The 288358-nt window shown below is 41.2% G+C and overlaps 1 protein-coding gene across 2 annotated transcripts; it reads left to right on the top strand.

The window, feature by feature from the left end:
* The first annotated feature begins 118340 nt into the window (after nt 1–118340).
* On the top strand, nt 118341–280113 carry LOC126267436 (uncharacterized). 2 transcript variants are annotated; one of them, XM_049972695.1, is made up of 9 exons: nt 118341–118608; nt 186015–186104; nt 187201–187403; nt 202447–202816; nt 229254–229369; nt 233134–233302; nt 247341–247423; nt 275007–275169; nt 279689–280113. In XM_049972695.1, exons 2-8 carry the CDS (start codon nt 186029–186031, stop codon nt 275154–275156), a joined length of 1167 nt encoding a protein of 388 aa, XP_049828652.1. In that variant the 5' UTR covers nt 118341–118608; nt 186015–186028; the 3' UTR covers nt 275157–275169; nt 279689–280113. The 2 variants fall into 2 exon arrangements, with proteins under 2 accessions (XP_049828652.1, XP_049828651.1); XM_049972694.1 differs by lacking the exon at nt 279689–280113 and having other exon boundaries at nt 118354–118608; nt 275007–275321.
* The last annotated feature ends 8245 nt before the right edge of the window (nt 280114–288358 follow it).

The following is a 288358-nucleotide window of genomic DNA, read 5'->3' as shown; positions in this document are numbered from 1 at the left end:
CTCGGCGCAGCCGGCAGCTGTCTCGCAGATCAGCGCAGCTCCGCGATGACGCACCGTCTTCCTTTAGTCTCAGCGCCGTCGGCAGCCGCGATCCAGCATCGTCGCCTTCCTCACCATCGTCACTAACCAACGTACAGCGGTAGACACTTATTGTTTATACACTACACCCGCCTTTACTGGTAACACTGTTCCCACACTAGTTCAATTCAGTGTCCTGTTATTGCCTACCGAGTTCGTTAATTTATACCAATCGCTTTCACACATCGAGCACTTTTATTTGCTTTTAATTCAGTTTTCCCGGCCGATAAGCACCATGTGTGGGGCGGCGAAGAAGTTGTCGAATGAGTTGTTTGAATGTTCATTTCACGTAACAGACTATTGCCGATGCAACATATGTGGGACGGCGAAGAAGTCGTTGTTTAATGTTGAATGAAAGTTGAACATTGCCACCTTAAATCACGCGAGCCTGGCAACTAATTTGGTGGCCAGTCAGAAAGCGAAGGGAAACTTACTGACCTTAGTTCCCAGTCTGCACGGCCACATTCCTGTACAGCCCAGCTAAACGAAAAATATCCATAGTTCTTCACGGGATTAGGGCTGCTTCAATAAAATTTAAAGTTCCAAACAAGATTTTATTATCTTAAAGACTCACACGAATTACTCGAAACTTCTGAAAATGCTAAAGACATTAAATATTTGTTAATTCAGCCAATCGTTTAATAGTTCAGAGGCGACTTCTACAGTAAGTTCCTCCCGAATAGTTCATTACTCTAACTAACGGTGCTCTATTAATAGTTCGCAATAATGTTAAAAAAAAAGATTAATGCTCGCCTTAAAAGTGGAGTTAGTCACCACTTGCCACGCGGAATTATACTTCACACGGACGGCACAATAACAGTTTGTTACCGAAGTCTAAACGATCCAGGACGGTGTACAGTCCTCGCGATTTTCAATGTCCGTTTACATTGCTAAGTACGCGCATGTCACAGCCCGCTATGACGTCACCCGAGGCGAGGCGCGATCGGACGTTAAGCTCGCGTGGACTAGGCGTTGGTCTAATGCGGAGTGAGCTTACTACTGCCTCTGCCGCTCTTTTTATATAGCTCCGGCGCGTACCGCCAAGAGAGCATCTGTTCTTTCCGTTCCTATGCAGATGCCTGCAGCCTCCAAATGATCGCTATCTCAGGCACATAATCTTAAATATCACATTTAATAATAGCTTTACAAACTTCTCAATTTTTGTATACATACATCTGAGCAGTACAGAAGCACGTAGAAAATCTCAGCCCGCTAAAATTAAAACTTTACTCTCTAGAATTTTTACAATGGAACTAACGGTAGATTGTTACCTCTGAACCATAGCTTTATCAAGACTTGTATCAGCTGTTAATTATGCTACAAGACTAAAACTTGGTGTAGCTTTGTTAATTGTCCTATCTGATCATTGGTCTTAAAGAATTTGTTTTATCATTAAAATTTAAAGTACTTAATCTATAATGCTTATGTACATTTTACTCACAAAAGTAGTTTTTACTAAATTACTAAAAAACTAGAAGAGGTAACTGATTGTGGTATTTCCATTATTATTATTAGGGTGAACTGAAGCATCCTACCAATTTTCAATATTGTAGCTCTATTATTTCGCGCCTCCGATTTTTCCGAAAAACGCGGATTCTGGAGTCAATTTTAGTTTTATGGTTTTGGAAACCAGCACCACTCATTAATGACTTCTTACTGCACCTTCTCACCAAATTTTGGCTTCCTAGCGTCATTATTTAGCGCCTCCTATTTTTCTTTCAAAACGTGAATTTTACGTAAACTACTAATTTTATAACATTAAGATTTGTTACCTGAAACATTATTACATAGAACTATACTTTAACAAAGTTTTACACACAAATCTTAATTTTTACTTTTATGTTAAATGTGGTGCAATACTATATGCAGGCGCGTTACGATGACGTGACGCTACTAGCAGTGAACTAGGGTAAGTCCCGTGCACTCGCTCGCCTCTGTATCTTATACATGATACAGCGCTTGCTTTGCTTCATCACCCCCTTTTTAATTTTCGTGAAAATCTATTTTTGAACAAAATTAAATTTCTAAAAGAACAAACAAGCGATGGATTACTTTAGTATACCTCTTTCAACTTAAGTTGCTTCTTCTTAGGAAATTCCTTATTACTACATACACAAAATAACCATACTCATATACACATAGAAAACCTAGTACAGAAGACATTCACAAATTATTTACATACATTTACATGGAAATATAAATTTTTCAATGGTTACAAAATAGTTATTTTTTTTTTCTTTAAAATCAGTCTCTTCCTGAAAAAGAAAATACACACGACTTTTATCACTGCAACGCACTCACATTTTTCTTTTACTATAATACTCGGCACTGTGGTGGGTGTCCTATTGTAACACTCATTTAATTTCACTGATTGACAAAATTGTGGGAGGAAATTGTATTCACTGTGGTTTGCGTCTCTACTTCCAATCTCCCTACCGCTTGTTGTCAGTCATTCATGCAGCCTGCATGTCCCTGAGAAACAGACAATACAGTCTAAGTTTCTGTTTTCAACTTATATCTAAGGTAGGACAAAGTACATTTTATAGTTTATATTCTGCCACTATTTTACTAATTGTGAAGTTGTCAGAAAGACATTTAGCACTAAGTCGTATCTGATACAATAGCTCCTACTTTCTTCTTTCATAAATAATCTTTTAGGTTCCTAAATAGTGAAAATTCTTTTAGCAAATTAATATATTAAGATCTTGCTTCAACTTAGAAAATTGAGTAACCTTTTAGTTTTAATGTACTCTGGCTTAATTATCGTATGGATTAGTTCATCAAAGAAGTCATTTGCTGACCAGCACTTTGCTTTATTGTATGAATTACTAAAGAAATTAGTTATTTTCAGTATACCGATTCCAAATTTCTGCATTTTCCAATATTTGTGTGTTTATGTTGTCTGTTTAACTATTTATTTGCCTCAAGCAAGATTTAGCGTTTTTCACCATTTCACGAGACGTGAGGGAATTATTCTTTAATCCTACATCATTTACTTCAATTTACTTACTTCACTTCTTCACCTTATTCATTTTCTCCCTTTTCTTCCAGATTCAAAATACTTCATTTCTCCACTTCTTTCTCCCTTTTCCTTTTGTCAGCCTATTGACGTCCTGTTTCTATATATTTGGTGCGATCCTCACACCACTTCCACACATCTCCATTTATTTAATTCTAAAACGCCATCGCTTGCCTCTATGAGCATTACCTTCTTACGCTGTTTTCCTTCAGACAACCTTATTTCTAGCAACATACTACCTTCTGCATAATCTCATGGATTATTCATATTCATACCGTACTTCGTATACTGCAAAGTGTCTCTCTTAGTTGTAGTTTCTAACCCTTTACAATTACATGAAATATTTTAATTTATTTATTTTAGCCATGTTTGCCTCTTATTGGTACTCAGACTTTTGTTTTGCCATTCACTAGGTAGATCCTTACTAAGAATACTTAAAACCTAATAGCATATATACAACATGAAGACATATGTGATTCTTACCTGTTATGATAGACCAGAAGAAGGGAATGAAACTTGAAAAGGAAATAAAGTTTCACCCAGCTGGGACTGCACGGTACGCCAAACCGTGTATCCGCCAAAGAGTGGCAGACTCCCTACAGTAATTAATTACTGTTAATTTTAAATTCCTTTAGATCCACAATATTTCTTAGACCTAGTTCTCTCTTACTCTTTGGATATTCCAAACGATAGGCATTTGCATGAGGTTTACTTACTATTCTAAATGGTCCATGATATACATGCATAAACTTTTTAGTTTCTGCAGAAATTTTCTTTGATTTTTCTTTTGTTTTGACCAGCACTAGCTCACCAATTTTAAAACTAGTGGGGGAAGCCCTTGCAACATGTATTGGATAAGGCTTCTTAAAAAATACCTTCCCAGGCTTGATATTCAAATGGCATTCATAACCTTTAACTTCACCAGGTGCGTTTGAGAATACATTACTATGCTTAGTTAACACACTCTTTAACTCTGATCTTTGTTCGTCAGCAATTTGCTTTGTTGATTGTACCTTTTCCTCTATTTCCTTTAGGATGTGTCTCTCTTCAACCTTAGCACTTTCCTCATTCTCACTGAAAACCAAATTTTCCTGCAAGTATCCTTTATTCTTTATTACTCTAATAGGCAGTTCCCAAGTTTCATTACTACCGCCTATATGACTTCCTATAAAAGACTCTCTTATCACTTTAGAGTCAGGTAAAGTTAAAATTAAGTTGTTCTGATCAAAATTGATCTTTCCCTGGTACTTTGATAAGAAATCAGTACCAATCAACATATCAACACTTAAGCCTAGCACAATCAAACAAGGATGATCTATTACTACGTCATTTATACCAATGGGTATCAAAGCTTCGTGTTGAACTGGTCTAGAGACTTTTCCAGTAGCACCTATAATCTTTAAGCCACTTACTTTCATAACTGTTAACTTCTCTTTATTGGGTATGGTGTCAAAAAATGTTTGTGATAAAGCACTTGCTTCACTGCCACTGTCAAGCAGACAACGCACAGTGACTCCTGATATGTTTACTTTGATAACAGGGTGAGTTATTTTACATTGAACAGGTTGCTCACACACCTCGTCTAATAAATCTCGTTCTATGTTCTTCCAGCTAAAGTAATTCTGATCAGTTGCAATTACATTTACATTTACATCCTGGGGCTCATCATGCTCTATAATCTTAGCTGCTTTCTCTAATCTGTCCACTAACTTTAAATCGAAGCATCTGACGACTTTTTCTACTTTTGTTTGCTGCACATCAGCCAAACTACCCTCTACCTCTGAGCAACTGCGTCCCTGCGCAATATTGCTGTTCATAAGAATGTCGTCACCTTCAACCATTTGTGGCACGTTTACACAGCTACTAGATTCTTTCACCTCGTTACTATTTCTACCCCCTTCATTCATCATTTCCTCCTCTCTAAAGTTTTGCAGTACTGATTCTACTTCTGCTACTTCTACTTCAGCTTTTAGATTGCCATTTTCATCGAAGATGTAAGCTTTTACTTCATCATTATTCCCATCAGACTCAAACCCATTATCTATTTCTTCCCCATTATCTACCTTGAGTTCCTGTTCTTCCTTGACCCATTTTTCTAGTGTATCCAAAATACTATCCACTATTTTGTGAGAGTGGCTTAACACATCACTGGTATTATCTGTATTTATTTCGTCATCCATGTTGTCTGTCTGTGTATGTTGGCTGATTGTCTGTGTTTCCGTTACTGGCTGTGTTACTGTTACCGCCTGGTGAGCGCCAGTTTCCTCATAGACGGGATTTAGTTTCCCACACGCGGCCTGTTGTGTTCATCTGTGACACCACTAGATATAGTAGCATCATGACTCCCTTCTTGTCTTAATGGCATAGTATTTACTTCTCCACTTTCGTCATAGTAGTTGTTACGAAAGCGTGGTGAGTATCTACCCCCTCTTCCTCTGCCACGGCTTTGGTTTCGATAGTTTGTTTTGGTGTGCCTAACTTCCATATTTCTAACGTTCACGTTTCCATTATTTTGTACGTGATTGTTAGAAGATTTGTTATTCTGCTGCACCTGCTCCTCAGCAGCAGCTACTCTTTCCACTCTTTCCAGATATTCAATAAATTTGTCTATATTATCTCTAGGGGCGGAAATGATCCTCTTCTGCCAGTACCACGGCAGCTTACCTTCTAAACCCATAATGATCATATCTGGCTTCATCTTTTCTGTCAAATGTGACAGTCTTGAAACCCACTTCCTAGCGAAATCCTTTACTGATTCACGCCCTGGGAAAAACTTCTTACCACTCCAGAATTCCCTTAACACATCATTTTGTTTGTTATGTGACCAGTATTCGTTGAGAAATGCAGACTTAAATTCAGATAAAGTTTTACATTTGATCATTACATCCGCTGACCATCGCAAAGCATCACCTGACAAATGACTTCTTATAAATGAAATTTTTTCTCTTTCTGACCAAGTGTTGGGGAGAACATCCTCAAAGTCATTCCAAAATTCAAGAGGGTGAATGTACTTATCAGGATCAAAGCGCAAAAACTGTCGACACCCTATAAAAGCGGCGTCAACTGAAGTCACATGCTGTACAGTAGAATGACTAGAATTAACAGAGGTTACTCTATTTTCTAGGTTAGCAATGTTAGTATTTAATTCCTCTACTTGTGACTCTACTGCTTCTATCCTGGCAGAACATCTTTGTTCCACTGCACCACGAATTTCGGTACAGGTTTCTTTTACTTTCTCAATGTTTTTCTGACAAGTATCTACTTTAATTTGTACCTCTTTAACTTTGTCAGAGCAAAGTTTGGACTCGTTGCTCAATCTTTCGGACAACCTCACCTCCAAAAGTTCATCTGCCTCTTGATAATTTTTTTGAATTTGATCTATTTCACATTTGAAAGTACTATGCATTTTAGTTAACTGTTGCCCTACTTTTACTTGAATGTCATGATGAATAGCATCTATCTTATAATTCAAACTATTCCATTTTGATTGCAGTTCTTCTTTTAGTTCTTTATTACTATTTTCAATTTTAGCCTCAATTTTATTTTGGTTTGATTCGAGTTTGGCAAACAGTATTTGCATCCAATCCGGAGCTTCTACCTTGATACTTTGTATCTCTTGACTTGACTGAGCTGGAGATATATTGAGCTCAGTTTCACTACCTGACAAAGTTAGCAACTCTACTGGCTCCCTTTTGACTTCTATTTCACTTATTGATTGCATCCCTGCACTCTCATTTAAATTAAAGTCATAATTTACTGGTGACAAATTACGTTCTAGTTCAATATTTGAGGGATTAATGGAACCATCCTCATTAAACTCAATTCCTGATCCTGAGGATTCTTGGTCAGAGACCGGTTCCCTTCTGAAATGTACACTACTTTCCATATCTTTTAGTTTGTTAGCAGCAGTTAATAAATATTTTAAAAGTCTTTGACTTAACTTAAATGCTTGATTTCGACGAATGTTGTCGTCGCGGTGTACCAGCAATCGTGATGCGACGCGTCGCGACGTATTGAAGGCAGCAGCAGCAGCTGTAGCGTCGAGTACCGCCACAGGAATCGCCTACTGCAATAGCTCCAGGGGGGGGCAGCAAGGCACCGTTGACCGCTCGGCGCAGCCGGCAGCTGTCTCGCAGATCAGCGCAGCTCCGCGATGACGCACCGTCTTCCTTTAGTCTCAGCGCCGTCGGCAGCCGCGATCCAGCATCGTCGCCTTCCTCACCATCGTCACTAACCAACGTACAGCGGTAGACACTTATTGTTTATACACTACACCCGCCTTTACTGGTAACACTGTTCCCACACTAGTTCAATTCAGTGTCCTGTTATTGCCTACCGAGTTCGTTAATTTATACCAATCGCTTTCACACATCGAGCACTTTTATTTGCTTTTAATTCAGTTTTCCCGGCCGATAAGCACCATGTGTGGGGCGGCGAAGAAGTTGTCGAATGAGTTGTTTGAATGTTCATTTCACGTAACAGACTATTGCCGATGCAACATATGTGGGACGGCGAAGAAGTCGTTGTTTAATGTTGAATGAAAGTTGAACATTGCCACCTTAAATCACGCGAGCCTGGCAACTAATTTGGTGGCCAGTCAGAAAGCGAAGGGAAACTTACTGACCTTAGTTCCCAGTCTGCACGGCCACATTCCTGTACAGCCCAGCTAAACGAAAAATATCCATAGTTCTTCACGGGATTAGGGCTGCTTCAATAAAATTTAAAGTTCCAAACAAGATTTTATTATCTTAAAGACTCACACGAATTACTCGAAACTTCTGAAAATGCTAAAGACATTAAATATTTGTTAATTCAGCCAATCGTTTAATAGTTCAGAGGCGACTTCTACAGTAAGTTCCTCCCGAATAGTTCATTACTCTAACTAACGGTGCTCTATTAATAGTTCGCAATAATGTTAAAAAAAAAGATTAATGCTCACCTTAAAAGTGGAGTTAGTCACCACTTGCCACGCGGAATTATACTTCACACGGACGGCACAATAACAGTTTGTTACCGAAGTCTAAACGATCCAGGACGGTGTACAGTCCTCGCGATTTTCAATGTCCGTTTACATTGCTAAGTACGCGCATGTCACAGCCCGCTATGACGTCACCCGAGGCGAGGCGCGATCGGACGTTAAGCTCGCGTGGACTAGGCGTTGGTCTAATGCGGAGTGAGCTTACTACTGCCTCTGCCGCTCTTTTTATATAGCTCCGGCGCGTACCGCCAAGAGAGCATCTGTTCTTTCCGTTCCTATGCAGATGCCTGCAGCCTCCAAATGATCGCTATCTCAGGCACATAATCTTAAATATCACATTTAATAATAGCTTTACAAACTTCTCAATTTTTGTATACATACATCTGAGCAGTACAGAAGCACGTAGAAAATCTCAGCCCGCTAAAATTAAAACTTTACTCTCTAGAATTTTTACAATGGAACTAACGGTAGATTGTTACCTCTGAACCATAGCTTTATCAAGACTTGTATCAGCTGTTAATTATGCTACAAGACTAAAACTTGGTGTAGCTTTGTTAATTGTCCTATCTGATCATTGGTCTTAAAGAATTTGTTTTATCATTAAAATTTAAAGTACTTAATCTATAATGCTTATGTACATTTTACTCACAAAAGTAGTTTTTACTAAATTACTAAAAAACTAGAAGAGGTAACTGATTGTGGTATTTCCATTATTATTATTAGGGTGAACTGAAGCATCCTACCAATTTTCAATATTGTAGCTCTATTATTTCGCGCCTCCGATTTTTCCGAAAAACGCGGATTCTGGAGTCAATTTTAGTTTTATGGTTTTGGAAACCAGCACCACTCATTAATGACTTCTTACTGCACCTTCTCACCAAATTTTGGCTTCCTAGCGTCATTATTTAGCGCCTCCTATTTTTCTTTCAAAACGTGAATTTTACGTAAACTACTAATTTTATAACATTAAGATTTGTTACCTGAAACATTATTACATAGAACTATACTTTAACAAAGTTTTACACACAAATCTTAATTTTTACTTTTATGTTAAATGTGGTGCAATACTATATGCAGGCGCGTTACGATGACGTGACGCTACTAGCAGTGAACTAGGGTAAGTCCCATGCACTCGCTCGCCTCTGTATCTTATACATGATACAGCGCTTGCTTTGCTTCATCACCCCCTTTTTAATTTTCGTGAAAATCTATTTTTGAACAAAATTAAATTTCTAAAAGAACAAACAAGCGATGGATTACTTTAGTATACCTCTTTCAACTTAAGTTGCTTCTTCTTAGGAAATTCCTTATTACTACATACACAAAATAACCATACTCATATACACATAGAAAACCTAGTACAGAAGACATTCACAAATTATTTACATACATTTACATGGAAATATAAATTTTTCAATGGTTACAAAATAGTTATTTTTTTTTTCTTTAAAATCAGTCTCTTCCTGAAAAAGAAAATACACACGACTTTTATCACTGCAACGCACTCACATTTTTCTTTTACTATAATACTCGGCACTGTGGTGGGTGTCCTATTGTAACACTCATTTAATTTCACTGATTGACAAAATTGTGGGAGGAAATTGTATTCACTGTGGTTTGCGTCTCTACTTCCAATCTCCCTACCGCTTGTTGTCAGTCATTCATGCAGCCTGCATGTCCCTGAGAAACAGACAATACAGTCTAAGTTTCTGTTTTCAACTTATATCTAAGGTAGGACAAAGTACATTTTATAGTTTATATTCTGCCACTATTTTACTAATTGTGAAGTTGTCAGAAAGACATTTAGCACTAAGTCGTATCTGATACAATAGCTCCTACTTTCTTCTTTCATAAATAATCTTTTAGGTTCCTAAATAGTGAAAATTCTTTTAGCAAATTAATATATTAAGATCTTGCTTCAACTTAGAAAATTGAGTAACCTTTTAGTTTTAATGTACTCTGGCTTAATTATCGTATGGATTAGTTCATCAAAGAAGTCATTTGCTGACCAGCACTTTGCTTTATTGTATGAATTACTAAAGAAATTAGTTATTTTCAGTATACCGATTCCAAATTTCTGCATTTTCCAATATTTGTGTGTTTATGTTGTCTGTTTAACTATTTATTTGCCTCAAGCAAGATTTAGCGTTTTTCACCATTTCACGAGACGTGAGGGAATTATTCTTTAATCCTACATCATTTACTTCAATTTACTTACTTCACTTCTTCACCTTATTCGTTTTCTCCCTTTTCTTCCAGATTCAAAATACTTCATTTCTCCACTTCTTTCTCCCTTTTCCTTTTGTCAGCCTATTGACGTCCTGTTTCTATATATTTGGTGCGATCCTCACACCACTTCCACACATCTCCATTTATTTAATTCTAAAACGCCATCGCTTGCCTCTATGAGCATTACCTTCTTACGCTGTTTTCCTTCAGACAACCTTATTTCTAGCAACATACTACCTTCTGCATAATCTCATGGATTATTCATATTCATACCGTACTTCGTATACTGCAAAGTGTCTCTCTTAGTTGTAGTTTCTAACCCTTTACAATTACATGAAATATTTTAATTTATTTATTTTAGCCATGTTTGCCTCTTATTGGTACTCAGACTTTTGTTTTGCCATTCACTAGGTAGATCCTTACTAAGAATACTTAAAACCTAATAGCATATATACAACATGAAGACATATGTGATTCTTACCTGTTATGATAGACCAGAAGAAGGGAATGAAACTTGAAAAGGAAATAAAGTTTCACCCAGCTGGGACTGCACGGTACGCCAAACCGTGTATCCGCCAAAGAGTGGCAGACTCCCTACAGTAATTAATTACTGTTAATTTTAAATTCCTTTAGATCCACAATATTTCTTAGACCTAGTTCTCTCTTACTCTTTGGATATTCCAAACGATAGGCATTTGCATGAGGTTTACTTACTATTCTAAATGGTCCATGATATACATGCATAAACTTTTTAGTTTCTGCAGAAATTTTCTTTGATTTTTCTTTTGTTTTGACCAGCACTAGCTCACCAATTTTAAAACTAGTGGGGGAAGCCCTTGCAACATGTATTGGATAAGGCTTCTTAAAAAATACCTTCCCAGGCTTGATATTCAAATGGCATTCATAACCTTTAACTTCACCAGGTGCGTTTGAGAATACATTACTATGCTTAGTTAACACACTCTTTAACTCTGATCTTTGTTCGTCAGCAATTTGCTTTGTTGATTGTACCTTTTCCTCTATTTCCTTTAGGATGTGTCTCTCTTCAACCTTAGCACTTTCCTCATTCTCACTGAAAACCAAATTTTCCTGCAAGTATCCTTTATTCTTTATTACTCTAATAGGCAGTTCCCAAGTTTCATTACTACCGCCTATATGACTTCCTATAAAAGACTCTCTTATCACTTTAGAGTCAGGTAAAGTTAAAATTAAGTTGTTCTGATCAAAATTGATCTTTCCCTGGTACTTTGATAAGAAATCAGTACCAATCAACATATCAACACTTAAGCCTAGCACAATCAAACAAGGATGATCTATTACTACGTCATTTATACCAATGGGTATCAAAGCTTCGTGTTGAACTGGTCTAGAGACTTTTCCAGTAGCACCTATAATCTTTAAGCCACTTACTTTCATAACTGTTAACTTCTCTTTATTGGGTATGGTGTCAAAAAATGTTTGTGATAAAGCACTTGCTTCACTGCCACTGTCAAGCAGACAACGCACAGTGACTCCTGATATGTTTACTTTGATAACAGGGTGAGTTATTTTACATTGAACAGGTTGCTCACACACCTCGTCTAATAGATCTCGTTCTATGTTCTTCCAGCTAAAGTAATTCTGATCAGTTGCAATTACATTTACATTTACATCCTGGGGCTCATCATGCTCTATAATCTTAGCTGCTTTCTCTAATCTGTCCACTAACTTTAAATCGAAGCATCTGACGACTTTTTCTACTTTTGTTTGCTGCACATCAGCCAAACTATCCTCTACCTCTGAGCAACTGCGTCCCTGCGCAATATTGCTGTTCATAAGAATGTCGTCACCTTCAACCATTTGTGGCACGTTTACACAGCTACTAGATTCTTTCACCTCGTTACTATTTCTACCCCCTTCATTCATCATTTCCTCCTCTCTAAAGTTTTGCAGTACTGATTCTACTTCTGCTACTTCTACTTCAGCTTTTAGGTTGCCATTTTCATCGAAGATGTAAGCTTTTACTTCATCATTATTCCCATCAGACTCAAACCCATTATCTATTTCTTCCCCATTATCTACCTTGAGTTCCTGTTCTTCCTTGACCCATTTTTCTAGTGTATCCAAAATACTATCCACTATTTTGTGAGAGTGGCTTAACACATCACTGGTATTATCTGTATTTATTTCGTCATCCATGTTGTCTGTCTGTGTATGTTGGCTGATTGTCTGTGTTTCCGTTACTGGCTGTGTTACTGTTACCGCCTGGTGAGCGCCAGTTTCCTCATAGACGGGATTTAGTTTCCCACACGCGGCCTGTTGTGTTCATCTGTGACACCACTAGATATAGTAGCATCATGACTCCCTTCTTGTCTTAATGGCATAGTATTTACTTCTCCACTTTCGTCATAGTAGTTGTTACGAAAGCGTGGTGAGTATCTACCCCCTCTTCCTCTGCCACGGCTTTGGTTTCGATAGTTTGTTTTGGTGTGCCTAACTTCCATATTTCTAACGTTCACGTTTCCATTATTTTGTACGTGATTGTTAGAAGATTTGTTATTCTGCTGCACCTGCTCCTCAGCAGCAGCTACTCTTTCCACTCTTTCCAGATATTCAATAAATTTGTCTATATTATCTCTAGGGGCGGAAATGATCCTCTTCTGCCAGTACCACGGCAGCTTACCTTCTAAACCCATAATGATCATATCTGGCTTCATCTTTTCTGTCAAATGTGACAGTCTTGAAACCCACTTCCTAGCGAAATCCTTTACTGATTCACGCCCTGGGAAAAACTTCTTACCACTCCAGAATTCCCTTAACACATCATTTTGTTTGTTATGTGACCAGTATTCGTTGAGAAATGCAGACTTAAATTCAGATAAAGTTTTACATTTGATCATTACATCCGCTGACCATCGCAAAGCATCACCTGACAAATGACTTCTTATAAATGAAATTTTTTCTCTTTCTGACCAAGTGTTGGGGAGAACATCCTCAAAGTCATTCCAAAATTCAAGAGGGTGAATGTACTTATCAGGATCAAAGCGCAAAAACTGTCGACACCCTATAAAAGCGGCGTCAACTGAAGTCACATGCTGTACAGTAGAATGACTAGAATTAACAGAGGTTACTCTATTTTCTAGGTTAGCAATGTTAGTATTTAATTCCTCTACTTGTGACTCTACTGCTTCTATCCTGGCAGAACATCTTTGTTCCACTGCACCACGAATTTCGGTACAGGTTTCTTTTACTTTCTCAATGTTTTTCTGACAAGTATCTACTTTAATTTGTACCTCTTTAACTTTGTCAGAGCAAAGTTTGGACTCGTTGCTCAATCTTTCGGACAACCTCACTTCCAAAAGTTCATCTGCCTCTTGATAATTTTTTTGAATTTGATCTATTTCACATTTGAAAGTACTATGCATTTTAGTTAACTGTTGCCCTACTTTTACTTGAATGTCATGATGAATAGCATCTATCTTATAATTCAAACTATTCCATTTTGATTGCAGTTCTTCTTTTAGTTCTTTATTACTATTTTCAATTTTAGCCTCAATTTTATTTTGGTTTGATTCGAGTTTGGCAAACAGTATTTGCATCCAATCCGGAGCTTCTACCTTGATACTTTGTATCTCTTGACTTGACTGAGCTGGAGATATATTGAGCTCAGTTTCACTACCTGACAAAGTTAGCAACTCTACTGGCTCCCTTTTGACTTCTATTTCACTTATTGATTGCATCCCTGCACTCTCATTTAAATTAAAGTCATAATTTACTGGTGACAAATTACGTTCTAGTTCAATATTTGAGGGATTAATGGAACCATCCTCATTAAACTCAATTCCTGATCCTGAGGATTCTTGGTCAGAGACCGGTTCCCTTCTGAAATGTACACTACTTTCCATATCTTTTAGTTTGTTAGCAGCAGTTAATAAATATTTTAAAAGTCTTTGACTTAACTTAAATGCTTGATTTCGACGAATGTTGTCGTCGCGGTGTACCAGCAATCGTGATGCGACGCGTCGCGACGTATTGAAGGCAGCAGCAGCAGCTGTAGCGTCGAGTACCGCCACAGGAATCGCCTACTGCAATAGCTCCAGGGGGGGGCAGCAAGGCACCGTTGACCGCTCGGCGCAGCCGGCAGCTGTCTCGCAGATCAGCGCAGCTCCGCGATGACGCACCGTCTTCCTTTAGTCTCAGCGCCGTCGGCAGCCGCGATCCAGCATCGTCGCCTTCCTCACCATCGTCACTAACCAACGTACAGCGGTAGACACTTATTGTTTATACACTACACCCGCCTTTACTGGTAACACTGTTCCCACACTAGTTCAATTCAGTGTCCTGTTATTGCCTACCGAGTTCGTTAATTTATACCAATCGCTTTCACACATCGAGCACTTTTATTTGCTTTTAATTCAGTTTTCCCGGCCGATAAGCACCATGTGTGGGGCGGCGAAGAAGTTGTCGAATGAGTTGTTTGAATGTTCATTTCACGTAACAGACTATTGCCGATGCAACATATGTGGGACGGCGAAGAAGTCGTTGTTTAATGTTGAATGAAAGTTGAACATTGCCACCTTAAATCACGCGAGCCTGGCAACTAATTTGGTGGCCAGTCAGAAAGCGAAGGGAAACTTACTGACCTTAGTTCCCAGTCTGCACGGCCACATTCCTGTACAGCCCAGCTAAACGAAAAATATCCATAGTTCTTCACGGGATTAGGGCTGCTTCAATAAAATTTAAAGTTCCAAACAAGATTTTATTATCTTAAAGACTCACACGAATTACTCGAAACTTCTGAAAATGCTAAAGACATTAAATATTTGTTAATTCAGCCAATCGTTTAATAGTTCAGAGGCGACTTCTACAGTAAGTTCCTCCCGAATAGTTCATTACTCTAACTAACGGTGCTCTATTAATAGTTCGCAATAATGTTAAAAAAAAAGATTAATGCTCGCCTTAAAAGTGGAGTTAGTCACCACTTGCCACGCGGAATTATACTTCACACGGACGGCACAATAACAGTTTGTTACCGAAGTCTAAACGATCCAGGACGGTGTACAGTCCTCGCGATTTTCAATGTCCGTTTACATTGCTAAGTACGCGCATGTCACAGCCCGCTATGACGTCACCCGAGGCGAGGCGCGATCGGACGTTAAGCTCGCGTGGACTAGGCGTTGGTCTAATGCGGAGTGAGCTTACTACTGCCTCTGCCGCTCTTTTTATATAGCTCCGGCGCGTACCGCCAAGAGAGCATCTGTTCTTTCCGTTCCTATGCAGATGCCTGCAGCCTCCAAATGATCGCTATCTCAGGCACATAATCTTAAATATCACATTTAATAATAGCTTTACAAACTTCTCAATTTTTGTATACATACATCTGAGCAGTACAGAAGCACGTAGAAAATCTCAGCCCGCTAAAATTAAAACTTTACTCTCTAGAATTTTTACAATGGAACTAACGGTAGATTGTTACCTCTGAACCATAGCTTTATCAAGACTTGTATCAGCTGTTAATTATGCTACAAGACTAAAACTTGGTGTAGCTTTGTTAATTGTCCTATCTGATCATTGGTCTTAAAGAATTTGTTTTATCATTAAAATTTAAAGTACTTAATCTATAATGCTTATGTACATTTTACTCACAAAAGTAGTTTTTACTAAATTACTAAAAAACTAGAAGAGGTAACTGATTGTGGTATTTCCATTATTATTATTAGGGTGAACTGAAGCATCCTACCAATTTTCAATATTGTAGCTCTATTATTTCGCGCCTCCGATTTTTCCGAAAAACGCGGATTCTGGAGTCAATTTTAGTTTTATGGTTTTGGAAACCAGCACCACTCATTAATGACTTCTTACTGCACCTTCTCACCAAATTTTGGCTTCCTAGCGTCATTATTTAGCGCCTCCTATTTTTCTTTCAAAACGTGAATTTTACGTAAACTACTAATTTTATAACATTAAGATTTGTTACCTGAAACATTATTACATAGAACTATACTTTAACAAAGTTTTACACACAAATCTTAATTTTTACTTTTATGTTAAATGTGGTGCAATACTATATGCAGGCGCGTTACGATGACGTGACGCTACTAGCAGTGAACTAGGGTAAGTCCCGTGCACTCGCTCGCCTCTGTATCTTATACATGATACAGCGCTTGCTTTGCTTCAATCTGTCACACTACTACACTTTAAAGCACAGTTTATATCTAATTCATATATGTAATTCATGTCACACAGTCTCATACGGAACCTACATCCGCTTTCTTTTATGTACTGTATATGATAAGATACTGTCATCCCCCTTCCCTTCTGTGTGAGAGGATGAATGAGCAAATGTATTTCTAGTTGTATGCTTGAGGGTAGCAGACAAGTCTGTCTGCTAGAGAACAGTAGGACCAACGTCGGAACAGGTAGCTATGCTTTCTAAAAGCAAAGATGTTTCTATCCTTAGTATGGTTCTGTCCGTCGCTTGTCATGTTGGTACAGGAAGCTGCCCCTCTGGTCACTTCCGTTTTGTATCGGGAAGCACGCTCGGTAGGAGCGCAGGTCAGTCTGTCCGCGGCGAGCGTCTGAAGTGGTACGATCTCCGGCTAAGCGCGTGTCTGCTAAGTCCGCAGGACAATGGATTTCTTAAGTTCAGCCTAACTGAAAATTTAATCAACTTTATTTCAGGTTTTAGCTCTAAAATATCTAATGTTATCTTAAATTGCAACGCAGTGTATTTCGAGTGACAACTTCAGAATATCTTCCAGTAGTTGCTTTGTCACTACTTTGTGAGTAAAGTGAAACCACGTGTTGATCAGTAACTGTAACTAAGATCATCAATCTTAATTGCGAATGTTCGTGAGATTATAACGTCTCGTCTTGACAATATTTTTCAATATAGCAACTTTTCTTTATGTTCAACCCACGTGGGGTGTACTTTGTGAGACCAGTACCACGTGCTTATACAGTTGTTTGACCCCTCAGGTTAATAGTAAGACGATGGTAACCAGTTCCCGGTTTTTCTATTGTAAATTGCTTTTCGATCTAATTCATTTTAATTATCAAAATTATTGTGGAGTTACACTCTTTGTGTAAACCAAGTTAACCACGTGAAGCATGTGGTGTAATCATCGAAGTAGCTCTCAGCTATTCTGTTCGGGAAGATTTCTCAGAGAGTTAGTATGAATTTAGTATACCAGTGTTTGGTAATTATATGACAGGCAGGATTGCGCTACAAACGTAACTTCTTTGGGTGAAAATTGAATCGGTTGGTCGTGGTTAATTCGCTCTTACATATGTTTCAATGTTCTTCGTGTGTTATTTTATGAATGTAGTGTTGTATGCAGTCTCCCAATCTTGGCTCCCTATTTGATGTGTTCCGTAAGATTAAAAACTCACATTTTCACAATCCAAAATAAGGCACCAGCTTAGTTATGACTCAAGTTTAATATGCTGAAATTTCAATGATCAATGTTAAAATAAATTTCCAAATATAAACTGATTGATTTATTTTTATTTAAATTCTCTTTTTTATATATGTATCACCGGTTTTCGTATGACTATTAAAAGATTATAATTAATGTTAGTCTGGTTGGAAATTTGGTAAGCTAGATTGGATACCTGGTGAAACAGTTGCTCAGTAATGCAACGTTAACTTCCTCAGATAGCTCACAGCTTTTAACCCTCTTTTATTGTCTATCAGCACCGCTTTCACATAACAAATTAAAGCATCAACATTACAACCTATAGGTGAGCGAGCGGTTGTATATGATTGTTATGTAGGGAGCTATTGTATCAGCGTAATCTGAAAGGAACCTAACCGGTATACAATCTGGACCTCAAGACATGCCCGTATCAAGCGATTTGAGTTGTTTCGCAACTCCTAAGGTATCTACTTCTAAGAAACTCATGCTAGCATGTGTTCGTGTTTCAAATTCTGGAATACTCCATTCGTCTTCCCTGGTAAAGGAATTTCGGAAAACTGTGTTCAATAACTCCGCTTTAGCGACACAGTCGTTGGTAACAGTACCATCGGCACTGCGTAGCGAAGGTATTGACTGCGTCTTGCCGCTTGTTTACTTTACATACGACCACAATTTCTTCGGATTTTCTACCAAATTTCGAGGCAATGTTTGGTTGTGGAACCTATTAAAGGCATCTCGCATTGAAGTCCGTGCCAAATTTCGCGCGTCTGTGAATTTTAGCCAATCTTAGGGATTTCGCGTTCTTCTGAACTTCGCATGCTTTTTTCCGTTGCCTCTGCAACAGCGTTTGGACCTGTTTTGTGTACCATGGGGCATCAGTTCCATCTCTTACCAATTTATGATGTATGAACCTCTTAATTGCTGTTGCTACTATATCTTTGAATTTGAGCCACATCTCGTCTACATTTGCATAGTCAGTTCGGAAGAAATGGAGATTGTCTCTTAGGAAGGCTTCTAGTGACACTTTATCCGCTTTTTTTAATAAAATTATTTTGCGTTTGTTTCTGGTGGATTTGGAAGAAACGGTATTGAGCGTAGCTACAACGATCACTAATCCCTGTATCAGCCATGATGCTCCCTATTAGCTCTGGATTGTTTGTGGCCAAGAGGTCAAACGTGTTTTCGCAACCATTTACAATTTGCGCGAGTTCGTGGACTAACTGCTCGAAATAATTTTCGGAGAAAGCATTTAGGACAATCTTGGAAGATGTTTTCTGCGTACCACTTGTTTTGAACAAGTATTTTTGCCAACATATCGAGGGAAGGTTGAAGTCCCCACCAACTATAACCGCATAAGCGGGATATTTATTTGTTACGAGACTCAAATTTTCTCTGAACTGTTCAGTAACTATATCATCTGAGTCTGGGGGTCGGTAGAAGGAGCCAATTATTAACTTAGTTCGGCTGTTAAGTATAACCTCCACCCATACCAGTTCGCACGGGGTATCTACTTCGACTTCACTACAAGATAAACCACTACTGACAGACACAAACACTCCACCACCAATTCTGCCTAATCTATCTTTCCTGAACAGCGTCTGAGACTTCGTAAAAAATTTTGCAGAAATTATTTCAGGCTTTAGCCAGCTTTCTGTACCTATAACGATTTCAGCTTCTGTGCTTTCTATTAGTGCTTGTAGCTCAGGGACTTTCCCAGCACAACCACAACAATTTACAACTAAAATTCCGACTGTTCCTTGATCCAAGCACGTCCTGTATTTGCCATGCACCCTTTCAGATTGCAGCCCACCCCGTACTTTCCCGAGGCCTTCTAACTTAAAAAACCGCCCAGTCCACGCCAAACAGCGAGCTGAGTGTAGTGAACTCCTGACCTATTCAGAGGAACCAGACACCCCACCATCCTATGGTGCAAGTCAGGGAATCTGTAGCCAACACGGTCGCAAAACCGTCTGAGCCTCTGATTCAGACCCTCCACCCTGCTCTCCACCAAAGGTCAGCAGTCGGTTCTGTCAACGATGCTGCAGATGGTGAGGTCTGTCCTCATCTCGTTAGCAAGACCGGCAGCCTTCACCAAATCAGATAGCCACTGGAATCCAGAGAGAATTTCCTCAGATCCAAAGCGACACACGTCACTAGTGCCGATATGTGCCACCACCTGCAGCTGGCTGCACCCTGTGCTCTTCATGGCATCCGGAATGACCCTTTCCACATCAGGAATGACTCCACCCGGAATGCACACGGAGTGCACACTGGATTTCTTCTCCTCCTTAGCCGCCATATAACTAAGAGGCCTATTTAGCGCCTAAGATTGGAGCTCCCAACTGCCAATAAGCCCACCCTCTGCGATTGCCTGGTCGTTGAAGGCTGAGAATCATCCTCTGAAACAGGGCAGGCAGCTGCATCTGGCTCAGCCAGAGATAGTACCTGAAACCTGTTTGTCAGAAGCACCGGGGACGCCTTCTGATCAGCCTCCAGGGACGTCTTTCACTGCCTGCCACGCCTTGGAACGACCTCCCAATCAACCACAGCCGGGGGCTCAGTCCCACTGCGGGTTTTCAGAAATTGGGAACGGTTGGCCCGGAAAGATTAGATCACTACGTAAATGAGGGTCTGTGGTCCTGCCTAAGTAGACGTCTTTTCCCGAAACATGGCCGTGCTTACCGTGAGAACGACGCTCCCCTAATCTAAAGCCGTTTTATTCCACACAAGAGAGATTTGGAGGCGCTGATTGGCTCCTCTCAGTACATTCAAACGTAGAGTCTTGCTCCCCAGAGTGAGAACCCCGGTGCTATGTCTGGATTGGCTACCAAGCCAACAGAACAGTCAAGAGTAGGGAGTCAATGAGTAGAGCGTAGTCCAATTCGTTTGTGAAATGTGGGGGCGATTTGGTTTTGCCTATTCGTCTCTCGTATCGAGGTGTGGCAGAAAGCGGTTGTGATCACTCGACTTGTTCAGTTTTTGATCCTCCTCTGGTAGAGAGCTTGAAGTCTTTCCCTGTATCTTGTGGTGGCAGTTTCCATCTGTGCCGACAGTGGAACTGCATATCATCTCGGACATATCGTGTGTCACGAGGGTGAAGTTACTCATCCTGTGTCAGCCGCCTGACGACTGACAGTTCAAACGTACATCGTCAAGCCAGTGAGTCACACTGGTTTGGTCAGACCAGCGAACGGGTGCGCCTCACAAGACGGGATTTCAGGGCTCGAACAGGGAAGTTTCCAGCGTTCCGGTAATCAGAACGCCAGACAGAGCAGTTTGCGTATTTTTGTGAACGCTTCACAACATTTCAGATGGCGCTGCGCACCGCTCCTCGCCCGCGGCGCGCCCTTCTCTGCTGCCGCCTGAATCAACATGAAAGGGCAGAGCACTGCTGCGCCTGTGTAGGGTTGCTAAACGGTGTTCTCAGCTCCATGTTCTCCCGTGCACCGTAGTCTGTGGTATAGTTCACCGTAGTTGATTCCATTTGAGTAGAGTTGGGCCTCACAGTGGATTCATGTAAACAAAGATTGCGTTGTAAAAGGAATCAAGTCAGGGGACAAATTGTATAGCCTCCATCCCAACATGTGTTGCGCATTAAATACCATTCCTTAACGGATTTATGTTTGTAATTTTTTGTGAGATCTATCACTTGGTTCTCCCGAAATCTATAGTTACTAAAGGTTTAATAAAACTTGCCATTATTTGTACATTTAAATATGGCACTGCTCTCATTCATACTCTCCCTGCCATTCACTGATCTTATTTTATTGTGGTGGTACATGCGTCCACCAGCAATTTAAGATTCAATATTACTGAATTAGTTAATTTGATTATTAAACACACTCCTGAAGTCTGCAACATGCATAAGGCAACAAAAGTGCCACGAGTAAATTCCCAATTCATTTAGAAGACTCTTGTGAGTAGCAGTCAATTTGAAGGTTATTGCCACGATAACGTTTTTCTTTATATAAAGATAATAACATCATATATTTATGATTAAAGCAAACGACGGCTTGCAAGTTTGTCTCTAGTGCAGTAGGAACGAGTAATAGTTCACATTTTCTGTGTGTCGGTCCATAAAGAGGGACAAGCGCTACCCCACACTTGTCTTCTGTTGTGGGTGACTGTCTACTCTCATAACGAGTAATGTTCGACGTTTCCTGTATGCCAGAATATGGGGCGCAACAAGTACTGTCTCGTTCTTGTTTTCCATTGTGGTTAAAATACTTGATTGAGTATTGTCAGAAAGAGTTGCTAGAAGAAAGCGAAAAGTGGAACTCAGGAACTGGGAATTTCTGGAAAGGCCTAAAATACAGAGTGGTATGTTGAAAATGTTGATGGGTAAGGATATAAAGCCACTGTACGACAGCGCTCTCAATAAGGCTGAGGTATTAGGAAGTAACTGTTACTGCATTGAATCCTAAAGCATATGCACCTGTGGTCTAGGGGTGGCGTCTTTGATTAGTAACGAAAACGCCCTTGACCCCCGGGTTCTCGAACCCTGCCGCCGCTTGGATTTTGAATAAAAATCCTCAGCATTGGCAGCCTAAGACTTCCAGCATAAGAAGTCACCACATTCTACCAATGACTTTGTCTAGGAGGGTGGAGGAGCAGACATAGGTTCAGGGCACTCTTTTGTCCTTGAGGTGGGAAGCTCCCCCTAAAGGCGGAAGAATCTGCGATGGTCAGTGGCATGAGGATGCAGAAGGCAACGGATATTGAAAAAAAGTGTCCAGATGATCCCTCCATCGGCAAAAGATTCTGGTATAGCCCCCATTCGGATCTCCGTTAGGTGACCATCAGAAAAAGGTTGAATACTCAACGAAAGGATAACGTTCTATGAGTCGGGGAGTGGAATGTTAGAAGCTGGAACGTGATAGGGAAGCTATAAAATCTGAAAAGCGAAATGCAAAGGCTCAAGCTAGATGTAGGGGAGTCATTGAAATGAAATGGAAAGAAGACAAAGATTTCTGGTCAAATGAGTATAGGGTAATATCAACAGCAGCAGAAAGTGGTATAACGGGAGTGGGATACAATATGAATAGAAAGGTTGGCCAGAGAGTGATTTATTGCGAACACGTTAATGATAGGACTGTTCTCATCAAAATCAACATCAAATTAACATCGACATCGATAGTTCAGCTATACATGCCAACGTCGCAAGCTGATGGTGAAGAGATATAGAAAGTATATGAGAATACTGAACGCATAATGCAGTATGTGAAGGGAAATGAAAATCTAATAGTCATTGGGGACTGGAATGCGGTTGTAGAGGAAGAAGAAGAAGAAGAAGAAGAAGAAGAAGAAGAACAAAGGGTTGCAGGAAATGTGGCCCTGGTACTAGGTATCAGAGAGGAGAAACACTAATTGAGTTCTCTAATAAATTTCAGCTATCCATCTTTTGATTTTCAGCTCCTTCTATTGCCGTGTTTGCAGTTAAAATTTTTGGGATTTGAAGTCCGCCACTTACGCAAAACATTTTTAGTTCAAACAACAGATCGTTTATTTTTGTAAATACTTTTACATTTGCTGAGCATCTATTTTCTGGACCACTTTCGTGTTAATGGGTAGCTTGTCATCTGCAACCAAACAATATTGATGAGTTTTTTTTTGCTGACAGTTAACCTATCTTCTAGAGTGTAATTTAATGTTTTCGCGCCTATTTTCGTATTTACTTACCTTTTCGTGTGACAAGCACTTCCATTTTCCGCATGATGCTGAGGTGTTGTGATGTATACGTAGCTATAACAAGTAATTTCCACAAATAACGTAGTAAAACGCTTTTCACTACACCGGGACACGGAGTGATCGTGGTTTCTTATGTGTCCCAGCCCAGTCAGTGTTCATTTGTTCACCAGAGAGTTCGGCGCCAAATTTGAATTTTATTTGCATTTCACGTGTGTGTGTGTGTGTGTGTGTGTGTGTGTGTGTGTGTACATGCGTGCATGCGTGTGCTTGTATGTAGACTTTATCTGTTTGTGATGTTTTTATTTGTAAAGTTACTTCATGTGTTAAATAGTGTGCCCTTGCAGAGTGTAGTGTATTCGTTTAAGACCTGTTTTCCTTCTACTATTGCCTTCTATATCTGGAAGTTAGCCTCAATGATCAGTTTGCTGTATAGGCTGTGGCTGGGTTTTACTATTCTATTGTGGTTGGGTGGTGGTAGTTGTCTATAAGGTGGTGAGCAAGTGTGCTATGGGACCTGTTGCTTTTTAAAGCTCTGAGATGTTCCAAATATCTTGTTTTGAAGTTTCTGCATGTGTGTCCTATGTATAGTGACTGGCAAGTGTTGCATGTGAGTTCATATATTCCTGACCTGTTAAATTTGCGGTTCCAGGCGCTTCAGTCCGTAACCGCGCTGCTGCTATGGTCGCAGGTTCGAATCCTGCCTTGTGCATGAATGTGTATGATGTCCTTAGGTTAGTTACTTTTAAGTAGTTCTATGTCTATGGGACTGATGACCTCAGATGTTATGTCCCATAGTGCTCAGAGCCATTTGAACCATTTTAATTTATCCATGGGTGTTTCCTGTGTTCTGATCTTTTTCTGTGTTGTGTTCTCTGCCCTGTATCCTATTTGGAGTCCCTGTTTCTTTAATATGTTGCCTGTTCTGTGAACAATCACGTTATTGTAGGTGAGTATGTGCCATTTCGTTTTGTGTGTTTGTTCTTGCTCTGTTGCTCTGTTGTGCCTGTGTGTGGTCATTGTTTGTGTTTTGTGTTGTTCTGTGCTGGGTGAGGATTTGTGTGTGTGTGTGGTGTTTTCATTTTTGTACTGTTTGCATATTTTTTGATGTAAGTTGTCTACCATATGGGTAGTATTACCCTTTTCCACTGCTATTTGTTTTATTGTGTGTAGTTCTTGTGTGTAGTTCTGTTTGTTTATGGGTGTTCTGTTTAATCTGTGGAGCATGAAACTGAAGCTTGCATGGTTATGTGTCAATGGGTGGTTTGATAGGTTGTGAATGGTGGTGCTTGTGGTTGTCGGTTTCCTGAATATTGGGAATTTGTGTGTGTTGTTTGTTTTTTGTATGGTGAGATCTAGAAAGTGTAGTGTGTTGTTAGTTTCTGTTTCTAATGTGAAGTTAATTTTTGGGTGTAAGTTGTTTATTTCATTGTGTGGCTGTTCTATGTGTGTATGTGGTTCATCAAAATGGTTCAAGTGGCTCTGAGCACTATCGGACTCAACATCTGAGGTCATCAGTCCCGTAGAACTTAGAACTATTTAAACCTAACTAACTTAAGGACATCACACACATCCATGCCTGAGGCAGGATTCGAACCTGCGACCGTAGCAGTCACGCGGTTCCAGACTGAAGTGCCTAGAACCGCATGGCAAGCGCGGCCGGCTGTGGTTCATCAGTCACGCATATTATGTCATCGAGATAATGGTACCAGTATATAATTTTGTAGTTCTTCGGTTTTATTATTTTCCTGAAGATCATGTTCTCCAGGTTGTTCATGAATATGTTAGCTAGGAGGCCACTGGTTGGTGATCCCATTGGCAGTACTTCGTGTTGAGAATAAAATTATTTATTGAATAAAAAATATTTTTGTGATGTTATGGTCTTGAGTATGCTTGTTATTTCATTGATTTGTGTGTCTGGTATGTTTCCTTGTTGTTTTAATCTTTGTGTGATGATGTTGATTGTTTCATTTATGGAATGCAAGTGTACATTGATGTGACGTCAATTGACATGAGGTTCGGTGTGTCCGGTATGTGTATGTTCTTGATTCTGTCTATTAACTCCTTTGAGTTATCCAGATTCCTATTGTTATCAAACGTGTACAGTTTTTTCAGTAGTGTGTGTGTTTGTTGGGCTAGGTGGTAGGATGGAGCATTTCGGAAGTTAATGACGGGTCTTAATGGGATGTTATCCTTGTGAACCTTTGGTAGGGCATTCAGGGTGGGTGCTTTTGGATTTTTCTGTGTCATCCTCTTTATCTGGCCTTTTGAGAGTGAATTATTGATGTTTCTCAGTGTATGTTGAATTTTTTTCTTGTATCTTGCTATTGGGTCACTGATCAGTTTTGTGATGTTGTTGTCTTTGAGAAAATCTAGTGTTTTCTCTATGTATTCCTTTTCATCCATAATTACAGTAATATTCCCTTTGCCTGCTCTTGTTACTATGGCATTGTTCTCTTTTAATTTTCCTTTAAGTTTGCTGGCTGTCATTTCCTCTGATGTTTTATGATTGGAGATAATTGTGGGTTTGTGTGTTCTGATTATCTGTGTTATTTCTGCAGCTACTAATTCTCTTGTCAAGTTTGCAATAAAATTTAGTGTGCTCAGGTCTTCTTGTTCCTGTGTAATGTGTTCTGATTCCGTTATGAGGTTTTCTATTGTTTTGTGTGATATGTTTGTGTTAATGTTGTGTTCTGCCCTCTTTCTACTAGGCTCTTTTCTTGTTTGGCAAGATTTACGTCAATTAGATTACCGACTCTATCGTGGAACTTATATTGTTGGTTGAGATTGTTTTTAGTGGGTGTGTCTATGCTGTTAATTATCCTGTTGAGTTTTCCGTTTTGTTTCTCTCGTTTTTCTTGCATTACTTTCTGAATATATGCTTTTACTCTCTCTTGTATTTCATCAAAGTGAGCTGGTACTGTAAATTTGTTGGCCAAATCTAAATGTGTTTGGTATAGTTTGCAATGGTACTTTCGCGTTCTTGTCAGTACGGTACCAGAACGTTTAAGTTCTACCACCGTAAAGACGGAAGATCCGCGATTCGGAATGTCAGAACTGTGCAGTAAGTAGAGGCAGAAACACCACCACAGAATCACGCAGCACTAACACTCCAAACCATCGACTCTCGGAGAGAGATTTTAACCGTGTTTAATCTAATGGTAAAGTATCGAATTATTTTTCTCCGAATCATACAGTTTGTGTGAAAAGCAGTGAAAATAGTTACTTTTGGAAACGTTTTATCAGACAAAGCCTATTATAACAATAAACTGTTTCGCTTAATAAAACGGCCGCCAGCCCAAATCGGGCACAGTGTCTACACAAAAAGATGAAGTCAATTTTCGACACTGAATAAATAACTACTTTAACTTACTACGGTCACTTGGCAGTAAGTACTATTAATCCCGCTTTCTCTTACTTATGGAATTTATCACTGTACTTCAGTAATTATTTAAAGAAGACACACATATGTTTCAACAAGGATACAAAAAATATTAAACTTATAGCTATTATTCACATGACCAAAACTATTATTTAACACGACTAAATTCCATTTCTTTAGGACTGTTATTTGTTAACATTTTACTAACACCAATGTTTGTCTGGCTTTCTTTGACATGGAGAAGCAGCACGAACAATTACTGTAAAGATTGTTGCAGTTAAACAATTATGTTACTTTACTTTCAGAAATGCTACTGAGAAATAATCCTCATGGTCGCGCAAAGCGGTGGCCCTTAAACTGACACGTGCAAACTTTAGTATTTAATAATGATTTTCAGAATTCACTACCAAAAGAATACTATTGCCAGTAATTTACTATTATTCAAGCTTCAATAAACATCAGGATACTCGGAATAAATTCTTTTAGGTAGGGACCCTACTAAGGTAAATGACATAGGAAAATCACGCTTAAACACAGAGGTACATTTAACACTTACATGCCACTTATTGACGATGGATAGTTCATACTGTGATACACTTCTAAATAAAGTACTTTGCCTGATTTCAAAGGTGACGTGAGGCGGTGCTGCGTAGTAACATTGCGCAGGTACGGCTCTTGATGTACATAGCTCTGTCTTCCTCTCAGCGGCGACGATAAAATTGCAAATTTCTGAGTTATTAATTTATTGCCGTACTGCGCCAATCATGTAGAACACGTCCGGGGCAAAAACCCAGTCTTGCAGGTAACTTCGGGTCCTCTAGTGCTTGACCAACGTAACGCGTGTTCACCACTTGCAGGGCAGCTGCCGACTGTCTGAGCCACTTGCGCGGCAATATCACTCGCGCGCCCCTCCACCTTTTCCACTCCACCACAGAACGGAGTTCCGTTCTACCTATGATCCCTACACCTTTTCAATTTACACTTCTGCTTACAAAAACCCTAAGTATGAACCATTTATAATTGCATGACAGCATTTACATACAAAATTGGCATAATTAATTACAGTTGTACTTGAAATATTGCATAATTATTTACAAAATATGTTTCAAATACATTTATTCCATCTACGTCAGAGATGCTATTTTAAATAGATAAACTACACTTAACAAAAGTTTACTCTCGTTATAGCCTTTGCTTAATTTTTCAAAATTTTTGCGGAACAACAAATTTTAAAATTTGCAGATTAATGGCAGTATTATATTTACAACAGCATTACAAGTCCAGTGTTGCGCGACTGCTTTGTAGCATATAATTCCCTAATTTCTTGCTTTAGCCACAAAATCACTTTCTTTTTCTCTTTCTTTGGTGCAGATGACATGCTATTCACATAGTTTTTGATATAATCTGTAATGACATTATTAGCTAGGCAATTTTTATTAAACTGTATACTGAGAGTTGTCTTCTGAAGCTTCATTAAGGTGTTCCTGTATTTGTTGTACAGCTTGCTGGGGATTGCCTGGCTACGCGGCGAAACATCCATCTTTTGATTTTCAGCTCCTCGTATTGGCTGTGTTTGCAGTTAAAATTTTTGGGATTTTAGGTTCTCATCAACATCTTTTGGTTGCAGATGACAAGCTACCTGTAATCATTAACACGAAAGTGGCCCAGAAAATTCATGCTCACCAAATGTAAAGGTATTTACAAAAATAAATGATCTGTTGCTTGAACTAAAAATGCACGTAATTTTATAATCATGAAACAAAAATGTTCACATTGCAGAATAAATAAGATCAAAAACAGAAGACATGGGAGCGCAGCAGTATTGTGAAATCATTAGCTAGATCCGTGTTCCTTGGATCCTGTACGAGAAACTCCCGGGCTGGGGGGGAGTATGTGCTGACCGCCGTGGTGGTTGCAGCAGCTGAAGGAGTGGGCGGCGGAACCTTCCGTGGCACAGCTCCACTGGGCGCTGTACAGAGCGAGAGCAGCAAAGATTGTTCCCGCGTGTGGCGGGTGCGTAACTCGTCCGTCTGCTGTTTGAAAAGGCGCAGGAGCGCTCTGCCTCTCCATTTGAATGGGAGTGAAAAAGTGCACTATTGATGAGACGAATGCTGTTCGTTGCACAAAAGTCCTCAACTTCTGCAGAAACAAATTGAGGTCCGTTGTCAGCCACTAGCAATTCTAGAAGACCTTCAATGCAAAATATGGATAGCAAGGACCGGAGTGTTGACGTGTCGATGTCGAATTCGTGGGCACGACAGAGGGAAACTTGCTACATTCGTTGACCGCAATCAGCCAACAAATGTTCCATTAGGGGCCAGCAAAGTCCAAATGAACGCACTGCCAAGGCGCTTTTGGTTTTGGCCAATCACAGAAATGTTGGGGAGGAGCTGCCTCGTGTTCGGCACAAGCAAGGCACTGTGCTGACATCTCTTCTACTTGAGCGTCCGTGCTGAACCAAGTGTAGTGCGTACGAGCTAACTGCATAGTGCGGACTATGTCCTAGTGATGCTGGTGGAGAAAACTGAGTACACATAACTATACGTGACTGTTCTGATTCAGTGCGTAACAAAACAACACCTTGAAGCACTGACAAGTCATGCCAACACGCAAAGTATCGGCGAATCACCGGGCTAATGATTTGTTTCACTGCGCGAGGCCGACCTGTGCGGACGTAGAGCGACAAAATCAGCAAGCCCTGGCCGCTGCTGTTGCTTCGGTGACCTTCCGGTGATCCAAGGGGAATTCGTCTAGAACATCCAACTCCTGTGCACCGATGTGACAACATGATGCTTCCAATGTGTCAAAGTCTGTAACCAGCCCCACAAAAAGACACGAGAGCATGTCTGCATTGGCATACTTGGATATGGGCCTGTAAGTTATCTCTTACTGAGAGTGTGAGAGAATAAGAGCCCATCGTTGCAATTTTTGTGGAGCGCAGATTTTAATAGGTTGAAAACAGATTGTAGTGGTTTATGGTCAGTGACTAAGTAGAAGTTCGTTACTTACAGGCATTGGTGAAATTTAGACCATAAATGATTGCAAGAGCCTCCTTCTCCATCTGCGAACAATTGGTCTGAGTCTTATTGAGAAGTTTGCATGCGAAAGAACCAATTCTGTAGAACCAATTCTGTGTGAAAGAACCGCGCCAATGCCGTACGAGGATGTGCCTACGACCAATAGCTGGTTTACCACGATCGAAATGGACCAGGCAACGATGACTGAGCGAAGCGTCTTTCAGTTTCTGAAGTGTACATTCACATTCGTGGATCCACACGAAAGACACTTTCTTGCCTCGAAAATGATGTAAGGGCACCGCGATTTGAGCTGCACGAGGAACGAAGTGGGTGTAGCAGGTCAGCTTGCCTCGTACTGACTGCAGCTCAGAGAGATTTCTTGGAGGTCCGACGTCACGAGTAGCCTGCAGGTGCCACTGCAGCAGACGAACACCTTATGAACTGGTCACGTGCTCTAAGTACTCAGTTTCAGTCTGGAAGAACACAGACTTGTCTTCGTTACATTTCAGGCCTGCCTCTGACAGCACTTGGAACAGGTTACGTAAATTACAGAGGCGCTGTTCTACAACGCGGCCTGATACCACAATGTTATTCAAGTGCTTTGCACATGGAGGCACAAATGCAGTTAACTGTTCCAGATAGCGTTGAAAGATCGCTGGTGCAAATGCGCTACCGAAAACCGAAACGCAATCGAAGAAATTTGTAGAGTCTCATGTGTGTATTTATCACAAAAATTTCCTGTGACTTCACCTAATGAATCTGTAGGTACGCATCGCGCAAATCGATCTTGGAAAAGTAGCGACTCGCTCCAAAACGTTCCATAAGCACATAAAGCTGCGGCAGTGGGAACGAATCAACTACTGTCTGAGGCTTCACTGTCGCCCTAAAGTCTGCGCACATTCTCAATTTCCCTGAAGGTTTCTCCACAGAAACTAACAGGGAGGCCGATACACTGGCTGTAACGGGTACGATGACATTTTTTCCTGCCTCTGTGCAAGTTCCTTTGCAACATGCGCACGGAGTATGTATGGCATCGCAGGAGCTCTACAAATGGGGGCTGTGCATTGTCTTTCATCGTCTCATGAGCAACAACAGAGCGCCACTGTCTTCAGAGTTAAACGAAATAACTGCTAGCACATTGTCTATACAATACGCAATCCAACCAAGCCAAACAAATCGAGGCCGAAAATATTAGCACCGTCCCGTGAACACGAAATCTGGAATGACATGGTCTCTTGCAAATTTTGATAGACGGCAGGAAGACTACAAGATCCTAATACTGGAATATTCTGTCCATTATATGCTGCCAGTGTGGTTGCTGAGCTCTATAACTTGGGTTTGCCAAGCAGACCGTAAGCATTACGATATACCAATGGCACTGAGACACCCATGTCTAACTGAAACTGAACTCTTTAGCCAGCAATAAAGGTCCACAAAAAGTTTGTAGTAGTGGCGTTGCTTTGAACTACTGATTCTTTGTATTGCTCAGTTTCACTGTTATGTCCAACACGATCATCACAGATCCTCTCAGGATGAGCAGCATGCAGTTGAAAGTTCGAGTTATTGGGGCGTTTGTTCTGAGCGGAAGTTTTGTCACCTGCAGACAAACAGCTTGAATGTGCCCGCTCTTGCCACATGCAAAACAAGTCTCCTAAGGCGGAGGGCAACCGTCACGTTTGTGAGATTTGAGACAGAGCGGGCAAGATTTCACGCCGATAGGTTTCCGGCCAGGTTGCTTTCGTGGCGAGCTGCGGCTTGCCCGACTGGGTCGCTGCGTGTTGGCCTTGCAGGAACCCTACCAAAGGTCCACAGAGGACCTACCTCTTTAAGACCAGTCAAATGCTGCATCATACCACCTAGCCCAACATACACACGCATTACTAAAGGAAATGTACGCTATTGAAACGAGAGTAACCCAGAAAATTCAATGGAACTAGTAAAGAGGATCAAGAACATTGACATACCAGACACAGCAAGCCTCATAGCATTTGATGTCACAACAGCGTACACTTGCATTCCAATGTTCCAATAAAGAAACAATTAACATAATCATACAAAGACAAAAACAACAAGGAAGCACATCAGACTCACGCATTAACGAAATAGCAACCATACTCAAGACCTTAACAGCACAATTTTACAACAAAAAATTTTATTCCCAACATGAACGATTGCCAATAGGATCACCAGTTATGTCCTCTTAGCCAAAATATTCATGAACATCTCAGAGAATAAAATCTTCACACACATAGTAAAACCAAAAAAAAAAAAAATTGAACGTTATGTACTGGTACTGTTATGTTGACTGATGAACCACACAAGCACATAGAAAAAAATTCACTTCACAATAAAAGAGAGACAGACATTATGATAAATTTTCTGGATCTCACCATACGAGAAACAAACTTCACCCATGACTTCATAATATTCAAGAAACCAACAACCACGAGCACCACCATTCACAATCAGACTACCCGGTGGCACACGAGCAAGCAAGCTGCAGATTCGTGCACCAGAGACTGGGCAGAGCACCTACAAGCAAACAGAATTACCTGCAGGAACTAAACATAATCAAACAAAGAGCAGAGGGAAACTGTCACAAATTCCATAAAATTTGTAAAAGGAAAAGGAACGAATCCACAAAACACACACAAAACCTTACATAACAAATAACAATACAACACAGAAATAACGAACACATGCAAGACACAACAAGGCAACAACACATAAACAAAACAAACTGGCACATACTCGTCTACAATAATAAAATTATCCACAGAAAAGACAACATACTGAAGAAATAGGGACTTCAAATACACTGGTGTTCAAATTAAAGCAGCAAACCAAAGTTTTGAAGGTTGCCTTTACTTTGGCACAAAATAATGTAAACAGGTGATAGTAAAACCGAAATAATATAAGGAATACAGAACGTAAACAACGGCAGCAGGCATAATGGCGGACAAAAATGTTCATTTTTCTTCAGTTTAACAGATTTACTCAAACATTCCGATCACTGGGGGGTGTGACCACCTCTGGCAGAAATACAGGCCTGACGAATGACGCGACATGCCGTGAATGATGCTGTAGTGACCTGCTTCTGACAATCGATCCCTACAAGTGTACAGTGCTTCATAAACATTCCGTCAAGTGTTAATTTACGTGCAGTGATACTGTTATTCTTTGACTTAGCTTTAGTTAGTTATTCCGTGCTGTTCATGTCTACACAATTCATTCATGTGTGTAGTGTTCAGTTATTGCTAAATGTATGTGGGAATAAAGGAATTGTTTTCTCCAACACCCACATTTGGTGACACCCGACGAACTACGTAACATCCGCGTCGGCTTCAGCGTTTAACGAAGTTCCGCAACGTTCACGTCTCTAACTTCCGCGCCAGCCGCGTCGGGCTCGTTTCAGCACGATAACGACCGATTCGCCAGCCTCAGTTCAGCCTGAAGCCAGCAGTGCAGTTAACAGGGTGACGATAAAACCCCCACCATTCTGGTCACATAATCCTCTATTGTGGTTTGCCCAGTTAGAAAGCCAGTTCGTCCTCGCACAAATATCGGTGGACGAAACTAAGTACAGGTATGTGGTTGCATCACTTACAGAAGATCCATCAGCAGAAGTACAAGATATCCTAGCCGCACCACCGGATGCCGATCGTTATGCATCCATTAAAAACGTATTAATAACGCGTTTGTCACAGTCAGAGGCAAAACGGCTAGAGAAGCTACTGCGCACTGAAGAACTCGGAGATCGCACTCCATCACAACTCTTACGACGTTTGCGCACACTGGCAAGTAACACTGTAACTGATGATGTGCTACGAAATATATGGCTGCCTCGGCTGCCGCCAGATACTCAAAAAATTCTCACGGTATGTGCAGGCAATTTAATCGCACTGGAACAAACGGCCGACAGGTTAACTGAAGTGTACCGCACATCAAGTGTCTCAACATTAACGCCACAACAAGAAAATTCTCCCACAGTGACGTTAGTCTCCCTACAGTCACAACCGGCAGGGCTGACCGCACAGGTAGCTGCACTACATTACATTACAAACAAAGCACAACCGCCAACGGCCACGCCGCCGACGGTCACGGAGTCGCAGTCGATCACCATCACTACAGAACTTATGCTGGTACCACAAGACATTTGGCAATGATGCGCGAAAGTGTACGCCACCTTGCAAGTGGAAACATGAGGCAGACGCCGTAGCACCGATGACTTCCAATGCAAACACTCACCGACTTTTTGTGACAGACCGCGAAGCAAAACTACAGTTTCTCGTCGATACAGGCGCAGAAGTGTCCGTATATCCAGGAAACCGTCTATCACGCCGGAGCTGCGACGACTGTTATCTGTCAGGCCGGCAATGACTCCAAAATTAGAACATACGGTCGAGTAACATTATTCCTTAACTTGGGGCTACGCCGTGTGTTTGAATGGCAGTTTACAGTGGCAGATATATCACAGCCTATTATCGGAGCAGACTTTTTGTCCTTCTACGACTTACTGCCAGATCTGCGACGCCAGCGACTGATAGATTTGACTACTAGTCTGCATACGACAGGAAATGTCCGTTGTACCACACCACTAGAGGTGCGGACAGTCACAGGCGACACACCACATATACGATCACTGAAAGGATACCCCGAGGTCACACAGCAATCGCCTGCTCTCCCACCAGTCAAGCAAACAACTGTCCACCACATTTTGACCACGCAAGGGCCGCCAACTCACGCTCGGCCTAGACGTTTAACGGCCGAAAAGATAAAAGTGGTAAAGCAGGAGTTTCTCAGCATGCTGTCACAAGGTATCTGCAGAGTTTCTAGTAGCAGCTGAGCATCCCCAATTCACATCGTGCCTGAAAGGAAGAATGGATGGCGCCCCTGCGGTGACTATCGCCAACTCAATGCAAGGACCATTCCAGACCGGTACTCAGTTCCACATATAGAAGACTTTTCAGCAAATGTTCACGGGAAGACCATATTTTCTACCACTGATCTAGTTCGAGCTTACTATCAGATCCCTATAGCTAAAGAAGACATTCCTAAAACAGCAGTGACAACACCATTCGGTCTATTTGAATTCACCCGAATGCCATTCAGACTATGTAATGCCGCCCAGACCTTCCAAAGTTTTATGGGTGAGGTTACAAGAGATTTAGATTTTTGCTATGTGTATATAGATGATTTATTGGTGATGACTGCATCGTAAGGGGAGCACTTACAGAATTTGGCACAAGTGTTTGACCGCCTACGAACACATGGACTAGTAATTAATCCTTCCAAGTGTGTTTTTGGTAAAAAAGAGGTCCACTTTCTAGGATATTTGGTGAATGCACAGGGCATTCGACCGCCACACAGTAAAGTAGAGGCCATAAACAAATACCCCCGCCCTGTCACAGTCAGAGAATTACGACGATTCATTGAAGTAGTGAATTTCTACCAAAGCTTCATTCGCAATCATGCACTGACAACTGCACCATTGAATGAACTACTTAAAGGCGCACCTAGCCACAGTGTGCATTGGACTATCGAGACGGACACCGCGTTTCACGCTATAAAAAAAGCTATAGCAGAGGCCGCGCAATTAGCGCACCCGGTCGCGCATGCTCCACTCGCTCTCATGGTTGATGCTTCGTCCACTGCAATTGGTGCCGTACTTCAGCAACAAATTGATCAGTTATGGCAGCCCATTGCATTTTATAGTCATAAGTTGTCGCCATCTCAGCAGCGTTGGGCAACATATGACCGTGAGCTCTACGCAGCTTATGCGGCAGTAAAAAAATTCAATAACTGCAGAAACTATAGCTCAAACATTTTTTCGTGGTTGGATCGCCCGGTTTGGAGGTCCACTGAGAATTACAACTGATCAAGGACGGCAATTTGAAGCCTACGTTTTCAAAGCATTGGCTGCGTTATTAGGTACGAAACGCACACGCTCCACGGCATACCACCCCGCATCAAACGGCACGGTTGAGCGTCTTCATCGATGGTTAAAGGCAGCACTGAGATGTCACGCAACACCGAATTGGACAGAGACACTACCTATCGTACTTTAGGGTCTACGAACGTCATTCAAAAGTGATCTGAAAGGAACAGTAGCGGAACTGGTGTATGGACAAACGTTACGCTTACCTGGAGAATTTCTGCACAGCATGGCAGATGATACAATCAAAGCCTCAGAATTCGCCACAAGATTAAGAGAGCATATACGCCAATTGAGGCCAACAATGCCCAGAAACCAGCTTGGAAGACACTCGTTCGTTTTTGCGGAGCTAGACAAGTGCACGCACGTATTCTTACGCAATGATACTGTGCGTAAACCACTGCAGCCACCACATGACGGACCATATCTGGTAGTCAGTAGGGATGCCAACACTTTCCGCATAATGATTAACGGTACACCTACCACAGTTGCAGTGGACCTTATCAAGCCTGCATTTCTGGACCCAACAGACACCACAGCTACCACTGAACACAAACCAGAGAAGACAGGAGAAGCTACAAGATGTGTTCCTGTACCCCATGAACACCACAACGCTCAGCGAACACCAGTCACTGTAAAACCAAGACCGACGTCGAGGACTACTACACCACTCCCTGACACAACCACTGACACACGTGACGCACCACCCGGTTTCAAGAAAGAAGTAGTTACACGAGCTGGACGGCGTGTGAAATTTAATCTGCGGTATCGTTAGCATTAAAGGGGGGAGTCATGTAGTGACCTGCTTCTGACAATAGATCCCTACAAGTGTACAGTGCTTCATAAACATTCCGTCAAGTGTTAATTTACGTGCAGTGATATAGTTATTCTTTGACTTAGCTTTAGTTAGTTATTCCGTGCTGTTCATGTCTACACAATTCATTCATGTGTGTAGTGTTCCGTTATTGCTATGCTAAATGTATGTGGGAATAAAGGAATTGTTTTCTCCAACACCCAAAATACCATCAATCTCATGTTGAGGTAATAACGCCCATTCTTGCTGCATCTCTGCTTGCTAGTCTTAGAGAGTGGCTGGTGAATGCTGACGTGATGCAGCCGTGTCCCTAGTGCATATGATGTGCTCTCTGGGATTCAAATCGGGAGAGTGAGCAGGCTGCGCCATGCGTCCAATAACTTCCGTTTCCCGGGAAACATCAACCACACATGCTCTATAACTTTTATCGAGCATTATCGTCCAGCATTACGAAGTCTGGGCCCACAGCATCAACTGTACATGAGGTCCCAAGATCTCGTCACGATACCTGACAGCAGGTAAACCTTGCCGATTTAATTGTACAATTTCATGTAGAGGTGTTCGAGTAGTCATCATAATCCCTGCCCACACCATTGGAGACCCTCCGCGATATCAGTCTCTTTCCACAATGTTTGGGTCCAAAAATCGTGTTTTTCTGCGGAAAGAATATCGAACCACTGTTCGACCATCCAGGTGGCATGTTGATGGCTCCACTCTAGATGCTCCGTTCTGTGGCTCTGTGCACTATGGGAGTTAACATCTATGGTCATCAGTCCCGTAGAACTACTTAAACCTAACTGACCTAAGGACATCACACAACACCCAGTCATCACGAGGCAGAGAAAATCCCTGACCCCCCTGGGAATCGAACCCGGGAACCCGGGCGCGGGAAGCGAGAACGCTACCGCACGACCACGAGCTGCGGACCTGCTCCCTTCTCTGAAGACACATCAGAGGTACACACACAGCAGGTCTCTGACAGTAAAGGACACTCTGCCGAAGCCTTCTGTACACCGTTTGCCTCGATACAACACGGCTAGTGGATGCTGCGAGGTCAGATGCCAGCTGCCGCGGAGTACTAAGGCGGCACCGTTGCGTCTTCACAGCCAAATAACAGTTGCCTCTTTCTGGTGTTACAAGTGCTTGGCGCCACCCTTGTCTTTAGGATACAGTTACAGTTTCAATCTGTATAAACTGTCGCCACACCTAAAAAAAACAACAGAACAATTCGCATTAAGCCACTGGGCCACATCAGTAAGCGACTGTCATGTTTCCATTCTTGCCATGGCCCTCCACCGCAGAGAGCCATCTTCTATGTGCCACACTGCACCGCCTGTGGCTGTGTACACAGCGATTGTGGATGTGGGACTACGCGGCAAACACTATCTGTTTTCACAGGTGCCTCGACATTATCATTGACGTGGTTGGCCATTGACCAGAATGCTATTTTCGTGCAGAACACCATGGTACGGACATCTGGCTGCCAGTTTGTGTGATTATATCGTGAATCAGACACAGGGCGAGGAAACAGTGTTTTGTTGCTTTAACTTTGGACACCAGTATAGGGTACAGGAGAGACAACAAATGGCTCTGAGCACTATGCGACTTTTCTGAGGTCAACTTAACTTCTGAGGTCATCAGTCGCCTACAACTTAGAACTACTTAAACCTAACCAACCTAAAGACATCATACACATCCATGCCCGAGGCAGGATGCGAACCTGAGACCGTAGCGGACGCGCGGTTCCAGACTGAAGCGCCTAGAACCACACAGCCACTCCGGACGGCCGGAGGGACAATACAACACGGGATAAAACTCAGAACACAGGAAACATCTTTATTTATTTATTTATTTATTTATTGTTCCGTGGGACCAAATTAAGGAGAAGTCTCCATGACCATGGAACGAGTCAATACATGAAATTATAACACGATATTAGAAACAGATAAAATGAAATATAAAAAACATATTCAGGTGACAAGTCGTAAGTTTAAATAAAGAAAATCAACAATGTAACACTGGAATTTGCTTAATTTTTTAGCTCTTCCAGGAGCCCCTCGACAGAATAGAAGGAGTGAGCCATGAGGAAACTCTTCAGTTTAGACTTAAAACAGTTTTGGCTACTGCTAAGATTTTTGAGTTCTTGTGGTAGCTTATTGAAAATGGATGCAGCAGAATACTGCACTCCTTTCTGCGCAAGAATCAAGGAAGTGCATTCCACATGCAGACTGGATTTCTGCCTAGTATTGACTGAGTGAAAGGTGCTAACTCTTGGGAATAGGCTAATATTGCTAACAACAAACGACTCTGAAGAAAATATATACTGTGAGGGCAATGTCAGAATTCAGAGACTATGAATAGGGATCGACAAGAGGTTCTCGAACTTACACCACATATAGCTCGAACAGCCCGTTTTTGAGCCAAAAATACCCTTTTTGAATCAGAAGAATTACCCCAAAAAATAATACCATGCGACATAAGCGTATGAAAATATGCGAAGTAGACTACTTTTCGTGTTGAAGTGTCACTTATTGCAGATACTGTTCTAATGGTAAATAAAGCAGCATTTAGTTTCTGAACAAGATCCTGGACATGGGCTTTCTACAATAGCTTACTATCTATCCGAACGCCAAGGAACTTGAATTGTTCCGTCTCGCTTATAATATGCCCATTCTGTCCGATCAAAATATCGGTTCTTGTTGTATTCTGAGTTATAAACTGTAAAAACTGAGTCTTACTGTGATTTAGCATCAAATTATTTTCCACAAGCCACAAACTTATTTCATGAACTACATTATTTGATACTGTTTCAATATTACACACAAGATCCTTCACTACCAAGCTGGTGTCATCAGCAAACAGAACAAACAGAAATATTTTTGAATCACCTGTAATAGTAGAAGGCATATCATTTACATAAATAAGAAACAGCAGTGGCCCCAGCACCGACCCTTGGGGAACGCCCCACTTAACAGTGCCCCATTGGGACTGTACATCACTACCACTCTCAATATTGCGGAGAATTACCTTCTGATTTCTGTTCTTAAAGTAAGAGGCGAACCAATTGTAAGCTACTCCCCTTGCTCCATAATGGGCCAACTTCTGCAGTAATATTTTGTGGTCAACACAGTCAAAAGCCTTCGTCAATTCAAAGAAAACACCTAGCGTTCGCAACCTTTTATTTAATCCGTCCAAAACCTCACAGAGAAAAGAGAATATAGCATTTTCAGTTGGTAAACCATTTTTAAAACCAAACTGAACATTTGACAGCAAATTATGTGAATTTAAGTGCTCCAGTAACCTTATATATACAACCTTCTCGATAACTTTAGCAAACACCGATGGCATAGAAACAGGTCTATAATTGTCAGCATTATCCCTGTCTCCCTTTTTATAAAGTGGCTTCACTACCGAGTACTTTAATCGGTCAGGAAACCGACCACTCCTAAAGGAAAAGTTACAGAAATGGCTAAGTACTGGGCTAACATACGTAGAACAATACTTCAGTATTCTGCTAGATACCCCGTCATATCCATGAGAGTTCTTGGTTTTTAGTGATTTAATTATTAACTCAATGTCCCTCTTGTCAGTATCATGGAGGAGCATATCAGGTAACAGTCTCGGAACACTTTTTTCTAAGAGCGCTATATCTACATCTACATCTACATCTACATCCATACTCCGCAAGCCACCTGACGGTGTGTGGCAGAGGGTACCCTGAGTACCTCTATCGGTTCTCCCTTCTATTCCAGTCTCGTATTGTAAGTGGAAAGAAGGATTGTCGGTATGATTCTGTGTGGACTCTAATATCTCTAATTGTATCCTCATGGTCTCTTCGCGAGATATATGTAGGAGGGAGCAATATACTGCTTGACTCTTCGGTGAAGGTATATTCTCGGAGCTTTAACAAAAGCCCGTACCGAGCTACTGAGCGTCTCTCCTGCAGAGTCTTCCACTGGAGTTTATCTATCATCTCCGTAACGCTTTCGCGATTACTAAATGATCCTGTAACGAAGCGCGCTGCTCTCCGTTGGATCTTCTCTATCTCTTCTATCAACCCTATCTGGTGCGGATCCCACACTGCTGAGCAGTATTCAAGCAATGGGCTAACAAGCGTACTGTAACCTACTTCCTTTGTTGTCGGATTGCATTTCCTTAGGATTCTTCCAATGAATCTCAGTCTGGCATCTGCTTTACCGACGATCAACTTTATATGATCATTCCATTTTAAATAACTCCTAATGCGTACTCCCAGTAATTTATGGAATTAACTGCTTCCAGTTGCTGACCTGCTATTTTGTAGCTAAATGATAGGGGACCTATCTTTCTATGTATTCGCATCACATTACACTTGTCTACATTGAGATTCAATTGCCATTCCGTGCACCATGCGTCAATTCGCTGCAGATCCTCCTGCATTTCAGTACAATTTTCCATTGTTGCAACCTCTCGATACACAACAGCATCATCTGCAAAGAGCCTCAGTGAACTTCCGATGTCATCCACCAGGTCATTTATGTATATTGTGAATAGCAATGGTCCTATGACACTCCCCTGCGGCACACCTGAAATCACTCTTACTTCGGAAGACTTCTCTCCATTGAGAATAACATGCTGCGTTCTGTTATCTAGGAACTCCTCAATCCAATCACACAATTGATCTGATAGTCCGTATGCTCTTACTTTGTTCATTAAACGACTGTGGGGAACTGTGTCAAACGCCTTGCGGAAGTCAAGAAACACGGCATCTACCTGTGAACCCGTGTCTAAGGCCCTCTGAGTCTCGTGGACGAATAGCGCGAGCTGGGTTTTACACGACCGTCTTTTTCGAAACCCATGCTGATTCCTACAGAGTAGATTTATAGTCTCCAGAAAAGACATTATACTCGAACATAATACGTGTTCCAAAATTCTACAACTGATCGACGTTAGAGATATAGGTCTATAGTTCTGCACATCTGTTCGACGTCCCTTCTTGAAAACGGGGATGACCTGTGCCATTTTCCAATCTTTTGGAACGCTTCGCTCTTCTAGAGACCTACGGTACACCGCTGCAAGAAGGGGGGCAAGTTCCTTCGCGTATGATTCCCTGTTGGGACTAGGTTACCATTTAGTTCACCTGCTATATTCAGAAAGTGATTATTAAATACTGTACATATATACGACTTATCAGTAACACGGACATTCCCACTACGTACTGATTCTATATCCTCGACCTGTCTCTGCAGACCAGCCATTTCCTTTACGACTGACCATATGGTTTAAGTTTTATCTATCTGCATACCACATACTTTTTGCCTTCCTAATAACAGTTTTAAGCACCTTACAATACTGTTTGTAATGGGCTGCTGCATTTAGATTCTGACTATTTCTAACGTTTTGATATAATTGCCACTTTGTTTTACAAGATATTCTTATCCCTCTTCACGGATAAATTCAGCAGATCAGGAATATATGAACTCACACCCAACACTTGCCAATCAGTACACATAGGACAAACATGCAGGAACTTTAAAACAAGATACTCACAACACCTCAGAGCCCTAAAAATTAACAGCACACATAAGACATTTGCTGACCACCTAACAGCCCATAACCACCGCCCAACTACAACAGCAACAGATTTAAAAATACTGAAATCCAGCCACAACCTGTACCAGAAACTAACAACAGAAGAGAACTTCTACATACATTGGGTAAACATGCTTTGAAGGAATGCACTACACTCTGTAAAGGCACATTATTTAAAACATTAAACGACAAATATACATACACAGAAAAAAAGAGATAGAAGCAAACAAAATTCAAATTCGGGGCCAAACTCAGTCGGGAACAAATTAACGCCACCGGTGTTAGGACACACAACAATCTCATATACACCACGTGTTGTGAATCCGAAACTACACAAATTAAATTTAATAATGTGTGCAGTGTCTTCAGGAAGCGAAATAGGAAGGATCAACCACAACAACACGCGGGTAATAACAAATATACGCGCAAAACATTTTGCCACACCAAAACCACGTATTTAAAGATCAGGGGATGTGTTAACTCGCAAATAAAATTTACGTCGTTTGGTTTGCAGATGACAAGACACCAGTGCAGGACACCATACAGACCGTCCTGCAAAACCGTATAACGTGAAATCAAGATAAGAACAAAAAGAATGAAAACTGCCTTTAGGCCTCATTTTGTTTCACCAGTTACAACCTAAAATATGTTCATTTTTTACAGTTTTTCAATAAACAAAACCCACTGGAGCTGGCACAGAGGTGCCGAAACTTGTTTGGGTAACAGGAAGAAACAGTGTTCTGGATAGAAGGGAGAACCTATATCCACGAATCTTTGCCGTTATTCAACTCAAGACAGTGTATCGATTTAGCTAATGACAATGTCACCACTTGCAGCTAGCAGCACTGCTCTCGGCCCCTGCTGGACTGGCCCATCCACAGCTGGCCGCTGCCGGCTGCGGCGTCACAGCATGTGCCCAGGATAGTGGCCACCCACCACACGTCGCCGACAGCAGTGTAAACTACTGACAAGCAAGTTCCACTCGACGCTACCCAGCACTACTGCTGGTCTCAAGTGCAGCTGAGCGACACTGCCTGTAACTGACACTCGTCCTGTGACCACCCAAAAGATTCGTGTCGCTCACGATAGGAACACCGAACCATGATTACGGTGCAAGTCACCTTGTTTAAAGTGTCAAGGCATCACCACACGCTTCATCAACTTGGAACATTGGGAGGATCTATACCTGGATCAACCTGGGGTACAATACAACTTAATCGATTCAGGATTCAGGCTGAGATGTTGTTGTGGCATCCCACACCGCAACCACCACAACTAAAAGCAAAACAGCCGAACAGGTCAGCTCTGTGAACAGTACTGCAATCACTGTTTATGGATCCAAAATATGTTCTTGGCATCTGAGGTTTGGAACAACATCCGCATGGAACTTTCAAATTGCAGAGGTTAGCGAACCCATTCTTGGCGCTGATTTCCTCTGCTACTTTGGGCTTCTACTGGATTTATCCAATGGTGCACAACCCAACGCGACACCGGTCAGGTTCTCTCTGGCGTCATCGGCGACGCCCTTCCTCAGAAGCGACACATCATCACACCTCCTTCAAGCGGTGAATGACAAAGCACGGAAATGAATCAACATTATTATCATCTCCTAACTGTGGCACCACCCTCTGAAGGGTATCTGTTGGTGAAGGATATACACTCCTGGAAATGGAAAAAAGAACACATTGACACCGGTGTGTCAGACACACCATACTTGCTCCGGACACTGCGAGAGGGCTGTACAAGCAATGATCACACGCACGGCACAGCGGACACACCAGGAACCGCGGTGTTGGTCCTCGAATGGCGCTAGCTGCGGAGCATTTGTGGACCGCCGCCGTCAGTGTCAGCCAGTTTGCCGTGGCATACGGAGCTCCATCGCAGTCTTTAACACTGGTAGCATGCCGCGACAGCGTGGACGTGAACCGTATGTGCAGTTGACGAACTTTGAGCGAGGGCGTATAGTGGGCATGTGGGAGGCCGGGTGGACGTACCGTCGAATTGCTCAACACGTGGGGCGTGAGGTCTCCACAGTACATCGATGTTGTCGCCAGTAGTCGGCGGGAAGGTGCACGTGCCAGTCGACCTGGGACCGGACCGCAGCGACGCACGGATGCACGCGAAGACCGTAGGATCCTCCGCACTGCCGTAGGGAACCGCACCGCCACTTCCCAGCAAATTAGGGACACTGTTGCTCCTGGGGTACCGGCGAGGACCATTCGCAACCGTCTCCATGAAGCTGGGCTACGGTCCCGCACACCGTTAGGCCGTCTTCCGCTCACGCCCCAACATCGTGCAGCCCGCCTCCAATGGTGTCGCGACAGGCGTGAATGGAGGGACGAATGGAGACGTGTCGTCTTCAGCGATGAGAGTCGCTTCTGCCTTGGTGCCAATGATGGTCGTATGCGTGTTTGGCGCCGTGCAGGTGACCGCCACAATCAGGACTGCATACGACCGAGGCACACAGGGCCAACACCCGGCATCATGGTGTGGGGAGCGATCTCCTACACTGGCCGTACACCTCTGGTGATCGTCGAGGGGAGACTGAATAGTTCGCGGTACATCCAAACCGTCATCGAACCCATCGTTCTACCATTCCTAGACTGGCAAGGGAACTTGCTGTTCCAACAGGACAATGCACGTCCGCATGTATCCCGTGCCACATTTCGAAGGGTTCTATTCTCTTCTTGTCCAAACTATTTATCGTCCATGTTTCACTTCCATACATGGCTACACTCCATACAAATAGTTTCAGAAACAACTTCCTAACACTTAAATCAATTCTCGATGTTAACAAATTTCTCTTCTTCTGAAACACTTTCCTTGCCATTGCCAGTCTACATTTTATATCCTCTCTACTTCGACCTTCATCAGTTATTTTGCTCCCCAAATAGAAAAACTCCTTTACTACTTTAGGTGTCACATTTCCTAATGTAAGTCCCTCAGCATTGCCCGACTTAATTCGACTACATTCCATTATCCTCGTTTTGCTTTTGTTGATGTTCATCTTATACCTTCCTTTCAAGACAATGTCCATTCCATTCAACTGCTCTTCCAAGTCCCTTGCTATTTCTGACAGAATTACAATGTCATCGGTGAACCTCAAAGTTTTTATTTCTTCTCCATGGATTTTAATACCTACTCCGAACTTTTCTTTTGTTTCCTTTACTGTTTGAATAACATCGGGGAGAGGCTACAACACTATCTCACTTCCTTCCCAACCACTGCTTCCCTTTCATGCCCCTTGACTCTTATAAATGCCATCTGGTTTCTGTACAAATTGTAAATAGCCTTTCGCTCCCTGTATTTTATCCCTGCCACCTTCAGAATTTGAAAGAGAGTATTCCAGTCAGTATTGTCAAAAGCTTTCTCTAAGTCTACAAATGCTGGAAACATAGGTTTGCCTTTCCTTAATCTTTCTTCTAAGATAAGTCGTAGGGTCAGTATTGCCCCACGTGTTCCCATATTTCTACGGAATCCAAACTGATCTTCCCCGAGTTCGGCTTCTACTAGTTTTTCCATTCGCCTGTAAAGAATTCGCATTAGTATTTTGCAGCCGTGACTTATTAAACTGATAGTTCGGTAATTTTCACATCTGTCAACACCTGCTTTCTTTGGGATTGGAATTATTATATTCTTCTTGAAGTCTGAGGGAATTTCGCCTGTCTCATATATCTTGCTCACCAGATGGTAGTGTTTTGTCAGTTCTGGCTCTCTCAAGGCTGTCAGTAGTTCTAATGGAATGTTGTCTACTCCGGGGGCCTTGTTTTGACTTAGGTCTTTCAGTGCTCTGTCAAACTCTTCACGCAGTATCATATCTCGCATTTCATCTTCATCTACATCCTCTTCCATATCCATAATATTGTTCTCAAGAACATCGCTCCTGTATAGACCTTCTATATACTCCTTCGACCTTTCTGCTTTCTCTTCTTTGGTTATAACTGGGTTTCCATCTGAGCTCTTGATATTCATGCAAGTGGTACTCTTTTCTGCAAAGGTGTTTTTAATTTTCCTGTAGGCAGTATCTATTAGAACTGGGTTTCCATCTGAGCTCTTGATATTCATGAAAGTGGTACTCTTTTCTCCAAAGGTCTTTTTAATTTTCCTGTAGGCAGTATCTATCTTACCCCCCGTAAGATAAACCTCTATAGCCTTTCATTTGTCCTCTAGCCATCCCTGCTTAGCCATTTTGCACTTCCTGTCGATATTATTTTTGAGACGTCTTTATTCCTTTTTGCCTGCTTCATTTACTGCATTTTTATATTTTCTCCGTTCATCAATTAAATTCAGTATCTCTTCTGTTACCCAAGGATTTCTACTAGCCCTCGTCTTTTTACCTACTCGAACCCCCGCTGCCTTCACTATTTCATTCCTCAGAGCTACCCAATGTTTTTCTAATGTATTTCTTTCCCCCATTGCTGTCAATTGTTCCCTTATGCTCTCCCTGAAACTCTCTACAACCTCTGGTTCTTTCAGTTTATCCAGGTCCCATCTCGTTAAATTCCCACCTTTTTGCAGTTTCTTCAGTTTTAATCTAAAGTTCATAATCCATAGATTGTGGTCAGAGTCCACATCTGTCCCTGGAAATGTTTTACAATTTAAAACATGATTCCTAAATCTCTGTCTTACCATTATAGATCTGAAACCTTCTAGTATCTCCAGGCTTCTTCCATGTATACAACCTTCTTTCATGATTCTTGAACCAAGTGTTAGCTATGATTAAGTTGTGCTCTGTGCAAAATCCTACCAGGCGGCTTCCTCTTTCGTTCCTTAGCCCCAATCCATATTCACCTACTACTCTTCCTTCTCTTCCTTTTCCTACTGTCGAATTCCAGTCACCAATGACTATTAAATTTTCGTCTCCCTTCACTACCTGAATAATTTCTTTTATCTCGTCATACATTTCATAAATTTCTTCATCATCTGCTGAGCTAGTTGGCATATAAACTTGTACCACTGTAGTAGGCGTGGGCTTTGTGTCTGTCTTGTCCACAATAATGCGTTCACTACGCTGTTTGTAGTAACTTACCCGCACTCCTATTTTTTATTCATTATTAAACCTACTTCTGCATTACTCCTATTTGATTTTGTATTTATAACCCTGTATTCACCTGACCAAAAGTGTTGTTCCTCCTGCCACCGAACTTCACTAATTCCCACTATATCTAACTTTAACCTATCCATTTCCCTTTTTAAATTTTCTAATCTACCTGCCCGATTAAGGGATCTGACATTCCACGCTCCGATCTGTAGAACGCCAGTTTTCTTTCTCCTGATAACGACATCCTCTTGAGTAGTCCCCGCCCGGAGATCCGAAAGAGGGACTATTTTACCTCCGGAATATTTTACCCAGGAGGACGCCATCATCATTTAACCATACAGTAAAGCTGCATGCCCTCGGGAAAAATTAAGGCTGTAGCTTCCCCTTGCTTTCAGCCGCTCGCAGTACCAGCACAGCAAGGCCGTTTTGATTAGTGTTACAAGGCCAGATCAGTCAAGCATCCAGATGGTTGCCCCTGCAACTACTGAAAAGGCTGTTGCCCCTCTTCCAGAACCACACGTTTGTCTGGCCTCTCGACAGATACCCCTCCGTTGTGGTTGCACCTACGGTACGGCTATCTGTGTCGTTGAGGCATGCAAGCTTCCCCACCAACGGCGAGGTCCATGGTTCATGGGGGGGGGGGGGGGGGGGACTAATAAACTACAGAAATAATAAATGAGTGATGGTTGCTGTTCTTGATAACACTCTCGGGTGAGTTACCAAAATTATATTTACAACTGAGTCTTGGAGACCCCAGCACGATTTATCATTGATTATTAATTACTAAATGGTCAGAGGAATCTTTCAGTGACAACGTTCAGGATAAATATAAGAATAAAGAAAAACTTCACCAGTATGCACGTGGTTGGCAAACGGTCGTTCCATTGTTTGAGTGCACAAAGTAAGTGAACAAGAATTCATCGACAAGAATAAACTGTTAATAGTTGCAACACAGAAGAAATTCTGAAACTACTTCAGATGTTTTACCCAGAGAATCAGTAACTGTGACATGTAACGATTCTCACAATCCGCGAACACGTGATCGTAACAAATAAAAATTCTGTATAAAATGAGTGATAAAATTCAGAATAACTCACCAAATTCGACAGAATACATTACTGTGAGTCACTATCTGCGAACTTAAGGCTCTCAATTCGTGCGTAACACACTCTGAGACAACAAAGATATGTGGAGACAAGGTTGCGAACTGAAATCGAAATTAGCGACATTCCAGAAATCTGTTCAATTATATTATACTCGTGAGATCAACAACAAACTAAATCGGGCTGAACTGAGAAGATGCGTCACGAGTCCACATGTTTGAACAGATGTAAAGCAGAACAATGGCTTTCATGCGTGGCCAAGTGCAATTGTTTATAATGTACCGAAATTAACCAGAAAAATTCCGTATACCGCGCAAGGAGCGATGAGAGCAAGACGTTAATTTTGAGTGAAGCTGAAATCTGCAAAAATAAGATAATGAATTAGCTGTGAATAGGCACACTAGTACTTAAGTCGGTGTCGCCCGTCTCGCGTCTGTCGGAACACTGCCAAGCGAACTCTCTCGGAACCCACGCGTCCTGTTCATCCAGAAGCGCCCAGACAGCTCCCCATTGCGTGGTGCCAGTCTGTATGAGCTTCGTCCGAGGCGAACACAAACTTCTTTGCCACGTGGTACGTGCTTTTAGGGTTGGCTATTCTGTCACAATACCAGACTACTTTTACTCCCACAGATTTAGATACTGAAATTTATCTTGTACACTCTCATTTATGCCTTTCATTCATCAAGTGAGAGGAGGAAAGGATGTACACTATGTGATCAAAAGTATCCGGACACCTGGCTGAAAGTGACTTACAAGTTCGTGGCGCCCTCCATCGGTAATGCTGGAATTCAATATTGTGTTGGCCCACCCTTAGCCTTGATGACAGCTTCCACTCTCGCAGGCATACATTCAATCAGGTGCTGGAAGGTTTCTTGGGGAATGGCAGCCCATTCTTCAAGGAGTGCTGCACTGAGGAGAGGTATCGATGTCGGTCAGTGAGGCCTGGCACGAAGTCGGCGTTCTAAAACATCCCAAAGATGTTCTACAGGATTCAGGTCAGGACTCTGTGCTAGCCAGTCCATTACCGGGATGTTACTGTCATGTATCCACTCCACCACAGGCCGTGCATTATGAACAGGTGCTCGATCCTGTTGAAAGATGCGATCACCATCCCCAAATTGCTCCTCAAAAGTGGGAAGCAAGAAGGTGCTTATAACATCATTGTAGGCCTGTGATGTGATAGTGCCACGCAAAACAAGTGGTGAAAGCTCCCTCTATGAAAAATACAACCACACCATAACACCATAGCCTCCGAATTATACTGTTGGCACTACACACACTGGCAGATGACGTTCACAGGCCATTCGCCACACCCACACCCTGTCATCGGATCGTCACATTGTGTACTGTGATTCGTCACTCCACACAACGTTTTTCTACTGTTTAATCGTCCAATGTTTACGTTCCTTGCACCAAGCGAGGCGTCGTTTGGCATTTACCGGTGTGATGTGTGGTTTATGAGCAGCTGCTCGACCACGAAATCCAAATTTTCGCACCTCCGTCCTAACTGTCATAGTACTTGCAGTGGATCCTGATGCAGTTTGGTACTCCTGTGTGATGGTCTGGATAGATGTCTGCCTATTACACATTACGACCCTTTTCAACTGTCGGCGTTCTCTGTCAGTCGACAGACGAGGTCGGCCTGTACATTTTTGTGCTGTGCATGTCCCTTCACGTATCCACTTCACTATCACATCAGAAACAGTGGACCTAGGGATGTTTAGGAGTGTCGAAATCCCACGTAGAGACATATGATGCTAGTGACGCCTGACTACGTTCGAAGTCTGTGAGTTCCGTAGAGTGCTCCATTCTGCTCTCTCACGATGACTACTGAGGTCGCTGATATGGAGTACCTGGCAGTATGTGGCAGCACAATACACCTAATATGAGAAACGTATGTTTTGGGGATGTCCGGATACTTTTGATCACATAGTGTATATATTGACATGTTCCATATAGATGTATTGAATGTTCATGTAGAGCTCCTACAATTACCAAAAGTCTTAGTAAAATGTGAAGTGAAATGAAGATAATTGACATTGTGGCCACTATAGACACAGTTGCTAAGTCTTTTTTTATGTAGTTTACAGTTTGCGCCCAGAGCTGAGGTGCCAGAGGGGGGTACATTAAGTTAAATGTTAAGGAAAATGATGAAGAGGCCTATGTAGAGACCCTTCACCTCAAAAAAGTTTTACAAAACCAGTTTCGTTATGTAAAATCACGATCGGAGTCTCTATACCTCCAAGAGGACAATGAAACACTACTATTGGCCGTAGGACAATGGCTCGAGTTATGCTTTGCATTTAACCTTGGTTGCTATTCTGTGATTAGTCTCTCACAGTTATCACGATTATGCTGTCATCCTCTCTCTCCGCAAGTCGCACCCTTGCACTATCTTTGGCCTCGTGCTTATATTTTTGGCTGTGCCGTGTGCGAGCGGCCGGTCGGTTGGGGTGGAGCAGCGAGGAAGTCTCCGTGGCGCACGTCTGGCCGGGGCCAGTGGCGGCGCCCACGAGCGCTCGGAGTGTGGGGGGCTGTTGCCATAGCTACGAGCTCCGTGCCTCACTGACCCCAGACACCAAAGTTGAGCCAGCCACAACTGTTCACATTGTGTCATTTGAATTTCGTGGTGGGCTCTTGGGACATTCCCAAGAGCAACAATGTGTGTTTTCAAGTTGGTGAAATTCTAGCCTCCCTCCTGAAGAGTTTAACTTAACTTGATTATTTTGATTTGAAGTGAACCAGCGGAATCTTCTGCCTTGTGGCCGTTAACGTTCCGGTTACCTGCCCTGGCCGTTGACGTAAATTCAGGCAGTGTATTTTCCTCGAGGGTTGTGGCTGTCCAGGGCGGCGTGTAGTTTGACAGCTGAATGGGTAATTCGTTGTGGGCGCCGATGCCTTATACATTATTCCATTGAACTCCTCGTTGTATGCTGGTAGGGTGAAGCGGAAGTTATCCTGTCGCTTGGTTCGTTGACTGTCTGTCGGTTGGGTTGCCGTTGGATTGAGAATTGTTGGGCCAACTGCCCGTCTCACCTAAGTGAATGTTGGTGTTTGAATTCCAGGTCGACCCTTGGAAAATTCTGAGTTTTGTTTGATGTGCTGCCTTTCCTTATTTGTCCTTGTTGTTTGTTTATGTATGGCTTCCAGCCGATTGTAAATTAACGTTGTTTTGCCCTTAAGGCGTAAGATTGGCTCTGAGCACTAAGCGGCTTAACTTCTGAGGTCATCAGTCGCCTAGAACTCAGAACTAATTAAACCTAACTAACCTAAGGACATCACACACATCCATGCCCGAGGCAGGATTCGAACCTGAGACCGTAGCTGTCGCTCGGCTCCAGACTGTGGCGCCTAGAACCGCACGACCACTCCAGCCGGCACGTGAGATTGTTTGGCCCTTCAGCCTGATTTACAGAAATTTTAATATAAGGTCTTCTGCATTTTAAAATTCAAATTCCTGTTTTTGAGTCTTAAGTGATTGGCCTTCAGCCGATTTTAAATTAAAGTTGTTTGCCCTTAAGGCGTGAGATTCAATGGCGCATTTAGCCAGAAATTAAGTTCTAAAATTAAAGTTTGGCTTGCTCTGTTTTTAATGTTTTCTTTACTCTTGCAATGTTTGCCAAGTGAATAAAGTAGTATGTTCGAGTGCAACTGACAGCCACTCATTTTGGCCCCTTTCCACAAATTAAACTATCTGTCCTGTCCTATCGGTATAGCAGGAGATCTGAGACAATTTTATCATGCACACACAGTTTAGTCACTGCCTGTGTCCACCTACCTTGTAGGAAGCACCACAGCCTAGGCAACCTTCGCACACCTACACAGTCATTAACACACTCCTCGCTCAAGTGGCCCCGACCCTAACGCATCCAATCCACACCTGCATATGTGCGGGTGCCTTTCACTCCTTACCTCTGTCCAACAGAGACACTGCCAGCTTCCACCCGATATACTCCACTTGGCAAAAGCCGTGGTTGATGGACTACTAACAGCAGGAACAGTTAGGCCCTCAGACAGCCCATGGACTCACCTCCCAACCTTCCGTGTTCTGGATTGTAAACCAGGTTATTATCAAATACTAATGCATAAGATAGTAGTCATTACACTGTTTGGCTTGTCTGAATAACCTTTTATCCTATATAGCCTCAAAAATGAAGTCCAGATGTGGCAACGGTTTTTAGACAGTATCTCATTCAAGTTGACCTGTTTATTCGCTCGATAATGACACCCAAGATGTTCACCTAAAACAAGTTTTCAATGTTCATTCTGTGAACAGGACCATTATCAAGGATGAAAACAATTCGACTACAAAAAATCGAAGTTATCTTCCTGAGTCATGATGAAACTTATCCATCAACTGCCCTCTCCCCAAGAATACCAAGAACTATGTCATTTCCTGATCAGTTTCTACCAGACCACATGCTTCACACAGCTACAATGCAGCTCCCACTACCAGAGGCACTAAAAGAGAAAAACACCATTGGCAAACATAAACAGCAGTGGACTACTGCCATGCAGACAACTTTCGAACAATTAAAAGACTGTCTCACCCATGTGACAACCTTGGCCCATCCACTCTCTCATACATTGGTCAGTAATGACAGACGTGAGCAATTTTGCAATTGGTGTAATCCTCCAGCATCATACAACTGCTCAGAGTCTTTTCCCAAGAACTCACTGCTTCACAAAGCAAATGGTCAGCTTATGATCATGAACTCCTTGTGATCTGTGAGGCCATTTTAAGGATGATTTAAAACATAGACCATTCACTGTCAATATGGACCACTGGCCACTTGCAGACCCAATCCACGACCCACCAAAAGACGTGCCTGAGACGTTTATGATGCCTCAGCTGCATTGCACAATTATTGATGGATGGCTTTCATCTAAAGAGTCTGGATAACGTCATCACTGATTACTTATCATCCATCATTACTCTCTCCACACAAATCGATTATAACGAATTTTCGGAACTACAACAGAAAGACACAGTTTTGTATGGCCACATGTCAACACATACTATAGGGAATGGGTACCTATCTTCATACCTTATCAGAGAAGCAAAGTGGGATGACGTGCACAACCACCACTCAGATAATTTACAATACCAAAAGGGCGATTTCAATATGTCCACATCGACTTGGTAGGACCCCTACCCAAATCTGAGGGTTATCGGTATATACTGTCAATCACTGAAAGCGTCACATAATGGGTGGAGGCTATTACTCTGCGTGACATGTCAACAGAGGCGACAGTCAGTGCTTTCACCAACACTTGGATTGCTAGCTACAGTCGCACTGTGTCCATTACCACACGGACTAACAGTTCTAGTCTGTTTCGTTTTCTACACTATGCACTTATCTGGCACTCACCGTTACTGATCTATTGTGTACCGCCTACACGTAAATACACTCCTGGAAATGGAAAAAAGAACACATTGACACCGGTGTGTCAGACCCACCATACTTGCTCCGGACACTGCGAGAGGGCTGTATAAGCAATGATCACACGCACGGCATAGCGGACACACCAGGAACCGCGGTGTTGGTCCTCGAATGGCACTAGCTGCGCAGCATTTGTGCACCGCCGCCGTCAGTGTCAGCCAGTTTGCCGTGGCATACGGAGCTCCATCGCAGTCTTTAACACTGGTAGCATGCCGCGACAGCGTGGACGTGAACCGTATGTGCAGTTGACGGACTTTGAGCGAGGGCGTATAGTGGGCATGCGGGAGGCCGGGTGGACGTACCGCCAAATTGCTCAACACGTGGGGCGTGAGGTCTCCACAGTACATCGATGTTGTCGCCAGTGGTCGGCGGAAGGAGCACGTGCCCGTCGACCTGGGACCGGACCGCAGCGACACACGGATGCACGCCAAGACCGTAGGATCCTACGCAGTGCCGTAGGGGACCGCACCGCCACTTCCCAGCAAATTAGGGACACTGTTGCTCCTGGGGTATCGGCGAGGACCATTCGCAACCGTCTCCATGAAGCTGGGCTACGGTCTCGCACACCGTTAGGCCGTCTTCCGCTCACGCCCCAACATCGTGCAGCCCGCCTCCAGTGGTGTCGCGACAGGCGTGAATGGAGGGACGAATGGAGACGTGTCGCCTTCAGCGATGAGAGTCGCTTCTGCCTTGGTGCCAATGATGGTCGTATGCGGGTTTGGCGCCGTGCAGGTAAGCGCCACAATCAGTACTGCATACGACCGAGGCACACAGTGCCAACACCCGGCATCATGGTGTGGGGAGCGATCTCCTACACTGGCTGTACACCTCTGGTGATCGTCGAGGGGACATTGAATAGTGCACGGTATATCCAAACCGTCATCGAACCCATCGTTCTACCATTCCTAGACTGGCAAGGGAACTGGGTGTTCCAACAGGACAATGCACTTCCGCATGTATCCCGTGCCACCCAACGTGCTCTAGAAGGTGTAAGTCAACTACCCTGGCCAGCAAGATCTCCGGATCTGTCCCCCATTGAGCATGTTTGGGACTGGATGAAGCGTCGTCTCACGCGGTCTGCACGTCGAGCACGAACGCTGGTCCAACTGAGGCGCCAGGTGGAAATGGCATGGCAAGCCGTTCCACAGGACTACATCCAGCATCTCTACGATCGTCTCCATGGGAGAATAGCAGCCTGCATTGCTGCGAAAGGTGGATATACACTGTACTAGTGCCGACATTGTGCGTGCTCTGTTGCCTGTGTCTATGTGCCTGTGGTTCTGTCAGTGTGATCATGTGATGTATCTGACCCCAGGAATGTGTCAATAAGGTTTCCCCTTCCTGGGTCAATGAATTCACGGTGTTCTTATTTCAATTTCCAGGAGTGTAGTATGGTGGAATGGTGCCACTGCACACCGAAGGCTGCTCCAACATGTCATGGAGTTTACTGGATTGAAGCATTGCCATGGGTACTTCTAGACATTGCACCACACGTAAGAAAGAATGCAATCTCTTATATGGTGAATCACTTGCCCTCCCCTCTGATTTCGTGCTTCATCTACCACCAGTGGATACCACAGAACTTCCTGCCCTCATTACAAGGATTAAAGAACATATTGCTCGCCTGAAAATTCCGCCTCCACACCCTCATAATGCCCCTCAGAATTTCATGTATAAAGCACTTGTAGACTGCACCCACATCATACTCCGTGGTGATACAATCTGTTCTGCATTACAGCCTCCATATAAGGGCCCATACAAGGTGCTAAACGCAACACACATACCTTCAGCATACTTCTCAATGGAAAATCCGCTACAGTATCGATAAACCGCTTAAAAAAGGTTTCGATTCTTCAGAACTATCCAGCCACCTCCAACACATCAATCTCCATCAATCTCTATGATAACGCAACCATGCACATCGTGCCCATCTCCGACTTCATGGTGAAGCTTGTCACCAATGACTTCCAATCCGACGACCTGAGTGTCAAACTGATGACCTCCTTCCTCGCTGTTGAAGGTAAAGCCCTTGAACACAACACTGGGAATGGGTTCGTCAGCTGCCACTTCACATGTTCTTGCATACTGCCTAATGACGTTGACACAGAAGCCATCTCATTATGGAAATATTCCAGTGGCTTTCTCATCATTATCATCCCTCCGACATCTCTATCCACTATGGCATCAACAGTGGAGATTGAGGACGACCTACCGCAACCTTGCCTCAATGTATCGCCTCCGCTGCCAGACTCCCAAAAAAATTCCATTACGGTTGCACATTATCCTCCCACATACTTACAGGACTGCAATCTCCATGGAGTCAGATGAGAACTTCATCACCTACCACTACACCACGCTATGGGACGGGAGGGGGGATCAAATGGGAGGAGAGGGAGTCTCTAGTGTCTGTGGGAACTCCATGCGACGTAACATCACTGACAAGTGATTCTACTCCACAGTGGATGGTCTTTGACGTAGCTGTGAGATTAGACAGTGTATTTTATGCTTTCTACTAGAACTGTCGCTTTTACCTTATTGTTATAAACACACACTAAATTTTGACTTATTGTGTAACATTCGAGCAATAAAGTGTTATTATCATGTTGTACCGTGTCATATCTTAGTCATAGCACTGCTGCACCATACCGGACTGTAATTAATTGTTGTCATTGGGGGCTTTACAAACTAGCAAACAAGATTTTCTCTAAAATTTTCGGCTATATATTGGGGAACTGTAAATGATTATGAAGGTAATTTGTTATGAAGTTCGTGAAGGCGAAACAGGTGGAAACATGAAATGCGCTTGAATGTACCACTCCTTTGGCTGAACCCAGTCACATGTTCAAGGCTCCTCATAGTGATGTGTGGACTGTATATCAGCGCTGTGGAAATGGTGGTTCTGGCTTTTATTATCAGTTGCTGTTCTATATGTTTGCGTGGTTTACACCTCACAGGTCCATTTTCTTCACAAATTTTTGTAATGTTTAGAAAGACTTATAGCGGGGGCTCAACATGATCAGCATCTGCTTCAGGGTGCAACAGCACGTTTCCAGATTTCTCCTCAGTTTCCTTCACTGCCTACACAAAGTTCAGGTTGAATAACATCGGGGTAGGCTACGACCCTGACTCAATCCCTTCTCAGAAACTACTTCCTTTTGATGCCTTTCGACTCTTATAACTGCAGTCTGGTATTTGCAGATACGATATCGTGGTGCCTGTGTTGTCCAGCGGTATGATACAGAGTTTCTTCGAACATGCATGTACGTCTGGAGAAACAGACACCGCAACGACTACGGCCATTATGAAACACACGAAATGTATTCGCAATAACGAATATGGACCACCATCAGCTGTGTAATGGAATGGCGATAGTGAAAATTTGTGCAGAACCGGGACTGATCCCGGATTTCCCACTCGCGATTATCAGGAAGGCAATTAAATTTCATATATTTCATGGGTTTCTGTACAAGTTGTGAATGACCTTTCGCTCTCTACAATTTGCGCTTGCTACCTTCAAAATATCAGAGAGTGTTAAAATCTTTCTCTAATTGCAGAAATACTGTAAAGATAAGTTGGTCTTTCCTCAGTCTAGCTCCTAAAGTAAGTCGTAGAGTTGGTATTGTCACGAATGTTTCGACATTATTTCGGAACTCAAACTGATGTTCCCCGAGGTCGGCTTCCATCAGTTTTGCCTTTCTTCTGTAACTAATATGTGTCATTATTCTGCAACCCTGACTTATTAAACTGCTAGTTCGCTGATATTCTTACTTGTCATCTTCTGCCTTCTTGGGTACTGGAATTATCAAATTTTTCTTGGAGTCTGAGCATAGTTTGCCTGTGTCACCCATCTTGCACACCAGATAGAAGAAAACAGTAATAATAATAATAATAATAATAATAGTTTCCCATCTATACACCATGTACATATTCCTTGCAGTTTTCAGTTTTCTTTTCTATGTTTAGCACTGTCTTGCCATCTGAGCCTTTGATGTTCATACACATAGTTATACGAGCATAATCCCAAAAGTAAGGTCTCCTATTTTTTATAAGTTCTTAGACCTGTTTATTTCTTCAATGGTTTACATCAGTTTGCAGCTTGAACATTTACCTATTTTTCGATGTAATCACCATTTCTGTCGAAGCATTTTTGTAGACGCTGTGGCAGTTTTCGTATGCCCATGTCATACCAGCTCGCCGTCATGCTGTTCAGAAAGTTATAAACTGGCGTGATTGTTGCTTGGTCTCAGGTGTAAAGTGGTATGCCCAGGTTTCGCCACCCGCGACAATTGAGTCCAGAAAGATGTTCTGTTCGGCTGCAAGGCGGTGAAGAAATGTGCGGGAAGCATCATCTCGTTGCTGCATGTGGTCCTCGGTCAGCATGCGTGCACCCATCTTACTCACACCTTCCGGGTAGTTCAATGTTTCCGTTAAAATTCTGTGAGCGGTGCTTCGGGAAACATCAGGAACCAACGTGCAGAGATCATCCAGGGTGAACCGGCGATCTTCAAGAATGCTTTGCTTAACCTTCAACGCTGTCTCCTCAGAAACTGACGGTCTCGCGCTCCTTTTTCGTTGTGAATTTCGGTCCGACCAGCTGCAAACTCTGTACACTACTTACGAACATCTTTGACATCCATGCACAACTCACCATACACTTCCGTCAATTGGGGATGGATTTCAATCGGCGCACTGCCCTTTGCGTTCGAAACCCGAATAACTGCGCGCAATTCGCACTTGGCGGTACCATCCAACTTGAGCTCCATTCTCAACGGCTGCCAAACCAATACTGAGCGCTTCAGTGCGGCGTGAACATGTTTACACACAGCGCGTGAAGCACTCCTCATAACAGTGTGAGTTCTGTACTTATAAAAAATAGGAGACCTTACTTTTGGGACTATCCTCGTATTTGCTTCTATATCCTTCATTTCTCCTCTAGCATTTCCTGCTTAGCCAATTTTGGACTTTCTGTCATCCTCATTTTTTGAACATCTGTATACCCTTTTGCCTACTTAATTTGCTGCATTTTTATACAGTTTCTTTCATCAGTTAAACATCCTATGTTATCCTGGGACTTCTATTACTTCTTGTCTTTCCGCCTATGTTATCCTCTGCTGCCTTCACTATTACATCTGTCGAGCTACCCATTCATTTTCTTTTGTACTCCATTCCCGTGATTCAGTCAATCGCTGCCTGATGCTCTCTCTACAGCTCTCAGCCCTGGTTCCTTCATTTTATCAAGGTCCATCATTTTTAATTTCCAACTGCTTTACAGTTTCTTCAGTTTTAAACTGTAAGTAATAACCAAAAAAATTATGAACAAAGTATACATCTGCCACTGGAAATGTCTTACAGATTATATGTCTGGATTATACACTGAGCTGACAAAACTCACGGGACAGCGATATGCAGATATACAGATGGCGGCAGTATCATGTACGCAAGATGTATTAGGGCAGGGCATTGGTGGGGCGAACACTTGTATTCAGGTGATTCATGTGAAACGATTTCCGACATGGTTACGGCCGTACGACGGGAAGTAAGAGACTTTGAACGCGGAATGATAGTTGAAGCTAGACGGATCGGACATTCTATTTCGGAAATTGTTAGCGAATTCAATATTCCGAGGTCCACAAGTGTGAAGAGCGCGTCGGGAATACCGTATCTTAGGCATTACCTCTGAGCACGGACAACACAGCGGACGACGGCTTTCACTTAACGACCCAGAGAAGCCGCGCTTACATAGAGTTGTCAGTGCTAACAGACAAGCAACACTGTGTGAAATAACAGCAGAAACCAGTGTGGGATGTACGACGAATGTTTCCGTCAGGACAGGGCGGCGGAATTCAGGGTTGTTGGGCTACGGCGGCAGGCGGCCGGCACTGGTGCCTTGGCAAACAGCACACCGCCTGCAGCGCCCCTCCTGGGCTGGTGGCCGTATCGGCTGGACCCCAGACGGCTGGAAAACCGTGGCCTGCTGAGATGAGTGGCGATTTCAGTTGGTAGGAGCTGATGAGAGGGTTCAATTGTGGCGAGGAGCCCATGAAGCCATGGGCCCAAGTTGTCAACAAGCACTGTGCAAGCTGGCAGTGGCTCCACAATGGTGTGGGCTGTGCCTACGTGGAATGGCCTGCGTCCTCTGGCCCAGCTAAACCGATCACTGACTTGGAGACCATTTGAAGCGACTCAACAGTGGAATTTTTATGGATGCCACAGTTGTTCGCGACTGGTTTGAAGAACGTCCTACACATCGAGCGAATGATTTGACCAGAACGCCTGATATCAGTCCCATCGAACAGTTTTGGGACATAATCGAGAGGTCAGTTCGTGCTCAGAATCCTGCATCGGCAATACTTTTACCCTCTGTAAAATTCTGCCAGGCGCGTACCCCTTTAATTCCATTCACTCAGTCCATCTTATCCTACTATTTTCCTTCTCTTCCCTTCCCTTACTCAGCCATCACGATTATTTTTTCCTCTCCCTTAAGAATCTCAACAATTTCCTTTATCTCTTCACACATCTTTATCTCTTCACATAGCACTCGTGCTATTATGTTCGGTGTTTGCTTTGTCTCTGTCTTGGCTACAGTAATGCGTTCACTAAGCTGTCGTAGTGTCTTATCCACATTCCTATTAGCTTATTCATTATTAGGTATATTCCTGCGTTATCCCTTTTGATTTTTTGTTGATAACCGTGTACTGGTCTGACCAGAAGTCCAGTTTGCCTTGCCAACACACTCAGTAATTCCGACTATATCTGAGTCTAGCCCACGCATTTCTTTCTTTTAGCACTCTAACCTGCCTACTCGTTTAAGGAGTCTAACATGCGACACTCCAACCAGTAGAGCACTAGTTCGATTTTCCCTGTTGACGACATCCTGAGTAGTCTCCGCCCTATATCCGAAAGGGAGACTATTTTACCTCTGGTATATTTTGCTGAGGAGGGTACCATCACCTTCAAGCCATAAAGTAGCGGTGAATGCCCTCGGGAAAAGAATAACGCTCTAGTTCCCCCAATCCCTTTAGTGGATTCGTTGCATCTTCTAAGTGTTCCGCCGTTGAAACGCAGCCTTTGTGCGCCTTCGCCTCCGTTATGGTTGCACTTATGCTATGGCTATCTGAATCACTGAGGCACTCAAGCCACCCCACCTGGCCGAGGTCCGCGGTTCATGGGGAGTGCACGTCGTGTACCCTGAGGAACTGTGGGCGCAGGCTGACGGCTCTCCAGCGCACTCCGGAGCACAGGAGCCGCACCTACGTCACGTGTTTACTTTCATTTGGTTTACTGTGGCAGGCGTCTGTAGGACTGCTTCTGAAGGAGAGATAGCGTTTGTGGTGCTGTTACCTTGGTACTGTTTGGCCATGTGCCATGCAGCTTATCGCGATGAATTCTATTCGAAGACTTTCTAATGCGACATAAAAATCTATAGGGGCCAATATACAAGAAAATTTATTACCTAGTTAGGTAGCTGCGGACGTTAAAAATTATTCACGTGTCAGAAAATTCGTCACATTTTTCGTTATAAGTCAGCGAATCTCTCGCTCGATGCATTTACTCCTGTGATTTGCCCCTCTCTGTATATGTTTTGTGATCTTCAGTTCGCTGAATGATTCGGTGCAGCCCAGAACACTGGCCTATTCTGTGCAAGCCTCTTCATCCCCGAAGACCTACTCCAGCTTACGTCCTTTCTCAGTGTAGCTTAAGCCTTCGACTCCCTCCCCGCTCAAGCCCACACTTCCCTCCACTTCATTACCAAATGGACTATTCCTTGCCGTCTTAGAATACCCGTATGCCTTATAAAACGGTCCCTTCTTTTAGTCAAATTGCTTCATAAATTTCTTCCCTCGCTAATTCCATCCAGTACATTCTCATTAATATCATCCGATCTATCCACCTAGCCTTCGCCAGTCTTCTGTAAAACTACAGTACAAAAATTTCTGTTCTCCTCTTGTCTGAACTCTTTGTCGACCAAGTTTCTTATCCGTGCAAGACTACACTGCAGACAATATCTTCGGAAAATACTTCCTAACACTTATATTTACACTGACAGAAAAAACTGCAGCACCAAGAAGGAGTTGTGCAAACGAAAATTGGTTGGCGTGTTTCTACATCTGAAAGATGATGTCTATTAAGAGCGGCGGTAGCAGCGCCTCTATGAGGACGCAGATCAGGTTTGTTTTTAAGAACAGGCTGTGACAAGTAACGGTTCCGGACGGCCACGTGTCACTGCCTGGAGGGAAGACCGCCGAGTTCGGTGTGTGTCTCTGTCATCTGCTGCTGCAGTCTGAGCAGCAGCTGGCACGAGAGCCACAGAAATAACAGTTACAAGTCGGGTGCTTCAAACACACGAGATCCTACAGTGTGCATTCCGCTGATCCCAGACTACCGCCACTAGCGACTTCAGTGGTGTCAAGCGAGAGTAGGGTGGAGGTTTGTTGTGTTTTCCGATGAAAGCTGTTTCTGCCTCGGTGCCAACGATGGCTGTATGTTGTTAGAAGGATGCCAGTTCAACCAACCTGTCTGCACGCTTGCCACACTAGACCAACATCTCGAGTTGTTTTCTGCGGTGTGATTTGATGAGACAGGAGTAGCACCCCCGTGGTACCCCACAAGCGCTAACTGCCAGTTTGTGTGTCAGACTGATGATTCGATCTGTTGTGCTGCCTTTGATGAACAGCCGTCCAGGGGGTGTTTTCCAACAGGATCACCAGATCTGTATCCAGCCGACCACTCATAGGACATCACTGGACGAAAACTACACCGTCGTCCACCAGCAGCATCAATCGTCCCCGTACCGACCGATCACGTGCAACACGCGTGGAACTCCATCGCACAGAGTGACAACCGACACCTGACCAGCGCGATGTACGCACATTTACAACCGCATTCAACATTATGGCAGTCACATCGCTTATTAATGCACCAGCATTTCACGTCTGCAATGGCTTATCTCGCGCTTTCATCAACTCGTGATCTTGCAATGTTAATCACTTAAATATGTTCTCTAGACAAATATATTCCCGTAATTTCGTTACTCTACATTAATTATTCTTTGGTGTAGCGATTTCTTCCCATCATTGAATATTTGCAGTTAACAAATATCCCTGTTGCTCACAAAGAAACAGAAACTGCTTTTGGCTCAACTGTGAGAGTGACAGCAGAGAAAAAGAAAGAAAGAGGGGATTTCAATAATATCGATGCCCATGAATGAACAGAAATTATTTTATTCTGTTTTGAGCTTGAAAGTTTGGCGAGGGCAAGGAAATTAGTAAGAAATACCTATCACACAAGTGGAATTATGCAGTTGTGATTATATACAACGATAGAACAGATCCGACACTTTTCTGAGTGGGCGTGCTGAAAAGTAATGCCTCCGAATTTTCTATGTGGAATCTCTTAAAGCTTTTCATATAAAACAAACGTTATTTAACATTCTACATCTTTATTCTTAATGTCTACAAAATTGCAGCCCTCCGCCTCTAGGGGGCTGCAGATGAACCGTGTAACATGGCCGTGTCTGACGTCACTACAGATTTTACTTTAATAACGGTGAAGCGGTGCAGGCAGAGTCAAGGTTGCGGCTCTAACAACAAAATTAAACATTCTACAGCGACGCTATCACTAAAACTGGTCTCTCTTTGAAAGAATACGTTTGTTGTAAGAATGACCATGTTGATAAATAAATACGTGTACGTATACGTGAGGAATAAAGATGTAGAAAGTTAATGAACTTCAAAAAGCTTTAACAGTTTTTATATAAAAAAATTCGGATGGATTATTTTACAGCACACCCTCCTACAAGACGTTATCTCGAGAGTTTGTCAACAGTTGGTCGCAACTTCGCAGCTCCTTAATAGTGAACTATACTGGTACGATATGAAATGAAATGATCGTCTGTCATTGTTGGCCGGGAGGCACCATCAGCCGCCGAGTCGCAAGTCATATTTCAGGCGACTTGCGTGTCGGTGATGATGAAATGATGATGAGAACACAACTGGAGAAAATCTCCAACACGACCGGTAATCGAACCCGTGTGCGCTGCTCGTTAGGCAAACACCACTCAGCTAAGGAGGCGGACTGCTGGTACGATACGACAATGAGAGATGTGCGTGGAGTAAGCTGGACTCTTGACAGACGTCTCACACGTCATGTCTGTGGTGTCGCCATGACAGCTAAGATTGCTCAACAGCCGCAGTCCGTCACCGCTGATACGAAGACGCCTCTCGTTAATATTCAGTGAATCACGATAAGGTACTTCAACGCTGATACAACGAGGGAAAAGGCCACCAAGATAACGACATTTTCTGATCGATATCTCTGATTAACGGCAGACTACGTGTTCCGTGGTTGCGTGATTTTTATTACAAGCCTTTAGCAGACTGCAGTTCAAAAATGGAGTACAACAAGAAATATGAAAGGTCGTCCGCACCTTTCTGTACCTTAATTAATACGCGTTGATGGAAAATCAATGGTAATTTCTTCAACAGAGATAATTCAGATATTTTATTGAATGTCAAAAACGTACTGATGCAGCAGTGATATGTTTCAATTCACGATTAATACTGAGCAGTCGGTCAAGGATATTACATACGCATTAAGAAATAAATGATTACAGAACCCAATACACTTTTTTCGAGCAATATAAAATTACTATACAAACACTGACCCTCATAATAGAAGAGCTACGTATAAGTCTACATTTCTACTTCTACAAACTATTGTGAAGTGCATGGTGCTGGTTCTTCGCTTTACAGTTTCCTTCCATTCCGTTCATGTATGGATAGCCGGAAGGTGGTTGCTCAAATGCCTCTGTGCGTGCTGTAATTACTCTGATCTGGTGTTCGTAGTACTTGAGGGATTGATAAATTCAGGGTTGTAGTATATTCCTAGATACCTCACTTGATGCTAGTAGAGGGTCAGTGGGCATTCTGGCCAAAAACGCTGAAATCAGCAAACAGTGTTCTAGAATTCTGACATCATCACATCTGGAAACGTGCACCAAGGACACGACATTATTGCTCCTAGAATTCAGACATCATCACATCGCTGTCCGGTGAAGACAGTCGCCTCGCCCCAATTACCCAAGGCTCACGCCAACAGCACCTCCGCCCCCCTGAGCTCTTACAAGTCAACATCATTGAACTATCTGCCAATGGCTTGGAAGCTTAGATGCCCCCAAGAAATTGGAAATTTGTGGTAAGTTCCTATGGGACCAAACTGGTGAGGTCATCAGTCCCTAGGCTTCCACACTACTTAATCTGACTTAAACTTATGCTAAGGACAACACACACACCCATGCCTGAGGGAGGACTAGAACCTCCGATGGGGCCAGCTGTGCCATACACCACGTGGCTACCCCATGTGACAACGGCCCAAGATTCATCATCTTTTTTTTATATATGAGGCATGTTAAGAAAGTAAGTGTACTGTGACCATAACAGGCTTTGGTTTATTATTTCTTGAGGATTGGCAACAATGGGTGGTAGAGGTGGGGATCTCCTGACCAGCGCAAGCAACACAGAAACAGAATAGTACGTAACCACACATTGTAGGTCCAGTTACATAAAAGATGTCGGTAAGAAATACCGCAAGTCTGATCCATGTGTTGTGTTCAAAAATGTGTGTGAAATCTTATGGGACTTAACTGCTAAGGTCATCAGCCCCTAAGCTTACACACTACTTAATCTAAATTATCCTAAGGACAACCACACACACCCATGCTCGAGAGAGGACTCGCACCTCCACCGGGACCAGTCGCACAGTCCATGATTGCAGCGCCTCAGACCGCTCTGCTAATACCACGCGGCGTATGTGTTGTGATCCACTTCCTACTTGCAGAAGGAATAACACCTACCAAAATTTTTTCAAGAATAAAAACAGTTAATGGCGAAGGTATTATGATCAGAATAAGTGTGTTTAAGTGGTGTAAGGGGTTTAGTGGAGGCAGAACAAACGTTTGTGACCAACAAACTAGCGGAATCCTTTTGATTTTACTGATGATTTTGTGTAAAAATTCGAGGAAATTGTTCGTGAAGACCGCTGACTGACAGCAGATAAAATCTCCAAAGTGTTTCCACACGTCTCCAGAATTCTCTTACACAAGGCACTCCCAGAAACACTGGGATACTGAAAATTGAGTGCAAGATGTGTGCCAAAACAGCTGATAGAACAGCATAAGGAAACGTTTGGTCAATGCCGTCCACAAGTTTCTTGAGCAATTTCAACTGGAATGTAAGTATTCACTGAGCTCTGCTGCAACTGGAGATGAAACGAGAGTGGTTCATTATACCTGAGATAAAAAGTTTGTCGTCACAGTGGCATCACACCAATAGCCCATCTGCCAAAAAGTTCAAAACTACAATTTCGGGCAAAAAATCATAGCCTCTGTGTTTTGGAACCGGAAACGCATATTTTTGGTCGAATTTTTGCCTCAGGGGGAGACTGTCAATGCACAACGATACTGGAAGGCTCTAAAAAAGTCAATAAGAGCATTCAAAACAAAAGGAGAGGAATTCTAATGAGAGGAGTGTGCTTCTTCCTCGACAAAGTCATCCTTGCTCAGCCTTAGCCACAAAAGTGTTCTTGGATGCACATGGTTGGGATGTTTTCACCCCTCCACCAATTCCTCAGACTTTGCGCCTTCAGATTATCATCTTTCCACCTCCCTGGAGTCACATATGAGTGGAATTAAATTTTCAACGGACAATCAGGTGCAAAAGGAGGTTCTGAAGTGGGGGAAGGGTCTGATGAGAAGTTCTTCGAGGAGGGCGTAAAGAAGCTTTCATCAAAGCTCACAAAATGGAATGAACGAGAGGGCGATTTTGTGGAAAAATAGTCAAAAAGTGTATCAACAATATACCGTAATTTTTTTCAAATAGACTCTTTTTCAAAATATATAAAAATCCAGTACTCATGCTTTCAGAATTTGCCTCATAATTCGATTGTGACGTTATCATCGTTTGCTCTCTGTACTTAGCCCAGTAAGAAGCGCTGTCAGCAGCAGCAGCAAACAGCTGGGAAGAGAAAGACAATTAGTCAGTATTTTATCCATCCATTCTAATTATTATTATAGTGTGCATGTGTGTCATTTGCTTAGGGCTTATTTATTGTAAGGTTACCTAATGGATGTTCTGCTGAGTAGTAGCTTCTCTAGCCAGCATTCGATATGAACAAACCAATTGCAACTTTATCTGATGTTGCTCAAACCTTAGGTATTTGGGCTAACATGGTTCTGTTTTAAAAAGAATAGCTTAATAATGTCATACGGTCGAGCTGCACTCATGTGCTTTCATGCTCAGCACCTAATTCGCTGCCAATGATAACCTGAGGCAGTGGTCCTGCAGCCTAATATCCTATGCATCGGTTAGAATTGCGAGTTAATAAAATAAATGGATATATCAATCCGGATATATCAAACTGTTGTGGTTGGCAGGAGAGCCAACACCGTGTTACTAGAGGAGACTGAAAGGCACGCGTTTTAGCTCATGCAGGCTGGCTTCAGGTCTGGAACAGGACAAGGAAATTACACTCCAGAAAACGGACGTAGCTGGTGGAATACTTAACTTTAATCCATTAATGACGAACGTCGCTCTTGACGGTACATGATTCATAATATCAATAGTAACTGACTATGGCGCCTTGCTAGGTCGTAGCAAATTACGTAGCTGAAGGCTATGCTAACTATCCTCTCGGCAAATGAGAGCGTATTTTGTCAGTGAACCATCGCTAGCAAAGTCGGCTGTACAAATGGGGCGAGTGCTGGGAAGTCTCTCTAGACCTGCCGTGTGGCGGCTCTCGGTCTGCAATCAGTGATAGTGGCAACGCGCGAGTCCAACGTATACTACTGGAGTGCGGCCGATTTAAAGGCTACCACCTAGCAAGTGTGGTGTCTGGCGGTGACACCACACAAACAAAAGATAAATGATTGATCAATAAAAAGGGTTCTATTCTAATGTCTGTAATTAACGGCCGGCAGGAGTGGCCGTGCGGTTCTAGGCACTACAGTCTGGAACCGCGTGACCGCTACAGTCGCAGGTTAGAATCCTGCCTCGGGCATGGATGTGTGTGGTGTCCTTAGGTTAGTTAGGTTTAAGTAGTTCTAGGGGACTAATGACCACAGCAGTTAAGTCCCATAGTGCTCAGAGCCATTTGAACCATTTTTGTAATTAATGTAGGCGATACCAGAGATTTGTGTTAATTAACTTTTATACAAGAAAGTAAATTTCAGATATACAGTAAGTGGTCCTACGATAACCAATAATGATACAGACAGCAAATATCCTTAATCATTAAAGTTGCATTGAGCTAAATAGGTAAATAGTCATGCAAGATGCATGAACAATTAAGAGTAATTCATCATTAAAATATTCACCAACTCAAAATATTTCAAATTTCAGCATGACCATATGCAAATTAACACCACAACATACCGAGTAGGAACACATAATCTGTGTATTCTCAGATCCGTAATGCAAATGTTAAATTAAAGTTCTGCAATGCAGCTAATTCAGACTTTGCGAAAGTCCCTTCAAAAGTTAAAGCTGAGTTGTCTGAATAAGTCAAGTTACCACAGCCAGGTCTTCCTTCTTGAAGAACGTACCATAAAGTGTCCCCAGTAGCTCACTTGAGCACATCACTCAAGATGTGTCTGTCTCCACTTGACTCCAGTCATGTTCCACCACTGTCTAACTCTCATCAGCTGAAGGCCATCCCCACTAAAATTACATCGTTTTTTATGTTCTACAGACATGGTTTGGCTCAACCTGATCACTTTCTACACCAAACTAATATATTACAACAATAATTAAACGAAGAAAAAGTATAAACTAGCACACTCAGACCACTCACAATCAATATAAATAATAATTTATTCATAAATAAATAAACCAGTTTTCTTGCACAAGTATCCTCACATTAAATGACAATGAAGTGTCGTTAAGTAATGTTTACAAAACTAAAATCCTCCCAAACAGGCCATGAAGGACCAAATGTTTAAACAAGTATTTATATTTCCTTGGTATAAGCATCTTTAGGCACTCTTTTCAATAGTGGTATCAGTTAATACAAGCAACTGACGACTTTTAAATTACTCAACTCAAATCTCTTGATACGGGCAAGTCTTCAGGTCCAGATTGTATACCAATTAGTATCCTTGCCTGCATCTCGTGGTCTTGCGGTAGCATTCTCGCTTCTCACGCCCGGGTTCGATTCCCAGTGGGGTCAGGGATTTTCTCTGCCTCGTGATGGCTGGGTGTTGTGTGATGTCCTTAGGTTAGTTAGGTTTAAGTAGTTCTAAGTTCTAGGAGACTGATGACATAAGATGTTAAGTCCCATAGTGCTCAGAGCCATTTGATTTTGATTAGTTTCCTTTCAGATTACGCTGATGCAATAGCTCCCAACTTAGCAATCATATACAACTGCTTGCTCACCGATAGATCTGTACCTACAGATTGGAAATTTGCGCAGGTCGCACCAGTGTTTAAGAAGGGTAGTAGGAGTAATCCATCGAACTACAGACCTATTTCATTGACATCGGTTTGCAGTAGGGTTTTGCAGCATATACTGTATTCAAACATTATGAATCACCTCGAAGGGAACGATCTATTGATACGTAATCAGCATAATTTCAGGAAACATCTTTCTTGTGCAATGCAGCTAGTTCTTTATTCACACGAAATAATGGCCTCTATCGACAGGGGATCTCAAGTTGATTCCGTATTTCTAGATTTACGGAAAGCTTTTGACACTGTTTCTCACAAGCGACTTCTAATCAAGCTGCAGGCCGATGGGGTATCGTCTCAGTTGTGCGACTGGATTCGTGATTTCCTGTCAGGAAGGTCGCAGTTCGTACTAATAGACGGCAAATCATCGAGTAAAACTGAAGCGATATCAGGTATTCCCCAGGGAAGCGTTCTGGGATCTCTGCCGTTCCTGATCTATATAAATGACCTGGGTGACTATCTGAGCAGTTCTCTTAGGTTGTTCGCAGATGATGCTGTAATTTACCCTCTAGTAAGGTCATCCGAAGGACAGTATCAGTTGCAAGGCTATTTGGGAAAGATTGCTGTATGGTGTGGCAGGTGGAAGTTGACGCTAAATAACGAAAAGTGTGAGGTGATCCACATGAGTTCCAAAAGAAATCTGTTGGAATTCGGCTACTCGATAAATAGTACAATTCTCAAGGCTGTCAATTCAACTAAGTACCTGGGTGTTAAAATTATGAAGAACTTCAGCTGGAAAGACCACATGGATAATATTGTGGGGAAGGCAAGGCAAAGGTTGCGTTTCATTGGCAGGACACTTAGAAGATGCAACAAGTCCACTAAAGAGACAGCTTACACTACACTCGTTCGTCCTCTGTTAGAATATTGCTGCGTGGTGTGGGATCCTAACCAGGTGGGATTGATGGAGAACATCGAAAGGGTTGCAAAAAGGGGAACTCGTTTTGTATTATCACGTAATATGGGAGAGAGTGTGGCATATATGACACGCGAGTTGGGATGGAAGTCATTAAAGCAAAGACGTTTTTCGTCATGATGAGATCTATTTACGAAAATTTCATTCACCAACTTTCTCTTCCGAATGCGAAAATATTTTGTTGAGCCCAACCTACATAGGTAGGAATGATCATAAAAATAAAATAAGAGAAATCAGAGCTCGAACAGAAAGGTTTAGGTGTTCGTTTTTCCCGCGCGCTGTTAGGGAGTGGAATAGTAGAGAGATAGTATGATTGTGGTTCGACGAACCCTCTGCCAAGCACTTAAATGTGAATTACAGAGTAATCATGTAGATGTAGATGTAGATCATCGTTTTTAATATCGACTGCATCATGTCTAAATTAAGTTATTGGCAAGAATAGTAACACATTATGTAAAGTAGTACACAAGTATGATAAGATATGAGGTATTCATGCTGCATTCAGCTGCTGTGTTATTGTGGAGGATAAACTGTTCTGACAAACATTTGCATAATGAAAACGATATCAAACAAAATGAGTAAATAAATAAAATAGTTATAGATAAGCAGTTTTAGTGATGACAGCTACCGTGCTATGCTATCATCCAAGATACTGTTTATTGAAATCACAGAAGTGTTTAAGAGTTGTTAATTCTAAGGTTTACTGTGAAGATATTCAGTCATTGCATATTATTAAGTTTTGCAGCTTTTAAGGTATTGAAAACAACATTATTTCACTGGATATGCCTCATTTTACTGAGATCGCAATTTGATTTTGCTTGATTATGTAAGTGTGATTCATTTCAGAATTTCTAAGAGCTGTAAGTAACCATTCTTCAGACTGTCCTACACCTCACTACTTCTGGTGCATCGTCTGTCCTCCAGCTAAACAAATAACCACCATTCACATATTCTAGGACTTATCCATTTCCAGCTGTGCCGACAGCCTTTATATCTGTGCAGGGCAGCTGAGGTCACTTGCCTGGTGTCATTCAAGTATTCAGTGCCACAGTGGCAGCCACAACTTCAGCCTCAGGCAACTCCCACAAGAGTACTGTTGTTCATCAACACATACAATGTGACTGCACTTGATTCTGTCACATGCAATTGAAGTGGTTACAGAAGTAGAAAATGCACAACGTATCCGTGCTTAAGTGCACTATTCGTGGTTGGAGTGGAACTTTCTGAGCAGCATGACGTGGTATATAAAGAAGAACACAGCGATCAAACATGATCCATCACACACTCCTATTGACAACTAAATGATAGCATGTAACATGTGCATGGTTGATATGTATGGAGACGTAATGCTTCAGTTAACCTCATGGGGCATGAACCAACACAAAAAACGATTAAATATTCTAAATTTAGGTGATCTAGAATGCGGTCTAGGAGCAGCGTCTTTGACTAGTAATCAAAACGTCCTGGGTCCTGTGTTTGAGACTCACTGTTGTTAAAAATTCTGAACACAAATCATCAGCAATGGCGGCCGAAGATTCCTGGGGTAAGAAGTCACCCTCACTGTACCAGTATCCTCATCAAAGAGGGCAGAGGAGTAAACAGAGGTTCAGAGCGCTCTCTTGCTCTAAAAGCAGGAAGAATCAGCAATAACCAATGGCATGAGGATGCACAAGGCAATGGGAACCACTGCATTAAATACACATAATGTGTATCCACAGGATATGCGGCCTCTAATTGAAAAGTGTCATGATGATCTCTCCGTGGGCAAGAGATTCCTGAATAGTCCCCCATTTAGATCTACACTGCCAAGAGAAACTGATCATGATAAAAAATTGAACAGTCAGTGAGAGGGTAACAATATATGATCTGGTGCATAGAGTGTCAGGAACGTGAATGTGGTATGGAAATGATAATGCTCAATCTAGATATAGTTGGTGTCAGTAAAGTGAAATTGAAAGAAAGCACTGGTCACACAAGTATAGCATAATATCAACAGCAGCAAAAAATGGTATAATGATAGCAGGATCTGTTATGAATAGAAAGTTAGGACACAGACTGAGTACTGTGAACAGTTCAGTGATAGGGTTGTTCTCATCATAATCAACAGCAAACCAACACTGACAGCAATAGTTCAGCTATCCATACCGAGTTCGCAAGCAAAAGATGAAGAGATAGAGAAAGTATATGAGGATATTGGGAGGGTAATTCAGCATGTAAATGGAGATGAAAATCTAATAGCCATTGGAGATTGAAATGTCATTGTAGCGGAATGAGTAGAAGAAAGGTTACAGGAGAATATGGGATTGGTAGTAGGAATGACAGGGGTGAAAGACTAATTGAATTCTGCAATAAATTTCAGTTAGTAATAGCGAATATTCTGTTCAAGAATCACAATATCCAGAGGTGTGCTTGGAAAAATTCAGGATATAGAGGAAGATTCCAGTTACAGTACACTATGGTCAGGTGAAGATCCCAAAATCAGTTATTGGAATATAAGGGGTACCCAGGAGCAGATACAGATTCAGATCAAAATTTAGTACTGATGAAGAGTACTCTGAAGTTTAAGAGACTAGTCAGAAAGAATCAATGTGCAAGAAATGGAATATGAAAGTACTATAGAATGAAGAGATCTGCTTGAAGTTCTCTGATTCTGTAGATACTGCAGTAATGAATAGCTCAGTAGGTAGCTCAATTGATAACGAATGGACGCCTCTAAAAATTGCAATCACCGAAGTTGGAAAGAGAAACAAAGGTGCAAGGGAGGTAACTGAAAAACCCAGAATAAATACTTCAGTTCATAGACGAAAGAAGGAAGTAAAAATATGTTCAGGGAACCTTAGGAATGTAGAAACACGAGTGACATAGGAGTGATGAAATAAACAGAGACTACAGGAAAGCTAAGACGAAGCGGCTACACGAAAAATATGAAGAAATCCAAAAAGAAATTATTGTTGGAAGGTCTGACTCAGCACATAGAAAAGTCAAAATAACCTTTAGTGAAATTAAAAGCAAGGGTGTAATATTAAGAGCGCAATCAGAGTTCCACTGTTAAACGCAAACAAGAGAGCAGGTAGGTGGGAAGAGTACACTGAATGTCGCTATGAGGGAGAGGACTTGTCTGATGATATGATCGAAGAAGAAACAGAAGTAGATAGGGAAGAGATAGAGGATCCAGTATTATAGTCAGAATTTAAAAGACCTTTGGACGACTTGGGATTAAATAAAGCAGAAGGGATAGAATTCCATCAGAATTTCTAAATTTATTAGGGAAAGCTGCAACAAAACGACTATTGTGTACAATTTATAAGATTGGCGATATACCATCAGACCTTCAGAAGAGCAACATCTACCCAAATCCGAAGATAGCAAGAACCGATAAGTGCGAGAATTATCACACAGTCAACAACTTATGCACCCAAGTTGCTGACAAGGATAATACACAAAGGAACGGTAAGGAATTTTGAGGTTCTGTTTGATGACCTCTTTGATTTTAGAAAAGGTAAAGGTACCAGAGAGGCATCTTCAGCATTGCAGTTAATAATGGAAGCAAGACTGAAGTAAAATCTAGATTTGTTCATAGGATTTGTCGATCTATGAAAAAGCGTTTGACAATATAAAATTGTGCAAGATGTTCGAAATTATGAGAAAAATTGGGTTAAACTATAGGGAAAGGTAGGTACTATACAATGTGTACAAGAACCTAGAGGGAATAATAAGCCTAAAAGACTAAGAACGAAGTGCCTGGATTAAAACAGGCGTGAGACAGGAGTGTAGTCTTTTACTCCTACTGTTGAATTTATACACTGAAGAAGCAATGACGGAAATGAAGGAAAGGATCAAGAGTGGGAGTAAAATTAAGATGAGATGTTATCAATGATAAGATTCGCTGATGACATTGATATCCTCAGTGAAAGTGAAGAGGAATTACAGGATGTGTTGAATGGAATGAACAGTCTCAAGAGTACAGAATATGGGCTGACAGTAAATCGAAGGAAGACAGAAGTAATGAGAAGCATCATAAATAAGAATATCGCGAAACTTAACATCAGAATTGGGGATCATGAAGTAGATAAAGTTAAGGAATTCTGAGTGCTAGGCATCAAAATAACCCATGATGGATGGAGCAAGGAGGTCATAAAAAGCAGACTAGTTCTGGCAAACAGGGCATTCCTGACCAAAAGAAGTCTATTAGTATTAAATGTAGGCCTTAATGTGAGCAAGAAATTTCTGAGAATGTATGTTTGGTGCTCAGAGTTGTATGGTAGTGAAACATGAATTCTGAGAAAACAAGAACAGAAGTGAATCGAAGCATTTTAGATGTGGTGTTAAAGAAGAATGTTGAGACTCAGTTTGACTGGTAAGGTAATGAATGTTGAGATCCTCGGTGGAAGAGACGAGGAAGGGAAGATATGTGGAAAACACTCTCAATAAGAAGGGACAGGATATAGGACATGTGTTAAGACATCAAGAAATATCTTCCATGGTACTAGAGAGAGCTGTAGAGGGTAAGACAGAGATTGTAACACATCCAGCAAATAATTGAGGATGTAGGGTGCAAGTGCTATTCTGGGATGAAAAGGCTGGCATGGAACAGGAATTTGTGGTGAGCTGCATCAAACCAGACAGAAGGCTGACGACACAAAAGAAGAAGACAAGTACTGTGCGTTAGCAGTTTCTATAGACAAACTGGGCCGCTGGTGCCCATAAATTAGAACCACATACTACGACTTTGTAGAGAGATTGCATTCCAATATAAAGAAAATAGAATAGTGTATAAAAGCTTTTATTCAACTAGTTACAAAGATTGTAAGTGTTGAGCCTGTATACTTCTTACTTGTTCCCACCTACTTCTTCTTCTTTTTCTTCTTCTTCTTCTGTCATGCATTAGGCTTTACCTGGAAAACACTCTTGCAGCTATACCTGGTCCTTCCATCGTTTTGCAGGTCTTCCAATGCATCTTTTACCTTGCGGAGTATATCGCCAAAAATGTAGTGGTAATCTTGATTTCTCCATTCGTAACAGATGGGATATCCATTTTTGTCAGTGTTCGCCAACTTTACTGCTTATATCGAAGATATTTAATTCCTTTCTGATATCTGTATTTCTTTTGTAGTCTGGCTTAGTGTATACTGCTATGTACCAGAGGAATTTCATTCCATTGGCTATTAATCTTATTTTATCTTTCTTTTTCATTACCCAAGATTCATTTCCATATAGTAAAGTTGGTACTGACATAACTTTTTAAAATTTTAGATATGTTTCTGTTCTTACTTTACGTTGGAGGGCTCTTCTGATGTCATTGTCTTCGTCTTCACTCCAGAGACTGGTTTGATGCAGCTCTCCATGCTAGTCTATCATGTGCAAGACTCTTCACTTCCCAGTACCTACTGCAACCTACATCCTTCTGAATCTGTTTAGTGTGTTCCTCTCTTGGTCTCCCTCTACGATTTTTACCCTCCACGCTGCCCTCCAATACTAAATTGGTGATCCCTTGATGCCTCAGAATATGTCCTACCAACCGATCCCTTCTTCTAGTCAAGTTGTGGCACAAACTCCTCTTCTACCCAATTCTATTCAATACCTCCTCATTAGTTATGTGATCTACCCAACTAATCTTCAGCATTCTTGTGTAGTGCCTTTAAATGGTTTCTCATCAATTTTATCTTTTTTATCTAGGTCTCCCCTGTATGACAACATGGATCCTAGAAATTTGAATCTATCTACTTGTACTATAATCTTGTTGTCTATAATTATTTTTGTTCTTATTGGATTTTTTCCACAGAAAGTCATGACTTTTGTCTTTTGTATTCATAGTGACATATTGTATATCTGACATGTTTGATATATTTCTTTGGCACCTCTCTGCAGTCCATCTTCATTATTCGAAATTAACACTTGGTCATCTGTGAACAACAAAGTCATAATGTAATCTTTTTGGTTGAAGTTATACGTATAGTTCTTCAGTTTCATTCTCCATTGCCATCTAATGTCGTCAATGCATATTTTAAAAAGCAGTGGAGAGAGGCTGTAACCTTGTTGAACTCCTAATTTAATAACCTTTGTTGTTTCTTCATCATCCCCAATTATTTGGATTCTTGTAGTAGCATAGAACTTTTGAACTACTTGTACAATGTGTATTGATATACCTCTTCTTATTAAAATTTCCCGCAATTGCTCTCTATTTACTTTAACTAAAGCCTTTACTTAATTGACGAAAAAGTTGTGTGTTTCTTTATTGAATTCCTTAAGTTTTTCTACAATTTGCTGTAGCATAAATATCTTGTCTGTACAGCTTCTCCCATTTCTGAACCCATTTTGTTCTTCTGACAGCAGCCACTCCATTATGGATTTTAGACTTTCAGTTATTATTCTAGTTTAGATCCTATATGCTGTATGCAATAGTGATATGCCTCTCCTTGTATAATTTTCAGATTTTGATCTGTCTCCTTTTTTAAATATTGGTTTTCTAAGTGAGATCTTCCATTCTTATGGTGCTTCCTTTGTTATCCAGCAAAGATTCTTAAATCTGAGGAATATTTCCTTAAATGCTCCTGAAGAATATTTTTTTAGTTTGATGTTAATGTCATCACTTCCTACTGCCTTTCAGTTCGTGTTCAAGATCATCATTTTCTGTGTTCATCTCATCAGTTGTCATTTCCTTGTAATAACGCAACCAGTCTTTGTTCTTTATTACATTGATATCTGCCAAATCCTTTTCCCTGTTATTCAAGTGTATTACTATTTTATATGCAATGGTTTGTCTCCCATGGGCATCCTTTTCGATCCTGGCAACAAAGTTATCCCAACCATCTTGATGAATCTTACTGCTTAGTTTTTTTCACTTCTGCTGTCTGCTTCTTATATGCTTCATTATTCTTCTGTGTTGGGTGTTTTAGGCACTTTTTATACAGATTTATCTTTATTTCAACATTCTCCTCAATTTCTTTTGTCCAAATCATGTGGCCTTTTCTCTTCTTCCTATGTTTCGTTTTACCTAAAGCTTCACTGGCTGCAGTTCTTAATATGTTCTTAATCTGCTCCCACTCATTTTCAGTACTCTCTGATTCTGGAACTGTGCCGATTATTGTGTTTAAGCGTGTTTAATAAAGATTCTTGATTAACTACTGTTCTAGTAAGTAGACTTTATATACCTCCCTTGGTTATTCTAGGGATTTTTATGTGTTTTATGCCATCTCTGCTCTAGGGCCACTGTTGCTTGTAGCAGGAAGTGGTCTGTGTTAATATCGTACCCTCTATACACATGCACATCCTGAAACAGAACAGCTGTTTTTTGGTTTGCAACGAAGTAGTAAATTATGGTTCTAAATCCTCTGGCATGTCATGTGTATTTGTGAATGTCTTTGTGTTTAAGGAAAGAGTTTAATATTCTGAAGTTGTTGAAAGTTGCAAAAGCTCTTAACATGGTTCCATTGCTGTTGACTGTACTCTCTCCAGCATAGCCATCTATATTATCTATTCTTTCCCTTCCTATTCTTGCACTGTAGTCTCCGCCAATCACAATATAGTCATTCTTATTTATCCTATCTAGTGTTTTCTCTATATCTTCATAGAACGTCTCGCTTTCCTTCATTCTCCATTCTTCTGGGGCATACACTGCTATACAGGTTAGATATCCTCTAGAAATCTTACATTTTATGCTGCATATCTGCTCGTTTATCCATGCATAGCTTATCAATCTGTTTGTCAATTTTTTTATTTATTATTATGGCAACCACAGCTTGAGCTCTTTTGCTTTGTTCTATTCCACTGTATATTACAGTATAATTTCCTATATCTTTAGTTCCTTTCATTTTCTTTTTAGTTTCTGTGATAAATGCTATATCACAACTCCTCTCTTCTAATATTTTATGTATTTCTCCTTCCTTTGTCGATATCCCCCTGACGTTCCATGTTATTAAGTTTACATATTCCGCTACACCAAAATTTTTAAACTTTTTACGTTTCCAGTTCTTGCATGGTTTTCCGCTCAGCTTTCCCTATGTAGCTTTCCAGTAACTTTTCGTTTCGTCTGGCCACCTCACGAGGGCTGTGCAGGTGTAATTGGATAGTGGGGCTGCCACTTCAAGGCCTACCAACGTGCCCGACTTTCTTGTAATGGTTTCCTTCCCTAGGAAACCTGACTTCTCTATGCCTCTAGAGCCCTCACTGCACTATGTTGCGGGACACACTTTGTCTGGCACCTCTGTCAAGGCCTGTTCGACTTGGCTGGCCCTGCTGGTAGCTATGTCGGCATAGCTCTTGACTTCATTGAAGCACGCAAACCTTCCTGCCCCCTGGGAAGGGTTTCCACCTACAATAACTTTAATGGCAAAAGGACCAGGGTCTTTTATAAATAATAACAGTGTTATAGCAAGTTAACTCATGCTTTATTATCATTTACAATAGTTTTTTGAAGTTATTTGCTGTATGTTTTTCTTCAAAAGCAAATGCTTATAGGCAGTGATATATCACACTAGTACAATTCATTCCTCTATACTAGTAGTGTCTGATTGCAGAGATACATCATAATATCAGATCAGGCAGCAGCAACTATCCAAGATAGAAGCAGCAACAGGGAGTCAACCGATTTTGTAACTTTTACGAGTTTCTAACCAGTAGTGAATTGTATAATTTCATATGTGTGCTTTAAGTTTCTGCATGATAATTTAATATTTAATAGACACAGTTCTCGCATTTACGTTTGAGTTGGAAAATAAACCGATTTTCTGCTTTTTAATCTAATTTATTAGACACAGTTCTTGCGCTTTCGTCAGGATCTACAGTAGAGTTCCACAGCATGTGTCGATAGTTCGTTTGTCTGAATAGAATAATTTTCCACAGTCTTTAGTATGAATAGGGATTGTGATGGTTGTGTGCAGTTGTGAGTCGAGGTGGCGACACTTTGCTTTCAGCTCCAGGCTGTGATGGCTTCAGTTACACAGCTTGAAGCTGAAGTGGACAGACATCACTGTTGTGGGCCGGCTGTGGGATGCTAATGGAGGTACAGCACGCCCGAGTGCTCCAGTTGGTTCTTACCAGTGACCAACCCAGTTACTGCCCACACTGAACACTGAGGTTGAGCCTTCACCCCGGTCGAGCGGGAGGTCGCCTCAGTGGCAGGCGGTGAAACACTTCCCAGGGGGCTGCACATAAGACCTCCCAAATTAGTCTGACAAACAGGTTCCAGATGCTATCTGTGCCTGACACTGTCACCCATCCAGACGTACTCGCCTTTCCTGTTTCAGAGGAAACCTCTTAGCATGCAAGATCTGGGCAATCACAAAGTGTAGGATTATTGGTAGTTTGGAGCTCCAATATTATGGGGCCCCTTAGAGACATGGCTGCCAAGAAGGGGAAGAAAGCCAATGTCCACTCTGTGTGCATACTGGGTGGAATCATTCCAGACATCGAACGGGTCCTTCCAGATGCCATGCAGGCAACTGCAAGTGGTGGCTCACATCAGTACCAATGATGTGGGTCGCTTTGGGTTGGAAGATATTCTCTCTGGTTTTGAGTGGCTAAAGAAATGGTAAAGACTCTCGGGTTTGCTTACGAGATGAAAACAGAGCTCACCATTTGTGGCGTAGTCGACAGGATCGATTCTGGGCCTTAGGTATAGGGCCAAGTGGAGAGTCTGAATCAGAGGCTCAGACGGTTGTGTGACAGTGTAGGCTGCAGATTCCTCGACTTCCGCCATAGGGAGATTGGGCTTTAGGTTCTGCTGAAAACGTCAGGAACCCAGTACATCATGAGGATGCTACACAGGAGCAGGGAGTGTGTGGCATGTATTGGGCGGTTTTACAGGTTAGAGGGTCTTACAAAAACACAAAAAGGGTTCAGGCTGTACACAGGAGGAACGTAGATTCAGGAACCATCGTATAACGGTTGTAAATTGTACACTATGTGATTATAAGTATCCGGGCACCCCCCAAAACATATGTTTTCCATATTAGGTGCATTGTGCTGCTACCTGCTGCCAGGTACTCCATATCAGCGACCTCAGGAGTCATTAGACATCATGAGAGAGCAGAATGGGGCACTCCACAGAACTCACAGACTTCGAACGTTGTCTGGTGATTGGGTGTCAATTGTGTCATACGTCTGTACCCGGGATTTCCACACTTCTAAACATCCCTAGGTCCATTGTTTCCGATGTGATAGTGAAGTGGATACATGAAGGGATATGTACAGCACGAAAGTGTACTGCTAGACCTCGTCTGTTGACTGACGAAGACCGCCGACATTTGAAGAGGATCGTAATGTGTAATAGGCAGACATCCATCGAGGTCATCTCACAGGAATTCCAAACTGCATCAGGATCCACTGCAAGTACTGTGGCAGGTAGGCGCCAGGTGAGAACACTTGGATATCATGGTCGAGCGGATGCTCATAATCCACACAGTACTAGTCCAGTCAAATTGCAGAAATACCTTGCAAAAGGTGGGGTAGAAGAGTTTATTTTTGCAACTCGTTCATATGGTTGGAAATATTAGAAAACCGAGTTTTGCCAACAAAATTTCGCTTGGAAAAACTTTCTGCAGTCAAAAGACGTGGAAAATGTTGGCCTTTTTTCCGTTTTTTTCAAAATATCTGAGTTTCACTTGCTCCTATCGCTTTAACGTCTATTTTCTTCTTTAAAGAGCACAAAATTCTCTACAAATTTGATTCTTCCCATTTTTTCTACTCCCGATATCTAAGGCGCTAGAGCGCCTCAAAAAATACCAATTTTTCTAATTTTGAGCATAGTGGCAAGATACCTTATTTGTGAACACTATTTTTTCAGTTTCTGTTTGTGTAGTATAAATAAATGATACATCATGTTATATGTTGGAAATTACCACCTCACTTCCAAGTATTCAATTTCTCTGTATGCAACATGAGGATTGCTGGGCACCCACCTATTGTGATTCTTACATCACCACCTGAAGTTCACTATGGACCACCTCAGCCCTCGTATTGTAAAACTATCAGTATATAAATACATCATTAAGACAGACACACACACACACACACACACACACACACACACACACACACACACACAAAATAAATTGTCTCAGGAAACTGAACTATTATTAGCTGCAATGGGCAACCTAATTAGGTAGGTAATTATTCTTGTGTATAAAAGTCTCACAGTTGACATTAAAAATAAGTAGCTTTATTACAATTAAAGTGCATTGTCAGTTACTAAAAATGTTGACAGTTCTGTGTGTGTAATACTTGTAATATCGCACATTAGCGCACTTGAGACAGGTATGAGCATCACTTCCAACGTTTTATGGGCCAGGTTCCTCAGTGTCACCAGAAATATCTTGAGTTACGGATTCAGGGTCTGTACCTAGAGTTGATCCCAAATTGACCTCTTCTTTAAACAACTATTCAGCCTCAGCAAGTTCATTGATTTCGTCAGGGGTTTCCTCAACATCTTCTTCAATGTTTTCATATAAAAATTTTGGCACATTTTCAGAGTTGACCCCAATACATTTCTTGCAAATTGTAGAACATTTTAAACCCGCTTTTTTGCAGGAGCACGCTCCGCCACAGTTCAGCTTGCATGAGCATGAAAAAATGTGAAGAAGTGCATCAGTTGCTGAATCTTGGCTCATTATGACGGGCATTGGACCGTGGTCACTGTGATTCCAGCCCCATTTCTCAGGAGGTTTCCAGTTTCCCATCAAACTTTTGACTTGTTGGTAAGTCCGCAACGAATGATGTTGTGCAGCATCTTGTGTAGGTGCTAACCGTACAAGATTCAGTTTGCTTTTTGTAGCAGACTTGGCGAATAGCTGGTACCGAAAATGGCCTAGTGTGTGGGAACTGCTGACACCTCCACTATACAATGCGATAGTAACCTGTTTTGATGCAGTTATTATTTCTTCACGAGTAGCATGTGGTTTATTGAACGTGCAAAGTGCTGATGTTAGGTGTTCATTTTTCGAAAACAATATTGCAGCACTTAATTTTTCCTTGACCAAAAAAAGCGGATGTTGTATCACATCAGCTAAAGGCATGAGTGAACAGAATATATTCACTGTCAAACTTGTAAGATGCCGTGGAAAATCACTTGTCTTCTGCATTTCCTCTTCCTGGCTTTAAGAAAAATAAGTTTTCAATGCCTTGCCCCAAACCGGTTATGAGCACAAGCAGGTCAACATCTTCTCCTACAATGACAACACTTCCAAAATCTTTGGTTCTTGAAATGACAGATGTTACAATCATAACGTCAGTATCTTCTTGTGGCTGGTGCATTTCAACGCTACACTCCAGAAATTCCTTTTTAAGAAGTGTGAACAAACGCATCTTGTTTCGTTCGTTGTACAAGAACTTGTCCTGAGGGACTTGGTTCGCCATCTCTGATTCAACCACAACGTCAACCGAATAATGTTTTTTGGACCTACGAATCCTCTCAGCACTATTTGTTCTACATTTGTCTTCCTCACATGGATACCCACCAAATACAATAGCAAATTGAGATCCAAATTGACGTTGTAGGTAAGAAACATAGCTTTAGGCTATTGACCTGAGGCAAACATTTCGATTCCAAGTCACTTTGTGGATAAGGTACCCTCCATCAAAATTTCGTTTGGCATATGGTAGTCTTAACTGCTTGGTTAAAGAGTCTTCAGCATTCCCTTTTGCACATAAGAAGCATTTCTTTCTGAACTTGAACTGACCTTTTTCCTGCGACCGACTTAGCCCGCCTGTTGGTTCCTGGGGATGTCGAAGGCTAGCTGCTATCATTCTCTCATTAATGGACTTCTTGTAGCATGCTTCATGCACCATCACTTCACTGAGCGTTTCCAAAAAACGGGTGTGAGCAGACTCCCTGCCTTTAGCACTACGATCGATAAATGTGCTCAGTCCTTTCTTTCTCACATTGCATCTACCACTCACCACAGTTTTTCGGCAAATGAAACAAAAATTCATGTCAGACATACTCATTTTCAGCACCACAACATATACTGAATGGAAGCGACTACAAACTGTAAGACTCTTATTGGTGTGTGCTAATAGCTGTCAGCGCACTGTGAACAATCACCAGAGATAATTGCCTTCCGAGCGCCAAAGAATAAATACACTTTTGTCCGCTAAAGAACAATTCCTACATACTTTTTCTTGTAACTGATCATTAACGTCAATCAACTATAGAAAATGTACAGCACCTGCATGCAATCGTATTACATATTGTAACACAAATAAACTTCACGCAATCCGACATGAATGTGTTCGTAGTTACTGAATACGATGCTGTTTGTCCTGGTCCTGCAGCAGAGTGAGATGGTAAATTCCAATGAATAACATGATGAGTAATATGTTTATACCACACAAATTGAAACTGAAATAACAGTGTTCAAAAATTAGGTAAATTGTCACTTTGCTCGAAATTTGTAAAATTTGTATTTTTTTGACGCGCTGTAGCGGCTTAGATATTGGGAGTAGAAAAAAATGGTAAAAATCAAATTTGTACAGAATTTTGTGCTCTTTAAAAAAGAAAATAGACGTGTAAGCGATAGGAGGAAATAAAACTGATATATTTTTAAAAAACTGAAAAAAGTTCGAAATTTTAGAATTTTTTTGACTGCAGAAAGTTTCCCAAGAGAAATTTTGTTGGCAAAACTTGGTTTTCTAACCTTTCCAACAATATGAACGAGTTAAAAAAATAAAATCTTCTACCCCACCTTTTGCAAGGTACAGGCTTTTTTTCTGACAGTTTCACTGTACTATACGCTGGTAAATGTCAAACGACGCCTTGCTTGGTGCAAGGAGCGTAAACATTGGGCTACTGAACAGTGTTAAAACGTTGTGTGGAGTGACGAATCACGGTACAGAATGTGGCGATCCGATCGCAGGGTGTGGGTGTGGCGGATGCCCGGTGAACGTCATCTGTCAGCGTGTGTAGTGCCAACAGTAAAATTCAGAGGCGGTGGTGTTATGGTGTGGTCTTGTTTGTCATTGAGGGAGCTTGCACCCCTTGTTGTTTTGCGTGGCACTATCACAGCACAGGCCTACATTGATGTTTTAAGCACCTTCTTGCTTCCCACTGTTGAAGAGCAATTTGGGAGTGGCGATTGCATATTACAATGCGATCAAGCACCTGATCGTAATGCACAGCTTGTGGCGGAGTGGTTACACGACAATAATATCCCTGTAATAGAATGGCTTGCACAGAGTCCTGAGTTGAGTCCTATAGAACACCTTTGGGATTTTTTACAAAGCCGACTTTGTGCCAGGCCTCTCCGACCAACATCGATACCTCTCCTCAGTGCAGCACTCCTTGAAGAAGGGCTGCCATTCCCCAAGAAACGTTCCAGCACGTGACTGAACGTGTGCCTTCGAGAGTGGAAGCTGTCATCAATGCTAAGGGTGGGCCAACACCATACTGATTCCAGCATTACCGATAGACGGCGACACGAACATGTAAGTCTTTTCAGCCAATTGTCCGGATACTATTGATCACAGAGAGTAGCTATGCTGGGGAAGTACCAGAGCTTCAAGCGCAAATAGAAGACACTGATTCTCAAATCATTATAGCCACTGAAAGCTGGCTAAAGCCAGAGATAAGTTCAGCCGGAATTTGTGCGAAGAACCTTACAATGTTCCGAAAGGATAGACTAAACACAGTTTGTGGTGGCGTGTTTGTTGCTGTTAGAAGTAGTTTATCTTGTTGCGAAATTAAAATAGATAGTTCCCGTGAGTTAGTTTGGGCATTCTTGACAATCGGAATAAAAAAATAATTCGATCTTTTTACCGATCTCCCAACTCAGATGATACAATTGTTGAAAGGTTCAAAGAAAAGTTGAGTCTAATTTCAAACACATAAGTGACTCATACCGTCATGGTTGGTGGTAACTTTAACTTACCCTCGATATGTTGGCGAAAGTACATGTTTAAATCCAGACATAAGCATAAAAAAAACCTGAAATTGTGTCAAATGCGTTCTCTGACAATTATTTCGAGCAGTCAGTTTATGAGCCCATGCGAATAGTAAATTTTGTGAAAACACACTTGACCTCTTAGCAACAAATAATGCTCAGCTAACAACAAACATCACAGTTTAATGAACACAGGGTTGTCGTAGTGAGACTGAATATTGTAACCCCCAAATTCTCCGAAAAATAAACGAAAAATATAGACATTCAAAAAAGCAGATGAAAATTCACTTGACGCCTTTCTGAGAGGCAATCTCCACTCCTTCATATTATTAACGTAAGTATAGCCCAGGTGTGGTCTGAATCCAAAGAAATAGTGTCGGCAGCAGTTCTGTGATTTATACCAAGTAAATTAACAAACGACGGAGCTGATCCTCCTTGGCACACAAATGGGTCAGAACACTGTTACAGAAACGGCGAAACAAGCATGATAAATTTAAACAGATGCAAAATCTCCAAGATTCTCGATCTTTTACAGAATTTCGAAATTTAGCACAGAGACAAATCTGAGCAGCCGTCTTAGGGTTTTTGTTGATGATGCTGTCGTTTATGGACTAATAAAGCTATCAGAAGATCAAAACAAAGTGTTAAACGATTTAGAAAGAATATCTGTATGGTGCAAAAATTGGCAGTTGACGCCAAATAACGAAACGTGTGAGGTCATCCACGTAGGGAACTTCGGCTACAAGATAAATCAGTTACTTCTAAAGGCCATAAATTCAACTAAATACCTAAAAATTATTATTACAAACAACTTAAATTGGAAGGAACACATAGAAAATGTTGTGGAGAAGGCAAACCACAGACTGTGTTTTATCGGCAGGACGCCTAGAAAATGCAATAGATCAACTAAAGAGACTGCCTACACTACACTTCCCCGTCCTGTTTTAGAATACTGCTGCGCAGTACAGGCTCCTTACCACACAGGACTGGCGAAGAACATCGAGAAAGTTCAAAGAATAGTGGCACGTCTTGTATTATCGCGAAATAGGGGAGAGACTGTCACTGAAACGATACAGAATTTGCGGTGGATATCATTAAGACAAAGGCGTTTCTCGTTGCACCGGACTCATCTCACAAAATTTCAGTCACCACCTTTCTCCTCCAAATGGGAAATTATTTTGTTGACGCCGGCCTACATAGGGAGAAACGATCATCATAACAAAATAGGGGAAATCAAAGCTCGCACATAAAGATATAGGTGTTCTTTGTTCTGCGCACTCACGAAATGGGAATAATAGAGAATAATTGTGAGGATAGTTCGATGAATCCTCCGCCTGGCGCTTAAATGCGATTTGCAGAGTAGGCATGTAGATGTAGATAATACTATTGGAGACGATGAGAATGTTTTTACATGAACAATACTTAAAGGACTAACAGCATTTGATTGCTGTGATACATCACCGTCACAATAATACTAGTACTATAGATTTTTATATACAATATTTACATTGTTTTATACATGATTAGCAGGTTGTGACTGGAGAAATACATCACACTAATACAAAGAGAGGAGGAGAAGTATGTTACATGCAACATTAACACAACAGTAGCTGACTGCTATGGTACATCACACTAACACCAGTACCAACGACTTTTTAAAATACAATATTTATGCTGTACAGGGACTAGCAGAAGCAGGTGAAAATTGAACAATAACACTTACACCCAGTCATACACTCTCATATATAAGCAAACATAATATACGATTTGCAAGCACACATAGTGTGCAGTCATTTACATGCACAACACATACACAAAACTATGACAAACGCTCCATCATTGTATTCCACACACACAGACGTAAGTGCAACACAGCTATTCAGGTGAGTGGTGTGAAAACAGGAAGGTCCCAGACCCGTCTGCAAGATGAAGTGTTTGTCATCATGGTGGTACAGACTAATTTCAGTTGCAGTGCAGTATGCATCTCATGGCCTCATGACCGAAAGGCTACTTGGTGCGCCATATGTAGAGATGCATCACTAATGAGTAAACACTCCTTGTAGTCTTGGATCATAAGAGCCTGTGAGGCTCACATTGGACGCCCTTAGCCCACTTTGGGCTGGCACCAGCACCTATATGGTATACATACATTTTTGAGCTGAGCCCCACAAACTTCACAATCTGCAAGCCTTTTGTGGCATCATTCATCAGGCGTATAACCTGCCTGTGTGTTATGTCATAAGGATGTGTTATGTCATTAGGATTATTGGCCGCATATCCAAATGTGTCGAATTCCTCAGAATTGTGTCTAATTACTTCATATGGATCTCTGTATTCATGTATAGTACCTTGAGATTAATGAAGCTTGGTTCTGCAAACTTGTAGGAGAATTGATACATCTGGAGTTTTGAGAGCTATTGGTATAGACAGACTTCGCAAACTCCACAGAAACCTTATCCATCTCCACAGTGACTAGTCCTCTGTTGAAGATTGTGGCCTGCTTAAACCTGCCTTGCCCTGGCTATGTAATCTCTTGTGCCACAATGTCCACCCCAATGGTAAATTAAATGAATTTTCGTGATGGTTTATAATATTTCCCACGGTTTTTCCTAAAACTGACCCACTCATATATAGTAAGAAGCCTGCTCAGTTCTGTGCATGCATATAGAACCAATCAAATTTCGTCACTAAATCACAACAATAAATTACCATAAAAATAATACTAATTTAAAATTGTAATGTTAATTCCATTTTCATAAAACTACACTCGTGGAAATGGAAAAAAGAACACATTGACACCGGTGTGTCAGACCCACCATACTTGCTCCGGACACTGCGAGAGGGCTGTACAAGCATTGATCACACGCACGGCACAGTGGACACACCAGGAACCGCGGTGTTGGCCGTCGAATGGCGCTAGCTGCGCAGCATTTGTGCACCGCCGCCGTCAGTGTCAGCCAGTTTGCCGTGGCATACGGAGCTCCATCGCAGTCTTTAACACTGGTAGCATGCCGCGACAGCGTGGACGTGAACCATATGTGCAGTTGACGGACTTTGAGCGAGGGCGTATAGTGGGCATGCGGGAGGCCGGGTGGACGTACCGCCGAATTGCTCAACACGTGGGGCGTGAGGTCTCCACAGTACATCGATGTTGCCGCCAGTGGTCGGCGGAAGGAGCACGTGCCCGTCGACCTGGGACCGGACCGCAGCGACGCACGGATGCACGCCAAGACCGTAGGATCCTACGCAGTGCCGTAGGGGACCGCACCGCCACTTCCCAGCAAATTAGGGACACTGATGCTCCTGGGGTATCGGCGAGGACCATTCGCAACCGTCTCCATGAAGCTGGGCTACGGTCCCGCACACCGTTAGGCCGTCTTCCGCTCACGCCCCAACATCGTGCAGCCCGCCTCCAGTGGTGTCGCGACAGGTGTGAATGGAGGGACGAATGGAGACGTGTCGTCTTCAGCGATGAGAGTCGCTTCTGCCTTGGTGCCAATGATGGTCGTATGCGGGTTTGGCGCCGTGCAGGTAAGCGCCACAATCAGTACTGCATACGACCGAGGCACACAGTGCCAACACCCGGCATCATGGTGTGGGGAGCGATCTCCTACACTGGCCGTACACCTCTGGTGATCGTCGAGGGGACACTGAATAGTGCACGGTACATCCAAACCGTCATCGAACCCATCGTTCTACCATTCCTAGACCGGCAAGGGAACTTGCTGTTCCAACAGGACAATGCACGTCCGCATGTATCCCGTGCCACCCAACGTGCTCTAGAAGGTGTAAGTCAACTACCCTGGCCAGCAAGATCTCCGGATCTGTCCCCCATTGAGCATGTTTGGGACTGGATGAAGCGTCGTCTCACGCGGTCTGCACGTCGAGCACGAACGCTGGTCCAACTGAGGCGCCAGGTGGAAATGGCATGGCAAGCCGTTCCACAGGACTACATCCAGCATCTCTACGATCGTCTCCATGGGAGAATAGCAGCCTGCATTGCTGCGAAAGGTGGATATACACTGTACTAGCGCCGACATTGTGCATGCTCTGTTGCCTGTGTCTATGTGCCTGTGGTTCTGTCAGTGTGATCATGTGATGTATCTGACCCGAGAAATGTGTCAATAAAGTTTCCCCTTCCTTGGACAATGAATTCACGGTGTTCTTATTTCAATTTCCAGGAGTGTATTTTTCTGAAATCATAATCTCATTTCCCCAGTACCATGAACTGACGAAATGACTAGTATAAAAACTTTACACAAAACAGTAGTTAACGTTCACACTATATATATAACAGCCCATCGAAAAGTAGCATCGCGGGCGCTCAGTCCTGCATGTAAGAGAGAGAGAGGAGCAGAGTTGGGTTTCATTGTGATCAGACATATTGATATATGCTCCACTGAAAATCACTAATTTTGTGATATTTTGATGCCAAAATGTTTGAGAAGTGCCTTAAAAAGTGGAAGAGAATTCGAGTTAATGGATGGTGTGAAAATTGGAACGTTGGTCTGCTGCTTACTCGCGAACTTGAACGTTTGTTCCGTGAGACTAATATTACCACTGGAACATTTTGTTCTGTGAGACGAATACTACCAACATCTGAGTGAGTAGTTCTAATGTTTGTACACTTTCGGTGAAGAATTACCATAAACTGGCTATGGTTACGAATGAGGTGTGCATGTGAAATTTTCAGACTGTGTACAGTTTAGAGCAAGGCATAGTAGTGTCAGGTGTATGTAAGCTTATCATCATCATAGAGTGAAATATTACACATGAATACTTTCATCTAAATATTTCCATGCACCGCTAAAATAATTGTAGTGCGTTTTGAAGATTATTGTGTGAACAGCTGTTTTTTCTATAGCTTTATATGGCCGAGAAACGCACGCCATTACCTTCAAGGAGGTGTGCATGTTTAAGAAGAAATTCACCACCAGGTGAGTGGAACTTTGCAAAACAAATTCTCAAGATAATCAAATTCAAATGCGTCCTTATAGTTTCTACATTTTGGAAATTTAATGAGCAGCTCATGGACTTCTTCTGAAACTTCTCCAGCTTTAGTGCTAAAACAGATCCAAATACGTTTTGGCCAACTTTAACTTCTGTTTTGTTATATTCTGGGAAGTAATGATTGAAATCATCAGCCAACATTTGCAGATGACTCTTGATGTATCCTGGTACGTTTTCTCTGAGGCACTGGCCGCCATGCGGGCGGCCGCACTTATAAATACGCGCTCCGCCAGTTACGCCACTGCGTTTGCTACGGCCGCCACCTTGGCGCGAGAGCGCTGCCATGAACAACTACGCCGCTGTCATGAGGTGCAAGCAATCCCCTTCGGAAGTCCAACGGTAAGTGTACTCAAATTCGAACAGTGATGCACTGACCCCATTTTGTGTGTTTACAGTTGCATAACATTTACAGACTTTCATATCTTCTGAATAAATGTTGTATTGGAGAGTGACAGATTTATAAATATCTTGTGTCTGTACATATTTCTACATTCATATCTACTGTTAGCAACTGACTCTGCAATCAACAGCAACAAAGTTATATCTAGCAAATGACACTGCAATAAACAGCAACAAAGTTAAGTATTGTTTTTACCATTTGACATTAGATCTAGAATAAATTAATATCTGGATTCTTTGTTCATGAATGGCATCTGTTCCTCGCTCCCATATCGGCTAAAGAAGTGCAGAATATGCAAAGGAAGACATAAAATTCCCTGATTGTGTCACACTTTTTATCATCAATGAGTGCTTTTAATGTTGTGAATGCAGAGTAACTGTTTTCGCCAATTTTAACTGTCTACAACTGAAGATAGGAAGGTCAAAGTTAATCATCATTTGCAATACCTCCTCAATGTTTGTTTCCAGAACCTTGCAATTGTAAGTTCAACTTACTCAAGTGTGAGAGAACACACAAAAGATAATCCAAATGCATCTGAGATGTAAGATCAAAAACTGCTCTAGTAAGTCTTTTATTTTCTCTTCTAGTAACAACTCAACCTCTCCTCTGAGTTCCTATAACATTCCCAGCGCATTACCTTTAACAACCACCGAACTTCAGTGTGAAAGAGTAGAGTGTCATGGTCAGAATCCACTTAAGCGCACACTTTTTTTTAAGGTAACATTTACCACATTATGGCCAACTGCTCTCGAATATAAGGATATTCAGGAAGATGCCAAATGATTCTTCTATTTTGTTAATTTCGCTAGACAAGACTGTTACCTTAACATAGCTGGAACGCCATTAGTACAGAAACCGACGAGCTTTTCCCATATAATGTAATGTTTCTGAAAATATTTCGTTGTTGTTTTGAAGATACTGTATCTTGTGATGTCGTTTCCAGTACCTATAGAGTCAATAATTCTGTTTCTGAAAATATTTCGTTGTTGTTTTCAAGATACTGTATCTTGTGATGTCGTTTCCAGTACCTATAGAGTCAATAATTCTTCTTTGATTATGTTCTCATCGTCTAAAAAGTGGAGAACAATAGGTAACTGACAACATTTAGAAATGTCAGTCGTTTCATTACACTGCAAAGCAATCCACGGCGATTTTTAACTCTTGAAAAAAAGTTTCTCCTCAATATCATTTGACGTTAGTTCAATTCGAACTTTTACCGATTTGTTCGATACAGTCTTTTTCCAACCTTAAAACTTATTAGAAAGGTTTTATCAATCAAGGTTTCAAGAGTGTTTCCCCTATGGTGTGTGCTTTTTTGATTGCACATTCAAGTTCATTTTCTCAAACGACACTACTAATGTTTTCGCCAGTGACCCAGATCTTGTACCACTTGGTTCGCATTTCACTTTTTTCAGATTCTCTAGCTTTACTTCAAAGAATTCTAGTTGTTGTTCAAAGAAATTAGAATGAACCGTTTCTAAGTGGCGTTTTTATTTCGCTGGCTATAAGGATCGTTTACAAGAACAGTTGTGCATATACTGCAACATGGTTTTATTTCTCCATTACTTTGTATCAAAGTAAATCTGAATTTAATGTAAACTACTGTCATATATTGTCTTACACACCAGCTTCTGAAAATAAAACAGAAATGAAATCGAACATAAGAATACCTAGCAAAAGAGTATAAATATTATATTTTTCATAACAAAATAAAAAATAATATAATAATAAATACTTACATAGGCTATAATGTCACTGTCTTTATTTCCAACTGTTCTTCACTGCGTAGCATGATATCTAATTAGGTAGTCAAGGCAACTGTTGTGAACTTTTTGTAATACGCACATATATGGGTATACTTACACCTGCATTTCTTTTTGTAGTATCTAGTTTTGATTATAAGAGTTTAACAAAGTATTGAGAAGTAACTGTCACTTGAGCTACTGATGCTATAAACCACTAAACATCCAACCACTAACATTGCTGATGAAGACCAAAGAAAGCAATCTACAACTGACTGACTGGTTTGTGCCATACTGTGATGTGGATGACTTGCCCTCCAACCAGCCACCTGCCACACCCACGTGCCATATAGCACTGCATAACTTCTGTAGCAAAGGATTAATAATTTAAAATGACTAAAAGTCCTAAAATTCAAATTTGAAACACAGCTAGCCAATCTGATACCTTACCATTAATTTTTATATCTGTTTAATAATTTAGGGAATTAGAAGGGTGGGGATTGGGACAAGAAAATATTTATTAAAGATCTTTGGCCACAGTGACTGGTAGTATTATACCCTATGTGATTTTCTTTCTTTAACATGGTGATGTTCTCACTGCTTTCTGGATACTTTTGCAAACACTGGAAGACACAATAAGCTGTAGCTGCATGGGTGAACAATGTTACGGAAACCGGTACCTAGTGGACGTCCGAAGGTATAGGTACTGACTTCATGGAACTGGGGCTGATGTAATGTCTGCACAGTGGTTCTTTTCTTCCCATTTGACGATTCCATGTTTGGTCAACTGTAGGAATCCTCCAAATGATAGAGAGTGTTGCATGGCATGCCCATAGAGATTGTTTACATCCAAGTAAATGATGTAACTCAGATCGTCAGATGGCTTGTGGTAAGTCATTCAGATTATTATAAGATTTCATTGTAGAGTATAAATTGGCACTTTGCTTTAAATCTTCAGTAATATAAAATTCTGCACTACAAGGACTCCACACAAATCTACCCTGCACAGGTTACTTCATCTCCAAATAACTATTACAATTTGCATACATTGGAACCTGTCTGCTGATTTCATTCTGAGATTTCTTCTCCACAATTTTTACCCAACAATACTTCACTCCACTACTAACTGATGCCTCAGGATGTGTCCTTACAACCAATCCTTCTTTCAGTCAAGTTATGCCATAATTTTTCTTTCCTTTTTCTTGTATTAAATTCAGTAACCCGTACTAGTTATTGGATCTGCACATCTAATTTTTAGTTATGTTCTGTAGCACCACATTTCGAAAACTTCTATTGTGTTCTTGTCTGAACTACTTATCACCCACATTTCTCCTTCACATAAGACTACGCTCCAAATAAATAACTTAAGGAAAGACTTACTAACATTTAAATTTATATTCAGTGCTAACGAATACCTCTTCCTCAGAAGTGCTTTATGTACTATAGTCATTCTGAATTTCTTATCCTATTTACTTTGGCCATCATCAGTTATTTTAGTACATCAGAAGCAAAAGCTCATCTACTAATTTCAGTGTATCATACCCTAATGTAATTCCTACTGCATCACCCAATTTAATTCGACTATATTCCATTACTGTTGTTTTACTTTTCTTGACATTCATCTTACAACCTCCTTCAAGACATTATCCATTCCATTCAACTGCAATTACAAGTCGTTTGCTGTCTCGTACAGAATTACAATTTCATCAGTAAACCTCCAAAGTTTTTATTTCTCCTCTCTGAAGTTTACTTTCTTTCCCTACTTAATGTCTCCTTTGTTTTCTTTAGTGCTTGTCCAATGTACATACTGAACAAACATTGGCGATAGACTACAATCCTGTCTTACAGTGTTCTAAAGTACTGCTTCCCTTCCATGTCCTTCGATTCTCATAACTGCTGTCTAGTTTCTGTACAGGCTGTACACAACTTACCACTCACTGCATTTTATCGCAACATTTCACTCCAATATATGTTGTCAAAATGTCCCTCTAAATCTACAAATACTATAAATGTAGGTTTACCTTTCCTTAACCTATCTTCTTAGATATGATGTAGGATCATAAATGCCTCATGTGCTCCTATATTTCCCCAAAACCCAAACTGATCCTCCCCATTGTTGTATTCTACCTGTTTTACATTCTTCTGTAAATAATTTGTGTCAGTATTTTGCAACGACTCATTAAACTTATAGTTTGGTAATACTCATAAATATTAGCACTTGCATTTTTTGGAATTGGAATTATTACATTTTCTTGACGTCTGAGCATGTTTCCTTCTGTCTCATATTTCTTTTGCCATGGCTGGCTCTCACACAGAACCCAGTAATTTTGAGGGAATGTCATCTACTTGATTATACATAGAACTTTCATTGTATTTTTAAATTCTTGTCATTGTATAGTATCTACCATCTCAATATTATCTACTTACTCGTATTCTTCCCATTCTATGGTGTTACGTTCAAGGTCATTTCCGTTGCAGACCCCTATATTGAACCTCGACTGGGCCTGCTGATTTTCACGACATGAGTGGGCACTTGGTGTACGTTGTACACATGTAAAGGATAGCAGCTGACTTAGTGTTACCAGCGTAAATGTATCTGAGCAAAATCACTGTTTAATCTTAGTTTGATTAAACAATGAGAAGATAAACTGATATTATATGGTCTAAATCCATATTTAATTAAATAATAATAATATTAACATTCATTGTATCACTGTGTTGCCGCATACAAGCATTACCTCACACTAATGACCCACTCAGAGCATTAAACAGTGCATTTGCATCAGATCCCAGCCAAATGCTTGTTCAACTACTAATAATCTCGTATACAACTGCATCATTGTGGGATTGTGCTGCTAGTGTGGCATCTGTGTCATTTTCTTGCACAGATTGAAAATTCTTTCTCACCTATTTCACTGTTTGTGTTATATTACTACTTCCCACTTGGACTTACGACAACACAACTTATCACTGTGTTAGCTGAAGCAATAACAAGGGAATAGGTGTGGGATCACGACTGTAAAAAAAACAATGGAACAGTACAAGACAATGTTATTTGTCATTGGGCCACTTTATACATAGGTGCACATGCTCAAGGGTTAATTTGCTCCTCTTTTCAGCTTTTCCTTCTTCGCATAGCAGTGGATTGCTGTCTGAGCTCCTGACATTGATATAGTTGTTTCTCTTTTCTCTATAGGTCTCCTTAATCTTTCTATGGGTAGTATCTATGTTTCCATTAGTTATACATGCTTCTACAGTTATGCATTTGTCTCTAGCCATTCCTGCTTAGACAAGTACAATGTTGTTGAGTTGCTATTGGAATCAGTCAGCGCATACAAATAGACCTGAATGCACCTCACTGCAGGGATGTAAAATGAAATAGGCTAAGTTGTGTGTGAAAAGGTGGCAGACTCAGTTCATTGGTAGTATACAAGGAAAATGCAGTCAGTCTGCAAAGGGAATTGTTTATAAAAGACTCAAGGCGAATTCGCACCGGCTGTCAGGGAAATGTCACATATCAGCACCATTGCATCAAGGTGTATTCACACTATCTACCATGTCATGTCATGTGTCAGTCTGCTTAGTTAAGTAGTGAAAGGTGAAAGTGATATTATGATTTACCATCTGTGATACAAAACGTCAGAGTATAGAATCGGACTTGAGAAATTAAGGATCTTCCAATATAGTGTCTAGTGTAAGTTTCATGTTTTGTTGCCCCAGTGTTTCAGCTAATGAAAATCAGGAGGGGGTATCCAGTATGTTGAAATCTTAGATCTGCAGCAGGAAAGAGTGTGTTGTGTGATATAGTCACGAAGTTAGGTGAAATAAATGATGAGAAACGCGACAAATTTAAAAATATACCCTGTGAAGCATCAACATCGTTTCATAAGGTAATGAAAGAAATAACAATCATAAAACAATGCTACTGTAAAAGACGTCATACTAAAGATGTAATGTGCATAAAGTTGAAAACAGTGTATCCCTACATTTGCATGACTGTACAGCCTAAATAAAAAATCTTTATGATAAATCTGAAATTATGTCAGTGTTGCTGTGTTTCAAGAGATTCATGCTTTAAAGTATAGATGTGGGTTGTTACTCCAAAAGAAACAACAAAATACAGCTGAAGTGCAAGATGGGTGCCTCAACCAGCTAAATACATAAGTTAAACAATGTAAACACGCCATAGAACTATGCAGTTCATTAAAAAGAAGCTTATAAACTTACAACTAACTATAGAAACCAATGTTATGGAATTAAGACCTACTACACCTATGCTTTGTGTAACTGACCATTGGTTCAGAGACCATGAAATAATTTCTATAAAGCCAGACAGTGACAAGTTAATATCATGGTTCTGCAGAAAGAATTTAAATAATGGTCATAGCTGCATACTTGTTAAAGAATGCATTGCCTGCCCTGTAACTGCAAGTCTAATGGAAAAATATACAACTGAAAAACATGTTGATTGTAAAGGAACTAAAATTGAAGTGCAAAACTGAAGAACTAGATAGCTTACTTACAACTCGCAATTTGCATAACACAATTCAATATACTAGGATGTATGGGAAGACTCAAACTGCCATTAATTACATAATTACAAATATTCTATCTAGTAAATATAAATTCCTTGTAAAAGTCATGACTTTATCAGATTAAAATGTTTTAAAAAATAGAGAAATCAAACGTTCTCGATTTTATCTCTTACAGTGTTATTCGATATTCTGATGTAACAAACCTAAAGATTACACTCTGAAATAAAAATTGTCCAGAAATGTGCCTATCTGATTGTGTTAATGACAAATATAACAGTTTCCTAGGAATCTATTTAAAAATACTGAAGTGTGCTTGCCAAGCAAAACCAAACCAGTAAAGAAAAGGTGATGAAATCTTTTATGGCTTACAAAAGGACTATAAGCGTCTCATAAAAAGATGAAACTTCTTCACGCAATTTGGAAACCTCCAGATAAACCTGTTCACTATGTTGAATATTACAGAGCCTATAAAAGGGACTTACAATGAAACTCTGATAGTTGTAAAAAAAACTGTATAGTGGAAATGTTATTACACAAGCAGCCAATTAAGTCAAAAGCACATGGACGATCATAAACAGAGAAATGGGAAAGTCATCAGCAAAAAACAATAAATAATTAAATCTAAAAGTCAACACAGCTCTTGCAGAACATCTTGTAGACTTAGCAAGAGTTGTAACCAATATTTTACTAGCATCTGCCAAACGCTTACACACAGTAACAATAGTTATTCTCTGCAAACCCAAAAACTACTCGTGAATTAATAAAACTCACCCAAAAACTCATGTTACCTATATCCTGCAACTGAACGAACGGTAAGAAAAAATAAAATAAAGTCTTCACACACAAAAAGGGGCTATAAAATAAAACTGTGAAAATTGCTTAATCTCTCTGTCACTCTGTCGATTCACATCTGGAAAAAGGAATTTTCCCAGACTGAATGAAAAAAGCTGACATATGACCAGATAATTCCGGACCATTCAGCCTCTTGCTCATTTTGTCAAAGAAAGAATAGTATTTGTTAGGTTAATGAGATTTTGATAAAAACTGTATCATAAGCTGTGGGCATTTTAGGTTCCAGAGAGGAAAATCTACAGTCTCAGTTGCATTTGAACGTATTAATATAATATCAACAGGCTTAGATAAAGGCCAGATTACTGCTGCCTGGTGTCTTTTGTGATTTATCGAAAGCCTTAAACCTTGTTAAAAACCAAATTTTAAAAATGAAATTGTACCACTATGGAACTACAGGAACAGCACTCAGTATCAGAAAGTCGTTTCTGCAGAACAGAAAATGAGCAGTGGAAGTGTTGTACAATCAAGGGAAACACCTATCAAAACCACAAGACATAGAACTAGGAGTGTCACAGGGTAGCATTCTAGAACTTTTTCCTTATGTATGTAAATGATTTCCTTCTAACACAGAAAGTGAAATGATACTCTTTGCAAATCGTGCAAAATACAACTAGGAGTGTCACAAGGCAGCATTCTAGAACCTCTTCCTTATGTATGTAAATGATTTCCTTATAACACAGAAAGTGAAATGATACTCTTTGCAGATCGTGTAAAATACATGATCCTGAGACTGAACTTAGAGAAGGGCATAACTAACATAAGTAAAACAGATGAAATGCTCACTCATAAGATTCTAACTTTCTACAGTTTATACATATACAAAATAATTCTGCTCCTCACTTGGAATCATACACTAGTGGAAATCGGTATAAAGACAGGGTCCCTACGAAAGTAATAGTACATTGCCTGAAGCACACTGTATAGAATTTGTTTTGAAAGTAGTAGATACTTGTGAGATGTAAACATCGTGACAGAATTGCATAGTTTCTTTAATAACTCGAATAATGAAGTAAGGCATTTTCTTGATGGCAATTGGTATAAAGGCATGCACTGATCTGTTGTGTTATTATATTGTTAGTACTTTGTCCAACCTTTGTGCTTCATAATTACCTCAGAAAAGCTTTTCAGCGTTGATTTTATTATGGTTTATGGTTCTTGTCTCCCACCCTTCTCGTATCACTCTCTTCAACTTGCATACAACCTCAAGTAGCCTTCCATTGCAGTAAACATTGCAAATCATGTTTTCCATGGCATTCAGATCTGGGCTACATGTAGGCCTCAGCAAGACATCGATAACTGTATCTTGAGCCACTTTTTGGCTGTAGAAGAAACATGTACACATCTATTGTCTTGTTGAAACAGTAGACTTTCATTCCCTAGGTCCTCATACATTCTAATCACTTCTTCCTCTAGTATTGCAGTGTGTATTGATCAGCCAGAACATTATGAGCACCTACCTAATAGCTGGTAAGTCCACCTTTGGAACACATAACAGTGGGCATCTCAGTCTGCCCTTGGTCAAACTCAGATAGATCATTTCCTCATTCTACACATGGACAGCACTATCACTGACACTACACACACCATGATGTATTTCACTATCAATCATTCCTCATCACATGACGCTGCTATCACATGCATATGTTTATATCGATAGTAGATCAGTGGTCATAATGTTCTGGCTGATCAGTGTACATGTTACAGTTCATCCTAGTGTTCAACCAAGCAATGTGCGATTTACCTTTAGGGCAGAAGGCGGCTCAAATCACATCACTTTTACCAACAAAATTTCTGCTCATTCTCACCTGATGTTCTGTTCTCAGATTGTGCCAATAATGTTGAAATCCATCTGGCCTGTTTAAATTAAACTTGTTCTCATCACTGAAGATCATTTTATCTCATTCCGAAGTCCATGACTATATATTTTTTAGTAAAGTATAAACCAGTCCCTTTATATTTAGTGTTAGAGCAGTTTTCTGCAGTCGTTCTTGAAAGAAACGTGTTTTGTCACAGATGTCTGGCTGTTACTGCCAATTGTAAATCAGCAACAAGTTAAGAAGAATATAGGTTTCTAATCTTTGCTTTGCACAAAAATATCAATTTTGGTGCTTCACATCATTTTTTACTATGCCCATAGTTTCCATTCTGTCCATATCATGCATCCAGTCTAACAACATTATAAATAACTTATTTGAATGGTTCAACTTCTTGGCGATTTAACGATTACAGGCTCCCATTTCCATGAAAGCAAAGATTTTTGTTTTTCACCACATAAGAACTTTTTTCTGTGTGGCATTTTCGCATTTGTGGTTTATGCACTGGTAGTAATGGTGTCTGTTTCCTATCTGCTCTAAAATCACTTACGTATTCACTAACACTGTCGTGAGCTTTTACTCCTGTGCCACCTGAATTATTGATGTCTCGTTATATACTGTAGTAATCACATAAAATACAATAGCATTTTTGTGCATGTGCTTATTTACTTAGTCCTTTGATCATATGTAGTAGAATGAACAAGGTGGTCCTGGACTTAGTTTTAGTCATTACAGTAGACAGTTTTTCAGGATTGTATATAGTTGTGTGTGTTATACATTACAGATTTTACAGCTTTATATATTCATGCAGTTTAAGTATTTATTAACTGAATAACAGCAATGGTACTAAAGATATTCTCTAATAGATCTTTCAAAAGTATTAATCTCTAGTATAATTTTATATCATTTGGAAACTTGTTGAATAGTTTTATTCCCAAGCACCTTGTACCTTTTGATATAAAGTAGTATTAGCTGGGAGTAATTGCAATTTACCCTTTTAATCTAGTGTTGTGATTATGTAAGTCATAATTTTTTCTAATACTGTTATAATTTGCAATTACATTTCTTTTAAAATACATTAGCATATTAAGAATAAACATGCAAGATAGTGGTAGCGCTTTAAGTGTTTTAAATATTGGTTCAAATGACTATCTAGTTCGGCTCCTTGTATTAATCCTAATGGTTCTTTTCTGGATTCTGAAAGTCCTCAGAGCTCCTGGTGAATTCCCCTAGAATATGGGTTCCCATTTTAGGTGTGCAGTAAAATATACATAATAGGCAGACATTAGAGCCTGTTCGTTTCCTTTTAGAATCCTTAAAAGATAGGAACCTGTGTTCAACTTGGTATTAATATGTTCAATATGTTCATCCTATTTTAGGTCGCTTTGAATCCAAATCCCAATAAATTTTGTTACTTCTTTATTTGTGAGAGGTTATTGGTTGATGGTGCTATTAGGATAGTGCAACATATTGTTTTGATAGTTATAGAAGTTTAACATTAGTGTTTCTCTGTTGTTTATTATAAGCTGATTCATTGCAGACTTTAGTGTTTCTCTGTTGTTTATTATAAGCTGATTCATAGCAAACTGTTTACTTAGTTGATTTGGAACAGAGACTGCTTTATGTTCCATATCATCATTTTTGCTGCTTTTACTAATGTTATTGTGTCATCAGCACATCCAGTCATTGACATATATTAGGAAAAGAAGAGGTCCTATTACTGACCCTTGAGGTATCCCATGGGTGACTGGGCATTCTTCTGATAGATATGTTGAGATTATTCGTGTTTTTCGTCTACATGTCTTTTTGCTTGCAGTCACTGTGAAAAGAAGAAACCATTCATTTTCTAATCCCCTAATGACACAATATTCAAGCTTACTTAGAAGATTTATTTGGTTAACCATGTCGAAGGCTTTAGTTAAATCTAAAAATATACCTGCTGCTATTTACAACACTAGCTTTTAAAACAGTGGTTAAGCATTCATAGATTCTCATCTCAGTTGATTCCTTACTTCAGAAACAACGCTGAGAATTCACTAATACTCCAATTTTGTTTATAGAATTTGTTAACTTATTGTATGTTATTTTTCCAGAACTTTAGGAAAACAGTATGTTAATGAAATGGGGCAATAGTTTACCACATTACCTTTGTCACCAGCTTTGAATATTGGAATAATTTTGGACGTTTCTAGCGAATCAGGAAAGATGTCTGTTAGTACGAGGAGTTACGTATATGAATGAGTAGTTCGGTAATGTATTGGAGGGACAGCTGTAACATTCTGCTGGGATGCTGACAACTCCTGCTGAGTATGTTGGTTTGAGATCTGTAACAGCTTTGACTGTTTCCTCCCTCCTCACATGATCTAAAAACATTGATAATTTACAGCTGTTGATCTAATTTACTACTCACTTCTGATTTCTAACAAAATTAATTTTTTATTAAATTTTCAGCTGTTCCAGTGAAATAGCTGTTGAATATATTTGCTGTTTCACTTGGTTCATTAATCATTTTATTGTCATGTAAAAAGGCAAGATTCTCATTGGTTTTCTTTTCTTGACTATTTCCTTATTTATGATGTCTCACATTGCTTTTATTTCTCATAGAATTTTTATATTCCCATCGATGTGCATTCTTTTTGCCTGTTTTATAATTTTTCGTCAAATTATTGTGTATGTTTTGTAGTGGGTGTTCATATGTGCTGTGATATTATTTTCCTTGCACAATTGGTGCAGTGCTCTTTTTTCTGGCAAGAAATTCTAGTTCCCTTAGTAATCTAGCCACTGCCTCTTTCATTCTTTCTCATATTTACAATTTTTAGAGAAAAAGCTGAATTCTAGAAATATATTGAATTTTGTATTCAGGCTTTGCTTTTCGTAGACAGAGCAACAATCTTCATTGTGCAGTAAAGAATTAAAGAAGTTCATCCTTCCCTGATAGAAGATCCTACTTTTAAGCTTAAGTATATTGCTGTTTGCGTGTTCTCCTTTAGTGGTGATGACCATTATTAAGGCTTCATGGTCACTGGCACCATATGAAATGGCTTACAGACAACTTAGATTTCTCTTTACCCATCAGGATTTGATCCAAGGCTGTCTGACTTGTTAGTGTTATTTTCGTCATAATGTTTACCATGACATTAAGATTATATGATTTGACTACAGTGGTTCTCTGTTTACTATTACTGAGTCAATCTTAAAGTCACCACAAATAATAACATAATTTCTTGCTGCAGTTTATTTATGAACCATTTCATTTTTTCTAGGAATACCTCAAATTATCCTGATGGGGAACGGTACACTGACGCTGTTATCGATTTTAGTATTGGAACTTTTATCGATGCGATCTCGAAGTCTTTTCCACAAGTTTTGTGAGTAATACACAAGTCAAAAAAAGTTTTGCATCACCTCAGTTCCTCATGAAAACCACACATTGCATGTTGTACCGCCATACAGCGAGACCTTCAGAGGTAGTGGTCCAGATTGCTGTACACACCAATACCTGTAATACCCTGTACCACGTTCTCTTGCATTAATGCATGCCTGTATTCGTCATTGGCATACTATCCACAAGTTCATCAAAGCACTTTTGGTCCAGATTGTCCCACTCTTCAATGGCGATTTGTCTTAGATCCCCAGAGTGGTTGATGGGCCAAATCGTCCATAAACAGCCATTTTCAGTCTATCCCAGGCATGTTCGATAGGGTTCATGTCTGGAGAACATGCTGGCCACTCTAGTCGAGCGATGTCGTTATCCTGTAGGGAGTCATTCACGAGATGTACACAACGAGGGTGCGAATTGTCGTCCACGAAGACGAACGCCTCGCCAATATGCTGCCGATATGGTTGCACTATCGGTCGGAGGATTGCATTCGGGAATCGCACAGGCGTTAAGGCGCCTTCCATGACCACCAGCGGCGTACGTCAGCCCCACATAATGCCACCCCAAAACAGCAGGGAACCTCCACATTGCTGCACTCGCTGGACAGTGTGTCTAAGGCATTCAGCCTAACCGGGTTGCCTTCAAACACGTCTCCAATGATCGTCTGGTTGAAGGCATATGCGACACTCATCAGTGAAGAGAATGTGATGCCAATCCTGAGGAGTCCATTTGGCATGTAGTTGGGCCCGCCTGTACCGCGCTGCATGGTGTCATGGTTGCGAAGATGGACCTCGCCATGGACGTCAGGTGCGAAGCTGTACATCATGCAGCCTATTGCACACAGTTTGAGTTGTAACACGATGTGCTGTGGCTCCATGAAAAGTATTATTCAACATGGGGGCCATAATCCAAAGGTAGCTGTAGTAGCTGTAGTAGCTAGAATGAGATTTTCACTCTGCAGCGGAGTGTGCGCTGATATGAAACTTCCTGGCACATTAAACCTGTGTGCCCGACCACGGACAGTCCGCTGCAGAGTGAAAATCTCATTCTGGAAACATCCCCCAGGCTGTGGCTAAGCCATGTCTCCGCAATATCCTTTCTTTCAGGAGTGCTAGTTCTGCAAGGTTCGCAGGAGAGCTTCTGTAAAGTTTGGAAGGTAGGAGACAAGGTACTGGCAGAAGTAAAGCTGTGAGTACCGGGCGTGAGTCATGCTTCGGTAGCTCAGTTGGTAGAGCACTTGGCTGCGAAAAGCATAGTTCACGAGTTCGAGTCTCGGTCGGGCACACAGTTTTAATCTGCCAGGAAGTTCCATGCTGTAGTAGCTCTTGGGCGGCCTGAGTGAGGCATGTTATCGACATTTCCTGTTTCTCTGTAGCTCCTCCATATCCGAACAACATCGCTTTGGTTCACTCTGACACACCTGGATACACCCCTCGTTGAGAGCCCTTCCTGGCACAAAGTAACAATGCGGACGCGATCGAACCGCGGTATTGAGCATCTAGGAATTGTTGAACTACAGACAACATAAGCCGTGTACCTCCTTCCTGGTGGAATGATTGGAACTGTTTGGCTGTCGAACCCCCTCCATCTAACAGGCGCCGTTGATGCATGGTTGTGTACATCTTTGGGCGAGTTTAGTGACCTCTCTGAACAGTCAAAGGGATTGTGCGTGTGATACAATACCCACAGTCAACGTCTAGGAACCGATGTGATGCAAAACTTTGTGTGTGTGTGTATTAGCTATATAAGTAACTTCCTTATAAATCATGGCAAATATGGTTACTCCCCCATAGTGACTGTCCAGCCTACAATACAATTTTGAATGGAGATAGATTTTATTAAGGTTTCATGCTCGAAAAGACACATTACAGCAATATCTTGTAGTTCATGCATTATTAGTGTATTTGAACCATATGGGGACTGGACAGTTTAGTGAAAGATCTTCATTGCTGCACTAGTGGCAATATCTTCCTTTTTGAACTGTTGTAGCTGATGCTTTTGACAATAAAAAATCCGTCAGATAACTTGGCTGCCCTATGTTCCTTCTAACTGGGCGTATGGAGCTACCTCCTACTACAAGAGAGATTGGTGATGATGCTACAGTGGCTGTATTTGCTGTTGGTGAGATGGTTTTTGATCATTGTGTTGTCATTGTAGACCCTGTTGAGGTTTCTTCTGATGCTTGAGTGGTTATTTCCATTGTGATTGCAGGTCTTGCAACATTATATGACTTTTCAATCACTGGGAGAACATTTTTGAGAAAAGAAACAGCTTCACAGTTGTACTGATTGACTTCTTGCTCTCTTCTTTCTTCAGTATAGTTTGGTCCAGTTCATTGTTAATTCCTTGGATATCTTCTTTCTTCTTTTGTGTTGCGCTGAACCACTTGTCAGTTGCAGTTTGCATTGATCTGATTGCGTTCTTTCCCATCTATTTGGCCTTTTTTTAAATCCACTTGTAAGGTGGCAGAATAAATGGTCAGATTTGCGCCTGACATGAGACCTTTACAAATCGCAATGAGAAGGTGAAGGTGACACCTAACGTAAATCGACAGTTATGAGAACATTTGCCTATCGACATATAATGCAAAAAGGGATGGCAGTCAATCGACAGTAATGAACACACCATTCCTATACAGTGCATGTCTTTGAGCGGAAGGTAGAACAGGGAACGTGAGTCGAGTCACTGTTAGTTTTGAAAAGCCAGCTCCACAATGGGGAGCCGCGATGTGGGAGTTACGCCGGCGATCACTTAAAGGGGTGGCAGGAAAGAGGACAGCGACCCCTGGCCAGGTGTTTCAAGCTGGAGGGCCGCCTGTAGCGACGGCATCAGAACAAGAGCAGAGAAGAAGCTTTAAAAAACTACGTTTCGAAATTCCAACAGGAGATGAACAAAAGCAAGTGACACATTTTCGTCCAGCGAGTGCGACACATGGACAGGTCAATGTACTTTAGGCGTCTAGAACGGGCACAAAACGTCCGATTAGTGGAAACTCACTAGGAAGGAGAAAACTACCGAAGTTTTGAAGCAGTTTAATAGAAGGGACGTTGTGATTGGTAGAGGGCGTTTCTACAAAATGAGAAGAACGCTCCTAGTGGTCGAAAAAAGCCGTGACGTGAAAAAGGAACCCAAGTGGAGGGAGGCAGTTCTGCCACGAGTAGGACAAGAGAGAATTTTTGAAAGGGGACTCTTCTCTGAACTGGCGTCAAGTGCAGAACGGAGCGCTTAACGCTCCTTACGACGCAGAGAAGAAACTGGTGTGGACACTGCGTTCACAGCGGCTGCACTCCAGCTAAATTTAGCTATAGCAACGTTCAGCTCCAACTGTGGAGAAACGAAGCACACAAATTAGTTAATTGTTCTTGCGAGAACTGAGAGGACACTATAAATGCACGCTACTCCAACCATACACGTGTATATCGCCACATAATAAGACTAGGGTTTACTTACTTTCCGTGTCTGGAACTAGACTTCAGACTTCCAAAAATCAGCAGCCAATATAGCCTTGTCAATTGCCTCCCATAAGTCATTCCTTGTGCAGGGCTGGTCTAAATATGGACAGATAAGCAGGTGTTAAGGATCCTGGACAGAACCACACAGACAGAGAGTGTTCTCATTCTCTTTTAGGAAACCCCATTGCTGCAGGTTTGTCTTGCACTTTGGTACTTCTACGCTCATATGGTTTAGGGTTCTCCAGACTGTGTATGGTAGGTCTCCACCAGGTGCCAGTTCTTCTTTTACATCTTTATGGGGGTTCCTCAGGTCGATTTCCCACCTTTTCAAACGATTCTCTGCATCCGACCCTTCCAGGGCTCAGGTAAGTGGCAGGAAACTCTTCATCGAACAAAGCCGTCGGTTAGCAGGCTGGTGTCCATATAAAGGGTGACGCATGTCCTTTTCTTGCTTGGTGTTTTCGGCTTCGGCAGCGATGTCACGTCGAATGTTGGGTGGTGCGATCCTCATGATTAGGTACATCTTGCGCACTGGGGTTGGCCTCAAGCATCACAATCCGTGCCATTTCATTCACCGCGACATCAAAATTCCTCGTGTGTGTTGATGCAGACCATACAGGAGCGGCATATTCAGCGGCTGACACACTAAGTGCAAGGGCTGAAGTTCTCAGGAGTTTTGGGTTTGCACCCCAGAATCCGCTGGTTAGTTTCCTGATGATGTTGTTTCTAGTTGAGACTTTTTTCCCTTGTGTGATCCTTATAGGTCAATGTGCGATTCAACGTGACACCAAGATATTTGGGCGTTTTACAATGCTCGAGACGTTCACCTCTCCATATTACATTTAATTAACGATTTTCCAATCTGTTCGTTAAATGGAATGCACAGACCTGCGTCTTGGAAGGGTTCTGCCTTAGGTGGTTTGCCTCATAATACTGGGAGAGAGCTTCCAAGGTACTGGTTAATTTCTCCTCTACATCCATAAAATTGTTACCTTGGGCTGCAACTGCAGTGTCATCAGCATACATAAATTGGCGCGTGATGTTTGGCACTGGTTGGTCATTTGTATATATATTATACAAATCTGGGGCGATAACGCTTCGCTGAGGTAGGCCATTCCTCTGATTTCTCCACCTGCTCTTCTTGCCCTGGCGGCAGACGAAAAATCTCCTATTATGCAGGAAAGTAGCTATCAGTGATGTTAAATGGTAATCTCTTGTCTCGTTATATACTTTCCTACGGAGCCTCCGATTATTTACAGTATCATATGCAGCTGAAAGGTCTATGAATCGCACTCCCATGATCTCTTTCCTCTCAAACCCATCCTCGATAAGTTGGGTCAGGTTCAGGACTTGACCACAGCACGATTTGTCTGGTCGGAAACCTGCCTGTGTGGAATGATCTGTTGTTCCAAGATGCTTTCTATGCAACTTAGCGTCAGGCATTCCAAGATCTTAAAACAGTGGCATAAAGGAGACACAAGTTGGAAGTTTTTGGATCTTCAGAGTCCTTTCCTGGTTTCAGAAGTGCAACCACTTGGGCTTTCCTCCACATCTTTGGAATATGGAGCCTTTCTACACATGTGTTTATCAAATCTAACAGCCACTGTAGGGTATTACTGCCAAAGTTTTTAATTTGCTCGACTCTAAGTTCATCGATACCACGAGCTCTGTTAATCTTCAAGCTGGAAATGGCTGCAGTAAGTTCTGACGCTGAAAATGGTGCCTTGAGGTGATGATTTTCCTCTGAGATTAGGGCTGAGTACATGTTTTCTCGCAAACGAGAAACATAGGGAAAATTTCTGCTGGAAAGTTCAGCAAAGGCCAGATTAGTTTTGTAGGATTTTGAGTGGGAGAGAGCGACCTTGCTGACAGCAACACGTGGCAGCTTGAGGTAAATACCGCGTGCTGAGGCGTAAACTTTATTGGTTCACCAGCTTGAATCCACTGTAAACTCGAGCGGCCTTGGGTAATCTTGCACTCAGATTTGTCTCTTGACTAACCATCCACCGTAGACTTGATTGTCATCCTAAGTAGTACCGAACTTTGAACCGGAATCGGACAATTTTCGTGGTGCTGACATCATAACGTATGTGTAGGAGCGATTTTGTAAAGAGACGTCCAATTAAACTTTCATATTATTGTGCTTAGGATTAATGTTCTTTCAGAGAGTTAATATTTAACATTGTTATGTATAAACTTATTTCACTTTATGATTTTGGCAAGATACATTATCCATTGCGCTGTTTTTATGTTAGCGAGTTGAAAACTGTGTGAAAAGCTGTAATTTGGTTATAACTATTGCAACATTAAACTTGTCATTTCACCTCACACAGTTGTTCTCAATTCAAGAATAAGTAAGCGAAAACAACAAACCCCTATAACCTTACTCACTGATCGATTCTAGTTTGTACTGTTTAAGACAATGTCTTTCCTGTGCCTTCTGCTTTCTCCTTTTCTATTTCCTTATCTGTAGTTTTCTGCTGCTTAATATTGAAACTCGGGATTTTGAACTTGTTCTTACTAATAAGAAAACGCAGTCTTTCACACACACACACACACACATATATATATATATATATATATATATATATATATATATATATATATATATATATATATATATATGTATGTTTCTTGTCCTCACCATTTAAATGGAAGCCTTGTGCTGTAAATTCCTTTCGACTTAATCTTCCATATCAAAATTAATAGCGATTTTTCTTTTGTTTGTATTCCTTAACTCATTTATTGTCTGTACCATATGGTGATTTGGCGCTTCTATTTTTGAATTTATCTGCTGTACATCATGTCGTTTTGGGACAGGGCGAATAATTATATTCGTTTTATGACTAAGTTTCGATATAGTCTGTAATGGTTCTTCATTAAACCTCGAAGGTCTTCCTGAACTATATCAACACCTCTGGAATGGGATTATCAGTATAATTTGTGAATGTTTTTGTAAGGTTTACCACGTTTTTTTGTGATTTCCTTTTGGGGAGCAACTGATTTGATGATCGTTTCCACTTGGTAAGAAGAGACTAACTTCTTGTGTAAAAGTGATCCACATCCTGTTCCCTGGCTGTCCAATGTAACAAGTACCTTATTTTCCTTGTGTTTCTCGCTTCTGACCATTTCACTTGCGGCAATCGTATTAGTAGTAGATAAGTTATTGATCATGGTCACTTCAATCATTTTTATCGTCATTTCACTTTCAATGTTTGCTCTTGCATCTTGTTTATCAGATTTTCGAATGTTGTCGTATTAAGATGTGTTTTCCATTTCCTTAATCTCTCTCTTGAGCTCATTGACGTATTTTTCTAAAGATTTTATTTTTTCTACCATTTCCGCTTTTTCGTTGTGAAGACTGTTTATAATGTCTTCTTTTCTCGCTAATTTGCTCTGACAGTTAACTCCACGGTCATGTAAACCCACTCATTCACAATGATCCACATCACTTTACCAAAAAACTTGCAACTGTGTGGAACAACGAGCATTCCACCATCATCTGACATTTGCATGCAATAGGAAAGCTTGAAAAATCGGGTGTTTGGGTAGTACACGCTCTAAGCCAAAATCACAAAAATCTTTGCCTGCTCCTCACGAATTGGCTTGTGAACAACATCGACCATTCCCGTTCTGTATCATTACTAGTGACAAGAAATGGTGTCTTTATGCTAACATAAGGAAAATAAAGGAATAGTTGAACCCCAAACATAACAGCAACTCCCCCTACAAAGGTCTTCATTCATCCACAAAAGACAATGTTATGCATCTGGTGGAACAGCGATGGTGTGATGTACTATGAATTGCTTTCCTGAGGTGTAACCATCTGTGCTGTCATTTATTATCAACTACTGAAACATCTTGCAGGTGCAGCCCAAGAACAACGACTTGGAAAGCTGTGCGAAGCAGTGTCACTCCACGATAATACCTGGCTGCAAGCTGCCAGGCTGACAAAAACATTGTAAGGGAATTGGGTTGGGAAGTCAGCCTACACCTTCATTATTCACTTGATCTTGTGCCCTCAGATTTTCACCTTTTCGGCTCTCTATCGAACAACCTTCAAGGAACTTCCTTGCAGGATGAAAATGCTCTTCGAATGTGGCTTGATGAGTTCTTCACCCCAAAATGACATGATTTCTACAGTCGTGGAATAGAAAAGTTACCCCAGCATTGACAGACTGTTGTAAACAGTGATGGAGAATGTACTATTGCTGACTAACATCTCCCTTATGTCTATCTATTGTATTTATTAAATTTATGAAAAAATGCTATGGACTTATACAGCAACCCAATACTGTGGAAATTTACAAAAGACGCATTATGGCTAAAGTTTATTAGCTATCTAAGCAAATCCTCAGTTTGAATCAGCAAAAGTAATGTTTTTAATGTAAAACTGACAAAGTAAATATGTAGTTTGATCTGCTCTGTACATGTACATCATAAGCTACTCAATATATAAATAAATAAAATAAAGATTATTAACGATCAAAGCAAACTTCATAGTGTATTTCTTGATCAATTTTGCGTGTTTAAGTGCTTAAAAGCGAAACAACATTACAAAACATCGACATCTATTTACTAGGGAAAATATATATGTACAACACATCAAACAATATTTATTAGGGTATAAACAAAGTCTGTATAACGTATCCATTACATTTTTCCCTTATGTAAGTAACAACGTTATAAACGACTGTAATTTTCGTCTTCAGTAGAGTTGACTTTGTCACTTAAAATATTATTCAATGAAAATTGCTTCATCAACTTACATTCTCAAATATATGTACTCTGAGTCTAAGCACAGTTCTGTAATTGTAAAATCTAAATAAATTTTCGCTTTTTTATGACCTATCTTATGGAAGAATACTCAGTCGAATATATATCGAAGTCGTAATGGAATGTTTGTAATTTGCCTCAAAAAGGAAGCATAATAATGCTTCTGCAGCAAGGTTCATTATCGAACACTGGACGATATTTATTGCGAAAGTGTGAATAAGACAGCGTTCCCATAGGGTGATCCTGGAATAGAAAAAAAAAGGTAAAAGGAGACTTATCATCGGAACCAATGGATCAGTTGACGCAAGCAACGGAAACAGGAATCAGAATGGAACAACACATACCTCTCGACCCTGGATCACCATTCGCGAATTGTAATTCGCTGTAAAACGACATTACAGATGCAAATATGCAAGAAGGGATTATGCATGCACGACACGGAAATTTTAAGGTTCTGATCGGCGAGACCTCAACTTTGCTTTGCACAAGTCGAATGCGTAATTCAGCAGCGTCGAGTGTTCGATAACATGAATAGATTTAATATTGTGGTTTCGTATCTGGATTTAGAGGTGATTGCGGAAAGTGAAGAAATCTTTTCACAGCAAAGTTACAGTGTGCTATAGGAAGCCCTCGTTCGGTGCTACGCATTGTCACGAGAACGGCGATTACAAAACATTTTCACAGGGAAGACATGAGCGATAAAACTCGGTCAGAAGTCCACAAAATTTCACATGCATTAGCAGGTCGAGAACTAATTGAACAGTCTTTACAAAAGAAAAGGTAGGAGGCGAGGTAGTGACAGAAGTAAGGCTGTAAGGAGGGGGCATAACTCGTGCTTGGGTAGCTCAGTTGGTAGATCAATTGTCCGCGAAAAGCAAAGGTACCGAGTTCGAGTCTCGGTCCGCCACACAGTTTTAATCTGCCAGGAAGTTTCAGTCTTTCCGAATGTTATGGCTTCGTAAACCATCAGCCACCACTTCACTGTCATTACGGTACAAATAGACATGCCATTGCAAAACTTAGCACGAAAGGTAGGGACCATTGCAAACAGCTTAAATGAGGTTGCCATGAGGGTAAGTCAATTATTATCCGCAATTTTGTTACATTTTTGTTCATTTTGGTAGTACTGTCGCTTGACGTTATTGATGCATGCTTTGTTTATTTGATGTTATATCTTTGCAATTTTCAAGCTGCTATGTTAGTTTCGCTATCGCTGTAGTGCTGTTAATCATGGCTGCTCTGCTGTCTATTTGCACCAAAGAAGAGCAACATTCAGTGATCCGTTTTTTTTTTTTTGGGGGGGGGGGGTCAGAAGGCGTATAATGATCCTCTTAGACATACGATTAACTATTGACGAAGTGGCAAATCGTCTGCAAATTAACCATGGTTCTGCCTACGAAATCATCCACAACAGATTTGGGTTTCATAAAGTTTGTGCAAGATGCGTCCCAAAACAACTCATACATTTGTATAAACAAATGCGCTTGGACATCTGCAAATAACATTTGGATCACTATGGTAACGAAGGGGGACAACGTCTTAGACAAGATCATTACTGGTGATGAAACATGGATCCACCATTACGAGTAAGAGAGTAAATGGCAGAGTATGGAATGGAAACACCCAAATTCGCCGTGCAAGGCCCAAGACCCAACCATCCACAGGAAAACTGATGCTTGCGGCTTTTTGGGACGCACAAGGTCCTATACTGGAACGTTATGGGGAAAGGGGCACAACAATAAACAGTGTACGTTACAGTGAGATGCTTACTGCCAGGCTAAAGCCTACAATTCGAAGCTAACGCCGAGGATTGCTGTCAAAATGTGTTGTGTTGTTGCACGACAATCCCCTCTGCATACTGCTGCCCACACTGCTGAAACACTACAGAAACTCAAATTTGAAGTACTGGATCGTCCTCCATATTGTCCCGATCGCGTCCCTTCTGACTAACCATTGTTTGGTCCATTGAAACAGGCATTAAGCGGCTGTCGATTTGCCTCGGACGAAGCAGTGAAAGAAGCGGTGCATTCCTGGCCCGCAGCTCGACCGAGAACCTTCCTTTATAATGGTATCTGGAAGTTTGTACAACGATGGAGCAACTGCGTTGAAACGCAAGGAGATTAGATTAGATTAGATTAGATTAGATTAATACTTGTTCCATAGATCATGAATACGACACTTCGTAATGATGTGGAACGTGTCAGGTTAATAAAAGATGTCTGTACAAGAAATTACATTACACAAAATCACAAAATATTGCATGACACTAATGATTAAGTTTTTTTTTTTTTTTTTTTTTTTTTTTTTTTTTTTTTTTTGCTTACTTTATATCTAAAAATTCAGCCAATGAGTAGAAGGAGTTGTCATCTAGAAATTCTTTTAATTTATATTTAAATGTTAGTTGACTATCTGTCAGGCTTTTGATGCTGTTTGGTAGGTGCCCAAAGACTTTTGTGGCAGCATAATTTACCCCTTTCTGTGCCAAAGTCAGATTTAACCCTACATAGTGAAGATCATCCTTTCTCCTGGTGTTATAGGTATGCACACTGCTATTACTTTTGAATTGGGTTGGATTATTATCAACAAATTTCATAAGGGAATATATATACTGTGAGGTTACTGTGAGGATCCCTAGATCCTTAAATAGATGTCTGCAGGATGACCGTGGGTGGGCTCCAGCAATTATTCTGATTACACGTTTTTGTGCAATGAATACTTTTCTACTCAATGATGAATTACCCCAGAATATGATGCCATACGAAAGCAGTGAATGAAAGTAGGCATAGTAAGCTAATTTACTGAGATTCTTATCACCAAAATTTGCAATAACCCTAATAGCATACATAGCTGAACTCAGACGTTTCAGCAGACCATCAATGTGTTGCTTCCAGTTTAACCTCTCATCAATGGACACACCTAAAAATTTTGAAAATTCTACCTTAGCTACAGACTTCTGTTCAAATTCTATATTTATTACTGGAGTTTTGCCATTTACTGTACGGAACTGTATATACTGTGTTTTATCAAAATTTAAAGAGAGTCCGTTTGCTGAGAACCACTTAATAATTTTGTGAAAAACATCATTTACAATTACATCACTTAGTTCTTGGTTTTTGGATGTTATTACTATACTTGTATCATCAGCAAAAAGAACTAACTTTGCATCTTCATCAATGTGGAATGGCAAGTCATTAATGTATATCAAGAACAGTAAAGGACCTAAGACCGAACCCTGTGGGACCCCGTGCTTGATAGCACCCCAGTTTGAGGAATCAGCTGTTTTAACATTACACGAACCACTTATTTCAACTTTCTGCATTCTTCCAGTTAAGTATGAATTAAACCATTTGTGCACTGCCCCACTCAAACCATAATGATTTAGCTTATCTAAAAGAATTCCATGATTTACACAATCAAAGGCCTTTGAGAGATCACAAAAAATACCAATGGGTGATGTCCGGTTATTCAGAGCATTTAATATTTGATCAGTGAAAGCATATATAGCATTTTCTGTTGAAAAGCCTTTCTGAAAACCAAACTGACATTTTGTTAGTACTTTATTTTTACAAATATGGGAGGCTACTCTTGAATACATTACTTTCTCAAAAATTTTTGATAGAGCTGTCAGAAGAGAGATTGGGCGGTAGTTGTTGACATCCGACGTATCCCCCTTTTTATGCAATGGTTTTACAATGGCATATTTCAGTCTATCAGGGAAAACACCCTGCTCCAAAGAGCTATTACATACGTGGCTGAGAATTCTACTTATCTGTGGGGAACAAGCTTTAAGTACTTTGCTGGAAATGCCATCAATTCCGTAAGAGCTTTTACTTTTCAGTGAGTTTATTATTTTACTGATTTCAGAGGGAGAGGTTGGTGGAATTACAGCTGTTTCAAACTGTGCAGGTATGGCCTCTTCTATTAATAGCCTTGCCTCTTCTAGTGAAGATCTAGATCCTATTTTCTCCACAACATTTAAAAAATGATTATTCAAAATATTTTCAATTTCTGATTGTTTGTTAGTGCACTTGTCATTCAATTTTATTGCACTAAAGTCTTCCTGTGCTCTTGGTTGCCCTGTTTCCCTTTCAATAATATTCCAAATTGCTTTAATTTTATTATCAGAGTTACTGATCTCAGACATGATACACATGCTTCTGGACTTTTTAATAACTTTTCTTAGTACCGCACAATAGTTTTTATAATATTGAACAATTTCGGGGTCAGTACTCCATATTGCTGTTAGATACAGTTCTCTTTTACGGTTGCAAGATATTCTTATTCCTTTAGTTAGCCAAGGTTTTTTATATGTTTTCTTGGAATTATGTTTAACTATTTTCTTGGGAAAACAATTTTCAAATACCCTTAAAAATGTATTGTGAAATAAGTTATATTTCAAGTTTGCATCGGGTTTCTTATACACTTCATCCCAGTCTAGCTGCTGTAGGCTTTCCCTAAAGTTTGCAATATTTATATTGTTAATTGAACGCACTGCTTTGAAAGTCTGATTTATTATACTGCATGGAGCTATGTCATGTACTGTAACAAGCTGTGCACTATGATCTGAAAGACCATTCTCAACAGGATAAGCATTTATGTCCTTAAACTTATCTTGGTCTATAAAAAAGTTATCTATCAATGTACTGCTGTTCTTTGTTATCCGAGTAGGAAAATCAATGACGGAGCTCAAATTGAAAGAACTGAGTAATACTAAAAGGTCATTCTTCCTATTACACTCTTTCAGGGAATCAACATTGAAATCCCCACAAATGATAATTTGCTTCCCCCTGTCTGACAGATAGCACAACAAAGCATCCAAGTTTTCCAGAAATAGCTGGAAATTCCCTGAGGGGGACCTATACACTGTTACAATTATGAAAGTGCCATCCTTTAGTTTAAGTTCAGTGGCACATGCTTCCATATGTTGCTCTACACAAAATTTTTTAGTTTCTAAATTTTTTGCACTGTGGAAGCTTTTGACATATATGGCAACTCCTCCTCTCATCATATTATCTCTACTTACATGTGCAGCTAATTTGTACCCATTGATGCTAACCTTTTGCATATCAGTGACAATGTGATGCTCAGACAGGCATAGTACATCTATTACGTTCTCAGTTTCTATATCTTCTAAACAAAGCAGAAGCTCATCAATTTTATTCTTCAATCCCCCAATATTTTGATGAAATATACTAACATTTTTCATTTTACTTTTGCAACTATCTTGAACTTTTTTGACATCTTTAGTACTTGCATGGCTGAGTTTCCCACTGGACACTGATCTTACACTAAAAAAGAGTTTCCACCATGAGATGTAGTTCCTCCCCCCTTTAAATTTCCTGCTATCAGCCCAGCCAGTTTACCCTTCCCTTTCCTGTTGAGGTGTAGGCCATGTCTAGTATAGTCCCACCTACAGAGTGAATCAACACGAACCACACCAATGTGTGACCCCGCATCAGATCCAAGTAGCCGTTCCAACTCCAAATTAACTCTCCTGACAGAAGAGGTCAAATGAGGTCGGTCGTGGCGCTCCAGAACCGACACAAACCCAACACTGGTATGATTCGATGCCGATGCAATCTTTGCCAGGTCACACTCTATGCTGTACCCCGGATCTCTGTCAATACTGTTGCCCGGCCCACCCACAATAACCACGGTGTCTTCCTTAGTAAAACCTTTACATAGTGAACCTAAATCCTCTGTAACCTGCCCAAGTTCAGCACTAGGTTTGAAAAAACTTGTGACCTGGTAATCCAACCCTAATTCATCCTGCAGAAGTTGGCCCACACCCCTAGCCCTAGACTATGTCGAAAAATGATGTTCTTGTAAATTTCCTATTTGATTACAATAAAATTTTATAACTACTTTGCAGATAATAATTGACTTACACTCGTACATGTGCGAAAATCAGCAACAGTCAAGACAAGGACGCAGAAACAGGCAAGGAAATGGAAGCTCACATTGCTGGTCCTGGAGCATACACAAAAACTTCTCACTGACAGCACGCATTGGACGAACATACCATGGAGCAGCTATTAACTCAAGTGGAAGAACTAAATATACAGGTAGCCACACGCTGACAGCAACTATGAGGTCACAGTTGGAAAAATAGAACAACTGTCATGCAACAAAACTCGCCAGAACGATGGTGCTGGATCATGCGCGTTTCGGAGACCCAGCGTATCAACAGAAATAATGCTGTAATTAACAAAATTTCAAAGATGGGAGCTAGTTACTGTTACTTATAGTTATCGTTTCGTTTTCTGTGCTCTCCCTTTCTATGGCTGTACACTCAAGTTCGTTATCGAATACCGAACAATATTGCTTGTGTATGCATGAATAAGATAGGGTTCTTAATGAGCGATCTTCTGAGATAGTAATGGTATGGCAAAAGGAAATTTCAAACTTAAAAAAGGGCTATCGTAATGATGAAAGGAATTTCCCGTAGCCAGCTATACAGGGAGATATTTAAAGAATTTAAAATAATGACACTTCTTAACTTATACACTTATGAATGAATGTACTTTTTGAAAAGTCACTAGGAATGTTAAACACCGAATAATCAGATTCGAAACTGCAAAACAAGAAACAGAGATAATTTTCACACAGGCACCTGCAAAGAAACCCATTACCAAAAATGTTCCGTAATTATTAACCCAAAATACTTTTTAGTCCGTTGCCTGCTACAAGAAACAAATTTAAAGTGTTTCTCTGGAGTTAAACCAGTTTTAATAACACATTGCTTTTACAACATTGAAGAATATCTAAATACAAAAAAAGTAGTTTATTTACCAATATTGATGTAAGATTATTGTATTTTCATGTAATTTTGTAAATGAGTTAAATTTAAGTTATTTTGTTGTAACTAACCCTGGCTCTGAATGGACTGCATCCATACAATGTATATTGTTAACGGGTGAATAAAGAGATTGAATTGAATTGAGTATAAAAACAAAGGCAATACGAATGGGAGAGAGTCACAACAATTCTGAACAACCTGAAGTGACAGACTTTTGAAGGCGCCAACTATATAAATAAATAAAGAAAAGTATTAGGTGAGGAATCTAGACGCACGCACAGAGTCAACTAAGGAATATACGTGTAGAGGACAGGAAGAAACCACAAAATGTGGTGCAACTGAAATACCTCGGCCATTCATTTCACATGGTTTGTAGAGTATTAGATGTAGAGGAGGGGTAGTGTGATTGGAGTAGTGTCAGTGCAAGTGCATATAAATTTTCTCTGAATTTGCACGTATGTAAGATTTATTTTCAAATGATGTTATCTGCGTTGTGTGTACTGCCTACCAGTTTATAAAGTGTCTTATTTATTTCATAATGCAAAATGATTCAAGGATTTATAAATAATGTTATAAACTTTGGTGAGTGGGAGGGAGAGAGTGTTATATCTATGTAAGTAGAATTGTTTGTGCGCACCGGTTTGAATGAGGATGTAGTTCGGAAAGTTCGAATATGCATAGTTAGTGAAGATGGATTAAAAAATACCGGGGGAAATACTCTGTTCATGGTTTCTTGTGACACACCGTGTGTCTTAGAGATAAAAGGTGCTTCAATCAAAACAACGTACAAATAAACTCGCATAATCGTGAGAACGCGAAGATAACGAGACAGTATTTGACATTACGCTGCATATCACAGGACATCAGTTGGTAAATATTTTCTGTGAATATCGTTCGATTTTTATTTAGTGTAGGTCCTTGCCATGACACGTAGTATTTGCTTGTAAACTTTCAAAGTCTAGCAGAATTCATTGGATCATATTTGAAATTGAGGGGAAAACCCGAACTATTACATGTGAAATGAGTTATTAAATGTTACCGTACCTTCAGAATTTAGGGAAATAAATTTCGAATGGATGATAAACATAGTTATAGAAATGTTGAGAAGAAAGATTTGGAATTGTAGAACCGTATATGTGCTTTCTTGTAGACGCTGCCAGCCCATTTTAAGACAGTTTAGTACACAAGTGTTAGCGTGCTTGACACCACACGTTAAGTGTAGTTCTGCCCGATTTCATTTTGTGTACCAGTGTTTCTCTGTAGTTTTGTATTTCACAGAAAAACAACGAAATGATGAAATTTAGTAATGAATTAGCCACTTAATCGTTAACTATGTATTCATGAAGCGCATAATGATCTAAAATTTATTCCCGAGTTTACCAAACCGTGTGTGCTGGCAGAATCATGCTATGTAATTCAGAATGCCATTCACTGACTCTGTTATGTGTTTCTTCCCTTTATGACGTCTTTAAATAGGTAATCACATTTTATTTTTCCAATAAAATGCTTTTACATTTTACTCAGAGTGAACTTGTCCGCATAGGAGTAACATGTTAGTAACAGTTTCAGTGAGAAATTCTCTGTAATTATGCTTTATCCTGTCATTGTGACTCTTTCAACTGTGGAACATTTTGTGGAAGAAATGGTGCTAGGTGCTGGAGTCTGAATGTGAGTCACAGTTCACTATATAGGGTACAATAATGCAACCAGTTGTGCAGGCATAATGACGTAAGATGAAACATCTGCCCTGCGAGATGAGATAACATATGCAAGGAAAGACAGGATATTAGCATCTGAAATGACAGTGCATGATTATCAAGAAATATGTGACAGACGATGGTAGGTTAAGAATGTTTGTATGCAATGTGTATGGGAAAACTTACTAAACCGAAGTTTTTTTATGCTAGTCACTTCATTTTGCTGACAGGCCAGTTGGTATTGCTTTTTCATTAATTTGTAATGCAGCTATGAAATATTTAATCGTTCTCAACTTTGAAGCAGCCATTCCACTTGGTAACATGTTTAGCCAGTGGCATCAAATTTCCTGACACTTTGGTCCAGGAAATCCTGTTAAGGATGCAATTTTTAAATTTCTTCGTAAAAGTTAAGTTTCGAACACCAATATCCTCTCCTCCTCCTCCTCCTCCTCCTCGTTACTCCTCTGGGCTTTCCATCATGCTGATTGGTCTCTATGTACCTACCAGGTCATGTTTACCCCTCTTTGTCATGTTGTGTTGATGAAGTTGTCCATGACAAGACTAGTACAATTATTCACACCACTGGCATTGCTTTCCCTCACTTGTCAGGAGGCCTTTTGCCATCACCATCCGTGATCGCTGTTGGACCTTGCAATGCCTTAAGTGGCACAGCGCCCTTTGCTGGTCTTGGTATCTTGAAACGTCTTCATACCAAATCCTATTACTTAATCAAAGAGAGAAAGTGGGTGCGTTGTTATCTCCCCTTGCTTAGTTCTTTGACTTTGGCTTTGGATGAATCTCTTTGGGGGTCTGAAAGCCTTCATCTCTCCACTGGTGTTCTGTTGTCCATTCCATCCAGTCATATTGGGAGTTTCACAATGCTATTGCTTTTCACACAGAAGGCTTTATTAAGTGGTCCTTCATCACCTGGGTTTTGTTATGTATGGACTTGATGCGTGGTCTCCAGGCTATCACATAGTGCTTTTCCCACCACCCATTGGTCTCTGCTATCCACGAGCTTCTCACTGATCTTGACCGTACTGCTTGTTTGGTTAATTTCCTTTGTATTCCTGTCCATGTAGGTATCTTGAGTAATGAGCTTACCAATCATCTTGCTGGGGGGGGGGGGGGGGGGGGAGCCACGTATTCCATTCTGTGTAACCCCTCACCCCTCCAGGGGCAGATGTGCAGTTTCATTTAAAATTCCTTTTTAGTTCCATCATAGGCCGACTCTTGACGGTGCCGCCCTTCATCTGATAAACTTCTTGTGATCACAGGGACTTACACCCCATGGCATTCTTCCCTCCACCTCTCCAGGTGGGAATCTACCATTCTCTACTGTCTTTATATTGGTCATACCAGATTGATCCATGGTTTTTTTACTCTGTAATGAGCTGCCTCGCTTTTTTAGTTGAGAGGTCCCCCTCATAGTGGTCCATGTTTTGCTTCACTGCTCCCGCCTATTGGCCTTCGCACTAAGTATTTCTGGATATTCGTAGCATGCTCTTTTCATCTTATTTCTTTCTTAAGTAAGAGAAGAATTCGCTTAAATATACTGAATCAATCGAGTACAGAGGTATGTGTTACTCTTGTTAAGAAACCATGGTCAGTGAAGTAGTCATAAGCTCTGCGCATCAAGAAAGCATAGAGAGATTGCTAAAGCTATGGATAAATACACTACAGCAAAGCTGACCATACTCTTCAAAGTAGAAATTCCATTTTCAGAAGCAAATGAACCGAAGCACTCTTGCACTTCTCGCCAGGAATTTTTCACAAATATCAATTCAACTGTTGAATATTGTGCATCTTACAGTGAAAATGTGCAAGTTTTAACTATTATTCCAGGGGCATTTTAAAAGAAAACCATTTTTAAGCATTTCCCATCAGTATCAAAGTACATGGTAGACAAATCAAGAAATGCGAGGTCTGTAAAAGGAGTCTTTGGAAGACCAGATCCCTATTATGTCATCCTGTAGAAGCAGCTCAAGTTCAAATAGTGCAGTCATTTTATGTGGAAGATAAAAGGGACTGCTCTCGCCAGAGGGCCAACAGAAGAGACTATAACTGTAACAGCTGAAGGTCAAAAAGTTGTGAAAGTGAAGAGGTACATGACTTGTAATATTAAAGAAACTTTTGTAATTTATATGAGCAACTATACAACATATACTGAAAGATCAAAATTTTATGCACTACAACCTATGTAGATAGTTCCACACCCACCTAGAGATGCCTTTTTACATGTGTACTGTGCGAATTTTGAACTTTGTGTGGTAACTTTGAAGAACTTACTAGAGCACGTCATGTATGACACCTTGGTTGAGCATCACCAGTAGTCTGTGACGTAAATCAAGAGACTTGTTTGTTTCAAGAATGTGGTGACTGGTCTTGAAAGGGAGGACTGTCCTTACAGAAACTTACCTGGAAGATGTAGCAGATAACTCTGCAGAAATCACCTATGTGACACAGGAGGAAAATAAACTAATTAAGAAAACTGTTGCCTTTGACAGTTTCATTGATGAACTTGGTAAATTGTCAGTGAAAGCAGTAACTCGCCAGCATCTGAAGACACTGCAACAACGCATTGCAGAAGTAAAAGTATGTGTATAGGCTGAAGAACTATGTTTAGTGCTTCACTGTGATTTTGCTGAGAACTGGTCTGTAATTCTCCCACAAGAAGTACAAGGATATCAATGGAGTTATGACCAGGTTTCCATTTTTACAGGAGTGACATGTTTTGAAAACAATACCACAAGTGTTGCAGTTATAAGTGACGACACAGGACATGACTCAGCAAATGTTTTGCTAACAGTGTGCAAAATTCTCCAACTGCAAACAGGGCAGAGAAGATCAATATCATTTCTGATGGCGCTCCTAGTCATTTTAAAAATCGTTACCAGCTGTTTGAATAGAGTAAGTCGCTTGTGCCAACTGACTGAGTATACAGTGCTACTGGTCACGGGAAGGAGCCTTGTGATGGTCTCTGCAGCCCGGTGAAGCACTATGCTACAAAACATAATCATTCCATACCAAATACAGCTGTGATTCAGAATACTGAGGATTTTACGAGAGTCGTGAAATCTTACACATGCACAGCCCTCATTATTTTGTCCAAAGAGGAAGTCAAAGAATTCCATGAACAGAAAAAAGAATGGTTCAAACAAACTACTCTTGTGCAAGGAATTCAGAATACACATTTTTGGACTCAAAGTGATGGACGAACTCATATTGCATGCACTTTAAAGAACAAGAAAGAAGAAATTTCGTTCGTTTGGACAATACCTCAGAAACAGCAGGGTATTATTCAGAATAATACTCAAGAAGGCAGAATGAGATTTTCACTCTGCAGCGGAGTGTGCGCTGATATGAAACTTCCTGGCAGATTAAAACTGTGTGCCCGACCGAGACTCGAACTCGGGACCTTTGCCTTTCGCGGGCAAGTGCTCTACCATCTGAGCTACCGAAGCATGACTCACGCCCGGTACTCACAGCTTTACTTCTGCCAGTATCCGTCTCCTACCTTCCAAACTTTACAGAAGCTCTCCTGCGAACCTTGCAGAACTAGCACTCCTGAAAGAAAGGATATTGCGGCGACATGGCTTAGCCACAGCCTGGGGGATGTTTCCAGAATGAGATTTTCACTCTGCAGCGGAGTGTGCGCTGATATGAAACTTCCTGGCAGATTAAAACTGTGTGCCCGACCGAGACTCGAACTCGGGACCTTTGCCTTTCGCGGGCAAGTGCTCTACCATCTGAGCTACTGAAGCACGACTCACGCCCGGTACTCACAGCTTTACTTCTGCCAGTATCCGTCTCCTACCTTCCAAACTTTACAGAAGCTCTCCTGCGAACCTTGCAGAACTAGCACTCCTGAAAGAAAGGATATTGCGGAGACATGGCTTAGCCACAGCCTGGGGGATGTTTCCAGAATGAGATTTTCACTCTGCAGCGGAGTGTGCGCTGATATGAAACTTCCTGGCAGATTAAAACTGTGTGCCCGACCGAGACTCGAACTCGGGACCTTTGCCTTTCGCGGGCAAGTGCTCTACCATCTGAGCTACCGAAGCACGACTCACGCCCGGTACTCACAGCAGTTTGGAAGGTAGGAGACGGATACTGGCAGAAGTAAAGCTGTGAGTACCGGGCGTGAGTCGTGCTTCGGTAGCTCAGATGGTAGAGCACTTGCCCGCGAAAGGCAAAGGTCCCGAGTTCGAGTCTCGGTCGGGCACACAGTTTTAATCTGCCAGGAAGTTTCTCAAGAAGGCAGTTAGGAAGAGGACGTATTCAGACAGTTTTACTTTGCATATATGCAGTATATTTGACCAACTGTCAGAGTTGAGCGGAAAGGAGCCTAATGCAGCTGTAGATGTATGGAATATGCAGCAGTCCTCAGCAGTTAAGAGGCCTAGGTTAGTTGTGAAGTCTAACAGAAAGAAGAAGGTTCTGCTGCTAGGTAGTTCTCGTGGTAGAGTTGTGGGCCAGCAGTTGCAGGAAGTGTTGGGAGTGATTACCAGGTTACCAGCATTGTGAAGCCTAGTGCAGGGTTGGCCCAAGTGACGGACAGCATAGGGAAGCTACATAGGAATTTTACGAAGGAGCATCAGTAGTCGTAGTGGGTGGAGCAGGCAACAATTTTGACAGTGACGGAGAATATGATGTAGGTGGTGACGTGGTAAAGACAGCTACTCAAACTGGTGGCACTAATGTGCATTTCGTGATACTGTTTCAGCCTCTTGATCAGCCTCACCTTAATGCGGCTGTTAGGCGGAAATACGGAAGCGTCCGATCCCGCCCGTCTCCTTTGACCCATTATGTCACAAATATGGCGGAAATGACCATAAACCACGATTCCAATATGGCGCATATAAAGTTGGTATGTACACATTATGAGGACGAAAATACATCGAAAAACACACACATTTTCCACAAAAAGCCTAATGACACTAACGGGACAAGTGCGGGAAATGGGGTGTTTTTGGATGGGGACAAACTAAATATAAACAAATTTAGACACCCACCCCCATACAAAACCACACAAAATGACAAAAAAAACAGACAGCACAAAACTCCCCAAAGACCACTAAACACACTATCATCTGGAATCGGACACTTCCCTTGACCTAAAAGTTCAACAGCAGCTCCATATCCCATAAATTAGAATCAAACACTTCTTTTGGCCTATATCACTCAAAAACATCTCCCAATACCAACATACACAACCACACATTGGGATCGAAGAGTTCCCTTGACCTGCGCGCTGTTAATTTTATCCATAATGTCCGTTCCTGAACAAAAACAACAACCGATTAATTTTATTAAAATTACCACACGATGTACAGCCAACAACACTAAATTAACCTTAACACAAAATCGTTAACTCACTGAAATGAATTCCACTACAAACACAGCCGACATTCGAACAATGCTGGATAATGAGCAAAAGCGAACAGCCCATTACACCACACAAACGAAAACCCTGAACATACCACCAGAGAGCGCAACAAACCACAACATGACGACATCTACGAACACACCACACTCACAAACCAAACTCCGTGCTGTCATGATGTCACACACGACAACACCCTTACGTCAAGAGTCAAAGCCAGCGCATGGAATCGGACGCTTCTGTCCACCCTGTTAGGCGCGTTAACATGGGGCTGGGGAGGGTGCTGATGGCAGAGGGCATGGGTCACATCCCAGTGGAGCCAGTTGGGTCTGTCAGTAGATTGTGTTCCTCTATGCATGGCCTGCACCTCAATAGGTATGAGAAGAGGCGGCTTGCTGAGCTTATAGGTGACAGCGTAGTGGGTGGTGGTGGGGCTGGGGTGGGGTCACTCATGGAAATATTCCTGTAGTCGTTGGTGTTAGAGCTGCACTTTTTTTGGATTGAAGTCAGCCGATAGGTATACCTGCTTAAAGGAAGTCCCTCTAAGTAAGGGCTCACCTTCTGAGGATTTAATGTTTCCAAATAGAGATGGAATTAGCATATTCCATCAAAATATAAGACGTATAAGAGATAAAGTTAGTGAACAGTTTTTAGATGTTGACTCTGCAATTATTGGTATATCAGAGTACTGCTTAAATAATTTGACAATTCACTATTCAGAGGCTTCCAGGATACAGATTAGCTGACTGTTTCTCAAGGAGTTCCTTGTGGGGTGGAGCAGTAGTTACGTACGTAAAATAAAAAATAAAAAAAAGAAACGTATGCCATTTGTACTCATAGACGTATCATGGTACTGCACTGAACAGACATTTGAAAGTTGTGCAGGGGCAGTTGAATTTAGTGAAACTAAACTTATCTTTGTTGTTGTTTATAGGTCCCATAACTCCGACTTCAGAGCATTTCTGCTCAAGCTAGAGAGCGTTCACTTTGTAGGAAGTACCAGAAATTAGTTACATGTGGTGAACTCAATATTAATTTTGTATATGATGGTGCAAGAAAAAGGATGTTGATAGCCTCCTAAATTCACATGATCTGATGCAGACTGTGTTTTTTCAAACTAGGGTGCAGGATAACAGGAGCACAGCCATAGACAACATTTTTATTCATTCTTCATTACTAGATGGGCACTCTGTTAGTATAAGTGTGAATGGCCTTTCAGACCATGATGCACAAATTTTAACACTAAAATGCTTTTGTACTCTAATCAGTGTTATATTTAGTTACAAACTATGTACGAAAGTTAATCCAACAACAAAAGAGAGTTTTTGAAACCTTGTCAAGGAACAAGAGTGGCAGGATGTTTATAGTGTTGATAACATAGGTGACAGATATAGTGCTTTCCTTAAAACATTTCTCATGCTCTTTGAGAGTTGCTTTCCATTAGAACGTTCTAAATGGGGTACTAGCAGTCCAGGTGGCTGACTAGTGGGATAAGGATATCTTGTAGAACAAAGTGGGAATTATATCAGAATGTTAGTAGTCACATTCAAGCTACAGTAGCCCATTACAAACAGTATTGTAAGGTGCTTAAAAATGTTATTAGGAAGGCAAAGAGTATGTGGAATGCCAGTAGAATAGCTAATTCACAGTATAAAATTAAAACCATATGGTCAGTTGTGAAGAAAGCGTCTGGTCAGTAGCACAAGGTCGGCGATATAAAGTCGGTTCGTAGAAAAAGTATTTGTTCCTGATAAATCAGATATATTTACAGTATTTAACAATCATTTTCTGAACATTGCTGGTGAATTGAATACAAATTTAGTTTCTACAGGAAATCATATAACTTTCTTGGCAAATGCCTTACCAATACTGAAATACTCCTCTGTGATACAGACAAGATAGAGATTGAGTCAATAATTAAATCACTGAAGACTAGGGACCCTCACGGATAAGATGGATTTCCCAGCAGAATATTAAAGTATTGTGCTGCACATGTTAGCCCTGTATTTATCCGTATTTGTAATTTTTCCTTTAGGAATTGTCAGTTTCCTTAACAATTAAAGTTTGCAGTAATAAAGCCGCTTTATAAAAAGGAAGAAAGGGATAATGTAGATAATTTTAGACCTATTTATATGCCACCAGTGTTTGCAAAAGTTATTGAAAAGGTTGTGTATATAAGGATAATTGATCATTTTATATCACACGATTTGCTATCAGTTCGGCTATAGACGTAATGTAACAACTGAAAATGCTATATTCTCTTTTCTCTGTAAGGTACTGGTTGGGCTACACAAAAGGTTTCGAATGGTTGTTATATATATATATATATATATATTTTTTTTTATATATATGGCTAAGTCATTTGTTTTGATCACAAAATATTACTCCAGAAGTTGGACCATTATGGAATACGGGAAGTAACTCACAATTGGTTCACCTCTTACTTTAGCAACAGACAGCAAAAGGTCATTATTCGCAGTGTTGAGAATGGTTCTGATGTGCGGTCTAAGTGGGGTATAGTCAAGTGGGGGATGCCGCAGGGATCATCGTTGGTCACACTCTTGTTCTTTATATAAATGATATGCCCTCTAGTATTATGGGTAACTCTGAAATAGTTCTGTTTGCTGATGACACTAGCTTGGTAGAAGAGCATGTTGTGTGCAATAGTGCAGTACATGACCTAAGTTCATGGCTTGTAGAAAATAAACTATTGCTAAAGCACAATATGACTCAGTTTTTACAGTTTCTAACACACAATTCAACAAAACCTGACGTTTTAATTTCACAGAACAGGCATATGATTAGTGAAACTGAACAGTTCAAATTTCTAGGTGTTCAGATAGATAGTGGAAAGCCCACTGAACCGTGATTTATTTTCAAAGAATATTTTAAGAATTTATTATATTTACCAGCGATTCATCAAGAACATTAGCACATTTAATCACACTATGTAAGCATGGAAGTAGTTGCCAGGGAGCAACTGATGAAATCATAACCAAATTCCTTTTAACAAATGGAAATTTTATTCGCTTTAATAGTGCCTAAAAGCATTTTTTAACAGAAACAGATTTAAAATTATAATCAGAAAGCACCCTCTAAATATCAAAGTTACAATTTAGTCAGAGGCAGAAAGAAACAAGTTTCCACTGTATGAGCTTTCGGGCAGAGAACCTTGCCGTTCCCTTTTGACATGGCTGTTGTTACGACTTCTCGCAACAGCCTCTGAAAGGGTACACTGGTGCAAATCTACAACACACCAGATAACTTTAAACTAAGAGTTTTAACAATTTACACAAGCACACAAACTATGCACCCCCGTAGGAGGGATGGAAATGGTACCAAACACCAACAATTAAAAAATCTTAACCTTGCCACTGAAGGTGTCAACTTGATTTTAACTTCTAAGAAAAGTCTTACGGTGAAAGGTTGGCAACTTTATATACTGAAATGATCATTTAAATAAAAGCCCATGAAATGCAGTTTTATATAAAATTCTACAATGTTGGCCAAACAATGGTTAAGATGCCCTACAGTACACAGATACCGCCTCTCAAGATCATAGGCAATAATATCAATGTTTCCAAAGATCAAAACATATTTCAGGTATTAGGCAGTTACAATCCAAGCAATAAATTCATTAAATCTGACAAACATGACAGAGGCAGCTACTAACGTATGGTAGATTGATAGTGAGGATACCGAACAACCCAAACTGCAGGTTGCTCTAACCTGCACCTACTCCACAGGGAAAAACGAACCACCCAATTTATAAACCACCTTCCTGCGGGTGGGCAAACGGAGAAGAATGGTGGGATGACCCCAAAGCAAAACGGCTGGTGACCTCTTCAAGAAAACAAGTAGAATTTAACAAATGAGACAACATATCACCAATCACTTAACTTCTAATAAACTGCGATATCTCGAAGTCGTGGCGCGGCACCCCCAAATCGCTCTCCCGAACCATCCGCTGCCAGCCGCTTCAACGGGCGCAGGAAGGCGCGGCGATCTCCCATCTCATGGCTCCGCAGCTCGCACCAGCCAGACTGATGTCGTGGTTTGTCTCCTGTTGCTCTCGTGTCGACCACAAAGTCACTACCCCTCGCTATATGCCGCGGCCCACTGGACTCACGTGGCGACCTCACATGCGCTGACGTTCAAGATGGACAATTCATCTTGTGTCAGTGTGTGACCTACCGACCGATTGATCCAACTGCCAATGACCATTGCCTGAGCAAACTCGAGCAGACTGGCGACCTAATGCGCACACTCAGATGCAGGAACTAAATCCTGACCGGGCGACCACTCACTGAGTTCTCTTACTGGCGGAGTGGAAAGACTCTCATTTTGCTGGCTTTAAAGGTTGACCCAACTTACAGACATACTAGCACTCCGAACGGAAGACAGACACTAACTGCCTAACAAATGCGGATGAGAGACAGACAAGCAACCTGGGGACAAGAGACTGACCCAGACTCACTCCGACTGACCAACTCAACTGCCACTGGGGAGCTCATAGCGCCCCTTAAATGCACGTGAACCGGCACCCTTTCCCCTTTCCCACCAGAGGGAGATACCAAAGCTGCGATTGCCACAGCGGCGCCACAGCCAGAAATGGAAGGCAACTGCTTCACACTACGCGCTGTGTTGCGCTCTTCAAAACAGCAATTTTTACCACGGCTCACCCACGTTCAGGATCTTGTTCAAAGGCTTAATACTGCCATTTTTGCTATTCTAACGGTATCAGGAGTGAGTGATTGTTCGACACGAGACTTAGTCTACTTTGCTTACTTTCATTCAGTGTCCTATGGTATTATATTTTGGAGTAATTCTTCCCATTCTAAATGGATATTTTTGGCTCGGAAACGGGCAGTTCAGGTAATAAGTTGTGTAAATTAACGAACCTCTTGTTGACCCCTGTTCACGAGTCTGGGGCATTTTGACATTGGCCTCTCAATATATATATTCCTCACAGTCATTTCTTGTTAACAATATCGACTTATTACCAAGAATAAGCAGCTTTCACTCAGTTAATACTCGGCAGAATGAACCTGCATTTGGATCGGACTTCCTTAACTCTCATGCAAAAAGGTGTGCAGTTTACTGCTGCATCCATTTTCAATAAGCTACTTCTAGAATTCAAAAATCTTAGCAGTAATCCACGTGCTTTCAAATCAAAACTGAAGAGTTTTCTCATGGGTCACTCCTATTCTGTCGAGATGTTCCTTGAAAAATTAAACTGATTCTTATTGTATTGTTGACTGCGAGTACTTAAACTTGTGGACTGGCTTTTTTGGGGTCATAAACATTTTATTTTTATCTGTTATTACTTTTATGTTCTAGTTTCATGTACTGACACGTTTCATGACCTTGGAGATTTGCTCTTCAGTTTGGTCCTATGGAACTTGACGTGTAAATAAAATAAATAAAAATCACAACCTCAGAAGGGGGATGTTTGTGGCATGTGTGGATTGCAGAGATTATAGACACCAGTTATGAGTTAAACAAAATTGTAGTGAACTTCATGCTATCACACGGACCATCTGCTGGATTTAGATTTCCAGCTGAAGGACAGTAAAAATGCTGTCAGTGCTCACTTCCTGTTCACAATATTTTTAGGATTGTAAGTGCTCCAGTTCCTATTCGTTCAACAGGAAGCCATCACTCTATATCAAAGGAAGATACTGAAGAAGTGGAACACATTTTTAGTTCATTGACTGGCTAATTTCAGTACAAAACAGAGTGCACAGAAGTTGTGTAAATTGAAGTCTTTAGGTCTTCAGACCTTCTCATACATTTTGGAACCATTTAAAATGCTTGAAAAATGAGTCATTACTCAGCTTTCAAAACTAAAATTATGTTAAATAAGATTAGGTTTTGATTTTTATGGGCCTGTAATGTGATTGTAAAACAGGTTTATGTATGGCAAAAATTTCAATTTTTTATAAAACTTGTTCAAGCTAAAAGTGGAAGCTCTCATTTTCAGGGAATGTGGAACTATAAGGTACTAATCAAAAGAAAAAAATCAAAATTTTATGGATTGGTGTATTTTGAAAAAAAAAAGAAATGTAAATAAATAAAAATCCGTACATTATTAAAAAAAACTTCAGAATGCTGTAGTAAAAAAGCTTTGGCAGATAAGTCCAAATGGAGGATTTCTTTATCATAAACCAATTATTTTTCAATTTAAAAAAAATAATCTAGAACTGTTCCAGAGATACAGCATTTTAGAACTTTTTTTTCCAAAATTCGCATCTTGAGAATGATATGTGCAGAGTAATCTTTGGGGGACTGTATCTTGGAGCAGAATTTTTTTGGAGAAAACAAAAAAATTCATGTTCCTTACTTAGTCCTTTGTTTTATCATATGCTAAATTCTATAACACCCAAGACTATGAAGGTAAGATTTTTTCATAGCCTGCATGAATTAATATGGACTATGTGTAATATGTCTTCTGCTGTTTGGTTTTGCATCAAGGTTTTTTAATGCTGTGACAACTAATTATATCATCAGTTGTGATAGTACTTGGGCCGTAAGTATGCATATTATTGCATGTCATAGGTAACTGTGTGACATTTAAATGAAGATAAGTCCTCATCTATAAGAATTATATAGGATTTTATATTAGGGGGGGTGGGGGGTGCTGTGTTTCAGCAGAGCTCATGTTTGTATACTGTCTGGTTTTGATCTTTTTAATGTATCTACATATTCTCTTGTAAATCTGTGGTGTTAAACAGTGTTATGACTAACAAATATGTTCACATGTTTTAGTGTGTTGTGCTGGATGGACACAGAGATTTGGTTTAACACCTTTACTTTCCTTTTTGAAACTTTAAGCGCTTTTATGATTACTTGTCACTTTCTGCAAGCATGCTTTGTACACCCTGATATACACTAAATGCACACACTTTTGTTATGAATGGGCCTGATAATGGCATAGTGGGATGTTGGCACTGGTTGCCGTCAAAATAAAATAACACGTTATTTACACGGTTGCTGGCGAATGTTATTGATATTGACAATTACAGAACCAGCTGATGTCCCTTGTCCATGATGGATCAACGGAGATCTCTCAGAAATGGCATTGGTTTGGGAGACCTTCGGCCTCACTCCATGCCAGTCAGGTTTTGCCCCATTTTTTCCTTCATTTTGTTTGGTCTTTAGTGCCATTTTGTCCCCCCTTTTCTTCCCGTGTTGTTCCTGTTGTTGCGATCATGGTGTGGTACAGGGATCGAGATGAGTAGGTGGTAGTGCTGGTACTTATCATGCATAGTGCCTTTGGGGCGCTCCCTGCTCTCACCCTCCCCTCTCCTTTCCACTTGTTCTTTACTCTTCCTGTCACCCCAATGTTTGTTTTACCTATTTGTTTACCCATTTTCCTTTCCTGTCAACTGGACTCCCCCTGCGGGTCTGGGGGTTACAATAGGCCCGAGGAATTCCTGTCTGTCATAAGAGGCAACTAAAAGGAGTCTCACATGTTTCGGCCTTTATGTGATGGTCCCCTGTAGGGTTCGACCTCCATTCTTCAAAATTTTCCCGAAGAGCTAGCCAATTGGGGAAGGGCACCTTACATGGTGCATTGTGTCCATCGTGCTTTGATATCTTTAGCCCACTTTCTCGTCGTTGCACTGCAGTCCATCTCATTTTCCATCACTTGGGAAGTACGCCTTCCTGGGTGCACTTCCCACCTTGCACTATGCAGTGTTGCTTTCTGCATCGACGATGACCGTGAACTACTTTGCACCTGATATCCAGCACAGTAGCCAGTCTGTTGTGGTGCGACCGCCATGAACCCTGTTGGTTGTAGCCCCCTGCTGATGCCTGCACCATAAACTCCCCTTATATGCCAAGGGGTAGGTGCCTATCCCCCTGTGGCATCGGGACTCCCGGTAATGCCCATCCTGCCAGGTGGCCTTTTCTGCGGCTGGGTGGAGCCAGTGGGGAGGGCCCTGGTCAGAGTGGGTGGCATCAGGGCAGGTGACAAGCGATGAAGCGTAGTCCATCCTGTCTTGCTGGTGGCGAAACACCAGCAGTCTCTAAGAGTTCACCAGCTCAATTCAACACACAGCAGTATGACCCCAAGTCGTACCCCTCACTGGCCACACCGTGGCAGGAACGTCAGGCTAAGGATGGTAGCGGATCTTATTCACCCCGGTACCTTGTATGTTTGAGAGTTGATGGGGAATCTTTCATGATGATTGTTGTGTACATAGTTCCGCGTAGTCATTGCGTACACAACTTTCCCACTAGAGCGCACCCTGCTAAGCACTACAGCACAGGCGCAGTGCTCGTCTGTCTACGAGATGGCGCTTCCCTAGAGATGGACCAAATTCTGCTTCCGACGATCCGCGTATTAATATGTAACGCAGCCAATGAGATCGCTGCTAACATAGAACCTTTTCTCCTCACAGATCACACTCGCGCAGTGATACATGAATGCACGAGGTTTTGTAACGAGTGTTCAGACCTCCGATTAGTCAGTCTGCACCAGTCTGTAGTCAAATTTCAGTCTGCACTTAATAAGATTACCACATTCCTGTACATAGCCATGAAGATAAATGTACACACACTTCAAGTATCAGAGATATGTGAGAATAAGATTAATGTACCAAGACAAAAGGAACTTCAGATTGTCAATTGTAAACAGCATCCAGAATCAAGTTACGTAATGTCTATGCTTTTTATTATTTTAATAAATGTGTGTGAAAATTAATCAAGTTCTGTTTAAAGTTGGTCACCGTCAATCAGCTACTGTAAGCTTACAAGTGGCATTTCTACTGTCTGACCTAACAGCAGAAGATAAACACGCCACGATAAGACCACGAGACATATTGCTGACACTCGCCTACTTCGTTAGAGCGAGAAGTCAAATAATCTGATGGTGTGTGTACCGAAGGTCTTACAGTACACACACCACAATGATGGAAGCCTCAGTTTTTTTGTTGAGCATTTAGAGGACAAGTTTGGGGAGGTGGAGGATTGTATAAAATGAGATCTGGGTCAGTCTTCATCAAAACAGCATCCTCGGCCCAGTCAAGGATGTTACTTGCTTGTGACGAGCTGAGGGATGTTACTGTAACCATCATGGCACATAAGAGCTTAAATATGGTCCAGGGCATCATTTCACAGGGATCTTCTTTTGCAGTCTGACGATGAACTGCGCGCCAATTTAGAGCGACGCTGTGTACGTTTCATCTGGCGTGTCCACCGGGGTTCGTGGCTAATCAGGTTGCCACTGGTACCTTCATCTTGGCCTTCGAGGATGATACATTTCCCGAGAAGGTCAAGGTGATGATCTACAGGTGTGATGTAAAGCCCTATATCCCTTCTCCGATGCGGTGCTTTAAGTGCTGGAAGTTCGGCCATATGTCTTCCCGATGTATTTCCGGCGTCACCTGTCAAGATTGCGGATGCCCATCACATCCCAGTACTCCATGTGCCCTGCCTCCTGTCTGTGTCAACTGCAGAGAGCACCATTTGCCTTGCTCGCCTGACTGCAGGATTCTCCAGAAAGAAAGGAAAATCATGGAGTAGAAAACCCTGGACCGACCGACCTACACTGAGGCTAAGACAAAATTTGAACGCCTGCATCCTGTATGTATGACATTGTCTTATGCCGCCGCTACAACATTTCTGGCACCATCGGTTCCACCAACCACAGTCACCACTCCAAGCTGGATAACTACACCTGCCCCCTTGATGGTGGGAGGCATTTCCCTCCTTGTTGCTCCCGCACCAGCTAATTCGCTAGCAAATCCCCTCCCCAACCATTGGGGACGTCCTTCCCAACTTGTAAGCTGGAGAAGAGTAAGTCGTCTTCAGTTTCTCTCACTAGGAAGGGGTCCCTTGGGCTCTCCCTCTCCAGGTTTCTGCTCGTGGGAAAGATGACACCCGCTGGTGGCTAAAGAGCACAAAAGCAGCTGGTCGTAGGGCTTCACGCTCATCCTCAGTCCCGGAGACTGAGCCAATGAAGTCCTACCAGCCAGGGAAACCCAAAGAGCAGCGAGAGAAATCAAAAAAGAAGACCCCCTAAGACCAAGGAAATTGCGGTGTCACCCACACTATCGCTACCTACAAGTTCTGCGTCTGTGGATGGGGTGGAGGTTCTGGTGCCCACTGAGGACCTAGATCTTGCCAGACCCTCAGACACAATGGATATAGATTGCTCAGGCAATAAGTCAGTGGCAGTAGGTGATTCTGAGGTGCAAACTGCCTCATTGAATATTCCATGCCTTTCCAGTCTCACAATGATGTCATCCTCCAGTAGAATTGCGGCGGGTTTTTCCACTGCCTGCCTGAGCTACGGCAACTGTTATGCTTTACACCTGTTGTCTGCACTGCCCTCGAGGAAACCTGGTTTTGGCAATGCGGACCCCTGCCCTCCGCGACTATTAGGGATATTACAGGTACCGTAGCGACTATAATAGTGTGTCAGGTGGAGCGTTTGTGTCCTAAACTCAGCTGTAGTGCCCCTTCAAACCCCTCTTGAAGCTGTGGCTGTCAGAATAAGGACGGCACAGGAAATAACCATCTGCAATGTATATCTTCCTCCAGATGGTGCAGTACTCCTGAATGTATTAACTGCACTGATTGACCAACACCCTAAACCTTTCCTACTTATGGGAGATTTTAACAGGGTGGCACCATGCTTACTGGCCAAGGCAGAGATGTTGAAACTTTACTGTCTCAGTTCGACCTCTGCCTCTTAAATACTGGGGCCGCCACACATTTCAGTGTGGCTCATGGTAGTTACTCAGCCATTGATTTATCAATTTGCAGCCCAGTACTTCTCCCATGTATCCACTGGAGAGCACATGACAACCTGTGTGGTAGTGACCACTTCCCCATATTCCTGTCACTGCCCCGGTGTCAGGCCCACAGACACCTGTTCCGATGGGCTTTAAAGAAGGCAGTCACCATTGAGTCTCCCCCACACGGTAACATTGATGTGACTGTTGAGCAGGTGACTGCAACAATTGTTTCTGCAGCAGAAAACGCGATCCCTTGCTCTTCAGGGTGCCCCCGGTGTAAGGCAATCCCTTGGTGGTTGCCGGAAGTCGCTGAAGCAAAAAGGAGTGTTGCCGAGCTCTACAGTGGCATAAAAGGCACCCTTCCCTGGAGCACCTGATAGCCTTTAAACGGCTCCATGCCCGCGTTCGTCAACATATCAACCAATGGAAACAGGAGTGTTGGGAGAGAGAAGTCTCGACCATTGGGTGCCATACATCACATTCCCAAGTCTGGGTAAAAATCAAATGTTTTTTCAGGTACCAGACCCCAACAGGTGTTCCCGATGTTACCTTAAATGTAGTGATTGCTGAGCACTTTGCTCCAGCCTCTGTGTCAGGGAATTACCCCCCCCCCCCCCCCCAGTCTTTCGCACTCTCAAACGACAGCTGGAAGGGGAAATCCTCCCATTCACTACACGCCAAAGTGAATCCTGTAATGCCCCGTTTACACAATGGGAGCTCATCAGTGCCCTTGCACATTGTCGCGACACAGCTCCTGGGCCTGATCTGATACACAACCAGATGATTAAACGTCTCGCATCTAACTACAAGCGACATATCCTCGTCATCTTCAACCGGATCTGGTGCAGTGGTGTCTTTCCATTGCAAAGGCGGGAGAGCACCATCATTCCGGTGCTCAAACCTGGTAAAAACCTGCTTGATGTGAATAGCTATCAGCCCATCAGCCTCACCAGTGTTCTTTGTAAGCTGCTGGAACGTATGGTGTGTCGGCGGTTGGTTTGGGTACGGAGTCATGTGGCCTACTGGCTCCATGTCAGGGCGGCTTCTGCCAGGGTCGCTCTACCACTGATAATCTCGTGACCTTGTCTGCCGTCCAAACAGCCTTTTCCAGACACCAACACCTGGTAGCCATCTTTCTTGACTTACGTAAATCACGCGATGTGACCTGGTGGCATCATATCCTTGCCACATTGTATGAGTGGGGTCTCCGGGGCCTGCTCCCGATTTTTATTCAAAACTTCCTGTCGCTCCATACTTTCCATGTCCAAGTTGGTGTCTCCCGTAGTTCCATCCATATCCAGAAGAATGGAGTCTCGCAGGGCTCTGATTGAGTGTCTCTATATTTAGTGGCCATTAACGGTCTAGCAGCAGCTGTCGGGCCCTCATCTTCACTGTATGCAGATGTCTTCTGCATTTTGTACTGCTGCTCTAGTACTGGTATAAAGGATGGGGCCCCTCCACGCCCCCACCAACGTGGTGACCAAACCGAAAGTTCTACTGTCACCTCCGTGTAACATGTTAGTTTTTGAATCAGGAGTCACAGGATGCGGGCTGTGGTGTTATCCATGCGGCTGGGTAAGATTACTCATTATCATGGTCCATCGGTAGATAGAAAGTGGACGAAAGCAATCGAAGGGTAGCGGTTGTAAGGGCAGAGGAAAAAAAGTGCCAAGGGAAAAAAAAAAAACTCTGCAACAGGAGGATAGGTAGTAAAGGAAGTAGCGGCTTGCTATCTGTGACAGTGCATGCAAGGTGTGGTTATGTTAGTGCGAGGTATTGTGCATTGTTACCTTTGTCGTTGCGTCCCTGTAACAGTTCAAGGGCGTCATACATTACTGGGCGATCGGTCATAGTTCGGTTCACAGTGTAGGGGGGGTGTGTGGCTGGTTTGCGTGCTGTGTACAGTATGGTTTCCCTGTGGTTGCCTGTTTTTCGACGGTTCGAGCATCTGGGGTTACCAGTAGTAGCTGTGTTGTAGGGGCTCGCCAGTACTGTTGTGTTAGCGTGCTATGGACCATAGATGTTAAGTTCCTTGCCAATAGTGTCTTTGATCTATTATGTTTCCATCTATGGTTGTGGTCATAGTTACCCAGAGAAAGGATAAATGGGTTGTGTGAGTGTCTCGTGTTATTGTACAGTCGTGTGTCGAGTTTTTGGAATACCTGAAAGCCGGTATCTAGCTGATATTCCTGGTGAAGGTCCGCGGTGCGTGTTTAGCGCAGAGCATTGCTTATGATTCCGTGTACTTTGTTCTGTATGAGCTGCAGACGACGCAGGTGTGTGGATGCAGCATATCCCCAGACAGGGGCTGCATACGTCATCAGGGGTCGAATAAGTGTCATGTACATGGACCTAGACAGCGTCCTATTCAGTGTGCTACGCCTGTTAAGCATAGGGTAGAGTTGTTTGAGCCTCGTGTTTGCTTTGTTGGTCACATGTTGAATGTGGTCCCCCCCAGAGTAGTTTCCGGTCCAGCCAGACACCGAGGTATTTGACCTTCTTGCAGAAACGTATTGGACGTGCATGTAGTGTCTTTGGGTTGCAGTGCTGATGTTTGTGCAGTAGTTTTGGTCTTCTAGTGAACAGAACGGCTTCGCACTTGTCTACATTTACTCTAACACGCCATTCCACCAGCCAAGGCTCTGCTGCTCTGAGTGCAGTCTGTAGTCGTGAGTTAATGTTAGACGGCTTCCAATCTTGCCCAAGGATGGCAGTGTCATCCGCGTAGATTGCCACCGTTGTGTTGTGTGGGCTGGGAGGTCGTTAATGTAGAGGTCAAACAGTAAGGGCCCTAGGATGCTTCCTTGGGGGTACTCCTGCCTGAATACCATGTTGTGTTGATTGTTTGCCCTGCATGTCAGTGTTAAAACTCCTGTCCGTGAGATATGAGTGTATGAGACATACTAGCCCGTCGGGGAACCCTGCGTCGCTGAGTTTGCGTATAAGGCCGTTGTGCCATAGACGATCGAAAGCCTTTCCGATGTCCAGGAACACCGCCCCAGTTGCTTTGTTTGTGTTGTATCCGTGCATTATGTATTCAACACTGCGGAGGAGTTAAGTGTTGTTGAGTGGTGATTCCTGAAACTGAATAGCTCTGGTTGTCGTTTGTGATACAGTGCCTAGTGAGTTGTTCTAGTATCACCTTCTCAACGATCTTGCTGAGCGCACTCAGCAGACTGATGAGTCGGTAATTTTGTGGGAGGGAGTGGTCTTTCCCCGGCTTCCTGAACATCAGGACCTTGGCCGTCTTCCAAAAGGCAGGGAAGTGTTGGTGTTTAAGTATGGCATTCGTGATATGTGAGGTAGTTTACTGCTTTGTCCGTGAACTCCCGGAGGACACGATTTTGAATGTCATAGTGACCAGGGGCCGTCTTAGGGTGGTATGCATTATGGCCCATTTAGCTTCAGCTGTACTAGCTTGTCGGATGATGTTGCGTGCTGGTTGGGCCAGGATGCGTGTGACATTCTGGTCGGTTGCAAGTGTGAACGCTGGGTCTGAGGGACCCAGGTTCGGTGTGAATGACGCTGCGAGTGTGAGGGCTATCAGTTGTGCTTTTTCTTCCACAGAATATGCTGGTGCGTCGGGCCCTTGCAGCGTGGGTGTGTATAGTTTCTCCCTGGTGAAGTGTTGGGCCATCTGCCACACATCCAGTACTGGTGTTGCTGAGCATCACCTACAGGGAGCCATCCACGAGGCACACTCATGGGCTCTAGCACGTGGCTTCCAGTTTTCTGCCATGAACACGTGTGTTATGCATTTCTGTTGGCGTCGTACCATTCATTCCGAACCAGCACGTAATGACGATCCACTCACTGTAGTGGAGGCATATCGATTCTTAGGTTTTTTTTTTTTTCAACACTCGTTTGACTTTACTTCCTCATCTTCATCAGCTTAAAGGGAAGTGTTGGCAGTACCTCAATGCCCTCCTCTGCCTGAGCAACACCAACTGGGATGTAGATCACGCCACACTGCTGTAGCTCTACAGAGCCCTTGTTCAATCCTACCCTGAGTATGGGAATGTGATTTATGCTTCAGCGGCGCCCTCGGCATTGCATTCGCTCAACCCATTGCACCATTGCAGAGTTCAACTTGCAACAGGAGCTTTTAGGATGAGTCCGGTAACAAGTGTACTGGTGGGGGCCAGAGTCTCTCCATTGAAGATCAGACATACACAACTGCTCGCCAATTACATTGGACACATTCATAGCTCTCCTGAACATTCTAATTACCATCTTCTTTTCCAAACCACAGCGATTCACCTCCTGCCTAGGTGTTCTAGGTCAATGCTGACGATTGCGGTTTGTGTGTGATCGCTTCTGTCTGAACTGCCGTCGGAAGGACTCCAGTTCAGACAGAAGTGATCGCACACAAACCGCAATCGTCAGCCCTGACCTAGGACACCTAGGCGGGAGGTGAAGCTTCACCACCTCTCCTCGAGGTCCATTCACATACACCTCCATGGTGTAGCTGTAGGCCAAAGCTTCGCCCGGGCCTTTCGCGTAGCCATAAGGACTCTGTTAACCCTTTGGCTCTCAACTGTCAGTTCCTCTCAATTCTTGAAGTGTCCCGAGGCTCTGAAGTGGTTTACAGTAACGGCTCGATGGTTGATGGTAATGCTGGTTTTGCCTTTGTCCACAGAGGCCATATTGAACAGCATTCCTTGCCCGATAGCTGCAGTGTGTTCACTGCAGAGTTGGTGGCCATATCTTGTGCACTTCAGCACATCCGTTCATGCCCCAAGGAATCGTTTCCTCTGTGTAGTGACTCCTTGAGCAGCCTACAAGTTATCAACCAGTGCTACCCTCGCCATCCTTTGGTGGTATCCATCCAGCAGTTCATCTATGCCCTGGACCGTTCACTTTGTTCAGTGGTGTTTGTGTGGACTGCAGTACATGTCGGCATCCCAGGCAATGAACTTGCTGACAGGCTGGTCAAACAGGCTGTGTGGAAACCACTCCTGGAGATGGGCATCTATGAACCTGACCTGCATTGCGACTTACACTGCAGGGTTTTCCCACTGTGGAGGACGGAATGGCATAACAGTAAGCACAGCAAGCTGCATGTCATTAAGGAGACTACGAATGTGTCAAGTCTTCCATACTGGCCTCTCGCAGGGAATTAGTTGTCCTCTGCCGGTTCCGTATTGGCCACGCTTGGGTGACCCATGGTTACCTCTTGCACTGTGAAGACACACCTCAGTGTCGGTGCAGTGCCCTGTTGACAGCGGCCCATATTCTGGTGCACTGTCCCACTTTGACTGCCCAGCGATGAAATCTTGGGTTACCAGACTCATTGCCGCTCATTTTATCTGACAGCGCCTCATTGGCTGATTCAGTTTTATGTTTTATTGGGGAGGGTGGGTTTTATCATTTGATCTAAGTTTCAGTGCATGTCTTCTGTTTCTAGCGCCTCTCTGTTGTTTTCTTGTTCTCTTTTGTTCCTTTTAGTGTATGTTGCCTTTCCTTCGTTCTTGTGGGTTTTCCTTTCTTTCTGTTTTGTGTTATATGTCTAATCTGTTTTATTCTCACACATGTGGCATTGTTTTATTAGGAACAAGTGACTGATGACCTTGTAGTTTGGTCGCTTCCCCCTTCTCTTAAACCAACCAACCAATCAACCCATCCCCATGTGGCATCGGGACTCCCAGCAGTGGCCATGCTGCCAGGTGGTCTTTGCTGTGGCACTTGTGGAGAGCATCCCCGGTCAGAGTGGGTGGCATCAGGGCAAATGACGCACGATGAAGCTTACCACATCATCACTTGCTGGTGATCAAACACCAGCAGTCTCAGTACAATACAAGAAAGTATGACCCTAAATCATACCCTTCACTGGCCACACCATAATTGGAGGAACACCAGGCTAAGGATGGTAGTGAACCTTATTCAGCTCAGTACCTCGTATGTACGAGAACTGATGGGTACTTCTTTGTTTTGATGAAGCCAGTTTTTTGTAGAGCATTTAGAGGACTAGTTTGGGGAGGTGGAGGGCTTGTCCAAAATGCTATCTGGGTCAGTCTTGATAAAAACAGCATCCTCTGCCCAGTCATGGACTTTACTTGCTTGCAACAAGTTAGGGGATGTTTCTGTTACCATCACGCCACATAAGAGCTGAAATGTGGCCCAGGGTATTATCTTCCACAGGGACCTTCTCTTGCAGTCTGATGATGAGCTGCACACCAGTGTATAGCGGTGAGGTGTTCATTCCATGCGGAGCATCCATTGGGGTCCGAGGGATAATCAGGTTGCCACTGGTGCCTTCATCTTGGCCTTCGAAGGTGACATCTTACCCGAGAACGTCAAGGTGATGGTCTACCGCTGTGATGTGAAGCCATATATCCCTCCCCCGATGCCATGCTTAAAGTGCTGGAAGTTCATCAATATCTATTTTCACTGTACTTCCAACATCACATGTCAAGATTGTGGACGTCCATCACATCCCAATAATCCACTTCTCAGCCGGAGAAGTTTGTCTTTTTCGGCTCCTCTCGCCAGGAAGTGGTCCCTTGAGTCACTCCCTTCCCAGGTTTCTGCCAATGGGAAAGATGACACCCACCAATGGCTGAAGTGCCCAAAAGCAGCTGGTCATATGGCTTCACGATTATCCTCAGTCCCAGAGACTGAATCAGTGAAGCCCTCCCAGCCAGAGAAAACCAAGGAGCAGCAAGAAAAGTCCAGAAAGAAGACCCCTAAGACCAAGGAAATTGTGGTGGCACTCACACCACTGCTACCTACAAGCTCTGGGTCTGGGGATACAGTGGAGATTCTGGCATGCGCTGAGGACCTAGTTCTCGCTGGACCCTCAGACACAATGGATATAGATTGCTCAGGCAATAAGACAGTGGCAGCAGGTGACTCTGAAGTGTAAACTGCCTCATTGTATGTTCCATGCCTTCCCAGTCTCACGGTGTCGTCATCCTCCATTGGAATTGCGACAGTATTTTCCACCACCTTGCTGAGCTCCAACAACTTATCAACCTTCACCCTATCTTCTCCATCATCTTCAACCAGATCTGGTGCGATGGCATCTTTCCATCACAGTGGCGGGAGAGCACCATCATTCCGGTGCTTAAACCCGGTAAAAACGCACTTGATGTGGATAGCTATTGGCCCATTAGCCTCTCCAAAGTCCTTTGTAAGCCGGTGGAACGTATGGCGTGTATGCAGTTGGGTTAGGTCCTGGAGTCACGTGGCCTACTGCCTCCATGTCAGGGCAGCTTCCTCCAGGGTCGCTCAACCACTGATAAACATGTGTGCCTCGATTCTGCTATCTGAAGAGCGTTTTCCAGATGCCAACACCTGGTTGCTGTCTCTTGTGATTTACGAAAAGCGTTTGACACCACCTGGCGACATCATATCCTTGCCACATTATACGAGTGGGGTGTCAGAGGCCCGCTCCCGTTTTTTATCAACTATTTCCTGTTGCTTCATACTTTGTGTGTCCAAGTTGATGCTTCCCATAGTTCTCCCCCATATCCAGGAGAATGTGATCCTGCAGGGCTCCATGTTGAATGTATCTCTATTTTTAGTGGACATTAATGGTCTAGCAGCAGCTGTAGTGCTGTATGCAGACAACTTCTGTGTTTCGTACTGCTCCACCAGTACTGGTGTTTGATGAGCGGCGCCTACAGGGAGCCAGTCATGGGCTCTAGCCCACGGCTTTCAGTTTTTGGCCAAAAAGTCGCATGTTATGCACTTCTTTCAGCTTCTTACCATTCATCTGGAACCAGAACTATACCTTAATGATGATCCACTCACTGTAGTGGAGACATATCGATTCTTAGGACTGCTTTTCGACACCCGATTGACTTGGTTTCCTCATCTCCGTCAGCTTAATCGGAAGTGCTAGCAGCACCTCAATGCCCTCAACTGTCTGAGCAACACCAACTGGGGTAGAGATTGCTCTACACTGCTGCAGCTCTACAGGGCCCTTTTTCAATCCCGCCTTGACTACAGGAGTCTGGTTTATGGTTCAGTGGCACCCTCAGTTTTGCATTTACTCGACCGAGTGCACCACTGTGGTGTTCGCCTAGCAACAGGAGCTTTTTGGACGAATCCGGTGACCAGTGTCCTGGTGGAGGCCAGAGTCCCTCCATTGCAGGTTAGGCGTGCGCAATTGCTCTCCAGTTATGTTGCACTCATTTGTAGTTCTCCTTCGCATCCAAATTACCGTCTCCTTTTCCCGACCACAGCGGTTCATCTCTCTCATCAGTGGCCCAGGTCAGGGCCTATAATTGTAATTTGTGTGCTATTCCATCTCCCCAAACTTGAGTGCTTACCTTTTTTGCCTACCCTTGAGGTTCATTCATGAACACCTCCATGGTGTACACCTAGGCCACAGCCTCACCTGCACCTTTCACATGGCCCTAAGGACTCAGTTAACCTGTGACTCTGCTGTCACTTCCTCTCGATTCTTGACAGGTACTGGGGTCATGAAGTGGTCTACACTGATGGCTCGATGGCTGATGGTCACATTGGCTTTGCCTTTGTTCATGGAGGACATATAGAACAGCACTCCTTATCAGATGGCTGCAGTGTTTTCACTGCAGAGCTGGCGGCCATATCTCATGCTCTTGAGCACATCCACTCGTGCGCAGGCAAGTCATTTCTCCTGTGTAGTGACTCCTTTAGTAGACTACAAGCTATCGACCAGTGCCACCCTCGTCATCCCTTGGTAGCGACTATCCAGGAGTCCATCTATGCCCTGGAACGGTCCAGTCGTTTAGTGGTGTTTGTTTGGACCCCAGGTTATGTCAGAGTCTCAGGCAATGAACTTGCCAACAGGCTGGCCAAACAAGCTATGCAGAAACCGCTTATGGAGATCAGCTTTTCTGAAGCTGACCTGCCTCCAGTATCTGTATTACGCCCCAAGGTTTTCCACTTTGGGAGACAACCTCAGTACACACAAGAAGCTGCGCGCCATTAAGGAAACTACGAATGTGTGGAAGACCACTCTGTGGTCTATAATGGAGTGATTTTGATGGCTATTTTATGCCACAGTCATTTTGTTTCCTCAACATCTGTTACATTTGCATTCATGAGATTGTTGAACTGCATTACAATCTTGAAAGACCAGATTAAATATTTTGGCCTTCCAATTTGGTGGCAATAGAGTCCCTATACAGTAGAATACTTTACATTTGTAATCACTTTCTAACATGGCAAATGAACCCTACTGGTCTAAGGCGTATCAAACAATGAATTTAAACTTAATCCATTTGTAATCAACTTTCTTTCCTCAGAGTGAGTATTTGGTGTTGATATCTCACGTACCCAGCAATTTATCTCCTGTCACTCTTGATTAAAAATATTTTCATAACTTTCTTAACATTCCTTGATGTTATCACAGCACAATGATATACTCTCCTCTATGGTAACTGATTGGAAATGTTCTGGTCTGCTTGTTATTAGAAAATTAGTATTCTGTCCTCAGGACTAATATGAATCTTACTGGTCTTTTTTAAAATTGTGATTGACTGTTGATTACAAACTTCTAAGGGAGTAAATCTACTGAGAAGCTTTTGTCAGATGCCTAACTGTGTTAAAGGGCTTCTGCAAGAGATTATAGTGTGGACATCGCATATTACCTTGTTCTTTTACATCTTTATGGCTATTTTGCAATTTACACCTAAGTGCTCAGCAGAGGAATCGTCGCTCCTTCTTCAGACTATTTCTCTGTGCCATTCCACTCTTGAACAGTACTTGTGAAAAATGAGAACTTCAGTCTTTTCATATGAGATCTGATTTCTCTTATTACTTATGATGATCATTTCTCCCTATGTAGATGAGAGTGAACAAAATTTTTTTTGCATTCAGTGGACGAAGTTGGTGATTGAAAAAAATGCCTTTTGTCATGTTCTATAGACCCAAATTGTCTCCATGTTCAGTACATCTATATCTATACTCTACAAACCACCATGACGTGCATGGCAGAGGGCATGTCCCATTATATTAGTTATTAGGGTTTCTTCCTGTTCCATTCACGTATGGAGCATAGGATGAATGATTGTTTGAATGCTTCTGTGCATGCAGTAATTATTCTAACCTTATCCTCATGATCCCTATGAGAGCAATATATAAGGGATTGTATATTCCTAGAGTAATCATTTAAAGCTGGTTCTTGAAACTTTGCCAGTAGACTTTCTTGGGGTGTTTTACGTCTATATTCAAGAGTCTTCCCGTTTACTTTCTTCAGTATCTCTGTGAAAACCTGCCACAGATTAAACAAACCTGTGACCATTCATGCTGCCCTTCTCTGTATATGTTCAATATCCTCTGTTAATCCTATCTGGCATGGGTTCCACATGCTTTATCAATATACTAGGACTGGTCACAAAAGTAAATTGTTAGCGATCTCTTCTGTAGACAGATTGCACTTCCCCAGTATTCTACCAACAAACCGAAGTCTACCAACTGCTCCAGCCATAACTGAACCTATCTGATCATTCCACTTCATATCCCTACAAAGTTTTACACCCAGCTATTAGGGTGAGTTGGCCAATTCCAATAGTGACTCATTGATATTACAGCCATATGATACTACGTATCTCTGCACCATGTTGAAATCTGATCAAGATCTGACTGAATATTTATGCAGCTTCTTTCAGGTAGTACTTCACTGCAGATAACTGCATCGTTTTCCAAATGCCTGATTTTACTATTACTATAAAGATGACACATCATGTTGTAGACAGACACAATTAAAAGGCACTAACATAAAGCTTTTAGCCACAGCATTCATCAACGAAACACACACACACACACACACACACACACACACACACACACACACAGAGAGACAAATTCACATGCACAAGCACACACACTCACACCTCACACACTCGTGACTGCCAACTCCAGCCAGCATCTCAGGCTGGAATGCAACTATCATTGGAATATAAGCAGCAATCTGGAGGGAGCGGGAAAGGGGAAGGGATTGTGGTGCTGAATGGGGAGAGAGACGAATACGGCCTGGTGGAGTATACAAGGCCTAGACTGCCAACAGGTGCAGCATCAGGAGTTAGTGGGGCGGGGAGGTGAGGGGAAAGGAGCAACAAAGGAGAGGAACAGGGAAAGACGGGTGGATGCATTGGCAGAGGGGTAATTATAATCAGGGTGGGAGATGAGAATGGGGAGGAGATGATAGGACAGGGGGTGGAGAGTGTGGGGACAATATGTTACCGTACATTGAGGCCAGGATAATTACGGGAGTGGAAAATGTGTTGTAAGAATAACTCCATATTGTGCCACAGGGTGATCCACTTTGCTCTTGGTCACAATGTGGTAGTGGCCATTCATCCTGGTGGACAGGTGGTTGGTAATCATACCAATATAAAAAGCCATGCAATGATTACAGCAGAGCTGGTAAATGACATGACAGCTTTCACAGATAGTCCGGCCACTGATGGGGGTAGGATTAACCTGGGAGAGGACTGGAATAGGAAGAGCTGGCGGGTGATTGGGTGGGTTTTCCACCTGGGTCTTCCACAGGGATATGATCCTTGTAGCAAGGGGTTGGGGTTTGGAGTGGCATAGGGATAGACTACAATGTTGTGGAGGTGGAGGTTGGGTGGGCAATGGAAGGATGGGTGGAAAGTATCGTGGGTAGGTTGTCCTTCATTTCAGGGCGCCTGCTACACGGACGTTTGAGTCACAGCTCCCGTACAAGATAAGTAATTTTAGTAGTAATAAACTGTTTCTAACACTTTCAACTAATTTATTATGTTAATTACAGTGCTCTTCAAGCGTACCATTAAAAGTTTTTGTCTTACTCGCGTATTTTCACAGTAATCAAGCAAAGTTCGTTTTGTTTACATATCGCGGCCAGGCCGAACTTTTGAGCTTTCAGATTAAACGTCATACCGCAATTTTAAGTGCATTTACTGATAGTTTAGTGTGCCAAATATGTTTGCTGCCCCTTTATATCTGTAGAGTATCGTCATCGCTTAAGTAATTTCCAGTAGAAACTTCTGAACGATTGTTTACATTGTCGCGAGTAGGCCTAATTTTTTGTGCACGTTTTTTCATTGTTTTCCGGTAACTTAATTGTCTTTCTGTCACTAAAATCGATTTGTACCATGAGTGTAAAGTGCCTGACGTGCCGTAGAATCGTTAGCTCCTGGGTCTGGAGTGATGGATGTAGTAACTTTTTTCATTGGGGAGATTGTAGTGGCGTGGGAATTGGGAAAATGAGCGAGACTCATCAGTGGTTCTGTAGGCTATGCAGTAGAGATAGAAAGATTGTGGAACAGGAGGAGAAAATTGCTGCCCTTCAGGCTGAGTTAGAAGAGGCTAGACGAGAACTGTGCAGGTTAAGGGGGGAGAAGGGTATACAGGGGTGGGAAGTGGCAACAGGCGTAAGGAACAGGCCAAGAAATTCTTCTGACAGCTTTGCTATTAATGTACAAAATAGGTTTGATCTGTTGCCTCAGTCGGAAACTGATGAGCCTCTCACAGAAGTAGATGTAGACAGCACTCAACAAGCTTTCAGCAGCAAATTGAATAAGAAGGTAGGGAAGTGTGCAAAGAGAAAGTAAGTCTTGTTGCTAGGTAATTTGCATGCTAGGGGTGTGGGCCAACTTCTGCAGGATGAATTAGGGTCAGAATACCAGGTCACAAGTTTTTTCAAACCTAGTGCTGGACTGGGGCAGGTTACAGAGGATTTAGGTTCACTATGTAGAGGCTTTACTAAGGAAGACACCGTGGTTATTGTGGGTGGGCCGGGCAACAGTACTGACAGAGATCCGGGGTACAGCATAGAGTGTGACCTGACAAATATTGCATAGGCATCGAGCCATACCAGTGTTGGGTTTGTGTCGGTTCTGGAGCTCCACGACCGGCCTCATTTCAGCTCTTCTGTCAGGAGAGTTAATTTGGAGTTGGAACGGCTACTTGGATCTGATGCGGGGTCACACATTGGTGTGGTTCCTGTTGATTCACTCTGTAGGTGGGACTATACTAGACATGGCCTACACCTCAACAAGAAGGGGAAGGGTAAACTGGCTGGGCTGATAGCAGGAAATTTAAAGGGGGGAGGAACTACATCTCATGGTGGTAACTCTTTTTTTAGTGTAAGATCAGTGTCCAGTGGGAAACTCAGCCAGGCAAGTACTAAAGATGTTAAAAAAGTTCAAGATACAAAAGTAAAATGAAAAATGTTAGTATATTTCATCAAAATATTGGGGGATTGAAGAATAAAATTGATGAGCTTCTGCTTTGTTTAGAAGATATAGAAACTGAGAACGTAATAGATGTACTATGCCTGTCTGAGCATCACATTGTCACTGATATGCAAAAGGTTAGCATCAATGGGTACAAATTAGCTGCACATGTAAGTAGAGATAATATGATGAGAGGAGGAGTTGCCATATATGTCAAAAGCGTCCACAGCGCAAAACATTTAGAAACTAAAAAATTTTGTGTAGAGCAACATATGGAAGCATGTGCCACTGAACTAAAACTAAATGATGGCACTTTCATAATTGTAACAGTGTATAGGTCCCCCTCAGGGAATTTCCAGCTATTTCTAGAAAACTTGGATGCTTTGTTGTGCTATCTGTCAGACAGGGGGAAGCAAATTATCATTTGTGGGGATTTCAATGTTGATTCCCTGAAAGAGTGTGATAGGAAGAATGACCTTGTAGTATTACTCAGTTCTTTCAATTTGAGCTCCGTCATTGATTTTCCTACTTGGATAACAAAGAACAGCCGGACATTGATAGATAACTTTTTTATAGACCAAGATAAGTTTAAGGACATAAATGCTTATCCTGTTGAGAATGGTCTTTCAGATCATGGTGCACAGCTGGTTACAGTACATGGCATAGCTCCATGCAGTATATAAAATCAGAATTTCAAAGCAGTGCGTTCAATTAACAATACAAATACTGCAAACTTTAGGGAAAGACTAAAGGAGCTAGACTGGGATGAAGTGTATATGGAACCCGATGCAAACTTGAAATATAGCTTATTTCACAATACATTTTTAAGGGTATTTGAAAATTGTTTTCCCAAGAAAACAGTGAAACATAATTCCAAGAAAACATATAAAAAACCTTGGCTAACTAAAGGAATAAGAATATCTTGCAACCGTAAAAGAGAACTGTATCTAACAGCAAGAGGGAGTACTGACCCCGAAATTGTTCAATATTATAAAAACTATTGTGCGGTACTAAGAAAAGTTATTAAAAAGTCCAGAAGCATGGGTATCATGTCTGAAATCAGTAACTCTGATAATAAAATTAAAGCAATTTTGAATATTATTGAAAGGGAAACAGGGCAACCAAGAGCACAGGAAGACTTTAGTGCCATAAAACTGAGTGACAAGTGTACTAACAAACAATCTGAAATTGGAAATATTATCAATACTCATTTTTTAAATGTTGTGGAGAAAGTAGGGTCTAGATCTTCACTAGAAGAGGCAAGGCTTCTAACAGAAGAGGCCATACCTGTGCAGTTTGAAACAACTGTATTTCCACGAACCTCTCCCTCTGAAATCAGTAAAATAATAACCTCACTGAAAAGTAAAAGCTCTTAAGGAATTGATGGCATTTCCAGCAAGGTACTTAAAGCTTGTTCCCTACAGATAAGTAGGATTCTCAGCCACGTATGTAATAGCTCTTTGGAGCAGGGTGTTTTCCCCGATAGACTGAAATATGCCATTGTAAAACCATTGCATAAAAAGGGGGATACGTCGGATGTCAACAACTATCGCCCAATCTCTCTTCTGACAGCTCTATCAAAAAATTTTGAGAAAGTAATGTATTCAAGAGTAGCCTCCCATATATGTAAAAATAAAATACTAACAAAATGTCAGTTTGGTTTTCAGAAAGGCTTTTCAACAGAAAATGCTATATACGCTTTCACTGATCAAATATTAAATGCTCTGAATAACTGGACATCACCCATTGGTATTTTTTGTGATCTCTCAAAGGCCTTTGACTGTGTAAATCATGGAATTCTTTTAGATAAGCTAAATCATTATGGTTTGAGGGGGGGCAGTGCACAAATGGTTTAATTCATACTTAACTGGAAGAATGCAGAAAGTTGAAATAAGTGGTTCATGTAATGTTAATACAACAGCTGATTCCTCAAACTGGGGTGCTATCAAGCACGGGGTCCCACAGGGTTCGGTCTTAGGTCCTTTACTGTTCTTGATATACATTAATGACTTGCCATTCCACATTGATGAAGATGCAAAGTTAGTTCTTTTTGCTGATGATACAAGTATAGTAATAACAGCCAAAAACCAAGAACTAAGTGATGTAATTGTAAATGATGTTTTTCACAAAATTATTAAGTGGTTCTCAGCAAACGGACTCTCTTTAAATTTTGATAAAACACAGTATATACAGTTCCGTACAGTAAATGGCACAACTTCAGTAATAAATATAGACTTTGAACAGAAGTCTGTAGCTAAGGTAGAATTTTCAAAATTTTTAGGTGTGTCCATTGATGAGAGGTTAAACTGGAAGCAACACATTGATGGTCTGCTGAAACGTCTGAGTTCGGCTACGTATGCTATTAGGGTTATTGCAAATTTTGGTGGTAAGAATCTCAGTAAATTAGCTTACTATGCCTACTTTCATTCACTGCTTTCGTATGGTATCATATTCTGGGGTAATTCATCGTTGAGTAGAAAAGTATTCATTGCTCAGAAACGTGTAATCAAAATAATTGCATGAGCCCACCCACGGTCATCTTGCAGACATCTATTTAAGGATCGAGAGATCCTCACAGTAACCTCACAGTATATATATTCACTTATGAAATTTGTTGTTAATAATCCAGCCCAGTTCAAAAGTAATAGCAGTGTGCATAGCTATAACACCAGGAAAAAGGATGATCTTCACTATGCAGTGTTAAATCTGACTTTGGCACAGAAGGGGGTAAATTATGCTGCCACAAAAGTCTTTGGTCACCTACAAAACAGCATCAAAAGCCTGACAGATAGTCAACCAACATTTAAAAATAAATTAAAAGAATTTCTAGATGACAACTCCTTCTACTCATTGGCTGAATTTTTAGATATAAATTAAGGGAGGGAACAAGTATTAATCTAATCTAATCTAATCTAATCTAAGTGATACTGCGTGATGAAGGGGACACTCCTTTGTAGCTGGTTTTTGGGGGTGGTGGGAGGATGGGGGGGAGGGAAAATGGCATGGGAAATTTGTTTGCGGACTAGATCTGGGGGATAGTACCTGCCTGTGAAGGCCTTGGTGAAGACCTCAGCATACTGAGGAAGGGAGTGTTCGTCACTGCAGATACACCATACCTGAGTGGCCAGGCTGTATGGCAGAGATTTTTTAGTGCAAAAGAGGTGGCAGCTATGAAAATGCAGGCTCTGTTGGTGGTTGGTTGGTTTAATGTGGGCAGAAGTGCAGATGGAACCATCAGAGAGGAGGAGGTCAACTTCTCGGAAGGTTGCACAGCTGGTTGAGGAGGACCACACAAAGCAGATGGTAGCAAAGATGTTGAAGTTGTGAAGGAGTGAAGACAAGGTGCTTTGGCCCTGAGTCCAGATCATGAAGATATAATCAGTGAACCTGAATCAGACTAGGAGTTCGGTATTTTGGGAGGCTAGGAAGGTCTCCTCTAAATGGCCTATAAAAGGTTGGCATAGGAGGGGCCATGCAGGTGCCCATGGCTGTGCCACAGATTTGTTTGGGAGTCCATTGCTTTTACTATTAATATTATCTGCAAGGTCATTAATATACAATATGAACAGCAAGGGTCCCAGTACACTTCCCTGGGCACAGCCAAAGTTACTTCTACAACTGACAAAGACTCCATCCATTTGCAAATTTCACTCAATACCCTATATGATCTTACTTTTGACAATAAACTTAGGTGTGATACTGAATCAAATGCTTTTTGGAAATAAAGAATTGTTGCATCTACCTGGTTGCCTTGGCCCAAAGCTTTCAGTATATCATGTGAGAAAAGAGTGAGTTGGGCTTTAGATGATGTTTTTGAAATCCTGCTGGTTGGCATTTAGGAGGTCATTCTGTTCAAGATTCCTGATTATGTTTGAGCTCAGAATATATTCCAAGATTGTACAACAAATCAACATCAAAGATATTTGATGGTTATTTCGTGGATCATTTCTACTACCCTTCTTGTAGATGGGAGTATATATGCCTTTTTCCAAGAACTGGGCACGATTTTTTGTTTCAAGGGATCTGTGTGATACATTATAGTTAGAAGAGGTGCTAACTCACCCGTAAATTCAGCATAGAATCTGACAGGGATTCCATCGGGGGCCTGGAGTTGTTGTTTCTTAATACCACTGACACTAATATTTATTTCATTCATCTTTTCAGTGGTATGAGGATTGATTTGGGGCCATTCTTCTGAGTTTTCCTTCGTAAAGGAACATTTCTAAATGGAGTTAAGCATTTCAGCCTTAGTTTTGCTGCCCTCAATTTCAGTTCCTTTCTCATTCGCTGGATACTAAGTTTGGTGCCACTAACAGCCTTTATATACGACCAGAATTTCTTTGGATTCAGTGAAAGATCACTTGATGATATTTTGCTACGATAGTTATTGAAGACTTTGTTCAGTGCTCTTGACAGCCGAAAGTGTTTCCTCCAGCAGCTCTGTCTGGAGCCCTATGCTTCGTTTTACAGTTATTATGCAGCAATTTCCGTTTCTTTAGGGTATTTTTAAAATGACTGTATACCGTGAAGGTTCCCTCTCCTTATGAACTGTTCTACTGGGTTTGTCGTTATGCCAGAACAGTCAGTGATACCAGTTTTGACGTGGACATCCTCAAAGAAGTCAGGTCTATTTGTTGCCATTAGATACAATATATTTCCATCATGAGTGGGGTTCCTAACTATCTGTTGTAGGTAGTTTTCAGAGAAGGTATTTCGTAATATCCTGAGAAGGATATCTTATGACACCCACCACTAACAAAACTATAATTTTTCCGATTAAATGTTTGATGATTGAAGTCTCCAACCATGAATGCAATATGATTGGGGAACTTACATACAACTCAACTGAATTGAACTGAACTGATTTTTTCTCTAAAGCTTTTGGTTACAGCAGGAGATGAGTCTGGTGGTCAGTAGAAGGATTCAATTCTCATTTTATGCCCACCCCCTGATACTGAATTTTGCCCAAGCAATCTCACAGTCTCACATGCAGTTTGTTTCTACCTTGATGGATTTGAGTTTCTTGTCTACTGCAACAAATACACCACCTGCATTTCCCATTTGCCTGTTCTTTCGATATATCTTTAAATTTTCCCCAAAAATCTCACTGCCATCAGTATTCAACTAGCTTTCTGTACCTATTATGTGAGCTTAACTGCTTTTCAGAAGTTCTTCAAACTCTGGTAATTTGTTGTGAATGTTTCGGCAGTTTACCATTAGGGTTTTAATATTCTCACCTGTGGGAGGCATTTCTTTCGATCTTACACTGATACTTTTAGGTTTCCTACAGCTGTCATTATCAGGACTGGATGGGAAGTTGCCTAATCTAAAAAACTCTTGTGTGCACCCCTGAGCAACAGCCTCTGATTTGTAGGCATGTATGACCTATTTAGGGGAATCCTACAGTTCTTAGCCCCATGGCATAAGTAATGTCCAGGAAGTAAAAGCCTAACCTGTCACAGAAGTTGCAACATAATTAGATGAAATTATATTATAAGAGTAATGACAGGTAAAATGAAACATATATGGATCCTATTCAGGTATAAATCATAAGATTAAATAAATATAATTAACAATATAACACTGAAGTTAATAAAACAGAAAGAAACTTCCACATGGGAAAAATATATTAAAAACAAAGATTCCAAGACTTACCAAGCGGGAAAGCGCCGGCAGACAGGCACATGAACAAAACACACAAACACACACACACAGAATTACGAGCTTTCGCAACTGGCAGTTGCTTCGTCAGGAAGGAAGGAAGGAGAGGGAAAAATGAAAGGATGTGGGTTTTAAGGGAGAGGGTAAGGAGTCATTCCAATCCCGGGAGCGGAAAGACTTCCCTTAGGGGAAAAAAAGGACAGGTGTACACTCACACACACACACACACACACACACACACACACACACACACACACACACACACATCAATCCGCACATACACAGACACAAGCAGACATATTTAAAGGCAAAGAGTAAGGGCAGAGATGTCAGTCGAGGCGGAAGTACAGAGGCAAATAAGTTGTTGAAAGACTCGCCTCTGTACTTCCGCCTCGACTGACATCTCTGCCCTTACTCTTTGCCTTTAAATATGTCTACTTGTGTCTGTGTATGTGCAGATGGATATGTGTGTGTGTGTGTGTGTGTGTGTGTGTGTGTGTGTGTGTGTGTGTGTGTGTGCGCGAGTGTACACCTGTCCTTTTTTTCCCCTAAGGGAAGTCTTTCTGCTCCCGGGATTGGAATGACTCCTTACCCTCTCCCTTAAAACCCACATCCTTTCATTTTTCCCTCTCCTTCCTTCCTTCCTGACGAAGCAACTGCCAGTTGCGAAAGCTCGTAATTCTGTGTGTGTGTTTGTGTGTTTTGTTCATGTGCCTGTCTGCCGGCGCTTTCCCGCTTGGTAAGTCTTGGAATCTTTGTTTTTAACACTGAAGTTAGGTATGCATATAAAAAAAATTCCAGTTCCTGGATAGAGTAGTAGAAGGTACACACAAGAAAACTCTTGAGTTTAGACGTGAAAGTGCATGGATTACTGCTAAGATTTTTGAATTCTGGTGGTAGCTCATTTAAAATGAACACAGCAGAATATTGCGTGCTTTAATGCCCGAGAGTCAAGGTGGTGTGCACAAAATGCAGGTTGGAGTACTCTGGTATTAGCTGAGTGAAAGCTGCTAACTCTTGGGAATAAACTGATACTGTTAACAACAAACGACATCAAAGAAAATATTTATTGAGGGGCCAATGCCAAACTTTCTAGAGTACTGAACCATGTACAAGAAAACCTGACTTACTGCTTGAGCCAAATATACCCTTTTTGAAAAGTTCTCCCATAAAATAATACCATATGTCATAAGTGAATGAAAAAAAGCTAAGTAAACAACTTTTCATGTTGAACTGTCACTTATTTTACATACTGTTCTAATGATAACCAAAGCAGCATTTAGTTTTTGAGCAGCATCCTGAATGTGAGATCCCATGAAAGCTTACCCACCTATCTGAATACCTAGGAGTTTGAACTGTTTAGTCTCACTAATTACATGTCCATTCTGTGTAATCAGAATGTCAGTTTTTGTTGAAGTGTATGATAGAAGCTGTAAAAACTGAGTCTTTCTGTGATTTAGCATAAATTTATTTTCTACAAGGCATGAGCAATATGCACACAACATCCTTCACTACCTAGCTGGTGTCACCAGCAAACAGAAATATTGTAGAATCATCAGTAATACTAGAAGGCATATCATTTATATAAATAAGAAATGACAGTGGCTCCAGTACTGATCCCTGGGCCATCCCTACTTAACTGTGCCCCATTGGGATTGCACATCATAGCCTTCTCAGTACTCTTACTACTCACTCCCCAACGCTTCCTCCAACTGCTGGTGTACACTTCTGCGATGAGAACTACCTAACAGCAGAACCTTCTCCCTTGTTTTGCAATAATACAAAGCTGAGAGCCTTTCTTTGAACTTTCTGATGTTCTCTGTCAAACCCATTGGGTAAGGATTCCATGCTGTAGGGTGCCGGGTTGTAAGTAATTCCTCACTTCTCACTCCATTTGTGTGTCTGATGTTTTGCGTGTTTACCTTTACCATATTTGAGCTTGACAGTGACCTTCTTGTAGCTTTCTTGATGCTATGGATCAGCTATGCAGTGCCACTACTACAGCCCATGTGACTTTCTCCATCAGCAGAGGGTCAAGGGCTGTAAGCGAGCTAATGTCTACGAATAACACGTCTTGCTTTGTTTGTTAGCCAGTGGTTTTTGAGCAAATGAAGCTCTTAAAAAAATTTCATTTTGTTTTCTGCTTGTTACATTCTTGGATGTGTGTCTGTGTTCCTTCACCTCCAGTGCACCGCTAAGCTGCGATGTTCAAAGAACAAGCATTCCGCCACAGCAGATGGAGAGGTTTATTCGCTGTAACATTTTGCTGATGTCCGCAATTGATCTGACCTACGCTTTACCTGCATAGGCATAAAAACCAGAGTGCACACAGTGCGACTTTCTGTCCTAAACTATGTTTTCAGTTCTTATGAATGTCTTTCATCAGCCTCAGAGGATGAGAGTAGAACACGTTCTTTGAAGAATCCCATGTTACACTACACGGCATAGCAATACTCCAGAAGAGGACGGACAAGCATAGTAGGGGCAGTTTCTTTAGTACATTTGTTGCATCTGTGTTCTGCTAATAGAACTGTCTGTGGTTCACCTTCCCCACATTTTCTTAGTGATGGCTCCAATTTAAGTTGTTCATAGTTGTGATCCCTAGGTATCTAGTTGGATTGGCAGTCTTTAAATTTGCACGGTTTATTGTGTAACCTAAATTTAAAGCATTTCTTTTTGTGCTTAAGTGGATGACTTCACACTTTCCTTTATTTAGACACAATTGTCATTTTTGACACCATTCGTATATCTTGTCTAAATAAGATTTCAATTGGTTTTGGTCTTTTGATGATTTTCTAGATGTAAGCAAGAATATCATCTGCAAACAATCTAACAGACCTGCTCAGATTGTCTCCTAAATCAGTTATATGCACACATTGAAAAAAGTTTTCCATCGTCACAATTCTCAGAACTTCTGAAGATACGAGGTGCGACAATAAAGTAATGAGATTGATGAGAAGGGGGAAAAAAATGTTGTTTTAGTCAAGTTTAGTGTTGTCTCCTTGAAAGTAGTTCCCTTCTGATTGCACACACTTTTTCCAGCGCTTCTGCCATTGATGCTAACGTTTCTGGAACTTATCTTCTGTGATATCCTCAAAGACCCTCATTACAGCTTTTTGGACATCTTATGTTGTTTGAAAATTGTCCCTTGACCGCCGTTTCGACTCTTGGAAATAGAAAAAAGTCGCACGGAGCGATATCTGGTTAATAAGGTGGCTGCGGTAGTACTGAAATTTGTTTTGAGGTCAAAAATTGCTGTACTGACAGCAGTACAGGATGGTGCATTATCGTGATGCAGAATCCAATTATCAGCAATGTTGGCACGGACACGAAGAACTCTTTTACGAAGTCTTTCTAAAATTTCTTTGTAGTAATATTAGTTAACTGTTTGTCCAGGAGGCACCCACTCTTTATGAATAATTCCGTTGGAACCAAAGAAGCACACAAGCATGCATTTTACTTTTGACTTTGACATGCGAGCTTTTTTGAGCTTTTTTTGGTCTGGGTGATCCTTTTGAGTACCATTGCGAACTTTGGCAGTTTGTCTCTGGATCATACTGAAAAAACCAACTTTCATCACCAGTGGTAACACGGCTTAACAATTCTGGATTGATTTTTGTTTGCTCTAACAGATTGGCTGCCACATTTTTCCCTATTTCTCACTGTTGGGGTGTGAGATTTTAGGGGACCATTCTTGCACAAATCTTTCTCATACCAAAATCTTCAGTTATTATTAGGCAAACCAGTTCTTTTGCAATCATTTTCACAGATAATCTTCGATCAGATCGTACGAGTTCATGCACCCTGGCCAAGTTGACATCCGTCTGTGAGGTTGATGGTCGTCCACAGTGGTCTTCATCTTCAACATTCGTTCCGCCTTCGCTAAACATTTTATGCCGACGAAAAACTTGAGCTCTTGACATAACCTCTTTTCCAAAAGACTTCTGAAGCTTACCATAAGTTGTCTTTGCATTTTCACCCAATTTAACACAAAAAGAAATGGCATACCGTTGTGCAATATGCGGTTTCATTTCTGTGACGAGAGACACAAACACGTGTTAACTTATTACAACACAACTCAAGACTGAGCAGTTGCATTGATGTGCTGCTTGGACTAGAAGCAGCTTATAGACCAAGGTCAAAGGTATAGTGCCTACGCAAGCCTGCAGGATTGCCACATATTGCAAAGAAAATCAGTCTCATTACTTTATTGTCGCACCTCATAGACCTTGACTGTGGATATTGTATCCTTTTGACTGTTCAGAGGTGTCACTAAACCCATCCAAAGATGTAAACAACAATGCATATCCACCCAAAGATGTAAACGACAATGCATGTGCAGCGCCTATTAAATGGAAGGGATCCAATAGCCGATCAGTTCCAGTCATTCCACCAATAAGGAGGTACAAGGCTCTTGTTTGTAGTTCAACTGTGCGTAGATGATCAATACCGTGGTTTGATCAGGTCCACATTGTTACTTTGTACCAGGAAGGGCTCTCAACAAGGGAAGTGTCCAGGCATCTTGAAGTGAACCAAAGTGATGTTCTTCGAACACGGGGAAGATAGAGAGAGATGGGAACTGTCAATGACATGCCTCGCTCAGTGTGCCCAAAGCCAACTACAGCAGTGGATGACTGCTACCTACAGATTATGGCTCAGAGGGACCCTGACAGCAACGCCAACATGTTGAATAATGCGTTTTGTGCAGCCACAGGACATCTTGTTACAACTCAAACTGTGCGCAATAGGCTGCATGATGTACAGCTTCACTCCTGAACCCCAATTTGAGGTCCATCTTCGCAACCACGACACCATGCAGTGCTATACAGATAGGCCCAACAACATGCTGAATTGACCGCTTAGGATTAACATCACATTCTCTTCATTGATGAGTGTTGCATGTGCCTTCAACCAGACAACCATCAGAGACGTGTTTGGAGGATACCCAGTAAGGCTGAATGCCTTAGACACACTGTCCAAGGAGGGCAGCGCAGTGGAGGTGCCCTGCTGTTTTGGGGTGGCGTTATGTGGGGCTGACGTACTCCGCTAGAGGTCATGGATGACGCCGTAATGGCTGTACGATACGTGAATGCCATCCTCCGACCGACAGTGCAACCATATCAACAGCATATTGGAGAGGCATTCGTCTTCATGGGTGACAACTCTCACCCCCATTGTGCACATCTTGTGAATGACTTCCTTCAGAATAATGACATTGCTCGACTAGAGTGGCCCTTGTCGAACATGCCTGGGGTAGATTGAAAAGGGCTTTTTATGGACGACGTGACCCACCAACGACCTTGAGGGATGTGTGCCGAATTGTCGTTGGGGAGTGGGACAATCTGTACCAACAGTGCCTTGATGAACTTGACAAGTACAGGCATGCATCAATGCAAGATCATGTGTTACTGGGTGTTAGATGTACCAACGTGTATAGCAATCTGGACCACCACCTCTGAAGGTCTCATTTTATGGTGGTACAACATGCAGTGTGTGGTTTTCATAAACAATAAAAAGGGCAGAAATGATGTTTATGTTTCTCTCTATTCCAATTTTCGTACGGAACTCTCAATCGAGGTGAAGCAGAACTTTTTTTGATGTGTGTAGATTAGGAACAGCAGAGGGTCTATAACAGCTCCTTGGCAATGCTAGATTTCACTAGTGTTTTACTCAATAAACATATGTCATTTACTGTGAACAGTAACCTTTTTGACAGGAAATCATGAACCCAGCCTTAGAACTGAGATTATACTCCAAAGGTACTCAGTTTGATTAGAAGGTGCTTGTGAGGGATGATATCAGAAGTCTTCTGGAAAATCTAGAAATATAGAATCAATTTGTGATCATCCTATGTCAGTAATACTCATTACTTTGTGTGAATGAAGGGGTAGTTGTTTTTCACAGGTTGATATTTTCTGAATCTGTGCTGATCCTACGTCAATAAATAATTTTTTCGAGGTAATTCATGACCTTCGAACACAGAATATATTTCAAAATCCTACTGCAGATCAATGTCTGTGATCTGGCTCTCTAATTCAGCGGGTTTCTTCTACTTTCTCTCATATATATTGGTGTCCCCTGTGCAACCTTTCAGTCTTTAGATATGAAACTTTCGTCGAGTTCTTTTCCACTGCGTTGTCTGTAATGGCATGGAAACTGGAGAAATAAAATAAAGCAGTGTTGATGCTGCTGAACTGTTGACCAAACTTTGATCAGTCCTACCTGGTAAGGATCCCACACCGTGCAGCAATATTCCAGCAGAGGACAGACAAGTGTAACGCAGGCTGACTCTTTAGTGGGTTTGTTGCATAGTCTAAGTGTTCTGCCAACAAAGCACAGTCTTTGTTTCGCCTTCCCCACAATATTATCTATGTGGTCTTTCCAATTTAAGTTGCTCATAATTGTAATTCCTATGTATTTAGTTGAATTGACAGCCCTTAGATTTGTGTGATTTAATGTATACCCAAAATTTATAAGATTTCTTTTAGTATCCATGTGGATGACCGTGCACTTTTCTTTGTTTAGTGTCAGTTGCCACTTTTCGCACCATACAGAAATTCTCTCTAGATCATTTTGTAATTGGAATTGATCGTCCGATGATTTTACTAGACGGTAAATTACAGCGTTATGTGCCAACAATCTAAGGGGGCTGCTCAGATTATCACCTAGATCATTTATGTAAATCAGGAACAGCAGAGGGCCTGTGATACTACCTTGTGGAACGCCAGATATCTCTTCTGTTCTACTCGATTTACTATCTATCACTAACGAACTGTGACCTCTCTGAGACGAAATCACGAATCCATTCACACACCTGAGATGATACTCCATATCCATGCAATCTGATTAATAGTCACTTGTGAGGAATGATATCAAAAGCCTTGTGGAAATATAGGAATATAGAATCGATCTGAGATTCCATGTCGACAGTACTCATTACTTCGTGGGAATAAAGAGCTAGCTATGTTGCACAAGAACAATATTTTCTGAATCTGTGTTGGTTATGTATCAATAAGTCTTTTTCTTCAAGGTGATTCATAATGTTAGAGTACAGTATATGCTCCAAAATCCTACTGAAAATTGAGGTCAGTGATATGGGTTTGTAATTCAATGGGTTACTCCTTTTTCCTTTCTTAAATATTGGTGCGACCTGTACTACTTTCAGTCTTTAGGAACAGACCTTTCGTCAAGTGAGCTGTTGTATATGATTGCTAAGAAATGTACTATTGTGCCTGCATACTCTGAAAGGAACCTGATTAGACCAGACACTAACAGCTTGGGGTATCAGGTTTCATGAACAGTGCAGTGGAATATCTGAGACCAGTCTTTGAAAATAACTTCAGTAAAATGGAAATGCACTCGTGTTTAATAGCATCCATCATAAAATTCTTAAAGTCTAAGTATTCTAGTGGGTATGTTAACATATCAACAAAGTTACTCAAAGAGTGCTTATACAAGTTGAGTTCTATCTTAAGTTATTAGTGCAATCAATCTCTTATCTGCGGAACGTTTCCAGACTGGTTAAAATGTGCTGAAGTTAAGCCTTTTTACAAGAAGAGGGATAAAGAGATACCTCCATCTGTCGACCAGTTTCACTTATTGCCAGCTTTCTCAAAGGTATTTGAAAAGGTTGTGTTCAGGCATCTCCTTAAGCATCTAACTTCAAATGATATATATATTCCAAGTCACAGTTTCGGTTTCTTAAGGGTTGGATACAGAGAAAGCTGTTTATTCTTACAGTGAGAATGTGCTTAATTCATTAGATAATAAATTAGAGGATACTGGTGTTTTCTGTGATCTGTCAGAAGCTTTTGACTGTGTGAATAATAATAATAATAATAATAATAATAATAATAATAATAATAATAATAATAATAATAATAATAATAATAATAATAAGTACATTAGAATGTTATGGCGTCACCAGCAATGCTGCAGAATGGTTTGAGTCTTATCTGTCTAACAGGAAACAAAGGGTGTTGTTGTGAAATGCCTGTGCAGTAAGCAGTCTGTCTTCATCTGGTTGGGAATTTATTACATGTGTTGCTCCTCGAGGTTCCCTCTTGGGTCCATTTCTTTTTCTTGTTTACATTAATGACCTCTCACCTGTTACATTGCCAGATGCAAAGTTTATTTTGTTTGCAGATGATATGAACAATGGAATAAGTATCACATTTAGAAATAGCTACTAATCAGGTTTTCACTGACATTAATAAATGGTTTAAAGCTAAATAACTGCATTAAACTTCGGAAAGATCCACCAATGCAGTTCAGAACCTGTAAGAGATTTTCTTCCAGCATGTGTATAACATATGACGACCTACAGATCAGAGGTTGACAGTGTTAAATTTCTAGGATTACAAGTCTGTATTTGCAGTGAATGCTTTGCTTACTTTCATTCTATTCTGTCATGTGGGATCATATTCTGGGGTAACTCATCAAACCGAGCAAAAGTCTTTAGCATGCAGAAGTATGTAATACAAATCACTTGTTGTGTTAATTCAAGAACATCATGTAGAAAATTTGTTCAGTGCTTCTCAGCATATTGATTCCTTAATGAAATTTGTTGCAAGTTATATATCTCTGTTTGCAACGAATAGCCCAATACATAGTATCAGTACTAGGAACAAGAACAATCTACATAAAGACCTAAAATCATTTACCTTGGTCCTAAAAGGGTTCCAATATTCAGAAACGTGCATTTTCAATAAATTGCGGAATCCATTACAAATTCAGTTTCAGATAAAGCATGGTCTAAACAGAGTTTGAAAGATTTTTTGATAGGCAACTCCCTCTACTCTATGGATGAATATCTTAACAGAGAATGTTAGACCAGCTTAAGTAAAAATGTCTGTTAGATTTCAGTTTTGATAACACTTGGTCACAACAGTCAAGATTAGGTGTTTTGTGTATGATAAATTTATTAAAAGTGCATAACAATGTTTCATTCTGACAGTGTATTAAATCAGTAAATATTAGCAGTTCCAGTTTACTGTAATGTATTCACATATCTTGACAATCTTCTGAAAATTGTTCTGGAACGTGAGTATTATATTGAAACGTTTTATGTGTTTATGTTATGCTTTCTGACATGTTCCACACCCATGAGAATCATCTTGTTTTTGGGTCTACAGAATGAAAACTGAATCTAATCTATCTAGCAGAAACCCTCTTGTAGCCTTCTCAACTGATTTATTAACTTTCGTAATCATAGTTGTTATAATGACGTCATGACTGCTAATCCCTGTTTCTCTACCGACATTGTCGATAAGGCTCAGCCTATTTGTAGCTACAAGATCTAAGATATGTTCATTGCGTATGGGCTGCTGAACTAGCTGTTCCAGACAGTTTTCAGAAAATGTGTTTAAAAGTACTTCGCATGATAGTCTGTACCCCCTGCTATGAATCCATACGCATTCCAGTCTGTACTTGTCAGGTTAAAATTGCCTCCAACTCGTATTGCCTGATCTTGGTATTTACACACTACTGAGTGTAAACTTTCTTTCAATGATTGTAGAACTGCACAACAGAATTGGATGGCCAGCAAAAACACCCAGCAACTTGGTCTCACTTACATCTGTTATGGGTGACCAGATGACCTGAATTTCACACTAAACTTCGACCTCAGTAGAGAGAATTTTTTGTCAACTGCAATGAACACTCCCCCTCCTATGGCCCTAACCTGTCTTTCCAATATATGTTCCACAACTCGCTAAATATTTCATAGCTTTCCACTTCGGGTTTCAGCCACTCTCACTTCCGAGAATAATTTGAGTGTGACAACTTTCTGGTAAATTCAGGAACTTTATTATGAATGCTTCGACTGTTTTACTGATAAAACTGTGACAGTTGAAGTTTCTTTATTTGAATGCTGTTTGACTTCCTGTGCTTCATACCGACTGGCAAGTGTTCATCAGAGTACCTCTAACTACTGCCTAGCCTAAAGACCCTCCTGTGCATTCCACAAGTACTTTGCTACCTGAGCAGCTGCTTCCTTTGTGTAGCGCATCCCTGATTTATCAAGTGGAGTCCTACAAATCCCCTTACGATAACACAGGTCTAGAAATCTGCAGACAAGACCGTCAAGAGTAGACAAAGCCTTTGGCTGAGACCCTCCATTTGGTTCCAAATCAAAGAGCACCAATCAACTCTGGGAACGATGCTGCAAATTGTGAGGTCTGCTTGTACCCTGCACGCAAGGGCAGCAGTCTTTACCACCCCTGCCACCGCTTGTTTGAACTAATGGTGGCCTCAGAATCAAAGCAACAGATGTTGTTGGTGCCGATGTGAGCCACTACTTGCAGACGACTACACCCTGTACACTTGATAGCCACAGGCAAGGCCACCTTCACATCTTGGAGAAGGCACCCCAGCAGACATACTGAGTGCACATTTGCATATTGGCTTTCTTTCCAGCCCTAATTGCTGTCTGCCTAAGGGACTCCATAATGCCACTAACATTGGAGCTTCGAATAAATAATAAACCCTTTTTCCCATGCACCTGTTCAGACCCCAAAGAGTGGCCACATGTTATCTTGCAGGATGAATGGGTGAGGCCAGGTGGCCAGTCTCCACATTAGCCCTCTGCCTCGAGCAATGCGAACACATTACCACTGCCACTCACCCTTCTGTGAGGGCAGATCCATTTCATCGGGTGCACTATTTAGTGCCTCGGAAGGAGAGCCCGTGGGCAAAACAAATGAACTTGAGATGTCCCATATGACGCACCAGATTTTCTGCCTCCGCTACACCCTAAGGCAGCAGCCTGAAGGTCATTGACCGTAGCCAAAAAGCACATTCAGCTGTTCGTGAAGTGCAGCCATCTCCTCCTGTGTTTGCACACAGCATAGCCATCCTAGCAGGACTACCTCAAGAAGTGAACTATAAAAGCAGACAATCCTAGATATGCAACTTGCTGCCCTACTGATGTGTCACCAATGGATGCTGATGTATTAATGAGCTAAATAGCTGGCTGTTCAGTGAGCGACTGTTGCAGTGCACACTGAATGAATTTACACTTACAAAAACATGAAATTAAACAAAGAAACGCACAAGAAAATTAATAAATATAGTATTATGAGGAAAACACAGAAAAAGATAAATGTTAAACTTGCCACTCTGCTGTTGTACTAGTATGTCAGCAGGAGCTGAATCCTGACTGTCTGTTTATTCTATAACTAATGTTTTTATTGGAAAACTTGCATCATAAGTTACTATATATTACAGCAAGTGTTGGAAATGTTGTCCATCCATTTCTATGCACTTGTATACATGTTTGAACATTTCGTGACTACTCTTGTCAGATTTACACTATCTGTTTCATTGATGTCTTTCGTAATATTTGTCTTCAATTCCTACAGAATAAGTGTAATATTCCTGTAAGCAATATCTTTGTGTAGCTCCTCACAAAAAGTCTGGGGCTATTCAGATCAGGGGATGATGGTGACCACAATACTGTCAAAATGATTCTTTCGCCAAAAAAATCCTGTAGATTTCGATAATAGGGCAAGCTCAATGGCAAGTGTCGCCGTCCTGTTGCAACCAGCAGTCACACCCATCATCTTGCAGTAAGCCTAAGAACTGTTGGGTAATCTCTTGGTAGACTGCAGCATCCACAGAGGTTTCAAAAAACAAAGGTCCTATTATTTGGTCCCTTCAAATTGCACAACATGAGCGGGTTTTTTTTATTTGTGTAAGGGAGACTCAATGAAAGTGTGCGGGTTTTTAGTACCACAGGTCCATCAGTTCTGAATATTAACATGCTCACCAAGATGAAACCAAGCTTCATCTGTTGAAAACACTTGATCTAAAATGCCAATGTTGCCTATAAGGAAGATCTTGAACCTTTGTCATTGGTGAACCCTTCTGACATAATCAGTATTATTCAACTCGTGGAAAACCTGCATGCAGAACAGATAAAATTTCTGCATTTTTCCCACAGCAGTTTGGGGTCAACCAGGTGAAATGTTCTTTTCCTGACTTAATGTACACAAAGATTTATTGGCAGATGTTATAATTGCTACTTTAATATCCTAAATGATCTGCATTGTCAAAAACTGATCTATGTCTGACTTGATTCTTGTCCAAAACTCAACCTGTTTCACAATATTTTTTAACTTACTTCTGAGTAACACTTTTCACTGGTGTTTCCTTTTCAGATTTCTTCATGAACTATTGGTGACAAACATAATGAGATTTTATTACAAAATGTGTTTCAGTCGCGAACCCATGTTCTTCAACAGTTAAACGCATTTTAATAAGCAAGGAGACACAATTATGCAACCTTGTTCAAAAGTCACTGATGAGCAGTGGCTGGCACAACTTGAGTTTGCAGCTAACAAACGGTTCCAGTCATATCAACAATATCAATATTATTTCACCCATCTCACACCAATATATACATTTCAGCAATAATATTCATTTCATATAAACTACTGAAAGCTGGTGCCTCTTTTAAGTTGAACATTCTGTACTTCAATTTCACTACTAGATAAACTACTACTAACAGCAACGAATGCACGACTACCAACTGTATCTAATCTATCCTTTCTCAACATTGCTACCTCCTTTGAAAAAATTTCAGCTGAACTTGCCTCTGGCTTCAACCAGCTTTCAGTACCTATAATGCTTTGAGCTTCAGTGCTTGCTCTTAGTTCTTGGAGCTATGGTTATTTCCTAACATAGCTACAACAATTTACAGCTATAATACCATTGGTTCCTACGTCTATCCTTGACCTGTGTTTGACCAGCACCCATTGAGACTGAAGCTATCTTTGTACCGGGTGATCAAAAAGTCAATATAAATTTGAAAGCTTAATAAACTGCGGAATAATGTAGATACAGAGGTAAAAATTGACACATGTGCTTGGAATGACATGGGGTTCTATTAGAACCACCCCATATTTGCTAGACACATGAAAGATCTCTTGTGTGTGTCGTTTGGTGATGATCGTGTGCTCAGCTGCCACTTTCGTCTTGCTTGGCCTCCCAGGTTTCCAGACCTCAGTCCGTGCGATTATTGGCTTTGGGGTTACCTGAAGTCGCAAGTGTATCGTGATCGACTGACATCTCTAGGGATTCTGAAAGAAAACATCCAATGCCAATGCCTCACCAGAACTCCGGACACGCTTTACAGTGCTGTTCACAACATTATTCCTCGACTACAGCAATTGTTGAGGAATGATGGTTGACATACTGAGCATTTCTTGTAAAGATCATCATCTTGCTTTGTCTTAATTTGTTATGCTAATTATTGCTATTCTCATCAGATGAAGCACCATCTGTCGGACATTTTTTGAACTTTTGTATTTTTTTGGTTTTAATAAAACCCTGTATCATTCCAAGCATGTGTGTCAATTTGCACTTCTCTATCTACATTATTCCGTGATTTATTCAGTTTTCAAATTTATACTGATCTTTTGATCACCTGGTATTTCCATGAGATCCTGTAATCTAAAAAAACTGTCCGGACCACTCCACACAGCCCCCGCTACCCACAAAGCCACATCCTATGTGTAATTGACCCCTGACCTACAAGCAGAACATGACTCCTCTTAACTCTATGGCTCGAGTTAAGAATTCTGCAGCCTGCATGATCACAGAGCCATCTGAGTCTCTGATTCAGACCCTACACTCAGCTCTGTGGTGGTCTATAGTAGGCCCTGCCAACAGTGATAGAGATGGCGATTTCCATCTATGTCTACCAGAAAAACTGGCTGTCTTTTCCTCTTCATATAGCTGCTGGAAGCCAAAGACAGAATCTCTCCTGATCCAAAGTGAAACACATCATTCATGCCGTTGTGAGTCCCAATCAGCAATTTTTGTGTAATTAATGGATCACATTTTTGTCACCCTTTGTTTGCCAATATGAAATAGATAATATTCAATGAATAATATACATTGACCAGGAGTGATGGGTACACTTATGACCTGATAACATTGAATATATTCTTGATATGATCTTTATTAATTTTAATATCCACGAAGTTGATATATTGTATATTACTCTTTACCATGTAGGTTGCACCTGATGATGGAGCTTTAGGCTGTGAAACCAGTTAATGAAACAAGAATTTTAGCTGTTGTCAGTAGAATTCTTCTTAATATGATGCCTTTCAATAGTTCTGGATGCCTAGTGCTTTGTAATTTTTCCTATATGGTGGACTGACTGGTAAAGAATGCATTATATAGCACCTACTGTGTACAGTGTTGACAGCCCTCTCCACACAATAACTGCATAGACTCATATTTGCACTTAAAAGCCAACACAGTAGCCAATCCGATATGGTAGGATCATTGTACACCGTTTTGATAGAGCCCTCTGACAACACGGGGAGTTACAAGACTGGATATGAGAAGTGTAATCCCTAAGTGTGCCAAGGAGTAGATGTCCATCTTCCTGAGGCATCAGGACTCCCTGCAACAGCTGTTATGCCAGTTGACCCCTCTGTGCCTGTGTGGCACCCAGGCGGAGAGTCCTCAGTCAGAGCAGATGGCATGAAGGTGGACATTTCGCATGGGAAATGTATTGCTTTGAACCAACACAATGGCCATTCTGATTTGGTTGTCTCAACAGATAGATTTCAAAACGATTTTTCAGATAACACTACCAGGCACAAAATTTATTGACTACTTATGTAATTCCAGAACATTTGGAGGTTACACTTCGTCAGACTCGTCATTAGGCTACAGTGGCAGTACAAAAAATATTTAACACAAGTCCGCATAGATATTACAGTCTTTTTTGTATAATCGTGGCATGTACTGTTGGTATCTGTGTTTTTGTGACATAGCTGTCTCGTTATGATGCATTCAGGAACCTCTATTTCTTTGGCTCTTTTGTTGACAGCCAGTGTCGACAAACTTCTAAAGATGACATGAGACCCAATTACACAAACAACTCAGCAGTCCAAGGGAGGGGGGAGGGACAAGCCAGATGACTTGTAGTAAAATGACTTAGTCAGTACATGGTGTGTACCAACTGATAGATACTTTTGCGGTGACAAAACAGCTATTTTTTGTGGAACACATAGAAGACAAATTTGGATAGGTTGACTCACTGGGAAAAATGTGCACTTGATCACTATTAATGTCCCCTCTGCTGCACAATCGCAAGCTCTTCAGCCATTTTAATGACTGTGGCTGTTGTCCCACATAAATTTTTAATATGGTGCAAGGAGTTATATTTCACAGAGATCTATATTCCATACTGATGAAGATATGAGATAATTTAGAATAGTGAGGCATACTAAAAGGTCCGAGAGAAGAGGTGTAGATGCTTTTATCTTAGCATTTGAAGGAAATGTCCTCCCACAAAAAGTTAAAGTTAAGGTTTACAGGCATGATGTGAAATCTATCTCCCACTGTCCACGAGGTGTTTCCAGTGTTTACGCTTTGTTCATATGTCATCCTGCTGCACAGCAGACCCAAAGTGTGGAAACTGCAGACAATTACTCAACGAAGGGCATCCCTCTGTGTGTGTCGATTATACAGAACACCATTCTCTACATTCAGTGGTTTTCACAGTATTTAAGAGAGAAAAGAAAGTCCAAGAATATAAATCATGTCATCGCCTGTTATATACTTAGGAAATAAATCAATATGAATGTGTGCATTCTGTTGGCACGATTATGCAGAAGTCACTGCTATCGGGCCCCCACCTCCCCACCACTACAGTTTTTTGAAACCAGGTCTACCATTGCCCTCCACTCTCGTGGTTCCCACGACACCATCTTTGGGAACCACTTTACACAACTGGCTGGAGAAGCAGGCAGCATCCTCTTCTGGAATTTATCAGTGATGGGGCTCCTCTCTGGGGCCTCCCCCCTAGAAACCCACAGATCAGAAGCCTAACACCAGCTAATGGCTGAAGGTGCCATGGCCCTTCGGGCCCCAGGGGTGCGCACTCTTTGTCTGTTCCCACACCTGTCGCAGATAAGCCCTTGCAAGAATTTCGGCCACCAATGGTTCTGAAAGAGAAGGAAAAGAAGAATTGTGAGAAGGCTGCTGTAGTGACGGTGGATCCCCACAAGCTACTGTTCATAGATATTGTCCCACATGCTCCAGTGACTGTGGTCTCAGGACGTGACCAGTCCTCCTGGTTCTTTCACACCTACCCAGGACATCCTCAGTGTGGTGATCCAGTGGAACAGTAGTGGTTACTATTGTCACCCACCTGAACTGTAACAGCTAATTTCTTCTTATTGTGCAGTCTGTATTGCTCTCTAAGAAACTTCTTTCAGTGATGGCCATTCCCCAACTCCCCACCATTACTGTGCTTCTACTAGAATTGTACTGGTATTGGAAGGGCAACTGGAGGGCCTGTACACGGGTTCCACAGATGTAGTCAGCGAGTGGCTTCCCCATCGTATCAAGCTGGATTCAAGAGCAGTGTGAGTGCAGACTACCCGAGCAATCACCATTTGTAACATTTATTTACCTTCAGGTAGGGCATGTACTTTTCTTGGGATAATCACCTTTATCCAACAGCTCTGTCACCCTTTTATCCTACTTCGGGATTTCAGTGCCCACCACCCCATGTGGGGAAGTAACACTTCATCTGTTAGACCAACTTCTTTCCACTCATGATCTGTGTTTGTCTGTGATGGCACTCCTATGCATTTTGTGCCACCCAAGGCACATTTTCACCATTGGCTGTACGGTTTCTTCCCTGAATCTTTTGGCTTTTCTGCAATGGTTGTTACAAGATGATCTTTGTGACAGTAACAACTTTCTGGTTATCCTGTCACTACCTTGTCACATGCACCCCTAGAACTGCTGTTCACTTTTTTACAGACTCAGTCCCCTGCTGGCTGGTGCCATGTTGGGCCAAATACAGTGCAAAAGCTAATCGTTGTTGTTGTGGTCTTCAGTCCTGAGACTGGTTTGATGCAGCTCTCCAATACTAAATTGGTGATCCCTTGATGCCTCAGAACATGTCCTACCAACTGATCCCTTCTTCTAGTCAAGTTGTGCCACAAGCTTCTCTTCTCCTCAATCCTATTCAGTACCTCCTCATTAGTTATGTGATCTACCCATCTAATCAGGTTCATCAAAAGAGCAATACAGCATCTCAAGTGAAATCGGTCAGGGATAAACCTCCATACTTTAACATGACTACGTGCTGGGGCTCCCTGTCCGATTAAGCAGAGTAGGAAGAAATGTTGGGAGCACTACTTCTCCTTCCTCTGAATGCATGCCTTTTCGTCCCATGTGTGGGGGCAAGGTCTGTTGTTCTGCCTATGCACAGTTTTTATTTGTTTACTTGCTGTGGCTCAGTATGGTTAAATGGAAAAGAGAGAACAGAGAAAGCACATGTTTCTAGTATGTATGAGAATTAGATAAACATCTTTTGACATGACCCCATGCACAGAAATCCATGGGGTTTAAATCCAGAGATCTTGGAGACCATGGCACAGACACTCCTCTACCTACCCAATGATGACTACATGTCTGAGTTAGAAGCCGGAGCACTCATGAATGAAAATGTCCTGGACCAATGTCATGCATGAATCATATGTTAGAGTTGATCCATTGGGACATCATCATGTGCATCTGGAAGTACAGTCCGCAGAAACCGTATGTGTTGCTGTCAGATCAGTCTCAGGGGTAGGAAGTGTGGTCCAATTATGTGGCCTGGGAGCTCTCCTGCCCAGGCATTCAATGAATAACTGTGCTCATGTCGTGTAACAATATTATGAGAAGGAAAGTTGCTACTCACCATATACCGGAGATGCTGAGTTGCAGATACACTCTCACAATTATAGCTGTCGGCCGTTAAGGCCTTCATCAACAATACACGGATATACGTGTCTGCGTGCTGCCCCTCCCCCTCTTCCCACCCCCCCCTCCCACACAGTGTGTGTGTGTGTGTGTGTGTGTGTGTGTGTGTGTCTGTCTGTCTAATTGTTGATGAAGGCCTTAATGGCCGAAAGTTTTAATTGTGTCTTTTTGTTGTGGCTCTCTGCGACTCGGCATGTCTGCTATATGGTGAGCAGGAACTTTCCTTCTCATAATATTGTTACATTCCATCTTGGATTTTCCGTTGTTTGATTTTTGCTGCTGATGTCGTGATACAAGTGTTGCATTAGGATTGACATCGGCCCAAATGTGACACCATAGTTAAAAATACCATCACGGGTAAGTCCAACTTCATCCATGACAAGAATACTGCTTACAAACAGGAGATTCAGGGTACACTGTTGTGCCAGTCATTGGCAGAAATTTTCTCTAGGAGGGAAGTCTGCATTGTTGACAGCTCACACTCGCTGGAGATGATACGGATAGAGTACTTGCCAATGTAAAATCATCCACACACTGCTATGACTCAGGACACTTTCTTGGGTAGCAATCTTCCTTGTTGAAGTATTCGGACATTTGTGTACAATGTGCAACATCCTTTCCTCAACAATGGGTCTGGGTTGACAAAACAGTTTCTCTAAGGCACTAATGTAACCAGCTAAATGTACACCTGTTGGGCTGGCTGTGGAGAGAAAAAGCTGCTTCATACAAATCGTGCAGCCTAAAGGGCACTGCCGTTCACTTTGCCATATATGAAGTGCATGTCAGCATGCTCTTCATTGGTGTCACCTCTGTCCACGGTACCTTCACATTCGTAACTGACTGTGAGGCCATTAGGGCGCAGTGCACGGAGGGGGAAAGGGAAGCAGTTGCACATGCACGAACAGACAGTCGATCCCAAACCTTAAGATACCATCGTAAATACCACGGGATGTTTACAGTTGGTTCCCAACTCGAATTTACGCAACACCTCAGCAACAGTTGATTTGCGGACCCACATTTATTGGAGCTTTTTAGCTACATTTGGCCTATACTTTCCATGTGTGAATTATTAACCATCACTTGTGAAACACCCTGTATGTTTACATCAATTAAGTTAAAAACATGTAACCTATACAGTGTGTACGGAAATTGCCACTGGGGACTACTGGGACTTGTAGAGGGGAGCTGCACAGGCCTGCCTGCTGACTGTGAGGGTGTCCTTTCTGAGCGCTGTGCGTAACTGTGGTGGACAGGGTATACAATGGAGTCGGACTTTGTGGAGAATGATCTTGATAATGGCAGCAAGCAGCTCTTCCATTACTGTAAGTTTCACCATTCAGAAGGATCAAGTCAGTGAATTCAGCAAACGCGTACTCAACCGTGTTGCTCTAACACTCACCTACACATGAATGAGACTCAAACCAGTTAAGAGAGGTAGGATAGACATCAGCCAATCCGATGTAACCACACCCCACCATGACTTCCTTGTTGCGTACCTACATAGCAAACTTATTTTCAAACAGCTGTGACTCAGAAACCGTTTGTTTCCAGACATGGTTTCCTACTCAGAGTATCATGTACTCGTTCTCCTCTATTAATTCCTAGAAGTTTGTAACAGGAATTTTCGAATAGCCTATAGAAATTTGAAGTAAATTTGTTGAGTACTCTTGACATTTTTGCTAACAAAATATATATTGTGTGTTTAGATGTAGGTTGGAACTTAAATAGTGGTGACACTGCTGTGGAGACAACATGCAATGGAATCTACTATTGACGCTAATATCACACGTTTATGACATACCTACCTTTCCTCCGAGCAAATGGACTTGCCCGTCCCACGTCACCGGCGAATGCACAATCGAGGGAAACACAGTCACTTGTGAGTGAGTGGTCTAATGTAACAGTGTCACAGTGTTTTCGTAACAGGAACAACGGAGTTGGATCAAGACTGAATGTGCCAGAGGTCGTACGCACGACAGTGTCATCGAGGTCTTCCAGAGGCCTGTGGGGAATTGGCATTGCCGTACAGAATAGTGGCACGAAGGTCGGCAAACTGTGGCGGACATGCATTGGACTGGTCTCCAGTGTCTCTGAAGTAGTAGTGCAGGCTGTTGCCACATTAGTGGACAGTGATCGATGCCATAAGATTCATGAACTCGCCCACGAAACCGAATTAACTCGTATGACTGTGCTTTGTATCCTGAAGGAATGCCTGGGCATGCGAAAAATTGCATCGCGATGGGTTCCGCATGACTTGATGGAAATGTAGAAATGGATGCGTTACGGCGCTGCTCAGACGCACTTAGAGCACTATTAGCGCGAAGGAGAGGCTGTCTTACGCCGTATTGTAACACTGAATGAGACGTGGGCCGCATTGTACGAGCCAAAACTGAAACGCCAATCCAATGAATGGCATCATTATGGGTCGCCATGAAAGTCAAAAGTGCGTCAGAGCCCCAGTATGGTGAAAGTTATGGCGATTCTCATCCACAACTGTGATGATGTTATCCTAATGCATTACGTTCCTCCACGGCAGACCGTCAATGCACAGTATTACTCTTCGTTTTTGGAGCATCACCTGCGACCAGCTTTGCGAAAGAAGCGGTGACACTTTCTGTGCAACCCTGCCATCATTTTGCACGACAATGCGCGGGTGCATACAGCACAAGCTGTGGCTGCTTTGTTGGGTTGATGGGACTGGGAAGTACTGTACCATCCACCATACTCCCTGGACTTAAGTTCTTATGACTCTGACTTGATTCTGAAGATGAAGGCATCACTTCGTGGCATTCGCTTCAGAACTGGGTTTCGCATTCGCACCATCAACAGAATAGGCTCTGGTAACGGTAACTATGCCTTCCACATCGCCGGCAATGGGTTCTACGCAACGCTAGTGACTACTTTGAAGGACAGTAACAGGTGCAAACATGTAACTCTTTTGTATCGATTGTGAATAAATAGTTTCCAATATTTAAGTTCCAACTCTCATATAATGTATGAACATTTACAGCCTTATTTATATGGACGTAGGCCCTAAATATTTGTACAAAATCGTAAAGCTTCGAAGTTTCCTCACCAGTTGCTTGACATTTTGACACAACATTGCATTCGAATACGGATAGTTCCGTAGTGGTCCAATGCAGAAATGTGACAATTCTAAACTACCTCAGATTTCATTCAAATATGGTGCATCCAATTATCCAGATAAGAGATGTAAAACCATCAGTTTCCAGAGGTACACAATTGTGAAGAAATTTACAGGTCTGCAAAGTTGATTGTGTTAAATTTATATGCGCCTGTCTCAACATAAATTACTATCTCTGGTTCTAATCAAGATACAGGAATGAAAAGCTAATGATCAGAGCTTTTTATAGATCTGCAATGTGGCCAGTTTCTAAGAAGTTTCGCATTCTAGGTCATTGATCGTAACTTTTGTCCTTGAATATCTTGAAACACTTCATCTTCAATACCTTTGAAAAAAAAAGTATACATTATATTGCTCCAATGTGTTGTTATAAACATGCTAAGTATCAATATGGCACACCAAAAGTATCATTCCCAAAAGCATATTTTGTCAGCATTGGCAAACTATCAAAATCTAGAAGGTAACACATAAATATGAAACACAAATTATTAAAAAGTACAGTTCATAAGTAGAACAATGAAAATAATGAATTTTATAAAATATAATTACAATTAAAGTGAACAGCCATGGGTACCAGGATGGCCCCCTTGTATGCCAACCTATTTATGCGTCACTTAGAGGAAGCCTTCTTGGTTACCCAAGCCTGCCAACCCAAAGTTCGGTACAGATTTATTGATGACATCTTCATGATCTGGACTAACAGTGAAGAACAACTCCAGAATTTCCTGTCCAACCTCAACTCCTTTGATTCCATCAGATTCATCTGGTCCTACTCCAAATCCCATGCCACTTTCCTTGATGTTGACCTCCATCTGTCCAGTGGCCAGCACACATCCGTCCACATCAAAGCCACCAACAAGCAGCAGTACCTCCATTATGACAGCTGCCACCCATTCCGTATCAAACGGTCGCTTCCCTATAGCCTAGGCCTTCATGGCAAACGAATCTGCTCCAGTCCTGAGTCCCTGAACCATTACACCAACAACCTGAAAACAGATTTCGCATCCCGCAACTACCCTCCTGACCTGGTACAGAAGCAAATAACCAGAGCCACTTCCTCATCCCCTCAATCCCAGAACCTCTCACAGAAGAATCCCAAAAGTGCCCCACTTGTGACTGGATACTTCCCGGGACTGGATCAGACTCTGAATGTGGCTCTCCAGCAGGGATAAGACTTCCTAAAATCCTGCCCCGAAACGAGATCCATCCTTCATGAAATCCTCCCCACTCCACCAAGAGTGTCTTTCCGCCGTCCACCTAACCTTCGTAACCTCTTGGTTCGTCCCTATGAAATCCCCAAACCACCTTCCCTACCCTCTGGCACCTATCCTTGTAACCGCCTCCGGTGTAAAACCTGTCCCATGCACCCTCCCACCACCACCTACTCCAGTCCTGTAACCCGGAAGGTGTACACGATCAAAGGCAGAGCCACGTGTGAAAGCACCCACATGATTTACCAACTGACCTGCCTACACTGTGACGCTTTCTATGTGGGAATGACCAGCAACAAACTGTCCATTGACATGAATGGACACAGGCAGACAGTGTTTGTTGGTAATGAGGATCACCTTGTGGCTAAACATACCTTGGTGCACGGCCATCACATCTTTGCACAGTGTTACACCGTCCGGGTTATCTGGATACTTCCCACTAACACCAACCTATCCGAACTCCGGAGATGGGAACTCGCCCTTCAATATATCCTCTCTTCCCGTTATCCACCAGGCCTCAATCTCCACTAATTTCAAGTTGCTGCCACTCATACCTCACCTGTCATTCAACATCATCTTTGCCTCTGCACTTCCGCCTTGACTGACATCTCTGCCCAAACTCTTTGCCTTTAAATATGTCTACATGTGTCTGTATATGTGTGTGTATATGTGCGTGCGTGCGTGCGTGCGTGTGCGTGTGCGTGTGCGTGCGTGTGTGCGTGCGTGTGGCCTATCCCTTTTTCCCCCCTAAGGTAAGTCTTTCCGCTCCCAGGATTGGAATGACTCCTTACCCTCTCCCTTAAAACCCACATCCTTTCATCTTTCCCTCTCCTTCCTTCTTTTCTGACGAAGCAACCGTGGGTTGCGAAAGCTGGAAATTTTTTGTGTGTGTGTGTGTGTGTTTTTTTTTCTTTTATTGTGCCTATCTACCAGTGCTTTCGCGCTTGATAAGTCATGGAATCTCTGTTTTTTAACATATTTTTGACAATATAATTGGCTAGATAAAAAAAATTTAATCACCAAGTGCACACACACACACACACACACACACACACACACACACACACGTATGTGTGTTACAAACTTATGAAGAAACACTTGAATCACAGGACAGCTTTTAGGATCAACAGTAACCATCTCCATCATTCATGGTACCTGCCAAACACTGAGACTTGTTTCATCAGAAGATATGATACTCATGCAAGTCTTGGTCCAGTAACACCAACTATGTACTATCCCCCTGCTTTGTATCTGGGGGACATAAACAATTTAATGGGAGACTTGTGAGAAGAGATTTTGCAACATTTTATAACCTTTTCATTCAAGCTATGTTGTAAGTGGTTCATAAAACATCTTCAATAATGTGAATATATTTTTGTACAACTCTACTTATGAACTATAATGTAATTTTTCACAGATCGTGCAGTAAAGCCATGCCATGTAGGATGTTTATTACTTCTTTACCACTAACTCAATTCGCAACACATTTTGCACACAGTATTCATATATATCACGGAATGTGCCTGTAAACATATATATGATTGTATGATACATTTCTCAGGAGATAAAATGTCATAAATACTCAAATGTGTGAAAAACAGCCATGCTATACATGAAATTTTAATTTATTACCTATTTACTACGAAATCTATTTGCAACACATTTCACAGGTAGTATCCATGTGTAGCACATAATTCAAGAGATGTGACATAAACAATTACCCGTGTGAAAATGAAACTACAGGGTGAAATTAGCTAGAGATACATGCGAAATATGTATAAATAAATGTGACAAATGTGTATGTGAGTAAAGATGTCGGTAAAACGTTTTTCCTAAACCCCTGGATTACTTACTGTCTGGGAAGAAATACTGTGGGGATAAGAACCTACAACATCCAATTGGATTGAGGGTGATAATTTGATGAGAGAAGGGGAGGAGGAGATGGATGGAGAGGGGGTGGGGGAGGAAGGAGAAATGGGGGGAGAAAGGAAAGAGGTGGACAGAGAACGGGAAGAGGAGGAGACGGGTAGAGGGACGGGGAATAGGAAAGGGACAGAGTAAGGAAAAAGAGGGAGGAGGACAGGGAGAGAGGGAAGAGCAGTTGGAGATCAAGATGGGGAAGAAGAGGATGGATAGGGGAGGAGAGGATGGACTTACAGGGGGAGGATTAGCTGGACAGAGTGAATGCGGACTGGGAGGAGATGGACTGGGAAACTGGAGAGGAGGATATTAGTAAATAGAAGACTGGAGTAAATACATACACAGGCAACATTGGGTACACACAGCTGTTACCAAATAAATGATGCTAGTATCCCTGGATGCAAAAGACCTGTACAGTATTGTCCCAAAAAAGATACTGTTGAAATTATTAGACATAGTCTGCTAAACCATAAAAATTAGTAATGCAAAATATACAGAACAAATGAATTTTAAGGTTTTTGTTTTAGCTTCAAAGTGCTTTTTTTCCACTGATAAAATATATTATCATAAACATGGTCTTGCTGATATTTTAGCAGATATTTCTGAGAATGATTTAGAATGCATTTTTTTCCCCTCCAAGTTTCCATAGCTGAAACTGTAAACCATTTATTACAATTATGCAGAATGTGTGAGGATGGGTCTTTAGGTGAACATCAGGGGTAGTTGTGTCATAAAATAAAATCTGATAAAATCCATTGGGCTGTTATAACCATAAATGGAAACAGATGGCACACCTAGGGAATCCACCATCTGTTTGAAGGTGGCCATTATGGCCAGAGTTCTGAATGGAATGTAGGAGAACAGGAGAGGAATGTGTGGGTGATCAGAAGCTAGACGAGGATAGGGTGAGGTCTCTGTCAAACTCTCAGCCACATATGTTTGAGACGACTGCACGACCCTTCCCTGTACTTTTGTTGGTTGAAGATCATAACTGACATACTACAGCGGTGTCCCTCAATCAGCAATCCTCACCTGTGAACCACACTTAGACCAGCACTGTGGGCTGTGAGCAATCTCACAACAACCAACTCAAAGCACATAATTCTTGAAAATTTTTGGGTTAAATAATTCATCCCTACATATGCAGCAGCTGAAACTATCTTCAAAACAACTAATACAGCAGAAATTGACAGAATACTAAAAATAGAAAGAAGAAAAATTAGGACATGTATAAATAAACAGTATAGATAAATGGACATTGGAGAATAGCATCAAATGAAACAGTATATAAGAAAATAGAACCAGTCATGAGCTCGATCAGGAAGAAACGCATCTCATTCTTTGGACATCTGACGAGATCTCCAGAAAACAGAATTAGTAAAAAAAAAAAAATACAAAAATTGTGGAATAGCAAGAGTGACATTAAATAGATCACAGAAATTAAGGAAGATGTAATAGAATAGAATAAAATATTTTTATTAGCCTTTCAGTATTTTTCATACAATTGGCTTCGTCAAAGTTTACAGAGGGTTTTACTTTCAGCACAATATTCAAATAGTTACAGAAAGAACTCCAAATTACAGTAGATGACCTAAAAAACAAGATGGAGAAAACCAGAATACTGCAAGACCCGCAAACCAAACTACAAATGAAAATCAATAAAAGGACTACAGGAAGAGTGATCTCAGATGAAGAAAGAAAGAAAATATCTGAAAGAATGAAGAAATATTGGACAGACAGAAGAGCAAAACACCTTTCATATAAGAATAGACTCTTACAATTATATTACCTAAATATCATATTAAGTTATTGTTGAGCCAAATTGTATCCCTGTGTAACAACTTGTTTACAACTTTTTCTTGTTGACTAGCGTGGTCCAATGAAGTCCATAAAATAAATAATAAAATCATCCCTACACTCTCCAAACAGGTGACTCCTGTGCAAAATGTTATGTCCATGTTATTTTATTACTGATGGAGGGTGACACTAATGAGGTTAACACCTTTGCTGCCCAAGCAATAGGCAACATGCATCCAAAAACCAAGTTTACTATAGAACTAAAAGGAGGGAACACCATTAACTATTACAGTGTCACCTTGGGTTTGATAGATGCTTGTACTTAAATGTGTATTACATCCATGTGCATAAACTGTCTCATCAGGTGTTCTGAGTACTCATGATTTCCACAAATAATTTGGTAGGCATTTGCAGTTGTGGGCCAGACCCACTACTAGGCTCTGGTCTGCCATGGTAATCATTCTTTTTCACCTGGCAATTATGCTTGGAGTTGGAGGAGAGGCTGGTCTTGTTCTAATGTCACCAAATCAGCAAATACCCAGCTGTCAGTTTAACTTGTACATTCATCAGCATCATAAACATTTCCCATTAACATCTTTCAGAACAACTAATTAGTATCACAGTTTCCTGAACAGACTATGTTCCCTATGTTACAGATCATCACCTAAGGTGCAAATCAACCCCATTTCATACCTTTGCTCAGCAAAGAATCTAGTTGCTGTAATAGGACATCCTCCTCTTACATTACCTTTCTTTATAGAAATAGCCAATACCAGAAATATTTTCGGATCTTAAAATTATCCCAGGTGTTTAAATGAATTTCATTTGATTTTGTATACTATGAATTATATTTCAGGCTAAAATATATAAATAGAAATTAATTTATTGGAATCGATATGTACTCCCTCTGTATGTACAGTTGAAATTACTTTTATTTTAGAAACATTTGAAATTATGAAATACCTATCATGCTTAAAATTCCTATTATTATTTATGCAATTTGATGCTAATTATTAAATTCGTTTCTGGACTCATTTATAAAATAATGATATAACTTAGTGAAGATCATTTTGTCAAGAAAGTTTGTAAATTCTGCTGTTTTGTAAATTCTGCTGTTTTGTAAATTCTGCTGTTTTGTAAATTCTGCTGTTTTGTAAATTCTGCTGTTTTGTAAATTCTGCTGTTTTGTAAATTCTGCTGTTTTGTAAATTCTGCTGTTTTGTAAATTCTGCTGTTTTGTAAGCTCTTTTGTTTTGTAAGCTCTTTTGTTTTGTAAGCTCTTTTGTTTTGTAAGCTCTTTTGTTTTGTAAGCTCTTTTGTTTTGTAAGCTCTTTTGTTTTGTAAGCTCTTTTGTTTTGTAAGCTCTTTTGTTTTGTAAGCTCTTTTGTTTTGTAAGCTCTTTTGTTTTGTAAGCTCTTTTGTTTTGTAAGCTCTTTTGTTTTGTAAGCTCTTTTGTTTTGTAAGCTCTTTTGTAATATTGTTAGTACTGCAGAATGCAGTAGTGGTGGACATGCCTCTGATGGAATTGGACGTATTTTTATGATTGGCAATAACAATGTGAATTTGTGTTTTAAAGTGGAGATTGTAAAGTCAGTGTAACATAGAAGGAGGGGATAAATTAAAGAGTTATAAAAACAGAAACATTTGATTGCATTTTGTATAATTCTGTAACTGTCAAATACATGTAGGCTTACGGTAGTGACTAATGTAGCTAAGTTTCACAGTATCCCTGTTAACAGGATGACACTGCTGGCATTGTGGCCTTAAGTTTACACCATAATTTAATAGTAGTGATGATTTTAAGCTGAATTTGTGTGGTTTTTGACAATGCTACAATGGCTACACTATATTAAGACATTTTAAAACAGATACGCCTATTCATAATTCAAGAACATGTTTTCCACATGTTTCAGAGTAACACTTTTGATTATAGCATACTTTATTATTTTAATATGTAGTGTGTCCATTGATTGTATTTGGTTTTTCCATTTTTTACTGCATATGAAGATGACCATCACTGACTGAAACAGGTGGTCTAAGGGTTAGAAAGTTTTGTGATCATTTATTCTACAACTTCTGGATCACTATTTTATTTGTTAATGTCACAACTTGATACCTTCAAACAATCTGCCACTTTAGGTCTATCATCATCTCCCTGATGATCTCCAATGGTTCGAGCAGAACTGTGACCATTTTCACTCCCTTCTTTGTATTCCTTGACTATGGGGTCACACAAGTATTTTGTAAACAACCCTTCAGTAATTATTCAGCCAAACATGTTATCTCAATCGTGTTGTCATCAGTCACAATAGTATCAGCCATCTTACTCCTGAAGTTGCAGTTGACATAGGCTGACACCTGGTAAGCCTCAATAACTGTAAAAAATCCTCATGTTGTTGATGGTGCAACAGAAAGCAGAAGACTTATGATAATGGTGAGAAAGTATTGAACATATTGGGATGCACTACTTACTCTAATGTTGCTTTGCCACTCAGGGAATGAATACAGATGCTATTGGTCTATTCTTTACATTCATACATTCATTGGTGAGTTGCATACTTTCTACCAAGGTAACGAGTAGTATGTATGGCATACCATTTTCTCTAACAAAGAGATAGAGGGGTTGGCCAGTACTTACCTCAGCTCAGTACAGCCGATAGAAACACAAAAAAACAACCAAAAATTTAAGTTCCTAGCTTTCGGAATAAATGTTCCTTCATCAGGGAGGAGAGAGGGGAAAGAAAGGGAAGAAGGGAAAGTGGATTTAGTTACTCACAACCCAGGTTATGAAGCAACAGGGAAAGTAGCAAAGATGGAGGCATGGTTGTCAGAGGGAAGCCAAAGATATTCTACTGTAGGTACTGTGCCAACTTCAAACCAAAGAGGATGCATACAGAAGTAAAGAGGTGTATAGTATAAAGATGTAGGATGAAAATATGCATGAATGGCTAAAGAGGAAAGGGAAAGAGGAGAAGACTGAAAAGTAAATGGGAGTGAGGTTGTTTAACATAGGTTCAGTCCAGGGGGATGGCGGGATGAAAGGATGTGCTGGAGTGCAAGTTCCCATCTCTGCAGTTCAGAGGGACTGGTGTTGGGTGGGAGAAGCCAAATGGCACATACGGTGTAGCAGGTTCCTAGGTCCCTAGAATTATGCTGGAGGGCATGCTCCGCTACTGGGTATTGGACGTCTCCTAAGCGGACAGTTCGTCTGTGTCCGTTCATGTGCTCAGCCAGTTTAGTTGTTGTCATACCAATGTAAAAGGCTGTGCAGTGCAGGCATGTCAGCTGATAAATGACATGTGTAGTTTCACACGTGGCCCTGCCTTGAATTGTGTATGTTTTACCGGTAGCGGGGCTGGAGTAGGTGGTTGTGGAGGGATGCATGGAGCAGGTTTTACAGCGGGGTCGGTTGCAGGGGTAGGAACCGCTGGGTAGAGAAGGTAGTCTGGGAATATTGTAGGGTTTAACAAGGATGTTACGGAGGTTAGGGGGATGACGAAAGGCAACTCTGGGTGGTGTGGGGAGAATTTTGTCAAGGGATGATCTCATTTCAGGGGTTGACTTGAGAAAGTCATGTCCCTGGTGGAGTAATTTATTGATGTATTCGAGGCCAGGATAATATTGGGTGACAAGGGGGATGCTTCTGTGTGGTCTGAGGTCAGGAATATTGTTGTTGGACGGGGAGGAATGTATTTCTCGGGAGATCTGTTTGTGGACAAGGTCTGCAGGATAGTTGCGGGAGAGGAAAGCACTGGTCAGGTTATTGGTGTAATTGTTGAGGGATTCGTCACTGGAGCAGATAAGTTTGCCACGAATACCTAGGCTGTAGGGAAGGGAGCGATTGATGTGGAATGGATGGCAGCTATCAAAGTGAAGGTACTGTTGTTTGTTGGTGGGTTTGATATGGACAGAGGTGTGGATGTGAGCTTCAACAAGATGAAGGTCAACATCCAGGAAGGTGGCTTGGGTTTTGGAGAAGGACCAGGTGAAATTCAGATTCGAAAAGAAGTTGAGGTTATGGAGGAAATTAAGGAGTGTTTCTTCACCATGAGTCCCGACCACAAAGATGTCATCTATAAACCTATACCAGACCAGGGGAAGCAGCTGTTGGGTCTTCAGGAAAGCCTCCTCCATGCGGCCCATGAAGAGGTTGGCATAGGACGGAGCCATCCTGGTTCCCATGGCAGTTCCCCTGATTTGTTTGTAGGTCTGGCCTTCAAAAGTGAAGTAATTATGGGTGAGGATGAAGTTGGTAAGTGTGATAAGGAACGAGGTTTTTGGAAGATCTTCGGGTGGGCGTTGGGAGAGGTAGTGCTCAAGGGCAGAGAGACCATGGGTGTGTGGGATGTTTGTGTAAAGGGATGTAGCGTCTATGGTGACAAGAAAGGTTTCAGGTGGGAGAGGAGTGGGAATGGATTTTAGGCGTTCTAGGAAGTGGAGTTGGTGTAATTGTTGATCCACTTTCCCTTCTTCCCTTTCTTTCCCCTCTCTCCTCCCTGATGAAGGAACATTTATTCCAAAAGCTAGGAACTTAAATTTTTGGTTGTTTTTTGTGTTTCTATCGGCTGTACTGAGCTGAGGTAAGTACTGGCCAACCCCTCTATCTCTTTGTTAGTAATTGTTTCACATCTTTATATGAGATTTTCCATTAATTAGTTATACCATTCTCTCTCTCTCTCTCTCTCTCTCTCTCTCTCTCTCTCTCTCTCTCTCTCTCTCTCTCTCTCTCTATCTATCTCTCTCTCTCCTGTACTTTCTATAAGGGTTTAAATGAGAGCGATAAGTCTTAATTGTCATGTCAAAAAAAAGGACTTGATCTACATGGAAATCCTTATGCCACAGTAGATTAGCACACTGCTAGAGGACACACAACAAAATGACACAGCCTATTGATAAAGTGTGGTATCATGAAGTAATTTATTTTTGGCAGCAATGTGAAACTAATTTCAGATGACTTCTTTAACCATCTAAATTGACCGAACAGCTGCAACTTTTCCACTGCTGCCAAAAGCAAGTTACCTCATGATACCTCACTTTACCAGTGGAATTGCACCGTTTTGTTTTGCCGTCTAGTTCCACTTTATTGTACTGTGAAACAGGAATTTTAGTGTGCACTAGGACTGCAAAAATGTACCTGGAATAAAAAACAAAAAAAATAATTCATGAATTTATTTGTGTTAATTTTTATTGTTATTTTTGTGGTCATAATGAAAACTTCATCAGAACTGTTAGTAAGAATGGCTGATTCTGAAACCTGAAGTTTGTATCAAACATTTTATCACCTACAATGTGTTTGATATATAAATGTAATGTATATGACTTGCTGATAGCTCAAGTTCAAGTTTTATTTGACAAGATGAAAGTTTTTCGTAAAGATTGATAAGGGAATTTGTGTTTGGGAGGATAGGTAAGTACAGGGCATATGCAGAGGTGTACAGCACATACGCTGTTTTGGACATGTTGCTGGGGTGGGCACAAAGGAGTACAAGTCACTGTTGTAATGTGTGATTTAAACTTATTATGTGAATCATACTTATGCATGCTAACATCTATTTTGTATTTGTACAAACAAAATTCTAAAACTGTTAATAATAATAATAATAATAATAATAATAATAATAATAGTTTGTTTTACTGATATCGGTATCTTCTATTTTTTGTCATGGAAATGATACTTGAATGAGGTGAAAGTCATTGCTGACTTTTCGGAGGCCTGAATGTTAATAGGACCTACTGGTATTCTGAAGCAAATAAGCGTATTCTCTGTTCACAGTTGCTGAAGTTAAAATGGATCAAGTTAAACAGATGATTATAGCGTGCATCGTATCGCGCAAAGGTGGTGTGCCTGTAACAGAAATAGATAGTAAGTAATATTATTTTTTGATTTCTTATTACTTGTAAATAGTGTGGTGTGAAATATGTACAGCATGACGTACGTGAAATACGTGCCTTGCAGTGATGGCAGCACTATGCTGTGTTGTGGTACACTGCAAGAAGAGAAGGATGTTGGGTTTTATCCAAAACGGAGAAATAATGATAATATTTCGTAGTTGGTATTTTCCTCATTCAGAGTAGTCTTAGAAATGTATTGGAAACAAACACACTGAAGGTAAGTCTGTTAGCAAAAAGTTATATAAATTCTAGAATGAATTCTTATATTTATTTCTCATACATTGTTTTGTTAAATATGCAGGGTTCTAATTGCTCAGCAAACCTCAGCGTACTATTCATGTTTCAATGTAGTTGAGGCCGAATTCAGTCCAAAAAGTCTATTGAAACCACATTTTTCCAAATTAGTGTAAATGAGCAACAAAAATAAATTTTTTTATGAAAATCCATAGTAAGGCAGTTCCAGTGAACATGAAATGTGAATTGTGTTCCACATTACACAATTTGTCAAATGTCTGTGTAACAAGAAATTGTTTTATACATTATGAGACTGTACTGGGGATGAGAAAAAAGTAAAAGTAAAATCTGTGGTAGAAAGAAAAACACAAGTATATTTGCTAAAAACTGAAGCTCAGCAGTTGTATAACTTCACACAGGTTATGATATTGGGTTATTCTTTTTATAGTTAGATTCAGCCTGGGTAGTAAAGAAAGGAGAGGAAATGGAAGAGTTACAAAGATAAATTTAGTTTTTAGAAAATATGAACTACATTCAAACAATGCATACTACACATTTAATTAATATTGTATTTAAAGTTAATAGTGGTCATTAGTGCATAAAAATGAATGGCACAAGTAAGCTGGATGCTGAAAAACCATTAAAATTGGGTAATATTCAGATTTGTGTGTGTTTAAATGGTACCTGAACTTCAGATGACTGGACAGTCATCAGGTGACTAGATGTACAGATACAACACAAACTAATTGTTCAACTGATATTGTTTGCTGTATTATGCGAAACTGGCTCTGGTTTAATTTCATTCATTTATTTTCTTGTTTTTAAAATTTCAGATGAATACAGACAGCTTGTGGGAACGAAGATTCCTTATGCGAAATATGGTTTCCCGTCACTAGAAGGTTTAATTCAAAGCATTGCGGAAATAATGATGGTTCATAATACAGATGGGTCTTTAGTATTAAAGGCAAGGGATACTAAGACATCTCACATAGCTTCACTAGTAGAAGGGCAGAAAAAAACAGGAAATGCACGCAAGGTAAATGTTGCCAAATTCAACCAGTAATAGTAGGAGTAACGTTATTATGCATCTTAAGAACTCTCATTTTCTAGTCAATCATTATATGAAATTTATAACAATGAAAATAATCAGTTATTGATATATATAATGTAAGTGGACAGGTAAAAAAAATTGACTCACCAGTCGGTACCACACACACACACACACACACACACACACACACACACACACACAAGCACACACAAGCTTTGAGTAGCCACACACAATTTCGTTTCATTTCAGAACCAGTGGCTCCTTTTGTTGGAAGAGCTGAAGGGGAAGGAAGAGGATTAACATAAAAGTACTGGAGGAATTTAGGGAAAGGGGTACAGTTTAGAAAAGTCACTTGGAAGCCCGGGTCAGGGGAGACACAGTCTTTCCATCCTTTCCTTCTCATCCCGTTCGGTAAGTCTCCCCTGACCCGGGGTTCTAGGTGACTATTCTAAACTGTACCAAGTCCTTTCCCTTCAGCCCTCTTCCTTACCCTTCAACTCTTCTGCCGTAAGAAGGAGCCACTGGCTCTGAGAGCTTGTGAAAGTTAAATCCTTTTGTGTGTGTGTTTCCCTGCCACCACTTGGTGAGTAGATTTTTTTATCTGTCCATTATACGAAATGTGTATTTCATTCATCTCTATAATAATTTGTTCTCTCACAAATTATTTCAGTTGAGATGAATAGTTTTGTAAATGAAAACTGAATAAATGCTAAATTAACTCTCTGAGATTTAATTTGTGTGGCCTCATTGTGTTGCTGTTATTCGAGAATAGCTGTTGTTTATTAGAGTACTTGCCAATACTCGCATGGGAAGTCCTATCTGAGAGCTATTAATCAGTTGACATGGCACCTGGAAACTAAGTTTATTCTTTTTGGTATTATCACATGAAAGATTGTACTGATCACACTTCCTGTTATAATTTCCATTATTTACAGGATTAAATGTTCACCACAAGTTCTTATATCTTATACAGTATGCATGTAGGACATACAATACAAAAATCAGAAGAAAGCATTAAAAAATTGTGTTGACGTCTTTCCATAGGTGTCGGGGCTCCATTCTCATATCCTCCCTATCCTTGTGGTGTCAGGGGCCAGAATAAACCCGTGGCCCTTCTGTGCCTGTTGTAAGAGTGGCTAATAGGAGTCTTTATGTGGTCACATTTTTACCTTGGTATTTTGACAGTAGTTTGGACTTCTGAAGGTTTTTGCTATTTTTGCTTTCTTTAATACTGTTGCCCTCACCTTTATTTGGCTTTCTAAATTCTGGTTCCCATTTTGGCTTTGGCCCCCCACTTTCCAAATTTTACAGAAGTGTGGGCTGTTTGGGAAAGTACACCTTACTGTGGTGCATTTACTCTCTACTGTGTGTTGTTATATTTTGCACCTACTAATCAAGTGGATCTACGCCTGCACCCAAAATCTGGCGCAGTAGCCAGTCCATCATGGTGGGGTTGTCATGTACCCTCTCATTGGTAGCCCCTGACACAGCATGGATTGCACTGCTGATATCTGAACTGTAACCTCCCTGTGCTAGTCAAGGAGGAGGTGCCTATAAACTTCGGGGTACTAGTATTCTGGACAACGGTAATTATGCCAGGCAGTCTTTGCCTTTGGCATGGTGGTGCCCACGGCGAAGTCTCCAATCAGAGTGGCATCGGGGTGGATAATCCACAATGAAATGGCACAAACTTAATGGTGGCCACACCATCACGGCCGGGTCAACAGTCAGGGACAGCAATTCTAATGCAGAGAGTTACAATCCTGTAGCATTTCCATCTTTGACCATGCCTCAAGACGAGAGCCAGGAAAGAAGAAATGGAAGTGCACCGAGTTCTTGGTTTGTTAGGAGAGGTTGCAGCAATAGAGAAGATGAGAAATTGCTCTTTGGTGATCGACACATTGTACGCCAACCAATCACGGGCACTTCAGGCCTGTTGAAAGATAGGAGATATACCAGTCACCATTTCTTCTTACAACAAGCTGAGTAGAAGTCAGGATGTTATCTTCTATCAGAACATAGTGCTAGAAACTGATTAAAAGCTGCGTACTAATTTGCTGCGATGTGGAGTTCATTTTGTTCGCCACATCCAGAAGGGATGTGGCGAACAAAATGAACTCCATAAGGGCCTCCCCCCATGAACCATGGACCTTGCCGTTGGTGGGGAGGCTTGCGTGCCTCAGCGATACAGATGGCCGTACCGTAGGTGCAACCACAACGGAGGGGTATCTGTTGAGAGGCCAGACAAACGTGTGGTTCCTAAAGAGGGGCAGCAGCCTTTTCAGTAGTTGCAGGGGCAACAGTCTGGATGATTGACTGATCTGGCCTTGCAACATTAACCAAAACGGCCTTGCTGTGCTGGTACTGCGAACGGCTGAAAGCAAGGGGAAACTACAGCCGTAATTTTTCCCGAGGACATGCAGCTTTACTGTATGATTAAATGATGATGGCATCCTCTTGGGTAAAATATTCCGGAGGTAAAATAGTCCCCCATTCGGATCTCCGGGCGGGGACTACTCAGGAGGATGTCGTTATCAGGAGAAAGAAAACTGGCGTTCTACGGATCGGAGCGTGGAATGTCAGATCCCTTAATCGGGCAGGTAGGTTAGAAAATTTAAAAAGGGAAATGGATAGGTTAAAGTTAGATATAGTGGGAATTAGTGAAGTTCGGTGGCAGGAGGAACAAGACTTCTGGTCAGGTGACTACAGGGTTATAAACACAAAATCAAATAGGGGTAATGCAGGAGTAGGTTTAATAATGAATAGGAAAATAGGAATGCGGGTAAGCTACTACAAACAGCATAGTGAACGCATTATTGTGGCCAAGATAGATACGAAGCCCACACCTACTACAGTAGTACAAGTTTATATGCCAACTAGCTCTGCAGATGATGAGGAAATTGAAGAAATGTACGATGAAATAAAAGAAATTATTCAAATAGTGAAGGGAGACGAAAATTTAATAGTAATGGGTGACTGGAATTCGAGTGTAGGAAAAGGGAGAGAAGGAAACATAGTAGGTGAATATGGATTGGGGCTAAAAAATGAAAGAGGAAGCTGCCTAGTAGAATTTTGCACAGAGCACAACTTAATCATAGCTAACACTTGGTTTAAGAATCATGAAAGAAGGTTGTATACGTGGAAGAACCCTGGAGATACTAAAAGGTATCAGATAGATTATATAATGGTAAGACAGAGATTTAGGAACCAGGTTTTAAGTTGTAAGACATTTCCAGGGGCAGATGTGGACTCTGACCACAATCTATTGGTTATGACCTGTAGATTAAAACTGAAGAAACTGCAAAAATGTGGGAAATTAAGGAGATGGCACCTGGATAAACTGAAAGAACCAGAGGTTGTACAGAGTTTCAAAGCGAGCATAAGGGAACAATTGACAGGAATAGGGGAAAGAAATACAGTAGAAGAAGAATGGGTAGCTCTGAGGGATGTAGTAGTGAAGGCAGCAGAGGATAAAGTAGGTACAAAGACGAGGGCTGCTACAAATCCTTGGGTAACAGAAGAAATATTGAATTTAATTGATGAAAGGAGAAAATATAAAAATGCAGTAAATGAAGCAGGCAAAAAGGAATACAAACGTCTCAAAAATGAGATCGACAGGAAGTGCAAAATGGCTAAACAGGGATGGCTAGAGGACAAATGTAAGGATGTAGAAGCTTATCTCACTAGGGGTAAGATAGATATGGCCTACAGGAAAATTAAAGAGACCTTTGGAGAGAAGAGAACCACGTGTATGAATATCAAGAGCTCAGATGGCAGCCCAGTTCTAAGCAAAGAAGGGAAGGCAGAAAGGTGGAAGGAGTATATAGAAGGTTTATACAAGGGCGATGTACTTGAGGACAATATTATGGAAATAGAAGAGCATGTAGATGAAGACGAAATGGGAGATACGATACTGCGTGAAGAGTTTGACAGAGCACTGAAAGACCTGAGTCGAAACAAGGCCCCCGGAGTAGACAACATTCCATTAGAACTACTGACGGCCTTGGGAGAGCCAGTCATGACAAAACTCTACCAGCTGGTGAGCAAGATGTATGAGACAAGCGAAATACCCTCAGACTTCAAGAAGAATATAATAATTCCAATCCCAAAGAAAGCAGGTGCTGACAGATGTGAAAATTACCGAACTATCAGTTTAATAAGCCACGGCTGCAAAATACTAACGCGAATTCTTTACAGACGAATGGAAAAACTGGTAGATGCAGACCTCGGGGAGGATCAGTTTGGATTCCGTCGAAATGTTGGAACACGTGAGGCAATACTGACCTTACGACTTATCTTAGAAGAAAGATTAAGAAAAGGCAAACCTACGTTTCTAGCATTTGTAGACTTAGAGAAAGCTTTTGACAATGTTGACTGGAATACTCTTTTTCAAATTCTAAAGGTGGCAGGGGTAAAATACAGGGAGCGAAAGGCTATTTATAATTTGTTCAGAAACCAGATGGCAGTAATAAGAGTCGAGGGGCATGAAAGGGAAGCAGTGGTTGGGAAAGGAGTGAGACAGGGTTGTAGCCTCTCCCCGATGTTATTCAATCTGTATATTGAGCAAGCAGTAAAGGAAACAAAAGAAAAATTTGGAGTAGGTATTAAAATTCATGGAGACGAAGTAAAAACTTTGAGGTTCGCCGATGACATTGTAATTCTGTCAGAGACGGCAAAGGACTTGGAAGAGCAGTTGAACGGAATGGACAGTGTCTTGAAAGGAGGATATAAGATGAACATTAACAAAAGCAAAACGAGGATAATGGAATGTAGTCAAATTAAATCGGGTGATGCTGAGGGAATTAGATTAGGAAATGAGACACTTAAAGTAGTAAAGGAGTTTTGCTATTTAGGAAGTAAAATAACTGATGATGGTCGAAGTAGGGAGGATATAAAATGTGTACTGGCAATGGCAAGGAAAGCGTTTCTGAAGAAGAGAAATTTGTTAACATCGAATATAGATTTATGTATCAGGAAGTCGTTTCTGAAAGTATTTGTTTGGAGTGTATCCATGTATGGAAGTGAAACATGGACGATAACTAGTTTGGACAAGAAGAGAATAGAAGCTTTCGAAATGTGGTGCTACAGAAGAATACTGAAGATAAGGTGGATAGATCACGTAACTAATGAGGAGGTATTGAATAGGATTGGGGAGAAGAGAAGTTTGTGGCACAACTTGACTAGAAGAAGGGATCGGTTGGTAGGACATGTTTTGAGGCATCAAGGGATCACAAATTTAGCGTTGGAGGGCAGCGTGGAGGGTAAAAATTGTAGAGGGAGACCGAGAGATGAGTACACTAAGCAGATTCAGAAGGATGTAGGTTGCAGTAGGTACTGGGAGATGAAGCAGCTTGCACAGGATAGAGTAGCATGGAGAGCTGCATCAAACCAGTCTCAGGACTGAAGACAACAACAACAACATCCAGAAGGGACCCGAAGATAATATAGTGGACATTGGAACTTTTATCCTGGCCTTTGATGGCAACATTTTCATGAGAAGGTTAAGGTCCTGGTTTTGTAGGTGTGATGTCAGGCCTTATTTTCCTCCTCTGCTGAGATGTTTTAGGTGCCATAGGTTCAGACATGTCCTCCCGCTGTTCTAATGGGTCTATCTGTCTAGCATGTGGACGGTCACCCCATGAGGGCAGCTTTTGTGACCAACCCCCTCAATGTGTCAACTGTCCAGAACCATGCCCTCCTCATTCAACTGAGTGCTCTGTGTTCAAGGGAAAAGAAAATTAAAGAGTTTTAAATTACTTGACTGGCTGTCTTGTCAAGATGCAAAGAAAAAGTTTGAAAAACCTCATCCGACTGATACGGCCTCAAATTTTGCGACTGTTGTCACAGTCCATACATCATGCAGTAACGAGTTTCTCGCAAGACACCACCTGGAACTGGTCATATTCCAAGCCTACCCCACAATTGAGGGAGAGAATGTCAGCTCCCAAGCCCCCTACCCCTGCAGTATTCATGGTTCCCATGCCATTGGTATGGACAGAGATGCCTAGTCATCTTCTGGTGTTGTCATGGATGAGTGCACCTGTCAAGGTGCTCCCTCTCTAGACAAGGACCAACAGCCACAGGCTGCAGGCCAAGAAAAGTATGGTCCCCTCTACCCCCGGAAGATAAAATGAGGAAATCTTCACATAAATCAAAGTCTCACAAAAGTAACAGAAAAAAGAAGTACTTTCTGAGGCTTCGGATGTCCACTCCCTACCCCTGCAAATATTGAACCTATGCACCTTGACGACCGATCCCACAAGTGGGTGGACTGCAACCTGATAGTGAAGTAATAGCATCCATCTTCTCGAGTCGCCACTGTCTCAGACCTGACTCCAATTCTCATTCAATGAAACTGTAATGGCTACTATTGCCATCTGACAGAACTCTTGTCATTTACTGGCCATTATTCCGTAATTGGCCTAGCACTATAGGAAACACAGTTCACGGCAACACATTACCGTGCTCTGAGAAACTACTAACCCTACTGTACAAATCACGTTGAGTGTCCAGTGGGGTTTGTACCTTCATTCATTTTGATATATCCAGTGAGCAGGTGTCCCTTACCACTGAACTAGAGTCCATGGCATTTAGTGTCTACCTGTCACTTTGGATGACAATCTGTAATGTTTATCTACCTCCAGACGGACCTTTCCATTATCACGAGCTGTTCGAGTTAGTGGAACAGCTACCTCCTCCCTTCCTCTTGCGAGGCGCAGTAAAGCTCTTAATCCTCTGTCCAGCATCTACTCAAGTCCCTCAGAGACCTGGTATTAGAACACTTCTTTCAGAATTGGAATTCTGCCTACACAGCCTTGCTGCAACACGTTTCAGTCCAGCCAACAGAACATACGTAGCTATTGATCTCACAGTTTGCAGCCCGAATTTCTCACCCCTGATTGTCAGCGACACATCCATTGTGCTCTTCATGACAGTGACTATTTTCCTGTTGTTCTCTCCCTCTCCACTCACAGAGATCAGGAACATGCTCCACGTTAGTCACTTCAGAAAGCTGACTGGCAGGCTTTCTCCTCTGCAGCCAGTCATGCGACAGATGTCGACAAAGTGGTACAGGATACTATTGGTACTGTTATTCATGCTGCTGCAACAATGGTATCCTACTACTGCGGCACATTCTGACAACCACTGGTGCCACAGTGGTCTGAAGATATAGTCACATCTATCAGGGAACACCACGGGGTGCTACAAAGCTCAAGTGCCATCTGTCTATGGATAATTTAATAGCATTCAAGATACTATGGGTGAAAGCATGGTTTTTAATATAGAAATGGAAGCAGCAGTGTTGGTAGCAGTACATATAATCTATGCAATCCCACAGCCCATTGTCCCAAATATGGAATACACTCAGTCGCATTTGCGACCATCCACTACCCACAGCACTTCCTGGCATCCTGCACTGATCCCATGGTACTTGCTGAATGCAGTACCATCCTCATTCCGCGACCCTGAAACACCTCATCACGTGCTACCCACTATTCTTCCACGCACACAGTTCTCTCATACAACATCCCTTTCAGCAAATGGGAGTTTCACAGTGCTTCGGTGGAGTGTCGAGATACGGCCCCTGGACCCAATAAAGTTCATAACCAAATGCTAAAATGTCTTCGTGCTGATAGCATGAAACATATCCTCAGGCTTTTTAATTGTATTTGGCTGGGAGGAGAACTTCCCTCTCAACAGTTAGAAGGTATTATTATTCCTGTTCTGAAGCTTGGAAAGAACCCACATTTTTAACTAACTACCAGCCAATCTCTGATAAATAGGCTGTGTAAGTTATTCGAACATATGATCAACTGCTGTCTTTGGTGATTCCTTGAAGCCGAAGGGCATATATCACAATTTCAATGTGACTTCCCAGTACACTACAAATCATCAGGTTCATCTGAAATCTGCAGTGCACAGTGCTTTCACACCTCGACGACTGTGTTCATTCACCTACACAAGACATACAATACCAGCTGGTGACATCACTTACTATCTACACTGCATTAGGGGGTTTCTGGGGCAGCTAACCCATTTTTATCCAGAATTTCCCAGCTCTCCAATATTCTTGGGTCTGGATAGCTTTGACTCTCAGCAGCCAGTGTATGTAAGAAAGTGGAGGCCCTTAGGGACTGGTTCTGAGCGTAATACTGTTCGCTATCACCATCAGCGGTATCGTAAATGCAGTGGTCCCCACAGTCTCTGCGTTGTCTTATGTAGATGATCTTTACCTGTACGACACAGCCGCATTACTGTGAACCACTGAGCACTAGCTGGAGAATACGTGACTGGGCACTGAATTATGGCTATCAATTTTCTCTTGCAAATCTATTATCATGGCGAGCAATTACTTGAAATTCCTGAAACTTTTCAATTAGATATTTTATTTGACAACAAGCTAACTTGGCTGCCACATGTCCACCGGCTCGAGATAACTGGCATGAAGAAGCTAAATGCCCTCCATGGGGCACGGACTGCATAGTTATGAGATTTTACAAAGCGCTGGTTTTATCCCGCTTGGAATATGGATGTGTTGGTTATGGGTCAGCAGCACTGTCTGTACTGAGCTTGTTGGATCCTGTTCACCACACTGGTGTGCGGTTGGCAACGAGGGCCTTCCGTATGAGCCCTGTTGACAGCCTCCTGGCAGAAGCCAGTGTCCCACCACTGTGGGTTAGGTGACAGCAGCTTCTGGCTAATTACACAGTCACAGTCTGTCAGATGCCCACTCACCCACGTCAGTCAACTCTATACCATAACCAACAGTTCAGAGTGTCACTGAAAACTGAGTGGACCAGCTGGGATCCGACTCAATACTCTACTGAAGGACCTCCAACAATCTCTTTTCATCTGTTTTCCTAGGGCTACCTCTCGACACTCACTGTGGTCTGTACCCTATTCTGTGATATGGATGGACCTCTTTTGTGGCCCTAAAGAGAACACTGATCCTACCCTTCTCCTGCCTCTCTCCAATTCTGTTTCACTCAATCCTCCTCAATTATTCTCATTCGGTATGCATGTGCACAGACAGATTGAAAGTCAGTGACAGGGTTGGTTACGCTTTTGCACATGCAAGGGGATATGAGAAGCACTCTCTACTGACTTCCTGCATTCTGTACACTGCAGAGTTGATTGCCATATCTCAGGCTTTGCGGTACATCAAATCCCTGGCCACAACAAAGTTCCTACTCTATAGCAGTTCCCTGGTTTATCCCTGCTGTATCTAAAAATCTTGTGGTCGCCAACATCCAGAACCTACTGGTTGACCTCTACAATTCTGGAAAGTCAGTGAGTGACCTTCATCTGCACACTGAGCCACATGGGTCCACTAAAGTGTGCCATACATCTTTCCGGGCCTCTCGGAAAGATGTCATTGTGTTGTGCCGACTACGTATCAGCCACGTGAGACTCACCCGCAATGTAGGAAAAGATAGATTACTACTTACTGTAAAGAAGACACATGAAGTTCCAGAGAGGAATGATTAAAAAACACTCACGTATAGCTTTCGGCAGCAACCTTCATCAGTAAAGAGTGTGTGCGCACGCGCGCGCGCGCACTCACACACACACACACACACACACACACACACACACACACACACACACACACACACACACTCATGCACATACGACCGCCAACTCCAGCATCTAGGGGCCAGAATGCAACATCATGTGGAGCACATACGACCGCCAACTCCAGCATCTAGGGGCCAGAATGCAACATCATGTGGAATGCAAGCACCAGCAATCTGGAGAGGATGAAGAAGGGGAAGTGGAAATGATAGTAGTGTACAGATGGGAGAGCATGTGCGCTATCTGGTGTAGTGTGCAAGGACTAGAGTGCCAGCAGGTGTGGTGTCAGGAGGTTGTGGGCAGGCAGGTGGGGAAAAAAGGAGCAAAAGAGGGGAGGTGCAGGGAAAGACAGGCAGACATTTTTGCAAACGGTTGCATATAAAGAGAATGGGGATGAGATTATAGGATGGGGGGTGGAAACTGTTGGGTGGAGGGTGTGGGGAGACTATGTTACTGTAGGTTGAGGCAGGGGTAATGACGAGAGTGGAGAATGTGTTGTAAGGATGACTCCCATCTGCGCAGTTCAGAAAAGCTGGTGGCGGAGGAAAGAATCCAGATGGCTCAGGTAGTGAAGCAGCCATTGAAATAGTGTGTTGTGTTCAGCTGCACGTTGTGCCAGAGGGTGGTCTACTTTGCGGTGGTGGCCTTCGTCCTGGTAGTCAACTGGTTGGCAGTCATGCCATTATAAAAAGCTGTGCAGTGATTGCAGCAGAGCTGGTAAATGACCTGGCTGCTTTCACAGATGGCCCGGCCCATGTTGGGGTGGAATAAGCCTGTAACAGGACTGGAGTAGGAAGTGCAGGGGGGGGGGGGGGGGGGGGATTGGGCAGGTTTTGCACCAGGGTCTTCCACAGGGATATGATTTTTTGTTAGTGGCATGGGGACAGACTAGGATATTGTGGAGGTTGGGTGAGTGAAGGAATACCACCTCAGGAGGGGTGAGAAGTATCTCTGGTAGGATGTCCCTCATTTCAGGGTACGGCGATAGGTAATGAAAGCCCTGGTGAAGGATGTTGCTCAGTTTTTGTGGCGGGTTTTTGGGATGGTAAGGATTGGGGTTGTGAGGGGAAATGGCATGAGAGATCTTTTTGCAGATTAGGTCTGGGGGATAGTGCAAGTCTTGGAAGGTCTCGATGGATGTTGGGAAGGTAGTGTTCAATAGTGGTAAGAGCATGGGCATATGAGGGATGTTGGTGTATAGGGAGGTGGTATCAACAGTGACAAGTAGGATTCCAGGACCTAAAGGGATGGTGATGGCAGAGAGTCGGTGAGGGAAGTGGGAGGCTAGACTACAGACGATTGATTGGAGGTGTTTCTCAATGAGTACCAAAATTCTTTCAGTGCGGGTATAATAACCAGCCACACTGGGGCATCCACGATTATTGGGTTTGTGGATTTTGGGGATCATGTAGAAGTTGGGTTTGCAGGGTGTTGTAGGGGTGAGGAGGGAAATGGGTTCAGGGAGATGTTCTGGGAAGGACCTAAGGCTTTAAGCAGGAAATGAGTTTGTGTTGAACTGCTAGCCTCCCACATCAAAGACACTAACCACTTCCTTCACCAACTTCCTGCCATCCCTACCCCTTTACCTGCTGGATCCTTACTCGTAACTGTTGACGCCACCCCCCTATACACCAACATGCCTCATTCCTATGGTCTTACTGCTATTCAACACTACCTTTCCCAATGTCCTTTAGACTCCAAACCAACTACATCATTCCTCATACACCTTAATAATTTATCCTAACAAACAATTACTTGTCATTTGAAGGGAGAGTATATAAACAATCTGCAGCACACCTTGGGCACCTGCATGGCACCCTCTGATGCCAACCTTTGTATGGGCCATCTAGAGGAGACTTTCTCGGCCTCCTAAAACATTCAGGTCCTTTGATGATATCTCCATTATCTGAACCCAGGATCAAGATATCCTACCTTCTATCCTTCACAACCTCAACACGTTTTCTCCCATCCGCTTCACATGGTTCTCCTTAACCAACCGTGCCACCTTCCTAGATGTTGACCTCTTCCTCTCTAATGGATGGATCCACACCTCTGTCCACATTAAGCCCACCAACCACGGAGAATATGTGCATTTTGATAGCTGCCATCCCTTTCACCCAAAAAATCCCTCCCATACAACCTGGCTACCCAGGGACAGTGTATCTGCAGTGAGAAAAACTCCTTTCCTCAGTATGCTGAGGGTCTCAAGGCCTTCGCAGGCAGGCACTATCCCCCAGACCTAGTCCGCAAACAAATCTGTGCCATATCCCCTCACAATCCCAACCCTCCCAGCATCCCCAATAACCAGCCACAAAGAAATGTGTCCCCTTCATCACTCAGTACCACACTGGAATGGAACAACTGAACCACATCCTTCACCAAGGCTTTGATTACCTATCATCATGCTCTGAAATGAGGGACGTCCTATGCGAGACACTTACCATCCCTCCTAAAGTGGTGTTCCATGGCCCACCCAACCTGCACAACATCCTAGTCCATCACTGTTCCACTCCTAATCCCAACGCCTTGCCACAAGGATCATATCCATGCGGAAGACGCAGGTGCAAAACCTGCCCAACCCACCCGCCCACCCAGCACTTCCTATTCTAGTCCTGTTGCAGGTTTTCTCATACCTCATCAGGGGCTGGGCCACCTGAGAAAGCAGCCATGTTATTTGCCAGCTATATTGCAATCATTGCACACCATTTTATATTGGTATGACTACCAACCAGCATGTCCACCAGGATGAATGGCCTCCACCAAACTGTGTCCAAGAGCCAAGTAGCATGCACAACACGCAGCTAAACATAACATACTTGATTTCAATAGGTGCTTTACTACCCAAGCCATTTGGACCCTTTCCTATACCACCAGCTTTTCTGAACTGCACAGGTGGGAGTTACCCTTAAAACACACCCTCTGCTCCTGTGACTATCCTGGCCCCAACCTATGGTATCATACCATGCCCACACCCTCCATCCAACAGTTTCCGCCCCCTCTGTCCTATCATCTCGTCCCCGTTCTCACCTCACATCTTGTTTATTTGCAGCCCCTCTGTCAGTGCATCCGCCCATCTCTCCCCACTCCTCTCCTTTTTTGCTCCTTTTTACCCCGCCTCCCTGTCCCTCAACCTCATGATGCTGCGCCTGTTGGCAGTCTAGCCCCTGCACACTCCAACAGATAGTGTTTGTCTCTCTCCCCACCTGTACACTACTAACCTCTCCCCTTCCCCCTTACCTTCCACTTCACCTTCATCTTCACTCTCACCTTCCCCTTTACCACCCAGATTGCTGCTTGCATCCCACATCATGTTGCATTCTGGCCCGAGATGCTGAAGTTGGCACTCATGTGTGCCCACTTATTGGCATCTCATTTACCGCGTGCCCCCCCCCCCCTCCCCTCCCCTCCCCTCCAAATAGACATTGACAGCATGCATTTTATGCCTCTGCCTCAGATGCCAAGCCTCAGAAAACACAGATCCAGAAATTTCCTTTTTCTGGGGGATTTTGTGGGACTTTCTTGAAGCTTGATGCAGACAATGGAATTTGCTATGAGCACACATATTGGAACTGTTCAGACTGAGAATACTCCACGACTTCATGTTTGGCTGACCTCATGTGCTTGATATGGTCACTAAATGAACATCTTGCCAGACTTGCCTCTATTTCCTGTCTTGAAATTATTACCGACGAGAGGTTAGGCTTTGGGATCTGAAAGTGTTCTGCAACCTGTGTTTTAGTCTTCTCTCCATTGTTGACCAGACGTAGAATTTTCTGACTTTGTTTTAACGTCAGAGCATTGTAAGGTCTTTTCTGTTTTGGCAGCATATTGCGTGTGATGGAATGAAATGGAAAAACACATTCATTGCTCACAGACAGAGACAGAGAGCTGCCTGGACTGTTGTGTGTTGCACACTATGTGTGGTCTGCTGACCAGCCACACTCTTCCCCCTTCCTTGCATCTTACATGAGTAGTAAGCAAGCAAATGGGCCGTTGTTGTGAAATTACAGTGCAGTATATTATTGAGAAATATTGTGAGAAATGTGTAATGGAAAATACCATAATCCACAGCACTACATATGTACACACTTAAACAATGGAAAATCTGGGATGGAATGTAACAATATTATGAAAAGCAAAGTTTGCTAGTTACCTCATAGCAGAGATGCTGAGTCGCAGATAGGCACAACAAAAAGACTCTCACAAATAAAGCTTATGACACGTAAGGCTTTTGCCAACAATCAACAATAAACAAGACACGAGTGCATGCGCCCCCCCCCCCCCCCCCACAAAAAAAAAAAAAAAAAAAAAAAAAAAAACCCTCACACTCACAACTGCAGTCTCAGGCAACTGAAACCACGCTGTGTGTGAGAGTTGTGTTTGGGCTTGTGTGCGCATTTGTGTGCGTGTGCCATATATTGTTGACAAAGGCCTTACTGGCTGAAAGCTTTATTTGTGACAGTCTTTTTGTTGTGCCTATCTGCGACTCAGTATCTCCGCTATATGGTGAGTAGCAACATTCCTTTTCATAATATTGTTATATGTACACATTTATTCGGTTTAGATGAAGAATGAGGTGTGAAATATGTAATGTTGCGACTAAATTTTAGTTTGTAGTACGAATTATCCAAAATTTGATTAGGATGGTAGATTTTTCGATGTAAGTTGGTGGGGACGCTTTCAGTTTATCCAATTTTGAAGCAACTAGGGTATACTATGTAAGACCACAGCTGAGTAATACCTGTAAATATGAGTTACTTGACTTTTTTCTCTCTGAAACTGTAACACCACAACATATCTAATGTCCTTGTACAAGTAATCCATGGATTAATACCACTACCAGTAGTAGGGAATCACATATGTAGGAAAGGAAATAATGTGGGTATACTGCAGCACAATATACAGCACAGTAAACATGTAGTGTGGGAGAAATGCCTAGTAGCGGTACCTCAAACAAGTGAGAGCTACTACTAATACTTTATAGTTCACTGTTCAGGCCACACTTCCCTTGTGATTACTGTTTCAATTAATCAGCTAAATTCTTCCCTGTGACACTGTAAAAAATACTGGAGCAAGTGATGTGTTACATAATATTAGCTTTTCCAGAAGTGTTATGTATATCCATATTAATTTATTTTCAAACAATGGAAAATCCAAGATGCAAAAATGATAATATTATGAAAAGGACAGATTGCTAAGCACCATATAGAGATGATGAGTTGCAGACAGGCTGTCTCATTTAACAGTCTTGTTAGTATGCCGGTCTGTGTCTCAACAACTCTAAGTGGTGAGTATCAGTCTGTCCTTACCATAATATTGACTCTGGTTCTATTTTCAGCATAAATATATGAAGTGCATATACTGTTTATAATCTTTGTTACTATTTATTTAGATTTTTCATTGAGTGCATTGATAATTATTACTTTAGTAATAAGAGTGTGATTTCTTTCAGAAAGTGACAAATTGTTACCAAATGTCTGCAGCTGGGCAGAATTATATGCGTGGTACCAACAATCATTGGAATTATGGGAACAATAGAGGCAATAACTACAGAAAAATAGAAAAGTCTGCTCCAGAATATCACACACAAGATGACTTCAGTGTGGCCAGGCATAGGAAGCAAGAAATGCCGCAATTACAGACTCCTCGTGCTAAAAGTTTATTTAAACACCCCACTCAAGAAGAAATGAGACAAGGAATTGAAACACACACAGGAAAATACCTTTTGAAATCTGCACGCAAGGAGAATGAGTTGCATAATTGTCAAACAAAGCATCCATCAAAAATTAGTAACCCTCAGTTTCACCCAAAAAAAAGAACAGGTACCTGTAAATTTCCTATAGTCGAGATAGCGTAAGTAGATCTCTGACAGCTCGCAGCACTGTGCCAGCTTTCAACTGCAGAGTGCTAATGGCTGCAGGTAAAAACAGTAGCCATCTACAGCGCTGAGGTGTTGCGATGGAGATGTTTATAAAGTTGTTAAGTTATGGGCTGAGGTAGGCCAGCAAAGCTGTAACTGTCAGGGATGAACTTACACACACTAAACTAGAGTAAACATAAACAAAAGTTGTTAAAGCAGGTATTTAAATTTTTTAATATGCATAGTAAAATAAAATTTAAGAGAAACTAATATTGAGGAGGACAGGAAGGTAAGTATTTGTCTGTAGTTAACCCATTGTTGGGCTGTATGTTTCATTAAATTATAGACAGGAGAACTAAAGAATTTGGAACAAGCATCAGTCTTGTGTAAATGAGAGGAAAATATCAAAAAAGTGAGAAAAACTTACAACATTTGTTGTATGAGTAGTGCAGACAGTGTTACACTGATAAGCAGAGCAGAGAAAATGTGGTGTGCGACCGTCTCTGTATTCATTGACACTGAGGAGACTGCTCACTGACAAGGCATGGACTTGTGTTCAGGAGGGTCCGTACAGATTTAAGCTTTCTGTGATTTTCATAAATTGCTCGGGCAAATGCCTGAATAGTTCCTTCTAAAGAATTTGGCCAGTGTCCTTTGACAATCTGATCTTGTGCTCATTCTTCAGTGTTGGGATGTTAAGCCACATTCTTACTTCCTTTTTCCATTCACTGATGGAGGGAAGCATGTGTTTACAGATATAGATAAACTGAAGAAACATATGCTATGCAGCATCATATATAATAATATCATACTCGAGTTAGATAGTTGTATGTTCCTTAGATCATTTGAACAATTCTCTATCAAAATGATGTAGAACGATTTAGTTTACAGGATAATGGGTGAGGTGTGACGAGGAAAGTAATGGGAATTCTTGTTTTTCTTAAAGAATCTTTATTTGTTCATCAGCATCAACTTTGTCTACGTCAAGGCAATCCCCCTCAGATGTAATACAATTATGCTAGAGCATTTTCCAAACTTGGAGGCACTTCTGGAACTTACTTCTCATTATTGTGTTCAGCTCCTTCACCGATTCTATTTTTTACTTCAACAGTGGTGGCAAAACGATGTCTGATCATGGTTCTCTTCAGTCTCAGGAATAGAAAGAAGTCGCAGGGAGCCATGTCTGGCTAATACAGTGGCTGCCAAAAAAATCATGGAGAACCATTGAGGTGCGAGAGGGAACGTTAGTGTGATGCAATAGGGTTTCGCCTCAAATAGACCTTTTTAATCACATTTCATATACATGATTAGTGTTAACATTAATTAACACATTTTTTTATCTCTGCTTATGAAACTATACTAAAAGAACTTGCTGTTCCACGTGTTACACACTTTATGATACTGGGAAAATGAAAATTTTTGTGTTGCTATATATTGAACTCCTTTCTGAACAACTGATATCTTCAGTAATGGGTAATAAAGGTGTAATGCTGTAGGTACAGACGTGACTGTTCTTCTTAAATTGTGATGGATTATTTCGGAGGCATTAGCAAATATGAGTTGTGACATCACAATTAAAATGCCTAACTCTTTGAAGAGAGGCTCACCTGATGCCTGTGGGTGCACACCACATATTCTGTGCAATCAGCACTGTCTTTCTAAGTGATGAGCTACCCCAAAAAATTGTTCCATAAGCCGATATTGAGTGGACATATACAAAGGGGTTAATGAATTTGTTTCCAACCTTAACAGTTATATGAAGAGGGTAAGTAGCTAAATTAATAGTTTGAACAGCTCAGCAATATGCTACTTCCAGTTCATTTTCATCAATATGTACACCCAAAAATTTGGATCATTCTAACTTATTTACTGATTTGTCATGTGTTTCATCAATTGTTGGTGTGACACTGTTTGTTGTACAGAACTGCATATACGCAAGTGTGCCTTATGAAAACTTCCATTTTCTGAGAACCACTCTATAATTCTTTCATTCACATTTATAAGGAATAGGAGTGGATCCAAAATTGAACCCTAACCTAATTGATTGAGTTATTCAACACAACATTTTGCTTCTTCTTCTCTTTTTTTCCCCAGGGAAAAAGAGACACTTGCTGTTGCATACCTCACTTGATGGCACCTTGTCCTCTTGTTGGCGGGTTTGAGGTAGAAAGCTGGTGTCTCACACTCAGCAGTACTGTGGTGGCATCCCTAGCACAGCATAATAGTGTGGGAGCTGGCTGTGGAGTAGTTTACGTAACTGCTCATGTCACTATCTGAGGCTAAGTTAAAATGGTGGGAGTTGAATAGAGTAAAATTTTTTATCATTATTACCCATTACCTTGTACACTATATTCTCTTTGCCTTGTGTAGTTTGGTAGACTTTCATCATCTTCCATAGCTCATTAAATCATTATTTCTTGGGTACCTTAACCCCTTTTATTAAGCTGCCCATTATTTTTCAGTTTGTGGTCCAGAAGCTTGCTTTCTTTGAAATACACATTTAGCAAGTGCTGCTCATGTTCTAATTTGTGGAGGAGAATATATTATCTTCAGAAATGTTGCAAAATTTTCCTATAATTTTCTTTCCTTTGTAAGGTCTGACATCATTGAAGTCACACACAATCATTACAGTGCTCATATCATGAGTTACATCCAACAAATTATCACTTCATCATTAATTTTATGATACCACCATATTTTGAAGTTGGAAATTATGCCTGAATATAGGAGGCTCGGTTGGTTTTCTAAGAACATTCATCATATCTAGCCACTAACACTGAATATACTTACTACTAAATTAATTAATTCAGAGTTTATCATCACTGCAATTTTTACTTCCTTACTTTTTCACATTCTCTGTGATTTACTGTTTTCTTCAAAATGTAAATAGTAAATGCCTTGCCATCTAATTTCAGCCACTCGCAATACTAATATTTTTCTTGCTTTAATTTTCAGATGTTATTGTCCACTTTTTCTTAATGAGGTCCAAACATTCCAGCACAAATGAACAGTATGTTGTGGTTGTTGCTGTTGTTGTCATCGTTGCTTTCATCGTCATTGTTGTCATTGTTCGCAATCTGAAGACTGGTTTGATCAGTGCTATCCATGCTAATTTATCCATAATCAGCCTCTTCATTTGTGCATAACTTCTGCAACATACATCCATTTCAACTTGCTTACTGTAATTTATCCCTTGATATCCCTCTACAATTTTTACACTCACATTTCCCTCCAATACCATAGTGACAACTCCTTGATCAACTAACCCATTTTGTAAGTCAAGTGGTGTTATAAATTTGCTTTCTCCCCAGTTCGATTCAGTACCGCCTCATTAGTTACATGATATATCCGACCAATCTTCAGCATTCCTCTATAGCACCACATTTCAAGAGCTTCTATTCTCTTCTTGTCTGAACTGCTTGTCATTCACATTTCAGTCCTACAAAAGGCTATGCTGCAGACAAATAACTTCAGAAAAGCTTCCGAACATTTAAGTTTGTATTCCCTCTGACAACCATGCCTCCATCCTTGCTACCTTCCCTGTTTTCCTTTCCCTGTTGCTTCATAACCTGGGTTGTGAGTAACTAAATCCATTCTTCCCTTTCTTTCTCCTCTCTCCTCCCTGATGAAGGAACATTTATTCCGAAAGCTAGGAACTTAAATTTTCGGTTGTTTTTGTGTTTCTATCGGCTGTACTGAGCTGAGGTAAGTACTGGCCAGCCCCTCTGTCTCTTTGTTAGTAACTATAGGAATATACTACTACAACCACCTATTTATTACTCACATAGGAGGATCGCAAGGACAAGATTAGATTAATTACAGTACATGCAGAGGCATTTAAACAATCATTCTTCCCATGCTGCACACATGATTGGAACAGGGAAAAACACTAATAACTGGTACAACAGGAAGTAGCCTCTGCCATACACTTCAGTGGTTTGCAGAGTGTATACCCAGCATCACCTTGTTGACGTGGCACTGTAGAGAAGTGAATGAGTGCTGTGTGTGTGTGTGTGTGTGTGTGTGTGTGTGTGTGTGTGTGTGTGTGTGTGTGTGTGTCGGGAGGGGGAAGGGCAGATGCATAGAGAAAGATCAAGGTTTCAATATAGTAAACAGATTGAAATGTATGTCTGCAGGAGCAGTTACGCAGACAAACAATAGACTAGCATACATAGAGAAGCATCAACTTGTCTTCGGACTGAATACTGCAGCAACAGCAACAACAAAAATGGCTGCTATTTGACAAAGGTTTCGTATACGGTGGAGTTAAAATTCAAGTTGTGTAATTTGTTAGTGTTTTAAAATGCATTGGGCATCACTGATACTAAAATCAAATACTATGAAATTTAAGAAAGAAAACAAGACAATTTTATTTAGGGAACAGATTTAAGCTTTTTTAAGAAACTTAGCACTTCAGTTTTATCATGTGTCCAGATGACTGTAATACATTGGAGGTACGAAATTTCATAACAACCAAACCTGCAGAAATTTGCATATGTTGCTTAGGGATAATGAAGTAAGAATCTAGAAATGTGAATGTAGTGTCTTGGCTGCCTCCTAAAAAATTAAAAGCTGTGCCCACAGCAGGTAAGGTGATGCTCACCGTTTTTTCGACATCTAAAAGTCCGACATTCATCGAATCCTTGAGCACAGAAAAACCAATAACAGTGAGACACTCCATAGCTCATGAAGTTCATCAAGAGCAAATGACCTGGGCTACTCATGGAGGGAGTGATTCTATTCCATGATAACACGCATCCACACATCTGCTGGATCACATGAAGTGTAATGTTCAAGTTCAAGTGAGAGCAGCTTGATCACCAATCCTACAGCCTGGACATGTGTGTGGTCCACTAAAAACACATCCCAAAGGGAAGTACTTGAACTCTGACAATGAACTGAAAGATGCAGTGTTGCACTGGCTACTGTCACAGCCAGAATAATTCTGAGCACAAGGAACACTTGCTGTGGGATAGTTGTGCTTAGGCCTCTGCTGATTACTTCTGAATAAAGACTTCAATTATAACCACAATCTTGTTTCATACTTTTTGTAGGTAAGCACCTTCTATGCAACTCTCGTATGATTGGAAAAAAAGGATGCCACTTTAATTTATATGTCTCTGGCTGTTGAGGCCAGAGTCCTGTAGTCATGTGTGCGAGTTGTTTTTCCACATGTAAGAGTGTGTGTGTGTGTGTGTGTGTGTGTGTGTGTGTGTGTGTGTGTGTGTGTGTGTGTTTTTCCAATGAAGCCTTGTTGACTGAAAGCTCACTTTCTGTTTATTTTTGTTGTGCCTATTTGCAACTCAGCATCTCTGCTATATGGTGAGCAGCAACTATCCTTTTCATAATATTGTTATCTCTGGTAAAATAGTTCCTCTTGGTAAGTTTTGCTTTGAAATAGTGTCTACTAGATAATCTTGCATTTTCGCATTCTGAGGCAGAATTTTGCACCTATTTCACTTTATGAAAATTTTTCCAGTCCCTACAAATAGCCTACAGTAGAAGCATCAGTAATGGAGGAATATTTGTGGAGAGGCCAGATAAACATGTTTCTGATGAGGGGCAACAGCCTTTTCAATAGTAGCAGAGGCAAGAGTCTGGGTTACTGAATGATCTAGCCTTTTAACCAACACGCCCTCACAGCGTTTGTTCTGCAAATGGCTGAAAAAGAAGAACTACATTCATGCAACTCTTCTGTAGGGTTAAATGATGATGGCATTCTCTTGGGCAAACAGTTCCCTATTCAGATCACTGAATGAATGATGCCAGAAAAAACTGACAATCTACAAGTTGCACGGTGTAATGTTAGATCCATTAATGGGGTAGGGAGGTTAGGGAACTTAAAAAAGTGAAATTAATATGGTAAAGCTAGATATAATGGGAATTAGTGAAGTTTGGTTGCAGGGAGAACAGTACTACTGGTCAAGTGAGTAAGGTTTATAAATAAAAAATCAAATGAAGGTAATGTAGAAGTATGTCTAATAATGGATAAAAAATAATAGAAATGTGGGTAAGTAACAGTGTAATTAACACATCCAACACAATAGTTCAAGTTCATATGTCAATTAGCTTTGTAGTTGATGAGGGCATTGAAAAATGTGTCATGGCATAAAAGAAGTTATTCAGGTAGTTAAGTGAAAGGAATACCATATTTACCCGAATGTATGACGACGAAAACAAGCCATTTTTGACAAAATAATTTAATTGTATAGATAAAAAATCTACTCACCAAGCAGTGGCAGAACACACACATAAAAGAGGGTTGTGGTTAGGCACCTAATTACATTCCTCTTTCATGTGCACGTTCTGCCACTGCTTGGTGAGTAGATGTAATATCTATCCAATTAAATTATTTTGTCGAATATAAGATGTCATTTTTTCCCAAATTCATCATTTGAAAAATACAGGGACACTGTATTTCTGCAGATTAAACTATTGCTGCTGAGGTCAACATTTTTACGTTGTTTAGTGGAGTATATAGGGGTAGTCTTACATTTATAGGGATATTCTTACATTTAGAGATGAAGCTTTGGCTATTGAGGTCATGTGCAGATTTATTTTTAAGAAATCGGAATGGCAGGGTTGGGGGCAAATGATACTCGCATTCCAACAGGTTCGAGATTTTCTGATGTACCAAAGTGTTTGAAACAGCATCAACATTGCTCCAATAATCAAGCGACATGACTCCCACAGCACTAGTGCAAGAGACTTGTGAGAAATTATGAACTAGCCACTACAACAGGGTGTTGCTGTGATTAAAATTTGACAATTTTGTGATACACAAGAGGAAATAGCATTAACTTCTATGATCTTGCAAACTCTTTTTGTGTCTGGACAGGTTTGCAATAAAAGTTCCCATACATGTATCGATACCATGTACATACATTAATTCTGTTTTTGAAGTAAATGTGAGATTTGAAAGTGGAAATGTGTTTCAAAAACATTACTTGATTCTGAACCGAGATAAAAATTATTTGATTATGAGTGACTGCAATTATTTACTAAGTGGGTTGCAAATGAAATATTCTGTCACTATTCATGTATTGGAATATTGGGTAAAAAGATTACAAGCTTTTAATCAGCTTCAGAACACGATGGCGAAATTCAGTTGAAACAAAAAGGAAAATTAATCCAGAAATAAATCATATTAAACTGACTAATAATTACTATGAGAACAAATTACAGTGTCAAGAGCTGTCATGAAGATAATACCAACAGATATCACTATATCATGGGACGAGTGGAAGTTTGAGAATGGGACTGAATCTTATTTACAATCTTCTATTTATGTATTAGTTGGTGCTGTTACATATGACCTGCACACTAGAAGATATTGCAGTCTGTGTTTCACAGTTTCTCAAGTTCAACCCTACAAAAGCATTGAAAGGGGAACAGTGACACCAGCTTGGCTGAGAACTATTATGACTGCGAGGACAACAAGCAGCAAATTGTCACGTTGCCAACCATGGGAATCGATACCACATACTTTGGCTTTTTATGAACATCTTACATGGTTAAATTGCAGTTTACCTGAATCCATTTGTAGTTGGAATCAAACTGACTTTGAAATTAGATATATATTCAACATATTATTCATTTCTGCAGAGGATGGTAAAAGTGTAGATAGACGCCAGTGGTGTACTTACGTGTTTCTTGCTACGATGTTGTCAATGCTTGCTGTGACATATGACGGGAATTAAAGGTGGTGTGCCAATTGGTTCTACACAGCTAGGGCAGATTGTCAATTTGTTTGGAAGCATGAGACGTTGTAACATTCTCACATCAGTGATGATACTCTGAGACAGAGCGAAGGGAATGATGCGGGAGACCCACACCGCCGTACTAGGAAAGGTCCTAGTGGAGGTGGTTTGTCATTGCCTTCCTCCTACCATAATGGGGATCAATGATGATGATGAAGACAACACAACAACACCCAGTCATCTCGAGGCAGGAAAAATCTCTGAACCCGCTGGGAATCGAACCCGGGACCCTGTGCTCGGGAAACGAGACCACGAGCAGTATAGACGCGAAAAAAGAATCAATAAATGACATACATTTAGAATAGATAATATATTAACTTTTTGGGAGACACTTTACGTCAACAAAACAATTTGTCATTTGGTCATTCAGAATATATTAAAAATGATTTTTTCTCAAAAAACCTATTTAAAAAACAGGGTGTCGTCTTATTTTCAGGGCTTTCTTATATTGAAGTAAATATGGTATTTAACTGTGATGAGGATGAGGAACTGGTGTTTGACAGTAGGAAAGGGAAGAAAAGGAAAAATAGTAGGATAATACAGATGGAGGGGGGGGGGGAGGAATAAAAAAGAAACCCATCTGGTAGAGCATAATTTACTCATTTCTCACATCTGGTTTAAGAATCATGTTAGAAGGTTGTATACGTGGAAGAGACCTGGGGAAAAGAAAAGTTTCAGATTATATAATAGTATGAAAGCAGATTTTTAACTGTGTGACATTTCCAGGGGGAGATGTGGACTTTGACCATACTTGGTTATAAACTGAAGATTACAACCAAAGTGCAAAAAGGTAGGAAATTAAGGAGATGGGACCTGGACAAGCAAAGAATCTCTAAGCTGAAAGGATCTCTTTCACAAAGAGATTATCGAGAGATTCAGAGTGTGCATTAGGCAATGTTTGACTGAAACTGGGAAAGGAAATACAGCAAAAGACGAATATATACCTTTGAGAGAGGTTTGAGAGATGAAAGAATGAAGGCAGAAGATGATCGATGAGGTAAAAAGACAAGGCCTAAAAAAATAAAGACAGGAAGTGCAAAATGGCTAAGAAGGAATGGCTAGAAGACAAATCAAGGCTCTGGAAGCATATGTAACTAGGGGAAAGATAGATGCTGACTATAGCAAAATTACAGAGACCTCTGGAAAAAAAGAGAAGCAGCTGTATGAAAATCATGAGTTCAGATGGCAAGCCAATACATAGAAAGGGAAGAGGAAGTATATGAGATGGGAGGTACAACACTGTAAGAAAAATTTCACATATCACCTAATTACTGAAAGTATAAAATGGCTAAGTAGTTGAAATATTCCTTCAAAATTATTGAGATTATTGGGAGAGCAAGAGATGACAGAACTATTCCACCTGGCATTCAAGATATATGAGACAGGATAACTACCCTCTGACTTCAAGAAAAATGTAATAATTCCAGTTCAAAAGGAAACAGGTGCTGAAAGGTCTGAATATTACTGCAAACTGCTAGCATGAATTATGTTTACAGAGGAAAGAAACAAGGTAGAAGTCAACCTCTGGGAATATCAGTTAGAATTCCGGAAAAATACAGGAACACGAGAGGTGATAGGGGCCCTATGACATATTTAGGAAGGTAGGTTATAGAAAGGCAAATCTATATTTATGGCAGTTATATATTTAGCAAGACCATGAATACTGTTCTCCTCAAAATAATTAAGGTAGCAGGGATAAAATACAGGGGGCAGAAGGTTACACACAGTTGTACAGAAACCAAACTGCGGTTATAAAAATTGAAGGACATAAAAGGAAGGAGTAGTAGAGAAGGGTGTGAGACAGAACTGTTGCCTATCCCTGATAACCTCTACAATGAGTAAGCAATAAAGAAAATGAAGTAGTAGTTCAGTTTGTCTTTTGTTTCTCACTGCACAGAGCCTTACAATGCTCCATTCAGCGAGTGGGAATTTGCCAGCACACTTGCCCTTTGTCCTGACACGTTTCCTGGACCAGACCGGATACATAACCAAATGCTCCAACACTTATCAGTGGCTGGCCACCATTATATCCTGACCCTCTTCAACTGTCTGTGGAGTGAGGGAGTCTTTCCTACCCAGTGGCAGGAAAGCATTGTTGTTCCAGTGTTGAAGTTATCGGTTTTAGTTAATCTCAGGTCGGAGGGACTGATGACCACCTAGTTTGGTCCCTTCTCCAACCGACTAATCCTCCTTGCTTCATCCATCGTGTGCCATTTTGCTTCTGAGGGAGCAGAATTCCTTAACTTTATCTACTTCGTGATCACCAATTTCAATGTGAAATTTATCACTAATATTTACCATAGCCTTTCTTTTGTTTACTCTCAGTTCATCTTCAATGTTTACTAGACTGCTCTCTCCATTTAACATGTCCTTTAATTCTTAATCAATCTCACTAAGGATAGCAATGTTATTGACAAATCTTGTAACAGCTGCCCTTTTTTTAATCCAAGCACTTTGTGGCGAGGTGGGGTCGGTCGGTCTGCATTTTTGTTAATGCTGTCGTTCAGTCCACCTACCTCGACAGGATTCTTGCCATTGTCCCTTCACTCTGTGGTAGCAGATACATGCTAGGCAGTACAAAGCAGTGTTGATGAAACCACCACCTAATACCTACCATACAGAGGCCACGTATCCCTAGATGAAAGTCAGTTCCTGAAAGTTCACGATCATAAAATCAGTCGTTTGGGATCTTCAGTCTATTTGCAGAAAAGCGTAATCATTAGATTAAATCTGCTTCTAATTCATATTGAAACACATGAAATGGCTATCAAGTCCGTATTTAATATGGTAAGACATTATCATTCAAAATTCTTTGTCTGTGTAACAAATATTCACTTGACAAGCAGCCAGAATTTTAGTAAGTCTGACCCGACTAATTTTCACGTTCTACCAGTCAGTGATGCACAACTATTCGCGAGTTAAACATTTGGTTGTTTCAGTGGTCTTCTTCGTAAAAGGTGCTCGCCAAAATATTCCGTACAGAGCACGAAACACGCTACGCAGAGTTGTTACTACGACCAGAAAGTTCACACGCTCATATCTCTCAAACTATTTAATTTAGAAACACCAAACATTTCATTAAAATATTCATAACTCCAGTCGCTTCAGTCTCGACATGTTCAAACCAAAATTAGCTCACTATTTCCTCATCTTACAGCGAATTTTTAGGGAGCGATCTAACATCGTGTTATCTGTAGATCGACTAGCAAGCGACTCCTCTGGAAGTACTCTCCTATATTCCCACTCCTCTTTTTGTGCGTGAACAGCTTAATTGTGATTGGCTGTTGATCTAAACGACCAATCTGAACATTCCTTCCAGCTCATTTGCGTGGCAAATCTGGTCTTATCCAATCACTAATTTTATAGTAATTAATATAGTAATTAATATCAGCAAAACATTAATTTCTTGTACTTTGATTAAACAAAGTAACGAAACACAAAATATTCTTCAAGTTGATAAATAAACTTATTTCACCTCTGACTTCCATTCTGGCTACTTTTATACAAAAGCAAGCACACACCAACATATATCACCTGAATTGTGGTTGCAACATAACTTTCCCACAGTTCGTTTGTACAAGGTTTTACATAAAATGAAATACTAAATTTTAACGTATATCCCATGTACTCTCTCTCAATCACTCTCACCTCACACACTCACATAACAAAATATAATCAAATAATAATTTTGACCAATTTTTGTATTAAGTAATGCACAGTAACTAAAGTTTTGAAAAGAAAAATCTAATTAATTGATTTTTATACACTGATAACTTTGGAATGGCTTCAAATGATATTGAAAGTCAACCTGATAGTGTTCCTAACTTGGTTTTAAAAAACAAGCATACGTTTTAGGAGTATTAAGTAATTCTCTTTACCTCCAGAACTATAATAAATAAAAATCAGAAATTTTGACAGCATCATTCCATTAATCACAAAAGGCTGTGTACCAAATTTGAACAAAATCTGATAATAACTAATATGGATTATTTAGATTCGTAGAGAGTATGACTCTTCGTATCGACTGAATGTTCCGCTATGCATTTCTCATGGCAGGCAGCATCAGCTGTGCTGTGAGCAAAACGAAAAACATGTAGCCATCCTGCAGCCACCGTACTAGAGGGCTGCATGACTTACTGCAGCGAATGTCATCTTCTAATAACTTGCTGTGTTACACAAACCCAAGTATGGGATTTTTAATGAAAATTGTTCCTAGTTATAATTTTTTCAGCTGAATGAAATATCAGAAGTACATTATAGTTTTTTCGATGTTACATCAGATTTTGAAGGTTTGGACTTGATAGCGAATAATAAAATTGGTGTGCAAAATTTGCCTTTTTCTTCAGAAGTATTATTTTTTGTACAAAAAACTTATCAAATCATTTACATTAGTAAATATTAAAGTTCTCCTCAAAATTAAATTCTTCTTTGAACAATTACTCTACGCATTTCTATATCATTTTGAAATGAAATAAACCACTTAATGCTCTTTACAGCTGCTATATTAGCATTCATGAAATATAATATATTACTATACAAAAGATTCAACTTAATTTGCATTATTCCACAAAATGTTCTAGCAGGATAACACTAGCTTTAATCATCTCTGTGGATAAAATGTATCTTTCATTATATTATTCTCACTTTTGGTTCAAATGGCTCTGAGCACTATGGGACTTAACATCTTAGGTCATCAATCCCCTAGAACTTAGGACTAGTTAAACCTAACTAACCTAAGGACATCACACACATCCATGCCCGAGGCAGGATTCGAACCTGCGACTGTAGCAGTCGCGCGGTTCTGGACTGCACGCCTAGAACCGTGAGACCTCTCACTTTTGGGGAGCATCTTTTTTACACACTTTAGCAAAAAAACACTTACTTTCTGTAGCAGCACTAGGGTAGCACATTTTTCTTTCTCGTACTTACACTTTGGTTGCTTTAAAGGCACTTCACTGTGATACAGCTTCCAGTCATCTGCCCTATATCTGGTTTCTTATAGTCTCGTATCAGGTTTTTCTAAATTTCATACCTGCAGAATACAGTACGTCTAACCCACCTTTCTCAATTTCTGCACCCTAACTTTTCACATATACACACATCATAATTTGTATTTTTGTTCTCAGATCTAAAGGGAAAACTTCCTGAATTTTAGTGTAGGGAAAATTTTCTGCTTATTTTCACAAAACTCTTTTGCAAGAAAACTCAATATTCATTGAAATTCAACATCTTTTATCAAATAGTCTTATACAGCACTAATTATTTTCAGTAAAGAATGAATTAACCATTATCCAGAAATAACAACAGTACCCAAATTGGCATGATTACTTTACTCTTTTTCAAAAAATCATTATATGCATTTTATAGTGGGATAATTCCTAAGCAAGTTCCTGCTGAAAGCAGTACTACTTATGAAGCAATTAGGCCAAAAAACTATTTTTTTTTTAATTTCCAAACATTTTCTTTACTAACTTTTCTTTTCAGAAAAATATTTACCTCACAGTTACTATTAAAAAAATATCTCATGACTTTACATGTTGTTGTTGTTGTTGTTGTTGTCGTGGTCTTCAGTCCTGAGACTGGTTTGATGCAGCTCTCAATTCTACTCTATCCTGTGCAAGCTTCATCATCTCCCAGTACCTACTGCAACCTACATCCTTCTGAATCTGCTTGGTGTATTCATCTCTTGGTCTCTCTCTACGATGTTTACCTTCCACGCTGCCCTCCAGTGCTAAATTGGTGATCCCTCAATGTCTCAGAACATGTCCTACCAATCAATCCCTTCTTCTAGTGAAGTTGTGCCACAAACTCCTCTTCTCCCCAATTAGTTATGTGATCTACCCATCTAATCTTCAGCATACTTCTGTAGCACCACATTTAGAAAGCTTCTATTCTCTTCTTGTCCAAACTATTTATAGTCCATGTTTCACTTCCATACATTGCTACACTCCATACAAATACTTTCAGAAACGACTTCCTGACACTTAAATCTATACTCGATGTTAACAAATTTCTCTTCAGAAACGCTTTCCTTGCCATTGCGAGTCTACATTTTATATCCTCTCTACTTCGACCATCATCAGTTATTTTGCTCCCCAAATAGCAAAACTCCTTTAAGTGTCTCATTTCCTAATCTTATTCCCTCAGCATCACGCAATTTAATTTGACTACATTCCATTATCCTCGTTTTGCTTTTGTTGATGTTCATCTTATATCCTCCTTTCAAGACACTATCCATTCCGTTCAACTGCTCTTCCAAGTCCTTTGCCGTCTCTGACAGAATTACAATGCCATCGGCGAACCTCAAGGTTTTTATTTCTTCTCCATGGATTTTAATACCTACTCCGAATTTTTCTTTTGTTTCCTTTACTGCTTGCACAATATACAGATTGAATAACATCGGGGAGAGGCTACAACCCTGACTCACTCCCTTCCTAACCCCTGCTTCCCTTTCATGCCCCTCAACGCTTATAACTGCCATTTGGTTTCTGTACAAATTCTAAATAGCCTTTCACTCCCTATTGTTTACCCCTGCCACCTTCAGAATTTGAAAGAGAGTATTCCAGTCACCATTGTCAAAAGCTTTCTCTAAGTCTACAAATGCTAGAAACGTAGGTTTGCCTTTCCTTAAACTAGCTTCCAAGGTAAGTCCTACGGTCAGTACTAACTCACGTGTTCCAATATTTCTACGGAATCTAAACTGATCTTCCCCGAGGTCTGCTACTACTAGTTTTTCCATTCGTCTGTAAACAATTCGCGTTAGTATTTTGCAGCCGTGACTTATTAAAATGATAGTTCGGTAATTTTCACTTCTATCAACGACTGCTTTCTTTGGGATTGGAATTATTATATTCTTCTTGAAGTCTGAGGGTATTTCGCCTGTTTCATACATCTTGCTCACCAGATGGTAGAGTTTTGTCAGGACTGGCTCTCCCAAGGCCGTCAGTAGTTATAATGGAATGTTATCTACTTCCAGGGTCTTGTTTCGACTTAGGTCTTTCAGTGCTCTGTCAAACTCTTCATGCAGTATCATATCTCCCATTTCATCTTCATCTACATCCTCTTCCATTTCCATAATATTGTCCTCAAGTACGTCGCCCTTGTATAGACCCTCTATATACTCCTTCCACCTTTCTGCTTTCCCTTCTTTGCTTAGTACTGGGTTTCCATCTGAACTCTTGATATTCATGCAAGTGGTTCTCTTTTCTCCAAAGGTCTCTTATTTTCCTGTAGGCAGTATCTATCTTACCCCTACCGAGATAAGCCTCTACATCCTTACATTTGTCCTCTAGCCATCCCTGCTTAGCCATTTTGCGCTTCCTGTCGATCTCATTCTTGAGATGTTTGTATTCCTTTTTGTCTGCTTCATTCACAGCATTTTTATATTTTCTCCTTTCATCAATTAAATTCAATTTGTCTTCTGTTACCCAAGGTCTACTAGCCCTCGTCTTTTTACCTACTTGATCCTCTGCTGCCTTCACTACTTCATCCCTCAGAGCTACCCAATCTTTTTCTACTGTATTTCTTTCCCCCATTTCTGTCAATTGTTCCCTTATGCTCCCCCTGATACTCTGTACAACCTCTGGTTCTTTCATTTTATCCAGGTCCCATCTCCTTAATTTCCCACCTTTTTGCAGTTTCTTCAGTTTTAATCTACAGGTCATAACCAATAGATTGTGGTCAGAGTCCACATCTGCCCCTGGAAATGTCTTAAAATTTAAAACCTGGTTCCTAAATCACTGTGTTACCATTATATAATATATCTGAAACCTTCTAGTATCTCCAGGGTTCTTCCATGTATACAACCTTCTCTCATGATTCTTGAACCAAGTGTTAGCTGTGATTAAGTTATGCTCTGTGCAGAATTCCACCAGGCGGCTTCCTCTTTCATTTCTTAGCCCCAATCCATATTCACCTACTATGTTTCCTTCTCTCCCTTTTCCTACTCTCGAATTCCAGTCACCCATGACTATTAAATTTTCGTCGCCCTTCACTACCTGAATAATTTCTTTTATTTCATCATACATTTTTTCAATTTCTTCGTCATCTGCAGAGCTAGTTGGCATATAAACTTGTACTACTGTAGTAGACTTTTGCTTCTTGTCTATCTTGGCTACAATAATGCATTCACTATGCTGTTTGTAGTAGCTTACCTGTAGTCCTATTATTTTATTCATTATTAAACCAACTCCTGCATTACCGCTATTTGACTTTGTATTTATAACCCTGTATTCGCCTACCAAAAGTCTTGTTCCTCCTGCCACCGAACTTCACTAATTCCCACTATATCAAACTTTAACCTATCCATTTTCCTTTTTAAATTTTCTAACCCACCTGCCTGATTAAGGGATCTGACATTCCACGCTCCGATCCGTAGAACACCAGTTTTCTTTCTCCTGATAATGACGGCCTCTTGAGTAGTCCCTACCCGGAGATCCGAATGGGGGACTATTTTACCTCCGGAATATTTTACCCAAGACGACGCCATCATCATTAGCCATACAGTAGAGCTGCATGCCCTCGGGACTTTACATAAAACAAGCTATTATGCACAAAGAATGTAAAATTACTGGAAATGTTGAAAATATTTACGCCAACGTATGTGGCTCTCAAATAAACATCAGATACATAATCTATTTACTTACTTATATTAGGCACTTTCCTTACCTCTTACCACAAACATCTTCCAACATCATTTCTACATGTTCTGAAAATGGCTTAGCAATCACAGATTAAGGAGTAACATTATATTATTTTTTCAGTATACCTTTTTACATCACTTTCACTCCACGTTCATTCATGTTAGTGTTTAGGAATCATTTATCTCAAAAAATATCTTTCTTTTACCAGTTCTCTTATTTTCTGATGGCATTTACTCTCTATGTACACTTTATATACATTATTTACTATAATGGGGAAGAAGGAAAGAAAATAGCATAAAACTTCCAAATTATAGAGTTTGGTTGACAACATGAAACGAAAAGGAAATAATATTGCCAACAACTTGGGATGCCTGGTGTCCATACACCTGACAATGCTAAGAATGCATGTCCCCTGAGGCCTATTAACTGCTTTTGTCCCCATCATCCTTTATGTATGTACTACTTCAAATCAATTATATTTCGCAATCCCAGAAGTTTTTGAGACTTGACATATTCTAATTTATGTGCATTGGCATGAGGCTCGGCCACAATTCTAAAGGGTCCCACATACTCATCTAGAAACTTCTTGGTTTCTGCAGTAAGCTTTTAAGATGTTTCCTTGGTTTTCACCTTCACTAAATAGCGTACTTGCAAACTTGTAGGACACTCTCTCCCATCGTGTCTTCTTTTTCTTTACAGAGGCGTTTTTCTAATATTTTCCCATGCCACCCTCTTTTTCTGCTCCATGGCCATCTTGGTAAGAGTGAGAAATTCAACTAAGTCGGATAATAAATTATTTGGTCTGATTCCACACATTAACTCTGCAGGTACAAAAACGGTTGCTACATGTTTCAGGTGATTAATCACCTCTTCAAAATATTCTAAGTAGCTGGCCCAAGCTGAGTGCTTCTTGTGACAATATGTCCTACAGAGACGATTTAGTTCTTTCATTATTCTTTTGCCATATTTCCTTGTGGAAAATAGGCTGAAATCTTTATGTGTTTTATATTCCTTTTGTTTAAACATTCCTCAAACCTCTTGGGCACAAATTGTGGTCCATTATCTGACAACATGGCTTTCGGCACACCAGTATTTACAAACTAATCTTTCTCTTATACTAGCAGTTACTTTGGATTTTGCCTTATTTTTAGGATAAAATCTAACATACTTTGTAAATCCATCTACTAGTACAAAGACATGTTCACAACCCTCCCCTAAACAGAAAAAGGGCCAAAGAGGTTCACAACTACAAGATCTAGCCTGTTTTGAGGTTCTACAGAATACATTTGTTCCTGTACGATCCTATTATTTGCTCACACCTTCTGACATCTGTCGCAAGATTACAGCTATTTTTGTACCCTGTGCCTCATGTTATCAGAAATTACTACCACATTCAATTTCACAATGCATTTCCTGGCTCCATAATTCCCTTACTTCCCATGCACATAATCTATCAGCAAGTCCACATGTTGTTCTGGGAAACAGATGCACCATTTTTCCTCGTCATTTTTTCTTCACCTAAATAGTATCTCCTGATGTATATTGCAATATTCCACTATTTTTGGAAAATCTGGATGACCTAGCCAGCTTTTTACGAGTTTAAAATTGTCATCTTGATTTTGTTCCCTTGTGAGGTTCTTACAAATGCGTTTAAGCGGTCCTTCTTCCTGTAATTGTATTGTTGCCCAAAAATCAGCACTCCATTCCCGTTGTACTAAAGGATCTACTTCCTGCCCATTTTCTTTCACATTTCTAGACAGTACGTCGGCTGCAATGTCCTCTGAGACCTGTATGTACTTTATCTCTGTATCAAATTGCTGGAGATACATTGACCACCACCTCAGTCTCCCGTGTTTCAGTTGGCATCTCTGCAAAAATGTTAAGACCCTATGGTCAGTATAAACCATTACTTTGTGGCTTAATAGGTAATGTTCAAATTTCTGTAGCCCAAATATAACTGGTAGTTCTTTCAGCTCCGAAATGCCGTAGTTCTTTCAGCTCCAAAATGCCGTAGTTCTTTCCTGCCTGTTGCAATAATTGACTAGCAAACGTGATCATTTCGTGAACTTGGTAAAGGCTTGGCAAAGTCAGCATGGTTTAATATATGACTACTTAGCCATGCCTCTTAAAGTTCTTCAAAGGCCTTCTGATACTCATTTGTTCATCTAAACTGTACATTTTTCTTTAATTGTTCTCTCGGACAAGGTACGTTGAATAATTGTCCAAGCACAAATTTTTGATACAATCCAGAAAGGCCAAACATAACTTTTAATTCCTTTCGGGTAGTAGATGCTAAATAATCCCTAATGGATTTAATTTTTTAAGGATTGGGCGTAATTCTTTTTTCCGCTAACAATATGTCCCAGGAATTTTATTTATTTCCTAATAAACTCATTTTTTGTGTAATTTGAGTTTCATTCCACCCCTTTCTATTGCTTATAAAACCATATCCAACAACATACAGTGTTCTTCCCAAGTGAAAGTTGAAATCGACACATCGTCCACATAAACTGTAATTCTTCTTAAAAACTGATCACCTAGCACTTGGAACATTGCCCTAACAAATGCAAAAACACTGATGTTTAACCCAAAGAGCACCACCTTATACTGATAGCACCTTCCCTCGAACAGGAAAGCTGTGTATTTCCTAGATTCTTTCGCTAAGGGTAGGTTCTAGTAACCGCAAGTTACATCCATCAATGTGAAAAATTGTGCACCTTTATATTTTTGCAGTAATTCTTCTATATTTTCAGACCTATCACTCTCTTGAAATATTATTTTGTTCAAAGTACTAGCATCGAAAACGAGCCAAATCAAACCATACTTTTTAGGCACGACAACCAGTGGGTTGTTATACACGCTAATTCCCCTTTCTGTAATGTCCCACATAAGCATTTTCTGAATCATATATCTTACAGCTTCTTATGTACTTCGGCAACAGTGAATGACTTTTGGAAGAAATGTGCATCTTCTTTAACTGTTAGATAACATCCATAATCTCGAACTAGTCCTGGCTGGTCAAACACTTCCTGATGCCTGCTCAAAATTCGTTTCAGCTCATCCTTTTGTGTTTCAATCAAATCAGATAATCCCTCTACTTTTTCATTAATTCTTATTCGGATGTTTTCTACCTAAGAAGGTTCTACTTCCTTCCTTTCGTCATACTCGTTATACCCCACAACATCCTCTTTTTTTTTTTTTTTTTTTTTTTTTTTTTTTCTGCACTAACATATAGGTATGTCACTTTGCTCGTCGGATTCATATTGCCATTTACTAATAAAAGGAATAGCTATTATTCTTTCCTACACCATAACGACTGCTTCATTATATCCTAAATCCACTTTTCCTTTGTAGTTTTGTAAGAAATCTGCTCCCACCAGCATTCCCATGCCTAAGCCATTTATTATCAAAAAATTCTGGTCCAACTGTACATCGCCAATACTGACAGGTAGCATAGCTTCATGTTTAACTACTTTCTTACTTTTCCCTGTGGCTACAATAATATTTATGCCATTTACTGCCATTATAACCACATCCTTACTAGCAGGGAGAGCATTCACAAAATCCTGTGACAGTGCACATAAATCTGAACCACTGACAGTAAACAAGGAACCTTCTCATTAAAAATAGCAACTTCTTCTATTATAGGCTATCCTGCAGTTTTCTCTCTGACTTCAGAATCAGGTTCGCCTAACAAATCTTGCAGTACTGACTTCAGAATTGGGTTCATCCAACAAATCTTGCACTACTTGACGTCTGTTGAATCCTACAACTTCTGTGGAAATTACGCACCTATTCATGGAGTCTTCTTCCTGTTTAATTAATCCGTCCACTACTGTCAAATCAAAACACTTCTCCAAACACTCTCCTTCTTTGATAGTAATATTGGATTCTGAAACCCTTCCTATCGTGTTGTCAGAATTACCAAAATAACCCCCTACTTCCTTCACTTCTGTTCCTTCTTCATCGCTATCAGACACTACTACTTCTAATCTACATGAAACTTCCTCTGCCCTTCTATGTTCTTCCTCAGGTATCTCTAATACCATTTCACCTATTATAGTGCTAATTCCACACTTCACTGTAAGCTCCTCATTTGCATTGCAGTGCTCACTCACACTAACATCCTGTTCTGAATTGGTATTTTCTAATAGCTGTTCCTCATTAATGTGGTTCCTGGAATTGCTGTTATGATCTTTTCTTGCGCAAAAATCTACTGCACTTCCCTGAAAAACACACATTGTGCTGTTAAATCTTAATGTATATCGTTCTTATTCCTAGTATTGATGCTGTGTACTAAGCAGTTAATTGGAAAAAGATATGTATTATTTACAACAAACTTCATTAAGGAATAAATATACTGAGAAGCTGTGGTTAGTGTGCCCAATTCTTTGAATAGGTTTTGTCATGATGTTCTTGGGTTTACACTATTAATTACTCTTATTATATGCTTCTGTACTCTAAATTTTTTTTTTCTCTGTTTGTGGAGATACCTCACAATATGATACCATATGACATAATGGAGTGAAAATAAGCAAAATATGCCAGTTTTTTTATATTTATATCTCCTATGTCTGACATCATTTGCAGTGCAAACACAGACTTGTTTAGGTGCTTTAGCAGTTTGTTAGTATGTTGCTCCCAACTGAATTTATCATCAAGTTGTAATCCCAAGAATTTTACACTCTCAACTTCTCCTATTTCCATGTCGTCATATTTTATACACACACCAGAAGGAAATCTCTTGGAAGTTCTGAACTGCGTATAGTGGGTCCTTTCAAAGTTTAATGACAGTGAATTGGCTATGAACCACTTATTAATCTCAGTAAAAATTTTATTAGCTGCCCTTTCTAAATTTATATTTAATTTACTTTTTATTGCAATGTTTGTATCGTCAGCATATAAGACAAACTTGGCATCTGGTAAGGTAACAGATGACAGGTCATTAATATACACAAGAAACAATAGTGGACCTAGTATGCAACCTTGGTGAAAACCACATGTAATTTCTTTCCCAGTCAGATGATGTCTGATTGCCTACTGCTGAAGTGTTACGTAATGACACCCTTTGTTTTCTATTAGTAAGATATGACTGAAACCACTTTGCAGCACTACCAGTGATGCCATAATATATTAATTTACTTAAAAGAATGCTGTGATTCACACAGTCAAACGCCTTTGACAGGTCACAGAATAAGCCAGTAGCCTCTAATTTGTTGTCCCATGAATTAAGGACTTTTTGCTGTAAGTGTAAATAGTTTCTCAATATCAGAACCCTTAAGAAACCCTAACTGAGACTTTGACAGTATGTTATTTTCACTGAGGTGCTTAAGCAGACGCTTGAACATACCATTTTCAAAGATTTTTGTAAAAGCTGGCAAAAGTGAGATCAGTCGGTAATTTGATGGCACTTCTTTGTCCCCTTTCTTGTGGCGAGGTATAACTTCAGCATATTTAAGCCAGTCCAGGAATGTTCCTGTGACGATTGATTGATTACACAAATAACTTAAGATACGACTAAGCTCACATGAACACTAGTCATTATTGATCCTAGTGTTTTTATTTTATTGCTGGATGTATTTATATTCTTCTCATAATGCAGGTGTTTAGATTTCTGGATAGCCTTCTTCAATATTTTGCAGTAATTTTTGTAATGAGCTAAAATGCTAGTATCAAAGGTGTCCCTACATATCAGATAGTGTTTCCTTTTTGTCTCACATGATATCTTTATCCCTTGTGTGATCCATGCCTTCTTATTAGACTTCTGCTTAATTTGAGTTACCTTCAGGGGAAAACAATTTTCAAATAAGGTGCTAACTTTATTAATGAATGTTTTGTAAATTTCTCAGTTTTTGATTGTTTTATTGCCCTTCTGTATTCAGTTCTGATAGATGTTTTACCCTGACAATTTTCAAAATTTAATGTTAGGTGTTGCATGTCATGGTCAGATAGCCCATTTACTACTGACAGACACCGTGTGTGCACAAAATGAAGGGCAGTGCCTCGTGGCAGTAAGTAGACACGCAGCGCGCCAGTGGGAGAAGACGGCAAACGATAAATGGGACTAGATGGAAGAATCCAATGATTGAAAAGAAGACTGTTGTTGTTCAGTGTCGTAAAAAATCGGATTCCATATCTTACTTAGAGGAGAACCTTTATCCCTGTTAATAATATTACTTGATAATCTAATTTCAGTGGATTCTTGAAGAACAAATTCCCAATAGCAAAAAGCAGGAGAGATCAATTGTGTCTTGTCGTACATCATCCTGTGTCCTTCATTAAGGCAGTTTTCCACCACTGCCGACTTCTCAGGCTGGAACAACCGATTGTGCCGATGATGTTCCACACGCCGGTCCTGAATAGTTCGAATAGTTTGACCAATATACTTCTTTCCACCGTGACACGGAATTTCATAAACCCCGGGCTTCCTCCAGCCCAAATTATCTTTAACTGAGCCAATAAGGGCTCTAGTCTTGGCCACTGGCGTAAAAACACTTTTAATATAATATTTTCTTAAAATTCTTGAAATTTTGGATGATATACTTCGCGCAAAGGGTAAATAAGCAACAGTTTCAAAAGCATCCTCTATTGGTGAAAAGAGCTTATGCCAGTTCTGATGAGCAACATTTGAAAGAAGAACTTGATCATTTGAAGATTAAAAACTAGAAATCTACTCTGTAGGAATCAGCATGGGTTTTGAAAAAGATGACCGTGTGAAACCTAGCTCGCGCTATTTGTCCACGAGACTCAGAGGGCCATAGACACAGGTTCCCAGGTAGATGCAGTGTTTCTTGACTTCCGCAAGGCCTTTGATACAGTGCCCGACAGTCGTTTAATGAACAAAGTAAGAGCATATGGACTATCAGACCAAAAGTGTGATTGGATTGAAGAGTTCCTAGATAACAGAACGCAACATGTCATTCTCAATGGAGAGAAGTCTTCCGAAGTAAGAGTGATTTCAGGTGTGCCACAGGGGAGTGTCATAGGACCGTTGCTATTCACAATATACATAAATTACCTTGTGGATGACATTGGAAGTTCACTTAGGCTTTTTGCAGATGATGCTGCAGTATATCGAGAGGTTGTAACAATGGAAAATTGTATTGAAATGCAGGATGATCTGTAACGAATTAACATGGTGCAGGGAACGGCAATTAAATCTCAATTGAATCTCATCCAGGAGGGGAGAGAAGTGTTTCTTCTCCATAAAAATAATAATTATGGAAAGGAGGGAGTGCTGCTCGCCATAAAGTTGACACAATGACACATTGAATTGCAGACAGACTGTTACACATTAGGCTTTCGGCAAAAGCCTTCATCAAAAAACAAAAACACACGCATTCACACAAGCAAGTGCGTGCGCGCGCGCGCGCACACACACACACACACACACACACACACACACACACACACACACACACACACACACACACACACACACCATGCTGGCTGCTCAGGCCAGACTGAAACAGAAATGTGTTGAATGGTAGCAACAATCCATAGAGTAACAGGGAAGTGGTAGGAATAGCAGGGTATGATTGACGGAGGAGGAAACAGTGCTGCCTGGCAGAGCGTGAAGGCACTAGTTGGTGGCTACCTTGTGCAGTGTCAGGAGGCTGTGGGTAAGGGAGGGGGGGGGGGGGCAAATGGAGAGTGTAACAGAAAGGAGCAGAGAAGGGGAAAAAATTGGTGGGTACATTGGCAGAGAGTGGTGCACAATGAGGGTGAGAAGATGTGTGTTTGGAGGAACCGATAGGACGGACGGGGCAGAAACTGTTGTGTGCAGGTTGTGGAGACAGTTGGTTGCCATATGTTGAGGCCAAGGTGATTTCAAGAGTGGAGAATGTGTTGTAAGGATAACTCCCACCTGTGCAGTTTGTAAAGGCTGGTGGTGCAGGAGAGGATCCAGATGGCATGGGATGTGAAGCAGCCATTGTGCTAAAGCCTGTTATGTTCAGCTGTATGCTTTGCTCTTGGCCACAGTTTGCTGGTGGCCATTCTTCGTGATGGATAGCTTGTTGGTAATGATACCAATAAACCGAGCAACGATTACAACAGAGCTGGTACATGACATGACTGCTTTCACAGGTGGCCTGACCTCTGATGGGATAGGGTACGCCTATGACAAGACTGGACTAGGAAGTGGTGGGTGGTTTGATTGGGCATACCTTGTACCTTTGCCAAGGGTATGGGATTGGGAGTGGGATGGGGATGGGGATGGACTAGGATGCTGTGGATCTTGTGGTGGTGACAGAACACCACTTTATAAAGGTGGACCTTGGACAGGATATCCCACATATCAGGGCAATATGATAGATAATTGAAGCCGTGACAAAAGATGTTTCAGTTGTTCCAGTCCAGAGTATTATTGGATGATAAAGTGGTGGCACTCTTTTGTAGCTTGCTCTTGGGGGAGTGGCAGGAGAATTTCGTGTTTGCGGGGAATATGGCAGAGGAAATCTTTGTGGACTAGGTCTGGGGGATAGCGCCTACCAGTGAAGGCACTTGTGTGACCTTCAGCATACCGGACAAGTGAGCTGCCATCACTGCTGATATGCAGTCCCTTAGTGGCTAGGCTGTGTGGAAGGGTAGCTGTCAAAATGCAGGTACTGTTGGTAGTTGGTGCGTTTAGTGCAGACAGTGGTGCAGATGGAGCTATCAGAGAGGAGGAGGTTAATGACCAGGATGGTGGCATGCTGGGTTGAGGAGGACCAAGTGAAGTGGATGAGAGAGAAGGTGTCGAGTTTGTGAAGGAATGGTGTGTTGGCCCCAAGTCCAGATCGTGAAGATATCATACTGAACCACATACATCCTAGAACAACCTCTGCTCCATGGACAAGATGCTGCTACTGTTTAATCCTGACTACATACTTCACATCTCTGAAATTGGGTCCCTTCCACTCCAGCACCTGGAAGAGCACTAGAAACTTGCTGAATTCCTACTGCCACCTTGGGGCACCGCTACCCGACCCCTATCTTATCCACAGTGTTCCTCCTCGTCAACCCGTCATAGCACCAAGACGCTATCTAGCTGACTTTTCAAACTTGCCACGTCCCCCAAAGCTGCTTCCAACACTCCACTAAAATCAGAGCTGAAACACTCCCAGAACACTGTTATTAACTTTTGTACCAAAATCGTTAGCTCCCCACAGACGTTTCAGTGTTATCTAAAGACATCACCTTTAGCCCTAACCAAATTTATTAATGGCCTACTCTCCTTCTCCTGATGGAGATAACTGCCTGCCTGCATCTCAATGTATCATCTTTACAGTGAGTAGTAGTCTATCCTCTCGATAATTGTATATTCCAACATGGACTTTCCAGTGTTTTATTTTCCACAAAAATTACGTAACTGGTAATTTTTGTGTTTCTTCAGCTGGACTCAGAGCTCAAACTGGCGAGTTCAGCAATGTTTTTGAAATGTCTGTACAGGTATATGAATTCTAGTCTGTAAAGTTTATTTACAAGACAAAATAAAGTTTAAGGTTCTCAACTACTTGACACCAGTGCTTGAAACATTTCACTAGCTGGATTACAAGGTATGTGGGGAACACAGACCTTTTATTTTAAACCATTTTGCTGAATGCAAACTGTATTATGGCTACAGAACAATGTTCAAACATTAGTTTACCAAAAGCCTCTCAAAACTTAAGGGACTAAAAAATATGTAGTTTATTTATATTGTGTTGAAATACCAAAAGATCAGTTCTCTACTCTTTTCTCTTTCATTGCCTTTTTCCTGCATCACTCTAACCCATTTGCCTGAAAGGAAGTAATAAATTAAATCTGAACAAAACAGTACATTTTGTTACAGTAGTAGATGTGCTTACAGCATAATGAAGATGTTCTCTCTTTTGTGTGTGTGTGTGTGTGTGTGTGTGTGTGTGTGTGTGTGTGTGTGTGTGTGTGTGAGAGAGAGAGAGAGAGAGAGAGAGAGAGATTAAATCTCCATAAAAAATTACATTTCTAATAGTTGGTGCAATTTATTCTTTTTCAGATCAGATACAGGCTTTGTACGAGTCTCGTGAAAAATTTCACAGTTCTCAAGTTAAAGAGAAAAACCAGCGAAGGATAAATGTGGATGACACTATCCTGGTGACCATCGTTAATAATGTAAGGCAATTGATGTAAATAGCCAGGCACCTGTTTTTCTAGTTTTGCTCATTTTAATTATATGAACGAACTCTTTTTTTCATAAAAACTGAGAATTGTGTCTAACAAGGGAATGATCCAATCTAATATGTCAAAACCTATCCTGAGAAATTTTCACACAGGAGGAATACACTGAAAGAAACGCACTGTCAAAATGTTAGCTGTGAAAGTGCACGGTAAGTATAAAATTAAGTCACTCAGCAGGGATGAGATCTGGAGAACAAGCAGACACAGACACAAGAGAATGTAGCACCACATAGTGCGAAGTCCAAAGTGAACACACACACACACACACACACACACACACACACACACACACACGAATTTTAAGCACTTACACCATACCACAAAGTCTCAAGTTAATACCCCCGTCCCCCCATTGTTCATATTGATGACAGCTAAACTGTTGCAGTTGCAATTGTGAAACAAGTTACTGGCGGAGAAAACTAAGGCATAGCACAGTTCTTACGATAATTTTTGAATAAGTTTATTTTACTAACAAAAAGCAGTTCCTTGTTTATTTCCTGTAGTTGTCAAACATGCGAATGTGTACTGGATGATGCAAACAAAGGAAAATTAATGCATTCCGGCACTTCACAGTAATTACTAGGTTATTTAGACAATGTTGGAACAGAGTAAGAAATGGTTGTGGCTGTTTTCCTGCATAAAGTGTTGCTTACGTGGCATACCTTGTCAGATTCATAAAACGTGATGATGCAGAACGACAGTGCACAAATGGCTTAAGTTTAGCTATACTGTTACTTCAATAAACCTATATTATATTGCCCGGTCATTTTCTGAAAAACTCTTAACACTGTTGAAAAACTTCTTTATTGAGGGGCTAAGTCGCACCATTAGTCGAGAATGGAAACCTAATTATGTTGATAGTCTTTTGGTCATCCTCCTAATTAGAGGTGTCCTTATGTGCAGGCCAAGAGTCCAGCAAAAGCAACGAATTATTTTCTGCAACTGATAAGAAGATATTTCAGATGTGGTATTGAAAATTTTTCTCTCCTATTTTTCCCGATTTTTGCTACATTGATTACAAGATATCTGCAACTAAACAGCCCTTTTATTAATTTTTGCCCATAATTTGCCTTCGAGGTTACTGAAGGTGGATGTAAAGCTACGGAAACGGTAATCCAGTGATACTTATCACTGTAATTATATAACAATACATTATATTATTAGTGGCGTTATTGTATATGAATGTGTCATGGCCTCCATCAATTTCACAAGCTACTCTTGTCATATTTTATTTATTTATTTATTTATTTATTTATTTTTCCCCTCTTAAAATTATAAGATTGTATACACAGTTTTTTAGGGGATAACAAGTAGCTACGAATTCGTCTATATTTCTACCTATTAATGACATCTCCTTTAGACATTTACGTGAAGTAAGCTTCATTATTTTGCAACTTCCTTTCCTGTGTAATTTTCTGAATCTGCTTAACCAATTTGAAGAAGCCTGGAAGTCAGTAATCCTCATCTCACTTTCAATTCAGAGGCCCAGTTGCATAGAACTCCCTCGTTTGAATAGTTTGTCTTCCACACTTTTGCAGGTTTTATCTTGGGGCATATTTCTTACTAGATGTTGTTTTTTACAATTCCAGTACGAAAGAAACTAGCTTTGCAGACAGTATAATTTAACGAAATAATTTATAGCCTTTTCTTTTTCACTGAGAGCTATTACCATGTCTTCCTTGGGCTAGGAAGTACTGTACTTTTGCTCTGGACTTTGTAACAATCATTGTTCTAACCACAATTCACAGAATCGTCAGTTACTTCTATTTCTTCTAATGTTTCCATAACTTTTAATGAAATTTTGACATCATTCAAATGAATGTTCAAGAAATTAACTAATATATAAAACACTTTTAGTCCTTTGAGAGAAGTAGGTGATTTATATTGCATAATACATTCTTCTTATTTTATCTTTGTGAGGATGAAAAAGTTAATTGGATACTCTGGAACTTACACACAGACAAATGCTGTTAGCAAGCATATACTAAGAAAACACACAATTAATTCAGTCGTACCTCTTAGCATACTGCGAAGGCAACTGCTAATTATCATGGATATTAAATGCGCTACAAATTCGAGTAACTGTGTCAGTGAAACTATCAGTGGAAAATTAAATTCACTGAAGAAATTACGAATGCATTGTGCCTTGTCATTTGTTTACTGATGTACCGTCAATCAACGATGTGTGTTTGACACAATGCATATGCACTGTCCGCTACAGTTCTGGTAGGCGTGCACACATTTCCAGTCACTTGGCAAGCTACGAATTAAACAATTTTCAACATAAAAAAAACAACCTTTAGTGTGTCTTGGCAGCTAAAACTCTGACATTGTGTTTTTTAGGTGTATTTGTTCCATATGAAAATATTTCAGAGCAGATTTCAAAATGTTGGGTTGGACTATTCCCTTGGAAGTATAAGGGTAGATTGTTGATAAAATTATAATATGGTATCCAAATATAAGCGTTGATTTTTACCAGTTTTTCCCACTCAGTGTTGAAAATGTGACATAAATGTTAGTGCAAAGTCAATAATTTATATTTTTTTGTGAATCTAATTAGACGCTAATATATTAAAAACAAAGATTCCAAGACTTACCAAGCGGGAAAGCGCCGGCAGAGAGGCACAATGAACAAAACACACAAACACACACACAGAATTACTAGCTTTCGCAACCGATGGTTGCTTCTTCAGGAAGGAGAGGGAAAGACGAAAGGATGTGGGTTTTAAGGGAGAGGGTAAGGAGTCATTCCAATCCCGGGAGCGGAAAGACTTCCCGTAGGGGAAAAAAAGGACAGGTGTACACACACACACACACACACACACACACACACACACACACACACACACACACACACACACAAAAAGCAGATGTCTGCTTGTGTCTGCGTATGTGCGGATGTGTGTGTGTGTGTGTGTGTGCGGATGTGTGTGTGTGTGTGTGTGTGTGTGTGTGTGTGTGTGTGTGTGTGTGTGTGGCGCGCGCGCGCGCGAGAGCGAGAGAGAGTGTACACCTGTCCTTTTTTTCCCCTAAGGGAAGTCTTTCCGCTCCCGGGATTGGAATGACTCCTTACCCTCTCCCTTAAAACCCACATCCTTTCGTCTTTCCCTCTCCTTCCTGAAGAAGCAACCATCGGTTGCGAAAGCTAGTAATTCTGTGTGTGTGTTTTGTTCATTGTGCCTGTCTGCCGGTGCTTTCCCGCTTGGTAAGACTTGGAATCTTTGTTTTTAATATATTTTTCCCATGTGGAAGTTTCTTTCTATTTTATTTACATCATCATTAATTAGACACTAACTTAGAGATGAAGCAGCAAACATATATTTGTAGTGTTTATGTAAGAAAATTAAGATTTTGAATCCCTTGGCTGTTTATTCCCAAACAGATTATCATAATTGTTCACACTGCACTCTCTGTTGTCTGTTGCCAGTTGAACAACATGGGCAAAAAGCCCCTTTCAAACTGGATAAACGTTCTCTAGTAACCAGTGCTCATCGGCAAATTAGAGTTAATGTTAAGTGTCGTTTAGATTAGTTTTTCATTTAGTAATTCATTTAAGCTCACCAGATGATTAACTTCCTTTATAAAATCTATAGTATTTTGGAACTTAATATGTATTGCCTAATTATTTTATTTGTTGTGTTTGTAATGAAATTTAAATTAATTTAATCCCACTATGGGACCTATTTATTTACATACAGTACTATCGAAATTCCTGTAATGAAGACTGTAGTCATCAGAGAAGTCTACTAAGTGATTGGAGGACTGATGAGGAAGAGAGGGAAATCCAACAAGACCAGTTGTATAGGAGCCGCGACCATCACCGTGGATATTTAAAAGAAGTTTCTACAGTGAGGCAGAAGTATAGAAGTAAGTGCTTCCACCCACTCTTCCACCATCACGACCCACATCAGTTCTCCCTTTTGTTGCTGTTAAAATAATTACAAATATCTGTTTAGATGGTTCAAAAATTATGAGGAGGATGGATTGCTTCTCACTGTAAAGTTTATACATCGAGTTGCAGACACAGACAACGAAAAGACTGTTACACACTTAGCTTTTGGTCAAAGCCGTCAGAAAAGAAAGAAAAATGTATACACATATTGACACAAGCAGGTACACTTCACTCACACATGACTGCTACCTCCAGCCCCTCTAACCAGATTGCAACTGTTGCCTTGAACAAAAGCAGCAATTGGGAGTGGGGCAGAGATAGCTGGATACAGTTGGAGGGTGAGACGAATGCTGTCGATTGGAGTGAGCTGAGCTGGGCCTATAAGGGGTTGGCACAAGGCTTCCCGGTGTACCATTGGGAGGCTATGAGGGAGACAGAGCAGAAAAGGTGAGGCGCGGAGAGGGATAGATGTGTGCGTTTGCAGATAGCGACAAACAGTGGGGGTAAGAGGATGCGAATTAGGAGGAGGTGATAGGACAGAGGGAGCGGAAACTGGTGGGTGGTGGTGTGGGACCGTATGTTACCATAGGTTGAGGCCCGGATGATTTCAGTAGCAAAGAATGTGTTGCTAGGATAACCTCCATCTGCACAGTTCAGAACAGTTCATGGGAAGGATCCATATGACAAACTTGAAGCAGGCATTGAAAACGAGCATGTTGTGTTCAGCTGCATGTTGTGCCACAGGGTGGCCTACTTTACTCTTGGCCAGAGTTTGGCAGTGTCCATTTATCCTTGTGGACAACTAGTTGGTAGTCATACCAACATAAAAAGCTTTGTAATGACTACAGCAGAGCTGGTACATGACATGGCTGCCGTCACAGGTGGCCCACCCTCTGAGAAGGTAGGATAAGCCTTTGACAGGACTGGAATATGAAGTGCTGGGTGGGTGGATTGGGCAGGTTTTGCACCTGTATCTTCCACAGGGATATGATCCTTGTGGCAAGGGGTTGGGATTGAGAGTGGCAAAGAGATGGACTAGGATGTTTTGGAGCTTTAGTGGACGATGGAACATCACCTTGAGGGGTGTAAATGATCTTGGATAGGATTCCCCTCATATCAGGGCATGATGGTAGACAATAAAAGCACTGATGAAGGATGTGGTTCAGTTGTTCCAGTCTGGGATGGTATTGGGTGACGAAGGGGCACTCCTTTGTTGCTGATTCTTGTTTGTGATGAGAGGATTGGGGGTGTGTGGTGATATGGTATGGTAAATCTGTTTTGAGATTAGGTCTGGGGGATTGTGCCTGTCCGTCAGTTACAGATGTACGGAGCTGCAGAGGACCAAACTAGACCACTTTTTGATAAAATCAGTCTTGAGAGAGAAACTGTCACTAACAAATGGCAACAGAATGGGAAAGATGATGAAATGGAATACAGACAAACTGAACATCCTTGATGAAGTAAAAAAAATACCAAGTAACACTAAGCAGAAAGTTGGGCAATGAAGAGACCACAGTAGGAGTAGATGAAAGGTGGAACAGGTTTGAAAAAGCCATTAAGGATGCTGCAGAGGAAATAATAGGCATAAGAAGGAACAGAAGAACCCAGGAGTGGTTTGATGAAGATTGCAGGTCAGCAATAGAGGAAAAGAACAGGGCAAGAACGAAAATGCTACAGAGAGAAACCAGAAATAATGTGGAACAATATAGAGAATTAAGGAGAAGAGCTAACAGACTGTGCAAGAGAAAGAAAAGAGTGTGGAATAAGAAGAAATTTCAAGAACTAGAAGGACTAAAGGAAAAGAGTGAAATAAGAAAGTTCTATCGTGCCATAGGCAAAATGAAGAATAGATTCCAACCAAAAACAATGTCCTGTTCCAGTAAAGATGGGAAAATGATAAGGGAGGAAGAACAGATAGTGGGAAGATGGTCAGAGTATTTCAAAGATACACTAAGCACGAGCCTAGAAGATAAAGAGACAGCTGCACAGGAGGGAAGAGTGGAGCTGGAAGTAGACAATGAAACCAATGAGGCAAGAAAGCCAACACTACAAGAGGTCTCCCAGGCTGTGCACAAGTCAAAAAGCAATTGAGCCCCTGGGAAAGACAGCATAATTGCTGAATTAATAAAAACTGGTGGTGAGGCTGTAATAAAGGAACTGCACACATTAATATCAGATGTATGGGAACCAGAGACTATGCCAGATAATTGGAAAATTGGAATAATAGTCCCCATTTATAAGAAAGGGGACAGAACAGCATGTGAAAACTATAGAGGTGTAACACTCGTAAGTACAGCTTATAAGATCTTCACAAGTATATTAAATGAAAGGATACAGAAGTGTGCAGAAGGCATACTAGGGGAATATCAGTGTGGCTTTCGACCGGGCAGAGGAACAACTGATCAAATATTTGTGATAAGGCAAATGATGGAAAAGTTATATGAATATGATATAGATGTGCATTTCTTATTCATTGATTTCAAACAAGCCTTTGACAGCATAAATCGGCAAGAACTATACAGAGTACTGAAAGAAGTTGGTATATGTGTGAAATATGGTATCCCAGCTGCAGACCACAGTTGAAATATACTCACTATTTTTTATTTACTTAAATTTGGCATATTTCATGACAGTACCTTCTCCGTAAAATGTTTACAAGGTGATATTTGTCTTGGCTTCAGTTGTCTAGTGGAAGTATGATTCCACAATGCAGTTTTCTCGGCTGCAGAAATGACCTGGTTCAAAGCGTTTGCCTCATTTTTTGGTGCTTCAAATACCATTTCTTCGAATGTGGTTTCTTCTTAAAGTTTGTATAAAAAATAGTAACATAATTCTTTTTTTTTTTTTTCCTATTGACTTCCAAATTATTATGACGGCGACCTGCACATTGTTCTACCGTCAACACACACCAAGAGTTAACTGCCGACTGACTACAGTCAAAGACGACTCCAGCGTCAAAGACATTTTACACAACACTCAAGCTTCCACTTGTAACCAGTCTCTTTGATATTCTTTGTCACATCTACTAATAGTATTCAATATGCTGTTACTCTCAAACATATAAGTAAATTAACATAAAATAAGGCAAATTACAATTAAAAAATTCTGACAAAAAATATAAGAAAACATTTGCAATTTGCTATCGACAAATCCGGTAGAAAATAACACATCTCCCAGATCCATTACAACTGCTCCCCAGGGCTTTTGTTGTTATGAACATATACAACAAAATCCCGACCACACTCAGTAATGGATCTGTATTACACAATTACTACATTAATGATGCAGTCTGATAACCTCTTCCAAATTTGGTCTCTTTGAATCTGTGGACGTGTTGCTGGCTGTTGTTGCAATGATACTTCCCCATCAATCTCATACACAAAAAATTCAAGTAAAGAAATTATTTAACATGACAAATATACATGGCATAAAACATACATGAGAAATATTCTAAAATACAGATTGAAAATAATGGTAAGGTATAACTCATTTGCTAGAATAAGATATCTACAACCACTTCTTTGGTCACACTGTGCAAACTGGTTCTCATAATTAATTTTTTTTCTTTATTAATGTTAATTTCATTTTGCTTACATATTGTACAATAAAAAATGATACTGTTTTAGTCATTTTTAAATTTTTTTCTTATGATTTTCTTTTTGAATTTTAACATATATATCCTCAAAGATTCCAAGACTTACCAAGCGGGAAAGTGCCGGCAGACAGGCACATGAACAAAACACACAAACACACACACAGAATTACGAGCTTTCGCAACTGGCAGTTGCTTCGTCAGGAAAGAGGGAAGGAGAGGGAAAAATGAAAGGATGTGGGTTTTAAGGGAGAGGGTAAGGAGTCATTCCAATCCCGGGAGCGGAAAGACTTCCCTTAGGGGAAAAAAAGGACAGGTGTACACTCGCGCGCGCACACACACACACACACACACACACACGCACACACACACACACACACACACACACACACACACACACACACACACACACACACACATATATCCATTCGCACATACACATGTGTATGTGCGAATGGATGTGTGTGTGTGTGTGTGTGTGTGTGTGTGTGTGTGTGTGTGTGCGTGAGTGTACACCTGTCCTTTTTTTCCCCTAAGGGAAGTCTTTCCGCTCCCGGGATTGGAATGACTCCTTACCCTCTCCCTTAAAACCCACATCCTTTCATTTTTCCCTCTCCTTCCCTCTTTCCTGACGAAGCAACTGCCAGTTGCGAAAGCTCGTAATTCTGTGTGTGTGTTTGTGTGTTTTGTTCATGTGCGTCTGCCGGCACTTTCCCGCTTGGTAAGTCTTGGAATCTTTGTTTTTAATATATTTTTCCCATGTGGAAGTTTCTTTCTATTTTATGTATATATCCTCACATGCATGCCTTCATCCACAGGGAAGACTTAGCTTCCAAAAATTAGAAAAATTCATAAATGCTCACTGTGGAGACTTTTTTTTGTAAAAAAGTAAAAATAAATCTGTCTCTCATTCTTTGTTACAACAGTGTTTTTTCATCAGTTTCAATTAACATGTGACTTCAAATTATTAATTTATACATGCAAATATACATACTTGGTTGTACCGGAAGTTTTGTTCTAACAAGCATATTCCAGTGGAGGACTTTTGTTTTAGATGATAATAGGTTATTTAAATTTTGAAATTATGATTTGTGTTTATACATTTTCAAAGAGATAACATTCCTGAGACCAAATAATTTCTTTGACTTAGGGTATACCAAACGATAAGCATTAGGGTGTGGATTTTCTATGACTTCAAAAGACCCAATATAGATATCAAAGAATTTTTTAATTTCTGAAGTTAACATTTTTGATTTTTCATGAGATTTGACCAGAACAAGATACCCAATTTTGAAAGTGGTTAATTTTACCCTATTGTTATGTCATTTATTCATCTTTCCCCCTTGTTTCCTCATTGTTTCCCTGACAATATCTTCTCTCTCTTGCATAGTTAAAAGCATACATTTAGGAAATTCAATAAGTTCTGATATAAGATTTGGAGGTCTAATATTAAACATAATCTCATACGGTGAAAATCCTGTGGAACTATGTTGTAGGCTATTCATAATATCTTCAAAATTTCGAATGTGCTCAAACCAGGTTGGATGTTAATGGCTGCAATAGATTCTGCAAATTCTCCCAATTTCCCTCATATATCTTTCTGCAGGATTGGTGGATGGAGAATAAACAGATACAAGTATATGCTTCAATTTTTATCTTTCAATAAACTTTTTCCAAATTTTAGAGGTGAACTGTGAACCATTATCTGATACAGCTTTTGGTTTACCCACCTGTGTGAAATACTCTCTTTCAATTTTTATTATAATTTCATGGCTAGTAGCTTTTTTCACTGGATATAGTTTAATTAATTTTGAAAATACATCTACCATAACTAATATGCAACAGTGACCACCTTTACCCCTGGTAACATTCCATATAAGTCCACAGCGATAAGATCTAAAGGTTTTGCATCTCTCCACCACATCTTTGATTGCTCACTTTAACTCTCTGACATTTATCACAGGTTGCCAATTCTTTTCTTACCTTCTTTCCAATATTGTAGAAATAAATGTTTTCTTGCATCTTTTGAATGCACTTCTGTATCCCACAAAGACCAAAACTTTCATGTATGTAAATGATCAGCTCTTCAGCATCTGCCTTTGGCCAACACAGTTTCCAATTATCAGAATCTACATCTGTTCTCCGAAATAAAATCCCCTTATGTAATTTGTAAAATTTATCAAGTTTCTCATACCTTTACTTGCCTAAACATTCTGTGATTAATTTCCAACTTTGATCTAAATTTTGATTTTTCCTAATTTTGTTACACATAGCTCTAATTGTTTTCTCATTTTCCATCCCTTTCAGGTATCTAATTTTAAATTGCTGTTCTTCCTCTTGTTCAAAAATATCCTTTTCTCCCCCAATTGGGAACCTTGAAAGTGAATCAGCTACTACATTCTCAGAACCTTTTATGTGCTTGATTTCAAAATCAGACTGTTGCAGAAATATTGCCCATCTGGTCAATCTACTGTGGTATAATTTGCACTCTTGTAAGTAACTCAAAGCTTTGTGATCCGAAAATACACTCCTGGAAATGGAAAAAAAAAAGAACACATTGACACCGGTGTGTCAGACCCACCATACTTGTTCCGGACACTGCGAGAGGGCTGTACAAGCAATGATCACACGCACGGCACAGCGGACACACCAGGAACTGCGGTGTTGGCCGTCGAATGGCGCTAGCTGCGCAGCATTTGTGCACCGCCGCCGTCGGTGTCAGCCAGTTTGCGTGGCATACGGAGCTCCATCGCAGTCTTTAACACTGGTAGCATGCCGCGACAGCGTGGACATGAACCGTATGTGCAGTTGACAGACTTTGAGCGAGGGCGTATAGTGGGCATGCGGGAGGCCGGGTGGACATACCGCCGAATTGCTCAACACGTGGGGCGTGAGGTCTCCACAGTACATCGATGTTGTCGCCAGTGGTCGGCGGAAGGTGCACGTGCCCGTCGACCTGGGACCGGACCGCAGTGACGCACGGATGCACGCCAAGACCGTAGGGGACCGAACCGCCACTTCCCAGCAAATTAGGGACACGGTTGCTCCTAGAGTATCGGCGAGGACCATTCGCAACCGTCTCCATGAAGCTGGGCTACGGTCCCGCACACCGTTAGGCCGTCTTCCGCTCAGGCCCCAACATTGTGCAGCCCGCCTCCAGTGGTGTCGCGACAGGCGTGAATGGAGGGAGAAATGGAGACGTGTCGTCTTCAGCGATGAGAGTCGCTTCTGCCTTGGTGCCAATGATGGTCGTATGCGTGTTTGGCGCCGTGCAGGTGAGCGCCACAATCAGGACTGCATACGACCGAGGCACACAGGGCCAACACCCGGCATCATGGTGTGGGGACCCATCTCCTACACTGGCCGTACACCTCTGGTGATCGTCGAGGGGACATTGAATAGTGCACGGTACATCCAAACCGTCATCGAACCCATCGTTCTACCATTCCTAGACCGGCAAGGGAACTTGCTGTTCCAACAGGACAATGCACGTCCGCATGTATCTCGTGCCACCCAACGTGCTCTAGAAGGTGTAAGTCAACTACCCTGGCCAGCAAGATCTCCGGATATGTCCCCCATTGAGCATGTTTGGGACTGGATGAAGCATCGTCTCACGCGGTCTGCACGTCTAGCACGAATGCTGGTCCAACTGAGCCGCCAGGTGGAAATGGCATGGCAAGCCGTTCCACAGGACTACATCCAGCATCTCTACGATCGTCTCCATGGGAGAATAGCAGCCTGCATTGCTGTGAAAGGTGGATATACACTGTACTAGTGCCGACATTGTGCATGCTCTGTTGCCTGTGTCTATGTGCCTGTGGTTCTGTCAGTGTGATCATGTGATGTATCTGACCCCAGGAATGTGTCAATAAAGTTTCCCCTTCCTGGGACAATGAATTCACGGTGTTCTTATTTCAATTTCCAGGAGTGTACTATGGTTTTATGTCCAATAAGGTAAATTCTAAATTTTGTAAAAGCCCAGTGAATTGGCAAAAGTTCATTCTCTGTGACCGTATAATTTTTCTCATGCTTGAGCAACATTCTGCTTGCAAATGCTATGGTACCATGTATCTTAACTCCATTCTCTACTCTTTCTTGAAATAACTCTGCTCCAAGCCCATAATTACTGCTATCAGTGTTCAAACAAAATGGTAAATTAAAATCAGGTATGTGTAATAAGTGTTGCTTCCTCAACTCTTGCTTAATTTTATCAAACTCTTCTTGACAACTTGTATCCCAAACCCAAACAGTGTTTTTCTTAAGTAACTGACTTAAACATGGTCCATTCAGACTCTGATCACTTATATGTTTTCGGTAATAACTGTATAACCCAAAGAACGACTTTGTTTTTGTCTTTTTTTTTGTCTTGGGAATAAGAATTTCTGAAATTACTTTAATTTTTTCTGGATCTGCCAAAATTCCCTTGTCTGTGACATGACCCAAAAATTTTAATTCAGAAACTGCAAATTTACATTTCTATAATTTCAATGTCATCCCCCCTTTTCTAAGTTTTTCACAATCTGACTTCAAAATCGAAAAATGTTCCTCCCAATTTTGCCCTGTAACCAAAATGTTATCCGCATAAATTATCAGTTTAGATGCAAGTTCTTGCCCCAGTACATGATCCAAAGCTCTTATAAATTCGGAAACAGAAAAATTTAACCCAAATGGCACAACACAATATTGGTAACTTACCATTGTACAAGAAAGCAGTATATTTTCTAGAATTAACCGAAAGTGGTACCTGATGAAAACCCGAAGTTGGATTCAAACTTGACATATATTTTGTATCTGTAAATTTATAGAGTAACTCATCAATATTTTCGGGATGGTCTGTCTGTCTGTCTGAACAAAATTTTCTTTAAGTGTCTAGAGTCCAAAACCAATCTCACTACACCATCTTTTTTCGAAACTACTACTAGAGGATTATTATATGCACTGATACTCCTTTCTATTATATTACACCCTTCCATCCTTTTCAGCTCTTTCTCAACAGCAGGACTTTTTGATATTGCAACACTGTATGGTTTTATGAAAAATGGTTCATGTGGTTTTACCTGAAGCTCACACTGGTAACCCTTTACCCTACCAGGTATGTCATTGAAAACATCACTGTATTCCCGCAGCAGATTTTCTAACTGATGTTTTTGCTCCCCAGATAAATTTTGTGTTTCTGAAATTTTCAAATTTACTAAATTCCCAAATTCAACTTCATCAGTATCAAATCTATGAATTTCAATATTCTCCAATCTATTTTCTTTTAGTAAATTGATACCCAACTCCCTATTTAAACTAATGCAACACCTTTCCTCAACATCATCATCAATACCATTTCCATCATTATCAACTTTATCATCAACATCATCATCAACATCATCATCATTATTATACATATTCAGGTCATACACATTCAAATTATCTCCCAAAATATTATTTCCCCTTTCACCAATATTTTCATTCTCACAGCATGCATTCTCTCTTTCATTCACACACGTCTCTGAACTACTACAAATTACATCATCTGACAGTGTTGTTCTTTTCTGCCCATTTGTAAAACTCTGTTAAATTAAATGAATCACAATCACTTTTATCTACTGTATGTTCTTGTGTACTGAAAATTTTATCTTTATCAATATCATCATTATTTTCCTCTTGAAATTTCTTCAATAAGTAACAATTAATAACCTCATGTGATAGTTTAGGTTTGGAACTGTCATGTTTGGATTTATGATAGTTACATCCATTGGTCCTTTCATCATGCTCACCTTCTGCCTCAACCTTGCGGACCTTCAAGGGCGCGCCTACTCGTTTTTTATTTCCTGAATTACAAATGGTTCCTGTTTGAACTGCTGATTGTGGTTCTGCCAGTGTCTCTGATCAACATTTCTGTTCACATTCATATGCCAAACATTACCTGGTTGTTGGTACTTTCTGTTGTACTGATCTCTAGCAAAATTTCTGTGATTTTGATCCCTAAAGTGTTCTCTATTTTGTTGATTATTTCCGCAAAAATGTTGTTCTTGTTTTGGATGAAAATTATGGTCCTTCTTTTGAAAATTGTTATATCCCCCTGAATTTTGACTGACACCATGATAATTGTTTTGTTCCCTTTTCTGAAAGTTATCATTTTCCCAATTTTGACCATTACCTTTCTGAGTAAACCCACTGTGTGTTCTTGTTGTTACCCTATCCAACTTTTCAATATAATTGAGAAAGTGCTCAACATTACTATCAGGACAATGAATTAAAACTCAACTGCATTGCTGATGGCAATCTTCTCTTTAAGGTATCAATTTTGATCAAGTCATCCAAAGGTTTTGTTAAATGAATAAGTTTTTGAAGTTCACTTTTGCAAAATTGTTTCATGCTCCCATCTGGTTCTCTATAGTTTCTCCCATTCAAAAATTCAGTTTTGATTCTAGTTTGTTTAAGATCATCCCAAAAATTTTCCAGAAATTTTGATTCAGATTCTGAAAAGGTCATCCCCACAGTTAGAATCTGGTTTGCCCAAGTCAAAGCTTCCCCTTCCAAGAATTTTTTCACAAATTTAATTTTCATATCATCTGGTGAGTGAGGTAAAAAACAATCCTTACAATATTGTATAAAATCAACGGGATGTAAGGGTCCATCTACCGAAAAGTGCTTCACTGGAATATTAGATACAAGATTGCATGTGTTGACATTGTGATTTTTGCTTTGAAATTCAATGTCAAAACTTTCAAGTTTTTTGCTAAGTTCTTTGACAGATATTTTGTTTTATAAATCACTGCATTCTACTTTTTTTCTAGAGTAACCAAACGATTCTCAGTTTTTTGTTCTACATATTTTACCAAAATTTTGGGTTCTCACCCAAATTTTTAATTTCCCATTTTTTCTCATTAAAATCAATTAAATTTCTTTCCCTATCTGCGAGTAACTCATTTTTTACAGTATTAATTTCGTCGCTCAATTTAGCATCAATTTCATTTACTTTTTCTTCCACAGATTCAATTTTTTCCTAAACACTGCCAACTTTGTTCGAAAGATTACCCACTGGGGTATTGACTGCTTGGACTTGTAACAAAATGTTATCAATTTTTTCATCCCAGTAAGTCTTATAGTCATCAACTGGTTGTTTAATTTCTTTTGTGAAATTTACAAGAAAACTTTTTAAATCAAATTGATCGATTCTTTGTTTCATTTGACCTGTCCTGATTTTTGAAGTCTATTAAATTACTATTTTCTACTTTAGGCACAATACTCTCGAAAATCTCATAAGTCATTGTGAAGAAAAAAAAATTATACGCAACAATACAAAACAAGATAAAAAGATTGTTTTAACAAAATACAAGGGTTTTGTGACTTATCTGGAACACTCTTCTACTGATGCAAATCCACGTTTTCCATCCATGTGATTGTTGACCAAAATTCTTGAAATTTTTTCTTCTGTCGAATATTGTATTTTTTGCCGAAACCTTTCTTCTCCAAAACTTTTACTTTCTGATGAACACAAATACCGTAACACACATTCTGAAAAAACTAGTATTAACACACAAAAATTTTCTTCTTCATAGCACTGTTGAAGATCTCGTGAACACAATATCCCAGCTGAGCCCCCAGTTGAAATATGGTATCCCGGCTGCAGACCACAGTTGAAATATGCTCACTATTTTTTATTTACTTAAATTTCATGACAGTACCTTCTCCGTAAAATGTTTACAAGGCGATATTTGTCTTGGCTTCAGTTGTGTAGTGGAAGTATGATTCCACAATGCAGTTTTCTCGGCTGCAGAAATGACCTGGTTCAATGTGTTTGCCTCATTTTTTGGTGCTTCAAATACCATTTCTTCGAATGTGGTTTCTTCTTAAAGTTTGATATTCTTCGTCACATCTACTAATAGTAATCAATATGCTGTCACTCTAAAAAATATAAGTAAATTAACATAAAATAACGCAAATTACAATTTAAAAAAATTCTGACAAAAATATAAGAAAACATTTACAATTTGGTATTGACAAATCCGGCAGAAAATAACACATCTCCCAGATCCATTGCATGTGCTAAATTAATAAGACTAATCAGAATGACAATGACAGAGACTAGAGCAAAAGTAAAGGTCCTTAGCAGAACAAGTGAAAGCTTTCGCTTTAATAAAGGTGTGAAGCAAGGGCATAGTGCCTCCACTGTCCTATTCAACATAGCCCTGCATAGTGCAGTAAATAATATCAACAAAAGAGGCACCATATTTATGAAAACTAGTCAGATATGTGCATACGTTGATGACATTGCTATAGTAGGAAGAAATACCAATACACTCCTAGAAACATAACGGGCAATGGAAACAGAAGCCTTAAAAATTGGCCTCGTAGTAAATGAAAACAAAACAAAATATATGGTAATGTCACAATCTGAGCCCAGAAGAACGCCTAAAAACCTAAACATCAATGGGAAATGCTTCAATGGAGTGTCCTCGTTTAACTACTTGGGAGCCCTAATAACAAATGATAACAGTATTGGAAAGGCTATAAGGGAAAGAATACAAGCAGGAAACAGAGCTTACTTTGCAAATATGCAGCTTTTCAAAAGAAGCCTTGTTACAAGAAAAACTAAATTGCTAATATGTAATTCCCTAGTCCGCCCAGTTATCACATATGGCTCAGAGGTATGGACATTGACAGAACACGTTAAAAATGCTCTAAGAAGCATTGAGCAGAAAATACTACATAAAATCTATGGGCCAATAAGGGAGGAAGAAGGCTGGAGAATTCGCTACAATGCCGAATTACAAGAGTTAATACAAGGCAGGGACATAGTAAAATTTGTGAAATCACAGTGAATATGATGGCTAGGACACTTGGAGAGAATGGCAGAGGATAGAGTTCCAAAGAAAATGATGAAAGGTATGATCCATTCAGTTAGGCGAAAAAGGAGACCTAGAAGAAGATGGATCGATGAGGTAATAATGGATATCAGCAATATGGGAGTCCGGGGGTGGAAAAGAGCAGCAAATAACCGAGACGTGTGGAGGAAGATTGTTGAAGAAGCCAAGGCTCACCAAGGGCTGTAGAGCTACTCTAGAAGAGAAGATTGCGCCTGTCTGTGAATGCCTTTGTGAGAGCTTGAGCAGACTGGGCAAGGGAGTTCTTCACTGCAGATACACCATCTCTGGGTGGCCAGGCTGTACGTAAGGGATTTTTTAGTGTGGGAGCAGTGGCAGATATCGGAAACGCAGATGCTGTTTGTGATTGATGGGTTTAATGTGCACAGAGGTCTGCATGGAGACATCAAAGAGGTGGTGCGTGCCCACGAAGGTAGCATGCTGGGCTGAAGAAGACCAGATGAAGGGAATGGGGAGAAGGTGTTGAGGTTGTGAAGGAATGAGGATAGGATGTCTGGGCCCTGAGACTGGTTAGTGAACCTGAACCACACTAGGATTTTGGTTTTCTGGGAGGCTACGAAGGTTTCCGTTTGATGACCCATAAACAGGTTGGCATAGTTGCAGTTATTGCACAGCTTTTTGTATTGGCAGGACTACCAACCAGCTGTCCACCAGTATGAATGGCCACAACCAAACTATGGCCAAGAGCGAAGTGGACCAGCCTGTGGCAAGGCTTGTAGCAGAATATAACATGCTTTATTTCAGTGGCTGCTTCACAATCCTGACCATTTGGATCCTTCCCTTTACCACCAACTTTCCAGAACTGAACAATTTGGATTTACCCTTGCATCTCATTCTCTGCTCCCAATCTCATTTTAGCCTCAACATATGAAAACTTCCTGTCCTTACACCCTCCACCCAACAGTTTCTGCCCCATCTGTCTTACAACCTCCTACCAATTGATGCCCCTTTGCCTTCACTGTGCCCGTTCTCTGCCAACACACCCATTAGTCCTTTCCCCTCTCTTCTCTTCTGCTTTTCTGCTCCCCCTTTCTCATCTGCCACAGCCTCACAGTACTGTGTCAGGTAGCCTTGTCCTGATACCTTAAAGCCACAGGTCCCACGCCTGACAGTGCACCTCTCCATCCAACTGTACCCAGCTCTCTCTTCCCCTTCCCTGCACCACTCTAGATTGCTGCTTTCGTTCAACACAACACTTACTGTCTGGCTGGAGCGGCTGGAGATAGTGGTCATATGTGTATGTGATGTACCTGCTTGTGAGAATGTGTGCTTTTTCCTTTCTTTTCTGAAGAAGGGTTTGGCCTATGTGTAACTCAGCATGTCATCTTTATGGTGAGCAGCAATCTATCTTTTTCATAATTGTTGATGTTCTGACCTGGACTTTCCACTGTAATTATCACTGAATACAAAGACATAAGTATTCTCAGCTGAAAATACAGGTGGTGGTTGTTGTTGAATGAGATACAATATGCTTAATAGAGTTAAGTGTAGTTCCCATGATATACTCCAACTGAAATTTGATTGAGGTTTTTTTATTTTTAGTGAAACCATCTAAATTACGAGAACCAGTAAACTGTTATGAAGAGCTGTATGTACAGAAAAAGTGGTTTGAAGATAGTGTAAATGTAAGTATGTTTCATGTACTGGTATATAAAGTTTCTGTGTTTCAGAAACGTGCTGTGTTAAATGTAAATTATGCATTTCCATAATTTCTTTTATGCACGTAACAAGTTTTGCTACAAGATTTCATATGTTTTGTGATAGTATATAGAATAAGAAAACATGGTTGTTAATCAATAATCATAAAACATATTTGGGTCCAGAAGCAATATTAAAGCACATTTCTTAGAGTGCAAAGTGATAAATTTTTATATAGTTTAAAGAGTTTCCCAGTAAAAAAATATTTGTATTAGGTACATACAATTCTTACCAGTGTTTCATCCCATCCATTAAGTCTCCTCTGACCAGGGGTTCTGGATGACTTTTTCTGTAACTCTCCCCGTTTCCCAAACCTTGCCAGTCTTTTTCTTACAACCCTTCTTCTTCCCCCTCAACCCTTCTACTAGGAGGAGAAATCACTGGCTCTGAAAGCTTGCACATTTCTTTAAATTTTGTGTGTGTTTCCTCCTACTGTTGCTCAATGAGTGAGTTATTTATCTACCCAGTAAATAAGGTGTTGTAATTGGTACAATAAGCTTATATCACATTGATGATAGTAGAAATATTTAATACTTGATGTAATCATAAACCTCAAACATGAGTAGACGAAGGCTGAACTTGTTTATATCATTACTGTTCCATAATATCCCATATTGAAAAGCAATAGATTAAAGGAAGAAGGGAAAAACTAATTTTATTTGAGACACCCGTATTCTGAAAGCCACAGAGGCAGGGTGTGGAACCTGATACTGGGCTGTAAGGGATAAAGACAAAGCAGCACAGTGTAAGAAGGAAGAGAGAAAAGAACAGAGTAAGATTATTACCCAGTATCAGGAGCTGATCAGTGATGTTGAAAAATGTGTGTTCAACCTAGTATTAGAGAATGCAGTAAGATCTATAACCACAAACCCAGGAGGCAATATTTATATTAGGCTTCTTCAAATTTTAGCGTATGCAGATGATGTGGTAATAAGTGCCAGAAGTACAGAGGCACTTCATCAGCTTTGAAAGAGTTTGAAGCCACTGCCAAGAACCTTGGTCTAAAAATTAGTGAGACAAAATCTAAGTACATGGTAACTAAGAGAGTTAGAAGAAACACAGATGAGCTCCAGTTGGAAGGGTACAGCTTAGGAAGAGTATACTGTTCTATATATCTTGGCTCAGTAATAACATCAGAAAACAAAGTGGAGGCAGATATCACAAACTGAATTAAGGCTGCCAACAGATCATATGGACCACTCTACTCCATGCTCAAAAGTAAGAACCTAAGTAGGAAATTAAAGCTGACACTTTATAAAACAGTGATCAAACCAGTTCTTATGTATGGCAGTGAGGCATGGGTACTGACAGAGGCTTTGGAGAAGAAGCTAAGTATGTGAGATAGGAAAGTGCTGAGGAAGATTTTTGGTCCTGTAAAAGGAGAAGTATGGAGAATTAGGACTAATAAAGAAATAAGGTCTCTGTACAAAGAACCTGATTTGGTAATCTCATTCAAAAGGGGAAGGCTAAGATGGTTAGGACATGTCCAGCGGATGACAGAAGAAAGGCTCCTGAAGAAGCTGATGATGGAACATCCTGGTGGTAGAAAAAGGAGAGGATGACCATGTGTGAGATGTGGAAGCCAGCCTGAGAGCAGCGGGAGTGAGAAGGTTGCGCAGGCGTGCTGAAGACCAAGATGACTGGAAGCCTGTGATTGAGGAGGCAGTGCCTTGAAGTAAGAAAGAAAGATCACTGATGTTACAGAAAAAATTCTTTCCATGGAAAATAATCCACATAAAGTATTTAATGCACACACTACTTCAGTAGATGGCACTATTTTTTACAACATCGCGGCATATATAAATTAACCAACCTCAGGGCTGACAAGTGATTGTAGTTTTACAGTGCAGTACTGTATTTAAACCAGAAATGTATGCTGGCCAGTTAATACTTTTGCCAGAATATTACCAGTGAGAGACAAAATTTGAAACTGTAGTTTGCCCAATAGTTACCAGAGTGTAGCCCTTACAGTTGTATGGGTAAGCCTCTTGAATGGACGGTTATCCACTGCCTCATCTGGCTGCTCAAATCCCGAGGTCACCTGAGCTGCTCCCAGAGCGGTTTCAGGCACTACCATTCCACGCTTGTCAGCTTAACTCTACTGGAGACAGCGATACAGGAGTCCTCCTTACGCCAAAACCATTTGGTTTTTGTGTTTTTTGACCTCAAAAAAGCATACGATACTACTTGGAGCTACAGAGCCCTTTGCCAACTATGTGGATGCCTGCTCCCTTCTTATCCAATCCTTTCTCAAGGACCGGTGTTTTTGATATCGCAATGGCGATGCCTTGTCTCACTGCTCTGTTCAAGAAAATGGGGTCCTTCAAGGCAGTGTCATCATTGTCAAATTGTTTGCCATCACTATTAGCGGCATTTCTTCCGCATTCATTAGCCCTGTCAAATTCTCTTTGTTTTGTGGATGATTTTGCACTCTTTTATTCTGCCTCTGATCTTACGATGACGACAAGGCAGCTACAGCTAACCATTAGAAGGCTGGAAACCTGCAGCAGAACAGCTGGTTTTCGTTTCTCACTAGAGAAGACTACATGTGTCAGTTTTAACCATTCTCATCGAAGTTTTAACCAACCAGTGCTCACAGCGGGGGACAATATTTTATGTTTTCAAAAACTGTGTGTATTCTGGGTTTATTGCTTGACTCGAAATTAAATTGGCTCACACAGCTGAAAGAATTATGAATAAAGAGCTTCCAGTCATTGAATATTTTGAAATTCCTTAGTGGATAAACATGGGGAGCTGACAGGTCCTGCCTCCTGCAGTTTTACAGGGCATTTGTTCGATCACATTTAGATTGTGGCAGCGTGATCCATGCATCAGCCCCTACTTGCTATCTCAAGATGTTTGATGCTGTGCACCATGGGGGCATTTGGGTATTGATTGGAGCCTTTTGGGCCAACCCCAGTTCAGAGTCTGTGTGCAGAGGCTGATGAACCACAACTCTGGATTGGGTGATGTATCCTTTTGGCTCGACAGGTATTGAAAATCTCAGCGTCTTCAGTCATTGGCATGTAATGCAGTGGTCCAACCCACCTTTTAACAGCTGCTCAGGAATCAGCACCATGTGACCAAGCGATCTGGGATACGTGCTACAGACTGTTTCAAGGATCTGTATCTATTTGGCATCAACGTACACTGCTAGAGATGGAATGTGTTGCGACCTTGGTGTTTTCAGAGACCCAATGTGATTTTAAGCTCTAGTACTACAGATTATGTTTTACAACTCTGTTTACATCCATTTTAAGTGCATACCACAGTTTTATCATTGTTTATACAGATGCATCCCAGCAAGAGACTTACTTCTGTTATTCTGCTGTTTTCTCTGATAGGGTTTTTAAAGTTCGTCTTCCAGAACAATTTACAAATTATGAGGCAGAATTATATGGAATTCTGATTGCACTGTAGAGGATTCACAGGCATCACCTTACAATGTTTCTTGTCTGTTCAGACATGCTTAGTGCCATAGAAGCACTTCACTGAATGTATCCAGTAGACCAGCTGATACATCTCATCCATGACTCCTTACAGCAGCTCCAACACCTTGGCAAGGTGGTTATCTTTTGCTGTGTACCTGGCCACATAGGGATACAGGGGAAAAGACACGGCCGACAAGAAAGCTTGTAGGATGGTGCTGCCCATCAGTGTCCCATCCCATTGCACACCATCTTCTAATTTTGTGACAGATGCATAATGCATCAGTGGGAGACTGAATGGTTGTTAGAGACAGAAAGTAAACTGCGGTTTGCTTAGATCGACCACACAGGCGTGGCGAACTTCTTATCAGCCTCACCACTGGAAGTAGGTTCTGCTTACCAGCCTGCATGTCAAACACGTGGCCGTTAATACTAGGCTTCCTCCTTTGACAGGAGAATCCACCACTCTGTGAAGTTTATTGTGTTCCACTTTCAATTCAGCATATTTTGGCAATGTGTATCTTACATGTGCCATCAAAAGTATCCAGATATCTGGGTGAAAATGACTTACAAGTTCGTGGCGCCCTCCATCGGCAATGCTGGAATTCAATAGGGTGTTGGCCCAGTCTTTGGAGTGCTGCACTGAGGAGAGGTATCGGTATCGGTGTCGGTGTTTGTTGGTGAGGCCTGGCACGAAGTAGGCATTCCAAAACATCCCAAAGGTGTTCTGTAGGATTCAGGTCAGGACTCTGTGCAGGCCAGTCCATTACAGGAATGTTATTGTCAGGTAACCACTCCACCACAGGCTGTATTTTATGAACAGGTGCTCGATTGTGTTGAAAGATGCAGTCGCCATCCCCAAATTGCTCTTCAACAGTGGGAATCAAGAAGGTGCTTAAAACATCAATGTAGGCCTGTGCTGTGATAGTGTCGCACAAAACAACAAGAGGGCGCAAGCCCTCTCCATGCGAAACACGACCAAGCCATAACACCACCGCCTCCGAATTTTACTGTTGGTACTACCCACGCTGGCAGATGATGTTCACCGGATCTTGATGCGGTTTGGAATTCCTCTGTGACGGTCTGGATAGATGTCTGCCCATTACACATTATGACACTTTCCAACTGTCAGTGGTCAGTCAGTGAACAGGCAAGGTCGGCTTGTATGCTTTTGTGCTGTAAATGTCCCTTAACATTTCCACTTCTATCACATAAGAAACAGTGGACCTAGGGATGTTTAGGAGTGAGGAAATCTCTCATACAGACGTATGACACAAGTGACACCCAATCACCTGTCCACGTTCGAAGTCCATGCATTCCTCGGAGCTCCCCATTCTGCTCTCTCATAATTTCTAATGACTACTGAGGTCACTGACATTGAGTACCTGACAGTATGTGACAGCACAATGCACCTTATATGAAAAACATATGTTTTTGGGGGTGTCCAGATACTTTCAACCACATAATGTGTAGACTGATATTAGGGCAGCCCACAGTATCAATGCCGATCTGCCACCATCGTTGCAGATACTGATTTCAGTGTTGCAAGAGTGGTGAAATTTTGTGAACTGTCAGGCCTCATCCCTAAATTGGTGGGGAAGGGAGGCAGACATTAATAAACTCCTCCACATGTGGAGACAGCCTTAGTCGCCATCTGTGAGGTTGGTATGCCGACTTTTTGTCAAAATGCTGATGACCATGATGTTGAGCGCCCCTCACCTCAAACCATCATCATCCTATATTTAACATTTTGCATGCGCAGTGACAGAATTGCTATATTTGCATGAATCTGCTAATGTGACCCACTATTTGAAAAGTAAATTAGAATTGGACCAAAAGTCTGTATAGTTTTTTACTATTAAGCTCAAAATAAACATTCTGTTGTATCTGTATTGGGAAAAAAAATTGAACCAGCGTCAGTTTCAGATGCTAGTCGTGTGTTTCCTGAGGATGGCCTAATAACCTGAAAACTAGTTAGAAATAAAAAATCAATTGAACAAAAACAGTGTACCCATTATTCAACCTTAAATATGGAACTGTTCTACCAGAAAGTAATGGAAGAATTCATGAATGAGTCCAAAATTTCCTGACCCCAGAATGGAAGCACCTGAGGCACCAGTAACTCTGGCAGTTGAACAGAAGACTCTCAAGAGAATATGCTGCAATAAGCTGGAACATGAAAACAGAGAAACACCTGCAAGAAACAACCATAAACCATGCAGACCAACAACAAGAAGGAAGAGAATGCACATTAGGAGGCTACTTGAATGGACCACACAAACTACACTGAAAAGAGAACTTGGATGTGCTGAAAAAACTTGAACACCAAGTGCAAAAGCGAATGTCTGCCGAAAGTGAGACAACCACACAGATATAGAAACCAAGAAAGAAACAATCAATCCATTTCCAGAACAGAGGTGGACATAACCAGACTGCAGGAAACATATTAACAGTCTAGGTTCCGAACATGGGTGGATACACTTGCACTGTGACTGGATTTCAGTACCACTGAACGTCGACTTTCACAGCACAATAAATATGGATGCACCACCCCATCAAGATGAGCCAACATACAAGTGAAAATTAATTTGTTTTCGAAAACACATGAACAATTGGGAAAGAATGAAATCCTTCTCCATCAAAAACACCTGCAGACATAGCATGAAACATTGAAACACACATGAAGAACCATCCTTGTCATCCCTGTTCTGTTCTGGCTATACCACACTAAGGAAGAGGTTTCGGCCAGGGTTGCATCATCTGGGCAAACTGTGACACAGTGTGCCAGTGTCTGGCTCGGTGTGGAGGAAGGGTCGGTGCCCAGGTGACAGATGAGGCCAGCAATTGATGCTGGAGCCAGCAGACCGTGATCAGGTACTGGAGCGGGCAAGTCTTGAGCAGGCACGGTAGCGCTAAACCAGTATCCTCGTTGCCACTGTTGTATATGGCTGACGAGAGAAGACCACTGTAACATGAAACCATGATCCTAATCACCACTGTAATATCCTTAACCGAGTGGTGTGCCTGGTAGTGATTGAATTCATATGTTACAACTACTACTCTTTGTTTATTAACTGCTAACTAAACCTAGTACAACTTCAGAGGACAGAGGTCCACACTTGAGTACAACGAGAAAGTTCATGTGGGCAACATGTAGAGGGTGCCAACTTCGCCGAAGTCCACGATTTTCCGTAGTGGTGATCAGCAAGAAGGTGCTGAGGATTATGTACGCTCGAGGGTTGCTGGCAGTCAGTATGGAGTATAAGTAGCTGTTGAGGAACTGAGTGGTGACCTAAGTGCCCATCAACAGAGGAATACAGGCACATCATTACGTGGACATTAGACTGTGCAATGCCAGTAGGTGACTGCGACAGCAGTGCTGTTCACTGTGACCTGTGCAGCACCTGTTGGCACTACTTTTGCATCGTGCCCCCAGACTGTGGTGGCTGCAAGGGGCTTGGGGGTATACGGGCCAATGGATCTTCTGTATATAAGCACATTCCCAAGGTAAAGCATGGCCCACACTGACCTGTGAAGCAAATCCATGGGTGTAATGGAAGGAATGTGGAGACCCAGTCCTTCATTTCCTACAAACATTAATACATGAATTCCGTTGCTTCTTACAAAATATACATGCAGCCAGCATTGACTGCATTAAAAAATAAGTTACTGATTCCATGATTCAAATAAATTTCAGCCAAAGAACATTCTCATTAAGACTTGATGCATGGGTATGAGGGAGGACTGGTGGTTCTGTGATCAGCAAGAAATGACAGTTGTTAACCAAATATGACAGTAGAGCTTTTATGTGTACTTATGTTCGGAAAAGTCTGCACAGACTCCATAGTTATCCTCCATTTAGCAAGAACTTTAATTTGTATACTACTAACAGTAATTAGTGTTAGTGAATGTAATTCAGAAACATCTATATATGTTATTGCTAATTTATTATCATTTCCTTTTTTACAGTCCTACAGTTATTACTTCATATTATGATTTATGATACACCATTTTTTATCATGTGAATTGTAATTCTGTTGTTCATGTTGCCAGGGGGTAAACAGTGCACATTGAAAGTATATTCTGGAAATCCTTTGGAAGATGAAGAGTGAAGTTGTATTGTAATTTGGAATTCATGTTACACTGCAGAACAGACTGTTCCAGCTCATGAACATCCTGATAGGCAACAGTGTACTCCCTGCCCCTCGAAGCATTGTCGCTCACTGTGAACGATCAAATTGCCTGGCACATTGAACTGGAGGTGGTATAGTGCTTAGATTTGAAGAAAAAGCTCATAGTAAACAAAAACAGTATGTGCCTGTTAACATAAAGCCACAGTTGGTATGGAGTGCATTGCTTATGCAATAAGTTGGCAATATGAGTTGATTACTGTTTGAATAAAAAAAAATGGAGTCAGTCATTTCTTGTAGATTTGTGCTTTAACATAGTCTTTTAAAATGATTCCCCAAATTTTACAAGTCATCTGGACATGTTATAAGTTCAGTAGTGCTGGAAATCGGGTTAAGTTAAAAAAACTTGCATATGTATAAAGACTATGCATTTTCTGTAAGAAGGTTTGTTGATATATTGCTTCATCAGCAGAGGGTGTAGCAGTAAACGACATACCGAAATTGAAAGATGCTGCAAGTTTTCAGGTATGGGACCTGGAAATAAGTGTGAAGTTCCTGGCAAAGGGGCTTAGTGGATATCTTACTGACCATATCAAGAAACCTAAAAACGAATAAATAAAAAATCTAAGTATGGATGGTATGGACAAAATTGTAGAAGTAGTGGAGATGCTTGTCTTGAAACATGTAAGCATAGAAATAGTTCAACACTGTTCTACACAGAGCAGTGAGACCTATTGAAATTATTCACACTGTACTATATGGTCCCCACTTACCTAAATGAAGATTATTTTTTAACATGTCTTGATGATTATACACATTTCTTGAAAGTGTATGTTTACACATCCAAGATGAATCAGAGGACCATATCAAGGAATATGTAAATGACAGTGAAGCTTATTCCAGTCTGAAGACAGAAAAAGTAAGATTAACAGGAGGGGGAGAGTACAGAAGTACTAACTTCTAGGAATGTGTGAAGAAGAAGAAGAAGAAGAAGAAGAAGAAGAAGAAGAAGAAGAAGAAGAGAGAAAAAAAGTTTAGTAATTGACTACACAATTAGTGTCTCCTCACCTGAATGGTAAGTCAGAAAAGAAATCTTTCTATAATGAACAAAATTAAGGGCCATGTTGTTTGATAAAAAGTTAGAAACAAAATGAGGGGCTATGCGGTCTTTATTGCAGTTTCTCTCACGAACAGGAGTCCTACTGTGGCTGTTGTTGTGACCCCAGCTCAAATGTGATTTGGAAAAAAACCAAATTTGTCATGATAGAATATTCTTGGGTTTGTTGTGTTCACAAAATAACTTGAGTGTTTAAAAAAAATCAGGGTGTAAGTGCTGTTCCTGTAGAATATATAGACAATGGCTATGTCGTATGGAATCCTAAGACTGGAAAACTGTATGAAGCAGGAGATGTGGAATTTACATATCAGTGTGAAGACAAAAGAGTGGACACAAAAGGAGGAGGAATAGATTTAAATGTAGAAAAGCAAATTTTTGATGACGATGAAAAAAGAGAAGATCCAGAAGAAGATCAAAAACCATTTCACAAACCAAGATAACGTGTAAATTTGCCAAAGAGATTTTATGCTTGTCATGCTAAGATTGAATGTGGAGCCAAGGAAAATTTGATAAAGGGGAGAATAATCAAAGAAAAATGAAACAATGACTTTGGTGATTAAAGAAAGTACTATTGGAAAAGTAGTAGTTATCCTCTGTCAGGCACTGCACATTGAACTGCGGTGTAGTTGTGTAGACATAGAAAATGGATTTTCAAGAAAAAAGATAATGAAAAGAACAAAGGTAGGCTAGTTACAAATGTATGTCAACTTGATGAAGGAAAACTGGACTTCAAAGACTTTGTAGTTCTGTTGTAAGGACTAATTCCCCGAGTTCCTATTTTGGATTTCTAGCACAAGAAAATTTGATAATTATGACAGTTGATGTCAAAACAGCCTTTTTAAGTGGTGCTCTGAAAGAATTTAGTTTTCACGGAAGTTCCCGAGGGACGCAAAGCACCTGGGAAAATTTACTTCCTCAGATGGTCATTTTATGGATTGAAACAAGTTCCTTTGCAATGGAATAAGAAACTGAATGATGGTGTTTTTTTTTTTTTTTTTTTTTTTTTTTAAGAATGAGAAAGATCCAGCCGAAATCTGACCAACGTGTTTAAAAATGAGATACAGAGAAGAAAATGTATCTTTCTGTCCAGGTTGCCAAAGGAATTCTATTTGGAGAAAACATATATCAAATGAAAAATATCCTTCAAAAACTGAAAAAAAATTTTGACTTTTCAGAGTGAGCGAGGTAATGCAGTGGGTTGTACACTGGACTGACATTTGGGAGGACAACGGTCCAAACTCGTGTCCAGCCACCCAGATTTAGGTTTTCCGTGATTTCCCTAAATTGCTCCAGGCAAATGCCGGATGGTTCCTTTGAAAGGGCATGGCTGATTTCCTTCCCCATCCATGAAACAATCAGAGATTCTGCTCCATCTCTAATGACCTCAATGTCATCGGGACATTAAACCCAATTATCCTGTCTTCCTTCCTTCCTTCCTTTTGACTTTACAGTTGTTGAAGAACCCGACAGTGTTCCTTTGACTTGAAATCAAAAGAACAAAAGGTGATATTTTTATTCGCCAAGAAAAATGTGCTAAAGAAGTGGTGGAAGGCACCAGAATCGAAAACTGTTACAACAGCAATTTCCCCTTGTGGAGTAGTTGAAGAAATTTGACTTGGCATTTACAGTGAAACATGAAAGCAGATCAACAAGTAACCCAGATCACTCAAGAGACACGACCTGAAACGAACTTTAAGATACTTGAATTCAGTAACAGGAACGGAATATCCTACTCATAAGAAGAATAAGAACAAGAAATAGTTGCTTAATGTGATGCAGATTTCACAGACAGATTGGTGTTGCAAATAACAATGTGTGGTTGCACTATCTACTGCCAAAGCATAATACATATCTGCAGCTCAATGTTGATTGGAGTTAGATTTTTAAGACTCTCAGAAGTATTGCTGAATAACTACATGAAAATGTCACTGAGTGGATAACCAAAGTGCAGTAGCAATGATAAAATCGGATCAAATGTCAAGTAGCAGCAAACACATTGATGTGAATAATCATTTCGTCAGGAATGTATTGAATCGTGACTGGTTCATCCTTTTTCAGGTACTACTGTCAAAAAACTGAAAGAAAAGCTGGTGCTATAGGAAATTCAAAGCTTTTGTTTGTGTAATAGATATATCTGCAAAGACTCTGGCTAAAAAAGTTTTGTGGCATTACAACATATTGTTTTGTTTAAGAGAGTGTGTTGAAATTCTAAGAAAAAGATCATAGTAAACAAAAACAAAATGTGCCTGTTAATGCAAGACCTCTGTTGCTATTAATGCATTGTTTCTCTAATACACGGAGGTGAGAAGTCATGAGATGTATCCTAATATCGTTTCTGATCTCCTCTTGCCGAGCATAGTGCAGCAACTCCATGTGGCATGGACTCAACAAGTTCTTGGAAATCCCCTACAGAAATATTGTGCCATGGTGCCTCTATAGTTGTCCATAATCGCAAAAGTGTTACTGGTGCAGGAGTTTGTGCAAGAACTTATCTCTCGCCAGAATCATCCAGTGTATTCTTCAAATCAGTCACAAACAATTGTTTCCCAGTGACATGGTGCATTGTCATCCTTTAAAATTCTATCATTATTTAAGAACATGAAATCCATTCATGGCTGCAAATTGTCTCCAAGTTGCCAAACATAACCATTTCCAGTCAACGGTCGGTTCCGTTGGATCAGAGGACCCAGTCCATTCCATGTAAACATAGACCACATCATTATTATACATCCACCATCAGCTTGCCCAGTGCTTTGGTGACAACTAGAGTCCATGGCTTCATGGGGTCTACGCCACACTCGAACCCTACCATCAGCTCTTACCAACTGAAATTGGGACTCATCTGATCAGGTTTTCCAATCGTCTAAGGTCCAACCAATATGGTTGTGAGTCCACGAGAGGTGCTGCAGATCATGTCGTGCTGTTAGCAAAGGCACTTACGTTGGTTATCTGCTGCCATAGCCCATTAATGCCAGATTTCGCCTCAGTATCCCAACGGATACATTTGTCACACATCCCACTTTGATTTATGAAAGTAATTCATCTGGTATTGCTTGTCTGTTAGCACTTACAACTCTTTGCAAAAGCCATTGCTCTCGGCCATTAATTGGAGGCTGTAGGCCACTATGTTGTCCATGGTGAGAGGTAATGTCTAAAACTTGGTATTCTCGACACACTCTTGACATGGTGGCTCTCAGAATATTAAATTCTCTAACAATTTATGAAATGAAATGTCCCATGCATCTTGTTCCAACTGCCATTCTACATTCAAAGTCTGTTAATTTCCATCATGCAGCTATAATTACATCAGGTACCTTTCGTATGCATCGCTTAAATACAAATGATAATTCCAGCAGTACACTACCCTTTCATAAATCGTGTGTGCGATGCTACGAGCCTCAGTTTATGCACATATTGCTACCCTATGACTTTTGTCACCTCAGTCGAATATGAGTTGGTTACTATTTGAATAAGAAAATGAAGCCTGTTCTTTACAGACTTGTGCTCTAATGTACGCTTTTAAAATAAATAAATACCAAGAGTTTGTTTGTTATCTTGACAGAGTGCAAGCCTTTTGATCTGCCTAAATAACCTAGAATAATCACCAACCTCATACTCTTAATTGCTACAATGAAATGTCTTGCTACCTCAGGCAAATAGGAAGTTAAGGATATAAACAAACAACTGTTCTAATAGAAGTAGAATAAATTTATTGGGCTACTGATAATTGACATTTTCTTTTCAGAACAAGAACGGAAATATCAGGCATCAAAGTGTTCACAGTGTTAAGGTGGTAGATGCTTTTATTGTTGAATCCTAAAGAAAAGATCATTCCTTGGTTTTCGGCAGTGTCGTGAAAAGGCTAGAGTACTACACACCATATAGTGGCTATGTTGAGTCCAACGCAGGCATAACAAAAAGACTTTTAAACAAGTGAGCTTTTGGCCAAAAGAACCCCACCCACACACACACCCACACACACACACACACACACACACACACACACACACACACACACACACACACACACACACACACACACCCTGTCTCTGGGCTTTGAGTACAGACTGTAAACAGTTGCACGATGGGAGAAGCAACATGGGTAAGGAGGAGGAGGCTGGTCATGGTGGGGATAGGGTAGGGCATCTAGGTGCAATTGGGAGGTTAGGTGGGGGACGAGAGGTGGGAGAAGGCAGAAAAGGAGAAAGTAAGAAGACTGTGCATGCATTGGTGGAATAGAAGGCTATGTAATGTTGGGGTGGGAGCAGGGAAGGGGATAGGAGGGTGAAGAACAGTGGGTAATGAAGGTTGAGGCCAGGGGTTACAGGAATGTACCATATATTGGAGAGGAAGGAGACAGAAGGCACAAGCTGTGAAGCAATCACTGAAGTTAAGAATGTTATGTTGGACAGCAACTGGGAGGTCCAGCTGACTCTCAGCCACAGTTTGTGAATGGCCACTCATGCAGATAGACAGCTTGTCGATTGTCATACCTTCATAGAACAGAGCACAGTGGTTGCAGCTTAGCTTTTAGATCACACTACTGCTTTCATAGGTAATATTCCAATATTTCTTAACCTCATACCTTGCCTCACCATCATTCCCCATATCCTTCAACATACTAGGTAACCTTACATCTGCAGAAAGAACTGCAGTCCACCATCTGAAACCTGTCCCGACTTAATAACCCAACTTGTTGACAAAGGTTCAACCACTGAGGTTTTAAACCACAGACATTACATTGCAGAAGGCCTCCACCCACTATCAGATTTGTTCACCTACTAACCCTGCCACAGTGAACCCATTTCAAATATCCAACAGGACCTCCAGTCTCTCCTCAAATTCTCAAGCCTGTAAGCCTGTTCCAGAACCTCTCCCCATAGTTAGTCTACCAGCCTCCCCCCCCCCCCCCCCCCCCCCACACATCCATACATCTCCCTGTACTCCTACCTTTTACATGCTTCCTAAAGTCCATAACTGATCACCCAGGAAACACTATTGTTTCTGTTTGCTGTGCCTCCAGCCTCCACGGAGAGAATCCCTGCTCTCATAGACCAACACCCGGACCTACCCTCCTACATAAAAGACACAAACCTTTTCCTCCACTGACACTCCATAGTTCCTGATCCTTCAACATACAGTGCCCTACTCGTCATTATTGATGCCATCTGCCTTTAAACTAATGTTTCTAATGTCTGTGGCCCTATCACTGTTAAATATTACCTTTCCCAGTGCCTGATGGATTCCGAATCTACAACCTCCTTCCTTATCACTTTGACCAACTGTATCCTCGCCCCCACAATTACTTCCCCTTTGAAGGCATCACCTAGAAACAAGTTCATGGTACATCAGTGGGCGCACACGTGGCACCATCCTATGTCGTCTATCTACTCGTGGGCCATCTAGAGGACACTTCCCTAATCAGTCAGAATTCTAAATCCCTCACCTAGTTCAGATTCATTGATGACATCTTAATGATCTGTATCAAGGGTGAGAGCACCCTATACACATTTCTCCAGAACCTCAGCACTTTCTCCCCCATTTGCCTCACCTGGTCCTCCTCAACACAACAAGCCACCTTCTTTGATGTGACCACCACCTCAAAGATGGTTCTGTCAGTACCTCCATCCATATAAAACCTACCAACCACCAGCAGTGCCATCATTTCGACAGCTACCATCCATTCCATATGAAGTAGTCCCTTCTGTACAGATTAACCACCCATGGCTGTCGCATCTGTAGTGATGAGCAGTCCCTCTTCAAATATGCCAAGGGCCTCACTGAGGCCATCATAGACTGAAATTACCCCCTCCCCCGCCATTGTACAGAAACAGATCTCCTGTGCCTTATCTCTCCAATCACCCACTACCTGCTAAAGCCCCCACTGTCCTGCCACAAAGGAGCATTCCCCTCGTGGCTCAATACTGCCCAGGACTGGAGCAACCGAATCACATTCTCCACCTCTCGTTATGCCCTGAAATGCAGAATATCGTACCCACTACCCTCCCAACCCCTCCCACAGTGCCACAGTAGTATTCTGCTGCCTAATAAACATACACATCTCATCCATATCTACTCCACCCCTACTTCCATCCTCTTGCCTCATGGATCATATTCTTGTAATAGACCGGAAAGCAGTTGTAATATCAACAAGCTAAGTTGCAACCACTGTGCTGCATTCTATGTGGGCACGACAACCAACAAGCTGTCTGTCCGCATAAATGGTCACCGACAGACTGGCCAAGCGACAGCTGGACCACCCAATTGCTGAGCACACTGTCCAACTCAACGTTCTTCACTTCAGTGACAGCTTCACAGCCTGTGTCATCTGGATGCTCCCTACCAACATAAGCTTTCCTGAAATGTTCAGGTTGCACCTGCGTGCCATACTTTGTCCCGATCCTGTCCCATATGCTCGTGTGTGTGTGTGTGTGTGTGTGTGTGTGTGTGTGTGTGTGTGTGATGCCTTTTGGCCAAAATCTCACTTGTTTAGCAGTCTTTTTGTTGTGGCTGTCTGCATCTTAACATATGCCCCATATAATCGGTAACAATCTGTCCTTTTCATAACATTGCCATTGTTCCATCCCAGATTTCCATAATTCCATTCCATGGTTGTTATCCTTTTTATTTTTGTGAAAAGCTGCTGAGAATAATATGTAGACCCAAAAATCCACTTGATGTGTGTGCTATTTTTGTGCAGCCTGGTAAACATGTTTTCTGTAATAATGATACCACCATGAAAAATTCCCCTTTTCTGGTTTTCAGTGTAGTTCAGTTTTGCAAACCTGTAACTCCTAACTGGACTAACAATGACAAATCATCGGTTGAAACTGAAGAGTGCTGAATAATTTCATTTCCATTTCCAAAATGGTGAGCTCTCATAATCTTGTTTCAAATCGTGATAAGCTGCTTTGTCTTGGCTTGCCAAAACTGGTACCTTCAGGTAGTTTTAAAGGAGTCGTGCACATCTCTTATTAACTGCCCCTTGCCATGTAATAAGTTGTTGAAATGGATTGTTATGTCACCTACGAATGCTACGTCTTATATCAATTTTAAATCTCTAAAAAAAAAAAAAATACATTTCTCCCTGTTTCATATAGAGAAAAAAGAGATATTTTCTCACAAATAGGAAAGCTGGTGGTGAAACACCAGCAGTCTCTAAGCGATCATGAGCTTAATTCAACACACAGAAGTACGAACTCAAATCATTCCCGTCCCTGGCCACACCATGGGAGGAACGCCAGGCTAAGGATGGCAGCAGATCTTATTCGCCCCAGTACCTTGTATGTTCGAGAGCTGATAGGGAATCATTCATGACAGTGAAGCCTCAGTTTTTTGTTGAGCATTTAGAGGACAAGTTCGGGGAGGTGGAGGGCTTGTCCAAAATGAGACCTGGGTCAGTCTTAATCAAAACAGCATCCTCTGCCCAGTCACAGGAGCTACTCACTTGTGACAAGCTGGGGGATATTTCTGTAACCATCACACCCCATGAGAGCTTAAATATGGTCCAGGGTATCATATTTACACAGACATTCTTTTGCAGTCCAACGATGAGCTGCAAGCCAATTTAGAGCGGCGATGAGTACATTTCATTCAGTGTGTCCATTGGGGTCCGAAGGATAATCAGGTTGCCACCAGTGCCTTCATCTTGGCCTTTGAGGGTGATACATTGCCCGAGAAGGTCAAGGTGATGGTCTACTGGTGTGATGTGATGTAAAGCCCTATATCCCTCCCCCGATGCGGTGCTTTAAGTGCTGGAAGTTTGGCCATATGGCCATATGTCTTCCCGCTGTACTTCCAGCATCACATGCAGAGAATGCGGACGCCCATCACATCCCAGTACTCCATGTGCCCCACCTCCCATCTGTGTCAGCTGTGGAGAGCACCATTCGCCTTGCTCGTCTGACTGCAGGATTCTCCAGAAAGAAAGGGAAATCATGAAGTACAAGACGCTGGACTGACTGACCTACACTGAGGCTAAGAGAAAATTTGAACGCCTGCATCCTGTGCGTATGACATCGTCTTACAGTGCCGCTACAATGGTTCTGGCACCATCAGCTCCGTCAACCCAGGTCACCTCTCAGAGCTGGAAGACTACACCTACCCCCTTGATGGTGGGGGCATTTCCCTCCCTGTTGCTCCCATGCCACCTACTTCGGGAGCAACACCCTCCCAACCATCGGGGATGTCCATCCCCACTTCTAAGCCAGAGAAGCATAAGTCTTCTTCGGCTTCTCTTGCTAGGAAGGGGTCCCTTGGGTCACTCCCTTTCCAGGATTCTTTTAGTGGGAAAGACGACACCCGCCAGTGGCTGAAGAGCCCAAAAGCAACTGGTCGTAGGGCTTCACGCTTATCCTCAGTCCTGGAGACTGAGCCAGTGAAGTCCTCCCAGCCAGGGAAACCCAAGGAGCAGCAAGAGAAATCCATAAAGAAAACCCCTAAGACCAAGGAAATTGTGGTGACACCCACACCACCACTACCTACAAGTTCTGCGACTGAGGATGGGGTGGAGATTTTGGCATCCACTGAGGACCTAGATCTCTCCAGACCTTCAGACACAATGGATATAGACTGCTCAGACAATAAGTTTGTGGCAACAGGTGACTCGGAGGCGTAAACTGCCTCATTGAATGTTCCATGTCTTCCCAGTCTTCCTGTATCATCCTCCAGTGGAATTGCAGCGGTTTTTACCACTGCCTGGCTGAGCTATGTCAACTATTAAGCTTTACACTTGCTTTTTGCATTGCCCTCCAGGAAACCTGGTTCCCAGCAATGCGACCCCTGCCATCCGTGGCTGTGAGGGATATTACACAGGAACCGTAGTGACTGTAATCAAGTGTCAGGTGGAGTTAGCATTTATGTCCTAAACTCAGCTGTAGTGAACATGCACCCCTTCAAACCCCTCTTGACGCTGTGGTTGTCAGAATAAGGATGACACAGGAAATAACTGTCTACACTGATTGATCAACTTCCTAAACCTTTCCTATTTCTGGGAGATTTTAATGCCCATAACTCCTTGTAGGGTGGTACCATGCTTACTGGCTGAGGCAGAGATGTTGGAACTTTACTGTCGCAATTCGACCTCTGCCTCTTAAATACTGGGCCCACCACACATTTCAGTGTGGCTCATGGTAGTTACTCGGCCATCAATTTGCAGCCCAGGACTTCTCCCATCTATCCAATGGAGAGCACATGATGACTTGTGTGGCAGTGACCACTTCCCCATCTTCCTGTCATTGCCCCAGTGTCAAGCACATGGACGTCTGCCCAGATGGGCTTTGAAGAAGCGGACTGGGGAACTTCCACCTCTGCTGTCGCCGCTGAATCTCCCCCCCCCCCCCCCCCCCCACACACACACACACACACAAGGTAACATCGATGTGATGGTTGACCAGGTGACTAGCACAATTGTTTCCGTGGCAGAAAATGCGATCCCCCACGCTTTAGGGTGCCTGAGGTGTAAGGGTGGTCGCTGGAAGTCGCTGAAGCAAATAAGGAGCGTTGGCAAGCTCTACATTGGCATAAGAGACACCCTTCCCTGGAGCGCCTCATAGCCTTATAACGGCTCCGTGCCCGTGTTCGCTACCTTATCAAACAATGGAAGGAGGAGTGTTAGGAGAGATATGTCTCCACCATTGGGTGCCACATGTCACCTTCCCAAGTCTGGACAAAGATCAAAGATCTTTTTGGGTACCAGCTGTCCCCGGTGTTACCATACATGGCGAGTTATGCACCAATGCAGACGTGATTGCTGAGCACTTTGCTGGAGCACCTTTGCATCGGAGAATTACCCCCAGCATTTCGCACACTCAAACGGTGGCTGGAAGAGAACGTCCTCTCACTCACTTCACGCTGCAGTGAATCCTATAACGCCCCATGTACAGAATGGGAGCTTCTCAGTGCCCTTGCACATTGCCCCAACACAGCTCCTGGACCTGATCGCATCTACAGCCAGATGATTAAACATCTCTCATGTGACTACAAGTGACATCTTCTGGTTGTCTTCAACCGGCTCTCGTGCGATGGCGTCTTTCCATTGCAGTGGTGGGAGAGCACCATAATTCTGGTGCTCAAACCCAGTAAAAAATTGCTTGATGTGGATAGCTATCGGCCCATCAGCATCACAGACGTTCTTTGTAAGCTGCTGGAACGTATGGTGTGTCGGCAGTTGGGTTGGGTCCTGGAGTCACATAGCTTGCTGGCTCCATGTCAGGGCAGCTTCCGCCAGGGTCGCTCTACCACTGATAATCTTGTGTCCATCGAGTCTGCCATCCAAACAGTCTCTTTTTGACTTACGTAAAGCATACGACATGACTTGGCGACGACATATCCTTGCCACACTACGTGAGTGGGGTCTCGGGGGACTACTCCCGATTTTTATCCAAGACTGCCTGTGACTCCCTACTTTCTGTGTCCAAGTTGGTGACTCCGATAGGTCCATCCATATCCAGGAGAATGGAGTCCTGCAGGGCTCTGTATTGAGTGTCTCTCTATTTTTAGTGGCCATTAATGAGCTAGTAGCAGCTGTCAGGCCCTCCATCTCACCTTTTCTGTATGCTGCTCCAGTACTTTTGTTGCTGAACAGCGCCTCCAGGGAGCCATCCACAAGGCGCAGTCATGGGCTCTAGCCCATGGCTTCAGTTTTCAGGCGCAAAGTCGTGTGTCATTCACTTCCGTCGGCGTCGTACCGTTCATCTGGAACCCTCAATTTATCGTAATGGTGATCCACTCACTGTAGTGGAGACATATCAGTCCTAGGACTGGTTTTCGACACTGAATTGACTTGGCTCCCTCATCTTCGTCAGCTTAAGCAGAAGTGCTGGCAGCATCTCAATGCCCTCTGTTGCCTGAGCAACATCACTTGGGGTGCAGATCGCTGCACATTGCTGCAGCTCTACAGAGCCCTTGTCCAATCCCGAACTGACTACGGGAGTGTGGTTTATGGTTTGGCAGCACCTTAAGCATTGCATTTACTCAACTCTGTGCTCCACTGTGGGGTTCGATTAATGACAACAGCTTTTAGGACGAATCCAGTGACCAGCGTACTGGTGGAGGCTGGTGTCCCTCCACTGCAGATCAGACGTGCGCAGCTGCTCACCAGTTATGCAGCACACATTCATAGTTCCCCTGAGCATCCAAATTGACGTCTCCTTTTCCCACTCGCAGCTGTTCATCTCCCGCAATGGTGGCCCAGGTAGGGGCTAACAATTGTGGTTCTTCTCTCCGAACTGGAGTCCTTCCCTTTACCACCTCTACTTGTGGTCTGTTCATGTACGCCGCCATGGTAAACACCTCGGCCGCAGCTTTGTCTGGACCTTTTGCATTGCCCTAAGGACTCAGTTAACCCCACTGCTCTCTGCTGTCACTTCCACTTGGTTCTTGATGTGTTGCGAGGCTCTGAAACGATTTACACTGATGGCTCAATGGCTGATGGACATGTAGGTTTCGCATATGTTCATGGAGGACACATTGAGCAGCACTCCTTGCCAGTTGGCTGCAGTGTTTTCACTGCAGAGCTGGCGGCCATATCACATGCTCTTGAGTACATCTGCTCATGCCCTGGCGAGTCATTTCTCCTGTGTACTAACTCATTGTGCAGTCTACAAGCTATTGACCAGTGCTACCCCTGTCGTCCTCTGGTAGCGTCCATTCAGGAATCCATCTATGCCCTGGAACATTCCCGCTGTTCTGTGGTGTTTGTGTGGACCCCAGGACACGTCGGAACCCCAGCAACGAACTTGCCGACAGGCTGGCCAAACAGGCGACGCAGAATCTGCTTCTGGAGATAGGCATTTCCAAAGCTGACCTGCGTTCTGTCTTACACCGCAGGGTTTTCCGGCTTTGGGAGACAGAATGACATAACAGCTCACACAACAAACTGCGAGTCATTAAGGAGACTATGAATGTGTGGAAGTCTTCCATGCAGAGAATCAGTTGTCCTCTGCCGGCTCCGTGTTGGCCATACGTGGCTAATGCATGATTACCTATTCTGTCGCGAGGACCGGCCTCAGTGTTGCTGTGGCTCCAAAATGACAGTCGTCCACCTCTTGCTGGACTGCCCACTTTTAGCCGCTCTGCGGCAGACTTTTAACTTTCCCAGCACCCTGCCTTTGGTGTTGGGTGACAATGCCTCGAGAGCAGCTTTAGTTTTATATTTTACTCATGAGAGTGGGTTTTATATTTCTATGTAGGTTTTAGCGCATATCCTTTGCCCCTCTGTGTCCTCCACCCTAGTGCTTTCAGGGTGGAGGTTTTAATGTGTTACAGAGTAGCTGTCTTTCCCATTTTATTCTCATGGTTGGCAGCCACTGTAATCTGCTTTCATGTTTTACTCTCTTCTGTTTCTAGCATCTCTCTGTTGTTTTCTTGTACTCTTTTGTTCCTTTTAGTGTTCATTGTCTTCCCTTTGTTCTTGTGGCTTTTCCTCCCTTTCCATTTTGTGTTATATGTTTTGTCCATTTTATTCTCACACTTGTGGCATTGTTTTATTAGGAATAAGGGACCAATGACCTCGTAGTTTGGTCCCTTCTCCTGCCTTTAAACCAACCAACCAATCACAAATGGGAAAGAAAACATCACAAACTTTTGTCGAACTAATCGATGAACTGTTCTGTGGTTTAGTTACGTCCCCATACTCTGCTTCCTTATCTTTCAGGATTGCTGTGAATTGGCAGTCATTCAAACTTTGACACCACACAAAATTCGCACGTTTGACCACAACTTCCATTATGTCATGTAGTTCCACTCTTTCAGCACACATTGCCTCCTGGTAAATGAAGCAGTGAACAGTCAAAACATCTGTCCTAAATTTGCTTTTGAGTTTATTTTTTTAAATGACAGGCAAAACCTTGATAATGCTCAATGCATGATCTGTGGCTACAACATGGAGCTTGTCCAACAAGAAGTTCATACTATCCACTGATTGCCTACAGGAAGCTGAGCAGAGCGAGATTTATATAAAGTTCTTGGCCTTTTTCCTGAACTCTCTCTCTAAATTCACTGGTATGTCCACAATTTGACAAGACACTTTTTGCTTTGAAAGGCAAACCGCTTCAGTTACCTGCAACTCCCTTGGAAACACACATTTTGCAACTACTTCCTTAAAAAGTTTTAGGAGAGATTTCGTTAAAAATGGTTTGCCACTTGGTGCTATAATGTGAACGGCTTTGTAGTGTGCTCGAATTGCTGCTTCACTTGCCTTTTCTTCTCTATCATTTACCAGAAAAGTATTAACACATTACAGTGCATGAAATATGCTGCATATTTCTATGACTTCTGTTCTAAGAATTCTTTTTGAAACTTGTACCTCCTCGTATGTTTTAGTTTGGCTACTAGCTCTGTATGAGCTTTGCTTTCCACCTGCTTGTAGTGCACTGCTTGAAGACTTGGATAATTGGTATGTTGTACTTTCTCGCAGAGTTAAATACTTCAACATACATGGCACTGCATACGTCCATCCTCAGATAAAAATGTATCCTCCAACAAAGGCAAGGACTTCATTTCCAACTGTAGCTGTCTTTGAGCATGGATTATTGCATCAGCTGTAGCTTCATGTGGCCTCAGTGCAGTAAGCTGACTGTCTCCCATCACACAGGCTCGGAGCTGCTGCAGTGAGCGCTCTGCCTCCATGGGTACTGTTGGCACAGCCTGCTGCAGTCAGGAAGTTCACTGATTGGAGGAAGGGAAGACATACCAATTCTAGTAAGAGCATGCCTCACAGTACGCTGTGGTGTTAAAAGCCCACTTTGAGTTAAGAACAGCTTATCCTTTTCATTACTTTGTGAGTGTGGCAATGCTTTCAGTCTTCTTGTGAAGCTTGTTTCGTACCGCCCTGCATGTATGTGACTGGCATGAATCTTACTGCAGTCTTTACTAACAATCTTTGTTGTTGAGCTGCATGAGGATAACGATGAAATTATGTTCTGAGTGATTGTCAAGAAAGGCTCCTTAACATGCTTGTAATGTAATTAAGAATTATGCCAAGCGACCAAACTTGGTAGCTAAATAAAATTAGTCAATAAAATTATGGTTTCAGAATGAAATTTTCACTCTGAAGCGGAGTGTGCGCTGATATGAAACTTCCTGGCAGATTAAAACTATGTGCCCGACCGAGACTTGAACTCGGGACCTTTGCCTTTCGCGGGCAAGTGCTCTACCATCTGAGCTACCGAAGCACAACTCATGTTCGGTGCTCACAGCTTTACTTTGGAAGGTAGGAGACGAGATACTGGCAGAAGTAAAGCTGTGAGCACCAGACGTGAGTCGTGCTTCGGTAGCTCAGATGGTAGAGCACTTGCCCGCAAAAGGCAAAGGTCCCAAGTTCGAGTCTCGGTCGGGCACACAGTTTTAATCTGCCAGAAAGTTTCAAAATTATGGTTGCTGGTATGTGTTTTCTTAAAGTTATTTTACTGTCATCATAATATTAGGTCAGCTTTGTCACTTGGCCAAAGAAGTTTGCCCTTGACAATAGCTTACCTTGCATTAAGGGATTATTGTAGCATTTGTTGCTTAATATCAAGAAAAAGATAAGTTTGGTTACACATGCTGCTTGTACAGGGTGATTCAAAAGTAACTGTACACAACTAGTTGGTGTAGTGTATGTATCAGAATAAGTGTAAAATGTGAAATAAAGTTTTGTCTAAAATTGCTTTATCTCAAAATTATGCAGTAGAGTAGGGATCACATTTGCAACAGAAAATGGTCCAAAATTCAATACAACTACATGTTGTGCATTTATGCTAGAACATATTTAAAATGACCTTACATGTAGACGAAGGCAGTGACTTGCTAGATGTCTTACCATTCTCAGAATGGTGCATTCTTATTTGCAACATGAAACGCAAGTTCCCTGAAGTGGCCCCAAGTCCAGAGATCTGGCACGCCAAGCATCTGGTCCTGCACGACTCTATTCACTTACCATGATAAGCAACATTGAGATACTCACCTGCCTCGCAACTGAAATGTGCAGAGGCCCCATCATGCGTAAACAGTACGCTGGTTTGTATAGTGCGTGGGACCTCATTATACAGACCACCCAATACGTGTTCCAAAAAATTGCCAATTCTCTTTGACAGGCACGTGCTGTGGAATAACGTGTGGTCCAAGTAATTTGTCCACAGTACCACAGTAATTGTTCATTGAAATATGATGTAGATATCCTTATACTGTAGTCATGTGAAGTTCTCGTACACCCGCATGTGCATGTTACGAATGTTCACAATACAGCATGGATAGAGGGGCTCTCATCTGTAAACAGTAACTGAAGACATAGCTTGCAGGTGTCACTCCTGTACCTTCTACAGGTGAAATGGGTGGAATTGCTGTTCTATAGCAGGTGCCATACAGTTGATTGATGAACCTCTACAGTGGCACTTACACAGCAGGTACTTGTCATTGGATCTTCAGCTTTCATTTCCAGGGTGTTGAGAACATCCACTCCATCCAGTTTAGGCCAACCTAACCATGGCTCATCTTGAATTGCGTGTTCCCTATAACACCTGCCCACAGCTGTGAAAGTCTGATGGTTTGGTGCTCTTCTGTTTAGAAACATTTCCATATACTGTCATCCTGCTGCTCGTGCATTGCCTTTTACTCCGGCATGCAGAAGGTGTGTGCCCACATATCCACCATTTGAGTACGCCATCATCTACATCTACATCCATACTCCGCAAGCCACCTGACGGTGTGTGGCTGAGGGTACCCTGAGTATCTCTATCAGTTCTCCCTTCTATTCCAGTCTCATATTGTTTGTGGAAAGGAGGATTGTCGGTATGCTTCTGTGTGGGCTCTAATCTCCCTGATTTTATCCTCGTGGTCTCTTCGCAAGATATACGTAGGAGGGAGCAATATACCGCTTGACTCTTCGGTGAAGGTATGTTCTCGAAACTTTAACAAAAGCCCGTACCGAGCTACTGAGTGTGTCTGCTGCAAAGTCTTTGACTAGAGTTTATCTATCATCTCTGTAACACTTTCGCGATTACTAAATGATCCTGTAACGAAGCGCCACCACTGACAGAATGAATGTACACAGTAGGACTGGTGGTGCTACTCTACAACAACATCATAGTGTACAATGGGCAACATTGAAATCAAGTAAACAAAGGCATTTTATGTCAGAATCAACCGAGGTGTGTAGATGGGTGTACAGAGAAACGTCAGTCGATATGACGATGAACACGAGATGCCAAAAGCTCATTATGTAATGCCAACCACAAATGTCATTATGCATCATAACTCAGAAATTAAGCAATTTCAGACAAAACTTAATTTATTGCCCTCTTATTTTGATGATTACAAGGGCGTACCCAAAACTAGGCAAAACAACCTTATTCCCTTCAAATTCTCTCCATTACAGCTAATACATTTGTCCCACCATTGCTTCTGCTGTTCAAAACATTCTTTGTCATCATCTCTCGAAATGGCTGACAACTCATCCCTCCCTATTGACTTCTTCATTGTTGTCAAATTGGTGTCCTTTCATGCCCTTTTCCCGTGGAAATAAGAAAAAGATGCATGGAGCCAGGTCAGGGAAGTAAAGTGCATGGTGTAGTGGAACCATGCCATTTTTAGCCGAAAACTGTCTAACAGAGATGGTTGTGTGTGCAGGTGCATTGTAGTTGTGGGAGAACCAGTCTCCTGTCTGCCACAAACCGGGTCTTTTTTGACAAACATTGTGGCGCAATCTTCTTAAAACTTCCAATAAAAGATCTGATAGACTATGAGCACAAGCTCTCAAACTTTTTCAATATTTTCGCTCATTTGGCCAGTTGATGGATGTCCCGAACTAGGTATGTCATCAATCGACATGTCACCATTTTTAAATCTTGCAAGCCACTCGTGCACTTCAGTTTTTCCCATAGTATTATCTTGGTAAGCTGTTTTCAACACTAAAACAGTTTCAGCAGCATTTTTACGGAGTAGAAAACAAAATTTCACACTGCACGTTGTTTACTTACACTTGTCATCATAAAACTGAAACAAGAACAGAACAACCCCTGCAAAAACAGTCATTACAGATGTACAGAAAAAGCCAGGTCGCCAACACAGGTAGCATTGAATTGGCAGTGAACTTCACTATACACACTTAGTGACAGAAATGCCTACTGCACAAGCTCCGCCCATGGCAATATCGCTCCCTCCCCCCCCCCCCCCCCCCCCCCCCCACACACACACACACACACACACACACACACACACACACACACACACACACACACACACACTCTCTCGCTCTCTCTCTCTCTCTCTCTCTCTCTCTCTCTTCCCCCCTCGTACATTAAACCTGTGTCACCTTATGTATCTCACTAGACTTACGTTGGAGATGGTTATTGAAACAAAGTCGTAATTTGGGCACCAATTTAAACAAAAGACTGAATTTGTTTCATTACAAATACAAACAGTACTTACAATTACTTTTAATGGTCAAATTGTTTTCCATCCTCATTTAAACACCTTTGAAGTCTCTTTGGAACTCTGTTACATACTCTGTCGCTTAGTGTAATATCACTGTTTTGTGTACGTAGCCTTTTAGTCCAGCAATGGTCTGATGCTTTTGAGAATAAATAAGAGTTCTTGACGACACCCCATAGGAGGAAGCCCATGGGCATGATATCTGGTGAATGTGGAGGCATGTCAGTATCTGCCCTTCAACCAACCGCTTTGGAAAGTTTCTTTTAATAAATTGCAGATGGGAGTGGCATAATGTGGTGGAGCACCATTGTGTTGAGAGTAAATTTCTGTAAAGTTTTCAGCACCACATAATTCTGAAGCATATCCAAATAGTTATCACCAGTCACTGTTCGTTCAAAAAATGGTCCGAGTACACCAAATGAATATATTGCCCCGCTCCAAACACCCAGACCAGATTGATTTAGTGGTTTTTCTAACAAAAGATTTTGATTGTCAGTATACCAGTAAGTGCAGATACGTCTGTTACCTTGTCCACTTAACTTAAAATTGGCCTCGTTAGACCATGCAGTGTTGTTGAACAGGTTGGCATCATATTTCTGTGTGTCAACCATCAGTTGAAATTCAAAGACGTTGATTTGAATCATCTTAAAGTAACCCATGCCGTTAATGTGGAATGTAAATGTTAAACTTCTGTTTGTGTAACATTTCTTGCTGTGACCTTCATGATAAATCTTGCTCAATTGCTAATTGTCTGGTCAATTTTCATGGACTCTGGGTCACAGCTAAACTTAGGTGCAATCCATTTTTGTCAGTTGTGACTTGTTGGGCAGCCAGCTCTTGTTGCATCCATAACAAATCCATGTTCTTCAGATCTATCTCGTACATCATACACTGTTTGTGTAGAAGGTGGTTTTGATCTAGAGTGTCTTCCCCTTTCATTAACAGCTTCACTAGCACAACATTTTATAAAATGTTTTTAACACAAAAATCCTTTCTTCGTTCATTAACATCATGACAGTTTGGAAAAATTCAGCAGTAAACATGTCTCACACATCACTTTCAACAATTTACTTGCTTAATTATTGTTTGTCATTATATTGTATACCAACTTGACAAGATGTAATGATCACCATTTGGTAATAACAACTTAATGGGTTAAAACTTCTTAGTTCTGTGTCTTGCTATTACTTCATTTTCTTTTAACCAAATGTCCAGCGACTTTTGCGCCGCCGCCCCCCCCCCCCCCCCCCCTCTCCCCCGTAGACTAAATCTTGTTGCTTCTGTTTCATGAAACAGTTTTGCCAAACAGTGGGTCAGTAGTGTGTAATGTCCATTGTTGTTACAAAACAATAAAATATTAGCTTATTAACATTTTTGTGGTATGCAGTGTATTCATTTTTTTCCATTATATCAATTTTGATTGCAGGACTGTACAGAGAACATAAGTGGATGTTGTGTAACGGAAGACAGTGGTTATACACATTACAAGAGAGATGTTTCAAGAAAGAACCCTGGATTATTGGTTAAAGTGAGAAATGAATATGCTGTTGATAGACATATGTACACAGGAATCTAAAATTGTTTTTATGGTCAGTTGAAAGCTTATAAACTGTCTAGACTGATTTGTGCCTTTGATATATCCTTTTTGTTAGCCTTGTCTGCTCTTATTAAGTCAGTTTTAAATGAGCACTTATATTTTGTGAGAATTCTCCTGCTAATTATACACAGTGATTTGAAGTTATTTACAATACTTAAGTACTGGTACTGTGAATTATTCCCCATCCCCCCCCCCTCCCATCTCTCACTCCTGTGTGTGTGTGTGTGTGTGTGTGTGTGTGTGTGTGTGTGTGTGTGTGTGTGTGTGTGTGTGTGTGTGTGGGTGGGTGTGTGTGTGTGGGGGGGGGGGGGGGACATAAGGAGGACATTTTTTAATTTAATTGATACAATTCTTTGTGTAGCATGCATCTAATTGGTACGGAAAGTTTCTCCCAACTATAGGAAACTTAATTTCTGCTCAGTTATTAATAATAATAATGTATTACAAGAAAGATTTTCTGGCCAGTACTTAGTGCTATGAGGGGACATTTTCAGTGCTGCCAATAGACGCATGAAAAAATATACACAGTCCTAGCTTCCGTAACTATTCATACTCTGCACGCCACCTGATGGTGTGTGGTAGAGGGAACTTTAAGTACCTCTATCAGTTCTCCCTTCTATTCCAGTCTCATATTGTTCATGGAAAGAAAGACTGTAGGTATGCTCTGTGTGGGCTCTAATCCTCATGGTCTCTTCGCGAGATATACATAGGAGGGAGCAATATACTGCTTGACTCCTCGGTGAAGTTATGTTCTCGAAACCTCAACAAAAGCCCATATCGAACTACTGAGCGTCTCTCCTGTAGAGTCTTCCACTGGAGTTTATCTATCACCTCCGTAACGCTTTCGCGATTACTAAATGATCCTGTTACGAAGCGCGCTGCTCTCTGTCGGATCTTCTCTATCTCCTCCATCAACCCCACCTGGTACGGATCCCGCACTGGTGAGCAATATTCAAGCAGTGGGCAAACAAGTGTAATGTAACCTACTTCCTTTGTTTTCGGAGTGCATTTCCTTAAGATTCTTCCAATGAATCCCAGTCTGGCATCTGCATTACTGACTATTAATTTTATATGATCATTCCATTTTAAATCGCTCCTAATGCCTACTCCCAGATAATTTATGGAATTAACTGCTTCCAGTTGCTGACCTGCTATATTGTAGCTAAATGATAAATGATCTTTCTTTCTATGTATTCACAGCACATTACACTTGTCTACATTGAGATTCAATTGCTATTCCCTGCACCAGCGTCAATTTGTTGTAGATCCTCCTGCATTTTCCATTGTTACAACCTCTCGATATACCACAGCACCATCCGCAAAAAGCCTCAGTGAATTTCCGATGTCACCCACAAGGTAATTTATGTATATTGTGAATAGCAAAGGTCCTACGACACTCCCCTGCGCCACACCTGAAATCACTCTTACTTTGGAAGACTTCTCTCCATTGACAATGACATGCTGCATTCTGTTATCTAGGAACTCAGTCCAATCACACAATTGGTCTGATAGTCCATATGCTCTTACTTTGTTTATTAAACGACTGTGGGGAACTGTATCAAACGCCTTGCGGAAGTCAAGAATCACGGCATCTACCTGGGAACCCATGTCTATGGCCCTCTGAGTCTCGTGGATGAATAGGGAGGAGGAAAGAGAGGAGTGGGTTGGGGCAGATTAAAAAAGAAGAGCAGGTCACTCAGACCTTATGGTGAGACGAACACACCTGTAATGAGGATGAATGTAGACAAAAAATGTCTCCTCAGCATAAATTTAAATTAAACAAACTTTATATGCTTCATTTTGATTACCATTATGCAGGGTCATGTTCGATTTTCACCAACCCATTTTCCATAAAAACACACAATACCTTTAGACAAGCTTTGTTGACCTATATGATTGTTGTTCTTTCAGGTTTGTTTTTTAAGTTTTCGTAGTTTCAGTAGTAGTAGTAAGTTACTGATAAATTTCTGTTGCTAAATCATATAATTTATAAATTAAAAACTATGTAGACTATGCTTGATTAAGAGTGGTGATATATATTCTATAATTATGACCACATCAGTCTTACTGCCTTGTTCACTGGAAAAAAACAAAAACGAAGGGTGGAGAATGCTTGAAAAAAAGGGGAAGAGGGGGAGGGGGGGATTTGCCACATATCTTTCACTTGATACTGATTGACAGATGGATCCACAATTTTTCCATTTTTTCTCTTCTCTGATATTTGAGAAAGTACGAGGGCAAGTCAATTATTATCCGCAAAGTAGTTATAAAATTTTATTGTAATCAAATAGGTAACTTAACAAGAACATCATTTTTTAAAATTCAGTTTCTGGAGCATTTCAGAAGTGTGGGCAGCAGTATGCAGACGGGCATTGTCGTGCAACAACACAACACCTTTTGACAGCAAACCTCAGTGTTTGCTTCAAACTGCAGGCTTTAGCCTGGTAGTAAGCATTTCACAGTAACGTATACTGTTTGGTGTTGTGCCCTTTTCCCCATAATGTTCCAGTACTGGACTTTGTGTGTCCCAAAAAACCATAAGCATCGGTTTTCCTGCTGACGGTTGGGTCTTGAACTTTTTATTGCATCGCGAATTTGGATGTTTCTATTCCATACTCTGCCATTTACTCTCCGGCTTCTAATGATGGATCCATGTTTTGTCACCAGTAATGATCATGTCTAAGAAGTTGTCCCTTTCGTTATCATAGTGATCCAAATGTTTTTTGATGTCCAAGCGTGTTTGTTAATGCAACTGCGTGAGTTGTTTTGGGACTCATCTTGCACAAACGCTATGAAACCCAAGTCTGTTGTGGATAATTTTGTAGGCAGAACCGTGACTAATTTGCAGTGTCAATAGTTAATTATCTGTCTAAGAGTATTATTTCACAGTAATGCTCAGTGGTTTCTTCATTTGTGTCTGTAAACGATCATCCGCTCCTTCATCGTGCGTAACATTTGTGCAACCATTTCGGAATTTTTCCATCCATTCATAGACACTCCGTTGTGGCAAAACACTGTTCCCGTACAGTACTGAAAGTCTTCAATGAATTTCGGCCCCTGATACATCTTCCGACCACGAGAAACAGATCACTGAATGTTGCTCTTCTTTGGTGCAAATAGACAGCAGAGCAGCCATGATTAACAGCACGGCAGCAGTAATGAAACTAACCTAACAGCTTGACAATCGCAAAGATATAACAACAAATAAACAAAGCATGCATCATCAACGTAAAACTACAGTACTACCAAAATAAACAAAAATATAACTAAATTGCGGATAATAATTGACTTATCCTCGTATTGTATGTAGAATTAAAATGTGCATCATAATACACAGTGGGGGATCCACTCAGAAATAAGATATAGTAAAGATTCATAGCAGACAGAAGTTAAAAATTATGCCAGTAACTGTTTAATCGTTTCTGAAAGTATTATTTAGTAGAGTTTTGAAATGAGGTTGGCACATTTGTTTCAGACTTGAAAGAATGGCACAGAAGACAAAACGTGTACAAAAATATTTTAAAAAATACTAAAGGTACTTGCAATGAAGGAGCAAATAGGATAATGTAATTCAAAAACAATTTATCATTTACTTATATTAAAAACAAAGATTCCAAGACTTACCAAGCGGGAAAGCGCCGGTAGACAGACACACACACACACACACACACACACACACACACACACACACACACACACACCAAAAAAAAAAAAAAAAAAAAATTTCGAGCTTTGGCAACCGGCGGCTGCTTCGTCAGGAAAGAGGAAAGGAAAAGGAAAGATGAAAGGATGTGGGTTTTAAGGGAGATGGTAAGGAGTCATTCCAATCCCGGGAGCGGAAAGACTTACAAGGATAGATATATACTCGCGCGCGCACACACACATCCATCCATACATACACAGACACAAGCAGACATATTTAAAGGCCAAATATGTCTGCTTGTGTCTGTGTATGTATGGATGGATGTGTGTGTGTGCGCGAGTATATACCTAGCCTTTTTTTCCCCCTAAGGTAAGTCTTTCCGCTCCCGAGATTGGAATGACTCCTTACCCTCTCCCTTAAAACCCACATCCTTTCATCTTTCCTCTTCCTTCCCTCTTTCCTGACGAAGCAGCCGCTGGTTGCGAAAGCTCGAAATTTTGTGTGTGTGTGTGTGTGTGTGTGTGTGTGTGTGTGTGTTATTTTATTGTGCCGGTCTACCAGCGCTTTCCCGCTTGGTAAGTCTTGGAATCTTTGTTTTTAATATATTTTCCCATGTGGAAGTTTCTTTCTATTTTATTTTATCATTTACTTATGTCTTTTTGTCCATTGCACCCATTTTGCTTTTGTTACTTCATGTTTAGATTATTGAGAACTAATGAAAAAAATCCTTCGATTTGCCAACCACAAGAGGTGTAGAAGAGATAAAAGGATGTAATTGTTTCCTGTAATGTAACTATCTTTATTTGCTTATTTAAGACACTTTTTCTTCTCAGCATCTTATTTTTTTTTAAAAAATATCTTTTAACAGGCAAAGAATTCAGGGATCAGCACAGAAGGGGAATGTAACTTCTGCTTGTAAGAAGTTGACATACACATATATAGGTAATATCAGACACCACTGCATAAAATAGTTTGTGGTAAGAGTGGCAAAAATTTGACGCTTGTCAGCTTATGTTTGGACTTCAGTTTAGCATGAAAAGTGACCGTTTTTTAGTGTGATTAGTTGTTGTTCAGCTAAAGGCATGTACATATTGTTGCACCATACATGTTGCTCATTAAATACAATGTCTAATATGTAACAGTTAATTCTAGTGTAATTTTTTCATATTTAAAGTTGTATGGCATGATGCTTTAAGCATGTGATGGCCGTAGTCAACTACCAGATATGCAAGGACATTGTCTACATTTACCATTGGTTGAAAGAATAAAGTGTCTGTAGCAGTGTAGCATTCACATCAGTTACAGCTGCACGAAAATGCATGCTGTATCTCATTCTTTACAGTTATTTCACTTTGTGCAAAATGATGCATGTTTTCCTAAAATAGTCCTTATTATTCTCATATGACCATTTTTTTCTTTCTTTTTGAATGTGAGGTTTGTGAAGTTCTATCTGTTTTGGCTTTTGGATAATACAGCATAGTTTTGTTTATGATTTTTATTTTTATTTTTTTTCAAGTAGCCCAGAAATTACAAAATACTCCTGGCACTGCTACCACCAGTGACTTGAGATTCAGCACTGTTTCTACCACTCATAAGTTGGGAATAATTTTATCACCACACTTTCCAAAGAACTTCTGCTGTCTGGTTTCTAATGGGATTCAGTTCTACATTGCCTACTTTTATTTAACTCAACAGTATTATGAAAAAGGAAGTTGCCACTCACCATATAGCAAAGATGCTGAGTCACAGGTAGGCATAACAAAAGGACTGTTACAATAAAGCTTTTAGCCCATAGTGCTTTCGTCAAAATTGGACGACACACATGTGCACACGCACATGCGCTGTCTTTTTTTATGAAGGCTTTACGGGCCAAAAGCTTTATTTGTGACAGTCTTTTTGTTGTACCGATCTGCGACTCAGCATCTCTGCTACATGGTGAGTGGCAACTTTCCTTTTCATAGTATTGTTACATTCCATCGTGGATTTTTCATTGTTTGATTTTATTTAGCTCATGAAGAAAAATACCTTGTTAATGGTGAGTGTTTCACGGATATAGTAAGTATAAGTGCAGCGAATGTGCAATGCATATTGATACACTTTGCTGTGAAATCTTCTTTTGCATTAATTAAAGTTGATGAAGATGATTCTATCAAATATTATAACCTTATCTTGCATTCATTTAGAAATCACTTTTCTGTCATTAAGCAAGATGTCCATCACAGCATACTTGCTAATTGTTCTGCCGAAAGCTGTTAACCTCTGGTTTATTGTACCTAACTTGCATGCATGAGCAGGCAGTTACAGCAGTCATGGGTGCGTAAGGTGTGCATGCTTGTGTGAATTCATGTGTTTCTCTTTTCTGATGAAGGCTTTGGCCAAAAACTTAATGTGAAATTGTCTGTCAGTTGTGTCTTGTTGCAACTCAATGTGTCATCTGTAAGGAAATTAGCAATATATCCTTTCCACAACTGTTGTATTTCAGTGACTTCTTGTAGGCACATCCCATATATCATTCCTGCATGTGTTCCTGGAAAGTGCTCAGATACACTCATGCCAGACAGCCCATAGCAAAACAGACCTACTGCTGTCTCGTAGAGGACTGACTGCTTTTTAATGTGATAAAAATCACAGTATGTGATTGTCGGCATAGAGATCAGTGAGCACCCATTAATGAAACCTGTTTTTCAAATTCTTAGGCATCCAAATGGATCACTGGAATTATGCCTGCATATTGATACATTCATCAGAACTGGTAGTTTTATCTGTTTGCACTTAAAAATCATTCTCATTGTGTTGAGCTGTGAATGGATTTAGAATATACTCTGTACACACTATTAAATTCTTTCCTGTGGTGTAACCTACTTTGACAATATTAGGAAAAGGATAGTCTGCCCACCATTGAGATGAGCCATTGAGTTTCAGACAGGCCCAATGAAAGTACTATAACACATTATAACTTTCAGCCAAAGCCTTCTTTGTGAAAAAGGTGGAGGTAATAGGACAGAGGGGGCAGAAACTGTTGGGTGGAGCGTGTGGGGATAGTATGTTACCATAGATTGAGGCCAGGATAATTAAGGATAACTCCCATCTGCACAGTTCAGAAAAGCTGTAGGTGGAGGGAAGAATCCAGATGGCTCGGGTAGTGAAGCAGCCATTGAAATCAAGTGTGTTGTGTTTAGCTGCCTGTTGTGCCATAGGGTGATCCCCTTTGTTCTTGGTCACAGTTTGGCAGTGATCACTCATCCTGGTGGATAGCTGGCTGGTAGTAATACCATTATAAAAAGCTGTGCAATGGTTGCAACTGAGGTGGTATACGACATGACTGCTTTCACAGGTGACTCAGCCTTTGATGCGGTAAGATAAGTGCCTGACAGGACTGGAACAATATTTGCTGGATGAGCGGATTGGGCAGTTCTTGCACTTGGATGTTCCACAGTGATATGTTCCCTGTGACATAGGGTTGGAATGGGAAATGTTGTAGGAATGGACTAGGGTGTTCTGAAGATTGGGTGGGTGATGGAACACCACTTTAGGAAGGATGGAAAGGATATTGGATAAGATGTTTCTCATTTCATGGCATGATGATAGGTAACACTGGTCAACCATTTTTTTCGGTCTCACTTGCATGGGATTTTTTATACTCATTCTGAATGTTTTTGATGTGCTGGTTTAAAGTATGAAATTGGTTTTGCTCTTCATGCTCTAGTTTTTGTGCAATTTGAAATTTTCTGTTTAAAACAGTTTGTAGTTAGGTTAATAATGTTTGTTATCAACAGGGTTGTGATATTGCAAACTTTTTTTTTTAAGATCGGATGTCATTTCATTATGATTACTAAGAGATGTCAATATAATGGTCACCCATATAGTTTCTCTTACATTTGTGAATACCACTCTCTTATTCATGAAAGACGCAATGTAACTTTTTTGTGAGGCAAGCTTATGTAGCATATAATACTATGGACTTACTCTTGGCAACCAAGAAAAATGTGTGTTCACATACTGTGTGTCACAACTGTGGTGAAATGCTGCTTGACGAGATGAAAGGAAAGTGTAAGGTTTTACCTTTGGGAATCCCATACCCTGAGGAGAATTAGTGGCTCACATGAGTAACTGCTATTTTCATATCATTAATAGAGAGGCAATTGTTTTGAAACACACATGTAAATCATCATATCCTAATACTTCCTCAGCAATCAGACCTAGTATGCATTCCATTGAGCTACCACATTCAATTTTCACAGGATTCACTTCATTTGATAGCGACCAAGACCTGGAGACAAGTTAAGAAAGTGACTTTGATGTGTATGCTTCTGATCCCTCATAGTCCTCACCAGTTTAACGCGTCTGAGCTGAATAGCCTTGTGTGTGATTTGCATCTCTGCACACCTGCAGTTGAAGTGTTAGCCTCTAGATTGCAAAACAAATGTATACAAAATGATACTGTAAAAGTGTCATATTAACAAAAGCAGGAAGGGGTCTTTGAAAGAAAGGGGAAAATAAGTTTGTATATTGCCATGATGTCTCAGGTCTTCTCCAGGAATTAAGGATTACATTGTACAATCCAGATGACTAGTCTTTCTTTGTAGACAATTCAAAACACAGTGTGAAGTGTGTTCTACTTCGCAATAGAAATGTCTATGCTCCTATTCCCTCAGTCATTCCGTTTGTTTACAAGAGGAGCATAATGAAACGAAGATTGTGATTACAAATAATTTTAAATTGCATGTGAGTTCAATTTCTGTCACTGTCTTAGTACCTTCATGGCAGCCACAGCACCCACTTCGCGACAAACATGAGTGTGTTGGCTTTTGGGCCCAGTACTTCCCTGTATAAGATCTAACTACTCAGTAAATATTGTCAATTCTATGGCGAACAGAAGGTAATTAAGACATGCTCCATTTATTTAGGAAAAATTGGTGATAGGTGATATGCAAACAAATCTGCAGCACAGCCATGGGCACCCACATGCCATCATCCTATACCAACCTGTTTATGGGCCAACTAGAGGAAGCCTTCCTAACCCTCTTAAGCCTTGTTCTGGTTCAGGTTCATTGATGATATCTTTGTGATCTAGACTCAGAGCCAAGACACCCTATCGTCATTCCTTGACAACCTCAACATCTTCTCTCCCATCCACTTCACCCGATCCTCCACAACACAGCATGCCACAATAATTGATGTTGATCGCCTCCTCTCTCATGGCTCCATCCACAACTGTGTCCACATTAAATCCACGAACCATCAACAGTACCTGCACTTAGATAGATGCTGTACCTTCCACTCCAAAACCCACTTCTGTACAGCCTCGCCACCTGCAGTGGCATATCTGCAGTGATAAGTACTTCATTTCCCAGTATGCTTAAAGTCGCACCAAGGCCTTCGCAGACGGGCACCATCCTCCAGACCTAGTCCGCAAACAGTTTCCAATGACATTTCTTCCCACTACCTCCAAGAGCCAGCTACAACAGAGTGCCTCCCTTTGTCAACCAATACCAACCTGGACTGGAACAATTGAACCACATTATTTGTCAGGATTCATTTATTTATCATGATGTCCTGATATGAAGGACACTGTACCCAAGATGCTTCCTACCCATCATACAGAGGTGTTCCATTGCCTACCTAACATCAGCAACATTTTAGTTCATTCCTATGCCACTTCCAATTCCAACCCCTTGCCACTGGAATCATATTCCTGTGGAAGACCGAGGTGCAAGACCTGCCCAGTCCCAACCATTTATTGCTTCCTACTCCAGCCCTATCATGAGTTTACCTTACTTCAACAAATGCCAGGACACCTGTGAAAGCAGCCACATTGTTTACCAGCTCAGCTGCAACCATTGCACATATTTTTATATTGGTAGGACTACCAATGGTCTGCCCACAAGGATGAATGGCCACTGCTAAACTGTGGCCAGGAGCAAAGTAGACCATCCTGAGGTCTCGGCTACATACAGCTAGGTGAACATAACATACTTGTTTTCAATGACTGATTCACAACTGGGGTCATGTGGACTCCTCCCCCTCCTTTCCATCACCAGCTTTTCTAAGCTGCACAAATTGAAGTTATTCTTACAACACACCCTTCACTCACGATAGTATAGCAGCCTCAACCCATGATAACCTATTCTCCCCACCCCTCCACCTAACAGTTTCCAGCCTCTCTATCCTATCATGATCTCTCTTTTTACATCCCTTCATCCTCATTTTTTGCAGCCCTCTGCCAATGCATCCACCTGTCATTTCCCCTTCCCTGCTGCTCCCACCTCCACTACCACCATCCCCCCTACCACACACACACACACACACACACACACACACACACACACACACACACACACACACACACAATGCTGTGCCTGGCAGTCTCACATGCCTCACTAAACAGAACTCTCCTTTTTTTGTGCAATTATACTTCCTTGACAATCAGATTATTTGATTGCATAAATAATCAAACCTATCCATATGTAAGTTTAAACTTAATTGGCGAAATTTTTCTCTCATGGGCCCTTTTGCAGCCTACAGTTTGAATCATTTCAGCTGCAATGGCACGTCCACATTTCCAGTTTTGAGCTACAAAATTAAGTTAGTTTTTATTCGCATCTGGATGTTTGAACCTAGTATGTTGTCTTCGACAGCGAGTGTTCATCAGAGACAAGGGTATCGTCAGGAATACTCAGAGAAGTGTGATAGGACCACTATTATTTTCTGTATACAATAATGATCTGATGGACAGTGTGGGCCACAATCTGTGGTCGTCTGCTGATGTTGCTGTGATGTATGGGAAGATATGGAAGTTGAATGACTGCAGGAGAATATAAGAAAACTTAGACAAAATATCTGGTTCAAATGTTGAAAGCAACATGAAGTGGAACAAGCATGTGAGGATTGTAGCAGGGAAGGCAAACAGTCAGCTTCCATATATTGGGAGAATTTTGGGAAAATGTGGTTCATCTGTAAAGGAGACTGCACATAGGATGCCAGTGTGACCTATTCTCGACTTCTGCTTGAATGTTTGAGATCAGTACCAGGTCAGATTAAAGGAAGACATCTAAGCACTTCAGAGGTAGGCTGCTGAATTTATTACTGGTAGCTTCAAACAATATGCAAATGTTAGAGAGATGCTTTGAGAACTGTAATGGGAATCCTTGGAGGGAAGGCTATGTTCTTTTCAAGGAACAGTAATGAGAAAGTTGACAGCAGAATGATTACATATGTTTTGCATGCAGACCACAAGAAGTTCTATGTAGGATACTCTCTAGCATTTTTGCACTTTGTATATGATATATGTACATAACAGGCAGCAAAAGACTTATCAGGGATTTGTTTATTATCTAATGCGGGTTTATTAGCCAATAAAAACTGCTGATGTCACTGGAACTGATAAGTCTCGGAAGTAGGAACATTCGACTCCATTTCATATATTATAATCAATGTTTTTGAAAGCGTGCAGCTGTCATTCATTATTTAAGTAATGAAATGCTGCAGTAGTTAAATATTTTTTCATGCCTTGCATGACACGTTTTGAGAATTTTTTCTTGTTGTCAAGTGCAGATATGTACATAAGTATTTTTTTGTGAGGTGTTTGAATATGTGTTACTCTGCGTCTCTTGCACTGCATTTGTCTCTTTGAGGGTATCAGGTACTGTGCCTCCTCAGTTGCGTGGAAAACCCCACACACGCAAACTATCACTCACACTTTATGTGTAACATCTCAAAAAATACATACATTAATACTGCACTTGACAATGAGAATAAATTATCGAAACATGTTTTGCCCAGTATGAAAAAAATATGTAACCTACACTGAAAACATTTTAGCAACGCAGAGTGAACCACGGTGTCAGCTAGTGCTACAAGAGACCAAATGCCGCAAAACAATAAATATAGTTCGAGTCACAACACTCATGAAACTGTGTTTGCATAGTATCCAGACATCCCAAAAAAATACATTTTCGTGAGAGAGGAGAATGGGGCACTCCACAAAACTCATGGACTTCAAACTTTGTCAGGTAATTGCGTGTCCCTTGTCATATGTGTGTATGCAACATTTCCACACTCCTAAACATCCGTAGGTCCATTGTTTCCAATATGATAGTGAAGTGGAAATGTTAAGGGACAAGTAAAGCACAAAAGCATTCAGGCCCACCTGGTCTGTTGACTGACAGAGACCGCCGACAGTTGTAAAGGATCATAATGTGTAAAAGGCAGACATCTATCCAGACCGTCACACAGGAATTTAGAATGTCATCAGGATCCACTGCAAGTACTATGGCAGTTAGGTGGTAGGTGAGAAAATGTTGGTTTCATGGTCGAGCAGCTGTTCATAAACCAAACATCACGCCAGTAAATATGAAATGATGCCTCGCTTGGTGTAACGAGTGTAAACATAGGACCATTGAACAGTGGAAAAATGTTGTGTGGAGTGACGAATCATGGTACACAATGTGGCGGTCCTATGGCAGGGTGTGGGTACAGCGAATGCCCGGTTAACATCATCTTCCAGCATGTTTAGTGCCAACAGTAAAATTTGGAAGTGGTGATGTTATGATGTGCATTTTTCATGGAGGGGGCTTGCGCCCCTTGTTTTGCATGGCACTATTACAGCACTGGCCTACATTAATGTTTTAAACACCTTCTTGCTTCCCTCTGTTGAAGAGCAATTCAGGGATGGCGATTGCATCTTGCAACACAATCGAGTACCTGTTCATAATGCACGGGTTTGTTGCGGAGTGATTACATGACAATAACATCCCTGTAATGGGCTGACCTGCACAAAGTCCTGACCTGAATCCTATAGAACACCTTTGGAATGTTTTTGAACACCTACTTCATGTCAGGCCTTACCAGCAGACACAGATACCTCTCCTCAGTGCAGCACTCCGTGAAGAATGGGCTGCCGTACCCCAAGAAACCTTCCAGCATCTGATTGAATGTATGTCTGCGAGAGTGGAAGCTGTCATCAAGGCTAAGGGTCGGCCAACACCATATTGAATTCCAGCATTACCGATGGCGGGTGCCGTGAACTTGAAGTCATTTTCAGCAAGGTGTCCAGGTACTTTTGATCACATAGTATATCTTTACTCGAACAAACCTAGTTAATCCCGTCAGTCACAACGCCAAGTAGATCTTGGCACCTGCGGACATACAGTACGCATTGTTCCAACTTTTACATGTTTACCCGTTTTTTTACGAAATTTGATGGGAATGATTAAAAAAAATGTCATAAACAGAGAGAAACTGTTAATTCCAGGATACGTAAAAGTGGGTGCATATTGTGTATGAGAAATTAGGGCTCATACAGAGGGCATGTAGACCGTTGCTTTTCTCTCACTCTATTTGTGAGTGAAACAGGAGGGGAAATGACTAGTAGTGATACCGGGTACCCTCTACCTTGCCCCATACGCGGAACTACATGTGTTGTGTACTGGCTGTTGTGCAAATACTGTTTGGCGTTATACTTTGCCAGGCTACCACCAGTTTACATATGAATGGGTGTAAACAGAATATGTATACTGGCAACAACACACAATACCTT

The sequence above is a fragment of the Schistocerca gregaria genome, chromosome 4 (genome assembly GCF_023897955.1).
Source record: "Schistocerca gregaria isolate iqSchGreg1 chromosome 4, iqSchGreg1.2, whole genome shotgun sequence".
NCBI classification, from domain to species: domain Eukaryota; kingdom Metazoa; phylum Arthropoda; class Insecta; order Orthoptera; family Acrididae; genus Schistocerca; species Schistocerca gregaria.
This window is presented reverse-complemented; position numbering and strand designations above follow the sequence as displayed.

Excerpts from the sequence above, each read along its gene's own strand:
- LOC126267436 (XM_049972695.1), top strand. The coding sequence starts at position 186,029 with ATGGATCAAGTTAAACAGATGATTATAGCGTGCATCGTATCGCGCAAA. Across the intron at positions 186,105-187,200 it reads GCCTGTAACAGAAATAGATA|ATGAATACAGACAGCTTGTG; the intron begins GTAAGTAATATT and ends TTAAAATTTCAG. Across the intron at positions 247,424-275,006 it reads GGTTTGAAGATAGTGTAAAT|GACTGTACAGAGAACATAAG; the intron begins GTAAGTATGTTT and ends TTTTGATTGCAG.